We start from the raw sequence: 240,153 nt of genomic DNA, 5'->3' as shown, positions 1-240,153 counted from the left end.
GCCCACATCACTGAAGCAGTTCAGGAAGGACCTTAAGACCTGGGTCTTCAACGGAGCAGCACGCCTGCAAACAGGGCCTTGTGACCCTACGGGTGATTAGCCACGCTCTAGAAATCACTGATTGATTAATTAATTGATTGAAGGCTTCTGATTCGTCTTAAAGATAAACTTACTGCCTCATAAAAACGTTCCCAGCTTCTTTATAGTGAACAATATATAATGCTTCAATTCCAGTTTTCTCCATCTTTCCTCAAATCAATACCCAAATCCTTCAAACAAGCATCTGTTATCACTGTTGAGCCACGGTTAGGGTAAAATTTTTGGAGATCTGGTGCATTCTCTAGACTTCCTTTTATGTGGACAAACTCACATTCACACCCCTTAGGTCATGTGAAACCAACTCCCTTTTTAACAATACTCTTATGTTCTTAGTGTGATCAGTAAATCTACATATAAAGTTATTGTATTACTGAAACATTCCAAGACAGTTCATTAGTTCATGTTTGTTTTCTGAACAAGGCCTTTCTCTTATTGTTTTTAGTAACTACTTTTTTAGTCTGATGTCATTCCCAGTTATCTTATTACCTAAATACATTATTTCTCATATGTTAAATTTACATTTTGAACTTTTCAGAATGATACCACTTTCCCTAAGTGTAGTATGCACTTGGCTAAGCCTCTCTTTATGTTCACTAACAGAGGTATGTCATCTAGGAATGTTACTATTCTTGGAATACCCTTCAGTACTCACTCCATAGGTCTCTTGAAAACTGATGCTGGAGGTTTGAGACCATATGCATCCGAACACATTGAAGGGAGCAGTAAATGGTGTTAGATTCTTGGATGGTTCATAAAGTTTGATCCGGTGGTAAGCCGAAGTCAAATCGAATATCAAGAATATTTTAGCTCTGAGGTCAGTACACAACCTCACTTCACCTCTGGATCTGTGTGCCACGACTACAGGAGCAAACCAATTAGTTGCTTCTGCCTCTTTGTTTAGACCTAAATTTTTTTAATGTCCTATTCTACCTACATGGCATATTTGACTGCTATTGGGGCCCATTTTATCTTTCTTACTACCAGACACCATCTTTCAACATTATTTTATGAGTATAAGCTCTAAGACATCTTAGCTTGTCCCCAAACACCTCAGGGTACTCTTTCAGCATTCTCTTAATCATGCCATCACCATTTTCTAGTTTATTGACTACTGCTATTTCTCTCAGATAGATGGTTCCCTGTAGGTATCTAAAAGTAGTCTTATATTCATCTCTAGGCAGTTTCACCACATCTGTGGGACCATTCTTACTCGCTCCCCCATCTACCTCCACAATCTAAATATCCTGGCAAAGGTTCTTGGAGCCTCTCTTTATACCCTCTAGTTTGGCAGTTTGTTAGCATACTGCACCCTTTTCCCACAAGCCTTGCATGTAACCTTTTAGGCAGGACAATCTTTATTCTTAGCTAAATGACCTCCATTACCACACCTCTAACATTTACTTATAAAATCTTTCCAGCCATTCTCTGTAGGATTCTTCAATTTTACACTTTGTACCTTATCAGCATGTCCATTGTCCTTCTTAATTTCCACAAAACATTCAAATAGGCGTTTACTTTTTTGCTACTATCAGCTCAACTCAGCATCATCTTTCTGCCACAATTCACCCCTCACTCACTTTATACTACAACCCAGCATAAATCAGTCTCATATTCTTTCTTCTAACATCATTCTAAATTTACAAGATGAAGATAGTTTTGTAAGTTGGTGACATAACTCTCCACACTACCACCACATTTCTGCACTCTCCTTCTGAAATGATATCTCTCAAGTATTGTGTTTGTTTTGAGCAGATTGTGTAGATCAAGTTTTATTTATACACACTTCATATTCATTAAGGCCTGCTGACTCTTTATTACTCAATTCTGGGAGATGGTAAAAAAACATTTTGTCCTCCTGAACCAAGTCAGTGTAATAGAATATAAGTTTTCCTTTCGCTACTTAATGAAGTTCCACATACTCTAGCATATTGTCTAGATACTTTAACTTTGCCCATTTTCTTATGGGTTCTCAAGGCGGGAGAGAGAAAAAGGAAGGGCTATAACATTCTACATCCTGCCCTAAATGGACCTGCTGCCCACTGCATAGGTGATAAAATACTGATTTTATAGGCTTTTACCAGACATGGAACATGCAGCTATAATCAATCATAAAAGAAATTAAATTACCATTGTCAGATATGTATGAACCTCAAGAGAACGTGAATTAATATGGTTAAATGCTGGAAAGATGCCAGCATTCAAATAAGTGGCTAATAACCTTGACACTCTGTATCATGTCTGAAATCCTCTCATGGGTGCACAAGAATATACCTGTGATGATTCAAACAATGATGTAGTTCCTTACGATCTCTCTAAAATAATGTGCTGATAAGTGCTGTCAAGTTTATATCATAAATTGCTCCCTTGAAATTGATAGCCTTTTGCATACAATTTTCAGATTGTTCCAGTTTCTGCAAATTATATAAAGAATACGTCAATGTTCTTGTATTGTACCTCACTTCCCTTCTTTTGTTACTGTAGGAGTCAACCTGGTGATTAACAAAGCACTTAATTTTGTTGTGACAAAAAAGGCTTGAATTACAGTGTGCGGTATTACCTTTGGCTATGCATTATCTCTTCACACTATGAAAATGAATAGAGGCTGGAAATGTATTCTTACGTTATTCAACCTAAGGAGACATTTTATGAACACCTCTCCCTATGTCAGAATAGCTACCTCAAGCTTTGTCACTATACAGTCTTTTGTTGACGATGAATACAGTTTGGCTTTGATGAACTGAAACAATAAGAAGAGCGTTACCATTCTGTGATTCCCTACACTTAACAATATATATACATACTAGAATTCTAATATATATATTTGTATATCTGACAAGATATTTAGGTGTCTTTAAGCTTAGCTTTTAGGAATTTCCAGTACCCTGTCAAAGCATAAAGAGTGTAGTATATAGAGATATTGCTACGTATATCATTTTACAATTACAGTTATGTTTAGAGTTTCAATGATAAGGTACTTAAGAAATCTCTGCAAACTTCCTGCACCCCAGAAGTGATGAGGAAGAATGCAAAGTCCTGTGCTTCAGTTTTCTTTCTTATCCCATTTCCCTTTCCCCACTTCTACCACTGGCTCTCATGTTCTAATATGTGTGCTCACTGGTTTGAACAGTGGGAGATGAAAAATACATCACTTTCATCAGATCTTGTGCACAACGTTAATGCATAAAATTGCTGGACATCTTGGCTCACCATGCTCTAGGAATGATATCACATATTAGCCACTTCCCCAAATCTGCCACAATATGTTTGCTCTCATCCTACCTGTCACTACCTACTCCAATCCATGGTTATCTCCAGTATCAAATATGGTAATGCAGCCCTCATTTGAGTCTCTAAATCCTCATTCACCTCTTTCAAGGGCTTCATTAACTCCATGTCTCGCTGGCACCTGCAAATTCGATCACATCACCCTAGTACTAAACAACCTGCACTGGCTCTCCAATTAGTATGCATTGACTTTAAAGTGATTCATTGTTCTCACCAAACTACTTGTGGTCTGCTATAAAAATCTTAGGAAGCAATAAAAATCTTGGAAGTAGATTCATCCTCAGACTTGAATCCAAAATCTGAAAATCAAGCTCACCAAGTCACAGGCCTTTATGGAGAAGCCCCCACTCTCTTGAAATCTCGCTCTGCTGAAATGCACAGTAAAGAAGACCTACTTATCTTTTACAATAAGCTAAAAACCTTCAAGACTAACTGTTATCTAAATTAATCCTGCATCTGATTGTTACTCCCTGCATTGCTTTTTACAGAGCCTGGGCCCTACCTTTTCACCACTTTCATCTTGTCCTCCTTTCATTGCGTCCTTCTGTTGTCTCTCTCTGCCATCGTGCTAACTCCCGTCTGTCCTCCCTGCCACCTCTTTTGTACTTTTCCCCTCCTTTTCCCACCTGCCATGTTTACTCTTTCAGGTCCTTCAACCTCTCTCCCTTCCTTCTACTAACTACCTCTTCCACTCACATCTCTTGCCCCACTCTTCACTCCATCCTCCTCTTCCCCTTCCCTCTCCCTCTTGCCAACACCCCTGGGTCCTGGCCCTCTCCTCGATCTCTCCTTCCTCCTCCTCCCTGCTCTTTCAATACTCTTAGCGTGCTCTTGTGGCTCTCTACACCCTCTTCCTCCTCTTCCCCTTTCCTCTCCTGTTCCAATTGCCACAACCACACCCTCTCCCCACCGCCTCTTTGTCGTCCTCCCCTATCTCCACACTGCTCTTTCAATACTTACTCTACGCTACTGCTGATTCCCTATCCCATTCTTTTAACCCTCTCTGGCCCATTCTTCTTTTCTTCCCCATTCTCCCTACCCTCCACTCTACTTCCCTTCTATTTGCACCTTTTCTTCTATTCCCTTCTAAGTTACTTCTTCTGCACTCTGTCCCTCCAATCCTTTGTTTTCACCCCTTTTGTCCTTTACCCTTTTTTTCCCTACCCTTCCCAGTTGTTATGGTTCTCCTTTAGGCCCTTATGAGGCTGTTTATTGTTCTTCAAATGTTTAATGGAAGACAATACTTGCGCTCCTCATTCTGTTACATTGTAAATCGTGCTCACGCCCACCCCCTCAGACAGAGCAGTGCCGTAGAAAAATGCAAAATAAAACAAATAAACACATTTCAGATATTTGCAGTTTGCTTTAAAGTGCTGTGGCAGCAGTTTATATTGTACCAAGTTTAAATCTTAGAATGCATTACAACTGCATCACCTGTACTTGGGGTAGGAAATCTGAAAAATAATAAAACTCTTCTCACTCTAGAAATGTCGGAGGTAAGGGGTGGAGTGAAGGAGAAATGCTGAATCTTGGTCAGATCCATCCTTTGTGAGGGAAAATGATTTTTTTTTTCGAAACCTCAAAGAGAATATGGACTGCCATTCTGGGATCAGTAACATACATTTATGCAGCGTCGTGAAATTGGTTATTGGAAGTAGCTGGTCGAACAATTCTTGGTTGTGGAGAGTTCCTGGCTCTAGCAAATATGGCTAACCTTGCCACACTATCTGAGGAACTGGATCAATACACGGAATACGTATCTGATAAGTGAATACATAAACACGGGGCAGGAATATTAAAGAGCCTGGCCATTTCTGTGCCAAATTTAATAAGCCCCACAGGGCATCTAATATTAGCATTTATTTCAGTTACACCCCAGTTAGACTAAGATTTCTCCTGGAAGCAGATCTGCATAGTATTAGATGTAAGATCTCCTTCAGCAGTTGAATATGTGCCAAAAAGCAGTATTAGGTCTACCTTCTAATTTCATGCTGTGCTGCACTAAAGCTGATCATTCCATTTTTCTTGGGACCTTACCTGTTGGCATATGATCGCTAAAAGAGGGAAAGATAAATCACTCCTTCATTTGACTCAACCTAAGGGGTACATTTAGATAATTACTGAGCTTGAAATGTGTTATTGTCAAAGGATGAACTTGTCTTTTAGGATGGAAACCCCTCTCAGAGGTGTACGGTCCCTATTGTACAGTTGTTTGAATCAGAGTTGCTAAGAGCATTTCTATTGATAGTGTGAACACATATAAACGCTAAGATGCCTTCATATGTACAGTATGGAAGGATAAAGTGCTGTTAAAATTGGGTACCAGAGCCGCCACAGTCATGTGCGGGTTTTTCAAACAGCTGTTATTTCCTGTTTTTATGTCGCAGCAATGAGAAAGAGCCCTTGCTTTCCACAGACATAATGCAACGGTGCTCACCCCTGGAGCCCGGACCCGCTCCTTCAGTTCATGTTTATTTCTCTGTTTAAAACATTGCAATTGAAAATGCCTGTTCACAATAGTGAACGTGCTTGGAACTCACATACACCATAACAATTTTGATGCTTAGAGGAATAAAGGGAATTTATTTCATCTCTGATTGACGTTATAGCGCAAGCTTTGTTATTTATTATATCATGCCATCTAGACCCACTCAGTGAAAAACATCCCAGTTGTACAGTTCTGTATATTCTACAGGACATCATGCCATATTGGGGGTAGCATCTGACCTACTTGCATTGTAGCACAACTCATGACACATCCTGGGTGGGTGATGCTGACTGACCAAGGCTTTATAAACATGGTCTTTGACTGTCAGTCAGATCTGAGTGCCCCATCCTTGTGCAGTTCCAAATGCATGACAAAGTGGCATCCCATCAAGTGGCTTTCCTTCCCCGCTCTGCCCTCTCCAACTACTTATGTAATGTGGTGGTAAAGTGTGTTGCTGCAGCATGTGTATCTGATGAGAACAGTGGTACATTTGTTAATGGTGTGTGTATATACATGCAGTAGATGTAATGTGTGATACGGGTGCTAGCTTTGCTATCAATTATGATACCACGTGGGTATTGGCATCACAATATTATTACATTTGCCTGATGTTTATGTAATGCTCATAGACCTACAGCTCCATGTGTTATCATGGACGTCATTTAGGGGTCGACATCTGCCTCAGAGGTGGAAAATACAGTGCCAAGAACACAGGGGTGGCTTACCATTATGGGTGTCAGGACTTCAACTTACTTGTTTGCTGTCTTTTCTTTATTACACTAATGGTGAATCATAGTCAACTATTCACTATTAGTGTTATAAATACAATCAAATGGAGTACCAGGAGTTGGAACAGGACATTAGCTGGTAGCTGAAGTAAGTGCAATAAAATGCCTTTTCTATGTATGTTGTGTGACTGCATGCATATGAAAACGTGGTTGTGTATGTGTGAATGTGCATGTCTGTATTTGTGGGAATGTTTGTGTGAGTGTGAATGTGTAACAATTAGTGTTGGTGTCAGTGAGCCACAGTGAGTCACCCCATTGAAAGCCAGCCACCCAGTTGCAGCTTGCGGTGTTAGAGGGGGCGAGGTGATGCACGAGGAGGGGGGTATTAATAAAATTGAAAAAATTAAAAACTTACCTGGCCCGCCGCTTGGAGAACCCAGCTGCTCCTCCGACTCTGCTACTGGCTGCAGGCACAGGCTCCCAGCCTGCCCTGTGGCCAATCCTGACGCTGCTCAAAGTAGCGTCACAATTGGCTAGGAGCCTGTGCAGGCTCTCTCCAGCCCAGCAACACAGAGCCCTGTGCGCATGTGTGTTTGGCTGGCCATCTTGGGCCAGCCAAACACACATGCGCTCTGAGAGGAGGTCACAGAGCACTCCCCTCTGCTCGTCACAGCCTGTTGTCCGCCACTTTCACAAGGAAGGGATAATAAACCTGGTTTATTATCCCTTCCTTGTGAAAGGATTTGCAGCAGTTGCTGCTGGCTGAGGCGGGGGCGGGGTGACGCTCCTTTGCCCTCATGGAGGAGCCATTCCTGAGCCTCCACTGCAAGAAAAGAAGGTAAACAGTGTCTTAATGAGCACTGCTTAATTCCTGCAGCTTCTACTTGGAGGGGAACATTACATTTTAGGTTTTATAAAATAAATACATTCAGCAGTGCACTGCACACCCTTCTGACCAAATAACAAAATGAGCTAAAAACAAACACATTCCAAAACATATTGTTGCCATGTTTCATAATTCTGAATATATTAAAAATGATGTGCTTAACTAGAACATTCTCGTCTGTGCTTCACACAAATGGTAGTGCTTTGCAAATCTCCAGAAATAAAAATGTATTAACCATATAGAAGAATTTAACAGCATAGTTCATATTCAATATATGCTCCATTTCAATTGATAGATAGGGACATAACTACTTTTTTTACATCTCTTTTTTTCTGTTCTATAATTTAGCAATACATTTCTCGTTGTAGTATAGACTGGGGGAGCTATTGAACTATTACAGTTTGTGGTATGAATAATTTAGGTTCCAAGTGCACTCCTTCAGGCTCTTTATCTTCTTCAGACAAACGTATAAAATAAATTAATAATGTTCCTCAAGCATACCAAGTCAGCACCATAATATAGGTGGTATCTAAAACAGACTTGTCTGTGCTGTGTTCTTATATAAATCATGCAGGTATTATGGACCGTCAGCAGTGTAAACTATTCTGACTTCAGAATAGAATGTCATTAAGGTCAAACGGGGTGCGATGTTACTTTTGCTGCAGCTGCCATTTTGATGATTCGTCATCGTTACGTGTGCTTGGTGCTGTTGTGGTACTTGACGCGCACTAGCTCTAGATTTTTCTACATTACATACCTTTCTGCGAGTACTTGAGAGTAGGCATTAGTGTGCTGAGGCAGCGTGGCACCTTTCACTGTATATGAGCCCTCTTTTACAGCCTGTAATCTATTGGTCACAGGTTGGAAGCAGCAGCCATTTTAAGGTATGTATCATGGAAAGAAGGTGGTCCTTGGGGCAGCCTGGAAGGGAGTCACGTGTGTCAATATTTGTCTATGGAATTAGGCCAACTTGTTGGCATTTTTTTAGCTGTTAAAACGCAGTGTTGATTGCTAGTGGCACAACAGGTTGTCGGCTGACTGTTTCTAGGTTTTCTGTGCTGAGTTGCCTCACACAGTGGCGAACTGGCGGTATGTACGCTGTGTTGATTTCTTTCACCTTTGAACCTACCACACATTACCACTATTTTTTGCACAATTCTGTACGCACTGTCCTCCCAAAAGGAGTGGTGTTTGCAGTCACGCTTTTCTACTTCACCACGCCGGGTTAAGAACGCTGTTCCCTGCCCTGGAAGCGCAGAAAAAAACATTATTTCACTTTTTCAAACTTATATTTTGCACTGCTGAAATATACCTGGAGTTAAAGGATAGTTGTGCAAAATTAGCCAAATGTTAGAACATTTAAATTTTGAGGGAAAAATCACGTTCTTATAGAATCTGCTTTTCGCGGGTACTATCAGTGTGGAATTATCACCATATGCCCAAGTAATCTTATTTCCAGAGTCGTCTGTGGAGCCAAGAACAGCGCTAACGCTCCAGCAACTCTTGAATCTTGGACTCCGCGCTTATAAAAAAGGAGAAATAAACACAGACACCTTAAGTGGCTCTTTAATTCTCTTATCCCAGGGCCCTAAATTTGAATCGCTTTATAATATCTTCCAAAGCATTACAATTACTCCTTCCGGGCGGTGCTCAGGCCAACTAGGTGATCTATGGGGCATTTAAAGGCCCTGCATCGCATTTAAGTAATTTCATTAGATTATCAGCATTCCTCAAGCTGAATGCCAAGTAGTTCTTAGAAGGAGGGAGGATGGAACCGAAAAGCAATATATACGCAGCAGTTAATTTTTATTGGGTCATGAATAAATGAAAACAGCTTTCAGCAGTAATTCGAAATTTATTAGCTACTTATCTCTTCAGCCAAACGGCAATGGGGTATTGCACATTCCTTCATTTTCATAAACACTAACTCATTTCTAAACAAGCAGTTGCTTCTTTGTCATAAATTCTAGCTACATCTGTTCAGAATAGAGTTTTGTAGCTGTAGAGAGCTATCTGAGGACGACATACATGATTTGCGCTTGTTGTCACCTAGCACTGACACAAAAATTGGCTTTTTATACACAACGCAGTCCCAGTATAGATGAAAGTCCTATTGCTTGAGGAGGGACATGCCACACAGCCCTGCACACTTTGGCCCAATTCCAATCTTAGACACGAGTATGTTTGCCAGTCAAAGAGAGGACACTGTATTTCTTGGGTTTGGGTTTTGAAGATAGTAGGCGACTCAGAAGAACTTTGCTGCAAATCCCCTAATTTTGGTGCCTTTTAGAATCTTCCAGCCTGAGAAGATATACATATATCACTCTGACTTCCGGATGCACGGAAGCAGATGTCAATGACTGACTTCCTGAGCCAAAAGCCAGACAGCATGGGCAGTAGCGGCTGACCGTCGATACAGGTGAGGCGTAAAAAACACCTTTATGTTGCATTGAGTGACTGCAGCAGGCCACTGATAAGAGAGCTAGGTGAGGGCTCTCGTCTCCGAGAAAGTTTTATTTTTATTTGGCCCAAAAGTTACATTTTAATGGACAGGGTTTAAACGTTGTTCTGAAAGGGACCTTGCTAACTCTTTAATACCAGAGGGCATGTCCTACTACCCAATTTTCCACAGCAGCAAATCTTGTGTGTGACTCTCAAAATAATGTGAAATTGATAGGCACAAATGTTTCAGATTATATATTCCAGCAATCAGTTCAACATAAGTGGGAGCCTAGTCAAAGGTACTGATCAAGGACCCTGATCTGCAGTGCCAGAGCTGCTGGAGATAGAAGTGGCGCTGCTCAAATCTAACTGAGCTTCTCAATGTGTCAATCCACTGAGCCACCCAGTTTCCCTGAAAGAAGTGCGATACTGAAAAAAGGCAGTGTACCCCTTTACTAATCCACTAAACCAGTTGCTACTGAGGCTTCCAGTTAGCTGAACCCCACATCTTGGTGAGAAAAGTTATCTTTGCCATGCCAAATCTCTTAAACGGTATACATTTCAGGAAACACTAGGAAAGTCCATAATTATTCATGAACATTTTTAGTCAACTAAACAAATGAAATTGCTCTTTTTGTGTTTTTGCTTGTGTTTTGAAGGTAATTGAAAAATCTGATGAAGAATATATAATTATGATTGTTTTCCTTATCTGATTGTATATGTAACGCACCAAAAGCTTCTCAGTCCTTAAGCGACTCTCTTTTGCCATATAACTGATACAAAGCACTGCCTGAGAATTTTCAATCCTGACCTGCACCCCTGTTCATTACAGACACCTCAGCCAGTGCACCTAAATACTTCTTGGTCTGCCCCACTTGTGCCATTCCTATACTATAAGCCACACTCAGCTTTACAAAGGCACATCAATCCTTCATACCTGGCCTGCAGCATTCCATCTAATATACTCCATACACTGAAATCCACCCTGAAGTCCCATTAATATTCCATTCCTGTTTCCCACAAACACAAGCGTGTCAATGTACCTCAATCTTCTTGCGTCTGCTCATGTTACATTACTGAGGTGCACATCTGCACCCCTGCCGTGGTACAGACCTAGTTCCTGGACTGCAGCACCTCGGCTATTGCAATACAAGGACATGCATGCTTACATTTTCCTTTCTTGGACTGCAGTAACCACTGTTGTAGATGTGGTATCTACAAATCTCTACCAGTAACTACATAGTGTTCGGCTCCAACTACATCATAATTCAGTACTTGGAATTTGTTTTCTTGAAAACTAATTTTATTGAGTTTCGGTAAACTTACAGCCACTTCACAATACATCGATGGGCAGTACATCATTGTTCAGCATAGTTTCGAGCAGCAAGTATATGGGTGAAATATTACAAATCATTGCAAGTGTTCAACTGCTGCCCTGAACCTTCTCACTGGGGTTGCTGCAATGCATTAGTACAATCTACGAACAATGCAATGAGGGGTAGGAGGAGGGGTCGTGTTGGGGATCACTGGTGGCAGTGGTGAACGGATGTGGCATCCAGGTCAGTAATGTGTAGTTAGAGTATTCGCACTGTGGGCCATATTTATACTTTTTGATGCAAAACTGCTCTAACGCAGTTTTGCTTCAAAAATGTAATGCGGGCTAATGCCATTTCTTAGCACCACCTGTGCCTAAAATTTATACTTTGATGCACAGTGGCGCTAAGAACTGGTTAGAGGCATTTTTTTACGCTAACCATTGCACCGCATTGTAAAGCAAAATGACGTTCACGCAGGAAAAATGACTCTAATCCGGTTTGCGACACAGAAAACGTCGCAAACTGGATATGCGTCATTTTTCCATGCAATAGCGTCAAAAAGCCACGCAAAAGCAGAGAACAGTGCTAAGGAGCCCCAAAATGGATCCAAGAAGCCAGGAGAGACCCCAGGAAGACCTCAATCTACCAGGAACAAGTCAGGAGGACACAGACAAGACCCAGGGGAGAGAGATGAAGAAAAGGAAGTGTTGTTTCAGCGCAGAGGAGCATGAAATACTGGTCAGAGAGGTGAGGGAGCACCAGCATCCACTCATCACCTCTAAATTGCCAATTGGGAGGAAGGAGGCAATTTGGCAACAAATTGTGGACAAGATAAACAGTGTGACAGAGGTCAGTAGAACTGTCACCGAGTGTAAGAAATGCTGGCATGACTGCAAGCGCAGGACAAAGGAGTAAAATGGCAAGGAACAGGAAGGCAAAACTGCAGACTGGAGATGGGAGTCCAGCACTGCAGGAGGCCCTGTACGAGATGGAGGAGATGGTTGCAGCCGTCATCCCGGAGGAGATCGTTACAGGAATTGCAGGACAGGACAGTGCAGACTTTCAGGAAACAACACATATGCAGAGTAAGTTGTATGGGTTAAACAAATGCCTACATGTCAAGTACAAGAAAGGTGAGGTACATACCTACAACACAATGCATGTCAGCCATGGAAATCAGGCAGTGGAAAGGGCAAAGGAGCACGGCATGGGTGCATGGGCTGTGTAGGTGGATCCAGGGGCACACCACAACACAATACCAACAACCTTTGTATGGGGGTACACCGCCATGCCAAGGCTGCTGGAAAGGCAAAGCCAGTCCAGGAGGGTAGGGTAGAATGTAAAACTGGGCTGCTGTCACAGGATAGCTGGCATTGTCAGAATGTGAACTAGGAGACAATGCCCAGTCTCAGGCCATTGTCTCAAGCGGCATTTACCATTGACAACATTTGACACTACTACCTGTGCTGTGTGTGCTGGTCAATTAGGAAATGGCAGTTAGGTGCCCATGGCACAAACACTCGAAATGAGGGTTTTGGATGACTACGTGATCAATCTCCTTTAATTCCTATCCAAGTGCAACTCCTGTCAAATGTTTATGTCCATAGGCTCAATAAACATCAGGCACTGTCACTTACATTATGAAGTACACAGCAGTAATCTCGTACCCATGCTGCCCATTCCAGAGTCTACCCCATGCCTGTGTTACAATAGCTGCAATGCCACCTTGCAACATCTCAACTGTCATACTGATAAGACAACAGCATTGAGGGGGATGACATATGTGTGTAGCTAGTGAAACACACCCGCACAGTCATAAGAGGCATTGGACCTCTGGCAGGCCCATCAGTGCAATGCAATGTAGCACACATATGCAAACATCAACATGACAAACTACCAATGCTGACACCTGTATCGTGTCATGCCAATACAATACATGGTATGTGCTAGGTCTCAGCAACGTATAGGTGTGTGTGAAATATCATAGACTGGGTCAGGGCCATATTGTTATGTGTGGCGCATGTGGCATCAGAACACCAACAAGCATTACAAGGCCTCACCATGCTAATGGTAGTAGAGGGAGGGTTGAGTAGGACAAGAAGGTGGCAAGACACAATTTGGACAGAACCTACACCTAGAGGATGTGACGCAGACAATTTCCAAAACTGCCCACACCACATGTGAGATGCAGGTGGGGCATAGGCCTGTCAGAATGCAAAGATTAATGACAAGAACAATGAACGAGAACCCAGATTACAATGTTCCACTAATAGGAAGTCAGTGACGTCACATTTCAACTGCCACAACAAAGACACACTAATTGTACAATATCTCATTGCAGAGGATGATGGCTCTCCTGTGGATCTGCCTGTCCTGGACTACCCTGATGACATAATTGACGAGCTGACAACTATCAGCCAGGAAACCCTCCAAGATGTCCTGGGAACCCTCCAGACCCTACCTCCAGTCGCAAGGGGCAGCACAGATGTAGCAGCCATCCCAGAGGACCCACCCACCACCCCAATAGTACGACCTGCAAGCTACAACACAGCTGAGGACTCTGATGACACTGGGACCACCTTTGAGAGGACAGTTGTGGGAGTACAGCAGGAGCTGGTCAAGTTGGTGCAGGTGAGGATGCAAAATATGGCAGCCAGCCTTGAGGGGATGGGCATGTGCATGGTGATATCCGCAGAACAGTCAACAGCCATGCAAGTCCAACAATCACTACTGCAAGGACTACAACAGTGTGTGAGGGACCTCACCACTGCAGTGAGGGAGTTGCCTCAACACCTGGCCTCCCAATCTTTTTACTGCATGCATGACAACAATCAGGACTCCCTCAGGGCAGACATGGCTGCCTACCACAGGGATGTTACTGCCATACTCAATAACCAGCAGCTCCTCGTTGCTGCAGTTATGCCCTTAATAGTTCCACAGTTGGCAGCTACTGGGAATTCAGAGTCCACTTCTCCAAACACTGAAGTGTGTGTTGCCCCCTCAAACCCATCACCACCACCACCAAGGGCAGAGGAAACGACACACACATCAGAGGATGAAGACGTGGAACAGATCACCTTCACACGTAGGAGTACCTGGTAGCACCAGTCCATGCCACATGGGCACTGTTTTTCCTTTGTCTTGTGCTTGACAACATGCCAGTCCTGCTACAGTTGGTGACATGCACTCTTATTTGACACACTGTTAACTTTACCACTATGGACTGCAATTGTCTCTCACTACCCAATTGGCACTTCATGTTCCTCTGCACTGAATGACACTCCATCGCAGCATGTCCAATGACATGTCCCTAAACATTGCACTTGTGTTGCACACAATGTTGTGTGTCACAATAGAATGCATCACACCAATGGACTTAGAAACCTGGACTATGTAGATATTGCACTACACCACTTTAAAATAAACAGCACCTACACAACCACTTTGTCTCTGTGTAATGTGACACATCTACGGTGCTGGAGATTTGTGATGCATGTAACATGTCAATGGCCACAGAATGTCAATACAAGAACGTAGAAAGAATGTGGGCTGATATCTATGCACAAGGGTCTGGATTTTAAAATCATCCGTGCTGCTTGTGGCTCATTTCTGAAGTTAAAGCACCACTAACAGTCAAATGCTGTGTAAAAACTGTATATGTCAGGCCCAAGGTATCTACAAGATTAAACTCAATGCTGGCCACATCCCCTACAAGACAATCATTATGTATGTGACATTTGACTCTAAACATAAATACCACAACATACAGCAAGAATGACTGTGTAAGAGTGTTTGGACAATAACGTCACCTGGGAGTACAATCTAAACACATAGGCGTGAATTTTGTATACTTAACCTCATAAGATTCTGACACCACTCAGTTTATCATGGTTCATATGAGCATCAGGCTGCAGGCAGATTTCCCACAGTACCCAAGATTCCAACTCAGGACCCAAATGATGACAGCTTAAAAAGCACACCTACCTGTCCAATACATGGGAACCATAGTCACCTTGAGTGGTGGGTACAATGGATGGCAGATGCACAGAGAAGTAGCTTTGTTGTAGCTGCCAATGTGACAGCTCATTTGGAAGTGGGAATAAACATGTTAAGAATGGGATGTGGATGCAGGACGGAATACACAGGCAAACACAAATTTGCCACTGTACACTCATGCAAAGGCCCAGATCCCAAAGCATATGACACATACCGTAAAGGAGTACCTAAAACTTTATTAAATATGTATTAAAGAAAACTGAAACTATGTCACACACCTATACTAACCTAACCTATCCTAACTATACATTACTCCCAACTGGCCCTAACTACCCTATGCTAAACTTACTTACCACATGTAACTAAACACTCTAAACATTAAGCCATACCCCCCCTTATATGACGGGACACAGGTAGGACAACATATACTAACTTAAACAGATACTAATACTAAACAAATATATATATATATATATATATATATATATATATATATATATACACATAAACCCCAACATCAACCCCCACCCACCCACAAACTAACATGTAATAATATAACTCCCCCCACCCCACCCCCAACCTACTTATCCTATCTAAACTAATAGCCTACTCTAACCTATCTCTTAACCCCCTAAACCCACTAAAAAACAGTATAAGGAAAGAGGAGGGAGGGGACGGAATTAGGGGTGAGGCTAAACAGGACTTAGAGGTTTGCCCTCCTCAGAACTTTTTAATCGAGCTACCTCACGCAGGAGGCTGTCCATTCTCTTTAGGACCTTACGCATGTCCTGCTGAAGCTACCTGAATGCGGCCATGTCCATACCAGCTGCTGTGGTGGTTTGTGTCGCTGAGGTCGTAGCAACTGCAGGTGCAGGTGCCGTGGTTGGGGGTGGTGGCATAGATGGTGCAGCAGGTGTTGTGCCTTGTGCTCCAGATGTTGAGGGTGCAGAAGGTGTGGCAGAGATATCGGTGCCCACTGTGCCACTGCCTGCAGTCGCGGGGGTGGCGTCACCTGTGGTGGCCAATGCCAGGCCCCCTTGGCTAAAAGCCCACCATGCTCCAGTGGTTCTCGCACAACTTTAGCATTTTGCCATCATTCGATACCCAGCCTCCACATCGAGGATGTGCCTGTATCGCACTGCCCGCCTCTGGAACTCTCGGATTTGTGCGGCATTCATGTTGGAAGCTGTAAAAAAGAGACAGGCAAACATTATTGTCATCATTGTGTGTTGCATGTACAGATGATAATCTAACACTTCCTCACAAATTGCACATGCAGTCCAAATCACATTAAAGATGATAGATTGTCCCTGAGGAATGACATGCCAATGCAGCCTACCCATCAACTATCTAACAGCACAGCAAAGCAAAGCAAAGCAAAACAAGGTGTGTACCAGATTAACTGATCTGTGCATTTATGTAGTGCAATGTGTCACAATGCAAATGCAGCAAGTGTTCAACATGTGCCAGGCCAACTAATCCCTATCATCTGGATCAACTTCAAGGCACACAAGGCCTGTGATTTTTATATGGACATGGCAGGATGGTATGCAGTTGCTAATCATAAAGGGTCACTGTAGCTTGGCACAGATGCATGCTTGAATTAGATGTCTGCCATCTACACTGTGACCATCACATATATTTTCTCCCCCTAACCCTTTGCCTCAGGAGGGATGGGCATGCAATACATATTTTCAACCATCAAGGGCAACCACAAAGCTTTTTCCAGCTGTCCATGGATTTAGTGAGTGGAACACATGAAAGGAGGCCTGCCAACTAGGAGTGAGTCAACCATTGGTCAATCACATCTACATTCATGTTTCCCTTTGTGGACAACCATCAATATCAGATCTCACTGACACATTTCTTAAATCACCCACATTGATGCAGGCACACATCTGGCCTTGACCTGCATGCACGCTTATAACATACCACTTAAGTGCCACGTAAAGGGGGTACAACATGTGGGGCTAGATGCTGGGGGACAATCACCCATAGAGTCCTACATGTTCATTACATTACAGGGATGCACAAGTTTGTGTGTAAAACTGATGCATCACTGTCTTGTGTAAATTAGGGTATGACTTGCTGACAAAATTCTGGCACTGGACTACCTTCAAATCAAATGTGGGCCTACATGTGGCTACAAATCACCTTGTTCACCTGCCCCTGCCTATTGCACAGCACTAGACTCCCAAGATATGACTCTCTGACAGTGAATGTCTAACCATTGCATGGAACACTATGTCTACCTCCAGTCAAGTCACATGTCAGATCACGTGCCAGCTCATCATATCTTGCAATGAGTCCAACACACAAGAGTCAATCACACAACAGCTGCAATCACAACACAGGACATACATTTTCACACTTACTGGATACGTCTGGGTCCTCGAATCAAGCCAGTTCCTGAATGATATAGGGGGCCGGTCAACCTGTAAAACATGGAAGGGAGATATATGCTCAATGTCTGATCACTGTACAAACGTGGGAACAACATATCAGTGTGTGTGACATTGATATGATAGAGCTGCACATCAGGCATGTAGACACTCCAACAGACATACCACTGCAAACTTGCATCGACACTGTCACTCCAGTGAGTGATAGACACACATATGCACACATGCACTGGCCCTAACAATCATGTGGTGCTAAACCTGACTACACACTTTTGTGGCTAATCCATTTCAGATGGTACTCTATTTCATCATTTGTTATTGGGTGACAATTGCAATGGCACTTTCCTGGTGCACTGCAATACAAGTGACTCAGGTATTGTGGCTTGTGCATCAAGGGACAATAAGTAACTGTGTGATGGACATGTGGGTCGATTTGCATTCAGGAATTATCGTGCTTTCAGTGGTCCATAATAGGTGTGCCAGTGTTGTATGTAGGTTACCTATGCCCCATTGGCAGTGTCCCCTAAGCTGTATATGCCCCTATGACAGCATGATGGCAGGGATCCTGTGTGTGTAATGATGACAATGTAGTGCTAAACATGGATTGCCCACTTTGCTGTTCCAAAACTGCGAAAGAATGTATGCTCACAGTGTCTTAGCTGATCATCGTTGACAGAATGCATGGGCACAGGTGTAGTAATTGCACCTGAAATGTGTCACTCAGTATAAGTACCTATATCAGGTATTGTGATTCACACATTGCGAGACTCAGCAACTAGCAATTAGCAAGTTGGATGATCAGAGGTAGAACACTCAAAAGGCACTGTTTGCAGAATAAAAAATGGAGTAGCAAATGACCTACCTCTTCAATCATGATGAGGTAGGTCTCATTTTGCAAACCCCTTGGGAATGGCGGCACTCACAGGAATGCTAGCCTGCTGAGCTCAGCAGACCCCCATGTCTGTGACTGCTTTCATATTGAGATGTTAACATTTGTTGAAATGCAGCAATATTTCAGCAGGGGTGTACAGAATGTATTTGAACAACCTATTTCATTACTAAAATAGATTTTTGCAAGCAGTCAGTGGTCCCTTGCACAACTTCATGCTCAGAAATAGTTTGAAGACATGCATAAACAAAGAGGAGGGATCCCATGCTGACCCTTTCCCTTTTGAAAATGGTTGGCACCAATTTGACACAGATGGTAACTGCAATAGCTCAGTCCCGGCAATTGTGCCCAAGAAAAAATTGTAATAGGCGCCTGCGACTCAATGATAGAATTTGAATGCCTAATCCTAAATACCACTAGAAGGCCCTGTTTTGTGATTGTGAAATCTGATAGCAGAATGGGCCATTTGGGTTTGTCCATGTGAATGAATATTTGTCCTGATGTAAATACAAAAATTCAGTTAACTTAGCTATTAGTGAAAGTTATCAAGTACTTGGTACATATAGCCCTGAATAATAGTCGGACATGGCTTAACAAAACTGTGGACTGCATTGTTACCACGTATTACCATGTGTAATACATCACATTACTGTTACACTAACAGTTTGTTCAACTTGCATTCCACATGGCCACAAACATTGCATGCAGCATGTCAAGACATCTGCTACTGTCACTCATGAGCATTCAACTGTACACATTTGTCAATGTGATACTCACCAACAGGGCCACCAATCACCACACCCAGGTGGTCCAGCAGATCCTGCTCTCGGGCCACCAGGTCAGCCCAGTGATGCTTGAGCTGGTGCTCGTTCCGGGAGGTGTTGAATATTCTTCTTAGGTGGAACAGCACCTTTGACCAACATGGCCATCTTGCCTCCGTGTGATACCCCTGTATCACACGGCCCCCTGCCATCCAACATCATGGGAAGAAGGTGGCACACCAGCCGCACAAATGCACCCAGCCTTGCCCTTCCCGACATGGTACAATACACAATGTATGACAGTAAAATGAGAAAAAAGGAAAAAGAAGTAGAAAAAATGAAACTTACTAACCCCAATGAAAGACCCAAAGTACCCCAACTAATCTTATCCACAAACAGACCCCCCAACAGTACAAATACAATTCTGACAACAATAAAATACACAAATACACTTACACAGGTACAAATACAGTTAGGTAATCCCAAAAGACAAAAGATAGACCACACAAGAGACAAAATCCACAATCCATAAGAAAGTAAGACCCACACACAGCCACACAGTCTAGAAAAATCACAGACTGCAAAGTGAAAGTGAAAGTACTCCCACTGTACCATTTCTGTGAACAGCATATCCTATTACATCACTTCCTTTCCCATTTGCGCCCCGTTTTCTGTCTTGTGTGTAAAGTTTTGACGCTTACGTAGTTTGTGTCAATATTTTTGACGCATAAGCTACATAAGCATTATAATCCTATGCATTCATGGAAAAATACATTTTCTATGGATAGCCGCATACCTGGGGTGCGCTGGTGGAATTAACGCTAGGGACCCATTGATTTATATTGTGCGTTTGCATAATTTTTTCCCCACATTTGCATCAAAATTTCTGACTCAAACTGTGTTTGCGTCATTTTTCATATTTTAACATGCATGCAGCCTATATCTAGACAAAGATAGGATGGTATGGCCTGCAGTGTGTGTTCTAGTGTTTGGCCACATGTGGTAGACCATGCAACTTCAGCCCACATTAGTAATATCTTTGTGCAGGATTTGCTTTTTTAACTGACGCAACAGCAACGCAAACTTAGGTAATTAAAATGTAATTTGTGAGTTTGCACAGATGTTGCGTCAATAGAGGACAGCAAGGCTATGCTACAAAAACTGTACATCATGGCCTGTGTGTTTTGTGTGTGATTTGACTGTTACAACTAATTGTGTGCTTCATTTGGAACGGCATGCAATACATTATGCGTAATGTTCATGTATGAATGTGTTACAAATGTGTATCAACATCAGATACCAATCAATGAGGTACAAGAGTCATGATATGTGTTTGTGCTATGTGTCAACTCTTTTGCTGAATGTAGTTGTTTGATTTTGGGGACAATACATTTCCCAACACAAACAATACACAGGGAAGATTGAGGATGGCTGATGAGGGCTATGTCGGATGTGTTGCCCCTCACATGTCATTAATTGTTGCCTACCACTTAATGCTCACTTGTCTGTATACTACCCATAAGTCAGGCATTTGAACATGTTTGGTAGGTACAGTGTTTGCGACACAGAGCCTAATTTCCAATCATTAAATTGTTACGTACACGTCCATTTGCCTAATGTAAATTACCTATGTTCCTCCTGTGGCTGTGGTGGACCAGCAGCCCAGGCTGCATGCGTCCCGATATTTTCAAAGGTGCATTCCACAAAAGTGTGTGGGCATGTGTACTCTGTGTTAGTACTGGCCTCCATGGTGTAACGGTTTTGTGCAGGTCTAGTCAGGAGTCTGTGGAGGCAACCCTTGAGTTCACAGAGTATCTTTCAAAGCAGATTTGACCTAAACTTGAAGATCCACTTAAGGCATACAAGGGGATAGGTCAGCTATAGTACAGCAGAAAAAACAGAAGTGTGAAGACAGAGCAACCCTGGTGTGGACAAATATGTTACGGATCAGTAATAGACAAACAAGCAGGTCTCATTACTATGTTTGTACACAGGATAGGGCTCTGAACTTCCCACAGCAACAGGGAACATCATTGCCTCTGTACAGATTAATCTCACACGCAAGCCCCATCGAAAGGTGGCGGCAGAAGTGAATCTGTGTCTGGACCGTCAGGGCACAAACATGGATTGTCCTTACATACACATGACCAGCCCTTGTTTGTCGGGCTGAAGGCACAGTACCAAATCCAGGAATACAGCCATAGCACACTGTCACTGTTTGGCACTAATGAACACATGCAAAACCAGACAAAGGATGGGGGCTGGATTAGCGCCCAGGAAAACATGTGCCAGTAAAAATACAAAATAAAACTATTGTATACAGTTGGAGACTGATTGTATACTTACCAGACACAATACCCCAAGAGGAAACGGAGGGCATAGAAACCAACTATGAGGCAAATGCAGGCACAGGGAACAGGCTCTATTTGACGCAAAGACTAGAACCGGTCTGGCTAACAGGAAGCAGGCTCTGTCAGGAACAAACATGAACAAGGCAGAAAAACAGGGAGCAGAGTCTGACTGGAACAAGCAGAAACAACACTGTGGAACAGAGAGCAGTTTCATGGGTATTCAGAACTGTAACACAATCCAACAAGGGCTCGGGTACACAAATTAATTGTACTCCAATGCACAACAATGAGCTTCAGAGAATGGCAGCTTCTAAGCAGTTCCAGGCAACAAATGGCTGGGCTGCATGGGAGAGCTTACAGGTGTGTGCAGTTTCAGTCTCTCACAAATCCCAGAGGAGAGAATCCAGTATAAGGGGCCAACCAGACCTTTCCCATGGGAAGCAATGGACAGAAGATTACAGGGCTTACCGACTACCAGGCAGTGCATTATGGGACCTGAAGTCCACGCAGGCTAATGTAGTTGTACTATGGCATGCCATATTGAAAAGGGAAGCAAACATGAGTCTTAATGGGAGTCTGGGTGAGTGTAGATGATGATTCCCAGGGTACAGATAGTCCATTTACAGCGCCCCCTAGAGAAGGGAGGTCAGAGACTTAAAACATTACCTTGGATGGACTGCACAGAGCATGTCTTGTGAGCATTGCTTGTCATACCTGGGACACTCGTGCTATCCATTTTCATGATTGATGCACCACTCGTCACCCAAGCTCCCTCACAGGTGTGTGCAGCTGCAGTCTTTCACAAGTCCTGGAGGAGAGAATAAAATACAAGGGGCCAACTGGGCTTTTCCCATGGGAAGGAATGGACAGAAGATTACAGGTCTTACCAACTACCAGGCAGTACATTATGGGACCTGAAGTCCATGCAGGCTAATGTAGTTGTACTATGGCATGCCTTACTGAAAAGGGAAGCAAACAGGAGTCAGAATGGGAGTCTGGGTGAGATTAGATGATGATTCCCAGTGTACAGATAGTCCATTTACAGCACCCCCTAGAGAAGGGAGGCCAGAGACTTATAACATGGCTGTGGCAGGAGTTATTACCTGGGATGGACTGCGCAGGGCATGTCTTGTGAGCATTGCTTGTCATACCTGGGACACTCGTGCTATCCATTTTCAGGATTGATGCACCTCTTGTCACACAAGCTCCTTGCAGAGAGAGCTAATGTCACACTTACTTCTGTCAAGGGTCTGGTCATATATTCCTGTTACCAATGCTATTTCACATCCATTGCCTCATGTATGATGCGCTTATTTACCTTATGATTTATGATATCATAGTTGTGTGTCATATGCTACAATAGACCATGTTGGCAACATGGATGTCTGTCATAGCTGTGGTCCTAAGAATTTTCCCTTCAAATGTGAAATAGAAAAGATGGTTTTCATACAAACTGTGTGTGATGTTTGCTGTAAATCATGCCCATCAAATGTGATGTGGCATCAGAAGTAGTCAGATTTGTCTTTGTGACATGCTCCCTGAGGTAATACTCTGATTCCTAAACAACATGTGATGCATAAATAATTACCCAGAGCAGGATTCAGTGATAAAGTGAGGTGTTTAATTCCATATTGAAACAATGTGTTTATAGTGACTATTGTTGAAAAAGGTTTTGAACTATCTGTTGTCTGCGACGCATTCCTGCAGCTGTGCTTGGATGTTCTCCCTCATTTTCACGCGCACCATCCACCTCCTCCTCCTCTTCAGGCAATTCTTGTTCAGGTTCTTATAGGGGAATGTTCCTCCTAACACAGATGTTGTTCTGGATAGCACAAGTCAAAATGATCTTGCAGACCATTTCTGGGGAATGTAGGAGGCTGCCTCCAGTGATGTCCAGGCACCTGAATCTGGACATCAGGATGCCAAACGTCCGTTCAACAATGGTGTATGTCCTCCGATGTGCCTCATTATAGGCACGCTCTGCTGCCTTGCTTGGGTTGGTGAATGGGGTCATGATCCATGGTTGGATCCCGTAACCTTGATCAGCTGAAAGAGAAAATAGGAGTAAGTATTTTGTTGTTGCTTGCACCAGGAATGTCATGTAGCATGGCAGTTGATATCTTGTGTTGTCTGTGACTCATAGGTGTTTTTGGTATTGTGTGGGATCCTGGGCTTCTGTGAGGTTCTTTCTGCATTGGGTTGTTTGACTTGAAAACTTGAGTTTGGCTCATTGACCTGATATCTATGGTTTAGTTTCACAATTGCAGTTCAGTGTGTATCTCCCATGCGTTATGTAGTGAGCAAGATGTTTTAGTGTGCGTTCACTGGAGGGGACATGATACTTCCACACACACAATAGATTCCACTGTGGTGGTAACATGGTTGCACTACATGGCCTGGACATCCCATTAACTTAGATGTATGTCATTGCAGATGAAATGCAACAGTGAGGCCCTTTGATTTGGCTGGGTGACACTGCACAGCACATCTCCATAAGTTGGCAGCATTGAGGTGTTCAGTATTGACAATGCACAATTGTCCCATGTGTGACTAGGTTCTAGGCAAACCTTTGTTGTTCCCTCTGCCAGTGGTTCATGTGCAGCCGTGCACCTACACTGCTGAACTTGCTCCAGGTGAGCTAGCTAACTGGGTTGTGGAGATAGATGTATGTGTGCAGGAAGGACCATCTCCCTGTACATCTGTTATATAGCTGGAGAATTGGCTCTTTCAGTATGTGCACACTTTGCATTAGTGTCACATTAACATGTGTTCATAGCACATGTCACCTACATGTGAGTCAGCATCATCATGCTATGTGTCTCATGGTGTTTGACCTGCAGCAACACACATTGCACACCCCATACACAGTACTTATTGCTTGGGAGAGTGTGGGATTGACTATGGGGCCTTATGTGATATTGAATGGCTAATATTCCAAGATGTACTGCCAGTGCAGGCCATGTCATTGTCACTGTGTGGTCTTAAAGTGGTCTCTTGTGGCCCTAGAGTGGCATCTATTGTTATTAGCAACCGGCATTTGTCCATAGGTGTGTATCCCATTGGGTCAGGATATCAAACATAACTACCTGTGTCACACCTCAGTATCTTCCTGTCCATGTGTCAATGTAGTGGTGTATGTCTTGTGTGTCCTACAGTGTTGCTGTGCCGTGTGTATATTACTAGGTTTATGGACTTACTGACAAGAAGGCCATTGCCATATCGTCCATGCTGGAAGTGCTGATTGATGGTGTTGTGGTGGAAGATGAAGGAATCATGTACACTCCCAGGATACTTTGCCAAGATGTTGGTGAACAATCCCTGGTGGTCAACAATGGCCTGCAAATTTATGGAGTGGGTGTGTTTTCTGTTGCGGTATAGGTGCTTGGTTGCAGCAGGTGGTACAATCCGGACAAGTGTACAGTCAATAGCACCAAGCACATGCGGGAAGCCATGTATTTGGTAAAACCCCTGTTTGGTCTCCTGCTGCTTCTGCTGTGTGTTGGGGAAGCTGATGTGGGGGCGTGAGGGAGATGATGGCATCAAGAACCTTGGGAAGGAAGGCGGAGAATGAGGGCTGTGATACCCCAGCAACCAGGGCACCTGTAGTTTGGAATGAGCCACTTGCCAATATGCGCAGGGCAGCCAGCAGCTTGGTCTCTGGTGGAATAATGTGGGGTGTCTGCAGGCTGGCTGTTAACTGTGGCTCAATTTGGCACAGCAGCTGCTGTATGGCTTGCCAGTTAAGTCTGTACCTCTGGATGATATCCTGTTCCCTGAGGCCCAGGAGGGTTGTCCTGGTCCTGAGGAGCCTCTTCTGCCTTCTGCGTTGCCTTTGGGGTCCACGTTGGTGTGGTACTAGCTGCTTCTATTGGTCTTGTGCTCTGCGTCGTCTGGCATGCTGCATGAGTAGCACCTCCATGTTGTCCGTCTTGAGCAATGATGTTGCTTGTTTTCCTTAAGTAGTGGTGTGTTAGCTCCATTTTAACGCCTGCCCTGACCCAGGCGTAAAAAATTGATGCAAATCGTCCTTTGCGTCATTTTTTGGGACCGCTTCCCAGCCGTGCGTCATTTTTGCCCGGTTGTATAAATATGGCACACAAGTGTTTGAGTCATTTTTTGGACGGAAACGCCTACTTTGCATCTCATTGACGCAAGGCGGTTTCACGCATCCAGAAAATGATGCAAATTCTGTTATTTTGACGCTAGATGCATCTAGCGTCAAAATATAAATATGGTGTTAAGTTTGCACCGGATTTGCAAAAAAAAAAAATCTGATGCTAATCCGGCGCAAAGGGAGTATAAATATGAGCTTTTGTGTGTTCTAAAGGGGACAATCAGAGTACAACTGTAGTCCCTGGAAGGGAGTTGAAAGGGGCAGCCTAGAGTCATGGCTCATGGAAAAAGTGGGGGCCCTCATAGTCAGTACTTGAAATCAGTCTTGTGGCTGCTCCTCATTTTGTTCCTGACATGTAGTACCCTTGCTTTTCTAATACTTGGCCATACAAACAACTCTTTTCTGAGAGTTGTATGTTTAGGTCCCATTGTTGCTCTTCCAGTGCAAGAGTAAGTGCTGTACCGCCCATGTTCAAGCCTCTGGCCCACCAAGAAGCATCATAAACCATTTAACAATCACTGAAACGTGCAAGAGGGAAAATGTCATCTGGGTGAGGTTGTAGGAAACAGATACGAAACACCTGGGAGTCTATTAAGGGTGCAATAACTCCCATCATATGCAGAGGACACCTTCTTTCCTCAGAGGATTGCCTTAGACAGCCATAAATGTGATTAAAAAATACAATGTATACGAAAATGGGTTTCAATGGGTAGTAATTGTTTACAAAAAAGAGTAGCAGAAAGGCTTTCACTGCGCTGTTTAGGATTGGACAGTTAGTGAATATCTGCCAGGTGATCCCATGTCTTGCAAAACACCTTCATTCATGTCTGATTTATAGTCAGAAACATGCGGTCTGGACCTTGTAATCACGGTGTTCTAATTACAAATTAAACATCCTCTCTGGACATTTTCTCAAATCAACAGGAGGGGCTCCCCCAACATTTCGCCATAGAAAACTTACCAGAAGAGAGCAGAGATTGAAATTAAGAATTTGTGACGCAAAACAGAAAAAACCATAGAGCACACAGCAAACTGCAGACTTTGGCATAGATTTACACTAAACACGCACTCATGCATACAAACACACATATGCACACAGGCCCAAGCATACATACAAAGACATATACATGCAGTCCTGAGCAGGATAGACAAACGCACACACACACAAAGGGCCGGATTAATGTCTTGGCGGATGCGTCCTGACTACTGAAAATCGACATTCCATCTATCGCCTGTCTGAACTGTTCTCCTACCTGATTTATATGTTGGGGGTTTAATGGACAATCCCCGCCATCTCTATCACATGCAAACTCCTCTGTCAATGAAATAAGAGCAGAAAAGCGGATGATGGAGGCCTTTCAGCCATAACTTTGCCGGCCTAATCACGATGTTGCTTACCATTAGCGTAACCATGGCGGCTACACCTTCCCACCTGACCTAGTAAATTCAAGCCTATAAAAGGGTAGGCTTACTTTACCAAAGTTTTTAGCTCGACTTTTCAAAATGAACCTGATGTGCAAGGTGTTGTTTACCTGCTGCTCCATGTGGATGAAAACGCACCATATTCATCCAATCGCCGTAATAGGAGGTATGTGCACTTAAATGTATGTTTTAATTTCTAATTTGCATTTAACTTGGCTGTTCCCATTTGTCACGTAGTCTCTTAATTTCACATAGTTTAAAAAAAACATTAAACATGACGTACCATGCGACATATGTAAAAGTATGTAAAAATATGTAAAAGTGTCCTGTCAATGTAAAACGTTAACTAAATATGTTCGTACCTCCTTGTTAGACCTGACAGCCTTAGGGTGGTCACCCCTAACTTTTGGCCTGCCTCCCTCCACTTTTTGGACACTGTTTTTGCTGGCTTTTAGACTCTACACACTTTACCACTGCTAACCAGTGCTAAAGTGCATATGCTCTCTCCCTTTAAACATGGTAACCTTGGATCACACCAAATTGGACTATTTGATTTACTTGTAAGTCCCTAGTAGAGTGCACTATATGTGCCCAGGGCCTGTAGATTAAATGCTACTAGTGGGCCTGCAGCACTGGTTGTGCCACCCACTTTAGTAGCCCCTTTACCTTGTCTCAGGCCTGTCATTGCAAGGCCTGTGTGTGCAGTTTCACTGTCACTTCGACTTGGCATTTAAAAGTACTTGCCAAGCCTAAAACTCCCCTTTTTCTACATAGAAGTCACCCCTAAGGTGTGCCCTAGGTAACCCCTAGAGCAGGGTGCTGTGTGGGTAAAAGGCAGGACATGTACTTGTGTAGTTTACATGTTCTGGTAGTGTACAACTCCTAAATTCGTTTTTACACTACTGTGAGGCCTGCTCCCTTCATAGGCTAACATTCGGGCTGCCCTCATACATTATTGAAGTGGTAGCTGCTAATCTGAAAGGAGTGGGAAGGTCATATTTAGTATGGCCAGAATGGTAATACAAAATCCTGCTGACTGGTGAAGTTGGATTTAATATTACTATTTTAGAAATGCCACTTTTAGAAAGTGAGCATTTCTCTGCACTTAAATCTTTTTGTGCCTTACAATCCACGTCTGGCTGGGTTTAGTTGACTTTCACTGAGTGAATTTCACTCAGACATACCCCGAACACAGAATACTCAGCCTGACTTGCATACATCTGCATTTTGAATGGGTCTTCCTGGGCTGGGAGGGTGGAGGGCCTGCTCTCACACAAAGGACTGCCACACCCCCTACTGGGACCCTGGCAGACAGGATTGAACTGAAAGGGGACCTGGTGCACTTCTAAGCCACTCTTTGCAGTCTCCCCCACTTCAAAGGCACATTTGAGTATAAAAGAGGGCCTCTGCCCTACCACCTCAGACACTTGCTGGAGAAGAAACCTGAACCAGAACCTGCACCCTGACAAGAAGAACTGCCTGGCTGCCTAAAGGACTCACCTGACTGCTTTCTACAAAGGACTGCTGCCTTGCTGTTGCCCTTCTGTCTTGCTGCTCTCTTGCTTTGCTGCAGAAGTGCTCTCCAAGGGCTTGGATAGTGCTTGCCTCCTGTTCCCTGAAGTCTCAGGACCAAAAAGACTTCTCTCTTGCAACTGGACTCCTTGTGCGGTGAAAAATTCAACGCACAGCTTGCTCCGCAGTGAAAAATTGGACCGGAAAGACGCCGCTCGACTTCGCGAGCAAAAGATCGACGCGGCGCCTGCGGTGCGACCGGAACTTCAATGCACAGCCCGCCTGGACAACGCCGCCCGGCTTCCAGAAGGGAAATCGACGCAGCGCCTGCCGTGAGGAAGAAAATTCCACGCACAGCCCACCAGAACGACGCGCAGCCGAACAACAAGCCCAGGATTCCACGCACACACCCCGGGCCATCTGAAAACCCCGTAACCCACAGAGGAGAACTGTCCGTGCGCCGGAAATCGACGCAACGTCTTCCCCGCGTGAAAAATAACGACGCATGTCCGTGTGTGAAGGGGCGAAACCGACGCACACACCATTTTCCACGCATATCCTCCTCTGCGGCCCTTTGCGGAGATCTTTCACTCCAAACCAGGTACTTTGTGCTTGAAAGAGACTTTGTTTGCTTTTTAAAGACTTAAGACACTTCATATCACTTTTCAGTGATATCTCTACAATTTCTTATTTAATCTTTTATCGTTTTGACCTGCAAATACTGTGTGGTGTATTTTTGTGGTGCTATATTGTGTTATTGTATGATTTATTGCACAAATACTTTAAACATTGCCTTCTAAGTTAAGCCTGACTGCTCAGTGCCAAGCTACCAGAGGATGGGCACAGGATAATTTGGATTGTGTGTGACTTACCCTGACTAGAGTGAGGGTCCTTGCTTGGACAGGGGGTAACCTTACTGCCAACCAAAGACCCCATTTCTAACAATCCTTACATACATTTTTCTCACATATACATTCATCTCTGTTATAAATGTGGTGTAAGCCTCTGTCCTCATGACAGAAGCGCACACCACATTTCCAATATAGAGTACAACTTTAAATGTCTGCCAAATCAATAATCAAAAGGAAAGTAGATCAAACATTTGAAAGGCACTTACACGTACATATGTATGTCATAGTGACCTTATATTTCTGCTGTTCTTCCATATTCAATAATTACAAATGTCTATAAATCAATTCTCATGTGCCATGGGCCACTTTGCTGTTTATGATAGTTTGTAAGCATGTTGGACTTTGCCCTCTCTGAAGGGTCACGCCATAAAATTTTCCCTTTCAACTCTGTTGTTATCTGAACATGTCTGTCATATTTTAGACCTTCGGCCCTCTTACCAATTCTAACCAGGGCTAAAGTGATTTACATCACTCCATTGCCTTACACCTAATTGAAACATTTCATTTACTGGTATGTTTGCAGTAAACCGTCTCTTAAGGTACCCAGGGTCTATGCATCTATTGTTACTTATGGGGCCTTCAGCACTTGTTGTGCCAGCTACTTAAGTAGGCCTTTTAAAAGTGTCTGCGGTCTGCCTAAGCTCTGTGCAATTAAAAATTGCAAAATGCAAGGTACAGAATTAAAATGATGCCAAGCGTAAAACATTTATATACTATTGTGGTTTAGCCTGACAAGGATATTGTTTGTTGCTTGAGAAGGTTGACAAAGCCCGCAAGCACTAAACCAATTCCAGACAAAAAGATGTAATGGTAATGTAATGTAAAACGTAGATGTATTCTCAAAAATCTAGTTTAAACAACATTGCAATGAGCTGTAACGCCAGATAACAAACTTTCCTGATAATAACCCCAAATAATTATGTCTGTACAAACTGTCACTGTAGTAAAAATAGATATATTTGGACCATGTGTATCTGTATACCAGAAAATTAAATATATCTTACAAAAAAAATGATGCAATAAACTTTGAGATACCTCTTTCCAAAATTTGTACAAAAAATCATATTATTTTGCCACCTGAAAATAAAACAACAGAACGACAATTCACAGCTGTGGTAGGTTGCATCACAGCTTCAAAATGTGTCTCATAGGTCCATGATACATAATACATAATATAACTTCCTCGTAAATGGACTTATGTCACTGCTCGAGCAGGTGGTAGCCAGGCACCTCACATGATCATGGGGGAGGGTCACTTTTTAAGGGGTTTGGGAGGAGGGGTGATGGTTTGGGGGGGGGGTCTAGTTGGTGTTTGGGAGGTAGAGGGTGTTGGAATGGTTGCTTTGGAAGTGTGTGTGTACTGTTGTGAGGTTGAGTGTGTGTCTGAAGTCTTTGGCTGATGTCTGGTTGTGGATTTGGATGTAGTTTTGGGTGTGTGCTGTACTGTGGGGAGGGTTTTGATTTGGGTGAAGGGTGCTTTTTACGGATGTAGTGGCCTTGAGTACGTGTTTCTGTGGTGTAGTTTGTTTGGGTGATGATGTGTGTTTTTCTGAGTGTGCATGTTTCAGTGGTGTCATTTGTTCGAATGATGGTGTGTGTTTTGCTGAGATTGTGGTAACGGATAAGGTTGTGGTGGTAGTGATTGAGGATGTGGTGGTGGTTGAGGGTGGGGTAGTTGTTGGGTGTGTGGTAGTGGTTGTGGATGTGAGTCTAATTACTGATATTAGTGGATGGGTACATGTGAGTCTTTGTGTGTTGTGGATGTGCTTATGGTGGTGGAGGGTGTGGTGATATTTTGTGTGTCTGTGTGTTTGTTTGTGTGCATGTTTATGTTTATTAGTACAATTGTGTGTGTGCGTTTGTGTGTGTGTGTGTGTGCCTGTGTGTCTGTGTTTGTCTGACTGTGTGTGAGGGTGTAGTTAGTGTCTGATGTTGGGGTTGTTGGGACAGAGGGATTTGGTAGGGGTATGGTGGTGAGAGGATCGTTTGGGAAGAGGAAGGACCCAGAGCATAATGGGTTGGTGGTAGTGGGTGGGAGACAGTGATGTCTGAGGGGGATCTGAGGTAGGTCATGCCTCTCTGTATAGCACATACTGCACTGTATATGCCATCCTGGAAGGCCAGTAACTGGGTAATTTGGTGACCAACCCTCTGGATGGCACACAACAGTGCAGTCTGTCCTACAGAGAGGCTGTGTAGCAGTTCCAGAGCTTCCTCAGACACCACTGCTGGGTCCACAGGGGCAGGAGGTGAGGTGTCTGGGGCAAAGGAGACCCCAACCCTTTTAGGGGCTGGGTATATGCCTACTTTGGGAGGACAAGAGGGAGAGTGCTGATGTTGCTGGTGGACGATGATGGATGTCTACGAGATGGTGTGGGCTCCACCACCTCTTAAAGCTGGTTTGACATGGAGGTCTCTGAATCTGAAGACCCTCTTGCCTCCTCTCCAGCCCCCCACCCTTCGTGCTGCTGAGTCCCTCAATTTCATTGGTATTACTGTTTGACTCACAGCAGACAGCCGGTTCCCAACCTTCATGACCAACGTTCCTTCGCTTGCTCAGGAGAATGTTTATGGGAGAAAGAGAAATGTATGAGCCCAACTGTGCCTTATTTTCATAACATAACATCTTTTCTAGTATAAAGAATGAAGCACATGCAGATACACATAAGTCATCCATATTTATAGAATTACATTATAATCACATTTGAGTTCTGGTTTACATAGTGGACAGATGATTAATTCACATGTGTGGCTGATAAAGTGTCAGTCAGTCTGCATCCATCATATGATATAAACTAATTGATTTAAGATTTACAAAATATCTGAAACTATTCTGTTAGATGAAAGCATCACCATTATTAGCATCAGGACTTACATTTATTTTTACAGCCAAATTTCAACATCAGGATTTATTGTATAACCTTTCCTAATTATGCACACATCATTTATTGTGCAGGTGCCTATGGGTTGTATGTGTAGCTAACACATACGCTAGGCATATAAATACATGAAATCCCTTAGGATGCTTTCATCCAATTATTGCATTCCCAGTTAAGTTGACTTCTGCCTAAGTTCTCCGTATATTATGTACACATACCTTGCACGTGGATCAATCCACCTAGCATACTATAACATACTCCTACTCCAAAAATCATGATGATGTACCTGTCCTGGTATGGAAAGTGTTTGCTGATATACCCAACATCACATTGTTTCAGATGTTTTAGCAGATTTCAAGTTTGAAGTATGCTTTAAATCTAATAAACATGTGCTACGTATCATAATGGACTCCCACAGTAGTCCATTTCTTAAAATCTGGATCAGAATATTTGTAAAGGGATGTACTGGCAATCTTCAAAGAATGGACATAGAGGCCATTTGACATTATAGGTTATTGTTTAGTAGGAGCATGTTATGTTGTTGTTAGGGAGACAATTTCTCTTTTAATTAATTCACTTCATGTTTCAAAGCCTATTAATATTTTACCCCTGAACTCCCTTCAGGGGTATTTCATTACATGGACACTACACTAGTGCCAGTCAGAAGGCAAATCCAAATCTAGTTGCCTCCACCCCTTCAGTGTTCATAATCCATTTAAGTAAGGCGTCATGATTCTGTGCACATTAGAACCACTATCCAGTGCTAAAATGTTTGAGTACTAGCCTTGAAACCTGCAAAGATTGCCTTAGACAGAACTGGAGCATGTTACTTAGCAAATATATATTCCTAGTAAAGTTTATGTACATGTCTCTAGGCACTCTATAACATAATTATAGAAGTGGCCCTTCAACACTTATAAGGACACCCACCTCAGTAGCATGTTCAATAATATTTGAGGCCTACACATCCTGCCTGTGTTGGCTCTTTCAATGGGAAAACTACTTTGCACATATAAGCTTTGTTCAAGCATAATTTTCCATTCCTAATAAATATAAGTCATCCCTCAGAGAGGAAAGTAACAGCCCATAGTCTAAGTTGATGTTTGATTAAAAAGTTGAACAACCCGGTTAATGGATAGTTGATGTTATATTAAATATATGCAAATTTGTATCAACTAATGAAATGTTACTTTAACGTATCCATTTAGTGCCTATGCCCACTATAAGAGAAGTATGAGTTTGGTTTTTAAACTCTATACAGGTAGTGATTTGTGAGTTATTGTTTTGACAAAAGTGACCATCCTGCCTGGATGGGTGTGTCTAATGTTTTTCCTGGTAAATACCTTTAAAAAATTTGTTTTCAAACACAATCACAAAGGAACATTGACACTAGTGTTTTGTGACCAAACAAATCTTATATGCTGCCAGGTAAAAAAAATAAATTGCTAACACCTGTGTGTGGTTATGTTAGATGTCCAACATCAATATTTGCAGGGAACCTTTTTTTATTAAAGAGGTACTATACAACCTTCAGGCACTTACACATCTTTTGTTTGTTTCAATCATTGTGCAGATGCCTATAATGAATTAATCACACATTCACTCCTTTATGCCCAAATATTTGAATGGATGCAAATACACACTGTTATTCTAACCAAATGACAGACATATTTGCACATTCTTAATATATTTTTCTTTACATACCTTGTTCACATGTACTTTATCAGTTAGCTCCATTTTACAAAACATTATCGTAGGAGAGATTGTTTTTATGCACTTCTAAATACAAAAAGTTAATTTTACATTCCAAAACTTGCAAACAAAATACTTACACCTTAAGAAAATCCGTTGACACAGTTGTGATGTGACAACAATTACTCTTTCTCATATAGTTGCTCTGGAAGAAAGAATACAAGTCATACAACAGCCAACACACATAACATCATACTTACCCCCTTTTTTCTAATTTTTGGCTTGAAGCGCCCCTTGAAGCAGAGGATATGCCACCAGGAAAATGTGGGCCATTAGAGAGGTCATGGTGTGCCACATCCGCTTCCACTGCCGGGAGAACTTTAAAATTAAAATAATCAAAACAATTTCCCATTTTGTTGTGTTTGAACAGCCTCACAGGTTAACACCACTGCGGGAGTGTATTTTCAAACCTATGTTTTTGTGCAATAAATAATAATGAATAGGAATGATTTTTATCAAATTCTCTGAAGACTCTCTGTTTTAATAGGGATGTTGTCCGACATTTTTCTGGTTTTGCTGGTCATTTGTTATTTCGAATGATTTCTAATTTTTGACTATTCTTTATAAAACTGCATTTCATCCTTTATGGCATTTATTCTGTATTACATGATTTTGAGATTTTTGTAATAAAATCCTTTAATGTTTCCCTGATGTAGAACTCAATTAATTAGTGACTTCAGTTACTTGTTTTTGCTACTCTGCCGAATTGATTTTGGGAAGGGTGCCTTTTGTGCAATTTCAGATAGTGGAAAAACCATCTAAGTTAAAGTTTGAGTTTTCTACATTTTGGGGTGTTCTGAATATTGGTGTCCAGTTTTGCTCCCACACCTGTAACTGATGGTCAGTGGTTTCCTGCTACAACTGATCGGGCCTCTCCATCAATCCTTTTAAGGTGCACATGAAAGGAGACTAACTTATTAAGGACAAACAATTCAGAGAAGCACAAAATACTGCAGCAGTATTGATTTAAAAAAGGGAGAAATAATCACTAAAAATTGACTTATTGTCCCTTATTCCTATAACGAATACCCCAAAGTTTCAGGAAAGGAAACTTGCTTTTCTTTCATGTTACAGGCATGAATTCAATAACAGTGTCTTGCTGAAAGTTCAAGACCAACATTACATTGTCTCAAAGAGTTCCCAGCTTTTTATGCTAGGTCCTGAGAATTATGACTCGCCATCAAGCATTTTGTGGTGTGCTTCTATTTCAGTAGGGTGGAGTAAAATGATATGACGTTGATGCAGCATTTTCATCTTTCGCAGGAATAAATTCTCTTCGAAGTGGATGAATCTTTGGACCCAGTAAATGGTGTGGTAGAACCAGCACCAGAATTTCAATGTAATCCCAAACAATTTAAACATCATGACCATGTCGGCCACTGAAGGAAAGATCCAATCAGGAAAAAAAATTAAAAATGTATTACAAACTCAAAGTCACGTAGACAATGCGCAAAAACAAATACATAATTACCAAGGGTTGTCCAAGGCATCGAAATAGATTTAGGCGAACTAACATTAATAAAACTAAGCAATCAAGAAGAATAATGGATATCATCAACAAGAATATCTGCGTTACAGAGATGATACATTTCTCAGAGTTAAGAATCATCAGTCAATTCAAATTTGCAAAGACAATAATCTTTGGCTGGGCACAGGTCAACAGAACAACTAAGCAAATCAGGGAAATATATGTGTGGGGAGAAACACATTTGGTCAAAATGCAAAAAGCATAAAACAGCAAAAATCATTTGGAAAACGATAATCTCAAACTACCAGTCACTAAGTTAGGCAAAAGATAAGAGAAAAAAAGGAAGCATATCAAAAGCTCTGTCAAGAGTCTTCTGAAGGGAAAATAAAGATTTCTCAGTCTAAAGAGGCATTTCAAAGGCAATCGCAGAAAGGAGGATACCTCTCTAAGGGTACAGTATTCAGGGAATCTTTATCAGCCAAGCTACAGGATCAGCAAGCATCAGGACAGCAACTGAGGACTGGAAGGATCTGTTAGGGGCTGCCCAAAGTAAAAAAGTCCATCAGTATCTTAAAATTCACAAAACATTCTAATTCGCCAAAGATATCAGTTCATGTCACGTTCAATGGCCATCATCCAATAATAATCGATCGCCAGACTCGAAGTTAAAACAGTCCCATTCTTTCCCAGGTCTGTAATGGGAATATCTTCCATCTGTGTGACTCCACCCATGTTTGAAAAAATTGTCTAAACCAGTCCATGTTTCACAATGTTCTTCGGTTACATTCTCTCTACACAACAGAGCCTATTACCAACTAGCTAAGCTTCTCATGAGAACGTAACCTAAGAGAAAGTTCACATTAGGAAATGAATCAACATTTCTAGCACAATCACAAATTACAACCTTTAACAGGCCTCACTCATGCTAACACAAAAGAATCATAATCTTACATTCAATAATATGTTGTAGTAAAACACGTGTAATATGCAAACTTATAAATTCAGCATTAAATGATATTTAATTGATATGAGTAATACACTCAATTTCAAACAAGAAAGCTTGGTTACTTCATTTCATTAAGTGCAGCAAAGTATTGCATTCCTCGCAATTTTTCACATATATTTAAACTCACTAATCATTTACCAATCATTAGAAATTAAAAATTGTTTCTATATGCACTTAGTCGAGAGTCTAAATTACAATATACATCAATTCTATCATCTAACGTGATTTAATTCAAATGTTACCTAAGTTGAACTCTGAAAATACAAACAAGTTCACATTCAAATTGTGTCAGTGCAGCATTTTCTGTTTAGCCATTAAAACTACGATTGACATAAAACATAAACTGTCATATTCTTATGAACTTTGTGACACGAGGGGCTGTTCTAAAGGTTAGGTTCCACAAGACTGTGACTTCACTTTGTCTCATATATCGGTTTTCATGGGGTTGTTTCCATCTTGTTCTTGTACTCTTCTTCTTATGGCCTCTTCCCATTTTTTGGGGGCAGGTTCCGCTGATTCCTTCTGATTCTTGTCAGACGGAGTTATCTTTTTTGTGCTTCTTGACTTGTTCAACTGGTTCTTCCTAATTACTGACAAAGAAAAACCAATACACTGGTTCAACTGTGCCAGGCCACCCAGTAACTGCTCCCTTTCAACTAAGAGATCAGTTACAAAATTATGGAGGTAAATATAGTAAAAAAATTAACTATACCATTAGAAGAAAAGGAATAATTTCGGGGCTGGCAGGATTAAGCAAGAAGCAGCAAGAAGATGTACCCCTCTGTCTTGGAGGCCTGTCAGATTTAAGGCCGTCTGTTTCCCTGGCAACACAACTATGGTCGCTACTCTGTAGGCAGTGAAAGTTTGCTGAGCAGCTGAATAGCTATTCAGGAAACTCTTTTGTTTTTCAAAAATGAGGTCTCAATGTTTGAAATGCGAAATACTAATCTTCCTGATATCGTGACAGTTTTCTCCCAGTATGTGGGAGTCATTTTTGTTTTTTTGGCAGTACTACAGCATAAACTCTGCTGTAAATAAGGTGGACCGTCTACGATACTAACACCGACTAGCCAGACTCTGTTGGATCATTGATGTAGATAAGAGTAAAAAAGGAAACCGTCAGAATATCAAAAGCTCGGTCAAGAGTCTTCTGAAGGGAAAATAAAAAGATTTCTAAGTCTAAAAGGGCATTTCAAAGGCAATCGCAGATTATTATATATTTTTAAATATTAGCCCCATTCAAATTAAACTCAAAGCCTTTGGCACTGGGCTGTGCATCACAATTCTCACTTTTAGTGGAACATGCCTGGGCGCACAAAGAATGGATGGCTTGGCTAAGCAGAAAGGAAGAAAGTTGTGATGACTTTTGCAGATGGGGGACCCCAATATGGGACCTGTTTGCAGTGCCTCAAAACACAAAGGGCCTGATTTAAGGAGAGCAGCGCTGCACTCAGTGCAGTGCCACTTTCCTTGCGCCCCTTAATGCCCCCCTAATGCGACCATGTGTGCGCCGTATCTTAAATACAGTGCGCCATGGTGGTATTTAGGGAAACTAGCTTTCACATTTTTGACCCTAGTTTGGAGCTTTGCAGAACTAGCGTGTTGACGCTAATTCTGCAAAGCCCATTAAGGCCCATTGAAAACAATGGTGTGCTTCCTTTTAACGCTTGCTCTGAGCAGGCGTTAAAAGTGCTGAAAAAATGACGGAAAGAAATCTCTTAGATTTCTTTGTGCCATTATTTCAGCTCCCCTAATGGGAAAATGCCCATTTGCGTACCTTATACCTGGCACAGGCTTAATGTAGCGCAAAGGGTAACAAACATACATTGCACCACATTGTGAATCTGGTGCAGCGATTTCTGCCTTGTTGGGCTACATTAGCATAAAAAAATATATATGCTAATGTGGTGCAAGGAGGCACTAGGGACTCCTAAATCAGCCCCAAAGTACCTTTTCTCCGCAAGCAAATGCTGTTACCAGGGGAATCAAGGAAAAGTATTTTCATTTATTTGGCTAGGGAAATTTACATGCATTTTTCAGCAATTCTGAGGGTGTTGCACAACATGAAGATAGAATCAGACATAATCAGACAGTTCTAGTGTATATACCCGTTGAACATGTCTATAGAGTCACCAATAGAGTTCCAACTGGATCTGCACTAACTAAAACCGAGAACTTTCATCCCCTGAGCCAAATCCAAAACAATCATGTGGAGCACCAATCTGAGCAGTCCCAGTCTAGGCTGCTGGTGCCCAATGGATTGATTATATTTTAGGTGGAAGGCCTGCTGGAGAATGGTTGCTACCCTTTTCAGGATCTTAAGGAGTAAGCGAGTGATGTAAATTGCCTGGAAGCTAAAGCACTGATGTGGATTCAGTGACCTTTCTGACAACTTGGGATATTTATGCTTTTTTCTTTGCACCCAGTACCATAGTTGTTTAAATGAAAGAATGCACAAAGTTGGTAAGCACAGAAGGGCACTAGCTTCTTAATGATGGAGCTGTGCAGTGAGTCTTCAGACAGATGAATAGCATTGTAACACCTTATCTCGTGTTTTCACATTGATCTGCAATAATGTTGTAACCATAATATCAACTACCAACATTTTGTCAAGGCAAGTAGATGTGTAGTTAAGAATAGTAAATCCATACTTCCCTACATGTATATTTTATATTATTACAGGTTGATATAGAGCCCACAATACTTTGACTTACAACCACTGATCACAGTGGAAAGACCTTCTTCAGAAATTGGTCTGCATTGAAGCATTCATGGCTGTGCCATGAGAGTTATGGTATGTCAAAGTAATGAATACATTTTTCTTATAAATATTAAATACATACAATTAATTCCAAATAACTGTTTTACAATTGATCTTGTTGTATTTTCTTAGGTTTTGATTGCGCCTATGCTAAATAAAAAAAAAAAAAAAATGTAGCCTTTTAAAAGTATCATAAACGTCTCTTGTTCATGGGGGAAATACCACGTTCCTCACTTTAAAAATGTATAGCACCGTGCACTAATACAAATCTAATAACAGTCCAAACAATTAACTTTAAGTAGTGTTTCTAAAAAAAATGTATTCCTTTGTTTAAAGTATTATGTCTGATTCATCATTGTAAATGTTCTTCACTTTAAATATACTTTCATTAATCTTCTTCTGACGTAGCAGGACTCACTGACAGCCAGTCTGCTCAAGTAGGTGTAAAACCTTAGGCATTGTTTGAAGTAGTGCATCATTAATAAATGTAAACACTTTTGCTTTCTTTGTTCTAGAGGCAGTCTTCTCCTTTTAAATATATCTACAGTCTTTAAAATGTCTCATACTCTGTCAGTCTGATCTATCAAGAAAGTAGAGCAAACTAATTTGGAAGCAATTTTTGCTTTCTTATGTCTTACATTGCACAACTAGTTTAGCTTTCCGGCTAAAATGCAAGTATTCCACGGAAGGCCACAACTTTGTGCTTTTTGGAATTACTGCCTATTTACCTCTTATGTGCGGGCATGGGGAGACCTGGATCATCCTCCCACAATAGAGAGCAACATGTGTTTGCTATCCTCCTGAACACCTCTTGTGTGTATGCACAAAGCCCATGACATCCAAGAGCAACTGGACAACCACATTCTGTGGCCATTCCTTCACAGAAAAGACCATGATGAAAGCCCATTAGATAGCAGCAGTTTGCACACTGGCCATGTTTCACCAGTCCTTCAATTGGATTATGTTATACACAGTTAAATCAGCTCATTTTATTTATATTTAAAAGGGTTTTGCTGCAAAGTACTTGCCTATTCAGCACTGGATAATCAACTACTTTACTGCAATGATGTTTGGATGTGAGTAAAATTAACTTGTGGTGTCATTTTGCCCACTGGAGGGATTTCTTTAATATTTTCTCCATTAGTACTGAGGACCCACACTATTATGTCATTTTTATGTTTCAATAGCTTTTTATTGGATGTCAGGTACGGTACAACAAATTAACATATAAATCTCCTGCTCTCCTTTTGTCTCCCAGCAGCTAAGGTCAAGCCGAGACCATAGTCACATCTGGAATCACAAACATCTTGTGGTATAATGTCTATAAGGAGAACTCAGCCTCAGTTATTTGTAATGCCTTTAGGTACCTCGAGCATATGATGTTGCTCCAGGCTTTGGTGAAATAATCTAAGACAGGTTGCCATACAGCTCCATGAAGAGGCAGCAAAATATTTTCTATGCCTAGGACACACAGTATTTCGTTGTTCTAGTCTTGCATGTAAGGGCTGAGTACCAATTTGCTACTATTGCTTGTTTGGCACATAACAGTAACATACTAAGCCATGTAAAACCTCTCTTCCTATTTCCCTGTGTCACTTCAGGCATCTATCCCAACATTATACCTTGTGAAGTCTTCAGAATTATGATGCCTACTATATTTTATTGGCCTGAAGTACTTCTGTTCAATAGCAGTGTAAGTGTGGACAGCCACATAACATATGTATCAGTGTGCCTGTGTACCAACACCTCCTCCAGTACCGGTCAGATCTGCTGTTATCAATGGCAGCCAGTGCCATCCGAGTAAATTTCCCCACTAACTGGGGAAACGATAATTTGTGATTCTTTTATAAATAGATTATTCCCCTGAGCTTCGATAAAAGACATGTGAAATTACTAAGTAGTTTTTGCATTATATGTTTACGAAAGGCTTCTACCACTAGTTAAGGGTGTACACTGCTGCAAGTGAGGTTGAATGTCAAATGAAAATTTATGAAGTGTGCCTTAAACTCTTTGCTAATTCAGGTTCTCCTTAGATGATCATAAATGAAGAAGTATGGAAAAAAAAGTTTGTAAATAAGGTGGGACCTAAATGATTTCCTACAGTCATAGAGCTGAAAGGGTATGGAGGAGAAATGATTGAGATGAATGGATATCGTTGGTTCAAGTTTTAGTTCAAGAACCATTTTGATTATGGGAAATTGTATGCCCGTTTGGCCTTGGGTGGAAAGATCTAAGAATGTTGGAAACATTTCCAAAAAGTTTTATTGAGAAAATTGGTAAGCGAAAAGGATTTGAACATTGCATTAGACTAATAGAGGAGACGTACCAAAAATACAATCAGTCAGGAATGTTCCTATATCATTGAGAGAGGAAGTAAGGATGGTTTTGGACAAATTAGTTGAGGCTGAAATAATAGAACCTACAGAAACATCAGTATGGCCTTTACCCCTAGTTGTGGCACATCATAACCATGGCAAGTTTAGGCTATGTGTAGACTTATGGTATTCAAATAAAAATAACATTGTGGACCAATTCCTCTTATTTAAGATAAGCAAATGATATCTTTGTTGAAAGGGGGAATTGATTTGCCTGCAGCATTTCATCAAATACCCCTATCTGGTTACAGCAAAGAATATACATGTGTTATGCTGTCAGGTTGTTACCAATTTAAAAGAATGCCATTTGGCTTAGCATCAGCGGCTGCTGCATTTTAGAGGATAATGCATCAGTTGTTTGGGAAAGTGAACTGTACAACATTTCTTCGGATGATATTCTTCTCTTCGGAAAAGATAACAGAGAACAAAATAAGGCATTGGAGGAGGTATTGAATATTTCAGGGTCACGAGAGGTTGACCATTGAATAAGTGTACACTTGCAGAAAGTAGTATTACCTATCTAGGACATATTATCAGTACTGATGGTATTAAACCCAGGCAGTCTTTGGTAGGCGCAATCACAAATGCCCAAGTTCCCAGTTGCAAAGAAGATGTGAGATCTTAGCTGAGTTTTGCTCAAAGTATATTCCGAATTTTGCATCTATAACATACAACATTAGGCAATTTATGAAGAATAAGAGCAAATTTGAATGGTCTGTTTGTGAATCTGACTTTTAGAATGTGAAGGAATGTTTTAAACATGTGTGGTTTCCCTTAAAAATGTTGATCTTGAAGTACATAGTGTGATTACAACAGAGGCAAGTAGTAAAGGGTTGGGTGCAGTTCTGACTTAAGTAGGAAGTGACAAAAAAGAAATGTAATTTCATATGCATTTAAATCTTATTCAGCTAAAGTGGAATGATACACTGTGATAGAGAAATAAACTTTAGCTTGTATTTGGGCTGCAGATCATTTTAGACCGTTTGTGTGGAGAAAATCTTTTACACTGCGATGTGATTATAAACCCTTAGTGAAGGTACTCACAATGGAAGGAACCATTAACACATCTGCAAGAGTAGGTAGGTTATCAATAAGATTGCAAGATTATAATTACAAGGTTATATACATATCAGGCAACAACAGTGTCATAGCTGGTTCTCTATCAAGGATGCCAAAACATTTGGATATGTGCGAAGATGAATTATAGAATGCAGAAGCAATTGCATATTACAAGACTTTGGTAATCCTTGTATCAAAAAGGATATATGGGAACTGGAAAACAAGTAAGATGATGATTTGATCAAAATGAGACCGTATCTTAAAAAGGGGTGGCCTAACAGGATTGAAGAAGTGCAGTCTGTAAGACCTTTTTGGGAAGGAAGTAAGATTTGAATTATTATGCAAGGTGAGAACATCTGGAAGGGGGAGAGAGTAATTCCCCCTTAAAAATTCACACAAATCTATTGTTGGTTTGTGCCATGAAGGACACTATGGAATTGTCAGGACCAAACAGACTGTAAAGACTTTGTTCTGATGGCCTGGTATGGATAGAGAAACAGAAGATTTTGTGTGTGACTGCAAAGTGTGTAAGACAGCAGATAAATCGTTGATTACTTTGAAACTTCCTATAGGAGTATTTCCAGCACCTAAATCACCATGGGAGTACATTGTCATAGACATTGTGGGACCTTTAGCAATAGAGCATAAGCACATTTTGGTGGTTATGGATATGTTCTCTAGATGGCCTATAATCAAAGTGGTGGAAAGAGTGGATACTGATACGGTTTTACAATTCCTGGATCAGATACTTTTGTTGGAAGGTATCCCTACTAACTTGTTGAGTGACAATGGAGTACAGTTGACATCACAAAAGATTAGAGTATTTCAACAGACTGGGGATATTGCAAAGAACCACATAATTCTTAAACCCTAACAGTAATGGAATGGTTGAGCACTTTAATAAGGTGATCAAGAACCCTATACAATATGCAGCTAACAGCCACAATGAATTGGAGGTCCAGGTTTAAAAAGTGATTTGGGCATACAGGGTGACTGTGGTTGAGGCTACTGGATATTCCCCATTTGTTTTAATGCGTGGTAGAAACCCAAGAACTAAACACACCCTGGGGTGGTTCTTGAATCAAGCATTGTACATTGGTCTGAAGATCTGATAAAATGTGATGCTATGCAATCAAAGAGAAAGCCTGGTATGATAATAAACACAGTACGAAGAAAAGTGAGATTACTGTGGGTCAATAAGTGAGAGTGAAAAAATTGGCAAATTTTCAAAAGAAGAAAGCCAATTCTATGATCCTTTAGAAGGCCTGGAAGTGCTAAATAATGCGGTACATATTGATTGAAGGGTATGGAATTTTAGCAAAATTGCAGTGCTATGTTCCTCCACCTACTAATGGAAAGAGGTTGAATGATAATTTAACAGTAAATGATACGCTAGAAGATATTGAGATCAGTGATGTGGTGAATGCTGACATGAGTGCTGTAGCATTTCTCCTTCACAGGAGTATGCTTTAAACGTAGTCAATTAATTTTTTGGACCAGCATAAGGGTATACAGTCATTAGATTACACAGCAAATCAATTCAAGTATGACAGTATGACCAATGGGGCCACGCAAGGAAAACTCCAGTCAAGAATAAAGTTAGGAAGTTTTCTTACAAGTTCAAACTCAAGTCATGTAGACAATTCCCAAAACAAAATTATAAAGATACAGAATCACCAAGGGTTGACCAAAGCGACAAACAAGATTCAAACTAATTAACATTAGCAGAATTAAACATTCAACAAAATATAAAATTAATCACCTGATGTACAGAGAACAAGCGCTACTCAGTTCTTACAAGCATCAAGGAAATTTAAAGTCATCTAAGTTTAGTTAGTTTGTGCAAGGGATACCCTACAGATTAGCCAATCAACAGTTAGCATGTGCTGGGCTAAACACATTTGGGCAAAAAGGCAAAAAGCACAAAAAGGAAATCTGGGGTTTCTGATTAAAGTGGGCAAAAGTAAGAAAAAAGGGAAGGGGTCAGCATTTCAGAAGCTCGGTCAAGAGTCTTCTTCTGCGGGTCAGGGAAACATCTCTAAGTTTCAGCAAAGCATTTCAAAGGGTCAGGGGTAGGGAGGACTATATCTCTGAGTCCAAGGGGTTCAACAAGCGGTGAAGAATGGAAAGGATTCTGACCAAAGTCCAGTTAGGGAATGGTGTATTAAAGCTCATGAGGCAAGATGATTCGTCAATCCATCACTCGGCATGATGCAGAAGATGTAACATGCAACAGAAATAGTTCATGCGACACAGGCTGCAACATTGCCAAAAGTTCTCATTACCACCAAGTAGAGAACGTTCCATCCTAGCTTCTCTGTGCAAATTGAAACATTTGTATATGTTACCAGTTCCACAGTTCCGAATGTACTGTGCTTAAGATTAAGTACACACCCTCTCTATGTATAAAACAACTGAAAATCTTTTACCAAGCTAGTTTTCTCATGAGAATTAAGTCTGAAAGAAAAGTTCACATTAGCAAGAATGACTAAACATTTTCTGCACAATCAGGAAACAGGGCCTTGCTGGCCTCACTCAGGCTAAGCAAAGTGAATTCAAATAACACATTGATTTCTGCAATTAATATACATTTAACATTCTAAATCATAAACTCAATATAAATATATATTTTTTATAACTCTGTTTTTATTGAGTTTGGAAAACATAACCAACAAGAATGCAGTGCAGTGCATATCAATGCAAGATATCACAGCATCTTTTTGTACAGAGTAAACATACAATCCAAGACAGGGATTAATAGCACCCACTGCAGCAGTAATTTCCCTCAACCTCTCCCCCCCAGATAGGATCCACATAAAACCAGTCCTTACACGTATCATAAATAACAGAGACGCAGCCTCACCACAGTTGGTCGTCACCTCTCAGATCGAAGCAAGGTTCACTTAATCAGCCACCATCATCTGTGCTTCCCTCTAAGCTCAACTCTTCCACACCAGTGAACTGTTCCAGTAGTGCCTCCCCAGGCAATCACATCCATTAGTGCCCCCTCCTCTCTACGTGTTATCCGCATATATTGTTCTTTAGCAGCACCCCATTCCATTAAATCTCGGATCCAGCAAGGGATGGAAGGGTTCCGGACACTCATCCAGCCAATGGCCACCCTGCGCTTGGCCAATACCATAGCCAGTTGTGTGAGCTTATATGGGATACTCCTGCCCCGTGGTCTCCGCACTAAACCTAAAAGGCATGTCAAAGGCGCTACTTCTAGCCCAAGTCCTGTTACCTCCTCTACTCTCCCAACCACCTCCCGCCAAAATTGGTGCACCATCCTACAGGACCAAGCCAAGTGTAGAAAGGAGGCATTGAATGCACCACATCTGGGACACCCAGACCCTCTTCCTGGGTCAATCTTATTAAGACAGTCAGGTGTGACAAAATTGAAGTGTAATAGTTTAAACCTGCTGTTGCATGACACAGTGCGCATCAGCAACAACGCCATTGCCCAGTCCTAGTCCTCTTTGGGGTCCTCCAGTTCTTGCTCCCAAGCCCTACACTTATCGCACCTGGTTTTAGAGCTGAGTGATCAAATGAGTCATCTTGACCCAATTTATCAGCCCACTCAACACCGTTGATGCCGGAGGGGCCACCGGAAAAACACACCAGATCTCCAGAGCTACACTCTCCATTTTCGCATATAGCAAGAACTGACCTGGGCCCAATCCGAACACGTCCCGAGCATCAGGGAAGGAGATAAACTCCCTGTTGGGGTATAAATCTCCCCCATCATTTCACATCCTCCCAGCCTCCAGCCTTCCAATGACATTAGGTTATCCATGTCCCTAAAGGGGGCTAAGTCCCAAATCTTTAATTCTCTATCAAACAGGGCACGTCGAAGCACATTCCTAATGGCCTGTTCCCAGATCCAGGCAGTAGTTCTGACCAGGTATGGGAAGTAGACTCAGACCGACCGCCCAACATCAATAGATGCGCCAACACCTTCCCACCCAGCATTCCTGCAAACATTCTCTTCTCCCAATTGTCCGATTCAGTTATTCACTTTGCAGCAAGTTATAAGTGTGCCGCGTAATAATAGTATCTAATATTAGGAATTGCCAATCCTCCCTCTTCCATATCCCTCTGCAGCATGGATAATGCCACTCTACTACGTCGCCCAGCCCAGACCAATGAAATCAACAAACTTTCTAGGCAATTAAAGAGCCGAGCAGATAGCGGAAACAGAGTTCGGGACCAGGTAAAGACACTGAGGCAGGAACACCATCTTAGCCACAGCCGCCCTCACCATCACTGAAAGAGGTAGCCTATTCCAGAACGAAACTGAGCACACAAGGCCAGTCACACCTTGTTCTACATTATGTTTTTCATGCGCCGCCACAGTGTGGGTGACCCAAATACACCTAGGTATCTGAAGCTTTCAAGCTCCCACCTAAGCCCCACCACCAGTAAATACTCCTGAGGTGCACCACAGAGGGAACCCATAGGGAACAGAAGTAACTTTTTCCTATCACCTGGAGACCAGACACAGCCTCAAAATCCTCCAACAGCCGCAAGAACAAAGGCACCAAAACACTTGGCTCTCGAAGATATACCAACCCATCATCTGCATATAGGGAAACAATGTGGGTAGTCGAATACCCCAAGGTTCCAATTCCTCTTGGAGCCAGATCGCCAGTGGTTCCACTGCTAAGGCGAAAAGGAGCGGCGAAAGTGGACATCCCTGCCTGGTTCCCCTGCCAATCACCCAAGATTCTGAGAGCTCTCCTCCCACCTGAACACACGCGGATGGTGCAGTATACAGCAGTCTCACCCATGCAGAAAATTGTGGGCCAAACCCCATGCCCTGCAGCACTGCCAGAAGGTAGCCCCACTCCACCGTGTCAAAGGCCTTCTCCATGTCCAATGACACTAGCACCAGTTTGTCCTCCTCAACCTTGCAGCACATGTGCCAAGCAACTTAAGTTATAGGTCGTACTACGACCAGGAATAAAACCGCATTGATCATCATGTACCAAGCTCTGGATCACCCCACGAAGCCAAGTAGCCAATATCTTGCACAGGATCTTTACATCGCTGTTCAGCATAGTAAGCGGGCGATAGGAGGAGGGATCACCCGGATCCCCCCCAGGCGTAAGCATCAATCACACAATGCCTTGGCGCATGGTTTCCGGCAATATACCCCACTGCCGGGCCTCCTCAAATACCACCAGCAACTTCTCTCGCAGGAGGAGGGAATCGTTTGGTACATCTCGACCGGGAACCTGTCTCCCTAGATTTCGTCAATGCTTCCACCGCCTCACTCACTTCCTCTACAGTTATCACAGCCTCCAGTTCCAACCACGGATGCAGCATCCACTGCAGGAACTCCCCTAAATTGTCATCTGGGACTGTGGCACCAGCCCTCGATACTCTCTGCAGATGTTCCACCAACCCCTGAAGGATATCCTTACGATTGGTAATCGTCTCACATTTGGCATTCCTAATATGCAAGATGGGGGTGGGGGAGGCAACTCCACTTCCCGTTTTATGATCCACACCAATAATTTGCCTGATTTATCCTCCTCCCTATGCAGGCACTGTCTACATACTCTGAGTGTTAGCTTATTTAGTGTGTCCCAGCAGCTGTTAACTGTCTTACACAACCGGAGTTGCTCACTTTCAGCCTCCCTTGTTGTTGGTGTCTAGCGCTGCAGAACCACCAACTTATCCTCCCAGTCAGTACGTTCTTGTTCTATTTGTTTACACACCCCACAAGCAGTGCCTATGCAGATCCCTCTCACTACAGCCTTCAGGGCCTCCCATTCCGTTCCCCTAGAATTTGTGGTGTTCCAATTCAAGTCCATATAACCTTTAATGGTGACCGCCACCTTATCACGACACCCAGCATTCGTAAAAAAATCCATAGGCATGCACCAACTATGTGTTAACCTAGTATTATCAGATCCCAATTGCTGCTGCATTAACACCAGTGCATGATCAGAGAGAAACCTACCCAGATGCTTAATGTCCAGCACCTGTGAGCAGTTCAGTCCACCCTGAAGAAACCGATCTAGCCGACTATGAGTGTTGTGTGTCTTAGAATGACAGGTGTACTCCCTACCCTCCGGGTGTAGTTCCCTCCATCTGTCTCATAACCCTAAATTGCGCATTACCTCCGCGAGAGATTTCTCCATCAATGGTTTAGTCCCCGACCTAAAGACGATCCTTCTCACCATCCAAAATAGACCCCGTCCCCCAAAATCTCAGGTATACTATTGTAGAAGGAGTGATCATCTATATTGGGTGCATAAGTGTTGAGAATAGTGATGGGCACCCCGTCTAAGGTGCCCTGTACAACTACATATTTCCCCTCCACATCCACTTCACTGTAAACATAGGTAAATGGGATCCCTGGGGCCACCCATATTGTCACACCCCTTGCATAAGAGGAGAAGGAGGAGGAGAACATCTGACCCCGCCATTTCTTAGCTAGTTTTTGCGCTTCCTCCTCCGTCATGTGCGTTTCCCGGAGACAGGCTAAATGAACGTTATGTCGCCTCAGAAAGGAATGCACCCTTTAACGTGTAGTGTAACTCTTCAGCCCCCTGACATTCCATATCAGTATGTTAATCTGTCTGCCCATACCAAGGCTTTGTTACCGTCCGTCCCTCTGGTTCTCCACCCCTTACCTCCCTCCTGAGGAGATAAGGCAAGGTGAGTGCCCATTTCACCTCTTGCATACATACATGCACTGCTGTTGAGAACTTCAAACATTTGCAAACCTGACCAACCAGATAATCCAACTCCCCATTGCCCACCCCGGATGAACAGTAGAACAAACACATCAAACCATACTGTAGATCCATATTTGTAAATGCTGCCAGGACAACAGCCTAATCCCCAACTCCCCAGTTACTAGGTCCTACCACAACCATGCGTGGAGTAACTACCCCCACCCCGTACGCAAAATACTTGTGCCTGAATACCTAGCCAACATAAATCAGTGATCTCGTTGCCCCCCCCCTTGTACAATTCAAATTCAAATATTGCCCAATCGGAAACTTGACCTTCACCCCAAAACCCCCAAACCAAGCAGCACAGGCCCCCCGAAAAAAAGAGCACAGCAACAGCCTCCAGATACAAACAACAAAGTCAAGCATCCGCAGGGATCCTCTCCGACCCCTGTTTAAGCGCCCCTCTCAATCCATCAGCCAGTCCAGGAGTCACCACCACCATTGTCCCATCCTGTTGAATCTCAATTCTATTATCAGTATCAATATCTACCACCTGTGCTGCGGCGCCCTCCACCTGGCTCTCCCCATGAGTCCTCCAGTCTCAGCTGTCCACACCAGAGGCACGATGAACCACCAGGCCTGTCCTCTCTGGTCTGCCAGGGGTGACTTTGTCCCACATCTCCAGCCATCTCCAAACCTCCACCAGACGTTAAAAAAAGTGGGACTTGCCCCCGGAGAGCACCTTCAGGCGTGCCGGATACAACAACATATATCTGATGTTCATGGCACAGGGCTTGGCTTTCACCTCCAGAAGCCCCTTTCTAGAGGTCTGAACCTTGTTCGTATAGTCAGGATAGATGGAAATTTTACAGTTTTCGAAGACCGCCCTGTCAGTTTCACGGGCCACCTGCAGGATACAGTCTCTGTCTTTATAATTCAAAAGACGGGCAATGATAGCCCTCGGAGTTACCCCTGGCTGAGGAGGCGCCACGAGGGCCCTATGAGCACGCTCTACCACAAACACCCTGGACAGCCCGACCAGCTACAGAATGTCCTTAATCCAACTCTCCACAAAGCTTTCCACTGTGGATTCCTCCACCTGTTCCGGCAACCCAAGCAGATGGACATTATTCTTTCGGGACCTGCCCTCTGCGTCCTCCAGTCTTGCCTCCAGCCTTCTGACCGTGGAATTGACCTGCACCATCTGTTTTTGCAGAGCACCCACCTCTGTCTGCAGCTCCACAATGGAGCCCTCTGCCACCTTTACCTTATCAGAGACCTTTGTGTGGTCCGCCCAAAGGAGGTCGACCTCCACCGCCACTGTTTCTATCTTCCCTTCGAGGGCCACCCTGGAGCCCTGTATAGCCACGAGAAACTTAGCTTGCGATGGCTCCTCAGCAGTCATCTGCATGCTCAGAACATCTCCGGGCCCCCCTAATCGAGTCTGGCGCTGTGTCAGAGGCACTGGCATGGTGTATTGTTCCATAGTGTTCCCCTGCAACATCGCTGTTTGCCGGTGCCGCCCCACCTTACAGCTAGCCAGAAACCAAGCGGTATCACTGCCTCGAGTGACCCAGAGAAGGAGTAAAAGTACCTAGAAGCTGCAGCACCACTCGGGCAGTCGAGATCGGTCGCCTGGCTCCGCAACACCCTCAGCCGCGGAGTGCCATTATGTTCTTGCCTCCTCGCAGGCAGACCAAGGCTCAGGTGATCCGGGCGCTCCCAGAAAGTTCCACACAGCAAGACCAGTGCTTCTTCACTCGATGGGCCCGCGACCAGGGCCTGGACCATGCACCAATAAGCCAGCTCTCCATGTGGGGGAGCTATAGCCTTCCCCCTCCGAGCTGCACCTCAATCCATTCGGCCGCTCTCCAGATGCTCCTCACAGCCGCCACTCTACTGGTCCACGGCCCCCTGCCTGGGCCCCTTCTTTCCACTGTCTTTCTGAGCTGGCCCCCTGTCCAGCCCACGCTGTCCGCGTGAGCCAGGTCCCTCCTCAAGTGCCCAGCAGGCCGCTCCAAGCCCACAGCCGCACCAGCCCAACCGGCAGATCCGCGCACATCCAGGGGCCAGCAAGCCCGCAAATCCACTTTAAGGGGCCATCTGACCACCAGCACACAGCAGAGAAAGTGCAGGAAGTGTGATGGATGCAGCCGAGCTGCTGCCTCCTCCTCGCGCTGCCCGGCCGCATTCCTTGCGTGCCGATGTGACCAGGGCACCTTCCCTTGCAGAGGGGGGGGGCACCTATTGTCCCAGGCACACAAGGATTATGCCAGGATCAGGCCAGGATAGCGGGAGCTCACTAGGAGCGCGCCGGCCATCTTGCTTGGCCACGCCCTATAAACTCAATATTAATAAACTTTTGTCAGTGTTCATTTTACAGTCAACTCAAAACAACATAAATCTGTTAACCCTTTCGTGTAACTATAACATGTAACTGCATTCTCTACATTTGCATGTCACTTTTAAAATATTTCTTACATGAAATCTGTTATTGTTTTAGCCCACACTGTTAATTTACATCGTGAATTATAACATAATGATTGATTAATTTGTTATACATGAGCTCTGATGGCTATACCACATGCATTTAAACTGATATCGTACAGTGAATGCACATTAAAATGGCTTTTCAGTGCACCACTTTACAACTAAGCTATTAGTACTTTTGCTTAACATAACTCATAAATTGTCACGAATAGATGATCACTATGACATGAGGGACAGTACTAAAATCTCAGCTACATCATGAGTAATGAAGACAATTCGAGTTGCAGCAATTCAGAAAATACTGGTTGGAGTTCAACGATATAAATGATGAGAGTCAATCAAATGAGGGTTGTGTAAAAGAATCTGTCACTGGAAAAGAATGTATGCAACGGGAATTTGACCTCACATGAAGAATCTAAAAGGGAAAGAAGACCGCCCATATGGTTGAAAGATAATATTTAAGAACATTTTCCGTTATAATGCAATGATGCTAAGTGACTTTTTTTGTAAAATGTATTTAATCAATATAGAGAAGTTATTTTTATTGTTTGTTGTTTATCCACCTTTTAATTTTATTGTTGAGGGGGTGATATATGTATAAATTATTTTTTTTCTGTTAAAAAAAGGGGGCCTCTGTTATGTATATGTAATGTGTTATAATGTAGTACACGGTGAATGAAGTAACACAGTGAATATACAATGTTTGCTATTAGGTAATCTAGAGGAAAACGGTTGGTCAACGAGAAGAAACTGGAGACTGTTCACTAAGAGGACAGAGTACCTGTCTGCTCTCTTTATATGTGAATACATTATCTTTACAACATCCCCCTAGTGTGAAGTATGTGGCAGAACATGGATCCCAGCACCCCACTGACCTGCAAGCAAGCAGACGGATTTCTTGATTAAAGAACATGTGGCCTGTCCCCATCAGACGTTTTAATGCTATTAGTGTCAACAACCTTTTACTGGAGGAATTTAGACTAAGCTAAACGAAAGAACTGAAAAAGATCTCAGGTAGTACAGAAAAGATGCCCATTTGGTCGTTGCTCAGCAAATATAAGTGTATCATAGCGCCAGATTTATGCAATGTCTATTGCACTAGGTCTCCAAGTTGTATATGTTTAATTCAATAAACCTGTCTTTGTCTTTAAATTAAAGACCAGTTTCCCAACCACTTTTGTTTCCGTGGCAGTTTTAATCAATGTGAAGGGAAGCCATGGCACAATTTGCTACATTAAACTGTTCACTTAATGCTGCATGTGTCTGGTTTTGTGTTGGTATAGATAAAATCTTTATAACATACACATCTTCCACCGAAAAATAAGAAGCAAACCGTGTAATCTTTGAATTTAACTAAAAGCTGCACTTTAAAAGTGGATGCTTCCAGCAGGGCTCAACTAACTCATTTTGACCGTTCAATTCATGTAAACTCAGCTTATAGTGCGAAGGGTCACCTTCCTAGTGTAAGCTGGTATACAAATGTAGCACAATTTAAGCCCAGGTGTGCATAAATATATGTTCCGAACACGGAAACACATTAATTGACAACTCCGCCTTTCATTTGGACGATGTTGCATGCGTGCAGTTCCACAGCTTTAAAGGAAGCTACCACGACCCAGCCTTTGTGTTCTCTGTGCATCTCCTGCTGCTGTCAGTATGTCACCATTGTCATCAGAACCGTGTGACATCATCAGAACTTGCCTAGTGATGTCACAGAGGCCTGCTTTGGTTCAAGCGTGTGAACTCAGAGCAGATGGATTTTCTCTGTGTTTTAATATACTTTTATCCTTCTGGCTTCAAAGTGCTACACTGAAGTTTGGATTCGCTGTTTCTAGACATTAACTCACCAACATAAGGACATGAAGCCTTTGGAGGTACGGTGAATAGCTGGTGGCTGGTTGAGATTTCGGGGTGAGGGACCAGGCTGGATCATCCCAGTTCTATCTCTTTTCATGGTAGACTTCGACAAAATCCTGTTTTGTTGACATCCTCCTCAACGAAAGTTAAATGGTTATTTATCACTATATCATCCTCCAAGTAGCCAGTCGCCATCATGTACTTATAGTTTGGTTTGAGATTCCATAGGAAGCACTTTTTTTGTTTTGCTAATAACTTTGGCCTGTTTGAAGAATCTTCACGAAACCTTCAAAAAAAGTTCTTTAACCTCACCTCCTTACTCTTTAGTTTCAGGGCTTCCATCAAGAGAGGGCTGAGAAAAAGGGGAGACCAAAACAATTTTTTGCATCCAATTTCCATTGGAAAAATAAGATAACAATACAGAAGCAACAGCTGAACAAAATGACACCAAATTTTGAGGAGAGCTTGATCTTTACCTAGAAAGCATGCTTTTTGTGATTTAATGTAGATCTGTCTAGTAGTTTTTTAAGAAATGAAGGTTCAAAATGTATAGATGTATGGACAGTTGGTCCAGTTGGAGCGAAAATAAAAATAAAAAAGAGTTCCAATTGGCTGAGGGGGCTTGTTATCCTGTCAGCCGTTTTGCTCCTGGGGGGAAAGTAATGGTTCTGCTGAAAAGAAAAATGTTGTGGATGGCACTACAAGAAATAAGTTAAAAGGAGGCAGGGTAGGGGTACACTGCCCCCGGGTCCTTTTGGGGGTCAAATAAAAAATAATTGGGAGGGAGGCTGCTGCAATCTTGTATAAGTCCCATGGGAGTCAGCTCATTTCCTGGACTCCCAAAGGAGTCCTGAAGGAGCCAGTGCGGCCACATGTTACCTCATACTTCACAGGAATCGGGTAAAAAATTTAAAATAAAAAGTGGGGTGGATATCAACTGGGTTGGCTTCCTGCCGGAGGGGGAGCAGGGCTTTGCTGCTCATGGCCAATCTCTCACAAACCATACTATGTTCAGCCTTAGTCTGGTACAGAGATCTTTGCGGACAGGCTAGTCCCACACCAAACCATACTATGCATAGCCTATACTCTGTACAGAGGTCTTTGCGGACAGGTCAGTCCCCCACCAAACTCTAAAATGGAAAGCCTTCACCCTGTACAGAGGTGTTCACGAAGAAAACAGTTTCTCACCATATCTTACTACGCACAGCCTGCACTCTGTATAGAGGTCTTTGTGGAGAGGCCAGACTGTCATAAAAGCCTGATACGCACAATCTTCCCCTCTATAGAGGTGTGCTTGGAGAGGCTAGTCCCACACCTGCATGGCAGGTACAACCTTAGGCCGTTGGCTGAGCACAGCAGGGGTAGGACACAGGGCCTTGGCTACAGCCAGGCCTGCTCCCAAACACTATGTGGAATACCAGCCATCACTGTGTATGGCCTATGGCCATACGCAGTGGGGGTTGTCCACAGGGTCTGACCTATAGCCAGGCCCTGCGCCCAACTCATAACGGGTGGCCAATCCCTGCTGTGTATCGCCTTCTGCACTGCAGAGAAGGGTTTTCTAACTGGCCTTTTGGTCAGTAGACTTCATCTGCTGGTATTTTGACCTATCATTCACATTTAGCTTCTGCCCACCATAGCAAACACCATGGGGCAATGGGTCAGTCCACTTTACCCATTGGCTCCCTTCACTTTTAGTGACTACACAAAGGTTGATCACATTGCTTACATCACCTTAAAAAATATCTTCTTTTTATTCAGTGACAAAGTCTTTGAATGTGTGATTTTTTAACATTCATTTTTATCTTAAGAAACAGCTATTTATTTTGCTTATGTTCCAGGTGCACAGTTAGATGGTGATATATTTCCTGTCTCTTTTTTAAAGTTGCTCTTAAATGTTCGGGTGACATTGAGACATTGTAGCTGCATGCAATTTGAGTGCTTGGCTGGGTGATGATTTTTACTTGTTGCCATCACAAAAATAATGGTGAAACAGCCACCTATCCACATTTGTTGGACAAAGGAGTGAGTAGAAGAGCTACTTATGAGCTCTGCATCTGCTGCTAGAGAGGGCAGGTAACTTGAAAAGACATCCTTGGGAGAATATATTGTGCTTAAAATGCAATGGGGGTGCTGAATTTTATCTTTCACTAGTGAGAAATGTTTGGGAGTGATAACGCGTACAGCCCTTATAAATTACCTGTACCTGGATACGTTGGAGGTCGGTGAACCTTTTAGCCGAGTTGGGCTCTCCTCATCCTAGAATAGTTGGGTCACTTAAATCAATGATCAATAACTATTGTAATTGATACCCAATACTCCATTACTAGATCAAAATAACACATTAGGAATCAATAACAGTCGGTAATTTGACGCAACATGACCTTTCAGTTATGAATAACCACACCAGTTTATTAAAAGTTAATGAGTTTATTTCCCTATATTAACAAAGCTAAAACAATATATATGAGTCTCAAAATCAAATGATATATGTATACGAACATTACTAGCTGTCCATAACGGCGGAAGAAACGCAATCTACGCAAAATCTGAATTATAATACACTTGGTTATAGCAATGCAAATCACTAATGTGAGTAACTGAATTTGACTAATTGCATACATCAGTCAGCATAACAAGATTTCAATTCCACATGGTGCATCCGATGAGTACCTCAACTAACCTCTAATTAGCACTGGCATGTGGGGCTTCATGCAAAACGAATTTAGTCAACACAAATTTGGAAAACTTCTAGCTTGGGCCCTATCAAAATAGCAGTTGGTACCTAAACGGAAAAAAAACACAATGCATAATACAATTATCCTTTCATAATTACCAAATACAATCAGCATTCAAGAAAAGTCTTCGTCCTTCAGGAACCGGTTCGATCAGCATGGGGCAGATTTCAAAGGGGCAAAGTTAGGGCAAGTTTCCTTGCAGCAACAAGGAGAATGGGGTAAAGTTACTGCATGGGCAAGACGGGGCAGGTTTAAAGTTAAAATCTCTAGGGTGAGAATTCTCAAAGTCTCTTTCTCTGGAATAGTGAAAAGGGCATTGAGATGTCCTCTAAGATGGCATCTGGCATTTGGCTTCAAAAATGGCATCAAGGAAAATGGCTGACTTCTCTTTGTCCGGTGGGTTTAAGTAAGAAACATTCCAAATTGTTCAGGGTCTTCCATTGGAGGGTTCATGGGGTGGCTTCAATTTGACCAATGAAAAGTGTCTTTCTCCTAGTACTCATTTATGCATACATTGTCCTTGGAGCCTTGGAACACAAGTTGCAACAAAGTTTGCCAATTATTTCGGTATCAGTACTTTTATTGTCCGCACCTGCAGAAACTGACCTTGCTAAAAAGGGATGAAACCGGCCTAGTACGAAACCTTGAGATAAACGTATTAGTCATCTCTACTGGAAAAATACAACCTTTAAAATGAAATGCTGTCTTTGTTCATGCAAGTGAAAACCACGCAGTTAAGTTTGAGACCATGCGACTAGGCCAAAGCCTCTACTAAATTTAAGCTAAGCATATAACAGTTTTGACAAGAAAATCATAGAATACATTTGTAATTATGACGGATTACTACATTTTCTATTCTCCATGATTAATATAAGCTTGTTTATAATATTGACGAACTACTCAGTGGGCACAATTCCCACGTACATTATTTTTCTTTGCTAAAATCACACTACCTTATACGATTTTGATTATATGATATATGAATATTTGTTAGACCTTCTTTTCTGCGTCATCAGGAGCGATCACTTTTAACCAAATTTCACTTAGGTTCAATGAGCTTTCTGCTAGAGCAGTAGGACCCGGATATTATTTTGGTCTGCCCTTGTGATGACAAACCTCTCCAGACATTGATGCACTTTTCTCTCTTTTGTAAATACTTTGAGCCTTTCAAAGACCATTTTAAAAAAGACAGGGATTCTGACAATACAGACCAACATTTCATTTGCTGTGTATTTTGCCTGACCTTGTTGTATGTTACTCTATGGGGACCTTTTAAAAGAATGCAGGCATACTACAATGAGTTTCTAGCTTATTCGTAAACATTTTTGTTATGTATTTAGTATCTGCTGTAATGTATTTTTATTGTGTTTTAATGTTCTTTAATTATTAGTTTTTTAAATAATCGTGTACAGACTGAATTGAATTGAGTTGAGTTGAATTGAAGTGAGCCATCTCAGTGAATGCAGTTTAAATGTAAGTATTTAATTAGAAAACTATGGTGGCCACTTTTAGGTGGCAGTCTGTTTTCTTTTCTTCTTATTTTTGTGGCATACTCTTGTACTAAAACAAAATGTTTAAAAAAGTCACTGTTGCACCAGCATGCAAAGGCAGACCTATTGGTTTTGCCAATGTGTGTTTAGTTTTGTTTTAGTACCATCCCTAACTAAAACCCCTTCCCCCTCATCTATTGCTCTCCTAGTCCTCCCTACCTCCTTCGTTATCATTTTTAAAATGTTTTTCTTTTTCTTTCCATTAGCCTTGTTTCATTACTTTTTAACACATATTTTTCATTTTTTACTTTGTTTGAGTGATGACATAGAAGCTACATGCTGCTGCCAGGTCACTCCCTTCCTTTTCCATTTGTACTGGGTAGGCAACTCTGAGACATTATCCAAAAATAAGATTTATTGTTGACAAGCTAAACTGTGGAGCTCACCCACCAGCATCTTTCCAGCTGTGCAGTCCTGTCCCAACCGTGAAACTGCCGACCTCTGTTCCAAGCAGGAACACAGACCTTGGAACGACGCTTAGAGGATGTACTTCCATAAAAGAATACTAGACCTCATACTAAGAATACAAAGAACACTAAATTAGAATACAACGCATCTCCCCCTTTTGTATAAAACAAAAAAATGCAAATAAAAAAACACTAAACAGAAAAGTCTTACAAATAACTCGTTTTTTAGCCAACCTACCACATCTAATAGTAATACTATTATTACAGTTATGTTTGTCAACATTCTTGTTGTTACCTTCACTGGTGGTATTAATGGCATTGGTATCCAGCATAGGATCTGCTTTATCCATTTCGGAAGTGTGAGTTCTGTAGTCATTACTTATAACAACAGGCTGCTGTTGTGAAACATAATCATCTTTCAACACAGTACCTATAGAAGGTTGCTGCAATTTGTCTCTTGCTACAGTGCTCTAAAAATAATTTAAGAAAAAACATAATTTGGACCACCAGCGTCCATCTTCCAACTTGCAAGATGAACGTGCCACTTTGGATACTTTAAATGGCCTGTTAAAGTGGAAATCCACAATCGGTTTCCAAGGTCTCATGTCTTTCAACATAACCCAGGAACCTACACAAACTCTTCTCCCACCCACACTCACACCGTATCATGGTATGTCTTCTTTTTTTCCTGAGCCACTTTCACTCTGGATTGCACTTCCTTAAAATCTACAAACATCCTCCAAGTTACTTGATGATTTTTCCTTCAACCAATTTGGACACAAACCTGTACAAGATTGCCTCCCCTTTACAAGATAAAAGGTGATACGCCTGTAACACTGTGAGGTGTATTATGGTAGGCCCAGACCTTACTTTGAATGAATGTTTCTACATTTACACCACACTTCAAAGCAGTTTGGATCCCTTCCTTAAATGAACGGTTGACCCTATCAGTGATACCATTCGCCTGTGGTATATATCACAGTACATTGTAGTGCGTAATGCCCTTGTCGCGCAGAAATAATTCCATACTTTCCGACACCAACTGAACACCATTATCAGTGACCAACTCCTCCAGAGACCTGCATGTATCTTGCACTGTTGCTTTCCCTATACACATGACACATGCAGTTACCATGCAGAATAGTTGTATTGTACGCACAGATTATTTGTCAACGCAATGCGGTTATTTGTGAAATGCTGCTTGGCCCATAAATCCTCCAAAACACTGCCATCGTCTAGATAGTAATTGATCATACATCCACTGCTACAAGAACTGAAAAACACTAGTTAGTACCCATTGTCAAAAGCTGTTGCTTCTGTGCATTTTTTTAATCTCTACAAGCAAAACAAGTAGGATTGCATGATTTGGAACTTAAGGGGCTCTCATTGAAGGTGCCAGTAAACATTAAGATAACTGCATTTTGGAGGATTTATGGGCCAAGCAGCATTTCACTTCAATAAATCTCACTTATTAACCTGGTTTAATCGAGATATATCAACCATTGATGCATCTCATTAAAGATGTAATTAGCCCACTTGAAATCATTGGTTGGCTAAGGATTCTGGGAATTTTGTTTTTCTCATATTTTAAGGGTGAAAATGAGTGTTGCATCAATGAGTCTATACAACAGAGTTTTCTGTTTTATTTCATTTCTAGTATTCATGAGAAGCCTTTTTAACCGTGATAATCCATGGAGAGAAGGAAAGAGTAACAAAATACCCTCTGGTAAAATACGTTTTTTAGTGCCATTGTAAAGGGAAACTTAATATATTTATTCCTCAGATTTCTCATACTTGATATTTTGTTTGTTTTAAGGTGTCTCCTCAAAATATTCTGTCCTGATGACGACCCTGCACTGATTAATTGATTCTTGGGGCCAAAACATTGACAGAACTCATATATGTGGACTGGTTTTTAATTGTTAATGTAGATAGGGATACCCGATGTACAGATATTCCATACAATATCACACCATCTCTTTCAGTCACATGTGTATGTTGTGTATATATAGCACCAGTACACTTTTTTCATCTTGTCACTTTGTACTACTCCATCACTGTAAATGAGCACCATAGATAGTATGATATTATGATATTATGATATTCTCGTTTTAAAATTATTTTTGGAATACAAAAATAAAACTGCATTTCATGTCTGAAGATTTCCTGGTTGTTAAAGGGGTTCTAAAACAAAACAGTGACTGTGAAAGTCAAGGACTACACTTCCCCGTTGGGGACCATTTGTGTCTGATACTGTTTATACCCGAGCCCCTGGACTATGGGTTATTACCCCGTGTTGTAGATTATACTAAATTTTTTAACATCCCATGCACAAGCAAGAGCTTCCCGCTCAGTGGTGCTATTTTTTCCATTTCAGACAGGACCCTAGATGCTAAAGCAATCGTATACTAAGCATTGCCAATATGTTGACATAAAACTGCACCTAGTTCCACAGCACTTGCATTACCTGTGTAATGATGTATTTGTGACCGCTAGTATACGTTTTCAATGCAGAAACTTTGGTTAAAGTATCTTTGATATCCAGAAATACTTTTTGCTCTTCAGGACCCCTGCAAAAGCTCTCTTTTTCTTTCACATCTTCAGTGATTCCATGAGGGTAGCGTACCCCCTCCAAATCTGGGGTAATAATCTCTCAATCCCAAGAATGACTTTAACTCTTCCTTGTTCCAAGGGATGGGCACTTCCCTCAAAGCTTTTATAAGGTCATCTTTTGGATTGATCCCTTCAGATGTGATACAGTGCTCAAGATGTTCTACATTGTTGGTTAAAAACTCACATTTGTCCTGAGATACAGTCATACCATGCTTACACATTATGTTATGCACTCTGTCTAAAATGCTATTGTGCTCCACCACAGTTTTGGCAAAAATAAGGATATCGAACTGGAATGCTAGTACTCCAGTACTCCCTGAATAACATAAACATCAGCTTTTGAATTATGCTTGCCACTGATGCAAGACTGAAAGGCAAGTGCAGATACTTATAAGCCCAGAATGGGGTGATGAAAGAGGTAAGGATTGTGATGTTGCCTTCAGTGGCACTTGGTGGTAAGCCGCTTTAAGACAGATATAACTAAAGAACTTTCCCCCTCCAAGATAGACAGAAGCTCATTCATTTATGGCAGTGGGTGACAGTCCACAATAATGTTTTTTTCAGTGAACACAGTAATGGATCTGCCCAGTTTTCTTTTTGGCTACCACCACTGCACTGATGCACCTGTCTGCATTAACCAGTTCAATAACTTCATCTTAACAGAGTTGGTCAAGGTTTTTCCTTAAGTTCTCTGTCGCAGATGAGAGCCCATCCTGTGCTTTATGTTTCACTGCCACTGCACCTTGTTTTAAGATGATTTCGTGTTCAAATCCTTAGTGTCAATTTCATCAGAGAACACAGTGGGATGTTTTGAAAAAATTTGATCAATACTCTCATGTTGTACTCAAGTAACAATACTGGAATAGTGGTGCCTGGTCTTAGCACAATGCCCAATCTCCCTTGATCCGCCCATCCCATGATATCCCGGCCGTAAACTGTTCATGCATTTTTGTGAAAATTCTCCTATCAGAAGATTGCAAAATATCTTTTAAAAAAAACAGTTTAAATTTCAGACTCTCCCTAAGCTATAGCTCTAAAATCCGGTTTTTAAGCAGTGTTGTACTCAGTGCAATTTAAAAGATTCCTTAAACATCATGGTTACTGGTGAACTTGAGTCCACCATTATTCTTAACTCAACTTCCCCTATTTTAACCTTGTAAAAGGGTCCATTTTTTTAGCAATCAACCGCATATTGTGGTTATCTGCTTGCACACAAAGCTCTTTTTGATCAACATCAACAATTAATACAGTCACTGTATTTACACTTTCCTCACTGTTAAAATAGTTCTGTTCAATTTCTGGAACACAATTAACTTTAACAGTATCATCACTCTTGCAAACCTGCATAAAATGTCCCACCTTTCTGCATTTGTTACACTTTTTACCCCGTGTGGGACAATTCAAACTATTATGATTGTATGATCCACTTCTATAACATGCACTTAACCTAATAATTCCATTACCTTTAAAATGCTCCTGCATGTTCTTTGCAGCATTCACATTCACATTACCAGTAGCATAAGATATACAGCCAGATGCACCAGCTAACACTTTCACTGATTGTGCAGAACGTTCAATGCCTTTTGCAATTTTCACTGTCTCTTCCAAGGTAGGATTGGTGCAACAAAGAAAATCCTCCTAAACTTTCTTTGAATAGCAATTCAATAATATTTGGTCTCTTAGCTATTGATCCTTTGCATTTTTCGAAACTACAGATACTGGCTATTTTTTCTGAGAGCAGCCACATATCAGTCTATATTTTACTCAGAAGTTTGCTTCCTCAAGTAGAAGTTAAATCTTTCCAAAACAATACTTGGTTCTTTGGAAAAATGTTGTGCTAATCTCTTCTCAACTTCTATGTACACATTCCAAGTGCCTGCATCACATGCCTCCTCTTCAGGAGGTTCGAATGTCTGGCTAATTATCAAATATCTTTTGTCCCTCGGTGCCCAGACAATTGTAATGAATAGCCAACTTCCTGGGTGGGCTGTAACCAATACCATCAATAGCCACCAAGTAATTTTTAAAAACATGTATCCCGTGTTTTCACTCCAACATAGGTTTGCCTGGATTGTCTATGAAGTATAAAGGTTTTTGAACGCTTCCCCCTCCCAACATGGCAAGGTTAAAATGGTCAACGATGTGAAATATCAAGAAAGAGTAATATGTGATAGAATTCGATTTGACAAAGAGAAGTAAATGCCAGGTGATGCAAAAAGCAACCCCAACAATTATCTGCTGCCACACACTTTCCCACAAGTGCCATTTGTCCAAACAGCATGTATCCAAGTTGCTTAATTTGCCTAGTTGTAAACAGTGGTAAATAATATGGCAGCACGCCCTACATTTACGTGCTAGTGTACTTGTACATGGCACACACGCCCTCTAGGGAATGTGTCAGCAGAAAGAAAGACGCTTGCCTGTATGCCGCATCCAATGGATCCAGAACATTGACAGGGTAGCCGCTAGTATGCTTACTTGCTGCCGACTGCAAAACAAATGAGCTCAACAATGTTGGCTCAGCCAAATAGCTAGCCTTCCCCTAGGTGCCGGCAGTTGTGATAAATTAGCCCAACAGTAACTGGCTCCGCAATGGTGCAGCTGCTCTTCGGCAAGCACAGCACCCAACAATTGTGATCCAACACAGTAATGGTATTCCTTGGTAGATCCAACAGGAACATCTCCCGATATCCGCCAATAGCCTCCCAAATGCTCCGCATTGAGCTTCCTCTATCTTGTTGTCAGTATGTAGTGTGTAGGTATCTTCCAAATAATCCAGGCAACTCTAAGACATTATCCAAGAAGATTTATTGTTCACAAGCTAAACAGTGGAGCTCATCCTCCAATGTCCTTCCAGCGATGCCGTCTTGCTCCAACCGGTCAAACTGCAGACCTCCGTTCCAAGCAGGAGCACAGAACGTGGAACGACACTTAAAGGATGCACTTCTATAAAAGAATACAAGACCTCATACTAAGAATACAAAGAACACTAAATTAGAATAAAACACCGCTGCTCCACACTCCTCTTGCATCTGCTTTTTAATTTTTGTTTTATTTGGGCCTTAGCCCATCAGCCACACACTGCTACCAGATCATTTGCTTTTGGCCCCCACAACGTCTGCTTTAAAGCACATCCTACACCTCTTTGTAATGCTGGTTTCTTAAAAACTACTGAGCCAATCTGCACCAAACCAAGCAAATGCACACCTCTGAGTAAAATTCTAATTTCATGCCAAGTTTGTTGGAAGTCTTTTCAGAGTTTTTGCTGTAGTAAATAGCAAAGGTTTATGGAGTTAAAATGAGAATCACTCATTTTTTGACCCTTACTGTTGTTTTACCCCCACCCCCAAATAGATCTGCACATTACATAATAGGACAAAACTTAACCACTTTCACTGTTTGAATAGAAAGTTTCGTTAAGATTTGTCAAATGGCACCAAAGTTGCAAGCAAAGCAAAAATCACCTTTTAATGTTTTAATGGAAACTAAGATCTAAACATAACTACGCGTTATGTGCCAGTAGGATATATATATATATATATATTCTATATATTTCCTACTGGCGGTTGCCAGTAGGTGGTTATTGTTTGGACCATGTTTTTTACTTGCCTATATCTTTGCCACCGTTTGACGAATCTTCACGAAAGTTTCCAAAAAATGGAAGTGTGCTAATGATTCTTATTGCACATGTGAAATTTCAGTGTGATCCGTCAAGCAGGGGCTGAGTAAAAGGGGGGTGAATAAGCATGTGTGTCCTATGTTAATTCCTATAGGAGCTTTGAACACGAATACAACCCGGACCCCTGGCCGGATTTATACCAAATTTGGCAGAAAGGTAGCTTTTGGTATGCAGATTATGCTTTTTGGTTTTTGGTGTAAATCCATTCAGAAGTTTAAGAGAAAAAAAGGAAATCCAAATTTGCATATCTAAGGCTGTGGATCCTCCCCGAAGACTTTTTGAATAATTTGAGCTTGTGCAGAGATCTGCAGAGCTCTGATTGGCTGCCAACACTTCAACCAGGAAGTGTTGACAGCTATTTTAGGATTCAGCTTCAGCCAAGTCCCTAAAGAAAAGTGAAAAAAAAAAAAAAGGGCCCTGGGTAGGGACACTTTTAAAAAAATAAAACGTTGCCACAAATTTGCAACAACATCACAAATTCATGGCAAAAACCTAAAAAAAAAAAAAAGAGCTTGGTCTCCTGTGCTTGTTTTAATAAAGCGCATTGGTGGGCCAGGTCCCAACGGCATGTAAAAAGTTCAGGCAACCCCTCCTGGGCTTATTTATGCCCCGGGGACTGCCACCTTCTCGGGGCTTCAATTCAATAGTCAGTGGGGAGGCCGTGCACCCACCCACCTGCGCTTCCTGGGGACCACCACCTCCCCGGGGAAAAATGACTTAATTATAATAGGGGAATAGTTATAGTTAGGAAATAGAATTTTAAAAAACTTAGAAATTCACTTAAACAAAGGTTACATGGATGTTATAATTGGGTTCTGAATTTACTCGTACAAGACCAGAAAAATTCAGCAGTTATAGTTAGAGTTATTTCAAGTAACAATAACTTGCGGCCAAAAGTAACTATACCTTGCACCCTCGCCATGCACTGCTAATTACCCCAGATATTACAGCACTCATGATAACTTTTGTAGCGTCAATAAAAATATCAATAAAACATTAGAAGTCAAATTATTGAAGAAATAGTGGGGCGTAAGTTATAGTTACCTTAGGCCACGCTTTATAGTAACTATAACTGCTGACTTTCTCTGGTGTTGTGCGAGTAAATTCAGAACCTAGCTATAATATCCCAGTAACCTTTGCTTTTTAAATGAATATATATATATATATATATATATATATATATACACACATATATATATATATATATATATATATATATATATATATATATATATATACACACACAAGCACACACTTTACCATATTATAGTGTCATAAAGGACAAAGGTGAAGTACATGTAGGATACTAGATCACAAGTGATATATGTAGGGTTGCACCAAGTTTGTATTCAATGGGCAATATCTAATCTTACATTTTTGTAACTTCAATTTACCAAATATTGTGAAGACGTTTTCATGAGTTCTGAATTTTCTGAGCGATGAATATCAATCCAGAACTACAAAAGCAGTTTAAAGGGACAGTCTCACTAAACTCGTGTAACCATGCAGTCTGTAGAAACAACAGGTCCATCTTAGAAACTTAAAAATCTCTTTCATTTGTTGCATAGCAGAAGGGTCAGACATATTCAAATAGAAAATTATTTATGGAATGAGGGGTGCCAATTTGATGGGAGAAAATGGGGAAAATAGGCACCAGCAAACCTGTTGCATAAATAAATGAATCCAGAATTTGTAAAATACAGCAAATTACCCGTGAGGGTCTCAAGGTGCTCAATTGTCGGTAGGGGAAAATTAAGGCCCTGATTATGACCTTGGCGGATGGGAAACTCAGTCACAAACATGATGGATATCCCATCCGCCATACTATAAGTTCCATCATATCCTATGAAACTTATAAAACGGAGGGTGGGATACCTGTCATGCTTGTGACGGAGTTTCCCATCCGCCAAGTCATATCAGGCCCTAAGTGATTTGCCCAGAATCACAGGATGTTGAGCCAATGCTGAGACTCGAACCTGGTTCCCTTACCTCACTTCCTCGCCTCGCACAAGTTTTGATGGAAAGATTAATGAAGCACTAAAACTGCCTCCAGGCTTGATGGGGGCAAACATATGATTGAATATGCAATAATTATTTACATTTCTTCTGTTCCTCATTTCTGATTCTGTGCCATTTGTAGATTTCTATCATTAAACCTAGCTCTTTATTGCAATGATCGGATTCAGGCTATTCCATGATTATTTACATTATATATCACCCCTCCCTAAAGTCCGATATTGCTCAGATTGTTTCGCTAATGGAATTTTAGGGGGAAAATTGTGCTGAAATCAGGTTTCTGCATACTTACAGTACTTTCCGTTTATTGCCACGTCTTCCATTCTGCCTTTTGCTGGTGGAAACGGAGAACTAAATTAGCAGAAATGAGTAGTAAACAATTTGCCGTCATTTATGCTTACATTCTACCTCTACTTCAACTCCAGTACTGATACCCTACAGTAACATTACTACAGCAATTGGACATTACCAGCAATATGGAGATTTCCCCCACAGTATAATGAAGCTGCATGCAGTTTTTCTTCAAATTGTTTATACAGTTTAAGAGCTATTTCAGACTATTACTACTTTGTTCGTACATTAACTGAACTTTTGTGAGGAGTTTGGGAAAAGTGTTTTCCTATTGTATTTTATGCCTGTTTTGACATGTATTTGCACAATTTGGAGCATGAACTCCAGCCTCATCATTTTTTCTAAATTGTTTCAGTGGACTGCTTTAAAAATAGTGTAATTTGACATTCACAGGCATACATTAAAATGATCTCAAAATCACATGGGATACATGGCACAGTAAAATATCAATAAAAATGTCATCTGTATGATGTCCATAACCTCAGCCTCACGTGTATTACCATTTTCAGGTGAGCCTGGAGCCCTCCCTGGAAAGCAGCTCATCAAATGCTCCCAAAGAAGATGTACTCATCCACTGTGCAGAAGGCCTCGGGACAGACACCTTTAAAATTGTAAGATATCTTCGATGATTATTTCTGAAAGACATGATCCTATCAAATCTAATGTCAGCTTGCAAAAATATATTATTATGGGTGATAGTAGGTCAAACTTGCTTTGGAAAAAGGCAACATCGAAAAATGTAGACAATGAAAAAGATTCAGAGTATAACATTCTTTCCATTTTTGAGGTTAGAAAAGTGCTTTCATTGAATGTGTAGTAAACCTAAAGGGTTTGGCAAATTTAAATCTCAGGGCTAAACAAGAACTACATCCCTTTTTTAAAACATGGTGTATTTTTAAAACTGTATGAGGAACATTTAGGGGTCCAAATTCCTGACAACTCACTGTATCGCTGTGAAATATTTTTGGAAAGTGTTGATGTCCTACACGTTCAACAGACCATGGGTAAGGCCTCCTATCCCAGAGGAAATTGAATAGTAAGACACACAAACATCAAAAAAAGTAAATCACTCAATTTTGTACATCTTAATGTTAGAAGATTCAGTTAGTCGAAACATTTTGAATTAATTTATTGTTCATTCTGTCTGTCAGACACCGCAAACAGACGTGAGGCAGACCACATACTATCACTTTGGGTCCTAATCTGACCTTCAGATAGTTTTTCACGGTTTACTACCCTTGTCTATTACACATTCTTCGATAATACAGCCACAATAAACAAATGAAGATTCTGCCCTCCATTAACAGACTATAGGCCAGATTCACAAATGTTAAGCGTCTGGTTAACGTTACTTTTTTAAGCTAAACCGAAGCTAAACATTTTTGGGGACTAACAAACCAACGCATATTGGTGTTTGCGTTGTTTTGTATGTAAAAGTAACACAAAGCAGCGCAAAATGCTGTGTTGCATTAATTTGCGTCATTGGGACGTTACATGGGTGGTACATGTTCATACCTGTACTACCACCCATGCTTTTTGATGCAAAATCCTGTTCATTAACATTAGTAGACAGGGTTTAGTGCCAAAAGTTAATGCCTTTTGAAACCTGACGTTAAATGGAGAAATGTTTTCATTTCTCCGTGCTTTTCCAACCTTGCATGTGCGCTGCACTGTGCAGCACAAATACAAAGTAGGAACAACTTTTAAACTTGTCTAGGACTAGTAGTTTGTATAGGCAGGGTTCCCTTCCTGTACAAAACCTATGCTAGATTCACACACACACACACACACCCTAGCACTATGGCTCTAAGGTGTGTGTGTGGTGCTCGGCAGCTAAAATCCACGCTGGTGCTAGGGAGAGGGGAGGAGAGAGCCATATCTTTGTGAATATGGCGCTCTCCTGTTCTCTCCCTGTCACGCAACACAGCGCAGCATCTGTGGGTGCTGCACAGTGTTGTGTGATAGCTTTGAGAATCTGGGCCTATGGGCCACATTCACAAAGGTTTAGCATTATTTTTTTAACGCTGAACCTTTTTGGGGATTAACAAAACAACGCAAATCGATATTTGCACTGGTTTGTATGGAAAAGTAACGCAAAGCAGCGCAAAAAGCTGCTTTGCATTACTTTGCGTCATACCCATGCTTTTGATGCTAAACCTTATTCACTAACATTAGTAGACAGGGTTTAACACCAAAAATTAATGTCTTTTGAAATTAGGTGTTAAACAGAGAAATGTTTTCATTTCTCCGTGCTTTTCCAACTTTGCATGTATGCTGCACTGTGCAGCACACATACAAAGTAGGAAGAGCTTTTAAACTTGTCTAGGCATAGTATTTTGTACATGAAAGGTACCCTTTCTGTACAAAACCTAAGCTGGACTCACAGGCACACCTCACCACTATAGTACTAAGGTGTGTGTGTGGCACTTGGCAGCTAATAGTGTCGGCACTAGGGAGAGGGGAGGAGAGAGCTATGTCTTTGTGAATGTGGTACTCTCCTGCTCTCTGTCACACAATGCAGTGCAGCATCTTTGGGTGCCGCGCTGTGTTGCCTGACAACGTCCCCATCATCCCAGATCTTGTTAGACTTGAAATTGCCCTAGGCCTGTCTGTGAAAGGACGAAACGTGTTGGCTGATCTCCCTTGTTGAATACAGAATATACCGATGAATGAACAATAAAAGGATCCATCAGTCAAAATCTTTTGTTTTTTAAATCTGGAAAAGCATTTGCCAGACTCAAAGTGGCAAATTCTTTTCTCAGCTCTCTGTTGCCAGAGCTTTCCTTCCATCTGAAAAATTCAGCTGCACCATAGAGTAGGACACTGAGGACGCACTGCATTGTTAGCTTTTGTATAGTACTTACACTGCCTGGCAGATGCTTCAAAAGGTGTGTAAGTTTGGATTTCTCCCCATGCTTTTACATTACCACATTTGTTTGTATGTTCAGTGTAAGGAATATATGAGGCCAATGAAGAAATCACTGAGAAAAATGGCTTTGCCGGCAGACCTTCCCAGGGAAAAGAAGCTGAAGTACACAAGGAGAAGTTTGATCAGGCTCGGAGACCACATTGACGTCTTTCTCCAGGATTACTGCAAACCTTGGGAGGTCAACCACTGGAGGAAGTATGTGGCCTATTTGTTATTGTATGTTTTTTAATCAATTATTGGTGAAACCAAACCATATAGAATCAAAATACACAGTATCCAATAGAAAATGGAATTACAAAATAATGTATTTGTTTTGGAGAATTGGAGCCTTTATTACCTCATATTATAGCAGTAATCAATACTTCTTGCGAGTACCTATAGGGGAAGGGAATGCATTTTTAGAGATGCCCAGCCTTGCAAAAACACTATTGTTCAACATGAAATATCATCCAAAGTGAAGCAACTGTGCACAATTTGGAGTTTTTAGAGGGAGAGGGGACAAGGTGATGCCCTAGGTTTCGGTCATGTGACTGATCATGATGCTCCTCAGAAACTGCTCTGTTTGTGATGTGCTGTGTGTGAAGAGCTAGGCACAAACTCTGAAGTGGACCCCATATCCTGCAGGTGCTATCTTCTCACACCCAGGGCTAGGGCACTAGGTACCAGGGACCAACAGGTTGCGCAAGTGCATGAGGGATGCACTTTTGATTTGCACCCAGTGAAGAAGCTCTCCTTGGGTACCCCCCACTGCATGATAAATGGATCTCTGAGACTGACAGATAAATGGGAGGAATTGATCAGAGTCCTAACATTCTCCTATGGGACAATAGCAAACATGCTTCAGCTCCAGATAGTTTCTGTTACTACCTTATACTTCTTGCGGCAATAAAAGCTACTACTTCATCAGTACCCAGAGCTGCAGTACATCACAAGTAGATGCCAAGGTTACAACTTACTCTTTGAGACACTGTACATATGCTGCTGATTTGAAGGTATGGGTTCATACCTGTTCCCTATTCTAGACTATATCATCACTATCATTTGATTTTTACAAAACAATCTCAATTTTTTATGTATTTTTATTGGCATTTAACAGAACATATTCACAATAATGCTTAGCACTTTACGAAGTTTCACAAAATTGAAATATTCTTTGTATTCTGCAAGTTACCTTTACACATACAACTGGTATTGGGCATCCATAAGTTCTGCAAGTTACCTTTACACATACAACTGGTATTAGGCATACATAGGTTCTTCACTAATCACAGTATCATTGTGTTTGAGACTGCATTCAATTTCATGTCCTATATGTCCAATTCGACAGGCTATGCAATGAGCTCCAGCTTCGGTCACTAAGTCCTCGTTATAAACGTATCATTGAACCTGTCAAACTTATTTCCGCCTTCAATTAACTTCTGACTCCGTAAGCCTTGTTAATATTGTCCACAATTTTCTGCTGTAGGTTTTTTCCTTTCTTACTTTTTAAAAGTCATACCTTCATCCACCGCCCATTATTCTACACTTCACTTCAACCTGCTATGAGACTAGCCCTCTGGTGACCTCCAATACATTGGATGGCACGTTTATTCAACAATAATGCAAGAGCATTAAAATTTAGAGCTCGCTTTTGCTCCTGTGGGTCAAGGGCGGAGGCCTAGTAGGCATACATCTGTCTGCAGTAGGCTGGTACAGCCCAGCCTCTATTACCAGGCCCATGTGTGATCTGCTGCTCCAGTCTGGGCTTTTTCTTTGAATACTAAGACTTAAAACACAGGACTACAAGTACCAGAATTCAAAGAAGAAAAAAAATGGACTGGAGCAGCACATCACACATGGACCTGGGAAACGTAACAGTCATGCTAGTATTGCCCAAGGGTCTTTCTATATTATCTATCACCTGACTCCAGACCTTCATGATCCCAGGCAGGACCAGGTTATATGGATGAAATCAAAACAATCACTCACTTCTAACTGGCAAACATTATTAACACTTTGTAGGTCTTCCATGAACCAGTCCCTTCTGTGCGAGGCCTGCCTCTCAGGGACAGACACCCTTATAAATAAATAAAAAGTCTAGAAAGAACAATTCTAACATTACAACCTTAATCTTTCTTCCCTTTTTATTAACTTCCTCCTGTCAAAAGGCCTGCTTTCATTTCTAAGTGCTATCAGATACGATACTCATGTTGAGGTGCGTGGGCCTGGTAATACCACAAAATAAGCGTTCCTCGCTTTTTGCCTGTTATACTCGCGTCTCATGCCGCTTGACTGTAGTGAGTGGTTACTCAGTAGGTACAATAGTTTTTAGCCTCCCGGCTCGTATGCCTTAGCTGGGGAAGGGGGGTATTATTCCCAAGCCACAGTGACGGAGGGAGCTCAGCCATAGTGAGTGATCCTGGTCCCCTGGAGGCGTTCATAATGAACACATGAAGGGGACTTGGCTGCACCAGATTGCTTAGTCCTAGTTACGGTCTCCCAAAATGGGAACTAAGGGCCACATGTACAAAGTCTTTAGCGGTCATAAACGGTCTGATTCGCGGAATGGGGCCGTTTGCAACCGCTAAACATTTAGGGATGTACAAACCCTATTTTGCTATTTGGTAACCAATTAATGAATCGCAAAATAGGTTTGCGATTTGGTATTAGGAAGGGGCGTGCTAAGGGTGTCCCTTTCTAATAGTGACTCTCTGTGGGATGTATGAATGTTTTGCAACCGGAATGCGGTTGCAAAACATTTACAGGTAACACATTCGAAAATTGGAAGGGGTCCCTTGGGGACCCCTTCCCCTTTGTGAATGTGGGTGCAAATATTTATTTAAGAGCAGGCAGTGGTCCCACTAACTACTGCCTACTCTTAAAAAATGAATAGAATACTTTTAATTTATGTTTTTGAAATGCTGCCCATTTGCCTTTAAGGAAAACGGGCTGCATTTTTTTAAAATTGCTTGATTTAAAAAGCAGTCACAGACATGGTGGTCTGCTGACCCCAGCAGGCCACCATCCCTGTGATTTCAGGCCATTCCCAATGGGTCGCAAATTGCGACCAATCTCATGAATATTGATGAGTTAGGTCCATAGGCGACCTACTAGGAATCTTTAAATGTGTCTGAGACACATATTAGTACATTGCTGTTTGTGACTTCCTAATTGCCTTTCACAAAGATTTGCAATTAGGAAGATGCAAACAGGATTCTTTGTACATCTGGCCCTAGGTTACTAAGGAATACAATAGAAACTGAAGATGCTGCTGTAGCGCTGCTGTGCAGGACAATGGAGAGAAAAGAGTGTTTGGAGAAGTGGCACAATCTACCTGCGAAATTGTGTCTCCTGAAGGAGTGGAGCAAGATATGATGTGTATCTCCAGAGCTGATTACAATCAATGATATCATCTGCAGTATCAGCGGCACTAAATGAGCCTCCTGCAAAGTAATACCTGCCAAGCTTCCCAGGTCCATGTGTGATGTGATGCTCTGGTCCTGATGTTTTCCGTTGAATTCTGGGACTTTTAGCCATGTTCTACAATGGAATAAATAAGACTACAAGTTCCAGAATTCAAAGATAAAACATGAACTGGAGCATAAAGCATGGATCTGGGAAACTTGGCAGGACTGCAGAGTGAGCCTTAGTTAATTACTGACGCAGCTGATGAACAGGATACGCTGCAAAGGGAAATATGTGCAGGGGGCACAGTTATATGAAGTTCTCAAGCACAGAAGAAAGGAGTGGGTTTTCAATATCCTACATAGCCTATTGATGACTTTTACCCTCATATAAATATCCTGCTATGGATAAGCTTCTATTTCACAATGTCATTACAAATATACGTTCTGATAATAGAAGGATGTTAATCAATGAGGATTCTCACACTTTCTGAACTGTTGGTACCCCTTGGTGAATTTTGAAGAAGAGTTCCCTTAAATGCCTGAAATGAATTCCACTTTATTCGAAATGTCTTCTTCCTCTTTACCATCAGAAGAAGCATCACTGCCAGATCCAGGAGATAAGAAAGTGGAGAACGCATCAATATGCTCCTAAGTAACTGCTACTTTTGCAGTCCGAACTGGACATATGCAGCCTGTCTTGCCTAAAATGTATTAAAACACTTCTAGTCCTTGATATGGTGGCCGACTGCCATTGAAGGTGGTCACAGCTTAGAGCGGCTTCCGATCACTGCCAACCCAATCCCACCAAAATCCGACAAAAATCCAGCATCCGCAGCCCTCTACCTTTGCACCGGTGGTGGGTAGCTGAGGCGCTACCTGTACAATGACTTTTGACCACAATGCTGCAATTTCCCATTGGGGCTTCCTAACTGGCCCAGCACCTGAGAGCTCTGATCTGCTTGATCTCTGGGCCCACTCCTGAAAGGGCGCTAAAACATCAGCAGGCCCCTGAGGGATATTGCCTATCCGGACCTGGTTAGCGGGGGCATGCTGCCAAGCATGGACAAAGAGAAGTGGAGTGACTGCAGCTGGCATTGCCAGGGGCAGACGTTCACCCTCAGAAACCTGCCTTTCAACAGCCCAACGGAACCGCTTGATACAAGACCGGAGCATCGGGCTGACCTGGGAGACCTGCAGGCAGTACTAGGGCACGAGCGAACACCAGGCTGGCCCGGCCACTGCACGAGACCCCCAATGAGTGAAGAAGGGCCCGGGGAAGGCACGGGGCATTTGCCTCATCGACACTGATCCTGAACCCTGACACTGCCCCCTCACAAAGGGAAGTTTTGAAGCTCTAGGGCACCAACCGGGCCCCCACACATGCCTTACCCTAATTTGACCTTGATGTGAGGAGGCAGCCCCCTCCTTCTCTTTCCACTCACCTGATTTGGCCTCTTGTTGAAGATTTCATGCTGTGAATAAATTGCTCCCTATCTGGCACCACATGAAAGGGGCCTCTGGAAGCCGAACTTAACCTACACCTCCACTGTGGCCCTTGCACTCTGAGGGTTGGAATGGGTGCTTCTGGCCCCTCCCCAGGCCAAATCACCCACATTGCTCCCCAAGCTAGCTGTGAACACTGGACCAGACCCAGAGGCGATTTGAATGTCTGTGGCTGTTAAAGACCTGATGGAATACGCACAGCAGTATAAATCTATAAATCTAGTGAAGGAGCCCGGCATTGTGTGTCTCTGGGCCTCGGCTCATCACCCGGAGTGGAAAACCCTACAGGCCGCAGGGGGATTTAACCATCGAAGCACCCTGGCAGGCAGTGGAGAATACCTCTGTAGAGTCTTTTTCCCCATCACATCCTCACTAGGCTCAGGTGTGTTGGTTCTAAGCTGCAATGACGGGGGCAGTGGTGCCCGCGAGCGGCACATCAAACTATGTTTGACAGGTTTGCACTCCCCCAAGAAAATGATGATGGGACTCAGACACATGGGGCACCTACCCTGGCCAAAAAAGATCCAAACGATGAGACCCTCACACTAAAAGACATTATTACCACAATAAAAGGTGTCAGAGGTTCCTTGGAAACCAAAATTGACACCGTTTCCATGGAGGTTACACTGCTGAGGGTAGAGCTACGCAAGATAAGCACTTGATTAAAAGAAGCTGAAGACTCACTAGCGACCCTTAAATCAGAAACGGCCATTTTACGCAAGCAAATGAAGGAGCTCTGAGACAACAACTGAAGCCTTGGGAGCAAAACTTGAAGACTTTGAGGGTCGCTTGTTGAGAAATAATATATGCATAGTTGGGGTACCTGAGAGACCTGAGATGATGTAGGGTCCAATGACTGACCTCTTCGTAGAGGCCTGCAACCCTGTGGACTATACAAATACTTCTCCGGTGAGCGTGCCCACAGAATCCCGGGCACCATGACTAAACCAGGCGCGCCACTCCGAACTATATTTGCTTGCATTTTTAACTTATGAGATCACGATGTCATCATGCAAATGACACGCAGTGTCCCCCCACTTGCCCCCAGTCAGATATGAGAATGCATCCATCAGCTTTTTTTCCGGACTTTATCCTTTGTGTCCAACAGCAGCGCAGCAGCTTCTTGGAAATGAAACATGCACTCGAGACAAGAGCCACAAATATGCTGTTATTCCGGGTGTGGCTGTGTGTGGCGGTGGAGGGGAAGACCTGGTACTTCACCACCCCGTAGGAGACGTGGGACTGGCTTGAGGGATGGAGACCAGAAGGGGGGGCAAGACCCAAAAACCAAGCCAAATGCCAACAGCAAAAATGTGACACCCCGACTCCAGTAGACCAGCCACCCATTCAACCCTTTGGACAGGACTCACCACAGCTCCAGGATGCAGAGGTGTCCCACTACAAGGATCAGTGCAGAGAATGGTCTGAGGGGAAATGAGGCAGGACAGCTCCCTGATTCATCCGACTACACTGTTCCAAGGCGACCCCCCCTCTATTCTCCTCTTTTTTTCTTTTCCCTCCTTCCCTTTTTTCCTTTTTTTTCTTCAGGACATTGACTTAAAAGCCATAGTAGAATTGGCCAACGAAACTACTAAGGCGAAGAAGGGACAAATGGTAGCATAAAGCATGCTGGGTGGGAGAGGGCAGTTAGGAAGAGGTTGCTTGTGGTTGACACTGATACCACCCTTTTTTGTTCTTAATACCAGTTTGGGCAATAGGCACTCTGTAATGTTGGGGAGGGTGGGTAGTTTTGAGCCTGTCATGCAGGTAGGTAGGGAGAGTGGGTACTGTTTATGGGGTTTTGTTTGTGTCTGTGTGTTGGTGATACTTTTAATGGTCAGAATCTCCGGTGCTGCATCCACGCTGACTGGTGGGATCCACCCTTGGACCTACGTGACCCCTTGCTTACTAAGACAAAGAGATGATCTGCTAAGAGGCTTACCTCAACATTAATACACACATATGAATGATCTGATACCTAGGTCCAAGATAAGATTCCTCTCCTGGCATTTAAACGGCCTGGGAGACAAAATTAAACATAAAGGTGTGCTGCAATATATCAAGCGCCATGCAGCCGACATTGTCCTTCTTCATGAGACACATATGTTGGTCAACACCTGCTGTGCACATAAATATTGCTACAAAAGCTGTAGGGAAATGGGGATCATAGTCCACAAATCACTCCCACTCACTATCCATCACACAAGGTCAGACACCCAGGGCCGTTATGTGGCTTTTTCTGGTAGCTGTGGGGGGGACAGAGGTCAATGTGTGCTCTGTCTATGCCCAACCCTGCCTACATGACTTATTGTTGTCTGACCTGGGGAATCTATTGCTCCAATTCCTGGACGGTATAATACTACTGAGAGGGGACTTAAACTTGGGGCTCTGCAAAGAGTCTGACCATTTCCCTCCAAGGCAAATGTCCACCTCATGCTGCCCATTATTGGATTTTCACATTGCTTTTCGTCAGATAGATCTATGGTGCACCCATAACCAAACTCACAACACTTCATGTTCCTCTCTGGGGCACATGGCAGCCTCTCCCAGATCGACCATCTCTTTACCTTCAGGCACCAACCCCACCACTACTCAGAGGTCCAACACTTAACTAGGGGCATCTTAGACCACTCGCCGACCTGGGCGACTTTGGGACCTTTGATTAGCCCTGATAGACATGAAATCTTAATCAACCCCTGGTACCTTAAAAACCCCACTTGTCAGAGATGGCCTTATAAATGCAACAGACAAGTACTTCACCGAAAATGAATCCTTGGTCGCCTCGTCACAAACTCTCTGTGAGGCTTATAAACCAGTTATCAAAGTATAGGGCCTCTCCTTTATAGTGGGACACAAAAAAGACAAGCGAGCTAAACTTGAGGCCCTTGAAGGAGAATTGGGAGACCTCAAATGAGATCTTGTGTCCCGAGACTATGCTGACACCAGACACACACTACAATTAAAACAAAAAGAATACAGGGACGATCCCACTGATGATGCCAAAGCAAGCCACAGAGCAACACAACACCGTCTCTATGAAGTCGGTGATAAGGTAGGAAAACTTTTGGCTTGATTAGACAAGAGGGAACAGGCAACTCGTTGGGTGTCAACAATACGATCAAGCACCCGTGCGCTCGTAGGTGACCCACGAGAAATGGGGCAGATCTTCACTGCTTATTACACTCAAGTATACTCCCCGGCAGTTACTACCACAGATGAAGAGGCCAGAGAACTCCTGGCAGACATATACCTCCCGACAATTGACTCAACTGACAGGGCACTCCTGGAAGAGGAGTTAACAGAGGCCGAGAACATACAGGCAATACACGATCTCACTCCCGGCAAAGCCATTGGCCCAAATGGTGTGCCAGTAGAACTCTATAAACTTGCCCCCTACTTACTATGTATGTTACAGGACTGTATACAACTCAGCTCTTTACCCAGAGACCAACTCCTGGCCACCATCTTGGTTATACCTAATGAGGGGAAACCCTCGTACAACTTTACCTCATACCGGCCTATCTCCCTCCTCAATATTGAAGCCAAGATCCTGGCCAAGGTGTTAGCATCCGGCTTGCTTAAAGCAGTAACTACCCTGGTCCACCTGGACATTCACTTAAATCATAGCATTTGCCCAAACTTTGAACATCAGTTATAACAAGAGTATTAGATACAAAAGTTAATATGCTTACATAGGGCAGTGGCTCCCAACCTGTGGTCTGGGGACCCACGTGCATCCGGAAAGCCTCCTCAGGGAGTCCTTGACTGCTTAGGGTATTAGCAGGTATACATTCCATAATAATCAAGCCTCATATCAGTATTCTTATAAAAATTAGCACCTTGTGTGCATTGCTGCAACTGCCAGATTAGAAAAAGTGGAATATGCGGGCATTAACTATTGATGTTTACCTTAGTTCAGTGAAAGCCTAAAGAAGCAAAAAATAAGTTAATAAGGACTGTTGGATGTTGTCGGCCAATAGGGGAAGTCAGATGTTAATAGCCCTATTGTACAAATGCTCTTGGGCACTGACAGTTGTCAATTGCTCTTTCCCTCATTGTGTTTCCACACCTTCAGCACAGGTCCATAATTGAGGGCTGCCAATGAATACCAATGTGTGCTTTCAGCAGAAGGCATTATGTCTAATAACACCCCCAACACAGAGCAATAATGATTTTTTTTTAAGTAAAGATTTGCTGAGTAAAGGATCTGGTAAAAGTGGGCGAACAGTGAGGACATAGTGATTGATAGGAAAAGGTGATATTGATTGAAAAGACCGGGCAGGGATTTGTTCATTATTTTTGGGAGTTGTGTTGCATGATTGCACAAACCACATGCATATACAGATGGCATCTAGGTTTACAGCGTGGGTTGCACTTGATGATAAGCACAACCATTCCTGCTGGCAATTATCAGCATTATCTGCAACAATTACATTCCTGACCATACCCATTTATTCTGGCTACCAAAATATAACCAACCAACAACAGACACGTGATCACTAACAACACAAAAATCCAAAAAAACACATATAAACAATAAAATAACATAGCCAAAACACCGCTAAGCATTGGGCCATGCAGCTCACACGCTATAAGATGTTCTTTTTCTACAGCATCTTGCAGTTCGGCCCTGGGATAGCTCTGCAGACCGAGGGATGCACTGATTTGCCCAGTGCCACGATGGCATTTGTAGAACCCGGTCCCTTTAGATAACGAGGCAATGTTCCCTTTGTGACCCCTTATGAACGCCTGCGAGGGACAGCCGACCTTCATTCCTGCGTTCGTGTTAGCAAAATGACGAAATGACCACACTGCAGTATAAAGCAATTTACCATGACTTCAGTGGACATGTATGGGAGCCTTCAGTGCCCCGATGTCAGAGTACGGGCTGGTCCTCCTGAATCCTTCCATTTTATGACTGCACTAGCACCATTCAGAGCTGGGTATTTCAATAACGGGTTGTAACTGCATTCTTGCAAGGTGCATGAAAGCAGGGAACGCCTTTTAATGGCTTCCTTGCAAGTGGAATGAGGTGCAATGTGGAAATTGCGTGCAGCAAACTAGGTTGCGACTGGTCACTTTTGTACATTGCAGGTTTGGTGTTTGTACCCATAAAGCCCGCATTTTTGTGCACTGCGGTCTGAGTGTAAAAATGATTCGATCCTTAAGCCTACTGATACTCCAGGGTTTAGACAGACAGTATACACGTTTACAATATTAATATATTCATGCCAGTCTCAGTTTCAGCAGTGGGTATGATGGTCCGAGCTACAGTGTTAGGTGGTGTGCCCACAGATGCGCAAAGTACATTCAATGACACTGTTCTGCTTTTTTGTTAATATCTGCCTAAGGCTTTGTACCACCAGCACTATTTTAACTAGGACACCGATCGTGACAGAGACTCAGATCAGGAACTTTGCGGCCTCTTATAAAAAAAATGCAGCGTCGTTTTCCCCAGTGCATTTTCTTTTTTAAACTGCCTTTCTGCCTAGCGTAGATGTCCCACTTTCCATCCGTCTCCTTATGCAGCTGCATCAGCCATGCCTGCAATCCCGACAACAAGAATTTGTGTGCTATTTCTGTGGGGCCGCAAGCTGCGGGGGCTGCCCTTTGTTCTGCGGTTCATGGGAAAAGACTGGGAGCTCTCTGTGGTGCACTGGCGTCTGGGCCGGGCTGGGGTTCCGACATCGGGCCTGGCAAAAATTCTCAAACTGTTCACTTCGTCATTTCGCACTCTCTCTCTTTCCATCACTCCAGTCTCCCTTTCATCTATCTTTCTATCTATCTATCTATCTATCTATCTATCTATCTATCTATCTATCTATCTATCTATCTATCTATCTATCTATCTATCTATCTATCACCTACTGTCAGTCGCCAGTAGGTAGTCACATTTAGCACCAACATAGGAAGAGCCTTTTTTGTTTTGCCAATAACTTTGGTGCCCCTTGATGAATCTTAACGAAATTTTCAAAACATACCCTTCAGTCGGTTAATTTTCTGTCATGAAAGTTTTGGGTTGATACATCAAGCGGCGGCTGAGAAAAAGGGGGGGCTCCCAAAACGTGTTTTTCCCATGCATTTTCCCTTAGGGATTTTGAACACGACTCCAGCCCAAACCGCTGGAGAGAGTTACACCAAATTTGGCAGAAAGCTAGTTCTTGGTCCCAAAAGCTTGCTTTTTTGTAATTTGGTATAAATCCATTCAGTAGTTTTTGAGATATTAGAGTTTAAGAAATATAGATATGTAAGGACGCAAATTCTCAGCGGATACAAATTTCCCCAGGCTGATGTCTGATTGGCGGCCAACAATTCAACAAGGAAGTGTTGGCAGCCATTTTTCAGCTTTAGCAAAAAAAAAAAAGCTAAACAAACAGAAAAGGGGCCAGGGTAGGGACACCCTGAGCCCCTAGCCAGGGGACCTCACAAGGGCTTAAAATCATTTTCTAAAAAAAAATTCAGAAAAATATGCGATGGTTCTGCAGATTTTTGTTTTTAAAAAGCGCGGTCTCCCATGCTTCTCGTTTTGTTTGCTCCTGGGTGTGCCAGGTCCTAGGGGCATTGGGGGCTAAAACAAATAGGAGGGGGGCGAGCAGGGCCCCTCTCCTATGGCTTATTGTAGCCCTTGAGACCGCCACCTCCTCGGGGCAAAACGTTAAATCAATTCAAGGGGCCCCCTGCAAAGCCCCTTGCACCTCCCTGAGGGACTGGTTATTAATTATACTGTGGTGCCAGTGCATACCCCGTGTGCTGGGGACTGCCATCTCCCTGGGGCAAATTACAGTAAATTAATAATACGGGGGTGTGCACCCCCCCCCCCCCCCTCCACTGCCCCAGAGACTGCCACCTCCCAGCCTGGGGCTGCAAATAAAATGCTTAGGGAGGCCACCCACATACCCGGGGATTTCTTTATTTAAAAAAGGAGGAGGACTGCACGGCTCCCCTCCCAGGACATACTTATCTCCAGGTACCACCACCTCCCCAGGGCGGCCCATGCAAATAGGATGAGGGGGCCACGCGGCCCCCCCTCATGGAGTCATACATGGCCCTGGGGACCCCCTGGACTGGCTCCTGCTTTGAGCGGTTTGCTTTTGCTTCGCAGGAGCTTTGACAGCTCCCACCAAGCAAAAGCAAACACTCCAGTGCCAGCGGGCGGGAGCTGTCAAAGTGCTCCTGCTCACTGGATGTGGCGGTTTCATCTCTTTCCTTACCCGCAGACATGCGGGCAGGACAGCAATGAAACTATTGCTCTTGCACACAGGGAGCTGCGTTTCCTGCAGATCCATGTGTGCAATAGCAATGCTGGCTCCCGCAGGAGGCGGGGAGCTGGCTGGGACCGCAGAGGCCTTGAGGCTCCCTCTGCGGTCCCAATCCTGCACACTGCATGCCAGCTCATTGACACACTCAGAGACTCATGTACCCACTCACAGACCAAGTCATACACTCCAACGCCCACTTACAGACCCATTTAGACACTCAAGCACCTACTCACAGACCCACTCAGAGACTCACGCACCCACTCACAGAGGGTGTACGAGAGGTTGTATAGGAGTGTGAGTGGGTGTGTGAGTACTTCTGTGAATTATGACTGTGGTGATGTCCTCAGTAATGTCATTGAGATGTCATCAGTGATGTCACTCACCATGTTATGAGTGATGTAATATGTGAGGTCATAAGCAGTACATTGCAGGGGCATTATTTATAGTTAGCTCAGGTAACTATAGCTGCTGAATTTCACTGGTTTTGTACTATATAACGTCCCTGGAACCTTTGTTTTTTATTGAATATAGTGGCATCATGTACCCTTCCACGCCCGATATGACATCACAAGGTTGACTCCTCTGTACCTTCATTACCCCTTCAACTGCCTCCCATTTGCTGCAGAGGATTTTGTTTTGCAGTTTTACGTAGTACAAACGTGGCCCAGGACATTGGAGCACTTTACTTGAACATATTTTTAGGCTTCTTTAAGTCATTTGCCTAGAAGCACAGAATGTTAAGTCAATGCCAGAACTCAAACCTTGTTCCCAGTTTCAAAGCTGGCAGCTCTGTAGGCTAAATCTCCTCAGGGGCTGGGACAAGGGCATGGAAGGGACACTGCAGAAGATAAAGAGGGCTTACTCATAGACCTCAACATTTGAGAGCAAGTAAAAGAGACTTGGAAAGAAACATGAGGGTTAAATAATGTTCACATTATCATGCATTGGCAAGAGGATGTTTTAAGTGGATAAAAGCAAAAATAACATATAAAGATAACAAGATATAAATTAGGAGTGTTCTGCCATAATTGTGAGTGTTGACATCTCTGCTCAGTCAGCCCTGCTAACTTTCACCTCCTGCCGTTGCCTTCATGGCTGAGACAAGGTGAGGAGAGGGCAATGCCTATGGTATAATGGGGCAAGGCAGGGATATCAGCAACTTTCCCAGTCTACCTTAATTTACATCAATGAATCCTGCACCGTGTGAGTGGGAATTGGATGGTTTTGGGATGTGTTTATATGGGTCCTGAAGAACGACTGAGGAGGAATACCAATATATTGCGCCTAGTGCCAGAATACTTTGTGATGGCCCTGTCTTCATGCCATATCTTACATGAGCACTCTTCTTACACACAAACCCTTTAAGATTCCCAAGTGCTACCTCGTTTTTTAGGTTTAGCATTAGGCAAGACCTTTTGATTTTACTAAAATTATATATAATATGCAATTACTTGTAGAGACTTTCAGCCAGCCCTCTTCATCCATTGGTCGGTTATTGTTTCATTCATATTATTCTTCTGCCCATTACAGAAAACAAAATGGGGCAATAGTTAAGCCCATGTAAGCCATTCACTAAAGTCACTGATGACATCACATCCAGAGAAAAAGTAGTTCCTTTCAGTGGTGGGGACTAACATATTAAGTGTGCTTTTTGAAACAAAAAAATATTTTTGCTTTTCACTATTTTTTAATTTGTTCAGGATTCAGCAGCTCCTGGTTTACAATAATCATGACAAAAGAAGCATTGGCAGAGCCAAAAAGCTGGCAGCCAACACCAGACCTATTGATTTGTTTGTTTATATTTAATGGTGACAGATCTGTTGCATGCACACTGCGAGAAAGTTCACGTCCATGAGTAGCCAAAGAAATTAAGTACCATCCATATTTGCAGAACTCAGGGACAAATTTAAAGGGGCAGTGGTTCCCCATTCGCCCTATTTAGAGTTCCAAGGGTCTCTATGCACTCTTAATAGTGTACACAGGACATTTGCTGCATTTTGGTGGGGGGACGGGACATTCGCCAAATTCTAAATAAGACCCTTTGGCTGAGACTAAACTGGCAGTGTGCACACTGTCTTTCCATCATCCATGCTGGGATGGATACTTGTTTTCCAGTATTGAGTATCCTTTATTTTCTTGCAAAATTCCAAGTGCTTGTCATATGCTTAGGCCTTCTTGTTTCTTGTGATTTACAATCAGACTCCCTTTGCTCTTCATCTGTCTTCATTGTAAGTTTCAAGACTAGCAAGACTACAATCTCTTCACAATATTTAGATGTTTGGTGAGATTGCGTAGTTATGGTTACCACTCAGCAAACCCTGTTAGTCTTCTGTGATTTGCTGTAAGAATTTCCCTATTATTTCATTAGCCCTCCGTCTTGTTATCAGGTTAATTTTCCTTCTGCCAAAACTCTGTTCAGTGCTTAGCTTGTATGTATTAATGTTTCTCAGAAATTCACTGTTCCTTTTGGTTTCCCACTTGTTCAAAATTGGGTATATTTATTAGATCTCTCCTACTAGACAGAGCATGCAAGAATAATTGTTAGGTTACAGTGGATTGCTTACCGTTGATTGGCATTATTGTTGCTTGTTTGCTTGCTTCTTATTCTTTAGCGTGTGTGGGCTTTCATTCTTCTTGTGCTTATCACTCCCATAGAGACAGAGCATGCGAGAATAATTGTTAGGTTACAGTGGGTTTAGAGGCCACCCATTGCTTACCGTTGATTGGCATTATTGTTCCTTGTTTGCTTGCTTCTTATTCTTTAGCATGTGTGGGCTTTCATTCTTCTTGTGCTTATCACTCCCATGGAGCATGGAGGCATTACTGTGTCTTTACACTCCTTGCTTTTTGGGGTGCTACTTTCTTTTGTTTAAGCACTCCACGAAAATGCATGTGTTTTCCAGCTGTCTCCCTGGTGTGCTTCTCTTTCTCTCTTTCTGCGCTGCTCTCTCTCAACCTGTGTGGTTCTTCACTGCCCCACTCCATTATGCACTTGCCCTTTTTAAAAAATAACAAGGTGATGGAAGGATTGGTTGAATTAATCTCAGCCACTGGTAATCGCTCAGGACGCATCCCAATCCATCATTTCTTTGCCACCTAAGTTTGGACCGAGCCATATGCAAACCAGTCTTGACCCTGCTCCTTATGGGACCCGTTCAGTCCGAACTGCCGGGCCAGGTTCTCCCTGATCCATAAAACAAGCAACCTAGCACCAGTTTCACTTGAGTTAGGTTTCCTCAGCCAAGTATAGCTTGGTTCAAGTGGTGCAGTCAGTCCGGGACCCATATCTGGGAATGCCCAGCGATTCTCTTCAGCATCACTAAAGGTACTGGCAAAGCTAATAGGTCCCAAAGGAGAGAGCTGTTGGCCTTACCAATGCTCATATTTTTCTGTTGTGCTCTGTCTAGCATCTGGGCTTCTATCTGTGTTGCCTCTGCCATTTGACAGCTGGACTTAATGTGCAGTGTTTCACCATGTATTTTCATTATTGGTCTGAGGGACACATCAAATCTTTAGGGAGATGTGAGTTTCACTACCATTACCTTAGTGTCCTACATCATGTTACCTTAAACAAGAGATGATAGAGATTACTTAATGCCCTTTGATGCCATTAACCCTAAAATATTCCCTTTGAAACATAAATGGATCAAAAACTATTTCAGATATACAGATAATCCTGGAAATGTGCTTATAGGGACCAAATGACCTTGAATTCAAAGCACAAAAAAGTTTGAGAGTTCAATACAAGCTTTAAAAGTGTCTGCAAGTCTACCACTGTCTCTAATGCAAACAAGGAGAATACCCCCCATTCACTAGTTTGATGGTAAACCATATCCATCAACTGAGATGCAGTCAGCCTCTTACTTGGACTACTGCAACCCCATACCACTACAACTGTTGCACTGTTGATGGCTATGCCCCTGGATCTAGTTTGGTTCCCCATGACTGCTCGTGTGCATTTGTAACATTAGTGGTATTAGTTAAAAGTCTTGGTAAGTGTTTTGCTCTTCTGTATCATGGTATGTCCATGCTAGAGAAGAAATGTCCACTTTGTGCACTCTTAGATCAAGGTGTTTTGGAGTCTAGAGCACACCAAGGAATTATACTGGCTCACTTGCTTCTCTCGTGGTGCCAGGTAAACCCTTTGAAAGAAATCTAGTTGACCAGAGTTCTATTTCAAAGGCCTTATGAGTGGATTAGTAGCTTGCTTTTATGTAACTTATATTACATGAATTGTAATTTGTACGTCATGCCTTTATCACAAGAGCAGTATTGCAGTGCTTTTTCCTTGTGTGATTGGTTGTGGACAGAAACCTGCATGACATGACTGGTTGGAAGACTGAGTGAGTGACAGATGGACCACATTGGAGGAGTATGAGGTCATGCGTGAGGCTCAAAAGCAGCTCGGACAAAAATATTAAAAGCAGCTGAGCATTGTACTATGTTAAATACTTTCCAGTCACTTTTGAATGTACTACTGAATGTTACTGCTCATGTAACTTTTTTGTCTTGAAAACAAAATATAAATAAGCAGCTTGTGCTTTTCTCTCTCACTCTCTTTGTCTCTCTTTTTATCCACCTTCCATTTTACCTCCACTGTGCCCACTGTAATAGACTCTGGGGAGGCTGAAAAGTTTTTTCAAGGCCCAGCCAGTGGCATGGGCAGAGGGCTATTTGTCTTCAATGTCCCCCCATGCTACCTCCCCAGCTGGTGAAAGTGCCAGCAGGCGGCACTGAAACAACTGATACTGCACCTTGTCACACACATTAAGTTTAGTTTGCTTAAAATGTTTAAATCTGACTTTATCTATATCTAAATAAATACATATATATCTAAATATGTACATATATATAAATATATATATATATATATATATATATATATATATATATATATATATATGATCACTTAAAAAACAAAGGTTACAGGGATGTTATAGTTAGGTTCTGAATTTACTCGCACAAAACCAGAGAAATTCAGAAGTTATAATTAGAGCTATTTCAAGTAACTAGAACTCGCAGGTAACTATAAGTCACGCCCTCGCCATGCACTGCTAATTACTCCAGAGATTACAGCACTCATGACAACTTTTTAAATGTCAATAAAAATATCAATGAAACATTAGAAGTCAAATTATTGAATGAAAAACGATGCATGACGGGAGTGCTATTAATTACAACTGCTGAATTTCTCTGGTTTTGTGCAAGCAAATTCAGAACCTAACTATAATGTCCTTGTAACCTTTGGTTTTTTTAAGTGAATTTCTAAGGTTTTTTAAATTCTACTTCCTAACTATAATGTTCTTGTAACCTTTGGTTTATTCAGTCAATATATATGCTCAGCGGGGGTTGGTTGCAGTGCCTGGCCACCTTTCTTTTCAATCTCTATAATATGCAGTGCCATGATATCTGGGTACCCAAAGCCGAAACTAGAAAGGAAATAAATTTAGAGGCTGGATTACAGAAGTCTCCTGGGCACTTACGCACACGTTTTGCTCATCTAGGGTGCTTCCTAATTATAGGAAGGGCTAGAGACGCTTTCACAATGTGTAGGGCATTCCATTATTTCCCAAGGGGTGTGGATGCATGCAAATTACAGAACAGCTTTACCCTTGCTGTGGTACTGTCATGGACGCAGAACCAAAGATGCTCTAAGGCGTTGCACTATGCCACCTAGAAAAGGGCACGCTTTGGGAGGGGGCTTTAGGGGTTCAGAGACTCCCACAGGAGATCTATAATCCTCTTTAGCCCAGTGGCTGTCCGTGAGGTAACTAAGGATCGAAGGTCAGAGACGGCTACCTAACGCAGAATTGTTGGGAAGCCATGCAAACGGCAGCAAGGAATGCTGGGTATGCTTTCCTTTGAGTAGTAAGGAACCAATCACTTTAACCCTGTCGGGTACATAGCGCGCTTTATAAATTCACTGATTGAACCCCCTACACAAGACAGACCTCCCTCGCCTCCATGTAGGTCTTATTGAGATCTGAGGCCTCAGAATCAAGCAGAGGCAGAAGACAAGACATGATGCACGAGACAAACACATTGCACACAAAGGGGCTGATTATGAGTTTGGGGGACAGAAACATCAATCTGCCAAACTCCCGAAGGGAAGGTCGCCGCGGTGCTAGCGACCTCCCTGCCGGCCCCATTACCACTTTCCCACTGGGCTGACAGGCAGAAACCAGGGTTTCTATGGGTAAGCCCAATGGGAAAGGTGCAGCAGCATTGTCATTGACTCATAATAAAGTGGGTTGCAATGCTGCAGCACACAGGGGGCACCAGCACCCTCGAAATGCACACTCACAGCAAGCACACCCTCCCCTATCAATCAAGCACCCCACCCAGCCCCCAAGGCATAGGTGTTACTGCCTTGTGGTTGAGGCTGCTGCTTTCATAGGGCGAGGTAAGGCAGCAGCCAAAGACTATGATCTAGTAGTGGCAAGAAAGTCCTGCTTTTGTTGCACTGGGAACGCTAGCGGGCAGAGTCCTTGTTCTGATCCTTCCTCTGGGATTCAGGTGATTGAAGACTGGAATCTTTCTTTGCTCATTGCATTATCACGCGCCATGTTACAAAACATTTCAGATTAATAGAATAACTATGGGGAATAATTCAATTCAAGAATGTGGAGCAGTGTGAAAAGATACGAATGTATTCAGTGGTAACACTGCGGCTAGGATGGTGGGGTTAGAAACATTTGTAAAATATAATGAAGTACTCTAGGAAGTGCAGTGTGCTACATTATTTACTTGCTGATGTCTTGTGAGATGATGGGCTTGCAATCAGAGAAAAGGCATGTGGGGTGATAGAAACCTAAAAGACAGCGTAAGACCTAATTTCACTGCTGCTGAGTGCTTTATTCCCTTGTTCCATTCAATATATTTTCCTTTCTAGGGTGATGTGGAGATTTGTATCTTTATTTTCTCAAATGGACGCAAAAACGCTGCACCGTCTCTACAAGTACACAAAGAGCAACCAGATGGACCGTCTCTACAAGTACACAAAGAGCAACCAGATGGACAAGTTTCTGGTAAGAAGGTCAACTTTCCTGTTTCAATAATGGTATATTGTTTCATTTTTCGCAGAATTTATATGGTCTACTAACTTCATAATGCACACCCGTAGGAAATATGTAATTCTGTTGGCAGCCCCACCACATAATGACATAATGCACAAATCGACACATTCAGAAAAAACGTTTAAGGTATCGGTGTCAAACTTTGAACCACAAGGGCAGAATCAATACCAGATATTGAGAATAGCAACTGACATATAATCGAAAATAGAATAATTTAGTTAGCGGTAATCCTAAGGATCTGGTAATGATCCAGACCTCATCGATCTCAAATGGAAATTCTTGGTTTAAGGGGTAATTTAATTGTGTAAAATGCTAAAACTACAAGGCGGTGTTTGTAGTAGGAGCAAACACTGGCGACAATATGATAGAAAAAAGATGATAAATGCTACATTAGGAGCTGGAAGTTGTTCCAGGAAGCCAACATTTTTCTGACTGTGAAAGAAATGTAAGGAAATTAACATTCTCAACTTTTCTTTGGACTTATTGAATCTAAAGTGAAAATTATTCACCTCTCACACTTATACCTTGATTCTAGGGTCAGCTTCCTTGACAAATGATCACAATTCAAAAACGCTTTATTTCATTTACAAAACTGTACATGGCCATTTTATCTCGTTATCCCACCAAGCTATTCACTCTCTATAACCTCCTAGACGTCTAAGGTCAATTGTTAACCGACTTGCCTCATGGCAGACCAGATTCAAAAGAATTGGCAAAAAATCTCCCTTGATACAAGTTCCCCTCTTATGAAATCTTCTACCACAATATCTGAGACTCGAAAATGATTTCCTGAAACTCATCCGTTTGTTGAAAACACCCATTGTCAAGCTAATCATGCAGTAAATTGTATTGTGTAGTGTAAAAACATTTGCTTTCTCCACACCAGGATAATACACACAGTATTCAAGAGGACAGATCCCCATTTTACGAATGTGGGATCAATTTGTCGAGATATATTGATGAAATGTGTTTCATCTGGCAATGAGAGGAGAGCACTCTGGATTCATTATATTATGGCTGAATTTATGTGATCCAAATTTGTGTTGTACCTCTCCTAAAAACAGGAAGAAAATTGATGTACTTCATAAATGGATTGTAAGCATGGACAATGGATCCTAGTGGACATTACAGGAGAATCTACTTGGCCGTTTTTTAAGGCTTCACCTGAAATGTACAGCAGTGAATGATTAGCTGAAACATGTCAAGGGTGTTAACGAGAAGTTGGAGTCATGAGAGTACCTATAACATCAATTACACCATGGTAGGTACTACGAAAGAAAGTTGATTTTTCAGCCTATACTAGCAAAGGAGAAAGAGGGCACGATTATAGGTAGTACCACTTTTTTCACAATGTAACAATTAATGAGTAAAATGTAATCATTAAGGATCGGCTCGTACTAGCAAGATGGCTGCCGAGTAGTACAGTCGAACTGACCCTCCTCCTCTCTGACCCCCCCTAGATTCTTACCTGGCAGCTGATCCTCCCCATTGCTGGTCGCAAATGCAGATGTAGTAACGGCTTGACCTGGAGGACTGCCTGCTGCTTGGCGGCACTGCGGCTAGGGTGATTTTGGCAGTAGTTAGCCGGGTCTCCAGAGTACTAGTTCATCGGGCTGTTCTCAGCACGCTCAGGACAACAGGTTTGCGGAAGGGCAGGGACAGCCGTCCCATCACTATGGCCTGAATGGCTCCCAAATCAACATGCACTCCAAAGCCCTGCAGTGGTGGTACGGTGGGGGGCCCTCAGAAGCAAGTCCAACATGCGCAGAAGTAGAACAGCCCCCACAAAGAGGGCCGTGGAGAAGGTCAGCCCGGGTATTTGTGTTGCGGGGTGTTCTGTTGGGATAGATACAGGAGCAAGAGCAGGCTCCACTAGAACAATGGTGAGCTTCTTTAAAAAAACCTGCTCAACAGCAGCCTGCCAGTGGCACTGTGTTTGGTGCATCTGGCAGTGAACAGTCATTGTAGCATTCCCCTTCCACTGAATCCTATTTCAGTGGGACCAGTTCTGGCAGAGAGGCAAAGGAGATCACTAATATAATCGTGAGTTCTGGCTTGAACATAATATCAAACTTGCTCATTGGCGGGGGAATCGGACAATGGGTTATCTATATCTGACAAATTTAGGCCGGTCAGTCAATGTACTGCCTCACTACCTGCTGGGACCAAATCGCTCAGTCTTGGGGTGGCAGTCACTAATGAGGAGGTTGTGGTGGCAGAAGCGGCAAGAAGGAGGCTGGATGAGGTAGCTGGGGGGGAGAACTCCTCTGATTGTGTGTCAGTGTCTATTTATGGGGAAATCCTATATCTGCTATGCATGAAAAGGAAAGCCATGTTATAACCGAAGTTCGAGAGGAACCTGAGGTAGGGGAGCACTTCTTCTCAATGTCCAATCAGTTTGAGCGGTCTGAAGAAGAAGATCTAGGGGGGATTGAGGGATCTCATAGAAGAGGGTCACAAGCTAGTATTATGAAATAACAAAGTAGCGCAGCAGAGACAAGTGATGCCCTGCTTTACGGTGAGGCCTCAAAAAGATCTTCGCTTGATAGTTAAGAAAAAGAAGTCACGGCAATTGACCAATGGAGCGACTGGCTCAGGACAAGACCTGAAGTAGGATTATACAGCCTCACCGCTACTCGGTGGAAATGTTGCGGGTATTAAAGAAGATGGACTAAGTTATCCTGATACTGCCACTTTGGAAGCAATATATCAAAGTATTATGGCACATCTCGAGGAGACCCAGGCTGATAGCGGCAAAGCCCAGACTGCCAGTCTGAAATTACAGGGGGGATTCGTAAACTGACCAAAACTTGCACTTAATTCTCAGAAAGGATGACTGAACTGTAAAACAGGTAGCTGCGCTGGAGAGGGAGGTTATGGCACAAAATAAAATGTGTGAAGCAATAGAGACTCATGCGACTGACACCCATTGGAAGCTAAAAGAGCTTGAAAGTAGATCTAGATGCAATAACCTCAGGGTGTTGAGTGCCACAGAAGGCCTAGAAGGAACGAACACTAGAAAATAGAATGTGGAGCTATTTAAAGTGGCTTTCCCTGACCTGCCTAACTGGAATTGGGATACTGAGATTCAACTGGCCCATAGGTTCCCATTTATATAGAACCCTCGGCAGGCTCCTGACCCGAGGCCTGAAAAACCTAGGGCAATCTTTTTTGGGAACTTTCTGCTTAAACAAGCAGTTTTTGAATGCCTGCCCAGACAAGCAACGGATGGTTGAAGGCTGCTCATTCTTTGGTTGGCTCAATTTTTGTCATGCCACTGATAAGCGGCAGTGGTGTTTGAGACAGATGATACAACTGTTCTAGAACAAAGGGGGCCAGGCGTATTTGATGAACCCAGCTAAATTAAAAGTCGTTATAAGTGATAGGCCTTACTTCTTTACCTCTGAAATTAAAGCAAAATAAATGCTGGAAAATTTAGTTCATGGCCCGAGCTAGGTTGGTCCCGTTTGGTCTATATCGCATATATAGGGATGTTATGATTAATCTTCTGGTGCTGTCCATGGCCTCCCCTTTAAAAGGGTGCAGCTTATAGATTATTCATCATTGGGGAAGGTTTGGCACAAGTGTTGGGCTGAGTTTGAAGGCTATTCTTTCTTTTTTTTTCTTCGGAGGGCAGAAGGAGGGTACATCACCATCTAAGGACCTGGATGGTTCTACTGCCTCCAATAGCAGGAGGGGGAGGTGGGAAGAAAGAAGGGTTCTTTGGGATGGTGGGTTTGGGGGTGGATGGAGGGGAGAGGACAACAGAGTATTTCATTGCAGAGAAATATGGGAGTATTTAATTGTTTTTCCAAGAGTATGGGCCTCATTACAAGGCTGGCAGTCGGACCGCCGCAGCTGTGACGGTTCGACCGCCACATTACGAGTTGGGTGGGCGGACCCACATAAAGACCGCTGTCCCCACCAGGATCACAGATCCCGATGGGGTGACAGTGGTCTCGGTTGTAGTCAGCTGGAGAGGCGCTGAACTCAGTGCTACCTGACTGATTAGAACCATTTTCATGCAGGGACCCCCCATAAAAAGGCTGGTGGAGAAGAAGTGCTGAAACCCCCCTACCTCTATGATTTTATGTGGATATTTTAATATTCACTTAGATATTAATAGGGGTCTTCCCTGCTCCGAAACTTATTCTGGCAGGAAACTTCTGGTGTACAGGGCACTCCATCGGCTGGTAAAAGATCAGGGGCTTATCGATGTATGGGATTGGTTAATGGCACTAGATCCAGGATATACATTTTTCTCTCACCCTCATAATAAATTGATTCAATTAGATTATTTCTTTGTGTCTACTCCTATTATCAGTCAAGTAACAATTGAAAGATTCCCTGCAGTACCATCAGACCATAACCCACTGGTTTTGAAGATGTCGAGTGTTGGGCTTGAGCAGCCACATGGGGCTGGTTGTTCGATAAGTGCCTCCTGTTGGATCAAGCTTATATAGATCATATGCGCAAGTGGATCAATTAATTTCTCGGCTTTAACAGGGACACTGTATCTGATAATATCCTGTGGGATACGCTAAAAGCTGGAATTAGGGCTGAAACCTTGAGCTTCGGTCTGTCTCAACAAAAACAGAGGCGGGCTGAGACCCAGGCTCTTTATAAAAAGCTTTCCTTACTGGAGGAGCACCAGATCAAGCTAATTACTGCAAAGCTAGACGGCTTGGAGGTCAACCAGAAAATTGCAGCTTTGAAGGCCAAGATAACTCAATATTTTAGCAAAGAGGTTGCTCTGAAATTTCATATTCATAGATTGGAATGCTATGAATATGGAGAGAGCACTGGGTGATTGCTCCCACCACTCATTCAACAAGAGCAGACACAAAGAGACATAGAGGCTATTCTTGACCCTCAGGCAGATATCATTAGGGTATTCAGAGACTACTATGGGAATTTGTATACTGAGGATACTAATTCTCTTATAAACTAATATGAGGCCATATTTGGTGCCTCAGATGAAGTTAAAGACAAGCTGAGTGCAGGGGATTGTGCAGAATTGGAATTCCTATTTCTCCTTAGGAAAAACTGGAGGCAACCAATTTATTGGCCACAGGTAAAGCTATGGGACTGAGCAGTTTCCCCTTGGAGTTCTTTAAATTACGAGTGTGGTGGTCTTCAGACCGTCACACTCGCAGTGGTGGTAAGACAGCCGCACTCCAGGCGGTCCCACTGCCACATTACGACCCTGGCGGACAGGACCTCCTAAACCAGCGTCACTGCCAGGAATATCGTTCACAATGGGCTGACGGCGGTCTGAGTTGTGCCTAGCCACGGTGGCGCTGAACTCAGTGTCAGCATTAATAAATGCTGACGCTAAAGTCTATGCTAAGGTTTTGCCGCATAGGTTAGGGAGAGTTATCTCCACCTTGGTGTCACCACAACAACATGGCTTTCTTCCTGGGTGCAGCACGGTGGACCATGTTAGGAATTACCTTATTTGATATTGCAGAAGCCACGAGGACACAGATTAGTTTAGTGTTACTTGATGCCAAAAAGGTTTTTGACAGGGTCTCGTGGGGCTTTCTGTGGGTGGTCCTAGCTTGAAAAGGGTTAGAATCAGTCAGAGCATTGTATCAAGCTTTTACAGCAAGATTGAGGATAATGGAGACAGAGTCTGGCCGTGTAGTGATTACTAGGGGTACTAGACAGGGGTGTCCCTGCTCACCCTTATTGTTGGCACTTTATATTGACCATTTTATGACGTTGCTTGAGAGGAATAAACTGATAAAGCCTGTAGTAGTAAAGCACATAGAATATAAAGTATTTGCATTTGCAGATGAGATAGCAGGAGTTACAGTGGATCTGTCAACTGCCCTTATGGAGATAGGAAAGGGTGCTAAGTACTCTGCGATGTTTTCTGAGTACAAGATTAATGAGGAGAAGACAGAGGTGGTCTGTTCTAAAGGAATGGGATTTTTGGATTAGCGGGTGATGGAAGAAGTGGTGTACCTTTGCAATGGAATTACAGGGGGGTGGAGCACTTAGTGGAAGCAAATCTAGCATCAATGGTAAGTAACATCAAGCAGGAACATCAAGCATCAAGTAGTAATCATCTGCACCTTTCATTGGTGGGGAGGTATAATGTCTTAAAAATGTCAATATTACCAAAGATGCTATATCTGTTTAAGGGTGCTCCGTTGGAGATTTATAGGCTCTGGCTGGCCAAACTCAAAAGCATATGTTTTAGCTTTCTGTGGGAATTTTAAAAGCCCAGAAGGGTGGCAAGGTTTATGATCCTCCATAAAGATCAAGGGAGATGGGATGTGCCCACCCTCACGTTCTGTTACTGGTACTGCATGCTGCAATATATGGTGATTCTGATTACTGGTAGTACAGATGGATTAAACATTGCTGAAGCTCCCACAATTTATGAGTTAATGTTTGGGGTAGATGCCAGGGGCTGTTTCTTGAAGAACCTCGAACCTAGTTATTATAAGAAGACTAATTTCAAAACTATAAGAGGAGCGTACAGGGAATGGCGAAGAATTGCTAGGACAATAAATATTACCCGATTCAATGGATATACACCTCTTTGGAAGTCTCCAACCTTTCCATTCATGTTCCATGATGGAATCGGTAGGAGGTGGGCACGAAAGGGCTCAACGGTATCGGGGGTTCTTTATGCGGAAGGGGAGCTGTACTTTTTTTCCGAGCGCCAGGAGATTTATGGTCTCACTAGGGGTGGGACTTTTTTAAATTTCTGCAGATACAAGATTTTGTATGTAGATTGGACATGAGTCAGTTCTCGTTCAGTCAAATCCCTTTAATTGAGGACAGGCTAGGATTGGAGGTTTGTACAACTGGCTGATCAAAACGCTTCTGGATGATCTAGAGATTCAAAACAGCAAAAGAGGATCCAGGCTTGGTGTAGAGGGACTGTCTCTCCAGGAGTCATTAGACATTGGGGCTAAGGTTCTTCTAACGGCTGGGTTCAGGAGTCAGCACTTTAGAACATTATTCAATCTGTGCTACACCCTGTCTCAGCTATATAAATGGGGCAGGAGACCTGTTGGCAATCGCATCTGGTGCAGAGTTGAGCAGACAGAGATTGTGCATATATTCACTTTAGGCCCTGCACTAAACCCTTTAATCTCTAAGATCAGGAATTTTATGAGTTCAATCATAGGCAAACAGTTTCAGATTACTCATGTGATGATGCAAATAAGAGTTAAGGGTAATATGGAGAGTAGCAGCCCTTTGGAAAATGATACTTATCTGTTGTTTGTCATTATGGCTGTTGCAAGATTGTGTATTGCCTCAGACTGATTAAGCCCGGATCTACCCACATGTATGAAATGGAGGTTTGGTTCTTGGCAGCCCCATAACATGGAAATTAGTTTGTATGAGTGTAAGGGGTAGAAATTGTGGAAACATGGATCCAAGATAACTGTGGCTAAGTGGATTGATAATATGAATCATTAATCATAAACTTTTATGCCCTTAATAATTCATTTAAGTACCTTAACTGCATTTTTAAAAATCCCAGCTCAATTTGTTTAACATCTTCTTTAATGAAGTAGGAACCGCTGGATTTTTTTTTTCCCTGTTTGTGTAAAGTCTATATATTAGATGAACCATTCACCGTACTTCTTTAGGTATGCTTCTCAATTTCTTTGTATTGTTTATATTACTGCACAATTTTTTGCTATTTGCTTGATTCGGATTGTATTTATATCTATGTCTGCTGCTGTAAATGTATTGCATCTGCGGGGTAACATCCTCCACCCCTCATTTTAAATGCAAATATATACTTTTTTTAAAGGAATCGCACATACAGAATCCAAATGGACATCTCAAGTAATGTCAATTTGCATTTGGTAGGGATACCAATGTGTAGGATAACTCCTGTGCATGAAATTTGGTAACTAAAATTATCATCTAGGCTGCAGCACTTGTGGGATTCCCATTTTCTGTTGGTAATATTAAATGTGGCAATTGTAACGTGTGAATTGCTGATTAAGGCAAAAAGTTGAGTTTAAGACAGCAAGACACTTGTGAAAGACCAATACTTAGGGCCTCATTACCGGTTTGGCGGTTGTGTCAACCACCATGACGGCGGCCCATCTTCGAGCTGCTCCGAGCAGGCCTATGGAGCAAAGACCGCAGTGGTTCCGCCGGCATAGCCAGGCAGCACAGACTGTCGCTGTCACGAGGCAGCACAAACAGCTAGCAGAGCCTGTATTTCTGCCGGACACATTACAAGGTTGCACACTGCCAATGTGACCGTGGCAGTCCAACTGCCACATCTCAGCAGGCGGAAACGGACGGTATAAAGGGAAACACTCACCTTCTGGTAGCCTCACGTGTCCAATGCGGCCATGGAGCTCATCATGCACGCCCTGCCACTGCTGATGATCCTCGAAGGAGACCAAAATCCACGCCACTATGGGAGCAACCGACAGTAAGTACACACACATACAGTCTCATTAACTGTCACAACAGATCATTGCGCCGTCAGCCGCATCATATGGGGGTCACTCTACGGGCACTAAGCACACATCTCATTGTGTACACAGTCTAAATGATACATAAAGATGAACACATTCACGGTCACAATGTGCTCTCACACTGTACAGCAACACAACACAAAAACACACGTCCACTCATCTCAGGCACAGGGATAGTGAGGGCTACACATTGTCTCACACTGTCGTAAGGGTACCTTAACAGCCTTACAGGCATGTTACTTTAGCCATAAGCCTGCAGCCTGTGCCCTTTAGCCTAGTTGCAATTCATTTTATTCATTTTTATTTTCTGAACAGAAGATCTCTTCTGTGGTGATATTTTCTTTTCTTTATCTTATATGCTCTTAGCACAGAAACTGTTTTCACAGAAACTGCTTTCATTCTTGTACTCTGACGTTCTTGTTCTGTGTGCTACTCAAGGCTCTCTCCAATATGTTGCTGGGACAAAGTGATCCAGCCGTGCTCTCTGCCACTTCACGGACACATGCGTGTTTCACGTTAGGGCAGTATTCCTAATGACATTAGCTGTTTTATTATAAAACATCTCTGTGCCCCCTATATGTTAGACGGGGAGTTCCAGCCAGAAGATTGTCACTGCATGCTGTAGCTTCATTGCAGCTGTCTGCTGAGATTTTATGTCTTTCCCTGCCTACATGAGAGAGGACTCTCATTAGACTAACAGCCCTCTTCGCTACTACCAAATACAGGTATGGGGGATGGTATCTTCCTATGGATTCTGAAGGGTGGATTAGGTCTAGCACTGCTGTGCTCTAATATAGTACTTTAATTGCGTAGGTAGAAATCCCAACACCTAGCATTCTGACACTATGGTGGGACTTTTTTTATGTTTCACTTTCTTTGTCACCGCATTAATATTATTGTTATGTTTTATCATCCTAATCATTGCAGTACTTTAACTAGAACGCAGTTGATTTAATGAAGTATGTTGAACCAATCTTTGCTTCTATTTGTCTTTGCATGTGTAAGACTAATGTAACTGAGAGAAAAGGATGAGGTCTGTTTCACCACGATTTCCCTGAGAAGTCTGAGGCCCTCATCCTGACCTTGGCGGGCGGCGGAGGCCGCCCGCCAAAGTCCCGCCGTCAGGTTACCGTTCCGCGGTCGAAAGACCGCGGCGGTAATTCTGACATTCCCGCTGGGCTGGCGGGCGGCCGCCTTCAGGCCGCCCGCCAGCCCAGCGGGAAAGAGGCTTCCACGATGAAGCCGGCTCGGAATCGAGCCGGCGGAGTGGAAGCTGTGCGACGGGTGCAGTTGCACCCGTCGCGTATTTCACTGTCTGCGCAGCAGACAGTGAAATACATTTAGGGGCCCTCTTACGGGGGCCCCTGCAGTGCCCATGCCAGTGGCATGGGCACTGCAGGGGCCCCCAGGGGCCCCGCGACCCCCCCTACCGCCATCCGCTTCCCGGCGGGCGGACCGCCGGGAACTGGATGGCGGTAGGGGGGGTCGGAATCCCCTCGGCGGCGCAGCAAGCTGCGCCGCCTTGGAGGATTCCAAGGGGCAGCGGAAAACCGGCGGGAGACCGCCGGTTTTCCTGCACTGACCGCGGCCAAAGCGCCGCGGTCAGAATGCCCTGCGGGGCACCGCCGGTCTGTCGGCGGTGCTCCCGCCGACCCTGGCCCCGGCGGTCTAAGACCGCCGGGGTTAGAATCACCCCCTGAATGTCATGCGCATGGCTGCCACAAATCATTGCCACTTTCAGGTGCTGGCGAGGTACTGCTAGCTGGCCGAAAGGGTTAGGTCAACAGTTGTCACAAGGTGTGGAATTGGACTAAGTTCCCCACAGCCTGGTGGTGCTGCCGCCTGAATCCAGCAGTCTCATTTAGTATAATGAGAGCCAAACACGACATGGGGCCACCAACGTTTAGTCAGGCACTGAATTCCGGATCTTCCTGAGTATCTCTGTCTCTCTATGTGCTAAAGGCACCGCAATACTATTTACAAAGACATCCGTGGCGTTGAGGATTTCCTCCTCAGCTAGATAAGTAGTACCTATTTTAGACTGAAGGTTGTTCAAGCTTAAAAGGATTGATCTCCAATTGGTGTCCTTACCTCTGAACAGGTACAATTACAATGGTGAACCCACAATGGGTGGTAATTGCAGTAAACATGCAACCTCCCCTAACTAATAATTTATTAGCTAATGGCCTTACGGCCCAGGGGGTGCTGTTACATTTGTGGTTAAGGCTCATCCAGTATATAGGACAGAAATTTGCTACTCTTGGATAAATTTTCTAGCAGTTGACGGGAACACTAATACATTTTATCATTATACACATACTAATGCACATGCACAATACAGAGCATATGCATACATAGAGATACCTCTATCTTTTCAAGACCACGAAAACTGGCTTGAAGGTGCCCAACCCCATACAATACTTCATGTTAGGCTAGGTCCTCTGAGCAGTGACAGTCCTACCTGGCCTTTATTGGCCACATTTACACCGCATCCTGATATAAGCACCTTGGTGGTAGCCGAGGTTCGCCACTTATATGCTGACTTTGTAGCAATTTACAGACTATTAGTACAGTTTGTGATGCAAACATTAAATACTAACCCAGCATTCGCTGTTCCAGCACAACCGCATGAGGTCACACCAGGTATTAGCTCAGCGACTGTGCATTCGATCATAGGTAAAGTACCTGCAAAACATGAAGAAATTCCGTTTTGGTTAGCTCAAGAGATAAACGCACTGGAAGCTGTGTTTCCCCATACCAGACCTCAAGATAAGCACAGAATTCTCACTATGTGCTTGCCATTTTGGATGGTTCACTCAGTGGATAACTGCAACACTTGGGGCACAGTATTTGTCACGCTTTAAACTACCGCACACGGTACACCAACACTTGCCAATCTTCCAGAGGTGTTAAAACAAATTCAAGATGAATATGGGCCTTCCCCGCCCCTGGATTCGGGGATGCTTTTAATGGTCAACTTTGCCACAGTATCCTCAATAATGTTAAGTAACCTTAAAGGGGAACAGTAGCACTAGCAGTACGCATGAGGCTCCGGGATGTTCCTGTTCTGGAACAAGAAAACAAAAATTATTGCTGAAACCTATGAGTGTAGGTCTGGATAGTTAGGAAGCTAGACCAAGTAAACCACAGTTTCAGGGTAAATCCAATAAGGATTCTACCAAGCCAGCAGCTGAGGGCTCTAAAAAACCCTAGAATAAACAAAAACAAACATTTTAAAAAGACGGGGGAGAATCTCCTCATTCGGAGACCCCTGAGAAATTGCATAACTTGCAAAATAGGGATAATATTGTAACTCCTGATAAATATCAATATACTGATACATGCCAATTTCTTTCCTTTCAGGACTCATCGGCTAAACGTAGTGAGAGAGGTGGGCAATCAGAACAATGAACAGAGTACGTGAATTAGAAAAAAGATTCACAAAGCTCAGCAGAAGCTTCAATTAAAAAAAGAAGAGAAACTTCCACAACAAAAACCCCAATTCAAAAAGAAGAAGGTGGCAGCTATTTCTGCATGAAATGCCACACAAGATGAGAGCTTTATTGAAGAACAGGAACTGGGCACTGGCTCTGCTAGACAGTGCAGCAGAGGTCACAATAATTTATGGAATCTTCTAGAGCAGCTAGAGGTGAAAGCAACTGATGACTTTATCGAGGTCGAGACTGTGGACATGCTCGTCTACCCCCCAATAGGGTGTATAAAATGAAAATACAATTAGAGGGAGACTTTGAGCGCACAATTGACATGTATTGGAAATGATTAACTGGCATTTATGACATATTGTTGGCCGAAAAAGATTGGCTGCCAGAATTTGGCTGTGAAGTCCTGCGGGAGGAAAAGATGATTAAGCCTTCTTTCTCTCCCCTGGATCCTCTAGAATTAACAGAGTCATACTCATTTGATTGGGCATTAGCACAGACTCCTGCGCTGTTTCACAACCATATTGGGTGGGATAATGATTCTCCCTACCTCATAATACCAATTAGGTCTCGACCACAGCCTCATCTCAATATACTATTAAGCATTAGGCTAAAGCTCCTATGGGAGAGATTGTCACACAGCTAGAGTACCAGGGTGTCATTGAGCCCTGTGTCTCACCAGTGAACAATCCTTTATTTCCTGTTGCCAAACCGGACCATTCATATAGAATAGTCTTAGATTATAGACATTTAAAGAGTCATACACGCATATTTGATATTCAAAACTCATACAGCAGAGCACTCATTAACAATATAGTGTGCAAAGGATACACAACAATGTTGGATATTTCCAACAGCTTCTGCCAAAATATAGCACCTGAAAAACAGAGACTTAACAGTATTTAGCGGTTTAGGCTTGCAGAAAAACTTTTCAAGGCTTCCTCAGGGGTATAAGAACAGCCCTGGGCTGTTATCAGCACCTGTGACATCCATTTTACAGGACATTGACCCTGAAGCGTTGTCCTATGTTGATGACATCTACCTAACAGATGATGATCTCATTCATCACCTGAAACAGGTGGTCCGCATTGTTGTGGGATTTGCCGAACTCGGCTACAAATGTAGTTTTAAGAAAGCAAAAATTGCCTTCCTCAGTGTCTTGTTTCTGGGATACGAGTTATCGGATGAAGGCAAGAGCCTAGCTCCCCAATTTTTTTGAAAATTGCGCGCAATTGCAAACACCAAATACCATAAAAAAGCTCCAGTATTTATTGGGCTTTTTAAACTTTGGCAGAACTTACATTCCTGATTATGCACAAAGCATTAAACCATTATATGATTTAATACGTCCCGCCTTTTCAAGTAAATCCTGGATAGTCGAACACACACGCATCCTCAGAGCATTGCAACAAGAAATGCTTGCAGCAAAACATTTACAAACAAGGGACAACAAAACACATTTGGTCATCAGAGAAATTGCTAGTGCCATCGGTTTCACCTATGTAACATTTAATGAGGGTAATGCCGTCCATAATGCATACAAATCACACTTGTACTCCACAACTGAACAACGTTTTGCTCCCACAGAAAAAATTCTGACTGCTGTTCACATGGCTGTCATTAAAGAGAGACCTCTGGCTCAGGGGAAATGCATTATTGTTGTCTCTCTGATCCCAGCCCTTGAGGCTGTCACAAAGGCTAGCGTTCCTAATGCAAATGCATTACATCCACGTTGGATCCAATGGGCAATGTCTCTGACAGCAACTGATGTTGACTACATTTTCGATCAAAAATTGCAAACTCAAGAATTCCTTCAATATGAAATGGAATACCCAATCCCAGCAAATACTTTGCCATTTGATCAATATCAAACAACTATTTACACTGATGGATCAGCCCAACCAGCCAAAGGCACAAAGCACCAATACTCCCCAGCTTGCGCGGCTGTGAGTGGCCACATGAAAGATGGTGAATTCCATCCACAAAATACTTACACACAGACCTTAGGGGACTCGACTGCACAACTGGCAGAGCTCTAGGCTCTGGTGATGGTGCTGGCGCACACGGATCCAGAAAAACTAACATTGATAGTCTGTGATTCGTACTACTGTGTCCAGTCCTTCAATGAATATCTGCATTCCTGGCGTCAAAATGGGTTCAGAGATTCAAAAGACAAACACCATTAAACATAAGGTACTTTGGGGGAAAGTAGCAGAACTGGAAACGCTACCCAATGCTTATGTAGTGCATACACTGGGGCATAAACGTGTAGGAGTACAAGTTGTAGGCAATACCTTGGCTGATGAAGTGGCCAAGTCAGTAGTAGCTCTGGCTTCTGTTGCTGCAATAACTCGTTCACGAATGAGGTTGGATCATGAAACACTTGCTGCAGTGAAAGCTTTGGCTGACGGCAAGCTGTAATCAAAGACTTATCCTGCCAAATATTCCTACCGCATAACTAGCCTAAACACTGCCTTAGAAGCAATACCAGGGGTGGGTGATCATGTGATTCCCAACCAAGATCAAAGATCTGAGTTGATGAAAGCGGCACATGAGGGAGTTGCTTCTGCTCATGCATCCAAAAACACTATTGGTGGCCAGGTCTATATAAACAGAGAAAACAATATGTCCTTTGCTGTGACATCTGTCAGAAAATAAAAGGGTCCTTCATTAAAAGCACCCCTTCTACTTACAAATAAACCACTACAATGTGTGTATCTGGACCACTGTGGTCCCCTGACACCGGATGGTGCATACAAATACATTCTAGTCGCTGTCGACTCATGCTTCAGATTTCTATGGGTCTGGCCACATCGATCAGCTGACACTCGAACTGTTATTCAAGTTTTGCAATTCTTTATTGGTAAGTGTGCAGTTGTGGCTTTCCACTCGGGCCAGAGCCCTGCTTTTGCCTCAAGTGCATTCAGGGACACAATTGCTTCATTAGGGGTCCAACTACATTTTTTGTCCCCCATCCATCCTGAGGTGCAGTGGAGCGAAATAATCGAGACTTAAAGCAATCTTTGACAGGGAGAGTATTAGGCATGGGTCGCAGTTGGCTTAGTCACCTGTATGGAGTCCAGAGAGCACTTAAGAATCTGCCCCGAAGGTATTTGGGAGGGCGCACCACATATGAGGTCCTGTTCGGGACACAAATGTATGTTCCAGATCTTGATGGCTCTGGCACGGAGGTGGTAGACACACCTTTTGACATAATTGAACGTGTCACTGTCTTACAGGAATTACAACAGTTCTGAGATGGCTGCCACAAATCACCGCCACTGTCAGGTACTTGTGAGGTACTGCCAGCTGTCCGAAAAGGTTAGGCTGACAGTTGTCACAAGGTGTAGAATTGGACTAAGTTCCCCACAGCCTGGTGGTGCTGCCGCCCAAATTCAGCAGTCTCATTTAGTGTAATGAGAGCAAAACATGACAACATAACACCCACAACACATCAACATCACATATACAAATAAAACTCACATACTCACATTCTACACAGGCAATGGACTGTCGTAACATACAATACATATATGTATGAATGTGTCATAGAACACAAACGCCACTCCCGTAAAACAGCCTTGCAATGGACACACACATCACCACATCACAGCAAAATGGAAGGACAATGGCATGCACAATACACACAGAGACAAATAGACAAAAAGCACTATGCCAGCAATATCTGCACAATAGGAATGGGGGCATCAGAAGCACTCAGGGAAGGAGGCAGCACTGGGACACATTACACTTTGCACAGGCCCCTCAAACAACATTTGCACAGGAAATGGCCCTACCTGTCACAAGGACAAACAGTAATAGACTCAGATGACATGCCTATCCTCACATTGTGGAAGTGCAAGTCCTCAAAGTACATATAACTCCAACTGTATGGGACATACCTCTTCAGGAACTAGCAGCAAGGTACACACAAATAAATTGACACATGCACAGTCAATTGCAAACAAAGCAGGCACAATTCAACACACTCCATGTCTTCACAAACACAACTCAAGCTGACACACATTAGATTAATCCATAATCCTTATCAGGGGACCTGTCTAACACCATGCATGCTCACATAGGACAACACAAGACGAAATACTTACCATAACAAACAGTACAAAATGCTATGACACCACCAGAATTTACACCCAAATATCCAAAGACTCAACATATATCTTTCTCTTGGGGGGCACCAGCACTGCCCGCAAACAACAGCAAATGGATCAACATGCAAGCTGAAACACACACAACTGTAGGCACACAACACAAGTTACTCAGGAACAACAGCAAGGTATAAAAACAATTGCAGGACAAATGTGTACCAAACAAAACAACTGCTTGGGTTTATTTTATGAAAAAAAGGATAAGTCCAAGGCCATTGGCCAGTCCATAATATGTTTTCACAATGGCACAGTGTGGTGCCAACACTGGACTCCCACCTTCCAGGAAACCTCCACAGGAATGAGCTTCAGGGGAGCAGGCAGGCACCTCAGGTATCATCCCAGGAGGAGGAGCAGGGGGTTGGATTTGGGAAGAAGGGTTTAGGACTTAAGCTTAGGAGTGCTGGGCATCTTCTTGGGGGAGAGGGGTATGGGTACTTGGAGGAGGAGGCAGGGGAGGCCTTGGAGAAGGAAGGGAGTGGCTGGGAGGTGGGTCGGGCCTCTTGGGTTTAGGACGAGGTGAAGGGACCAGGGGAAAGGTCAAAGAAAAATACTTTCATACGGACACGGGATGGTCATCAGAAGGGAGTCGGGATTTGGAGTTCGAGTGAGTGCTTGTCTGCTGTGCCATGGGTGCGTGCTGTCGAGGGTGCATGCTTCTGCGAGGTACAAACTTTATGCTTGTGTTTGGTGGGTGTCTGTTGAGTGGATGAGTGGATCCGTTTGTGTTTCTTTGGGGTCTGGGATGTGGAGGTGCTGGGGGATGGAGTGGTGATTGTGTGTGTGGCTGTTGGGTTGGTGACTGTGGATATGTTGGATGTGGTGGATATGTGTGTGTCTGTAGTTGTGGTGTCTTTGGGTATGGTACATGTGGTAGATGTCTGGGGGGCATGTGTGCTTTGGGTAGGTAGGGGAAGGGAGATTTGGAGTGGGAAGAGAGAGGTGGAGGGGGGACAGAAAATGGGGGGTGACTGGCTGCCATCAGTGTGGAGGCCAGAGCCTGAATAGATCTCTGTATGTCAGACATTGCACCATGAATGCCTTCCAGGAATGCATTAGTCTGTTGAAGCTGAATTGCCAATCCCTGAAAGGCATTCACAATGGCTGTCTGATCTACAGAGATACTTCTCAGGAGGTCAATAGCCTCTTAACTGAGGGCAGAGGCTAGGGCAGAGGTGTCTGTGGCAAAGGAGACGCTCATCCTCTTGGGTGAGCAGGCACAGTCAACTGGGTGGGGAGCAACAGGGAGGGTGGTGATAGAACTGGGGGTGGTGGGCAAGGATGATACAGAGGGATGCCCTGATGGGCCAACAACCACTTGGGAGTATCCACTGTAGAAAGAATCCGATGATGATGATGATGATGATGTAGTGGTCTCCCCCGTGGCACTCCCCTCACCCTCCAGGCCTCTGGGTCCCTCTGTGTCGGTGGTGTCGTGACCCGAGGTCAAGTGGCCAGATGCTTCCCCACTCAGCTGTGCCTCGTCTCCTTTGCCTGCCGGTGTTGATGCTGCAAATACAAAAAGAGTCATCATATAATCACACTTGAACAACAGGTCTGATTAGCAAACATTACCATGATGTCAAGTAGGCCACAGCAACAAACTACACCTAAGTGGCCCATACATGTGCCATGCATGCATGCCATATGAATTGTCAACAGTTGCCTGCAGGGAAATCGTTATCTCAGACAACTACAATTGCATGACTAAAGTTGTACAATCAAAATAACCTTTCAACCATTAGGAGACAGCATCACCCTAAAAGCTTTGGCCCATGGAGCAGATCTCAGTCACCTGTTGGCATACAATAGTAGGCCAAGGCAAAATGCATGCCCACAGATCCCAATAAAGGTCATGCACACATCTATTTGTCACATACATGATGTCCCAACAATAAGAAATGAGGATACAAAACCATGTCGTGTTGAATACAATAGTACAATATACTGGAGAAGGTGACATGGAAATACCCATGTCACACTGGAAACATAACAACAATGCACACTTCACCAAGTGATATTTATCCCAGTAGAGTGATGGAGGCAATGCTAATGTTGCTCAGATAGGCCACAAATGTGGCATGGAAATGAAAACTGTAGACATCATGTGCAATACGTCAGGGCGAGATGTCCTCAAAATACACAACACAGTAAATCAGCAAGCTCCAGGGTAAACACCACTAATGTATGGCACCCATTACAATGACATACTCTCAGTGCAGCAGTAGAAGCTGTTTGCCCTTTGCATGTTGGAGTGACACAGAGATTTGCAAGGACTTGTAGAAGGCCCTCAACATGTTGCCTTATGTGAAGCTACATCACTGTCTATATTTTAGTCATGCAAATCCAGATGTCTGTCTGTGAATGAATGCCTGTACACAAACACATGTGATTTCAACATAACTGCAAGTCACTCCATGATGCATGTCAACAGTCAAAGCACAAACCTTACCTATTACACATGTGCAGTGCACTTTTCCACATGATAGCACATCAAGAGCATAGATGTTCACATTGTGGCTTTATACTCTAGGCCTACCTGTCATGTTCCTCATTGCTACTGCAGTTGTACTTGCCAAATGACATGCTATGATAGGTGAGGGAATGTGTCAGCGAAGAAACAATGATGACACACTCTTATATGTGGCACAACATGAAATGTATCCCCACTGTAAATTTACTATTCCACAAACAGTGTTCCATGCACATATTTGTAAGGGCATACAGACATCATCCCTTCAACACAGGTAGACCATGCATCAAACTGCAGCTCACAAATATTTTCTAAAGAGAAAGGGACTCATGCTGACATGTGGGCACAAGGAATATTGGCAACAGTGATGGCACATGAAATATGTCAATGGACATTCTCCACTTACCAAGGGAAAGTTGTCATCTATAGCTGCATTAACAAAACAATGTGAGCCCTGTCACATGTATGTTGGACATCTTCACATTACAGACTGTAGTGAGGCAATAGCACCCATCATACGCTGAAGACAATTAGCTTCTGGGTGGCAGATGCCTATATACACAGTTACCTAGACACTTGGCAGAAGACAGTGACCATCACCTACTTACCTTTGGCCTCCTGGAACATTTAGGAGTAGTGGTCTGTTGCATAGAAATTACACACACTGCAACAACAAACAGTAATTGATTGATTAATGTACACAGCCATATGTCATCCCTACAGAGCAAGTGGGTTGTGGATTCCACCCAGTTGTGTCCTAGGTCCCTGGGACAATAGGCAAGGTACCTCAGTATACAACACTTGACATGCCTACACAAACTATCATTCATCTACTGTGTGACACATGGCTCATGTCTAATTGTCAGGGGGAGAACTCAATCACTTGGCAATAGGACAGGCAGGAATATGCCCTGTACTCATCCCCTTGTGGCTACTGTGGTGCCCTCAAATGCCCATCAAGCTCTGGATAGGCCACCACCAGAATGCGGGCCATTAGAGGGATCATGGTCCGATGGGCACCCCACCCACATTGGGAGGACAGCCACAGTGGGCCTCTGCGATCTTCCGGGTCCACCTTCTCAGGTCCTCCCACCTTTTTCTGCAGTGGGTGCCCCACCAGCTGTGGACCCTTAGAGTCCGCACCTTCTTGGCAATGGCTCTCCATATTCTCTTCTTTTAAATGGGCATTGACCTGCATGGATGCAAAAGAGAAATCAAGAGATCATGTTCACAAGTCTCATCACAAATGGTTGAGTCACATACTCAGGCTAGAACTTGCATATTTGTCAGTACCGAAATCTAACCAAAGCACTCAGTCTCAATCACAATAGATGTAGTTTAAATGTCTTTGAAGTCATAAAAATTCCGGACCAATCTTTCTTGAAATACAAATTCAAGAACAAAATCTTCTTTATTGTAAGTTCCTGTATCAGCAATAATAATTTGTGTTAAAACAGTTGTTAGCCTATGCTGTATCAATTTGCCTATCGACAGCTAACACGTGTTTCACCACTATTGTGACTTTCTCAAGGCATAAAAGCTTAGTATGATGCAACCCATCTATGATATAGGGGGTCATTACAACCCCGGCGGACAGTGTAATAGTGGAGGTAGTACCACCAACAGACTGGCAGCACATACCTCCACTATTATGACATTGGTGGTTTGGCCAAAGCCAAACCGCCAAGTTAACACACCAACTGCCACGGTTGCTTCAGTCTCCAGCCCGGCGGCCGTCATTAGGCCAACCATGGAATTTGGAACCCCCACCCACCGCCATGGTTTCTGTTGTTTCTGTACAGTCACGGAAACCAAGACGGTAGGTACTATCAGTGCCAGGGAATTTCTTCCCTGGCACTGATAGGGGTCTCCCCCGCCCCCTCCCCAGAGACCTCCCCCTCCCACTCCCGACCCCCCATATACACACATACACGCACATACATACACACCCATACACACAAGCATACACACAATCACCCACGCATGCATACATTCATACACACTCACGACATACATCCAGGCACACACGCACTCACATGACACAACATGCACGAACACACATACCCACTCATGCACACATGCATTACACATGCATGAACGCATTCAAACACAGTCACACATACCCCCACACACGCACACAACACCACCTACCCCCCTCTCCTGTCGGAGAACCCAACTTACCTGCTTGCAGGGGGTCCTCCGGCAGGAGACGGGACACGGCGCTGCTGCCAGCAGCAGCGTCCACCAGCAAAACAGCGCCAGGCTGTATCATGAAACATGATATGTTAGGCGGTGTTTTGCTGGGCTGGCCCTGCTGCTGGCAGCAGCGCCAACTTACCGCCGCCTGCCACCATGCCCGTTGCCGGAATTCCGCCAGCCTTCTGGTGGAATTCCGGCAATGGTCATAATTCCATGGACGTCGGTAGCCACGGCGATGGTATGTTGGCAGCTGTCGCCGTGGCGGTAGGCGGCATTTGCCGCCAATGTCATAATGAGGCCCATAGTTCATCCATTTATAGGCAAACTGTGCCTGGCACTCAATGTTAACAAGAATAAGTCCGAACAAATCCATACACTATCTTCTTTTCAGAGATGTCAAAGAGGCAGGTAAATTCAAAAAAGTCTGTAGCTGAACCGATGGTAAACGTTTCATGGGACAATGATAAGTCCTAAGCCGTAAGGAGGATAACAGAGCTGAGTCTCTGCATCGTCAGGGTCCGCACCGTTGCATATTTGTCAATACTCCCCAAGCGTGACACATACATGCCAATAGGTACAGTGACATGACTACAGACCATTAATTTCTAAATCTGCAGACTAACCCACTACTCTGCTCAGGCCCTACAATGACTGAGCAAGCTTACTGACATCATGTGGGCCATGATCTAGCAACCTGACTGAGATGTGAGTCACTATGAGACATATCACACCTTTCTGAAGGGTAAACGCCTTAGGCATGAATGGACCAACACATTCACACTATGTGAGTATGACTCTCCACATACAGTCCCTACAATCAACTGCCAAAGTACAAACATTACACATGGGTACCAATGAAGGGACGGGCATGGTGGGTACAGGAAGTGTCTACCCTGTCCATGTGTGGACATGTGGACTTACAAATACAGAATCATGCCACTTCAGGTGGTGGGGCTGTGTGTTATGTACCTGTACCATAGAACAATCTTTTGGACACATGTGTCCATCCTACAGAGTTGGCATCCAACTAACCAAGGCATGCATTGTACTGTTTCTGCTATGTGACCAAGCTACTGAGTCACATATCATGGCCTCCCAGGAATCAACACACTGTCTGCACTGTGGGACTGTCATTTATGCAGTGGGTCTGCACAGGACAAATATGACCTGTGTGAAGGTGACAACAGTGCTGTGGAACTAAGGGACCTGTCATGAGTCAAAGACACACATTGGCATGCGTGCACATGTGGACTACATTAGTAACTTACCTCTGTACCCATTTCTAATCTAATCAAAGGAAGGAGGCATTCTGGGCAGGATTTTACACCAGAGGCTCATACGGTCAACATGACATGATCAAAGTTGCATAGCCACAGTGACCTCACCCCAGCCTAGACTAGGACCCATACTGGGAGTTACATGTTACACTCTGCAGGCTGAGCAGACAGAACCTACATGGGACTACATTCCCATCACTTCCAGACATGACAGTACATCCTGTAGCCAAAAGCAAATTAGCATGTGGTGCGTGTGGCAACCTGAAGGGCAGAGTGAGTCATGATATGCCTTCCAAACAACAGTTTAGCAAGGACAGATGTGTAAATAAATCTTTGTGGCACCATACACGTTGCCCGCATTACTCACAATTGACTTATACAACATGCATACTCAGCTCATACTGTCATGCACATACATGCTGTCTGACACAAACAACAATCATGAGGAAAGACATGTCAGTGTGTGGCAGTAGTGTCACCTCACCTAGTTATGTACATCCAACACAAGGAGGATCTAGGAACCCCAAAAATCCACAAAACACAATGTGAATGGACTTTACATATGGCACAGGCCACCAATACCTGTACATTGTCCCTCCCAGTGATGCCACACAGACTGCACCAACATGCACATGATTAGGCAACCTGGCACACATGGCCACATTCTAGCCTGTGAGGAGGGAAAGGCTGGTTAAGTGCAGAGAAAACTGTGCACATGAGGTACTTACCTGCTCCTGTGGTGCACCATAGAGCTGTCCATACAGGGGTAGGACCTCAGTCACCAGCCTTTCCAGCTCCTCTGGAGAGAAGGCAGGGGCCCTAACATCTGCTGGACATGGTATGATTGCTCCCAGAGGTGGTACACAGCAGCTCAGGTAGTGAAGGTCTTGCTGGCTGCTGTGTCAGGAATAAAGTGAGTGATTCTTCAGAACATGTCGGTCACATCCCACACGTATGCTGTCGTCACCACTGGCAGACACAGCCATTGGCCCGTGACTGCCACTGGCAACAAAGTTAGCCTATGCTGTGTCTGCCATGATGACTTCCGCCGGTGGTCATGGGCGGTTACTAATGTCCTGTAGAGTAGATCAGGCAGTCGCCATTTTAGAGTCCTGAAATGTGGTCTTGGGCTTCACAAACTGCGTCAGACCTCGGAAAATGTTGTTTTGATGCCACAAACATGCTTATCCTGTCTTGTCATGTAGGTCCTACTACTCAAGTACCATTATAATATGTTGCAGGGCGCAGATGACATTTAATAGTGGGGCACAGTCCACCACTGCCAATGGTCAGTTTTGCAGTCGGGATATCCAGTCACATTTCCAGGGGCAATTGTGATCCATATATTAGACTTTGGTCCAGATACATGTTGTGGACACAAGTGTGATAAACCATGGGGGTCACATATGACCCTTGTGTCATTAGCAGCTGTGATGTGTACTGTTTGCCATGTCTATCCCTCCTAAAATGCCTTGTCACGTGTTATCATTGACATGCATCTTGTAGGTAGCTGGGGACACAATGACTAATGTTAGAACTCATTTCTTGTCATACATGGGTATCCAGGGAGAGGGAGGATGCAACAACCACCTGTCTACCATCCACTGCCAGACCTACAGACCATGGAAGAACGCCACATAATTCTTTGCTACCGCTTGAAATGGCAAACAATAGTGGACTTATGTCATCAGTTGAAGCCAGATCTGATGGCAGCTATTAGTTATCCATCCAGCATACCACCCATTGTACACGTCATGTCAGTATTGCACTTTCTATCTACAGGGACCTTCCAACATACAGTGGCCCTGTCAGCTGCATGTCCCAACCTATGTACAGTCTGATGTTGAAGGATGTCCACTCAGCAATGTAAAAAAACACCTGGACAGCCACATCCAGTTTCCCTGACATCAGGATTTAGCCCATGTGAAGGCTGACTTTTATGGTTTTTCAGGCATCCCACATGTGGTGGGCGCCATTGATGGCACACATGTTGGCTTGGTCCCAACGCATGACAATGAACAAGTATACCGCAACTGGAAGAACTTCCATTCCATCAACATGCAAGTTGTCTGTTTGGTGGATCTGGACATCTCACATGTGTCTGCAAGTTACCCGGGTTCAGCCCATGACTCCTTCATAATGCGGGACAGCACTATCCCCCAGCTGATATCACAACTGTACCCAAAGAGGGCCTGGCTGGTTGGTAAGTCACATCCGTCCTCTTTGTGTGTGTGCAATGTCTGGTGGTACAATCCTGAAAAGAGGGACTCATTGTTGCACATATGTCCCATTGCTTAACAGGAGACTCTGCATATCCAAACCATCCATGGTTGTTGATGCCAATAAGGAATCCAACTATGCCACGGGAAGTCTGCTTCGATGAGGACCGTGGAAGGACACAGCACGTAGTGGAGCGGCTTTTGTGCTCCTGAAGGCCAGATTTAGGTGTCTGGACCAGACAGGTGGAGCCCTCCTCTACTCATCTGGAAAAGTGTGTCAGATCACTGTGACATGTTGCATGCTCCACAACATTGCCCTGAGGAGGAATATCCTGTACATCCCATTGGAGGGGCAGCCCAGTGCCACTGGGTGAGACTCATGAAATGCCAAGTGAGAGCGACAGCGGTAGAGAGGAAGGAGCTTACTTGCGGGAAGATCTGAACAGCTACTTTTCTTGAGTGCAAGTATGTCATGTGATGTAATGATTGTGACTATACGAAGCACTGTACTTGTTAGAATGTGTGTAGGAGAGTGTTTTTGCAACAACTGGGAAGCTGATACTCTGCAATATTCAGCCACAGGGCGCTTGAAGGGTTAGCCTATGACATATCGCCACCTTGTGTAGCTACTTTCTTTGTGTCAGTCTCATTGCAATGTAATGTCCTTTCCAGATGCTTGCCATATGATTTGTGGAACAGGTATGTTACCAAGCCTATACTCCTTGTTTTGTCCTTCACTTGTACAGGTACCTTCACTATGACATCCTCATGTGGGCATTTCAGAGTTGTTACATTGCCAGATATCTGATGCTGTCCTGACATTGGGAATGGACATGGATTGTTCCATGTGATATAGGTTATAGATTTGGGGTGTACGGGAACTGTGCCAAGGCAGTTTGAACAGTGTATGGGTGGAATTTCAGAGGTCCATATTGTATTTGTTTAGTGTGCTGAGGAGGGCAGATTGCATCATGTGTGTGATAATGTGGCCATGAAATATGTTGTCATTATCTGCAAGCAAGGCATTCACCCTTCACATAGGATAAACACTCTTCTTGTATGACCTGTATGTAGCTGTTACTGTGTTTCATCACTGCAGGCCACAGTGGCTGTGCCACAACACTGACATATGTTTGTGTCATACCACTAAACGCATGGTCATTGAATTATGATGGACCTGTGATCAAGGACTGTTGTACTGCCCTCTGTCTGTACCTTGGTTTATGTGATGTTGGATTACATTGGTTTGGTAAGTGAAAATGCTCAATCTGGCAACACCATTCAATTTTCTGTTGGCCAATTCTACAGAACAGTGTCTGACAAGGCCCTTCCTTCCATGGTCTGGCCGGCTGTACCTTGGTATGTGTGCCTTGACACAATATGAGTCAACCATTCATGGCTATGACAGACCAGACAAATGGAAGCCTATGTGCTGTACAGTGTTTGGCATGACCAGACACTTGAGGCAATGTGTTTGTGTGTTGGTAGTGATCCTTAGCAGGACACTGTACCTGTAACATATCCCTCATTGCATTAGTATTTTGTGTCTTCCTCATTTGCTTCACATAGTCTTACATCTCTACATAGCAAAATGTAGAGCAAAAGCGAGCAGACACTGACTTTGTGATCAGTGGATTTATTTAACATTTGTGCATGACATAATATTGGGGCATGATGGAAAAGAAAAGTAAAAGGTTCAGTCATGGTGGATTAAATCATTGGAGTAGATGCCATGCCATTGTAGGTCCAAGGTCCAGTGTACTTTTCCCATTGGAAATGGAAGGTGGTTGAAGAACAGTCAACAGGGTGAATATGTGGCACACAATGGAGGTCCTTTAGGAAGAGGTCACTTGCTGGCAGTGGGGGGGAGGGGTTCTTGCCATCGGCATCTCCTGTAATCTTTGCTGGACGTCCCCTCTTGTGGGGCGATCTGCTGCTAGAGAGGCAGGGGTGTCTGGGGTGGGTTCTTCCCCTGACAGGGCCTCCTTTCCAGTGACTGGCACCGATGAAGAAAGGTGTGGTGTTGATGCGCCAAAGGAAGGGGTAGAGTGATGTCCTCCATCAACCCTGTTAGGGAGGCCATGTTGGTATTGTGGGTCTCCCACTGCTCACACATATCCCTATGGATGTCTGTGAAGATGGCTTGGTAATCTATGTAATGTAGAAGGGTCAATACTAGAATTTGATGAGGTAGATGGTATTCTAGAATAGAACGTGTGAGAGCTGGGAGGAGGAGAAGGGAAGAACAAGGAGGGAGCTGTGCTGGAGATGCCGTACATTAAATATGAAATAAAAGAAAGATGGAACTAAACTACACTGGAAGACTCATCTTTACAATGTCCCTCTGCAGCCGTTTCATCTATGGAGTTCTGCAATTACCTGGCCCATCACGCATTGGGACTCCTGACAGAGACCCCAAGACCTGGCTGATGGTGTCCTGTCCAGGAGCAGCCCCAGTATTCTCACCCTGCTGGCCCACAGCATCCCTCCCATGCACCCTACCCCCACGGGCCAGTGCCCTTGCACTGGGTCCCCCTCCTACTGGTTCCAGGACCATCATTGTCCAAGGTGTTGTGCTGCGATTCAGGATCCTGGACTGGGGACACATAATAGTAGGCACTGTCCTAGGGACACAGGTTGGTGGGGGGAGCGAATGGCTGCCTGTGATGTTGAGGCAACTGGGCTGGAAGGTGTTGATGTGTGCACAGTGAGACTCACTGTTGGAGTCTGACCAGGTTGTACAGATGGGCCAGAACCTTCCTCCACATCCAGACTTCCAGTAGTGCCTTCTTTATTGAGGGTTTCATCCAGGGGAGTAGTGGCAATCTCTTCTGTGGCCTCTGTGTGCCCAGTGGCAATTCAACTTGTTGATGTGAAAGATACAATGTTGCTGGCTGTATTATGACATCTACCTCCATAGATTTACAGTGACATTTCGCAAAGAACTTGTACATAGTTGATTTGCGGGATGTCCTATTGTGACAGGTACCCATGGTATTGGTTGTATTGAGCTGACATTTGTGAAGCATGCCAATTCCATTTAACTCAAGCAGCTGCTGAAATGTGCAGGTCATTAGCACTTGGGAGGATGGGCTGAGAATTACTTCTTGCAAGTAGTGCAGGCAAAGCAGTAGCTAGGCAAGATGTGGCTTTGACCATTTTGAGGCCTAGTTGATTGTGATGCAGGCAGACCCAGGACTTTGTTGCATATGTGATTGGAGTCATTCTGTGGTCAGTGCAGTGTGAATGTGTCTGCTGCCAATACCATTCTGGTAACACATCTTGAAGCCTTTGGTATCCTTGATTTGCACACAGGGTAAGGTGTCCTTCCTATCCTCAATATTTTCAACTTGTGTTGGCAAGTCAAGTTGGAGCTATGTAGCAAGACATATCTCAGAGTTGAGCATGATCTATATCTTGGTCCCTCCTAGGTGAATAAACTTCAGTTGAGGGTTTACAGGCAAGGGCTTTTGGACAAGTGATCACTGTTCTGGTGTTTGAAGTCACTTAAACAGTGTCTCCTGGGAGTTGCAGGCAGGACACTCTCGCTACTTCCCAACACTTGACAATTGGTATCCTTCCAGGTGAGTAAACTTCATTTGAGAGTTCACTAACAGATGTATTGGGGCAAGTGCATACTAGGCTGGTGGTTGGTGTTACAGTAACAGGGCCTATTCGGCTTTGCAGTCAAGTCAGTCCCTCTACTTCCCAACACTTGACAATCGGTATCCTCCCAGGTGACCAACCTTCATTTGAGAGTTCACTAACAGATGCTGTGAGGCAAGTGCACACTGGGCTGGTAGTTGGAGATACAGGAACAGGCCCTCCTGGGAGTTGCAGTCATGTTACTCCCTGTACTACACACAGTATACAAATGTCATCCTCCCAGATGAGTACACTTCCATTGAGAGTTAACAAACAAGGGTCTTTGGACAGGTAAACACTGGGCTTGTGTTTGGAGTTGGAGATACAGAGCCTCCTGGCACAGTCATGTCAATCCCTCTACTTCATACACTTGGGAAATGTCATCCACCCAGGTGAGTACACTTCATGTGTGAGTTCCAAAACATTTTTGGAGAAGAGGACACTGGACTAATGGTTGGAGTGACAGTACGAGAGCCTCCTGTGAGTTGCAGTCATGTAACTGCATCCACTACACACGCTATACAAATGGTGTCCTCCCAGATGAGTACACATCAATAGAGAGGTAAGACAGGGGTCTTTGGAGAAGAGAACATTGTTCTGGTGTTTGGAGTCACTTAAACAGTGGCTCCTGGGAGTTTCAGTCCTGTCACTCTCACTACTTCCCAATACTTGGCAAATGCAATCCCCCCAGGTGAGTAAAATTCATTTGAGAATTGACAAACAGTGGTATTTGGACAAGAGAGCACTGTGCTTGTGTTTGGAGTTACAGGTACAGGGCCTGATGTGAGTTGCAGTCATGTCACTCTCTCTAGTGCACACACTATACCAGTGGTATCCTCTCAGGTGATTACACTTCAAATGGGAGTTCACAAACAAGGGTATTTGTAGAAGGAAACACTGTGCTGATGTTTGGAGTTACAGAAACTGGGCCTGCTGGGCGTTGCAGTCATGTCACTCACTCCAGTACACACACTATATAAATGTTATCCTCCAGGTGAGTACACTTCAATTGGGAGCTGACAAACAAGGGTATTTGGAGAAGAGGGCACAGGGCTGGCTGAGTGGAGTAACGGTAACAGTGCCTCCTGGCCTTAGCAGTCGTCAGTCTCTGTACTACACACAATATTCACGTTATCCTCCCAGGTGAGTACACAACAATTGGGAGTTAACAAACAAGGGTATTTGGGTAAGGAAACACTGCGCTGGTGGTTTGAGTAACAGTAACAGTGCCTGCTGGGTTTTGTAGTCATGTCAGTCCCTGCACTACACACACTTGACAAGTGTTATCCTCCCTTGTGGGTACACTTCAATTGGGCGTTTAAAAAAAGGGTATTTGGATAAGGAAACACTGATCTGGTGTTGGGAGTTGTAGAACAGTGCCTGCTGGGAATAGTAGTCATGTAAGTCCCTGTAATACACACACTATACACAAATGTTCTCCCCCCAGGTGAGTACACTTAAATTGTGAGATGCCAGACCGGGGTCTTTGGACTGGTGCACACTGAGCTGGTGAGTGGAGCGACAATGAAGGTGGCAAAAGGTGAGCAGTGAGCATGCATGACATGGCATTTTCGTGGCATTATTAGTGTTGTGACTTACCAGACTCCATTCCTCCCTGGTATTCCTGTCACGCCCTCAGGGTGCAGGATGGCCAAGACCTTCTCCTCCCATGGAAAGAGATGTAATGGGGCACAGGGAGGGCCACCACCCGTCTTCTTAGCCTGGAGCTGGTGCCTGGAGACCAGGGAACTGACCTTGCAACTGAGGCCATTCCACCTCTTCCTGATGTCCTCCCTTGTGCGCAGGGTGGTGTCTACAGCATTCACTTTGTCGACTATCCTGTCGATCATATCCATGTTCCTACTGGGAGTAGTGTGCTGTACTTGCGCTCCAAACAATTGTGGCTCCACTCTTATGATTTTTGGAACATGACATGGTGGATAAAAGAATTAAACAAATTATATAGAAGAGTGAAAGTTACCTACTAAAGAGGGAAAGTACAAAAGTGTGTGACTGGACAAAAGTGTGTACAGGTTTATGTATGGGATGGTGAAAAATAAAATGGTGCTTAGTGTCTGTGCAGTGTGGAAAAAAAGTTGCTCTGACTTCTGTGTGTGGCATTGGTGATGCAGAGGATTGTGGTGTGAGAAGGGGTGTGTGTCATAGTGTTCTTGGCAGGTGTGTCAAGTGTGACAATGTGTGTCAGCTGTGTTTTCAAAACCATCCAATGTGCCGTTGTGTATTGGTTTGCTGACCGCAAACCTCTGTGGTTCGGACCGCCATTGGCTGAACACCATGGGTGCTCGCCACTGCGACTTTGGGCTTGTAATACGGTTAGTGGTTGGTCACTGCTGTCGGCGCTGGAGGTTGGACTGCCTATTTTTGGGCCTCCACGCCGCTGCCGGTCTGCCTTTTTTTGGGGGGCGGTTGCTGGTCTTGCCTGTGAAACTCATAATAGGGCGATCTGTGAGACCGACAACATGGTGGTCTTTTTCTGACCGCCAACATGGCGGTCCTATCACCAAACTCGTAATCAGGCCCCTACTGTCAGATGACAAATGGCATGTATGTAATGATGTATCCCTGTGGTTTGGGAAACGTAGGTGAAATGAAGCGGGAGATACAAATCTGCATCATAAAGTGTAAATCAACTATTCCAACAGAGAAGGCTATCCATACATGATAAATTAGCATTTTTGGAACTCACACACTGTGAATGACTAGAGGAGATGATGCAGAAAGATTACGAAACCTATAGGGACATCAATAGATCTCCTTTTTTGGATATTCTGAAGTTGATCTTAATGAAAAATGTGAAAATTATTCTACTGCTAAAATTAATTGATTCTTGTTTCTGCGTCAGAAAAAGTTCCTCTATGAATAGGACTGATGCACGTTCTTGGATTTCGTGTACCTCTAGCAAAACTAAACCTTTGTTTTGTGTTACCTAGTTCGGAAGTAAAAAATCTTAATGATACTAGGAACAATAAGATGAATTAATAATAAGACCATTGAGGAGTGGGTTAGAAATATGTTCTGGTTTTATAATTATGGTATGTGTGATTTTGTTAGTCAGGTCTGCCGTTAACATCGCTATGAAGGATACATTTATGCTCTGGCAAAGTCCTGTTATGGTTGGTCACATACAAGTATGGATATTAGAAGAACGTTTGTGCCGTCGTTAGATCACATGAAAGATTTGAGAGTATATAAAAATGGAAGACTGGACTAAAGAGTTTGTAAATTTCAAGCTACTTCAAACTAGTTCACCCTAGCAAGTGAGTTTGATGCTCTACATTGGGAAACAACTTTGTAATGACTTGAGATCTGCCTTGCACCCAGTTCTCACTCTTGCATAAAGTTCAGAAGCAGTACGTAAAATATAGTTTCATAGGTAGCAGGATGGCACACTAACTGTGTTGAGTGCATTGTCATCTCACTGCAGTTACATTGAGCGTGCATTAAGCCACTAGGACCCTTCTCCACACATTACTCGACCTCCATTTTATCTACATGTTTACTTTTTTTTGTAGCGTGGAATCTTTAATAAACATTAATAACAAAGAAGCTGATTCATGGTTGGATGCGTGGATTCCCTACGGTGTATACAGCTCATATTATAATCATGATATCAAGTTAGTAAGTTAAGTAGTCAAGCAGACTTTTGTTGGTGCATATGATGGGAGGTCTCCAATGAATGTTTCCTCTAATTTAATCTTCACCCTCTGTTTGTGAATATGTGTAGGAGAGCGCATGTGTCACACGTAGGCTGCAGTATGCCTTTACATCACCCATTTAAACACAGGACTTTAGGGATGCCATTGCTATTTGCACTTGCCGTTGAAACCCAGGCAGAATCGATGGTGGCAGGATGTCTCTTTCTGCTGATGATTTCCTTTGTATTCTAAAAATGAATCAGGTGTTGAGGGTGTCTATAACCCTGATCATTAACGTGCCAGTTGTATGCCCCTCAAAGAGAAGCAGGAAGTAGCTGTCGGGGCCCGAACTCACGAGGAAAATACAGAGGCCAAGATGACCCCGCATAAAATAGCTTTCTTGGCTAGGTTTTCACTTGTCCAGTTCAGTCACCTGCATAAGGTGTATTTCACTTCAAGGCACTTGTAATATACCAGGGGGAGTCCCCGAACTGCCTGAAGCACCTTCACTAGGTGGGTGAATTTTCTACACAGGGATGCTGAAGAGACTGCCCACACATTATCTGCAGTTGTGGGTCCCCACATTGATTTTAACCCCCCTGAATTTAACACATTATTTAAATGTTGCTAGGGGCACCACCAGTGCCTAATTTGTAAATATAAACATGCTGGTACCCAAAGCTCTCCCCTGAAACAAGCGGCTGCTGCAATTAAATGTGCGAGCACGGAACACTGAGTCAGCGTAATCCTGAAGCCTTCGCGGGCCTCTTTAATCCATTTACAGCCACTCCTTGCCCCTTTAGCTCACTCTTGCAGCTTTCTGCTTTCTCCCTTTGTGGTGATTTTTCTTTTTTCTTTTCCCCCGTATTTCCTATATGTGTTTGCTGGTCACAGTAAATGCTTGAGGCAGAAAAACAGGTGCCAGCCCTCAAAAATAAGTGCTGGTGTACTGCACCGGAAAGCACTGGCTCAAATTAAGCACTGGGCACCACAAAACTAGTCCAACATGGGCTTTCTCCTGGCTATGCATTTCCTAGCCAAACACTGGAGGGCACTTGCGGTGCCATGCATGGGAGAAAAAGAGGAGAGCCATGGATAAGTAATCCTTAGTGGGAGCACCATACCCCAAATGAGAGGCAAAACTGAATACACACACATTATTTGGGGTTTGTGGTGGGATTACTTTAGTATCTTAGTTCTGCCTGCAGCTATCCCCCAGTTCTCTTCCTCCAAACAAGCAAGTGCTTTATTTTCCATCTGTTGTTCATAATACTGTTCCATCTAATACCCATATGCATGCAATCCAGGTTGTCGAATATAAGTTGGAATTTAATATTGTGTTAATTGTCTTACAACTATCAACTCAAACATTTTATGCATTTGTTAATGCTTTGTTTTCTTTGCAAACACCAATAAAATATTTAGCAAAAAACTCATACTTCTGTACTGTAGGTTGACTTAGAAAAGGCCAAAAAGAATATGTTTTTGCGTAATTGTAATATTTATGAAAATTTTAATCAATTGATCACCGCGGACGTTTGGTAAATATGAACCCAAAATATTTTCAATAAAAAGTTGTGCATTTTTTAAGTCTGGCATTCCCTATAGCCAGGATAGCTCCTGTCACCGCAGGAGATGCGCAGAGCGCAGTCTGTATTTTACTAGGCCAGCACTTGCCGAGGCTGACCCCCGGGAGTTTTACACAGTGGCTCTGCTCTTTCCATGTTTGAGGTCCCTAAAATCATGCATTCACAAATACTTTGCAGTAAAATATAAGAGATACTTCAATAGAAGGGTGGGAATTTTCTTGGAACCGCTCACAAGAAGGTAACATATAAGAAATGCTCCCATTGCAGATATGCCGGAACAAAACTGGACTCGGAGAAGAACAAAAGAGAAACTATTTCCTGTCTCTGTCTTTCCTTGGAAAGCACTAAAACCTCTAACCTGCTTTCCACTGTATCCAGGCTCTGGAAAGGCATCTCAATTTTCAGACCAGTTGCTGTGGTCCGAGGGATATAAAGGATAAGAAGGACATCTTATCAAAAGAATCAACGGCTGGTTGACTGGACTGAGGCTGTGCCATGGCTGAAGGGAATATTTAAACTTGCTTCCTAATGCTGACAAAGCTTTAATACTCTGGAGGTTGCCCCTTGCAGTTTAGGAACTTTGGAGAATGACCAGCAGAAAGGAGCTCAGCAAAGAAAGAAACTGAGTTTTAGACAAGGTTTAACCTACAGAGGCATGTGAACCCAACCAAGAAGTGACCTCAGTAGGTAATATTTCCTGTCTCATCTTCTTTGAGCTTCCGGGTGTGACGTTTAAACTTACAGTTTGAACACAGAATTCAAGTATCTTGCCCTGTGGTGTCCTATATGGCATGAGCAGTCATCCTTTATCTCCTCTGGGGCTTTTAAGTTTTGAAAAAGATACAAAGTCCCAAATAAGAGTGTGACTAGGCAAAGGCGACAAAGGTACCTCAGCGATGAGAGGATCTTACTGGCTACGATATTCAAGTTTGCTCCACTTGGAACTTTGCCACCAAAGCCTAAGACTCCAGTGGGTTCTGGAGAAGACATGTTCGGCCTTGGGTAGCCTTGTCCGCTGCAGCCCACTACATTTTAACATGAACGAAGGCAGCAAAAAATAGAAGGTAATGGGATCCCAGTGATGGAGCAGCTTCGGCAGCTGTAATCTACAGCTAGTCCAGCTTGGAAACTTTGATGATAAAACGTAAGGTATCAGTAGGACCTTAACTTCATTGCTGGAATACCACCGGAGTACCAGTGAAATTCATACTTCCGGTAGGGTGGAATACTTCGCCATTACGAGTTTGACCTCATAAATGAGGAATACATTCAGGAACTGATACATTTTTAGCCTGTTTTCTGTGTGCATGTTTTGCCAGGGAAAATTATTGGAGGTATGGTATAAAATCACTACTTGTATTCAGGCCCTAAGTGCAAGAATACAACTGTTGATTAGGCGACCCACAAGACTTACCAGTCGTGTGCCCCATTGTGTTTGGCCTAACAAAGGCACTTACGACTGAGTTATCTACACCCACAAGCTTTTATTGCCATCTGGTTCTTGCTTGGTGCATTGTGACGACACAGAGGACTTATGTGCTGCTTGATGTTTGTAAAACTCCTTGCTGTCGCCAGGTTACCACCTATGCAGAGCAAATTGAATGTGGTAAGCAGGTGCCTTCAAGAAATATCACAATGGGGGGAAGCTAAGAAGGGAAATTTGGAGATACAAATTATAATTTATGTGAAGACTACACAGGAGTGAGCAGTGAAGCTCCAGAACAATTAGGAAGCTTGCAGGAAAGACTTGCAGAAGATTATTGAATCCAAGGAAAATCCTGATGAAAAATGAAGGAGCAAAAAAAATCTGGAGCAAGGGGTAAAGAACATACTGAAAAATAACATAAGGTACATTGCAGTGCACTTTCGCCAGAATGTAGCAGCCTTTTATTATAAAAAAACAGCAAATTACATTGAGGAAATATAGGAGCTAACTTGGGTTAGAAAACATGAAAATCCACTGCATCCAAAAGCTGGAATTGGGAATAATTATATATTTCTACTCTGCCAATTACTGGAGAACTGTGGGATATAGAAGATTCCATTAAAAAAAAACTGCCCCCACAAGACCTGAAAGGAGCCGATATGGATTGGGTAGCAGCCATAGGAATTCACTGCACACCAATCGGTGGCAATGATGGCATAGTTCCAGCCCCAACTATTTCTGGTGCACTATGGGACAGAGAGACAACCGAGAAGATTCAAAAAGAAAAGTAAATGCCGTCATGAAAATAACAAGCTTTCTCAAACACCTTTCCTCCCACGATGTTCCTTGCAAAGGTTTGCACTTTTAGAGGACACAGTCGCGTGAATCAGAGAAACTGGAATGCCGTGATGGCATTCTTGACAACTTCGAGGCAAACAGTTCTGAGCCCACGAGCTCGAAAACATGCAGCAAAGTTGTGACAGAATAGCATGAATCACGGCAACATTTCTGGCCAGTGCGAGAAGAAGATGGCTTCGCCTGGAAGAGGAAGTCACTTTATAGCCAGAAACATGAGGAGGCACACCCCTCAACACAACACTGCTGACCGCAGTTATAGTTATTGCCGATGTCTTCAATATTGATCAGTCAGGAGTAAAGGGAGAGAGCATAAGGTAGTCTTTGATATGGGAGTTTTTCACCCACCAGAGCAAAAAAAATTTAACACACGAAATGTTTTTCAAACTTTGTAAACAATAACTTTGGCGGGGGAAAGCTAGAAGATATTATTTTGGGACAATAGCCCTGTCCAAACACTAAAGAGCCAGTTCTGACATCATCTATGGTAACAGAGGAGTTCAGAAGGTGAAAAAAGCCCAGAAAGGTTGCCAGTAGACAAGAACCAAGCATGATCCTAGTTGACATAGAGCAGAAAGGAGGTTGATATGCAGATGATGGCACAGTTTTGAGCCCTGAACACATAATTGGTGCCAAAAGCAAAAATCTGTGATTGAGAAGACGCTGCCCCAGGATCATAATAAAACATTTAATCCATAATTTGGTTTCCTTCTTTCCTTTTTGTACCAAATTTTGATTCGTGGTTATAAAGTGTGTTTTCTACGTTTGTTTAAAAAAGGGTGCAAAAATACAGGGAGTGCAGAATTATTAGGCAAATGAGTATTTTGACCACATCATCCTCTTTATGCATGTTGTCTTACTCCAAGCTGTATAGGCTCGAAAGCCTACTACCAATTAAGCATATTAGGTGATGTGCATCTCTGTAATGAGAAGGGGTGTGGTCTAATGACATCAACACCCTATATCAGGTGTGCATAATTATTAGGCAACTTCCTTTCCTTTGGCAAAATGGATCAAAAGAAGGACTTGACAGGCTCCGAAAAGTCAAAAATAGTGAGATATCTTGCAGAGGGATGCAGCACTCTTAAAATTGCAAAGCTTCTGAAGCGTGATCATCGAACAATCAAGCGTTTCATTCAAAATAGTCAACAGGGTCGCAAGAAGCGTGTGGAAAAACCAAGGCGCAAAATAACTGCCCATGAACTGAGAAAAGTCAAGCGTGCAGCTGCCACGATGCCACTTGCCACCAGTTTGGCCATATTTCAGAGCTGCAACATCACTGGAGTGCCCAAAAGCACAAGGTGTGCAATACTCAGAGACATGGCCAAGGTAAGAAAGGCTGAAAGACGACCACCACTGAACAAGACACACAAGCTGAAATGTCAAGACTGGGCCAATAAATATCTCAAGACTGATTTTTCTAAGGTTTTATGGACTGATGAAATGAGAGTGAGTCTTGATGGGCCAGATGGATGGGCCCGTGGCTGGATTGGTAAAGGGCAGAGAGCTCCAGTCCGACTCAGACGCCAGCAAGGTGGAGGTGGAGTACTGGTTTGGGCTGGTATCATCAAAGATGAGCTTGTGGGGCCTTTTCGGGTTGAGGATGGAGTCAAGCTCAACTCCCAGTCCTACTGCCAGTTCCTGGAAGACACCTTCTTCAAGCAGTGGTACAGGAAGAAGTCTGCATCCTTCAAGAAAAACATGATTTTCATGCAGGACAATGCTCCATCACACGCGTCCAAGTACTCCACAGCGTGGCTGGCAAGAAAGGGTATAAAAGAAGGAAATCTAATGACATGGCCTCCTTGTTCACCTGATCTGAACCCCATTGAGAACCTGTGGTCCATCATCAAATGTGAGATTTACAAGGAGGGAAAACAGTACACCTCTCTGAACAGTGTCTGGGAGGCTGTGGTTGCTGCTGCACGCAATGTTGATGGTGAACAGATCAAAACACTGACAGAATCCATGGATGGCAGGCTTTTGAGTGTCCTTGCAAAGAAAGGTGGCTATATTGGTCACTGATTTGTTTTTGTTTTGTTTTTGAATGTCAGAAATGTATATTTGTGAATGTTGAGATGTTATATTGGTTTCACTGGTAATAATAAATAATTGAAATGGGTATATATTTTTTTTTTGTTAAGTTGCCTAATAATTATGCACAGTAATAGTCACCTGCACACACAGATATCCCCCTAACATAGCTAAAACTAAAAACAAACTAAAAACTACTTCCAAAAATATTCAGCTTTGATATTAATGAGTTTTTTGGGTTCATTGAGAACATGGTTGTTGTTCAATAATAAAATTAATCCTCAAAAATACAACTTGCCTAATAATTCTGCACTCCCTGTATAAAAAGTTTAAAAGACACAGAAATGTGTTTTTAGAACCACCGTTAATTACAGAAAATAAAATTATAATAATAAAGAGCACAATACAATATTCATTGTGTGCATCATGTTACTTTTTTAAGACTGGCATACAAGTAAAGTCATTGAGTGGTAGGTGAAGGATAATGGATGAAAGGTTTGTACCCCTTCTCCAGCCCAGCCCCTATGACCAACTTCTGCTGTGCACGGAGTTTGATCCCACGTGGGCCTCCCCTACAATGCAATGGCCACTAGATGTGGTTGAAGGCCTTGCATGTCAGTATACCAGTGATGTAATTAGGGACGTAATTTGAAATGTCAGATTAAATCAATTTTGTCACTTAAGATGTCACATATGGCATCAGGTCCTAGGCATTACGTGGTACACGTTAATTAGTTATGGTTAGTGTAATCATTGTTAACTGGTGAACTTTAGGGTGTTAGACTTGGCATCCTTGGCATGGTCTCCCCTAACTTTTTGCCTCTATTTCGCAGGTTGTTGATGTGTGCTGGACTCTGTTTTTGGTGTTTTTGATACTCTAGGCACTTTACCACTGCTATCCAGTGCTAAAGGTTAAGTGCTCCTATGTATGTGTAACTGGCTTTCCATGATTAGCATATTTGATTTACTAGTACGTCCCTAGTACAGTGCACTAGAGGTGCGCAGGGCTGGTAAATCAAATGCTACCAGTGGCCCTGCAGCACTAGTTGTGCCACCCACATTAGTAGCTCTGTAAACATGGCTCAGACCTGCCACTGCAGTGTCTGTGTGTACAGTCTTGCACTGCCAATTCGACGTGGCAAGTGTACCCACTTGCCAGTCCTAAACCTTCACTTTTTTACATGTAAGGCACCCCTAGGGTAGGCCCTAGGTAGCCCTATGGGCAGAGTGCAGTGTATGTTAAAGGTGGGACATGTACTAATGTGTTTTACATGTCCTGACAGTGAAATACTGCCAAATTCGGTTTTCACTGTTGCAAGGCCTATCTCATAGGTTAACATGGGAACTACCTTTAAATATCCTTACAATGCAGATTCCCTTTGGGAGCGAATAGACATTTGGAGTTTGGGGTCTCTGAACTCACAATTTAAAGATACATCTTTTAGTGAAGTTGGTTTTTAGGTTGTGTGTTTGAAAATGCCACTTTTTAGAGAGCAGGCATTTTCTTGCTTAAACCATTCTGTAAATCCTCCTGTCTGGGTCAGTTTGGCAGTTGGGCTGTTTGCACCTCTCCACTAGACAGTGACACAAAGAGAGCTGGGGTGTAGCCTGCATATCCTCAGGGGCCATTTGAGCTAGAGGAGAGGGGAGGAGTGGTCACTTACGCCTGAAAGGGTTGTGCCTGCCATTAGAGAATGCAGTCTCCAACCCTCTGGTGTGTGTCTGGGGCCTGGCCTGGGCAAGGCCGGATCTTACAAACAAGAGAGACTTTTCTTTGAAGTAGGCCTTCTTCAAAGACAGAAAGTGGTATAAGAAGAGCACCCAAAACCCCTGAAATTTAGATCACTTCTGGATTCAAGAGTAACGTCTCCCAAGGAGAAGAGAAGAAGAGCTGAGGAGAAGTGCTGCCCCTGCCTGTGGCTGTGCTTTGTTGGGCTATCCTGCAGTTGCTGCTTCTGCTTATGAAAAGGGGGCAAAGACTGGACTTTGCTGTGTATTCCTGCTTGAAGAAGACTCTCCAAGGGCTTGAACTGAGCTTGCCTCCTGTTGTTGAAGTCTAAGGGCCATCAAAGAGTTCCTCTGCCAGCACCTGGCATGATACGGCTGGCGGCAGTCTACTGGCGTGGCGGTGCTGGTGGTAGCAGCGCCACCTTACCACTATCCGCCATTATGGCCACGGCCAGATTTCCACCCTTCTTGTGGCAGAAGGTCTGTGGTCATAATCTTACAGACGGATGGTAGCCGCAGTGACGGTCTTTTGGTGGCCGTCACCGCAGTGGTAGGCGGTTTATACCGCCAATGTCATAATGTGCGCCTAAGACTCTTATTCTTTTAAAAATTCATATTTTGACTTGTGTATGTTGGATTTTTGTTGTTTTGGTCTTGTTTTGTTTGGATAAATATTCCCTTTAGTTCTGAACCTGTTTTGTGTCATAGTGTTTTCACTGTGTTACTGTGTGTGTTGGTACAAATACTTTACACATTACTTCTGAAGTTAAGCCTGCCTGCTCGTGCCAAACTACCAAGGGGGTGAGTGGGGGTTAACTGAGTCAGGGTCCTTGCTTGGACAGTGGGTAACCTGACTGCCAACCAAAGACCCCATTTCTAACACAGGGGTTTTATGTTTAATTATAACATCCCTTTAACTTTCATCTTTGCAGCAAATATATCCATACTTCTAACTTCTGGAATATCATAACTTCTTACTCTTCATGGCTAAGCCACTATCAACATTTCAGTTAACTTTAACTTCCTTTCAACGTTTGCTATTCGCTAAACTGATCTTGAAAGAAAGTTAAGGTTGACTACTATGTAGATATTGGTTTTGCTGTAAAAACTAAAACCTATGCATTTCCCACGCTTTTAAGAGAAAGTGCTGCCTTCATCTAGTGTCCTAGTCCTCACGTAACAATCACCCCTACTATTACTTGAGAAAGTTTGAAATGAGATGTGTTCTAGAGAAAAATTGTTTTTTGGTATAGGTTTGTGACTGGGTCCCTTAAATGACATTGTTAAACGTTGCCAACTGGTGACCCTGTGTGTGCATGATGCTTGTTATACTGGCATACAATGGTGAGGTTGATTCTGCAAGATGGCAGTTCAGTGTATGCATGATTATGGGTTTTTCAATGGTTGATGTTAATTGTACTGGATTATAGTTGTGATATGTGTGTATGATGGGTCATGTATCACTCCTGGTATCATTTGAGTAAGCTTGAAATATGTGTTTCTGAAAATTAACCATTATGTTGGTACGTTCGTACAAGGATGTATGGCTGTGTGATCATGTAGAGCACTGGTAAATCGCAATTGTAATATATTATTTTGGTGCATGATGGCGGATGTGTGTGCGTATCATGGTTGGTGTAAATGTCTGGGAGGATGGGTGGTTGACAGTACTTGCCACCAGAGTGATGATACGGCCTCTATGAGTGTAAAGGATGTTGGGTGTGTGAGAATGTGATGGTGGGTATGTTGGTGGATGTGGGCATAAGAATGTGGCTATGTGCTTGTGTGATAGGGAATATACGACTGTATACTAGTATTTGTGTGGGAGTATAAAGGCCTTTGTATTGCCAGATATAATGGATCAAGGGCTGTATAATAGCGGGTGTCTTGTGGTGGTAAGTGGGTGTGTTAGTATATTAGGATGATTTGTTAAAATATGATGTTGGATGCTTGGATATATGAATGATGGTGGGCCTGTTGGCTTTACAGTGTGCAACTTTTAACTTGAAAAGGTATTTGACATTGCGAAAAAAGCATGGTGAAGGTGGAACAAAGATTGATTTAGTACAGAGGGATTGAGACATGAGGTGAAGGGAGCACCTGACCATCATAAATTCTTATATTTTTTTGCTTTTATCACAAAATCACTCTGAATATGATATTCCATCTTATCTCCCTTTCAATTCTATTTATGTTTATGGAATTTCTTTAATTAAAACATAGGCCCTCATTACAACATTGGCGGTAAAAGCCGCTTACCGCCGTGCAGAAGACCGCCAACACACCACCGCGGCCGCAGAAATCCGCCACAGCTATTATGACCCACAGCACGGAATCCGCCAAAATTCAGACACCCACACAAGTCCGCCACACCAAAGGTCAGTGATAAACTGGCGAAAACAAAACCTCCACCGTCACGCCAACAGAAATACGCCCACACTATCAAGACACACGAATCCACGCAGCAGTCTTTCAACCGCGGTATTCCATTGGCGGTACACACCGCCGCGCTCAAAATACACACACACATACAAAACACAGCCACATTGGACAATTCAAAATACACACACCTGATACACATACACACACCACTGCCACACACCCAATACAATATAAAACACACACCCACATCACCCACAAACCCCTACGACAACAATTGAGAAAGAAGCACAGAGAGAGACACCACCATCAACAATACTAGTATTCACAGGTACACCAGACCATCACCCACATAACTTCCACGCACCTCACACAACACCCCACTACATATCAGCACACTTATCACCACACACACCACCCCACACATCACCCACACCACCCCATGGCACGGCAAAGACATCCCAGGTTCTCGGAGGAGGAAATCGTCCGGGTAGAGCCACAGCTATTCGGATCACAGGTGCAGCACACCTCCATTGCAAGGAAGATGGAGCTATGGCGAAGAATAGTGGACAGGGTCAACGCAGTGGGACAGCACCCAAGAAATCAGGATGACATCAGAAAGAGGTGGAACGACCTACGGGGGAAGGTGCGTTCAGTGGTCTCAAGACACCACCTTGCGGTTCAGCGGACTGGCGGCGGACCCCCACCTCCTCGCCCACAACTAACAACATGGGAGGAGCAGGTCTTGGTGATTCTGCATCCTGAGGGCCTCGCAGGAGTAGATGGTGGAATGGACTCTGGTACGTCAAATCTTAACTATTACATCCCCCACCCTACCTGCATGCCATCACCTACCCCCACCCTCACCCCCATCAATCCAACTCCTCACACATGTCCCAACATCACAAACCACACATCCCAACACCAAGCCCTGCATGCAACACCAAAGCATGGACACCCATCACCAAAGCATGCCCACTGCACAAACCCATACACCCCCCTAAACCATCATCACATAAGGTCCCACACAGGAATGCAAGCACTGGGGTACACGGTCACCCACCCATTGCACACCATGGCACACACAGATGTAATAAACATCCTTTTATACCCCTGCAGGACCCCTACCCAACGTCACCGGACAGGAGGGTCCACACATGTCCACACCACCAACAGAAGAGGCCCACAGTGATGACAGCAGCTCTGTCCAACTGGATCTAGATGACCAGCCCGGCCCATCGGGGACCCTGGGACAGTCGGTTCCCATCACACAGTCACAGGTCACTACAGAGCTTCCCCCCTCTGGAAACACCACCACAGCACCCACCCAGCGGGCCCATACCTCTGTCCCCAGGACACGTCAATCAGCAGTGTGTCCACCACTACAGGGAACCCAGGCTAACCCACCACCCCAACAACAACAGGGACCTGGGGGCAGTGGCAGTGGGCACACGGTCCAGGGGACGGAGGCCCAGGAACACAGGGGAACTGGGAGGGCTGCTATGCGACAGGGGGAGGACAGGCCAAGGGAACCCACTCTCCACGAGGCCCTCTCCTCCATCATGGGAGCCTACCACCACTCATAGGAGACGATGGCAACGGTACTGGCCAAGTTTCAGGAGACCCAGCGCCAGCAGGAGGAACAGTATTTGGGCTTCAGGGAGGAACTCAGATCCATCAATTCCACCCTGGGCACCATCGTAGGGGTGCTGAAGGAAGTACTCAACACCAGGAGGGACACTGTAGCACAACAAGGGGCCCCTGACACTAGCCTGGACGATGAACTGCCCACCTCCTCCGCCGGCGCTAGTGGACAGGAGGCACCGCCACAGGACCACCACACCAGCACCCCACGCCCTGCAGAGGGAGAACCACCCCGCAAATGGTCCCTGAGATCCAGGACAAAGACAGAGAACGATGCCAAGACCCCGCCAAGAAATGAGACCACCCTGAATGTCATCCTTCTGTCCCACTTTGTCACCCTGTCCATCCTTAAACTGCCCCAGCTCCACTTCCTATGCCCATTTGGGCAATGCACCTGTGAGACTAATAGACTGGACTCTGCCAAGGACATTCCTCCACCATCACCCCTCACCATTTTGCAACCCCCTCCAATATTTCGCACTTAAATAAACACCCTTGAAGCACAAAACAATCTGGAGTCAGTCTGTGATTTCGGAATAGTGTATTAGCAATTACTGTGGCAAAAAGCTCTTTCAATTGTAATGTCAACATACCTATGTCACACAGCTCTAGTCCATGAGGAATCAAAGCAGATGTCACACAGTGGGACCCACATCTGTGAAATCGTAAGGGAAAGTGACAACTTAGTGACCATACACTGGGTGAAAACGACAGACAGTAGAGAGGTAGTAGTGTTAAAGTACATGTAGTAGGCAGGTTTGTATTCTTACCTGTGTCTCACTGGAAATATTGCAGGATCACCGAGTCCCTGTTGTCCATGTCCTCTTTTTCTGCTTCCTCGTCTTCACTGTCCACAGGCTCCACAGCTGCAACAACACCGCCATCTGGACCATCCTCCTGCAGAAAAGGCACCTGTCATCGCAAAGCTAAGTTGTGAAGCATACAGCAGGCCACGATGATCTGGCACACCTTCTTTGGTGAGTAGAATAGGGATCCACCTGTCATATGGAGGCACCTAAACCTGGCCTTCAGGAGGCCGAAGGTCCGCTCAATTATCCGCCGTGTTCGCCCATGGGCCTCATTGTAGTGTTCCTCTGCCCTTGTCCTGGGATTCCTCACTGGGGTCAGTAGCCATGACAGGTTGGGGTAACCTGAGTCACCTGCAAATGGCGAGGGACAACTGTTAGACACACACTAACCTGTAGGGATAACCCCAGACCCAGACAACCATTCCCACTGTCTTGCTTCCAGGTGCTCACCTAATAGCCACACACAATGCCTCTGGAGTTGACCCATCACATAAGGGATGCTGCTATTCCACAGGATGTAGGCGTCATGCACTGAGCCAGGGAACTTGGCATTCACATGGGAGATGTACTGGTCTGCCAAACATACCATCTGCACATTCATCGAATGATAACTCTTCCAGTTTCTGTACACCTGTTCACTCCTGCGGGGGGGGAACCAAAGCCACATCAATGGCACCTATGATGTTGGGGATATGTCCCAGGGCATATAAATCACCTTTCACTGTAGGAAAATCCTCCACCTGAGGGAAAACTATGTAGCTCCGCATGTGTTTCAGCAGGGCAGACAACACTCTGGACAACACGTTTGAAAACATAGGCTGGGACATCCCTGATGCTATGGCCCCTGTTGTTTGAAATGACCCACTTGCAAGGAAATGGAGCACTGACAGCACCTGCACTTGAGGGGGGATTCCTGTGGGATGGCGGATAGCTGACATCAGGTCTGGCTCCAGCTGGGTACACAGTTCCTGGATTGTGGCACGGTCAAGCCTGTATGTGATGATCACATGTCTTTCCTCCACTGTTGACAGGTCCACCAGCGGTCTGTACACCGGAGGATGCCACCATCTCCTCACATGTCCCAGCGGACAGTGCCTATGAAGGACAACAGCGAGCACAGAGTCAAACAACTCAGAGGTACACAGCTTACACAGAACACAAATCCTAATACGAAAAGTGGCCTGTATGTATGTTGAGTCTAGGCCTAGGTATGTGTGATGCAGTTAAAAATGAAGCCATGTGGACCCCTGAAATGGCGGCTGCCTGACCTCTAAAGTGGGACAATGGGATGTGAGGTAACTGCGCTGGTGTTGTAAACCATCGCGGTAGGCGGTCGAAGACCGCGGCGCGATGCTGCATTGGTTAACATCGGACCCTATGGGTCCCAGGAGCCAATGACGATGTACGCCGGTCGTGATGGTACGCACCGCCGCGGACGTGACCACCATTTTCTATCTGTTCAATCACTCAATACCTGATCTTCGACAGGAGAGGACCTACACTGCAAGTGCTGCTGTGACCTCGGTCTGGAAGAGACAATGGCTCAAGTATCTGGGGAAAGGGCCCCTGCCTTCACATCGGAGGAGTTGGAGAAACTCGTGGACGGGGTCCTCCCCCAGTACACGCTACTCTACAGTCCTCCAGACAAACAGATAAGTACACTGGGAGCATGCTCTATGGGCTATGCCTGTGTGGAGTGGGGTGGATGTAAGAAGGGGGGGGAGATTGCGGCGTGCGTGAAACGACGGTGAGTGCATGTGCCACATGGCAAGGGTAGGGATGGGGGCCAATGACTGTGACGGTGCAGTTGGTAATAAGTTTCTCTTCCCCCTGTACAATTCATGTAGGTCAGCGCCCACCAGAAAAAAGATATTTGGCGTGCCATCGCCAAGGACGTCCAGACCCTGGGGGTCTACCACAGACGGAGCACCCACTGCAGGAAAAGATGGGAGGACATTCGCCGCTGGAGCAAGAAGACGGCGGAGGCTCAGCTGGGGATGGCCTCCCAATGTGGGAGGGGTGCCCGTCGCACCATGACCCCCATGATGTTCAGGATCCTGGCGGTGGCGTACCCGGAGTTGGATGGGCGCTTGAGGGCATCACAGCAGCCACAAGGGGGTGAGTACACTCTCATCCTGCTGATTTTGCGCGCAGTGAAGGTGTCTGGGTGGGGGAGGTGGGTTGTGGTTTTCCCTAGGCCAGGGCGAGTTTAGTAGGCAAGGTCCCTCCGTAAGGCAGGCCATGTGGCACCCCACCGCACCTCTGTAGGGTGCCAAGTACACCTAGTCATGCCCCTGTGTCATCCATGTGTGCAAATGTCGTCCATAGCCTAGTAGGCCATTTCCCAGGGATTGAACAGTGAAGCCCAAGAGTGCGGCGTAGTGCAGGGGGCTTCTGTGTCTGTCGTGTCCGCCAACGGTAGCGGTAATGCATGCACTGAACATGTCTTTCTTCTGTCGTCGTCCCCCCTTTTTGTGGTCTCCCTGTTCTTGTGTGCATTAGCATCATCAGGTGGAGGAGCAGTGGCCCCTGAGCACGAGGGAGCTGCATCCCACATGGCCCTGGAGGGCGACACTACGGACTCGGAGTTCACCAGTGGGACGGAGGGCGAGGGGAGCTCCACAGCTGGGACAGGAGCTGACACCAGCGACACGGACTCGTCCTCTGATGGGAGCTCCCTTGTGGTGGTGGCAACATCTGTGCCCCCTGCATCTACAGGTACAGCCGCCACCCCCCCTACCAGCACCGCCCTCCCAGCAGCCCCTCAGCCTTTGCCCCGTGCCCGCTCACCCAGGAGGGTGGGCATCACCTTCTCCCCAGTCACCCCTGCTGCCCTCAGTGAGGAGGTCATTGACCTCCTCAGGTCCCTCACTGTTGGGCAGCCTACCATTTTGAATGCCATCCAGGGTGTCGAAAGGCATTTGCAACAAACCAATGCATTCCTGGAGGGCATTCATTCTGGTCAGGCGGCCCTTCAGTGAGCTTTTCAGACTCTGGCCTCAGCACTGATGGCAGCCATTGTCCCTGTCTCTAGCCTCCCCCCTCCAACTTCCTCCACCCAGACCCAATCCCCTGTACCCCAGCCTATCCCAAGCACACCTTCAGACCAGCATGCACACACGTCAACACACAAGGGAAGCTCAGGCAAACATAAGCACCACACATCCCACAGGCACTCACGCAAGCATCACACACATGCAGACACACCAACATCCACTGCCTCCACTGTGTCCCCCTCCTCCTCGTCTCCCTCCTCCCTCCCAGTCTCGCCTACACTCACACCTGCATGCACTACATCTACAGCCACTACTGCCATCACCAGAACACCCACCACCACACCCCGCTCACATGCAGTCACCACCCCCACTACCATACACACGTCCCCTGTGTCCTCTACCAGTGTGTCTGTGACGCCACCTCCCAAGATACACAAACACAGGCACACACCCACCCAACAGCCATCCACCTCACGACAGCCTCCAGCGCATGCACCTTCACCCAAAGTCACCAAACGAACACCTCCTACAACCACAACCTCTTCCTCCACTCCCAAACCCCCTCCAGCTACCCGTCCCAGTGTCTCCAAAAAACTCTTCCTGTCCAACCTTGACCTCTTTCCCACACCTCCCCCACCCCGTCCGTCTCCTAGGGCCCAACTCTCCAGGTCCCAACCTAGCACCTTAGCCACAACATCTCCGGGACCAGTGGTGCCTGTAGTTACCGGAATCTGGAGTGCACCGGCCACCAGGGCAGTCAGTGTGGCACGGAGCCACAGCACGGACAGTCCCCCACCTGTCAAGCATCAAAAGTTAGCCAGTGCCCGGCGGGAGAGGGGGAAGACTCCAGCCACCAAAGCCGCTCCCAGGGGTCCCAGTGGGAGTGTGGAGTCAGCTGCGACACCTTCCAAGGTGGGGAAAGGCCACAAGAAACCCGGAAAGTCTGGGAAGAGCAGCACGGCGGAGGAGACCGTCATCATCCCCGCTGCCCAGGAGGCCACTGCCATCCTCCCCGCTGCCCAGGAGGTCACCACCATCATCCCCGCTGCCCAGGAGGCCACAGCCAGCACCTGCCCTGCTGCCCAGGAGGCCAGCACAAGCCTGTCGCGGTTCTCAACGGTCTTACCCTCGCAGCGGAGAGGCGTAGGGGAACGGTCCTTGTTCCGACGGGTTCTGCTCTGGCCGAGGTAGGGGCGACCCCTTCCGGTAGCCACGGTGCTGTTTGGTATGAGCGAACCACTACAGTCCGTGCCCTCCAGAAGGAGTCCCAGAGGAAAAACCCCAGTAGGGTAAAAAACCTCCACAGGAACTCCCTGAAACGAAAAGGAGGACACCAGGGTATTAGGACCGCAGTTCAGGAAGGCAGGAAAACAAAGCAAATCAGGAACAGACAGGATTCGCAGAAGGATATCAAATAGGAGCGTGACTATCACCAAGGAGTGTTGCAACGCAATGAACAGGCAGTTGGAATCCCCTTAAATACCCCTGGAGAGGAAACAGGAAACAGGAAGTAGAACACCGCCATCTTGGATTGGGGAAAAGAAAACAGTAATGAATTAGGTATGTGTGTTAGACAATGCATGCTGGGTAGAGAGGAAGTGGTAAGCATGCTGGGAAGAGAAAAAAGGCAAGTATAAAGAACCCCCAGTGTAAGGGTTCGGTTTGTCCTAGGAACATCGGTAAGTGGTGGTGGGCAGGTGAATACATGCAAGAGAAATAAATGTTAAGCGCATAATGCGCTGTGTGCGGCCATGCCTGAAACCCCCTCGGGGTTTCAGGCTCTGCCGCGTCTGCCTTTAAGGCAGAACTTGAAAAAGGGGGAGCGGCGAGCGCCGTGACCCCCAGACCAGCTCCCTGGAGCCTTTATGGCCCTCACCGGAGCCGCGGCGACCCCGCGACCTGGGTGTCTGCCTCGGCGTCTACCGCGGCCCGGGCGTCGGCCGCGGCAAAATGAACGTGCCGCGGCAACCTGAGCCCGCGGCCGCAGCGAGCGCTGCGGTGTAACAGTATGCCCCCTCCCCGAGGCCCCGGGTTTGTGAGGGAAGAGCCGAAAAAAGCGGCGGATTAAAAGAGGAGCATGGACTGAAGAGGCATCCTCCCAGGAACACTCACTCAAAGGGTACCCCTTCCAATGAATAAGGTATTGGAGGCGCCCATGGAAAAATCGAGAGTCACAGACCTCCTGCACTTCGTATTCAGGCACATTGTCAACCAACAAAGGAGGGGGACAGGGCAACTGCCTATGAAAGAGATCAGGACGGTAAGGTTTCAGTTGCGAGACATGGAATACTGGGTGGATCTTCCATGTCCGAGGTAGGCGAAGACGCATGGACACTGGGTTGATCTTCTTGAGAATGAGAAAGGGACCATAAAAGCGGGGCTTGAATTTGTTGTGGGTGAGTCGGAGAGGTAGGAATCTAGAGGAGAGCCAGACCTTATCATGGACTTGATATAGAGGAGCCGCACAGCGTCTCCTATCTGCTATTGTCTTCATGCGGGACTTGGTGGACACAAGGTTAGAATGGATAATTCGCTGTATACCCCGTAGCTGTCGAACGAAAGAGGAGATGGCGGGAAGGTTGGAGTTGTCTCTCAGGGGAGTTGGGAAGGCCCTGGGATGGAAACCATAGGAGCCATAGAAAGGAGAGACTTTAGAGGCACTGTGTAGAGAGTTATTATAGGAGAATTCGGCAAGCGGTAAGTAGGGAGCCCAATTACTTTGTGTAGCGTTACAGAAGCTACGTAAGTACTGCTCGAGACCCTGATTGAGTCGTTCTGTTTGTCCATTGGTTTGAGGGTGGAACCCGGATGACAAGGCCACCTGGATCCCCAAGATCTTGCAGAATTGGTTCCAGAAACGGGAGATATATTGGGGACCTCTGTCTGATATAATAACTTGGGGTAGCCCATGTAGCCTGAAAATTTCTTGAGTAAAGACCTGACTTAACTCCTTTGCCGTGGGTAACTTTCTCAAGGCCGTGAAGTGGGCCATCTTGGTGAAGGAGTCCACAGTTACCATTATGACGTGGTTTCCCATTGAGGAAGGTAAGGCGCACATAAAATCGGTGGATATGGTAAGCCATGGGCCTGGGGGAACAGGTAATGGGCGGAGTAAGCCCACAGGTCTGGTTCGGGGTGTCTTGGCTTGAGCACATGTAGGACAGGATAACACATATGCCTCAGTGTCAGCCTTGAGAGTTGGCCACCAGAAAGAGCGAAGCAAAAGATCTTGAGTCGCTTTCACTCCTCGATGACCCGCAATAGGAGAATCATGGCACATGTGTAAGGCTTCGATTTGCACTGTTTTAGTGGGTAAAAACAGGGCCTTATCATGATAATAGTAGTCATGATCTATGTGCAGCTGTGGACGTAACCTCTTTAGTTCTGTTTCGTGTAGACGGGCATATTCAGACTTAACTTAATCTAAAAAGGTCTGTGCTACCCCTATGATTTTATTGTTGTCGAATAAGTTTTGAACCGCGGAATCACCGCACCCAGGATAACGTCGGGACAGGGCATCCGCCAGGATGTTCTGAGAACCAGGGATGTAGTTGATATAGAAATCATACTGGCTGAAGAAGAAGGCCCATCGAGCTTGCCGGCTATTTTGGCACTGGAAATTTCTTAAACACTGTAGATTTCTATGATCGGTCCGGGCTTCGAAGGGCTCCTTTGATCCCATCAAAAAGTGTCTCCATTCAGTGCACGCGACCTTTAAGGCGAGTAATTCGCGTTCTAGCACGGAATAGTTTCGCTCAGAATCAGATAGAATGTGGGATAGATAGAATACAGGGTGTTCTAGGTCATCATCGTCTTGTCTTTGTAACAAGGCAGCCCCAATGGCTCTTTCTGAGGCGTCTGTGACAACAATGAATTGTTTGCTAGTGTCTGGATGTCGAAGAATAGGGGCTTGACTAAAGGCTTTCTTTAAGTCCTGAAAAGCTGACTCAGCGCCTGGTGTCCAACAAAAACCTTTCTTTAGGTGTTCCTTTTTGAGGGTTTGAGTAATGAAGCTGGTTCTCTGGGCAAAGTCTGCTATGAACTGCCGGTAGAAGTTGGCTAGTCCCAGAAAACATTGAGTCTCCTTGATGGAAGAAGGAGATGGCCAGTTCAATATAGCCTGTACTTTGTCTGAGTCCATGGCAATTCCGGTTTGGTCTATACAGTATCCCAAATATTTCACTTCTATCTGATCAAATTCGCATTTTTCAGGCTTACAGAACAAATGATGTTGTCGGAGTCTTTCTAAGACTTGGCGGACGTGTTTGGAATGTTCCTCTGGATGAACCGAATAAATTAGGATATCGTCAAGATACACTACCACTGTTTGTTGCAAAAGATCAGAAAAGATAGAATCCATGAATCTTTGAAAGATGGACGGGACATTAGTGAGTCCGAAGGGCATTACTCTATATTCGTAGTGACCAAAAGGTGTTCTAAAGGCGGTCTTCCACTCATCACCTTCTCTGACTCTTAGCAGATGATAGGCTCCTCGGAGATCCAGCTTAGTGAACCTCTTGGCTCCTCTGACTGCTTCTAAGATGTCTTTGATGAGGGGTAGCGGATACCGGTCTTTGATAGTGATCCTGTTTAACCCTCTGAAGTCGATACAGGGACGCAGGTCTTTGGTTTTCTTTGGTACAAAGAAAAGAGGAGCCCCGGCGGGTGAAGAGGAGGGAGTTATTAACCCACTTTGTAGATTCTCATCTAGGTACTCCTTCAGAATTTGTTTCTCTGGTTCGGTGAGGGAGTACATCCGCCCAAAAGGAACTACAGTGTCTGGCTCTAAAGAAATGGCACAGTCGTATTCTCTGTGGGGTGGCAATTCAGGTCTTTCTGGCTTCTGGAATACATCGATATAGTCCTGATACTGTCTGGGAACTCCCTGTAGAACATTAATGGATCCTCCCACCTGGGCAGGTGCTGTTGAGAGACTTTTTGGGGACCAATAATCCCCGGCCGGATAGCAATGGTGTTGACAAAAATGGGAGGATAACGAAATGGTTTTTGTTTCCCAGTTGATGTAAGGATTGTGCCGTGTAAGCCATGGAATTCCCAGGATCATGACATGGTGTGGTGATGAGATTAAGTCAAACGAGAGAATTTCCTGATGTTTACCGAACTGTAAACAGAAAGTAGGGGTGGTGTATTGTACCGGTCCAGAGGCCAAGAGTGACCCATCAACAGTATGTACCTGTTCTGGTATTTCTTTGGGTATTTGTGTTATTTGTTGTTCTTTGGCCCAGGTTTCATCTAAATATAGGCCACTGGCTCCGCAATCCAATAAAGCCAAAGTTCTTGCTTCACGGCCATCAGTTAAATGGAGGATAACTGGTAAGAGAAAAAGAGCAGTTCCTTCCTCCCTGGAAGAGCAAATAGAAGGTATATCACGATATCCCGTCCTCACCCTTCTTACTGGGGACGGGAGTTGGCGTTTCCCAAGGGCTTGGTTGGACGAATGGGGCAGGCGCGAATTAGGTGACCAGCTGCACCACAATATAGGCAAAGCCCCTTCCTTCGTCTATGTTCCCTTTCGCTGGCGGATAGAGGTCCGCGAGCTGTGTCAATCTGCATGGGCTCTTCCTCGGTATTCCCTTTGGATTCAGGGCGGGCTTCCTCGGAACGATGGGCGAAGGGACGAGATGGTACTGAGTGAAAAGGCAAACGACTCTTCTTTTTCTCCATTCGTCGTTCATTTAACCGATACTCTATAGTTAGTGCTTGGTCCATCAACCCTTTGAGGTTTTCTATCCTGGCAGAATGTACTAGTTCATCTTTGATGTCCTCTCTTAGACCTCTACGAAAGAGTGTCACCAAGGTACGTTCCACCCAGGTTGTTTCTGCAGCTAATTGTCTGAAACGGGTGATGTATTGTAATACATCCTGACTCCCTTGTTGGACTTCGCAAAGAGCCTCTTCTGCTGACGCCTCGAGTCCAGGGCGTTCAAACATCTGTTTAAAAGTAGTGATAAAGGTGGAATAATTAGATAGACAGGGATCGTTTCTGGTTACTAGAGGTGTGGCCCAGGCCAAGGCTGGTCCTGATAAGGCACTAATCAAATACCCCACCTTGGTCTTATCTTGTACAAATTGCGAGGGGCGAAAGGCAAAGTACACCGTTAAGGCATCCAGGAATTCTTTTAATGTGGTGGGATCCCCGGAAAATCGAGGTGTAGAGGCGGCTACTGCAGGGACATCTGTGGTCCTGGAGGCAAAGGTTTGTCGATAAACAGTATTCTCAGTACGTAATTGCTGGAGTTCTTGAGCCTGTTGTTGTATCGTCGCCAGTAGGTCCTGGTTAGTAGGTTCCGTGTTTACCACTGGGTTATCCATAGTTCCGGACTGCAACAGGAATTGTGGGCGTTGCAATCTGTCGCGGTTCTCAACGGTCTTACCCTCGCAGCGGAGAGGCGTAGGGGAACGGTCCTTGTTCCGACGGGTTCTGCTCTGGCCGAGGTAGGGGCGACCCCTTCCGGTAGCCACGGTGCTGTTTGGTATGAGCGAACCACTACAGTCCGTGCCCTCCAGAAGGAGTCCCAGAGGAAAAACCCCAGTAGGGTAAAAAACCTCCACAGGAACTCCCTGAAACGAAAAGGAGGACACCAGGGTATTAGGACCGCAGTTCAGGAAGGCAGGAAAACAAAGCAAATCAGGAACAGACAGGATTCGCAGAAGGATATCAAATAGGAACGTGACTATCACCAAGGAGTGTTGCAACGCAATGAACAGGCAGTTGGAATCCCCTTAAATACCCCTGGAGAGGAAACAGGAAACAGGAAGTAGAACACCGCCATCTTGGATTGGGGAAAAGAAAACAGTAATGAATTAGGTATGTGTGTTAGACAATGCATGCTGGGTAGAGAGGAAGTGGTAAGCATGCTGGGAAGAGAAAAAAGGCAAGTATAAAGAACCCCCAGTGTAAGGGTTCGGTTTGTCCTAGGAACATCGGTAAGTGGTGGTGGGCAGGTGAATACATGCAAGAGAAATAAATGTTAAGCGCATAATGCGCTGTGTGCGGCCATGCCTGAAACCCCCTCGGGGTTTCAGGCTCTGCCGCGTCTGCCTTTAAGGCAGAACTTGAAAAAGGGGGAGCGGCGAGCGCCGTGACCCCCAGACCGGCTCCCTGGAGCCTTTATGGCCCTCGCCGGAGCCGCGGCGACCCCCGCGACCTGGGTGTCTGCCTCGGCGTCTACCGCGGCCCGGGCGTCGGCCGCGGCAAAATTAACGTGCCGCGCCGCGGCAACCTGAGCCCGCGGCCGCAGCGAGCGCTGCGGTGTAACAAAGCCCCGCTGAGCTAGAGAGGACCGCCAGCACAAGCCCCGCTGGGACAGAGAGGACCGCCAGCACAAGCCCCGCTGGGACAGAGAGGACCTCCAGCACAAGCCCCGCTGGGACAGAGAGGACCGCCAGCACAAGCCCGGCTGGGACAGAGAAGACCGCCAGCAGCTGAGTCACTGCAAAGGAGCCCGCCGCCTCAAGCACCGCTGAACAGGGCACCGCCGCCGCAAGCACCGCTGAACAGATCACCGCCGCCTCATACACCACTGAACAGGGCACCGCCGCTACAAGCACCGCTGAACAGGGCACCGCCGCCTCATGCACCGCTGAACAGGGCACCGCCGCCTCAAGCACTGCTGAACAGGGCACCGCCGCTACAAGCACCGCTGAACAGGGCACCGCCGCCTCATGCACCGCTGAACAGAGCACCGCCGCCTCATGCACCACTGAACAGGGCACCGCCGCCTCATGCACCGCTGAACAGGGCACCGCTGTCTCATGCACCGCTGAACAGGGCACCGCCACTACAAGCACCGCTGAACAGGGCACCGCCGCTTCAAGCACCGCTGAACAGGGCACCGCCGCTACAAGCACCGCTGAACAGGACACCGCCGCCTCGTGCACCGCTGAACAGGGCACCGCCGCCTCAAGCACCGCTGAACAGGGCACCGCCGCCACAAGCACCGCTGAACAGGGCACTGCCGCCTCATGCACCGCTGAACAGGGCACCGCCGCTACAAGCACCGCTGAACAGGGCACCGCCGCTACAAGCACCGCTGAACAGGGCACTGCCGCTACAAGCACCGCTGAACAGGGCACCGCCGCCTCAAGCACAGCTGAACAGGGCACCGCCGCCTCAAGCACCGCTGAACAGGGCACTGCCGCTACAAGCACCGCTGAACAGGGCACCGCCGCCACAAGCACCGCTGGCCCATGAGCGCCAAGGGCACTGACGCTACTGAGTCCGTCACGAGCAGGATGAAGCCCTCTGGGCACAGAGCCCCCTCCAGAACCAGTGGATATTCCCATCCACTACCTCTGTCCTTAGCAGGATGAAGCACTCTAGGCACCATGCCCACTCCAGAACCAGTGGAGACTGTCATCCACTACCTCTGTCCTTAGCAGGATGAAGCACTCTGGGCACCATGCCCCCTCCAGAACCAGTGGAGAAAGGCATCCACTACCTCTGTCCTTAGCAGGGTGAAGCACTCTGGGCACCATGCCCCCTCCAGAACCAGTGGAGAAAGGCATCCACTACCTCTGTCCTTAGCAGGGTGAATCACTCTGGGCACCATACCCCCTCCAGAACCAGTGGAGAAAGGCATCCACTACTTCTGTCCTTAGCAAGATGAAGCACTCTAGGCACCATGCCCCCTCCAGAACCAGTGAAGACTGTCATCCACTACCTCTGTCCTTAGCAGGATGAAGCACTCTAGGCACCATGCCCCCTCCAGGACCAGTGGAGAGATACATCCACTACCTTTGTCCTGAGCAGGATGAAGCACTCTGGGCACCATGCCCCCTCCAGAACCAGTGGAGAAAGGCATCCACTACCTCTGTCCTTAGCAGGATGAAGCACTCTGGGCACCATGCCCCCTCCAGAACCAGTGGAGGGATACATCCACTACCTCTGCCCTTAGCAGGATGAAGCACTCTAGGCACCATGCCCCCTCCAGAACCAGTGGAGACTGTCATCCACTTGAGAGACTGTGGCTTTGCACTCCCCAGGATGGCACAGTGGGCAACCCACCCACTGTATAGACTTGAGAGACTGTGGCTTTGCATTCCCCAGAATTGAACAGTGGGCAAACCACCCACTGTAGAGACTTGGGAGACTGTGGCTCTGCACTCCCCAGGATTGCACAGTGGGCAAACCACCCACTGTAGAGACTTGAGAGACTGTGGCTCTGCACTCCCCAGGATTGCACAGTGGCCAAACCACCCACTGTAGAGACTTGAGAGACTGTGGCTCTGCACTCCCCAGGATTGCACAGTGGCCAAACCCCCCACTGTATAGACTTGAGAGACTGTGGCTTTGCACTCCCCAGGATGGAACAGTGGGCAAACCACCCACTGTATAGACTTAAGTGACTGTGGCTTTGCACTCCCCAGGATTGAACAGTGGGTAACCCACCCACTGTATAGACTTGAGAGACTGTGGCTTTGCACTCCCCAGGATTGAACAGTGGGCATGTGGCCACCTCGTGGATTTGGCATTGTGCACTCAACCGGCTGAGGTGCCCCCCCTTTCCCTCCCCCTGAGGTGCCTGTTTTCTTGCTCTCTGATGCCCCTGCAGTGTTCTCTCCATCATGGTCGGGGATCTTGTGTGGGCCTCGCCCATACCGTGAGGGCCCAGTGTTCCACGTACTTCACTGGAGCACTACCTGGACTACTAAGCTTGGTGTATATTTTGTCTTTGCATTCTTCCGGGGGGATAGGGGGGTGTAACTATAATGTATAAATATGCATTAGTGTGTGTGTTGTAGTGGGTGAGGGTGGGGGTGGGTGTGTTGCGTGTGTGTGTCCCTGTTTTTTCCCTCCCCCCTCCCCTGTGTCGTAGGTGCAGTACTCACTGTTGTCTTCGCCGCCGGCGTTCGTGCTCCTGGTAGAGGAGCAAGAAGATGAGGGCTGGCAGGATGTGCAGCTCGGGTTCTATGGCGTCCTGCTTCCTCGTGGGGTGTGTAGAGGTGAGCGTTTTCCCTTTGAAGTCCTGTTTCCACCGTCTTTTTGTCCGCGGTGAATCTGCCCCGGAAAAGGTGGCGGATTGGTAGGTTGTGATACTCTGGGCGGTACTTTGTCTTCCGCCTGTCTGTTGGCGGTGACCGCCAAGCTGTTTGTCTGTACCGCCGTGGCGGTCAGAGTGTTAAAGTGGCTGTCTTTGTTGGCGGTTTCCGCCACGGTCGTAATTCCAATTTTTTACCGCCGGCCTGTTGGTGGTCTCACCGCCGCTTTAACACCGTCCGCCAGGGTTGTAATGACCACCATAATGTGCAATATGAATATTTTTTCACATATATCTTGAACCTTTATATGAACAGCTGAATTTTTATCAAGTGCACAATTTTTGCATTTTTATATTCCTTACTTTGATGCCAAAATCCTTATTTATGCTGTTATATGATCTTCATTCATAGCTCTTGTCATAGAAAATACCAAGTGTTGTTTTTATGTTGATGTACTCACAGGGTTATTTTTGGGAAAAAGACAAACTTCAAACTATAAATTTGTCAAAAAGCCATGCAGCAATTTATATTTATACAGTCTGATCAGATTTTAAAAACTCAACTGTAAGACATTGTTAAATTTGAATGCGAAATGTTTTTAATAGCACTTTGCTTTAAAGTATGAACATATGCTGATACCTTTGGTCATGTTTCCTTTTGCATTTTTTGTACTCTTGCTACATGGGTGCCTATTGATGAGTACATGTTTGTGCTTCTCTCTATATACTATCCCTAGGGTATTTAAAATGGTTTATTTTTTACTGGAAATATTTTTCATTGTCTAGATGTATTTCCTTGTTGTATATGTATACATTTGTTTTGGATTAATCTATTTTTTCATTCACAAGTACTTTGGAATTAAACTCACATCTTGAAATTGTCTTGGTTTATTTACTGACCTCCATACCAGTGATTGTGCCATTTCTGTTTGGAGGCCACTCTGTAGTACAGTTAAGAGTTCCAGCAGAACTTAAAAATGTTCTCCCTTTATTACTAACCTTTGACCTTAATTACAAACAATTTGATGTAAACTATTTGAAGCTTCGGAATGGCACTTTGTTGGAAGCAATCCAGCTGTAAATAGAGCAGCAAAGATTGAAATTGATATTTGCGTTTTCGGGGTTAAGATCTTTATGTAGATTAATAAATGACAGCAAACCTTAGCTGCAATGGCTTTTAGGGACCTGTTAAGGAGTATATGGAAGCTCTAACCTTGTAGATGCACCTCTTTGAATCCACACTTATCCTACACAAGAGGAATATGTTGGCGAGTGGTAGACCTGGGGAAAGGAGAATGGGATAAAAGAGAGAGAGTTACTGGATTCTGTCTTGTCACTCAGCTGGGCACTGACTTCTGCTAGGGAATAGTGGACATCTTAAGACAAGATTTAGGTCTTTTATTTGTTAATTCATTTTTATATGTTGTTTTTATATGATGTACCTTCAGAATATCTCTTTGTCACAGACTGTTCATTTACTGTGAACTTGTGAAACTGAAAACATAAATTAAAACTATGAATCCAAGGTCACAGTGGTTTGGAATTATGTTACTCCTACAGTTGATTCTGTACCTTCTGTTTTCTATGAACATGGTTTGAATTTATATTCAAGGTTATTTTTGGAGACTGTAATACAACAAACATTCATCAGATTTATAACTTTTTTTCTATCAAATAATCACCTCCTAATCTCATATAGCTACCTTAATACGCATCATGTAAACAAATATCAAAGAAATGGGGATCCTTTCCCATTCCTCCCATAGATAACCAAACGCATGTACAAGAAAATAAGTGTGTATACACCTTAAAGGATATCTATGTAACAGTACTTTAACAAATAGTTTGTTTCCACAGCATGACGGGACTCCTAAAATTACATCTCTGCATTCTGTTCCGATTTCTGGAGCGCCCAAAAATTATAATTTACAATCTCCAAGGTTTTTCATGAGTTCTGACCACAAGATCCCGGCTATAGTCACAAGGTATTGCAATTGCTTAACAGGGATGCTCTTGACTACAAGGAACATATTCTTGATAATTTCAAAAATTAAATGCCACTAGTGAACTGTAGCCCTTATTGTGCAATCCATTACAACAACAATGCAAACATGATTTCAGACCTACCCATGTATCCTGGCTAGCGCAGTGTAAAAACTGCAGTTCAACCTGTCAAAATTAACCCTTTTGACAGGTCAAAACTTTTTCTTTTAAATATTTCTGAGTCACTCCCATGTAGGCCTCATATCTCATAAAGCAGGGTACATGAAATTTAAAAAAGGGCATGTATAAATTTAATGTTAACTTGTCTTTACAGTGACTAGCACTCAAACGCTATTTTTCACTGTGTCAGACCTAGCTGTCCTATGTAGAAAACCAGGGTACAGATTAAGGCCCTCATTACGACCCTGGCGGTGTAACACCGCCAGGGCCGCTGTAGGCGGGAGCACCGCCGACAGCCTGGCGGTGCCCCGCGGGGCATTCTGACCGCGGCGCTTTGGCCGCGGTCAGAAAGGGAAAACCGGCGGTCTCCTGCCGGTTTTCCACTGCCCCTTAGAATCCTCCAAGGCGGCGCAGCTCGCTGCGCCGCCGAGGGGATTCTGACAATCCCTACCGCCATCCTGTTCCTGGCGGCTCGCCCGCCAGGAACAGGATGGCGGTAGGGATTGTCGTGGGGCCCCTGGGGGCCCCTGCAGTGCCCATGCCAATGGCATGGGCACTGCAGGGGCCCCCGTAAGAGGGCCCCTAAAAGTATTTCACTGTCTGCTTGGCAGACAGTGAAATACGCGACGGGTGCAACTGCACCCGTCGCACCTTCCCACTCCGCCGGCTCGATTACGAGCCGGCATCCTCGTGGGAAGGTCGTTTTCCCCTGGGCTGGCGGGCGGCCTTTTGGCGGCCACCCGCCAGCCCAGGGGTAAACTCAGAATATCCGCCGCGGTCTTTTGACCGCGGCGCGGTATTTTGGAGGGGGGAATTCTGGCGGGCGGCCTCCGCCGCCCGCCAGAATTGGAATGAGGGCCTAAGTTCCTAATACTGTATCTCGAGAATGGAACTAACTAGAACAATAATGAACATTTTTATAGTAATAAAAAATCCAACCACTATCTGGTTGTTATAAAACCCTGCTTCTGTTCTACCAGACTTCAGTCTCCGGATTTATTGTGGGAACAATGGTTACCTCAAAGTGGATTTTCATTATAGATGTGGGAGGATGCCAGAGTTACCATAGTGCCCTGCCCACCCACACCCCCAGTCCTCACAGCTCAAGTTGAGTGTGGCTGAAGACTTTAACTGTTTTCGAAATGCCCAAAGTGGGTTGGGTTGGCCCCAGAAACGTTTACCCCATTGGTTAGGGAGTGCCCAAGAGTCATTCCCACTGAACAAGCGGCAGGCATAAATGTGGCACCTTTAGCAACCCATTTCAGAAGACTTTCTGGACATGAGGAAAAACAGTTAGTTTAAAGTTCTGTTAGGATAAAAACCTTAACGGAATATAAACCCTACATTTATATTATCTCATCTGGACTTTAAAACAACATGAGGACAGAAAATATATTCAAACTATTTAAAGACTGTTATACTTTGTGATGCATATATTTGTATCTAAGTTTGAGAAACAACTTTAATGTACACAACAATCCAAAGAGAACATAAGTTCAAGCAATACACAGTTTCATCAATGTTTCAGAAAGCCTGAGGCTTAGCTATATTCTGAAGGTATACTGTATATTATAGCAACTATTCAAGGGTTATTTATAGAAACATACTAATAAAGCCGTAATAATGTTTCATATTATCCACTACAACTCAAGCAGATGACTACAACCAGTAGAGTGAAAGTGCTGTAATTGGACTCTTGCTCCCTAGTGAGACTGTTGGTTTAGGGGTGAAAGTACTTTTGTTTGTAGGTGACTGAGTCACTCCTACAACAAGTCGCAGGTGTCAGCCCAACCCTCTCGGCTCACAAGCAGTACATCACCGAAATTCAGACAGTAAAAGTGATTTCTGCCAGCTTTACACATGGATTCTAGATTGCAACTTCGCAGGGGAGTCATGACGGAACAGAAGTTACCCTTTTTTCTTGTTAGCAATCAGTCTCATACACACATATGCAATTAAGGAGATTCAGGAGAGTTTTCAATATATTTATTGAAAAGACTGCAATCTGTAATAAAATGCATGTGCTGCAATGATTAGGATAATGATTAATAATAAAAACAGAATTGTGAAGTTGAGAGTTCTGAATATAAAAAACCCCACCATCTTACAGTAAGCATAAGATATGCAATTCCTAGAGAGGAAAGCCTAATTTCTACCTTAACAAGAGCTCGGTGTGATAAACCTAATCTGTCAGGATCATGTCCATGAGAAGTGCCCCCAGCCCTAGTTATCTTGGAATGAGGTCTGTAGGTCAGACTCCATGGTGAAACAAAGGCTGAGTTCTGCAGCAAGGTGACGTGCAGCATAGATGGCATCTGAAGGAACCCCTCTAATGACCTTGTCCGTGTGAAGTATATTTATACAGATGATGAGGGATCCCTGACGCAGGTATGTTCCTAAACAACTGATAATGTGGCAGACTTGTGTCTGCAATTGCATAAACAATCCCTAACAAGTGTGTATTATGTTCCTATCACATGTAAGTGAGAAAGGGACAGAATGATAATATCTACGTACATCATTGATAATGACGCTCATACTGACGCCTTCTCAGAATGGCACTGATAATGAAAATCAAAACATTCTTATAAAATATAAACAAATGGCAAAAGCTAAAAAATTTAAAAAATACATGAAATAAAACAGAGCAGGCTAAGTAGGTAAAAGGTCACTAGGTGACGGGGCAACAGGCCTGCAAGTCGAAGGTTAAGCTGACTCCTATGTCCCAGGCACTCTAAAATGAAATCACCACAGAAAGCCAGAGTGGTGATATACATTGCCTTTTTTCTCTCTTGTCCCATTCTCTTTGCCATGGGTTTACTGCTAACCATCATATTACTAATGTGAATAGTTAACTATGTATATGATAAAATTAAAGAACTGTTCATTCCTCCCATTAGATGTGGAAATCAGGTCACTGCAAACTGACACTTCAGCAACAGTAGATGCTTATACTCTCACTGCTATGCAATGCCTCATCACAATGCAGGCTGGCATGAGGAGGGGAGCGTGAAGGGCCATCTTTTCCACTTCAACTATCATGCTCATTACCATGGACTTATCTGTGTGGGGCCACTGATCCTCATTATGCCCTGTGGCCATTATTGCTTATTGTAATTGGGAGTCATTGGTGCTTCATACAGCCTTAGGTAGTGCCTAATTTGAGCCGGTGGTTGATGGTGGGGCGTACAGCACTGATTTGTGAGGACCAGCATTTATGTTTCCTCATCAGATACTGACTGCAAGCAAGCAAGAGAAAAATGCATGAAGGGGAAAGAAGTAGCACAGGCACAAAGGGAGATAAGACAGGTAAGAAGGAAAATAAAACAACAGAAATGGCGTGAGCTGAATTCAGCAATACACAGCCCTAGTATGTGGTGCACCAATTTTTTATAGCATAGCTGGAGAAGAGCTTTGAGCACAGACACCCAATCATTTATAGATTAAACACTAGCCTTAGACTATTCAGGTCAGTGATGCATGCTACAGCCTCTAGCCATCAATGCCTATAGAATCCTATGGTCATTACAACTCAGTACACCTGATGCATATAACAGTCCGACCCATTGATGCTTTTTGCAGCTTATATTCATTTATGGCTCTACTGGTGGTTTCCATTAGTACATATAACATCCCAGGGCTAGATGATGCACATTACTGCCCGGAGATGATGATATGCATGTTGTGGTTGAGTCATCACTTCTTCTCAGTGCCAGGGTAATGGATGTTTGTCACATATTGGGCCAAATGATGCTCATTAACGCTGTCAGTTATTGATGCGTGTCACAGATTGGGGGCATTGATGTGTGTTACAACCTCAGACCGTTGATGCATATTTCTGCATGTGGACTTTGGTACTCTATACATTATCTGATGCCTTTGATGCATGTACTGTGGGGGACCTTTAATGCTGCCAACATAGCATGGGCATGGACGCTTGTTGCAGTTTGGGGCCACTTATACTCTTACTGTCTGTTGCCATTGGTGCACATTATTTCCTGGAGTAACTGATGCAGGTTATTGTCTTGGGCCTTGATTCATGCAAGTCACTGTGTAGGGCCACTGAAGTATATACTACCTTTGGTAATTTATGCATATATTATCCATCCCTTTGCTGCCTGGGGCCAAGGATACATGTTATTACCTAGACTTTGTATGTGTATTGCTGTCAGGAGATACTGGGACGTGTTACTGCCTGATGCCATTATTTCTCATTACTGTCTAGCATCATTGATACATATACTGCCTCTGACCACTAAAACATATAGGACTGAATTCACAAAGGTAAATTTACATGTGTAGATTTACTCATGTGTAAATCTACACTTTTTTGTCGCTCACCATTTCTGACTGTAAAGTTACTTTTAAGGGCAGACTTAGATGTCTCTACCCCTCATTTCAGGTCTGAAGCCACAGAAGACTGATTTTACGAGTGTATATTTACTGCTAGTTACTTTTCACACATAGGTGGAGATCTCCCTATGGTAAACGATACCGAAAATGTATACATTTTAATAATTCTTTAAAAATATTTAAGATATATTAATGTAAAATAAAAAATGTGAATTAATTTAAAATAATGATTAACCTAGAAAAATACAAATACACTGTTATAGGACATTAACATCAAGGTAAATGTTTATTAAATATATAGAATATTTTAATTACCCACAGTATCATTGTAATATTTACCATTTATTAAATGTAATTAATAGTTATGAGTTTTATTTTGTATAAATGTAATATATCTTTTAAGTTTAAAACTTTAATTCTGTTTTAAAAATAGATTATTAATTTTCAAAATGGTAAAGCATTTATTTGATCAAACTTTTTAACACTGAATTTTTTTTATATATGTTAAAAAGTCAAACCATTTATGTATTTATTATTATTTCATATGAAGTGCCATTATAATACCCTACCTCCATTATTTTCTATAGGCTTGTGTTGCAGTGCCATGGGGTGCTTGACTTACTCCAGGGCTGAGTTGGAGTACAGATACTACTGTTTTGGCACCATTTTGGCTGCAGTACCTTTAGAAGTGTAATTTGTGAACAGCAATGGGTTTACTCTTTTGCAGATAGGTGTTTGTATTTGCATGTCCCTTCATAAGCCCCTTCCTAGCCCTCCCTAAATCCCACACATTCTCCATTTTAGCCACTTTTCTTAGTCCCTCCTACATTTACTAAATAAATGTACCTCCACATGTGTGGAGAGCTCCATGTACGTGTTGTGAGATCTCCACAAAGAAGATAGGAGTGGTGGAGGTCTCCACACATAGGTCTATGAGTTCCATTTTGTAGTATGTAAGGAGTACTACTGTAGTGCTTCTAAACATACTACAAAATGTAGCTTGTGAATCAGGACTGTAGTGTCATTGGGCCATGTTCTGAGCTGTGTGTGCCATAAATTACTATACTGATAGAGGATATTACTGCATATGTTCTTATTAATGTTGCCTTTTGGGAGACCATTTGTTTGGCACATTTAATGTGGACACATTAATCAGTGACATGTTTGTTAATATACCTATTTTAATGAAGAGTTAGTGTTTTTTAACAATGTTTTCACCTTCCCTAATGCCATTTGAATTGAAAGTCAATGATGCAACTGATTATGCAAATTATAATTCTCTCCTAAGAATTTATTTTGACAATATGAATGCACTGACTTAAGCCACAAAGACAAATGGAGGCTAGGAGCTGAATTAGGATAGACAGCCTCACAGATCTTTGTGCATCCATTTGGGTGTGAGTAGTTGATCAAATCCTGTTTTTCCATTTCAATGTTGGTTCTTTTAGCTTAACTGTTACCTGTATGAATGTAGACCATTCGGTTTCTCAATACATAAATCAAAGCAAGACTGCAGATTTCTGCATTGCATGTTTTCTTTTTCAACTGCTCACAATAATGCCACACAAATCATGTAAGTGTTCCACATAAGCAGACTGCAAACAGAGAAACGTTCCCCACATTCATAGTCAAATTGTTAACAGCTATGCTTGTGAGCCAATCCCATTACTGAGTAGGTCCAGGTGAGCTAGGTGCAGCCCTATCTCCTGGGCCTCACCGTTAACCCCATCAACTTTTATGCAACATATGTAACAACGTTAGTTCCCTGACTACAGCTGTTATATGAAACAGTTAGATTGAGGGTTCCCCTACCTCCCACTGCCAGCGAGGCTATTGTTATACTTTTGATGTTGCAGAACTTTTAGTGCTGTCCCTCATGTCACAGTGTTCATCTATATGTGACAGTTTATACATTATGTTAATTAAAGTACTAATAGTGCTGATGTAAAGTGGTGCACTGACAAGCCATATTAATGTGTATCTACTGTAGGTTAGCCACTAAGATGCATGTGGTATAGCCATTAAAGTACATGTGTAATCAATTAATTTGTCATTCTGTTCTAATTCATGATGAAAACTAGTAGTGATCACTAAAACGATAATAGATTTAATTTAATAAGTCTTCTAAAAGAGACATGCAAATATAGAGAATGCAGTAATGCTTTATACTTACATGAAAGGATTAACAGAACTTTTTTTTGTTTTCAATTTATTATAACATGAACAAATCTGGTAGCTTATTAATATTGAGTTTATGGTTTAGGATGTTAAATGTGTATTTAATGCTGAATAAATATGTTGCTTTAATTTATTTGCATTAGCCTAAGTGAGGCCTGCAAGGCCCTGCTTAGTGATTGTGCAGAAAACATTTTGTCATTCTTGATAACGTGAACCTTTTTTTCAGACACCGTTCTCATGAGAAAGCTAGCTTTGTTATAGAAGTTTTATTGCTTTATACATAGAGAGCTTGGGAACCTGGTCTTAAGCTAAGTACATTCGGAACTGTGGAACTGGTAACATATACAAATGTTTCAATTTGCATGGATGACCCAAGATGGAATATTTTCAACCTGTTGGTAATGAGAGCTTACGGCAATGTCCAGACTGTGCCCGATGTTTCAGGTACATCCAACGGGATGACACCCTACAGTGTGGAGAGATCAGTATATTCGAGTAACTCAGGAATAGAGGGAATTAATTATCTTCTAAGACCATTAGCCCCTACACAGATTTCAGATCCAACTTCAATGACAAATCAAACAGGATTTACTCCTGATGCGAGGTTTCCTCAGAGATCTTCACCTTATTTTGTGCCCAGAGCAGATGCCAAGTGTTAGCTGCAGTAGCCCAAAAGGAAGAATACCTTTTAACACACCAGAGAACATATCTATATGCAAGTACCATGACTCAGCAGATTGTAGGTCCTTCAAGAGCAGAAGTATTGCAGAATAATCCTGTGAGTTTGTGAGGTTTTACTGCACAGCAATCAAATAACTGGCTAGATAATTTGAGTCCCGAAGGTGCAACAGGTGTAGCAAATGGTAGTGCCAAAGCAGACAACATTCCAGAAAAAGAAGAGACATTGAATGTGTCCAAATTAAAACTAGAATTAAATTAAATGTTATTGGGAACTTTAAACACAGCCCAATTACAAATTTACACAGAGGACGAACTGTGTTTTGTGTGCAAAGACATTACCCAACATGCAGGACAGACTTATGAAAGATTATATGAAGTGGTTGAAAAATATGATGTAGATTTGGAGAAATCAAAGTCCTTAAAGAGAAGTTACAGATTGGAGTTTAGTGTAAAAGATATAGCTAACATGAGATTCCCTGGAATTAAATTGTACAGAGATCAGAAGAAAGGAAAATCAGATGTGCCTCCAGCAAGAGCAAGCCAAGCTAAGGCTAATGTGAAAATGCTTCCTATGAGAGAGATACGAGGTGGAGGGTATGTTCATGAACGTTGGAGTACAGCTTATATTTTGTAATTTACAAATGATTACCTGAAATTGAGAGAAAAGCTGTGGAAGGGTATAAACAGACAGAAAGGTTTATGAATCTTTCAAAATGCATGTGGAATGTTTCAAATATGTTTTTTGATATTGTGGTTCCAAGTGACTTGTGGACTGGGTGCAAGGTTTTTGCTGATTGGCCTGAAAGTGAACCGCCAAGAGATTCAGTGACAGTTGCATTGTCTGAGGAGGTGATGAAAACGTATTACAAGGTAATTGGCTTTTTAAAGGACAAAGTGTCTCAGAAAGACATTGCTTGGGTGAGAATTGACGGACTGGCTCAGGAATTGAGTCAGTTCATTCATATTATGAGAGATTGTTGCAGGCTTTCAAATAATGCAGTGGTACAAAAACCATAAGATCTAAAGATATGGGTCATTTTGTGTTCAGCTTTGTGCACGGATTGAAACCAGATATAAGTGAAATGATTCAGCAGCATTTGATTTGTTGGGAGAACAAACCAGGAGATGAAATCCTGCAGTACGCAAAAGTGATGAGTTGGAATTGAAGCAGAAGAAATTGATGGATAATGTAATGGTCATGCAATTTAAATCTGCACAGAAAGCTAGTCAAATTCCACATATGGTGGTGAACACTGGTGGTGCGCAAGGAGTGCAATAGCAGGGAACAAATGTTTTCAAACCTAGAGGTAGAGAATGTGGTGTTCAGGTTGATCAGACAGGTGCTGTTGGTGTCCAGACTTTAAAAAACGACAAATCAGTGCCATGCGTGTGGAAATTTAGGACATTGGAGGAGGGAGTGTCCCCTTAATGTCAATAATCTGGTACCGAGTAATGGAGTTGTTCAAGTACAAGGTAATAATCAAGTTCAAATACAGCGAGTTAAAAGACCCTGAGTGCAGAACGTAATTGTGTCCCAAGAACAACAGAAGCAGATACCATAAGCTCCGATGGCTCAACAGCAGATAAATGTTCCCTGACAGAATTTAAATCAGTTTACAAATGTAGATGTGAATCATTCGGCACCACAGTTTACCTTAATGGATTTGAATGATGAGGATTTTTCAGAAATTCTTCAGGTGGCTAGTTCAGATGATAAGGATTGCATGCTAGGTGCTACCTTAGAATTAGATCATTGTGGTCCCTATGTAAATGCTGATGTAATGGGTCACCAAGTGACACTTCCGGTTGACGCTGGGGCTACATGCTGTGCTGTCAGAACAGCAGAAGTGCCAAATTTGCCCTTTTCAGGAAGGAAATCCCGGTTGTAGGAGTCGCAAATAAACAACTGTCCAACCTGGTAACAGAATCTGTCCCAGTAAAGATAGGTTCCTTTGAATATGAGCACCATTCGTGGTCTGTTATTCAAGTCCTGTAAGCTTGCTTGGACGCGACCTACTGTGTAAGCTAAACTGTTCCATTAGCTGCACAACCCGTGGAATTGAGATCCAGAAAAATGATGAGGATGTGCCATGTAAAGTCGTGAGACAGTACCCGAGTGTCACATTGTACCCAATGCTGACATTTAATATTTTGCCTGAAGATTTAAAAGACACTGTGTCACCTGAAGTTTGGGGTTTTGCAGGAAAAGAGATAGGACTAATTCAAGGAGTTTAACCTATAAAAATGACAGTGAGGCCAAATACATTGTATCTGAAAATTCCACTATATACCATGACACCCAAGACAATAGCAGGAATCTCTCCTTTGATAAATTGTTTAATCAAACAAGTTGTTCTGAAAGAGATAATGGGAAGTCCATGTAACTCTCCCATTATGTAGCTGCGGAAGCCCATTGGAAAATACTGCATACTCCAGGACCTTAGAAAGTTGAACAAAATAGTTGTCCCATGTTGTCCAGTGGTATCGAATGCAGCAGTGATTTTACTTCAAGTTCCATGTGAAGCAAATTGGTTCACCGTGAGTGACCTTTGCCAAGTGCTCTTTTCCATACTGTTGCAGAAGGAGAGCCAGTTTCTCTTTGAGTTTCAGTTTGGCAGTTGTGATTTGGCATGGTGTTGAGTTCCACAAGGATATACAGAGAGTCCTTCCATTTTAACCAGGTATTGAAAAAGAATCTGGAGTCACTCAAAATGCCCTATCATTCAGAATTAGACTAATATATTGATGACTCACTTGTAGCATCAAACATGCAAGAAGCCTGTAGGAGAGACACAATTGCTCTCTTGAATCAATTAGGAGAGAATGGACATAAAGTTTCCCCTGCTGAATTACAGTATTGCAAAAGAGAAGTTCTATACTTAAGTCATCACATTCAGAAAGGTGTACAAAAAGTGTTGCAAGAAAGAATCTCAGCAATTTTGAAAATGAATCTCCCTACCACTCAGAAGGAAGTCAGAATGTTCTTGGGAATGTTTGGATACTGTTGTCAGTGGATTCCAATCATTTACCATTTGGCCAAGCCTTCAAAGAGGCTGACACACAAAGATGTGGCTGATCCGGTACCATTGGATGATAACTGCAAACGTGCCTTCACAGAGCTGAGAGAATATCTCTGTTGTGCTCCAGCTTTGGGAATGCCTGAAATGTTTTTCTTTATATTGATGTGAAAAGGAGGGATGCGGGCTCTCAGTTTAGACTCAGTTGTATGGAAATGGCAAATTTTTCTGCCACACTTGATCCTGTCACTTCGGCTTTGCCTGGTTGTTTAAAAGCAGTTGCAACCATAAGAGTCAGCATCAAACTGTGAAAAGGCATTGTTATGGGTCACCCCCTAAATGTGGGGCACAACCAATGGCAACCAAGACCCAACATCTAAGTAGTGCACGTCTGACTTGTTATGAACAGGTTATCCTTGCTGTGCGCAATGTCAATTTGAAGAGATGCACCATGTTAAATCCCTCAAATTGTTTACCTACCCTGTTGAGAATGTCAATGATTAACATAGAGCACGACTGTCTCGATGTTACTGAACTGTGCGCAAAGTCAAGATCTCATATTCAAGATATTCCCCTACCCGAAAATGTCTATGTCATGTTTGTTGATGGCTCCTGTTTAAGAGATAAAGATGGTACACTGAGATCTGGTTATGCAATTTGATAAGCCTCAGGTTTGATCGAAGCTTCCTGGCTTCAAGGAGTCTTTTCTGCCCAGCCCAAGTTGCTGAATTAGCTGCTCTTACTAGAACATGCTATGTTTCTGGACAGCTAAAAGTGTCAATTTTTACTGATAGTCAATATGGCTTTGGTGTTGTTCATGACATTGGACAGTTATGGTCCCAGAGAGGCCTAATGACCTCTTCTGTCTCACCAATAAGGAATGGGGACAAGTTTTATAACTTCTTGAATGCATTACAATTATCCGCAAGAATTGCTGTTGTGAAATGTGCTGTACATCGAACATCTACTGATTATGTAACTTTGGGAAATATGCATGCAAACGAAGTGGTGAGATATTGCACCCTAAACAGCACTTCCCCTAAAGGAGAGTGTGTAGGAGGCTGGACTGGCTTGTAGTGAGTACCAAGGGGTACTTGCACCTTGCACCAGGCCCAGTTATCCCTTATTAGTGTATAGGGTGTCTAGCAGCTTAGGCTGATAGATAATGGTAGCTTAGCAGAGCAGCTTAGGCTGAACTAGGAGACGTGTGAAGCTACTACAGTACCACTTAGTGTCATATGCACAATATCATAAGAAAACACAATACACAGTTATACTAAAAATCAAGGTACTTTATTTTTATGACAATATGCCAAAGTATCTTAGAGTGTACCCTCAGTGAGAGGATAGGAAATATACACAAGATATATATACACAATAGCAAAAATATGCAGTATAGTCTTAGAAAACAGTGCAAACAATGTATAGTTACAATAGGATGCAATGGGGAAACATAGGGATAGGGGCAACACAAACCATATACTCCAAAAGTGGAATGCGAACCACGAATGGACCCCAAACCTATGTGACCTTGTAGAGGGTCGCTGGGACTATTAGAAAATAGTGAGAGTTAGAAAAATAACCCTCCCCAAGACCCTGAAAAGTGAGTGCAAAGTGCACTAAAGTTCCCCTAAGGACAAAGTAGTCGTGTTAGAGGAATAATGCAGGAAAGACACAAACCAGCAATGCAACAACTGTGGATTTCCAATCTAGGGTACCTGTGGAACAAGGGGACCAAGTCCAAAAGTCACAAGCAAGTCGGAGATGGGCAGATGCCCAGGAAATGCCAGCTGCGGGTGCAAAGAAGCTTCGACTGGACAGAAGAAGCTGAGGTTTCTGCAGGAACGAAAAGGGCTAGAGACTTCCCCTTTGGTGGACGGATCCCTCTCGCCTTGGAGAGTCGTGCAGAAGTGTTTTCCCGCCGGAAGGACGCCAACAAGCCTTGCTAGTCGCAAATCGTGCATTTGGCGTTTTTGGACGCTGCCGGGGCCCAGGAGGGACCAGGAGGTCGCAAATTGGACCTGAAGAGAGAGGAGACGTCGAGCAAGACAAAGAGCCCTCACTGAAGCAGGTAGCACCCGGAGAAGTGCCAGAAACAGGCACTACGAGGATGCGTGAAACGGTGCTCGCCGAAGTTGCACAAAGGAGTCCCACGTCGCCGGAGACCAACTTAGAAAGTCGTGCAATGCAGGTTAGAGTGCCGTGGACCCAGGCTTGGCTGTGCACAAAGGATTTCCGCCGGAAGTGCACAGGGGCCGGAGTAGCTGCAAAGTCGCGGTTCCCAGCAATGCAGCCCAGCGAGGTGAGGCAAGGACTTACCTCCACCAAACTTGGGCTGAAGAGTCACTGGACTGTGGGGGTCACTTGGACAGAGTCGCTGGATTCGAGGGACCTCGCTCGTCGTGCTGAGAGGAGACCCAAGGGACCGGTAATGCAGCTTTTTGGTGCCTGCGGTTGCAGGGGGAAGATTCCGTCGACCCACGGGAGATTTCTTCGGAGCTTCTGGTGCAGAGAGGAGGCAGGCTACCCCCACAGCATGCACAAGCAGGAAAACAGTCGAGAAGGCGGCAGGATCAGCGTTACAGAGTTGCAGTAGTCGTCTTTGCTACTATGTTGCAGGTTTGCAGGCTTCCAGCGCGGTCAGCAGTCGTTTCCTTATCAGAAGGTGAAGAGAGAGATGCAGAGGAACTCGGATGAGCTCTTGCATTCGTTATCTAAAGTTTCCCCAGAGACAGAGACCCTAAATAGCCAGAAAAGAGGGTTTGGCTACCTAGGAGAGAGGATAGGCTACTAACACCTGAAGGAGCCTATCAGCAGGAGTCTCTGACGTCACCTGGTGGCACTGGCCACTCAGAGCAGTCCAGTGTGCCAGCAGCACCTCTGTTTCCAAGATGGCAGAGGTCTGGAGCACACTGGAGGAGCTCTGGACACCTCCCAGGGGAGGTGCAGGTCAGGGGAGTGGTCACTCCCCTTTCCTTTGTCCAGTTTCGCGCCAGAGCAGGGGCTAAGGGGTCCCTGAACCGGTGTAGACTGGCTTATGCAGAATTGGGCACCTCTGTGCCCAACAAAGCATTTCCAGAGGCTGGGGGAGGCTACTCCTCCCCTGCCTTCACACCATTTTCCAAAGGGAGAGGGTGTCACACCCTCTCTCAGAGGAAGTTCTTTGTTCTGCCATCCTGGGCCAGGCCTGGCTGGACCCCAGGAGGGCAGATGCCTGTCTGAGGGGTTGGCAGCAGCAGCAGCTGCAGTGAAACCCCAGGAAGGGCAGTTTGGCAGTACCAGGGTCTGTGCTACAGACCACTGGGATCATGGGATTGTACCAACTATGCCAGGATGGCATAGAGGGGGCAATTCCATGATCATAGACATATTACATGGCCATATTCGGAGTTACCATGGTGAAGCTACATATAGGTAGTGACCTATATGTAGTGCACGCGTGTAATGGTGTCCCCGCACTCACAAAGTTCAGTGAATTGGCTCTGAACAATGTGGGGGCACCTTGGCTAGTGCCAGGGTGCCCACACACTAAGTAACTTTGCACCTAACCTTTACCAGGTAAAGGTTAGACATATAGGTGACTTATAAGTTACTTAAGTGCAGTGTAAAATGGCTGTGAAATAACGTGGACGTTATTTCACTCAGGCTGCAGTGGCAGGCCTGTGTAAGAATTGTCAGAGCTCCCTATGGGTGGCAAAAGAAATGCTGCAGCCCATAGGGATCTCCTGGAACCCCAATACCCTGGGTACCTCAGTACCATATACTAGGGAATTATAAGGGTTTTCCAGTAAGCCAATGTAAATTGGTAAAAATGGTCACTAGCCTGTTAGTGACAATTTGGAAAGAAATGAGAGAGCATAACCACTGAGGTTCTGATTAGCAGAGCCTCAGTGAGACAGTTAGTCACTACACAGGTAACACATTCAGGCACACTTATGAGCACTGGGGCCCTGGGTTACCAGGGTCCCAGTGACACATACAACTAAAACAACATATATACAGTGAAAAATGGGGGTAACATGCCAGGCAAGATGGTACTTTCCTACACAACCCCCCCCCAAACGAAGGACAATAAGACTAGCCATGACCTGATGAGTCTTCATTGTCTAAGTGGAAATATCTGGAGAGTCCATCTGCATTGGAGTGGCTACTCCCAGGTCTATGTTCCACTGTATAGTCCATTCCCTGTAGGGATATGGACCACCTCAACAATTTAGGATTTTCACCTTTCATTTGTTTTAGCCAAAGTAGAGGTTTGTGGTCTGTCTGAACAATGAAGTGAGTGCCAAACAGGTATGGCCTCAACTTCTTCAGAGCCCAGACCACAGCAAAGGCCTCCCTCTCAATGGCAGACCAACGCTTTTCTCTAGGGGTCAACCTCCTACTAATAAAAGCAACAGGTTGATCCTGGCCTTCAGAATTAAGTTGTGATAGGACTGCCCCTACTCCTAATTCAGATGCATCAGTTTGGACATAGAATTTTTTAGAGTAACAAGGGCTTTTCAGGACAGGTGCAGAGCACATGGCCTGCTTCAGCTCCTCAAAAGCTTTCTGACAGCTTGCTGTCCATAATACCTTTTTAGGCATTTTCTTGGATGTGAGGTCATTAAGAGGGGCTGCAATGGAGCCATAGTTCTTAATGAACCTCCTGTAATACCCAGTGAGGCCTAGGAAGGCTCTCACCTGAGTCTGAGTGGTAGGGGGAACCCAATCAATAATAGTTTGGATTTTCCCCTTTAGTGGTGCAATCTGTTCCCCACCAACAAGGTGTCCCAGATAAACCACCTTACCCTGCCCTATCTGGCACTTTGAAGCCTTGATAGTGAGGCCTGCCTTTTGCAGAGCCTCCAAAACTTTCCATAGGTGGACCAGGTGATCATCCCAGCTGGAGCTAAAGACAGCTATATCGTCCAAATATGCTGCACTGAAAGCTTCCAGCCCTTGCAGGACTGTGTTCACCAACCTCTGAAAAGTGGCAGGTGCATTTTTCAAACCAAAGGGCATTACAGTAAACTGGTAATGTCCTCCAATGGTCGAAAATGCAGTCTTAGGTTTAGCATCTTCTGACAATTTGATCTGCCAATACCCTGCAGTCAAATCAAAAGTGCTTAGATATTTGGCAGATGCCAGTGTATCTATGAGCTCATCTGCCCTGGGTATAGGGTGAGCATCAGTTTTGGTTACCAAGTTGAGACCTCTATAGTCTACACAAAACCTCATTTCCTTCTTTCCATCTTTAGAATTGGGTTTTGGTACCAGTACCACAGGAGAAGCCCATGGACTGTCAGAGTGCTCAACCACTCCTAGTTCCAACATTTTCTGAACTTCTTGCTTTATGCAGTCCCTGACATGGTCAGGCTGCCTATAGATCTTACTTTTGACAGGTAAACTGTCTCCAGTATCTATAGTGTGCTCACACCAAGAAGTGGTGCCTGGCACAGTAGAGAAGAGTTCTGAAAATTGTCCTAGGAGATTTATGCAATTGTCTTTCTGCTCAGCAGTAAGACAATCAGCCAAAACTACACCTTCCACAAGAGCATCTTGTTCTGTGGAAGAGAAGAGATCAGGTAGAGGATCACTGTCTTCTTCCTGTCCCTCATCAGTTGCCATGAGCAGGGTGAGATCAGCCCTGTCATAGTAGGGTTTCAGGCGGTTGACATGGAGCACCCTAAGGGGACTCCTGGCAGTGCCTAAGTCAACCAAGTAGGTGACTTCACCCTTCTTTTCAACAATTGTGTGGGGTCCACTCCATTTATCTTGGAGTGCTCTTGGGGCCACAGGCTCCAAGACCCACACTTTCTGCCCTGGTTGGTACTGAACCAAAACAGCCTTCTGATCATGCCATTGCTTCTGGAGCTCTTGGCTGGCCTGAAGGTTTTTACTGGCCTTTTTCATGTACTCAGCCATCCTTGATCTGAGGCCAAGTACATAATCCACAATATCCTGCTTAGGAGCTTTTAAAGGTTGTTCCCAACCCTCCTTTACAAGTGTGAGTGGACCCCTAACAGGGTGTCCAAAAAGAAGTTCAAAGGGGCTGAAGCCCACTCCTTTCTGGGGTACCTCCCTGTAGGCAAAAAGGAGGCATGGTAGAAGGATATCCCATCTCCTGCGGAGTTTTTCAGGGAGACCCATAATCATGCCTTTGAGAGTTTTATTAAATCTCTCCACCAGTCCATTAGTTTGTGGATGATAGGGTGTTGTGAACTTGTACGTTACACCACACTCCTTCCACATGGCCTTTAAGTATTGTTAGAAATGGGGTTTCTGGTTGGCTAGGGTATGCACCTCAGCCAGGCAGAACTTACCCACTCTAGTCAGGGCAAGGGAGTTACACGTCCAAGATAACCCCTGCTCACCCCCTTGGTAGCTTGGCACGAGCAGTCAGGCTTAACCCGGAGGCAATGCGTAAAGCGTTTGCACAACACACACACACATGTGACGCAACATCCCCACCACAAAGGAAACACAACACCAGATTATATGAAAATATACTGTATTGTACACAACGTAATTATCAGACCAACATCACATAACAGTACTATCCTGCTACCTTAGCAGTTGTCAGAACGTTACACATTAGTTACTCTGCAAACTAGCAGTAGTCACACATAACACACAGGTTACTCAGTATTCTGCAACATAAGCAGTAGTCAGGAAACACGTTATCACATTAGAACACTTGTCATAAGCATATCATAAAACGCCCATAGTAGGAACATTAGAAAACCTATGGCAAGTTAGGGAAACATATTAGCAAGTCATGCCCATAAAAGGAACATGTGCACACATATGTAAAAGCATCATAGAACAGGTAGGCAATATAACACCATCAATAAAGTCTGTAGAAAGAACTTTAACTCTTAATCATATTGGTCCATTTTAAAAAGTACCTGTAAATGATGAAAAGGCACCTCCAGTGCCTAAAACGAATAATGGGGCCCCCGGCGCTCCTTTGCGCAAAAACGGGGGCCTCCAAAACATTGCAGATAGAGAGGGGCGGCACGCACCCTCTCTGACTCCTTATCGGGCCCCTTCTGGGACCCGTGATCACCGGGGGCCCCCCGGGCCTCCACCGGCCCTCCTGTGGGGGGCCCAGGTCACCCAAAGCTCAAAGAGGGGAGGGGGCGCCTCACACCCCCTCCTTGTAAAAAGGCGGGCCCCTCCGGGGGTCCCGCTACCGTCGGGGGTCTCCCTGGGCCTCCGTGGCCCTTTCCTGAAGGGAGACCCCTAAATCAGGGACTTCTGGCCTGCGAGGGGGCCAACCAGAGAGCCAGGGGCCAGGGCGAGCCTCCGGTGAGGTTGCGCCCGGCCCGGCAGCACAGAGGAGTCCTCCGGGACTCCGACGCGCGAGGGAGAGGCGTCCTCCTCTCCCTCGCCGGTCAGAATGACGTTGCGGCCCAGGATGGGCCGGCTGGTGCCCACGGGGCGCCCTGAGAAGGGCGCGTCCCCCGGGAGCACGCGAGGAGCAGGCTTGCTCCGATTTCTTAAAAAATTATCCTCCCTGTGCCCCGGGGGCACAGAGCTGAGCGCGCTCCTCGCGCTCAGCAACGAAGAAAGAACCCGGCTGCGGCGGTGATATTTTCTCGGCACAAACGCGCTCCAGGAAGCGCGAGGACACCAGGTGAAACCCGGGCTGCGGCGGTGATCCTTTTTTTGGGCAGAAAGACAATTAAGCACTTAAGTGCAATGCTCCAGCAAGGGGAAGCGCTTTCAAGCGCTTATGGAAGTCCCCTAAGGAGCGCTTTACAAAGCGCTTAGTTTTCCCTTCCAGGTAAAGAACCCCACGTGCTTTAGGGTAAGAATGCAGGGGTCAGGGGCCACAGCACCCTGCCCCTGGGGAGCAGAGCTCAAGGAAAAGGCCCACAGGGGGACAGGGTCCAACATCAGGCCAGCGCAAGAAAGATGCCAGCAAAAGGTAGTCCTTTATGGTGACCAGGCAGGTCACAGGTCAGCCCAGCAGCAACAGTCCATGGCGATTCCTGTGGAGTCCTTCCAGCAGTCTGTGTCCAGTTCCAGGTAAGTTCAAAGAGTCTCCAAATTGTGGGGAAAATTCCCCTGTACTTATAGTCCTGTTTTTACAGTGTTTTACATTGACAGGGAGAGGAGGTTCCAGCCAGTTACAACTGGTTCTGGGAGTGCCCCCTCTCTCCTTTCAGCACAGGCTCCAAACATCAGTGGGGGGTTAACGACCCTATTGTGCGAGGCCAGGGCACAGCCTTTACAAATGTAGGTGTGCCCCGCCTCTCCCTTCTCTCAGCCCAGGAAGACTATTCAGTATGTAGATGCACCTCAGTGACACCTCCACCCTCCCTGTGTACAGGCTGTCTGAAAAGTATGCACAAAGCCGCAACTGTCACTCTGCCCAGACGTGGATTGGAGTCAAGCTGCAAAACACCAGAATCATAAGCACAGATAAATGCGCACTTTCTAGAAGTGGCATTTCTGTGATAGTAATAAAAAATACACCCACACCAGTAAGCAGTATTTATTATCACCATCACAACCATACCAAACACGCCTGCGCTACCCCTCATAAATCAGACAATACCCCTTACACATAAGGCAGGGCATTTCTAATGCAATCCTATGAGAAGGCAGCACTCACAGCAGTGAGACACCAAGTTAGGCTGTTTGTCACTACCAGGACAGGCCATGCAATATGGCACATGTCCTGCCTTTCTACATACATGGCACCCTGCCCATAGGGCTAGCTTAGGGCGTACTTTAGGGGTGACTTACATGTAGTAAAAGGGGAGTTCTGGGCCTGGCAAGTAAATTTAGATGCCAGGTCCCTGTGGCAGAAAACTGCGCACACAGGCCCTGCGCTAGCAGGCCTGAGACAGGTTTGAAAGTCTACTTCAGTGGGTGGCGCAAGCAGCGCTGCAGGCCCACTAGTAGTATTTAATTTACAGGCCCTGGGTATAGAGATACCACTGTACAAGGGACTTATAGGTAAATTAAATATGCCAATCAGGTATAAGCCAATCATACCAACTTTAGATGGGAGAGCACCTGCACTTTAGCACTGGTCAGCAGTGATAAAGTGCTCAGAGTCCTAGAGCCAACAGCGAAAGGTCAGAAAAACCAGGAGGAAGGAGGCAAAAAGACTAGGGATGACCATGCGTATGGCCAAAAGTCCAACACAACCCCCTACCAGCCAAAATCCAGGGGAGAACAATCAATACCTTGATGTACTTTCCTGATTAGGGCGATAGAACAAGGACCCAGGCCCACAACAGCAGGGGCATGTTCCAGTTCTACGCCTTCCTGACTCCACTGGGATCTCTCTGTCAATGCGTCCCAGGCAGCCTAGACCAACCCACGGGGATTCTCTAGCTGCCAATGGCCAGAACCAGGCCCCAGGCCATCTAGGAGCCTCTGGTCTCTGAAACCATAATGAGTGGGGGGTGGTAGCCCCAGGTGCAAAGCAACCTGTCTCCACTCCATTTCTGATCAGTTCAGGGGCTCTACCCTGCCACTGATCCACCAACCTAGGGTCCGCACCCATAGGTTCTACAGGGGCTAGAGGCGAGGCTCTCCTCCCTCTACCCCTCCTTCTAGGATCCCGCCCTCCTCTCCTAGGAGGGGTATCACCAGAATCCACACTTGCCAGGGTGCTGGGTACAGCAGCCCTGCACAACTTTCTCGCCAGCCCAGGATCACTACCTGGCGACTGACCACCCAACCCAGGGACGACACCCTTGGGTTGCACCGGGGTCCAGGGCGGGCTTCCCCCTCCCTGAACCCCACTTCCAGAGTCCTGCATCTCCCCACCTCGGGAGAAGCCACCAGAAGTTTCACACAGGGGGGTGAGCACACTAACCGCCCCCCCAACCAGGTCAGAGTTTACCCCCTGAACCTGTCTATCTAGTCCAGGGACGACACCCTTAGACTGGACCATTGCCCAGCGAACCAGGACTTCCTTGGGAGCACACCTACCCCCTACCAGATCAGAGCTTACCCCCTGAATCTGGCAATCCAACCCAGAGTCACTACCCTGCGGTTGAACCACTGCCTGGCGCACCAGGACTTCCTTGGGAGCACACGTACTCCCCATCAGGTCAGAGTTTACCCCCTGAACCTGATCATCCAACCCAGAGTCACCACCCTGCGGTTGAATCATTGCCTGGCGCACCAGGACTTCCTGGGGGGCACACCTACCCCCCACAAGGGAAACACTTTCCCCAAGGGCCATACAAGAGTCTGGCTGGCGCAGGTCTCCTGACCTCTGCCCATCTGACAGAGTCTGGATTCCCCCCAGCCCAGAAATGGTCTCACCAAGGTCATTCCTGGGGGGCTCTGCACTCAGAGCTGACCCCTGACCCTCCAGGTTCTCCACTGGGGCCCGCAGCCCCCTCTCAACCCTATGTCTGGATTTCCGCCTCCTCCGCTGTAGAGCTAGACTACCAGACACCAGGACCGGCGGAACGCTATCACCAGCCACCCGCCCAAGTCCTAATGACAAAATGGGATCCTTCTGAACAGCTGGCCCTACGGCACAGGCTAGGCTCACCTCCTGGCGTTCACTCATGGAACCCCCCAGGACCTGGGACTGGAGCTCGGGTACCCTGGGCCTCAACCCAACCCCATTCCCTCTCCTCTGAGACTGGACATGGGGTGCCTTACCCGCCCCAATACACTGGGACCTACCTGGGACACAAGCCTTTCCCACCACACCTGGTTGGGAAACACCTAGACCACTCTCATTAGGAACACCCCCTAATGTCACACCAGACCCTCTGGTACGCAACCAGAAGTCTGCCTCCTTTGCAAGCTCCCTGGAGTCAGAGAGCTCACACACTGACAAGTGTTGGCGTAACTCTGAAAAACAACAACGAAACAGGTGCTCTCTGAGAATCAGATTAAACAGCCCTTCAAAATTGTTTACTGTGCTACCCTTCACCCATCCATCTAGTGCAATGCAGCAATCCTCCACAAACTCCTCCCAAGACTGGTGGGACAGTTTCTTACCACCCCTAAACCTTTTTCTGTATTCCTCAGGGGAAAAACCATACTTCACAATCAGTGCGTTCTTCACAGCGGAGTACCCCTCCCTGTCACTCTCTTCTAGAGTCAGTAGGGCATCCCTCCCCTCCTCAGGAATAAAACTCCCTAGGCCAGTTCCCCAATCCTTCTCAGGGATCCTGCGCTCTACCAGAGCCTTCTCATATTCCTTTAACCACTGACGTATGTCACCCCCCTCTTGGAACCTAGGTACCAGATCTATGGGTATGTGAGGAACATCTTTGCTACAGCACTGTACATTGCTGCCACCACTGGACTCCACCTGCAGCGCTGGTGAGTCCAGAACCTTCAGACTGCGCTCTAGAGCGAGTCTTTCTCTGGCAAAGGCCCTCTCTGCCTCTGCCATTCTCTCCTGTACTAAGGCCTTCTCTACCTCAGCCCTTCTCTCCTCAACAGCTAGGCGCGCTAACTGCAACTTCAGGTCCCTCTCTTCCCGCCTATCTCTTAGCTCATCAGGCGTCATGGAATGAGAGGTAGCCCTGCTTCTTACACTGGACCCAGCAAGGGACTCCCTATCACTGGGGCCTTCCCTGTCAACTGGCGTCCCCACCCGGTCATTCTCACCCTCCTGATCAGTCTCTCTACCACTCTCTAGGGATGAGGTCTGGGAGCCCTCCCATTGGGAACCCTCGCTACACTCAGGATCCTCTGGGTACCCCCTACGCACACTCCCTCCCTGGGTAAATGTCACAAACCTTTCAAAGAAATTCAGAGATCTCCTGAGGTCCCCTTCTACAGGCAGCCCTCTCTCTCTACAGAACCCCTCTAATTCCCCCTGCGTGTAAAACGGCAGGTCCTCTAAATCAAAGGTAAGCCCCATCTTGAAAAGGTACAAATAACTCAACTGTGACAACCACAATACCCAAGCGTGAGAACTGAAAACAGGAAAAATGACCAAAGAGAGAAAGTTAAGAGAAGCCAAACATGTGATGGTCTAAACGCAATCCTTGTAGTGAAATAATGAGTCACAATGGTATTGTGCAAGCGCAAGTCCTATCCTCACCGCTGACTTCCAATGTTAGAAATGGGGTTTCTGGTTGGCTAGGGTATGCACCTCAGCCAGGCAGAACTTACCCACTCTAGTCAGGGCAAGGGAGTTACACGTCCAAGATAACCCCTGCTCACCCCCTTGGTAGCTTGGCACGAGCAGTCAGGCTTAACCCGGAGGCAATGCGTAAAGCGTTTGCACAACACACACACACATGTGACGCAACATCCCCACCACAAAGGAAACACAACACCAGATTATATGAAAATATACTGTATTGTACACAACGTAATTATCAGACCAACATCACATAACAGTACTATCCTGCTACCTTAGCAGTTGTCAGAACGTTACACATTAGTTACTCTGCAAACTAGCAGTAGTCACACATAACACACAGGTTACTCAGTATTCTGCAACATAAGCAGTAGTCAGGAAACACGTTATCACATTAGAACACTTGTCATAAGCATATCATAAAACGCCCATAGTAGGAACATTAGAAAACCTATGGCAAGTTAGGGAAACATATTAGCAAGTCATGCCCATAAAAGGAACATGTGCACACATATGTAAAAGCATCATAGAACAGGTAGGCAATATAACACCATCAATAAAGTCTGTAGAAAGAACTTTAACTCTTAATCATATTGGTCCATTTTAAAAAGTACCTGTAAATGATGAAAAGGCACCTCCAGTGCCTAAAACGAATAATGGGGCCCCCGGCGCTCCTTTGCGCAAAAACGGGGGCCTCCAAAACATTGCAGATAGAGAGGGGCGGCACGCACCCTCTCTGACTCCTTATCGGGCCCCTTCTGGGACCCGTGATCACCGGGGGCCCCCCGGGCCTCCACCGGCCCTCCTGTGGGGGGCCCAGGTCACCCAAAGCTCAAAGAGGGGAGGGGGCGCCTCACACCCCCTCCTTGTAAAAAGGCGGGCCCCTCCGGGGGTCCCGCTACCGTCGGGGGTCTCCCTGGGCCTCCGTGGCCCTTTCCTGAAGGGAGACCCCTAAATCAGGGACTTCTGGCCTGCGAGGGGGCCAACCAGAGAGCCAGGGGCCAGGGCGAGCCTCCGGTGAGGTTGCGCCCGGCCCGGCAGCACAGAGGAGTCCTCCGGGACTCCGACGCGCGAGGGAGAGGCGTCCTCCTCTCCCTCGCCGGTCAGAATGACGTTGCGGCCCAGGATGGGCCGGCTGGTGCCCACGGGGCGCCCTGAGAAGGGCGCGTCCCCCGGGAGCACGCGAGGAGCAGGCTTGCTCCGATTTCTTAAAAAATTATCCTCCCTGTGCCCCGGGGGCACAGAGCTGAGCGCGCTCCTCGCGCTCAGCAACGAAGAAAGAACCCGGCTGCGGCGGTGATATTTTCTCGGCACAAACGCGCTCCAGGAAGCGCGAGGACACCAGGTGAAACCCGGGCTGCGGCGGTGATCCTTTTTTTGGGCAGAAAGACAATTAAGCACTTAAGTGCAATGCTCCAGCAAGGGGAAGCGCTTTCAAGCGCTTATGGAAGTCCCCTAAGGAGCGCTTTACAAAGCGCTTAGTTTTCCCTTCCAGGTAAAGAACCCCACGTGCTTTAGGGTAAGAATGCAGGGGTCAGGGGCCACAGCACCCTGCCCCTGGGGAGCAGAGCTCAAGGAAAAGGCCCACAGGGGGACAGGGTCCAACATCAGGCCAGCGCAAGAAAGATGCCAGCAAAAGGTAGTCCTTTATGGTGACCAGGCAGGTCACAGGTCAGCCCAGCAGCAACAGTCCATGGCGATTCCTGTGGAGTCCTTCCAGCAGTCTGTGTCCAGTTCCAGGTAAGTTCAAAGAGTCTCCAAATTGTGGGGAAAATTCCCCTGTACTTATAGTCCTGTTTTTACAGTGTTTTACATTGACAGGGAGAGGAGGTTCCAGCCAGTTACAACTGGTTCTGGGAGTGCCCCCTCTCTCCTTTCAGCACAGGCTCCAAACATCAGTGGGGGGTTAACGACCCTATTGTGCGAGGCCAGGGCACAGCCTTTACAAATGTAGGTGTGCCCCGCCTCTCCCTTCTCTCAGCCCAGGAAGACTATTCAGTATGTAGATGCACCTCAGTGACACCTCCACCCTCCCTGTGTACAGGCTGTCTGAAAAGTATGCACAAAGCCGCAACTGTCACTCTGCCCAGACGTGGATTGGAGTCAAGCTGCAAAACACCAGAATCATAAGCACAGATAAATGCGCACTTTCTAGAAGTGGCATTTCTGTGATAGTAATAAAAAATACACCCACACCAGTAAGCAGTATTTATTATCACCATCACAACCATACCAAACACGCCTGCGCTACCCCTCATAAATCAGACAATACCCCTTACACATAAGGCAGGGCATTTCTAATGCAATCCTATGAGAAGGCAGCACTCACAGCAGTGAGACACCAAGTTAGGCTGTTTGTCACTACCAGGACAGGCCATGCAATATGGCACATGTCCTGCCTTTCTACATACATGGCACCCTGCCCATAGGGCTAGCTTAGGGCGTACTTTAGGGGTGACTTACATGTAGTAAAAGGGGAGTTCTGGGCCTGGCAAGTAAATTTAGATGCCAGGTCCCTGTGGCAGAAAACTGCGCACACAGGCCCTGCGCTAGCAGGCCTGAGACAGGTTTGAAAGTCTACTTCAGTGGGTGGCGCAAGCAGCGCTGCAGGCCCACTAGTAGTATTTAATTTACAGGCCCTGGGTATAGAGATACCACTGTACAAGGGACTTATAGGTAAATTAAATATGCCAATCAGGTATAAGCCAATCATACCAACTTTAGATGGGAGAGCACCTGCACTTTAGCACTGGTCAGCAGTGATAAAGTGCTCAGAGTCCTAGAGCCAACAGCGAAAGGTCAGAAAAACCAGGAGGAAGGAGGCAAAAAGACTAGGGATGACCATGCGTATGGCCAAAAGTCCAACAAGTATGCAGACATGAAATTGCTTCCCCTGTCTGATACCACTTCCTTTGGGAAGCCCACCCTGGAAAATATTCCTAGGAGGGCCTTTGCCACTGCAGGTGCTGTAGTGGTCCTTAAAGGAATAGCTTCAGGATATCTTGTGGCATGGTCCACTACCACCAAGATAAACCTATTGCCTGAAGCAGTAGGAGGGTCAAGGGGGCCAACTATTTCAACCCCTACCCTTTCAAAGGGAACCCCAACCACAGGCAGTGGGATAAGGGGTGCCTTTGGAGTGCCACCTGTCTTGCCACTGGCTTGACAGGTTTCACAGGACTTACAAAATTCCTTTGTGTCCTCAGACATCCTAGGCCAATGAAACAATGGAACCAATCTGTCCCAAGTTTTCATTTGACCCAGGTGCCCAGCTAGGGGAATGTCATGTGCCAGTTTTAGGAGGAACTTTCTGTACTCCTGAGGAATCACTAATCTCCTGGCAGCTCCAGGTTTAGGATCCCTATGCTCAGTGTACAAGAGGTTGTCCTCCCAGTAAACTCTGTGAGAGTCACTGACATCCCCATTAGCCTGTTTGACAGCTTGCTGTCTGAGACCCTCTAATGTGGGACAGGTTTGCTGTGCCACACTCAGCTCCTCTCTGGCAGGCCCCCCTTCACCCAAAAGCTCAGCAGTGTCTGCTTCCAGCTCCTCTGGTGTAGGTTCTGCACAGGGAGGGAATTCTTCTTCCTCAGAAGTAGAATCCACTGTAGAGGGAGGGATAGTAGGAAGTGGTTTGCTTCTACTAGCCCTAGCTTTAGGGAGCACTTGGTCCATTGTTCCAGGATCCAAGCTTCCCTGTCCTTTTTGCTTTTTGGCCTGAGCCCTTGTCAAAGCAAAAATATGCCCTGGAATGCCCAGCATTGCTGCATGGGCCTCCAACTCCACATCTGACCAAGCTGATGTCTCCAAATCGTTCCCTAATAGACAGTCTACAGGTAAATCTGAAGCTACCACAACTTTCTTTGGACCAGTTACCCCCCCCCAGTTGAGATTTACAACAGCCATGGGGTGGCTTTGTGTTATGTTGTGAGCATCGGTTACTTGGTACTGGTGTCCAAGTATGTGTTGTTCAGGGTGCACCAGTTTCTCAATCACCATTGTGACACTGGCACCTGTGTCCCTGTAGGCCTGGACCTCAACACCATTTATTAGGGTTAGTTGCTTGTACTTCTCCAAGTTATGGGGGCAAGCAACCAAAGTGGCTAAATCAATAGCCCCTTCAGAGACTAAAGTAGCCTCTGTGGTCTCCCTAATCAGACCAACCCCAACTAAATTACCAAAAGTGAGCCCAGCTACTCCCTTGGATTGGCTATTAGTAGGTTTGCTCCAACCACCACTGCTATTAGTAGGGACACTAGGTGTAGCAGTAGGGGTTGTAGTGGTAGGAGCTGTGGTGCCTTTCTTTGGACAACTGGGATCTGTTGTCCAATGGCCTTTTATTTTACATAAATAGCACCATGGTTTCTTTTCCTTGTTCTGATTAAAGGAGGATTTGGACCCACCACCCCCACCAGAGTGTTTTTGTGGGCCTGATGAAGACTCATTTTTAGATTTGTCCCCACCCTTGTCAGAAGACTTACCATCCTTCTTTTTGTTGCCATCTTTGTCACCCCCTGTATGAACTTTTCTGTTCACTCTTGTTCTGACCCATTTGTCTGCCTTCTTTCCCAATTCTTGGGGAGAGGTCAGATCAGAGTCCACCAAGTACTGGTGCAACAAATCAGACACACAATTATTAAGAATATGCTCTCTCAGGATCAAGTTATACAGGCTGTCATAATCAGTAACTTTACTGCCATGTAACCACCCCTCCAAGGCCTTCACTGAATGGTCAATGAAATCAACCCAGTCTTGTGAAGACTCCTTTTTGGTCTCTCTGAACTTTATCCTGTACTGTTCAGTGGTTAAGCCATAACCATCCAGGAGTGCATTCTTAAGAACTTGGAAATTATTAGCATCATTTTCTTTCACAGTAAGGAGCCTATCCCTACCTTTTCCACTAAATGATAGCCATAGGATAGCAGCCCACTGCCTTTGAGGGACATCCTGTACAACACAGGCCCTCTCAAGTGCAGCAAACCACTTGTTAATGTCATCCCCCTCCTTATAAGGGGGAACTATCTTGTGCAGATTCCTGGAATCATGCTCTTTTGCAGGATGACTATGGGGAATACTGCTGCTGCCACCATGGGTATCTAAACCCAACTTCTGTCTTTCCTTCTCTAATTCAAAAGACTGTCTATCCAAATCCAGCTGTTGCTTTTTAAGCTTCAGTCTGGTTTGTTCCACCCTCAACTTATTGAGTTCCCTCTCTAACATTCTGTCATCAGGGTTGGTGGGAGGGACATTTCTCGAAACAGAGCTATGATGGGAATGAACAGAAGGAGACCTGTCCCTTACAGAAGCCAACTTAACAGCTTGGTTTACAGAAACATTACTACCAGTATGGTGAGAATAAATGCTTTTGCTATGATGTGAAACAACACTATTTATTTGGTGTGGCTCATCATCATTACCATCTATGCTAGATTGTCTAGTAATGGGCAGGCTAGGAAGTTTCTTTCCTGAATCTTTTCCTGGGGGAGTCCCTGAATCAGATTGGGAACTATTAGGTACTTTTTCAACAGATGGGGCACCTATGGCCTTATCCTGTTCTCTAAGCATGTTAATTAACAGTTCCAAGGCAGGATTCTTCCCTACACTCAAACCTCTCTCTATACAGAGACTCCTTGCTCTTTTCCAGCTAAGGTTGTCATATGCAAGTTTGGACAGATCCACACTTTGGCCTGTGCCAGACATTTTTTAGAGAGAGTTAAAGTGATAGAGAAAGAGACAAAAGTTTTCAGAACTTTTTGGAAAGACAGAAAAAAAACTTTTTAAACTTTTAAGAACTTTTTGAAAGTTTAGGAGTACTTTTCAGCACTTAGAAAAGAGTGAAAAGAGGAAATGCAAAACTTTTTGGCTATGTGTATATACACTGACCTTGTTTTGTATATTTTTCTCTTATGAAAAGTACAATGACAAGAGTGGTAAGTAGTCTCAAGCACTTATCCCACCACTGCACAACCAATGTAGGAGGCTGGACTGGCTTGTAGTGAGTACCAAGGGGTACTTGCACCTTGCACCAGGCCCAGTTATCCCTTATTAGTGTATAGGGTGTCTAGCAGCTTAGGCTGATAGATAATGGTAGCTTAGCAGAGCAGCTTAGGCTGAACTAGGAGACGTGTGAAGCTACTACAGTACCACTTAGTGTCATATGCACAATATCATAAGAAAACACAATACACAGTTATACTAAAAATAAAGGTACTTTATTTTTATGACAATATGCCAAAGTATCTTAGAGTGTACCCTCAGTGAGAGGATAGGAAATATACACAAGATATATATACACAATAGCAAAAATATGCAGTATAGTCTTAGAAAACAGTGCAAACAATGTATAGTTACAATAGGATGCAATGGGGAAACATAGGGATAGGGGCAACACAAACCATATACTCCAAAAGTGGAATGCGAACCACGAATGGACCCCAAACCTATGTGACCTTGTAGAGGGTCGCTGGGACTATTAGAAAATAGTGAGAGTTAGAAAAATAACCCTCCCCAAGACCCTGAAAAGTGAGTGCAAAGTGCACTAAAGTTCCCCTAAGGACAAAGTAGTCGTGTTAGAGGAATAATGCAGGAAAGACACAAACCAGCAATGCAACAACTGTGGATTTCCAATCTAGGGTACCTGTGGAACAAGGGGACCAAGTCCAAAAGTCACAAGCAAGTCGGAGATGGGCAGATGCCCAGGAAATGCCAGCTGCGGGTGCAAAGAAGCTTCGACTGGACAGAAGAAGCTGAGGTTTCTGCAGGAACGAAAAGGGCTAGAGACTTCCCCTTTGGTGGACGGATCCCTCTCGCCTTGGAGAGTCGTGCAGAAGTGTTTTCCCGCCGGAAGGACGCCAACAAGCCTTGCTAGTTGCAAATCGTGCGTTTGGCGTTTTTGGACGCTGCCGGGGCCCAGGAGGGACCAGGAGGTCGCAAATTGGACCTGAAGAGAGAGGGGACGTCGAGCAAGACAAAGAGCCCTCACTGAAGCAGGTAGCACCCGGAAAAGTGCCAGAAACAGGCACTACGAGGATGCGTGAAACGGTGCTCGCCAAAGTTGCACAAAGGAGTCCCACGTCGCCGGAGACCAACTTAGAAAGTCGTGCAATGCAGGTTAGAGTGCCGTGGACCCAGGCTTGGCTGTGCACAAAGGATTTCCGCCGGAAGTGCACAGGGGCCGGAGTAGCTGCAAAGTCGCGGTTCCCAGCAATGCAGCCCAGCGAGGTGAGGCAAGGACTTACCTCCACCAAACTTGGGCTGAAGAGTCACTGGACTGTGGGGGTCACTTGGACAGAGTCGCTGGATTCGAGGGACCTCGCTCGTCGTGCTGAGAGGAGACCCAAGGGACCGGTAATGCAGCTTTTTGGTGCCTGCGGTTGCAGGGGGAAGATTCCGTCGACCCACGGGAGATTTCTTCGGAGCTTCTGGTGCAGAGAGGAGGCAGGCTACCCCCACAGCATGCACAAGCAGGAAAACAGTCGAGAAGGCGGCAGGATCAGCGTTACAGAGTTGCAGTAGTCGTCTTTGCTACTATGTTGCAGGTTTGCAGGCTTCCAGCGCGGTCAGCGGTCGTTTCCTTATCAGAAGGTGAAGAGAGAGATGCAGAGGAACTCGGATGAGCTCTTGCATTCGTTATCTAAAGTTTCCCCAGAGACAGAGACCCTAAATAGCCAGAAAAGAGGGTTTGGCTACCTATGAGAGAGGATAGGCTACTAACACCTGAAGGAGCCTATCAGCAGGAGTCTCTGACGTCACCTGGTGGCACTGGCCACTCAGAGCAGTCCAGTGTGCCAGCAGCACCTCTGTTTCCAAGATGGCAGAGGTCTGGAGCACACTGGAGGAGCTCTGGACACCTCCCAGGGGAGGTGCAGGTCAGGGGAGTGGTCACTCCCCTTTCCTTTGTCCAGTTTCGCGCCAGAGCAGGGGCTAAGGGGTCCCTGAACCGGTGTAGACTGGCTTATGCAGAATTGGGCACCTCTGTGCCCAACAAAGCATTTCCAGAGGCTGGGGGAGGCTACTCCTCCCCTGCCTTCACACCATTTTCCAAAGGGAGAGGGTGTCACACCCTCTCTCAGAGGAAGTTCTTTGTTCTGCCATCCTGGGCCAGGCCTGGCTGGACCCCAGGAGGGCAGATGCCTGTCTGAGGGGTTGGCAGCAGCAGCAGCTGCAGTGAAACCCCAGGAAGGGCAGTTTGGCAGTACCAGGGTCTGTGCTACAGACCACTGGGATCATGGGATTGTGCCAACTATGCCAGGATGGCATAGAGGGGGCAATTCCATGATCATAGACATATTACATGGCCATATTCGGAGTTACCATGGTGAAGCTACATATAGGTAGTGACCTATATGTAGTGCACGCGTGTAATGGTGTCCCCGCACTCACAAAGTTCAGTGAATTGGCTCTGAACAATGTGGGGGCACCTTGGCTAGTGCCAGGGTGCCCACACACTAAGTAACTTTGCACCTAACCTTTACCAGGTAAAGGTTAGACATATAGGTGACTTATAAGTTACTTAAGTGCAGTGTAAAATGGCTGTGAAATAACGTGGACGTTATTTCACTCAGGCTGCAGTGGCAGGCCTGTGTAAGAATTGTCAGAGCTCCCTATGGGTGGCAAAAGAAATGCTGCAGCCCATAGGGATCTCCTGGAACCCCAATACCCTGGGTACCTCAGTACCATATACTAGGGAATTATAAGGGTGTTCCAGTAAGCCAATGTAAATTGGTAAAAATGGTCACTAGCCTGTTAGTGACAATTTGGAAAGAAATGAGAGAGCATAACCACTGAGGTTCTGATTAGCAGAGCCTCAGTGAGACAGTTAGTCACTACACAGGTAACACATTCAGGCACACTTATGAGCACTGGGGCCCTGGGTTACCAGGGTCCCAGTGACACATACAACTAAAACAACATATATACAGTGAAAAATGGGGGTAACATGCCAGGCAAGATGGTACTTTCCTACAGAGTGGAACAATGAATCAAGTGATGAGACAAGTCAAAATTTTGTATTAACTGTTGTTGATACCTAGAGAGAAGTTAAAAGATTGCAGGAAAAAGTGAAAGAAGAGGAACAGCAGAGTAGGGTTAAAGCAGGTTGTGTCAAGAGGGGAAAAAGCCATTACAACGCAGATGTTTCCCTGGCTAGCCTTTACCATGCATGCTTTACAAAGCATGGGTCATTACCACAAATAGCCTTTATCATGCATACCATTACAACAAATGATCTTGTAATGATATGCATGGTAAGGCTTATGTGTGGTTATGATGGTAAAGGCTATCAGTGTCGTTAGTGGAAGTGGAGAGATCCTTCCATTTCCTCAAAATGACCTGCCCTGAACCTCAGAGGAGCTGACTCTTCATCTTGTGAGTATGGTTAGGTGGGGTGGGGCATGGGGATGGTTTTTGAGTTTGGCCTAGGGGGGCGGGGGATGACTTTAGGGCTCAGGGCAGGGGGTAGAGGGGTACTGGTTTAGGGAGGAATACTGTTTTGGGGCAGGGGCAGTTTTCCGCCTTGGTGGAGGGGGTTGATTTTAGGACTCAGGCAGTGGTACTGGTTTAGGGTTCAGGGTGGTGGGCTGCGGGCAGGTTCAGGGCTTGGAGCGAGGGAATACTGTTTTGGGCCACGGACAGTTTTCGGGCTTGGTGTGGGGGATGTTTTTAGGGCTTAGAGCTGGGCGTACTGGTTTAGGGTTCAGGGTGGGGGAAGAGGCAGGTTTAGGGCTTGGAGTCGGGAAATACTGTTTGGGGACAGGGATGGTTTTCGGGCTTGATGCGAGGGGCAGAGGGACGATTTTAGGGCTCAGTGGGGTGGGGTTCCTGGTCTAGGGTTCACGGTAGGGGTATTTTTTAGAAGGGCTGGGGGCCGGTGCGGGCCATGCTGGGGTCTAGTTTTAGGGCTTATGGCAAGGGTTGGGTAGTTTTTAGAAAGATAGGGACCGGGGGACGGTCGTGCTGGGGTACAGTCTTGGAGCAGGGGTTGGGTAATTTTTAGAAGAGTGGGGGAGGGGGTCACGCTAGAGTCCAGGTTTAGGGCTTAGGGCAGGGGTAGGGTAGTTTCTAGAAGGGTGAGGGCCAGGGGGGTTCTCATCGAGAACCTCATTTAGAAGTCAGGGCTGGGGTCGGGGGCAAGCATTACCATGCATATGCCTTTAACATACATGCTTTTACAATGTAATTCGTTGTAAAGGCATGCGTGGCAAAGGTTATCTGTGGTTATGTCATTCTTGTTGTAATGCACATGTGGTAAGGGAATGCATTGTAACGGAATACATTGTTCTGACCTACATTCGTCAAGAGAAATTAGGATGTTATATTGGTTTCAAGTGACGGGAGAGCTGTATTCCTGAATAGTCTGTTATCAACCATGGCTATACACTATCATGTATAAGCACCTGTAGGTCAAGACATAGGCCCTAATTACAACCCCGACGGTCGGTGATAAAGTGGCGGTAATACCTCCAACAGGCTAGCGGTAAATATCGCCAAATTATGACCATAAACACACTGACCACCAGGGTGGAATCGACAGGCACCACGGCGGTAGCCGCCTACAGCCAGGCGGAACAATGTTCCGCCCACCGTATTATGAGACAGGAAACCGCCACCTTTTCTGGGGTGGTACCAATGACATCAAAAACCTGGCGGAAACACTGCACAGAAGGGAAGCGACTTACCTTTGGAGAAGAACCACGCCGCCATGGAGCCTGAACTGCATATCTTCCCAATACTGTTGTACGTCCTGCTCCACCACGAACACCAATGACTGCGAAGATGACCACGGTGAGTACAGCTGCCCAGCACACAGGGCAGGGGGGAGGAAAAAGACAGTGACACACCCACGCAATACCCCCACCCCCAACACCATACACACAAGCAGATGCACTAACATAACATATTTCCCCCCTACCCCTCAAGAATAATTCAAGGACAACACGAATAGATCAAAGTGAGTGTAATAATAAAAATAAAGTAGTATTATGTGACCCAATCTAAAAGTATATACATATTTACAAATCAAGGGACAATGCCCAATCCTCAATGTTCGTGCGCTACATGGCCACATCACAAAGTCCAAGGCCCCACTTGTCTCCTGCCCCAAAACTGAGAGAACACTGCAGGGGCATCAGTTCGAAAATAGGCAGGCACCTCAGGGGGATGGGGAACGGGGGGAGGGGGCACCTGGAACAACACCACCCATAATTTACATCCATGTTTGAGAGGGGAGCCCAATCCTGGCCTCAGTCAGCCTGTGTAGCACTGGGTTAGACTCCCTAAATTAGAATTATGAGTGCTAGGCCCTAGAGGCCTATAGATGTGGCTGCCAATTTATTCAAATACTTTCAGTAAGAACAGGCCACCTTGTCTCTGAGACCTACCCCGTAGCAAGGCATGCCAGGCAAGGTTGTCCTCTTTCGCCGCTATTATTTGCTCTAGCTCTTGAACCCACCACATTGAAACTCCACGTTCAGGGTGTCAGTTGGGGCATGCCACTACGTGGAAAGCTTCACGCTGTCTCATTAAATGCAGACAACAGATTGGGATATTTCCGAGATATTGAATGCAACCTAGACACACTGGCTGTGAGACTGTCCGACTTCGACCGAATTCAAATCTCTGGTCTTCCCTTTTCATAAGCACCTCCCTGAGCATCTGATCCATATTGGAAATGCAATGTTACCTTGGGATCCAGTCACTTTCGCTACTGTGGTATCCAAATCTTTCACACACACACAAATCTACTTGAAGGTAACCTGGAGAAAACAATAAATTCTCTTAGATCACAAATTAGGTTCTGGACTTCTCTTCTCCCAACAGTCAATGGTCGTGCGGAAGTGGCAAAGATGGTAATGCTTCCCCAGCTACTTTACTACTTCACCTACCTCCCTCCCCAGATTCCACTGAGAATCTTTTGGGGCTCAGACTTCCTGTTAATTACTTTAATATGTGGCTCCGGGAGAAAATGCAAAGCCTTGGCCAAGGTGAAGCTCCCAACCTCGATAAGTGGTTTTGGGGACCCTGATTGTTTTGGGTTACTACTTAGCATCCCAATTGCAATGCCTGGTATACTGACTGGTGGGTTATCATCTTCTGAAAAAAGGATTCTCTCAGACACAGCTCCAAGAAGGGGCCTTATCTAGGCTCCTATTCCTTAACACTAGCAAGGCTGGCTAACGCCCTCTTTGCTTACTACTACCCTCGCTTGTTTTAACTGAGGTCTATCACATAGCAATGTGTCACAACCCTAAACACTAGCAACACCACTGCTGGATCTTCCTGCATGAGGAGGCTCCATCTAAATCAGAGAATTAAGACTATGTTAGGATGCATGTTTACCTACGGTGGCGGATCTTATTTGGAGGGCATGGTAAGTGGTTTTCAAGACCTAATGGATACACGAAGTTTGAGTGGGAGTAACTTCCTAATCTATGAGGCGATTTGGGGAGCTGTAAAGAAGCAATGAAAGGTTCTACAGGACGAGACAGATTCAAATGTGCTCTTCCAAACCATAATTATCCACCATCAGGCAGGGTAAACAGCTGATTGCCTGGCTATACAAAGCTATCTGATAATACACCAGACTGAGCCTACTCCCGTTGAGTGAAAAATTGAAAAATACAACATGACAAAGTTTTACTAACAAAGACTGGCAGATAATTTTAGAGAAACCCTACAAGGTCTTCTGACATTCCCATTACAAATATAATATATGTTTGTACCCGATGTGCCTCTGTATTTTCCTACTAAACTCAATAAAAATTGGTTCAAAAACAAAATAACATGTCCGGTGTTAAAGGGGTCTGTTATCATTTTTGGAATGTGCTTTCAAGTCCTGATGGGGCATGCGAAGGGAGCAAAGAAGCGTTTCGTATGTTGCACACTGATAGCAGCAGAGTGAATCCACCTGCCTCAGTAATCCATCTTGTCTTCACCCCTCCATGCAAACGTTATGTGAGGTCCCAGAGATCCTTGCTATTCCTAGTTTTGCTATTCCTAGTTTGTGCTATTCCTAGTTTACATTAGGAGGCATCATCCATCTTGTCCTCACCCCTCCATGGAAACCTTACGTGAGATCCTTGCTATTCCTTGTTTACATTAGGAGGCATCCTCCTACTATTCTAGGATTTCCTCCCAGACAACTTCCACTTTCATTACTAGAAGTAAATGACATGTTAGGGTATAAAATAGACAATGTGGTGAAAGCAAGAAAGGTAGTAGCGAGTCAGGTCACCTCAAACTGAATCCAGGCAGGAGGTGGCAGCCACTGAAGTTCCTATAAGTCAGGGGTCAAACAAAAAAGTCAAAGTGAGGAGAACGCACTGCATCTTCCACAGATTAATACGACCTAGTCCATTGATCTTTGGGGTATGTTTACTCATTTCTACCGCAATGCAAAGCAGCAAAGAAAGCTGTTGTGCTTGGGGAGAGAGCAGCAGCGCCATATAGTAGGAGATATGGCTGTGCGATAAACCCCCAAGTTCTAGCACAAAATTAGGCTACCTAGTGCCATGCACACAATTGTACCTCCCATGGGACACACCTTTGGCACATAATGGCCCATATTTATACTTTTTTAGCGCCGCATTTGAGTCCTTTTTTTATGCAAAAACGGCGCAAACTTGCAAAATACAATTGTATTTTGTAAGTTTGAGCTGTTTTTGCGTCAAAAAGCGGCACAAATATGGCGCTAAAAAAGAATAGATATGGGCCAATATGTCAAAGCTGTGGCATAACATTAGTATCTGCAGCACCTTGGGCGCCGGATGGTCCCCAAGCTCCAGGGAACCCCTCAGCACAGTACACTGACTGGATCTGGATCTTGGCCTGAGAGCTCCTGACTGGGTCAGGGGAGATGCGGGAGAGGGGCTCCGTGTATTTTGCAGGGGGGTCCCCTCAAGTTTTGTTACGCAACTGGATTAAATTGCTATTTTTGTTGTTTTACAAGCTACTTTTGCTACAAAGTAAATAGTTTATCAGTCCTTTTTCTGGTTTGCATCACTATTTGTGACTTTACACCAGACTGTACTCTTAGGAAACAGCTAAAAATGGTGGTTATGCAGCACCTAGATACTCTTCCCGATAAAGAGAATTATACCGGTGCACTAAAGTTCAGTAAAGGTGGTTGTATAGTGCCTAGAGATCTTCCAGTTAAAGAGTGCTATAAAAGTGCACCAAACCAATCAGCCAGTCCATGTCAAGCATCAGTGCACGGTACATGGTTGTGATCTCCAAGTTACAGGCAAGATATTTAGGGTTATCATCTGAGTGACATCAAAGAAGACAAGAGGTCCCCAGATTTTAACACGTTCATAGTGGGTCTCCAGCTTCTTACTTTGATTACCTTGTGCGTTTCATGCTGAAAAGCACACTGCCTCGGTGTCAGTGGTGCTGGAACAATTTTCAGAGTGGGGGTTCTACCCACAACATTACATCTCTGAAGTCACTGGGATAGTGGAAAACCCAAGCGTTGCATAAAGAACGAGTATAGCAAAGGAGACATGGCTATTTACCAGGAGACAGATAGGATAGAAGTATGGGGCTTATTTATGAAAAGAGGTGCTGCGCCTAGTGCAGCGCCACTTTTTGTGCGCCCCTTAGCGCCCCCTAACGCCACCATGTGTGCGCCATATTCAAGATACAGCGCACCATGGCGGTAGTCAGGGAACTAGCGTCAGACTTTTTTACGCTAGTTTGGCACTTTGCAGGATTAGCGTAAAAAATAATGACACTCATCCTGCAAAGCCCCCACGGAGCCATTGAAACCAATGAGAGCCTCAGTTTAACACCTGCTCTTAGCAGGCATTACAAATCCTGGAAAAAATGGCAAAGAAATCTGTTAGATTTGTTTGTGCCATTTTTTTCGATCCCCCCCCTAACGGGGGAACGCCTCCTTTGCATATATTATGCCTGCGTATGTATAATGTAGCGCAAAGGGTTACAAAGTGGCGCAATGAATGCATTGCGCCAATTTGTAAATATGGGCCACATTAGCGTAAAAAAATTGGCTCTTAAATATGCCCCTATGTGTTCAGCTGTGCAGTTTGGAGCACACTATTCCGAATATACGACAAAAGTATGGTGTGATATGTACTGCCACTTATTAAGTGCACATTTTCCATTGAATTGGTCACTAACTTTGCATCATACAATCAGTTTTACTGCTAAACAAATATGGCGCATAATCGATAACGTGGAAATCGTGTTTTAGTGCATCAAATAAAGTATTCTGATTTGTTTGGTCATATACAAAACCTTTGCTACTATCACTTAAAAAAACCTGAAAAAGTCTCATTTGTAAGTTCCTTGCAGCTATATATTTTGAAATATTTGTATAGCTCATTTGCAAGTATTTACCTTTTGTTGCCTCTTAGAAAACATTTGACATTCTGCGGCTTATCTAGTCACGCTCCATGTACCACAGCAAGCAAGCCACTTATAAATTCCCCTCACCTTTCAGTTGGTGAAAGGGAAGGTAAACAGCAATCTCAATGTTAAGATAATAACTCAGTTGGTCTTGAGACTTTGCCTAACAGTTGCCCTCTGTGTACAGACGCAAATACAGTGTGATAAATACAGTGTCTAAATGCCTCTTTAGTGCGCTTTCTTCTGAATTTCTGCACGATTACCTGGGGATGCCGATGATCATTTGGGGGTGCCGCACCACCTGACGCACCCCTACTTCCAGCGGAGACCTCGACTTCGCGGGGTTCCTTTCACTTCTAAAGGGGAATACATACATTGTGGTGTCTTCTAAGTGGTAGGCCGCAAATCTAAAACATTTCAGAACTCATAAGGATCAGGTGCTAACATTAAGGTGCAGACAAGAGTTTAATGTGATGTTTTGAAAAGATAAAAACTTTGGGAATTATTTAGGAATATGACATTCTCGTTTAACAGGATAACTGAACTTCCTCTTGGTGTTAGTCCTCGCGCAGCACTTCCGGCTCAAAAAATGGAAACAGAAAAAATTGCTTTGTCTGAGGTGATCAAATAATTTCTGTTTCGCATGCACTGCACAGTGCATGGCTGCGGGTGCAAGGTCCTACCTCATTTTATTAAATGTCACATCAATTACGACCTTTCAACATTCCTTTTAGCAAATCGCTGGCTCACTGCCCTTCACCCCCTTCCTTGCCAGGCCTCTGATACCGTCGACACTCGAACGAACGAGAACATTTCTAGCTGCGTCACGTGTGTCTGTCACAAGGCTATCAGTTGATTATTGGGTCTGCCTGCCGGTGCGCTGCCTATTGACCAGCGCCCTTATCAGGGCAGGGGTCATTTAATCATACCTTCCATTCACTGAGTCATTGTTCCATGAGTTGTTGAGAAATTTCAAGTTACTCCTGTCAGGTGTGATTATGTCAGGTCACTGAGGCCTCACCTTGGTGAAGGACGCCCTTTGAAGCGGGTCTTTTGTCGAATTCTTCAGGTACCCGATAAGAGATAATATTCTACAACCTGCCAGGCAGAAAAAACAGGCTACCTGAGAAGGACATCGAAACAGTTTTTTCAAGATCTGCCCCAGGAAAAGTGGACAAAATAAAATTTCCAAAAGCGACAAAAAACTACAAGATAAAAATAACAGATCGTTTTAATCTTATCAACTTGAAGAAAATATAGACCCCAAAGATTGTTCGTCACACATTCCTAAACAAGTGGTTTAGAACTCAGTATTTGTCTCAAAGTGTCATATTATTGTATTTATTGAAGTCATGTAATGGCCCTATGTATCTTCTGCCAACCAGAGGGTTCTCAGTTTAACGCTCTGACAGTCACCGTGCCCCCTCCCCTGCCCCTGGTTTTTCTTCCTGCTCCTCCCTAACTGGAAAGAGTTTATCTACCTTTCTCCTCGGTGCATCTCTATGGAGCTGGTAGGAGCCTCTTGCTCAAACCCACAGTGTTGCAGCTTCCAGCGGAAAACATTGCTTTCATCTGAGGCATTCTTAAGTTTCTGATATTTGTTAGGCCACACTCTTCATCAAAGAAACCGAAGCATTAGCAAGGTGACGCTGCAAAACGCAGGAAGAAGAACAGTGAAAAAAGTGAAAATCTTCCATTCAGATTCAGTAGCGCAAATTAAAAGGCGTGAGTCAGAAGCCGAACATTAATTTACTGATCTTATGAAGAAAGCCAAAATCTCTGTCCTTTTTAAATTAAAGGCCTTGTTTAAGGCCTAATTCTAAGTATGAAGAACCCATATGTACCAGCTCAACATATATGAAGGCTTGACATATTGACATATGTAAGTGCACCGGCATGTCTCACACAGGGACAGGAAGGAGACTGCAACCAGACACAACAGCTGAAGAAGTCATGGACATTCCTGCCTTTATTTTTTGAGAAGGCAGGTGAGGGATCTTCTCGGGCACACTCCGGAGGACTACCTGAATGGAAATAAACATGAAATGCAATAGAAGATATAGGGTGCCTGGGGGGGGGGGAATGGGGAGGGGGTGAGCAGAAGAAACTAAAAAGAAAAGTGGGAGCTCTAGTTGCCATGGAGGAGAAAGATATTGTACATTGTGTAGCTGAAGCATAAGCAAACATACAACACCTATGTAGCAGACTGTTGAAGAATTGTGATTGAATGCCAAGACAGAGTGCCTGGTCACTGTGAAACCTTAAACCACGGAGGGCCCATCCTAGTTGGGGGAAGAGAGGAATTTATGGGAAAATTTAAGAGATGTTTCCGGTCCAGGGAGAACCTGACCTGGCAGTTCGGCTGGGCTGTTCCCATAGGGAATAGGGTCAAGACTGATTTACACAGGGTGGGTCCAAACTTGGGTGGCATGGTAAGCAAAAGAACAATGGATTAAATCCAGATCTGTGACTGGGGGTGAGTGTTTGAAAAGTTTCAGTAGTCCGTCCATCATACTTTTGTGTTGCTAAAGTTGCCCTAAGTGAGAAGGGTATGCCCAGACATGGGCCCTGTGCTCACTCTGCCACTGAATTCAAACTAGCCTGGCTGATGAAGGGTAATACCCTGAAACTAGTCCCATAAAGTTTGTTTCCAGTCCAGGGAGAATGTAGCCTGGTAATGTTTTCAATATTATACTACAACAGCAGCTCACGAATATTATTGCAAATAATCTTTGTGACTGCATACTTTTCATATTTGAGGCACTGTTTTAATCTAAAACAAACTTTGTTTATGGATGTTGGATGGTGCTAAAAAATGTAAACATCCCCCCCCTCAACTTAAAAATAAATTAAAGGATAATGTTATTTAAAACAATCTGTTTAATAATTTTTCAAGGCCATCGGACCAAGACTCTCTGCAGAACAGAGCTGGCTCTATCAGGGACCTGCTGAAAGGCTGGGACAGGGCCCATTTTGCCCATGCCTTAAAAGATCTATAGGACATTTGGCAATGTTATAAAGACGAAGGTAAAGTGGTGTGAGGGTGTGTAATCTCATAAGTATCAGGGAATAGGCTGGTGTAACTAGTCAATACTTAGATAGTATGGGATGAGACTCCGATGAGAAAAGAGTGTGAAAACATCCTCCTGAAACCATTCAAAATACAAATACTTGACTGCTTGGGTCCTACTCAACTGTTTCAAGCCTGTGCATGGTACGGCCGACCTGTTTTCAATGTTGCGCATACTCCAAATGGCGGTCACTTGCAGAGCCTGTAGAACAAGCCAAAAAGGTGACCTCTGCACAACACCGAATCACAGAGGTACCATACTATTTTTTTGTTCAAACCATTTTATTGAGAGAATAAACAATTACAGAGTAGATACTGAAGACACACTACAGGGTTCATTGTAAGACCACTACCTACACGTGAGATATAGCTTAGGTAAATACAATGATGCAGTCACTGCTTTAGACATATCATTGTCTAGCATGGTGGTGCACTGAGAGCATATCTTGAGGCAGTAGGGAGCGGAGTCTGGGGTCTCTGTATAACTGAGAGCTGAGATCCCTGAGTGTGCTCAAGATGAATGAGCAGAAAGGGATAGTAGAGGAAAGAGAGAGAGAGGTGAGAAAAAAAGAAGGGGAGAGTTTATAGAGAAAGAGGGAAAAGAGTGGGCAGAGTCAGCAGGGTCTGCAGTGAGGGCAGAACTACTAAGCATATACTGGTGATTTAGTTTTGTTTTGGCGGGTGAGTGGAATTGAGCGAGCAAGAAGGATGTTGAGGCTTCAGCACTTACTGCGAGCAAAAGACACATATGGTAAAGACGGCTAAAGAGAAAAACGAAAAAGCGCCCCAAAGGGAGAAAGTACAAAGGTGCAAGAGTGAGCTAAAGGGGGCAGGGAGTGGCCATAAATGGATTAAAGAAGCCCTACTTGGCTTCAGGATTACCCTGCCTCAGTATTCTGTGCTTGCACTTTGATTGCAGCAGCAGCGTGTTTCAGATGAGCGCTTCGGGCATCGCACGTTTCTGTTTTCAAATTAAGCACTATTTTTAGGTATACTTCAAGTGCATTCCAGAGGTAGCGCGTGAGTGATGTGTTAAGTCTCCCGACTGCCGGTCTGGTGGCCCTGTCTCTTCTCTTCCGCGAGGCGGAGGGAGGAAGCAGGTGTGAACGGGGACAGGTGAGAAGGTGATGAAGCAGGAGCGCGTGAACAGACGAACACACAAGACTCGGGGCCTGATTGGAGGAATGGTGCGGGGGCGTCAGTATCTTCGGGTGTTTTAGACGTGGGTTGGGCATTCGGGGTCAATGGAGGGACCTGAGGAGGGATTCACTTCCCTGGGCTAGTGCACCTCCATAGTCCGATATAGGAAGTCTAGGCGCTGCTGCACAGGGACTCCTTGCTGTGCGAGTGGAAGGGTGCGCTGCTAAATAGGGTGGTACTTAAGGGTTCCAATTATTCTCCTTATAAACGAATGCTCTCGTTATAAACATGTAAAATACAGTATTCTACTCTGTCTCCTTCGGGACATCACACTGCAGGAACTTTGTTGGTGAATAAAGTGTTTTACTGCCACCAGGTGGTCAATGTGGTATTTACAGTCAAAAGTATTCTGGGGGAATTATTAGGTTTGCCCAAGAGACACCTTTAGCTATCTTGACGCATCAACTAATCTTAAAAATATTAAATAAAAATGCATATATCTATAAATAGAATGGAGGGCTTTGGGTCAGCCGTCTTCATCCACATCATGCAGCATTGGGCAATGGATCGGCTCGCCTCAGTCACTGGCTCTCCTCCACAGTGAGTGATCGCACGAGCACATCCGACTGAAAAGAAGAGCGCTTCAGTGCCAGCACTGGTGGGAATTATTTTACTTTGTAAGAGATTTTTTTTTCTTTTCTTTCACCTTTTTAGGGTTCAGCGCGCAGGCGCTCTGGCCTGTTGTAATTTCACTGTGGGTTTTTAACCACGGCCACTCTTGCTATTCATTCTTTGTTGTGCTTGTCTTAAATGCTTCATTTTTATTGGTGCATTTTGTGAAATGCCCCTACTTTGTGTGCTAAGTTCCCTCCCAGGCGATTTCACCAAGTGAACATTGTTGTTGGCCATCACACTACTCACACTTCCTCCCCTTACAGCATGTGATGGCCCCTCCTCCAGTTTCAGTTTGCCTTTCATCCCAGCCACTATCCTTTTAAGACATTCATGCAGGGAGCCAATAACTCTCACAGTCATGGCAGACGTGAATTGACTTGTGTTTGTCAACTGTTTTACTTTTCATTTTCAATTTAAATGGCAAGAAAAGTCCAGTTAGGTATTCATTTTCAATTTAAATGGCAAGAAAAGTCCAGTTAGGTATTTTCAAAGCTAGTAGCTCCAACTCGAGCAAACTCGAGACCCATTGTATTGCAAATACTTGTTTATTTAATTCTGCCTATCCTTCTATGCATGGGCGTCAATTCATAAAAATGCCAGGGGCAGCAGAAGTGATATCACATGCCACTTGATCTTTACTCTTTACTGTGACTCACACACACATGTTTATACATTTACACACATTCACACATTATCGTTCCCATAGCCACACTCTCACCCACAAGCATGCATACAACACACATTTCAAATCATTTTTACTTACCTTAGCTGCCAAATAGTCATATTCCGGTGAATTGCACTCCATTATTATTACACAAATAGTAAATAATAGTATTCATTATTTGTGTAATAAAAACATTGACAGAAAACCAGGTAAGTGGAGCCCTAAACAATGTCCATTAGGACGAGCTACCCCTGTGTTCCAGGCCCTGATTTTTCTACCTCTGAGGTCAGGAGTCGCAAAGGCAGTGCCAGGGGTCGCAAGGGACAAGCCAAGGGTCGCAGCTGCGACCCCTGGTGATCCCTCAGAGACGTCCATGCATCTATGTTTAAACTATGTCTCCAGGTTACAGTAGTTTAAAGCCAGAGGTAACTTTTCTTCGCACCAATAAAAACCATAGTTTCTAAACTGTGCATTGAAATTCAGGAGCGGCGCGTGGTGTGGTGGTGCATAGAGGGGGGATGGGGGAAGAAAAATTAATTAAAAATAAAAACTTACCTGAATCGCCGTTTCCACCACTGCGTCGCTCCTCTTGCCTTCGCTGCAGGCTGCAGGCACAGGCTCACAGTGCCGGGTTGGAGAAAACCTAGTGCGCATGTGTGTTTGGTCACTCCCCTTCAGTGCTCGTCACAGCCTGTGGCCCCACCCCTTTTACAATAAAACAATAATAACCATAGTTTATTATCAGTTTATTGTAAACGTTTGGCAGCTGCTGCCGGGTGGGGTGTGGGGGAGGGAGGAGGAGGTGGGCGATGCCTGTTGAAACTTGAAAAGGGTCTCTATACCTATTTTAAATGCATATGCGTACTCGGAAGCACCGGCACTGTTCTATTAAAATTATATGCAGTGGTTGATTTAAAAAAAAAAGTAAAACCTTTATTGCAAGCACATGGTCACCAAACTCAAACGGTGGCTTGTTTTTTTTCTAATATTTATTTTTGTGGAATATGACAAAATAATTAACTATCACACCACCTTGCCAAGACCACGCCTATTGACTTTTCCAATGCTTGTTTTTTTATCAGACGCAATACATTTTACTGGACCATTTGAATTCACAGTCACAGCAGGTGCTTGTTACCATGAGCTCAGGTGCTTTGAGATTGGATGACTGCAGCGGCAGCCAGTCTGTCGTCAAAGCACCTAAGCTGGACGAACCACATGCACCGTAAAGGTGTCGAAGCAAAGCACTGCTGATCTTTGCCATGGCTCCGATTTCTGTGAGGGCCCAGCGCTTGAAAGCGTCTTGCATGTACCCTGCATGTGCAGGAGAGGCCTGCAATGTGCGCATTGGACTGGTTAAAGACTGCTGGGTTGTGGCACAGTGATACTGTGCCCAAAGTGAATCAGCAAATGTGTGTCTGTGCGCCGTGAATAGTTTTGCACTGGTCCCTAGTCCACGCCTGTGTTTCTCTTTCAGGAGTCTTGCAATCAACTGCAGAAAGTGCGCCTGGCAGGACCACGTTGTGTAAGCAGTGCTTAATTTGAACTGCTGGTTTCAGGCGGGGGCACCAGGACTCATTTTTGAGCCCAGGGACTTGTTTTCCATCATCAGTCATTGACCTATAACAGGAGGTTGCAAGGCAGAAATGGGGGAAAGATGAAGGAAGAGAAAGATGGGAAAACAGTGGCAGGGAGAAAGCAGAGAAGAAAAATGACCTGCAAGAATTAAGCACAAAGGGCAGAGAGTGGAGGGCGGTGGATGAAACTAGCATAAAGTGGGATAGAGAAGACTAAGCCGCCTTTGTTTTCAGCAACCCTTACACTCAGCAGCACTGGCAGCAGACTTCTGAAAGAAACTTTGGACACTGGCACTTATTGTTTTACAAATTAGGTTTACTATATACAAGTAAGGTCATGAGTAAAAAAAAACAGTAATCACTGATTCCAAGTGGTATTCCACTGTCATTATCAGACAGAGGGGTGAGTGGGTTTCAGGCAAGCACCATGTCCCTTTCAGGTCCGATAACAAGTCGGGTGAAACCCCACATGGAATTCTGCCTATTATGAAGTAAACTTCTCAGAAAGGAGAATAACTGTGCAGATATGAAATTACAGTGCAGAATTCCGCTGGATAATTCCTATTTCTAGTAGTTTAATGCTCCAACTTACCACCAGCTCTGGGCAGGTAGTTAATGGAAGCAGGGGCTTCTGTGCCTGACAGGAGTAGAGGAAGAGTGCTTTTAGGGGAACAATTATTCTAGCAGCATTTATTGCTCCCCTCTTGCCATAGGCAAAGGTCAGGCAGGGTTGGGTTACAAAGCCTGGCAGCTGTTGCAGAAAAAGCCACAAGAGATTTGACCAACTGGAACTCCGCCTTGTAAAATCGGGTTTAGTGTGCCTGCACCTGCTATAACCAGAACATCTACATGCAGTGACACCTACTGGGAAGCAGGCATTTTCCCGAGAGGCTGAAAGGTGGGGGGGCACTTCTGTTACTGGGGTCGGTTTTTTAACAGTGCAGCAGTTTTAAAAGCACTGCTAGAGTTCCTTGCATATCCAACAGCTTTCCGGCACTGCTTTTGTCACAGAGATCATTTTGTTACTGTACAGTTCATAACTTACAATCATAATCTAGCACAGTGAGCTATAAACTGCCATCAAAGAGCTGCATGCAAACTGCATAGTACAGGTTAGAGAGTTATGTTTTTTTCCAGGTTTTCATTATCCTAATTTTGCTAAAAGGGGTTTGTTTGGGTAGGAACAAATTCTTATTAGTATAGTCAACCCTAACCACTGTGTTACGTTCTGAACGGAGTGGCTCCTCCATGGCGGAGGAGCATTGCCCCCGACTAAGAGCCAGCAGCAGAAAAATAAGACATTTTATTTTTCTGCTGTTGGCTCAGCCAGCAGGTGGAGGACCGGGCTGGGCCACAGGAGGTGGGAGGTGGGGAGAGTGGAGTGCACTAAGTGCAAATGTGTGTTTGGCCGGCCGTCTCAGGCCGGCCAAACACACATGCGCACTTAGGTTTCTCCAGCCCAGCTGTGTTGTACAGCCGGGCTGGAGAAACTGCACAGACACCAGGGCAGTGTCTGTGCTAGGCTTAGCTTGAGAGCAGTGCCAGAATTGCATGGGGAGTTTGTGCTGGTGGCCAAGTGAATGCTGGGACACCATTAGAAGAGGAGCGAGACGGCAGGAGGCAGCAGAGGCAGGAACAGCTGGAACAGTATGCGTTTTTCTTTATTTTTTTGTTTCCCTCTGCCCCCCTTAACATTTGCGGCGGCTGCCGCTTGTTCTGAATCCTGAGTTTATGTTTCCCTAGACCAAGTACTCATAAAAAATGCCTACCAGTATGGATGACATGTGAATCCTACACCCTGTAGTCCCCTTTGTCTTCTGTAACATTATCTATACACTGATTTACACGTGTATGATTCATTGTCTATGTATCTGTGTGTGATGTAAAGTGCTGTGACACCCAACACTGGTATGAGAAGTGCTATAAACCAAATGAAATACACGTGAGAGAGGAGCTATGGAGAGATGAGAGGCACTGTTAGAGGGTGATGGTGAGGGAATCATTGGAGAGCTCCAATAAAGATTGCTGTATCCTGGTGCTCTCTAAGGGCATCATTTACAATGCTTTAAAAATGAATACAATTGAATATATAATGAAAAATGTGTTGTAGAATGCACTATTTTTGCCATTTTGCCCCAAATTCCTGAAGTTGTCAGGCCTGCTCACTATACACCCTATAGGGGCTGGTCTGACAAAATTTGCCACGGCTGCTTTGGGTTCCCAGTGCAAACATCACGCTTCGAGAGGGAGTATATCAAATCCAGAAAAATGGTTGGATAAGACGCACCCTAAAGCTCAGGCTTGCATTTTAGTTGAGTAGTTTTCTGTATCGCACACCAGTCACCTTTACGATGGTTTCTTTGTGACGAATGCTGTCTGGTGTGGCGACTTGGTTGTGCAGAAAGAGTTGCAGAGGAAGGATGTGAATAAGTAATAACTCCTGCGAAATTCCAGTCTGGCTTCCAGCTGCAATGGTTCTAGTTAGGCATTTTGAAATCCTGGATGCAGAGTTCTTGGGACAGTAGGAGAGGAGTAGCTTTTCACGCCTTGCTGAATGTCTGGTGCTCTGAGGAGTGGACGACTGAGGGGGACTTTTCAGAGGAGATCAGCAGCAACAAAGTATAAGAATCTTGGATCTCTGTGTGTTATACGTGTTCTCGTAACTACCATTACTGCAGCAGGCACGCTACCAATAGGGCTCAGAGGTATGATATACCCACAGCGTGTCTTGTCTTTCATTGCCCAGTTTCAGCATGGGATAATGAAAGACATCAGTACAATGGGACCAATGGGCTAATCACACCCCGCCACCCTTGCAGTAATGATAGCTAGCCCTCATGTATAGGGCAGGGGCAGAAGGTGGTATGGGGCCCCATTTTTCTTTCTTGCATCAGGGCCCATGCACTGCTGCTATGTCACTGTGTATCTATATTTTTAGACTAGACAAACATAACTCGTACCTCACATTAAACATAAAACCATTGATAAGTACAAGGTTTGGAGCAAGATCATTGTATATTGCTTTGTGATTTTTTCAATATGCAGTGGAGATTAGAGGAAGGCGTACTATCAAACAAAAGGAAAAGTAGTAGGAAAGTAATTCAAGATTGTCCATCAAATGACATCATCAATATTTTGACAAGTAGTCGTCCCCTTTCCTTTGTACGTCTCATCCCGTATGGCAAAGTCCACACTTCTTTTGGCGGATGTCCTTCCCTGAGTTTTACATCCCTGTGTCTGGTTTCTGCACCCTAGCTATCTCGTCTATGTTACGAGAAGTCACCCACTCCACCCGTGAGACCACCACTTCATGGCCAGGATGCATCTGTTACCTAAAGACATGTTTACCACACACCATATACACGTCTGCCATTGTTCCCATGCAGGTAAGGGGACTTTGTTTAAGATTATCTTGTAAAAAATACACATAAGTATGACTTTTGCTGAGGTTCACTGAGGGACACATGCTGCATGGAGTGGGTGAATTCCACACAGTGCCAAGCATTGATACACAGTGCTGTACTTAGCCAGTGTAGGCATACAATGCCACCGTGAAGCCATTAGGCGTTTGCCCAGTTTTCAGCCTTTAGCCAGAAGGTGGCTCCGGGCAGGGTGCAACGATAAAGGGTGCCCGCCCAGCCACGCCTGACAATCAGACACAGCACCACACATGGGAGAGAAAGCTGTGACAACAAAGCAAGCCTCGAGCCACAGGTATTGCAGGACAAAGAACACGGAGCGTTTTTAGGTCAATATCCAATCTGCGTTTCTTTTTAAAAGCAGAGTGTAGCAGTTTTCATAATTCGCAGGAAGAGGCTGAGCTGAAGAGCTCTTCTTATAAAAGTCTCCTGCCCAGGATTCTGTAAAGAATCAGACTATCTCTTATCGTTTATGTGCTTTGGTGTGTCAACAGAATGTTCAGGTGGGGGTTGAAAGGTCAAACATATCGACTCACTCTCAAAGCCAACCAACCTTGAACATGAGCACCTGATATGTGCTGGGTAAGCACATGCCTGAGGACTAGGTTTCACAAAAATGCAGTCAATTGTCCATGTTCAAAAGTGTACGCTTCCCAAGACTAGGGAAGCCTTCAAAGATGTATATACAAAGATGAATACAATTTAACACAGCACTCGGATTGTTGCATTATACGATCCAACTCAAAACTTGAGCCATTAGCTAACTTCTTTCTTGTATGAAAACGTCAAAAGTTCATAATGCACATTTAGGGATAAGCTCTGGACAGTGCAGTATCACTTCATGTTACCCATCTTAAAACCCAAAGCCTCTGAAGATAATTTGTACCTTAATTTCTGACTATACATCCTGCAGCTTGTAGAGGAAGACACCGTTATCCTATATAGAATATAGAATCAATAATGATTAGTAAAGATTCTTTAAAAATATTTTTATTAGGAACATGAAACGCAACAAGTGTGTGCAGACGTAGTACTGATACATTTTCTAATAACATCTCATAGTCTCCATCCCACTCCAATCGCCCCAGAGGCTTGTTCCAGAGCAAAACATAATTAATTAGCATCTCGTGCACATGCTTAGTAAAGATTGTGCTCTCAACATATACATATATTGCATACATCTGAAATACAGGACCTCCTCATCTCATATGGGAGGTACTAAGTAGGCCTAGCTATTGGAATTGGGTTGTTTACATCAATAACTGGTAAGTCAGATGACGCACATGCATGCCTGTGTGACATGTTTAGCGAAAGGGGAGACTGAGATCACAAACGCAGAGCTACAAATTCTTGGTTCCATGTCTGTCTGCTGTATGCTGCTCTTAAAGCAACGGAAAGCTGCATAAAAACAATTCAGTCTACTTGTCAAAATCCCTTAGGGTCAGAATTGCCAACTTTTAATCACTTTCATAGCTAATATTTTTATATTTATATCAACACACTCGAAAACGAGGTGCTGCTGAGGTCCACGAGGGAGGCTGTAGTAGTAGTCCTCCCAAAACAATGGGTTAGGTCTTACAGGCCACTCTCCCACTTAATCACTGAATGCGAGGTACTGGGCCAAATACTGGCAAATAGATTAATAATAGTGATCAGGAAGTTGATCCATCATGATCAGAATGGATTTATCCCCAAACGTTGCACACACACCAATCTGCTGCACTTGTTTATGGTGATGGAGAAGGCTCTTCTCATTAATGTTCATGTGGCAGTGGCCACTACTAATACTGAAAAGGCATTTAACACACTTCTGTGGCTATAACTATTTGAGCCTCTTTGCACAATGGGGCTAAGACCAGTGTTTAGAAAATGGATTGCATTATTATATATAAACCTGATGAAACAAGTTTAAAATGGGAACTAGAGGCTATGAATAGTTAATGGTGCAAATATATTGTACAGATGAGAAATGAATGGTGAGCATTTTTGGATAAAGTAGGTACAGGGGTCCCGGCAGTCAATACCCCTTTGGAGTCAGCTCTTGCCCTCGCCCCAGGGCCATATACCAAAAGCAAAAATGTTAATACTGGATAGAGATAGCTATGCTTCTGTAGCTACATGATGTCTAAGACTTTAATAGATCTTCAAGGGACTAGATAAAAGTAATATGCAACAATCTTAAAATGGTTAGGCTTTCAGAATTTTTTACATACAAATTGTCCAGTGAAACGTATTGAGTCAGATCGCACTGCCTCATGTGATTAAAAGATAATTCTTCAGAGAACTGAATTCACTACTGTTGAAACTAATATGAAGTGGATCCCATAATCGGGTCATGATTGAGAAAATCATGAGACCTATTGAAGAAGGTGGTCTGGGCGCTCTAAACTATGAGCTATAATATGTGGCAAGATTGGTACAAAGGGCAATGTGATGGCTAGGAGACAAAGAAGGTAGGGACAGGGTGCTGTGCCTTGCTATCTCTAGTGCAACTCTAGCTGTGAAGTATTCTTTGGAGTAGAGAGCTCAATAGAACGATTTCCTAAGGTTGTCCTTTGCAGCAAGGTATTGTCTTCAAAGATACCTGAAGCGGATAACAGCACAGGCAGCTCACACACCCAAAATGCCGCCCTGCCCAAGTTTAGATCAATTGAAGAGGTCCATAAAAGGTGTCCAAGGCAGTAAGTGGGCATACCTACCATTGGAGATTTACATAAGAGTGGGTTTCTTCGAACTTATGACCAATGTAGAGAATAATATAGATCAAGCCCGGGAAAGTTAATTACACACAATATTTTAGTCAGGGCTGCTACATTCACTTGGGGTATGGACAATAAAGTGCCAGGAAGAGTAAAGATTTTAACTATGATCTTGACACTTGGAAATATTCCACATGAAGTGTCCATGCAAATGAGACGAGAACATTGAGGAGTGTTGAATGGACAGTGGCTCTGGCATATGTTAAAAAGGTAAATATACACAGTTCAATTACCTACCAGTCTTACCTAGCACCATCCAAGATAGCCCAGATAGACCCAAACATCTGTGACCAGTGCCCCAGATGTCAATCGCCACATGACCATTATTTTCATATGGTAACAAACAGTGATAAAATAATGGAATACTGGAAGGAAATAGTTAATGTGATAACTGAGGTGACAGGCAAAAGATTGAAGACACCCCTCCCCCATGTTTCATGGTTTTGAAGATGCAATTAAATGGGCAAGAGCAGAAATAGCTGTTCTTTAGACCAACAGAAAACAGAAGGGTAGAAGTGATATATGCACGGACTGGGATGAAATATTGCTCGAGTTGATGCCTAAGTCAGATACTAGACCCTCAATGCCCCATATGCAATGTTGATTGACAAGCTATACAAGTGTATTAAAATGGTTTACGTTCCAAATAAAACTATGAAATATTAATGACAAGAATTGGGAAACATCACCCCATGACAGAGATGAAGTACATGTTTGCAACACATCATTTATATTTCACGTAAAGAGCCAGGAATTTATTATGAAGAAATTGACCACCAGCGGCACACAGATCATTAGACATATCAATGCATTAATGACAAAGAAGTTCCAATCCATTGTTATTTAGCACACCATGCCACAATGGAGCAGAGACAAGGCTGATTTGCTTCTTGCTGGTCCAAACTGAGGTGGCATGATGTGCAAAATAACAATGGACTGGGATGCTGCCCTGAGTAAATGCCAGTGGCTGAGATTAGTTCAAGCATTCCATCCTTCACTTTTTATATACTTTAAGAAGTGGGTCCTGTGCACACTTTGTTACTAGAACCAAGCTATACCCAGGTGATGAGCCCATAGCAAAGATGAAACTGATCCTGTGTTGCTTGTGTTCTGGTTCGGGGAGGACCTAGCTTGGCAGTTTGGACTGGACTGTTCCCAATGAAGCAGGGTCAAGACTGATTTGCATATAGCTGGAACTTAACTGAGGTGACACAGTGTGCAAAATAATAATGGACTGGGCTGTGGCCCTAAGTAATTACCAGTGGCTGAGATTAATTAAATAATTTCATCCATCACTGTTTTATACTTTAGTAAAAAAAAAATTCATGGCTCATGTACACAAATAAGCTCCAAATTGATGTTGAACACAATAATACTGCTACATTTTCACAAATGTATTATACTGCAAAACACTAATAAAGAGTTATTTAAAACAAATAGCTAAATATTTTGTCGCAGGGAAGCACTCACCACCCTTGGCTCAATGCAAAACTAGTGCTTCTACACTGCATGGTATGGCTATCAGAGACTTCCATTTGGTGCACAGTGTTATCCATAAACATTTGAATGTGCATTCAGCCTCATTACGGATTTAATACAATGTAATTGGGTGAATACTTCCATCATTTGTCATTGTCAAACGTTCCTTAGGTAATTTTACATGCTTACAGCATTACACATATTCAGTTTAAAGTATACTTGTAATCTCATTATGGCCTTATTATGTTTTAATTTGGTTACACGGGTATATTTACTTTCACGTGGACTATTGTACAATCCTTTGAATCTAAGTATTTGCCTTTTCCTTCATGGAAGTTCAAACAAAATTGAGGTGTTTGAACTATAACCTTTGCATTGGCACAACTGAAAATATCCTCAGTAAAACTCGTGAACGCTAAGGCTCACACTTGTGTTTGCACAGTACACAGAAGCTAGCAGGTTTCAAAGTCGTTTTGGTTTGACGGTAGGTCAACACGTTTGAAAGTGGAAACTTCTCCACCCTACTGTCTTGACACACCTGAGCACCTAACAAGATTTCATTAATAATTGGTCACCTGAGTTGCTGTCAAAAACAATTGTTCTCTGCAGGTGGGGCCCCCTGTTCCAACATGAATCAACATCTTTCAAGCTGAGGTTTATGTACTTTGGAACTTTTAATGGCCCATCTGTAACACATTTGATCTCATAGGTGATAGCAGTCAGTTATTAATAGGTCAAGTAGCCCAAACATACATAGGTGATCATGATCTGAAATATTATTCCACGTTCCTTTGAATGGAGTCTGGGACGCTCACGCCACTCTGATGACTAGCGTTGTGTCCGATTGTGGGGGTGACTGAATATCCTTTGAGCGCTCATCCCTGTACCCTTACACTGTCTGATTAAATGCTTGATGGATGGGAGGTAGGTGATAAATACTCGCCCCGTGTGCATTGTCTGAGGAGCTGATGGGTGCTAAATGGGGTGCTTAGTCCTTGATGAAGAATCTCCTCATATTTCCTGTTGTATCTTGATTAAACAATGTCTTTTTTAAATGCAACCTGTTTTCCTTAAAGGAAACATGACTGCATTTAAAAGAAAAGTTTAACTTTTTAGTTTGCTCAAGTGTTGACAGTGGTCCCCTGGACCGCTGCCTACTGTCCAACATTTTTTTTTACATTCACAAGAGGAGCCTTTCCCTTTTGCAAATACATTACCACCTCCTTTGAGGTGCTGGTATAATGTCAATGTTTTGTGGCTGAATTTTTGCCAGGAAATATTGATACATACAACAGTCCCTTTCTAGATATCAAATCAGTATCCATTCAGAATCCAATTTTAAGTCGGAAAAACATTTCTGACTCATAAAATGGGATTAGTACATGAGAAAAGCATTTTAACATTCACAAATACCAAACTGGAGGTAAAATGCTTAATACATGTGCATTTCACTCTCATAAGCATGCCTATTGCTAATGGGTACAGAGTCCCAATGAACTGGTGGTATTGGCAGTAGGGAAATGAGTCCTCACAAGAAGACAGACTCAGCCTGGGGCATTGACAGTCAAATATGGCAGCAAACCTCAGGCTGTGACACATGCCAAGAGGTGAATCAGAAATTGGCTGAACATTTGCTAGAAGAGCGTGATCACTTACTAAAATGTTAACAGAGTTTGATGGATTTTGAGGGTTTGCCGCAGTAGTTGCTGCCCATGTAAAGGCTTGAGACAAACAAATTGACTGGCTAGGCGTGATGGTTGTAGTCGGCCATCAATGTACTTTTGTATGTGCACTATACTATAAAGCCCTTGAGAGTAGACCCTAGATGACATACTTCAGGAATGACAGTGTATGGTCACAATGGAACTTGCATCATTTTCTCAGGAAGAAGGCAGTACTGGCAGAATGGTGTCCGCTATCCTCAGCTAAGACTGGGCCAGAAATTAGCTGGACATGTTTAATGGCTGCAGTCTGATATAACGATTGGCCCAGGCGTTCTTGATAATAGAGGCCTACTGATTGATAAGGAGGCTGTAAGCACCTCTACAGGAAATAAGAGAGTAATGGAGAACAAATGCAATAATTTACAGCAACCCACAATGTATGATCTTAGACAGTGCATGTATGGGAAACCATTTAAGGGCAGTGTACCTGTTCAGAGGGATCGCATCCATTAGCTTTCAAGTTCTGCCTGTAGAGGGGGCAGGCTACATTTTCCAACAGGGTACCATGTTGGAATGACATTTGCACGAATGGACAAAACAAATGTTCCATACCAGCCCTGTTCCCTGCAAATGCTGCTTCAAAGTTCCATTGCCCTCAGGAAGGTTCATGCAATCCAGTCCCGGGGCTACATCGTTTTTCCTAAAGTGATGCTGCAGCCCATGAAATATGCAAAGTTGGGTGGGTATGAATAAGATGTCTGCATTTAGAACCTCCTGCCTCACATCTTACCAGACTAATTTGCCAATTTCTTATGAAACTGGAAAAATAATTCTATCCATGGGAGATGGCTGGTTAGTAAAACGTTGTACTGGTTATATTTTAGAAAATGTGCTACGCCTCGGAAACCCTGGACTCTGTTGTTCGGCCCGGAAGCACAGACCTGAAGAAACTGTACAGAGCTTGGGGACTAAATGGGGACATCAATGACATGAAGGAAAAGCTGAACCAGAGGCAGACCCACGCGCAGAGAAAGCAAGGTGCCGCAGCAACAAGGTGTTATGGCTGTTATCCTAGTGTAGCCCTCTGTCCCCACACTGGCACCACCGATCCCCTCATGCGCACACCGCCACCCGGGGGTCGGCTTGGCACTAACCTGCAGGGGAGCGGGGTCACATTGTGGTCTGTGCACGCACATGCCCTAGAAGGCTATAGTGTCTCTCGCCTAAAATTCTAAATTGCCTCCTTCCTACCTGGGTGCGGAAGACGTGGCCTTACACAGTAAAGACACCACACATATGCAGCAGGCTGGGTGTGACACCCTGCAATGTTTATACATACACTAGACCTTGCTGTACCAAATATATATAACACTTACGGAGATATATAACCCATCATATCACACATCGAACATTGGCCCATATTTATACTTTTTGACGCTAAACTGCGCTAACGCAGTTTAGCGTCAAAAAGTTTTGCGCCGGCTAACGCCATTCTGAAGCGCCATGCGGGCGCCGTATTTATTGAATGGCGTTAGCCGGCGCAAGCAGACCGGCGCTGCCTGGTGTGCGCGAGAAAAACCACGTACACCAGGCAGCGCCGGCGTAGGGGGAAAATGGCGCATGGGCGTCTTAAAATGGGGCAAGTCAGGTTACGTCGAAAAAATCATCGTAACCCGACTTGCGCCATTTATTTTCGACGCCCATCCTCCATCAACATGACTCCTATCATTGTAAAGATAGGAGTCATGCCCCCTTGCCCAATGGCCATGCCCAGGGGACTTCTGTCCCCTGGGCATGGTCATTGGGCATAGTGGCATGTAGGGGGGCACAAATCAGGCCCCCCTATGCCAAAAAAAATTATTAAAAAAAAAAAAAATACTTACCTGAACTTACCTGAATGTCCCTGGGGTGGGTCCCTCCGTCCTTGGGTGTCCTCCTGGGGTGGGCAAGGGTGGCAGGGGGGGTCCCTAGGGCAGGGGAGGGCACTCTGGGCTCATTTTGAGCCCACTTGTCCCTTAACGCCATGCCTGACCCAGGCGTTAAAAAGCGGCGCAAATGCGCCGTTTTTAGCCACGCCCACTCCCGGGCGTCTCTTTTGCCCGGGAGTATAAATACCACGTAAAGGCCTGGGAGTCATTTTTTTAGACGGGAACGCCTCCCTTGCATATCATTAACGCAAGGAAGGGGTTCACGCTAAAAAATGACGCACATTCCGGGAACTTTGGCGCTAGACGCGTCTAACGCCATAGTATAAATATGGCGTTAGTTGGCGTTAGTTTAGCGTCGAATTTGCGTCGAAAAAAACGACGCAAATTCGGCGCAAACGGAGTATAAATACGGCCCATTGTGTGTGTGCCTCTCTCACACCCTTCCTCCTTCCTTTCTTCATTCTAGTTCTTTATCCATCCCTCGCAAGTTCTTTCTCTCTACATCTAATCCAGGGTGATAGGTGGAGAAGCATCTTTCTAATGCGAGCAGGTGGGGCGACAGTTTTCCTGAAGTTCGTTTGTGTCTGCTTAAGTGTGGGAATGTGCCTGGAATTCCTGACTGGAAAGTGTGAGCCTTGATATGAAGGCTGTGGGCCTCTCTCTGCTGTGGTGAACTAAGGTGCCACACAGTGACCTGCAGTAAATCGCCCTCTCACTGTCCACTCAAAGAAAATGCGGGGTCTGTGTCAGGCAGCTCCTCTCTGTCCTCTGCACCGCACGAACTGGAGGGTCCTTACTGTGACGAGTAAGGGCGAGTGACTTTCCAGATTGTGGGAGCATTGCCCAAGAAGGCTTGTTTCTGGGGTTTTCCAGCTTGACTGCTGGAAATTCAAGCCTCAGCTTGTCTGCACTCTGCAGGAAGCAACGTTTTAGTTTTTGTGCTAGGTAGTTCGATAAACCAAAACAAACTGCTTAATACGTCATGCAGGCTAGTTTGCAATAGCTTCTGACTTCAAGAGGGAGCCCTTTGCCAGAGATCAACGAGGGGTGATGTGGTTGAATTTCATGGCTCCTGAGAGAAGTATGGCTATTGCATGTAGCACTGACTTCAGAGGGATTAGGTGGGTTTTGTGAAATCTAAATGGCAGATAATTGCCAGAGTCCAGTGTAGGTGGCACTAGTGGCTGGGTTATAAGTCTGAGGTCTTCCTTAGGACTGAGCTGTTTCATTCTTCAAATTGGTTTCAATGGCTATTGGCCTCCTGCGGCTAGAACAGCGTGTCTGTAGTTTGGGACATCTGTCTGGAACAAAGCCAAGTGATTTTGCACTTTGAATATTAACAGGGTTATGATCTAGAATAGTCAGTCTGATGGGCCAACGGTGAACAGGAATTTTATATTTTAGGCGAGGAATGAGTAGGAACTCAGTGTTGAGAGGGTTTAATGTTAGGTGGTGCCGGGTTTTTCAAGCTTGTACTTCTTTGAGTGTAGAAGCCACTGTCAAAATGTAATTTGGTTATGAGATTTTCATGTAGAGTTGGGTATCTGTGACATCTGTGTGTTTTTCAGTGATGAGACCAGGGGTGCCAAGTACAAGGTGAAGAGTGTCAGGGATAATGGAGAACCTTGTGTTGCCCTCTTCGTCCACAATTAAGGTTTGGAAAGAACATTGGCAATTTTTAGTCTTTGAACTCTCTTTTGCAGGTAAGAAGTGAAACTGAGGGCAGTGCCTTTAATGACCATTTAATGTATTGAGAAGTGACAAATTGGTTCCTGTGTGGGTTGCGGCGGATGGCGAGTAGGATCAAGAGGCATGTGTGCCAGCTTCCAGAATACTCAGAGCATCATTAGGGGTTTTCAGTGTGACTCATCCTGTGCTGTAGCCTTCACAGGAGTCAGACTGAAGATCATCTCGCATAAGAGAATATGTCCCAGATCAGAACAAATACTGCCATAATGCTGCCTTTTAGACTGACAGTATTGCTGCTTGGAGTACCCTGTGAAAATAGCCTATAACCACTCCCAAAGGGAAACTAATGCCACACTTCCTGCTAGCAGCTAGGCTAGGGCAGTAGCACAGGTCTGGAAACAGCAGGTTGTTCCACCTTTAGGTGTTGGTGGGGAAGGGTATGGTCTCTATAGAGAATGGAGAAATGATCACCAACAATCAAAGACTGAGTATATAAGTTTGAAGGGGTCTGGAGACCATTTATCACACATATGAAAATTCGCAGGTATAAGGTGGTAACCCTTTAACAATGTCGGACATAATCAGGTGCACCCAAATTCACATAATGTCCCCAGGAAGAACAGGCTCCTAATCAAGCAACCAAAACATGTCACAGATGAAAACATAATATAGAAGAGAAGAAAGGTTGTTGGAATGGTTACCGGCATATGAAAGATATCATTGTATGTTATGTACCTACTGGATGTATTTTTAAAGAGCATTGCAACTCATTGATGTTGATCAGCAAATGTAATGCAGCACTCCTTGTATTAAAACAACTTAAAGTTGTTAAAAAAAGGAAATCAGCCAGCAGATTATTGTCAGTGATGAGCTGGTTGAGCTCTGTCTCCAAACAGCCTTCTGGAATTTTAACGAGAGAGGGAACGTATTATTCAGAACGTATTATTCTCTGCATTATTTTCTGTCACTTATTCACTCTGTAAGTTTTTATATGAAGGCATTGTTAGCCCCAGAAGAGTGGTATAGAATGTGGATTTTTGAGGAATGTAATTTGTCCAATGTCACTTCTATTGATAAGCTTTCGAATGAGAAAAATCGGTTGTGATGTTTGCAAGCAATTTGATCTTTACTATGCAATCTTAAGGATGGTCAAGGCGTTAAGTCATCGCTTCTCCATAAACATATGCTTTGTTGTCATGCAAAAGCAGGGAGTCAAATCGCATATAGATCCACACTACGAGGCCTGGAAAGAGGATTCTGGAGTTTTATGTTTCTACTAGTTGGTTTCTTTTCTGCTCTCCTTGAGGCTGATGTTTGCTACTTTTCCATTCAGATGGCCCTTAGTAATTATGGACTGAAGAGACAATGTTCTCAAGATACAAACTATGGAAAGAGTACTTCTTGCTCATCCAGGAACCTCCATTCACAGTGGGCTGCAAAAAGGAACTAACCTGCCTTGGAATAGCTCTGTCACAGGAAAATCATGCTCTGAATCTCACGTCTATTCAGAGAATTTAGCAGCTCACTCGAAAAAAAATCAGCACTCTCAGAGCAAAGGAGAGACCCAAACTGCTGGAGAACATTCTCCCAGTAGAGCTACACAGACTGACGTCTCCCAGAAAATCCACCCTACCTGGCCAAACGCTTTCTTCACAGATAAGGGAGACTGTTCTTGTTTTCCAGGAGCAACACCCTTCCCCTAAATTATTTGCTGAGCAGATAAAAGGAATCTTCCTCTCTAAATTGCTCTTCTGGTAAAAACCCATGTTGTGCTGAAATGTCCCCTCTACGACGATATCAGGGAGAACACCATTGGCCACACCCTGGAAAAAGAAGAATCAGACTCTGATAAAGACTGCACATTTTTTCTCCCGAGTGACATCTTTGAGGAGGGGACCGAACAATCAGGAAGATAATTGGCAAGAAGCTGGGACCTCAGGAAAAAAAGCTTAATCTGCCTAAAAGTGAGAACTGAATCCCAGTGGCATGAGAGACAACGATCCTTCCCCAGGAGTAAAACCTACTACACACCAAGCTGGAACTCATGGACTGCCTCAGACCACCGGCCATTTAGTTGTCACCATCACTGACAGTCTGCTTATGTGAAGTACGCTCAGCGCCCCACAGGAGTACATAGTCTCAATCTTACAGGAGCGTAAGCAGCAGGCACTCATGCTAATGGAGTATCGCCTTTCTGCACATTATCTGCGTCCAAATACAATCCCAAATTGTATCCTTTTTTATGTTATTATTATTATCCTTCTCTTTCTTGGGCGGACAGTGATCGTCCACTGAAAGCACCAATAATCTAATCTAATCGAATCTAATCTAATCTATGAATAAGCAGAACTACCCTTCTATCTTTGGTTCAGTAACATGGTGTGATTTTCTAACTGATTAATTCCACCCTTCGTTTTATATTTCAGATACACTAAATTAACTTACGTTCATACAATTGCATAGCAGATTCAATGCAGGAATGTCACTGACAAGAAGAGTCTGACTCAAAAGTCTCATTTACATTGTCACAGCTTTTTTCACAGTGTAGGGTCATAAGCTAAAGAGGATATTGTTAGACTGATGTAAAAATCTCCAAATAAAATGTGCTAATGTATCCAAACATCAGTACAAGATTGGCACATTTTAATATCCAAAACAAGCCACAATTCTACAGTGCACTTTCATTCCCCTTAAAATTCAAATGTCCAGTTTTCCGCAGTGCTTAATTTGTAAATAAAAATGTGCTGGTGTCCAAAGCTCTCCACTGAAACACGTGGCTGCTGCAATTAAATGTGCGAGCCCGGAATACTGAGGCAGCATAATCCTGAAGCCATTTTGGGCCTCTTTAATCCATTTACAGCCACTCCCTGCCCCTTCAGCTCACTCTTGCAGCTTTCTGCTTTCTCCCTTAGTGACGCTTTTTCATTTTTCTTTTCCTCGGACTTACCTATATGTGTCTTTTGCTCACAGTAAATGCTTGAGGCAGAAAAATAAGTACCAGCCCTCAAAAACAAGCACCGGTGCCTGCACCGGAAACCACCAACTCAAATAAAGCACTGTTTTTCCAGTATTAAGCACCATACACCATTAAGGGCCTCATTATGAGTTTGGCGGGCTAAAGACTACCAAACTCACGGTGGCGGTTGGACTGCCGCACTTCTGACGGTCCGACCTCCAGATTACAATCTTGGAGGGTCGGATCACCAGGAGACCGCCACCACTGCCAGGATCACAGATCCCGATGGGGTGTCGGCGGTCGGAGTCATGGTCAGCAATGGCGGTGCCCATGGCAGCACTGCCATGCTGATCACAAGTGCACTTTGTGCCAGCTTTGTGAAACTGCCATGGAAAGGTTGGCGGAAAGCCAGTGCTGGGGGCTACAGGGAGGGCCTTACACTGCCCATGCCTATGGCATGGGCAGTGCAGGGGCCCCTCTGCCAGCACCCTCAAAATGCGCACTGTCTGCTCTACAGACAGTGTGCATTCTGAGGGTACTGTTGTTCAACAATGCTGTGGTATTGTTTCTGCCAGGCTGACCAGTGGAAATGTCGTAATACAATGGTACAGCTGGTCAGCCCAGTGGAAAGATCGTGAGGCTGCCAGTTTGACGGCAGCCTCGCCACTGCGGGTTTGGCAGTCCCACGGTCAGACCGCCAAACTTGTAATGTCTGGTTTAAAACATTTTCCACAAGGAAAAAATGTTTTCTTGTGGAAAAAGAGAAAAAAACTGTGTACATTTGTACATTGTGCCCATTTCCCTAGTGGTAAAGGCTACTTTACTCATTGGGAATTTTAGTTGGTAAACTGCACCTGGCCCAGATTTCCAGGCATTCTGCTGTAAATATGGGTGATTTCCCAAAAGTAGTAAATTTGCTTCGGTTCATACGAGTTCTTCACATTGGAGATTTACTACTTTTCGAAATTATTTTTATCATTTTACCATAATCAAAGAAAGAAAGGTGCATATCATCATTGACGTCACGTGCACAGCTTAACAATAAAGTGAGTCGAGTGGGATACATTCATGTGTTCTTTGCATTAGAGCTCTCTAGTGTGACACTTCCTACAGGTATTAGGAATGAGAAACATGACAAGCGTCGGACAGGTCTGGGAGGACTGGTCAAGGCAATCTGGCAGTTCAAGGAGGACTGGTCTGACAGGGTTCTTAGTTGTTTGTGAGTTGTTTTTACTGTAGATTTCCTTGATATTACCACAAACATTGCTTGCAGCAAACACAAACCCATGCAGCCTCCCATACCTCATAGAACCCCTCTATAGCATGTAAAAACTGCCCCAAATTGCGGAACGTGAGCCTCTTTCTAGCTGTCTGATTCGCTAACAGGGGCCACTTTTATTTTGCTGCCTGGGCCCATTTTCAGCCCCAGTCTGACCCAGAAAAAAACAAACCACTCTTACCTCCGGATAATCTTGCCCATGCATGATACCTACTCTTCTGCAAAGGCCCCCTTACAACCGTCCACACTTGCATCCCCCTTCCCAGAGCAGGCTTATTCTTTATTTGTGAATGGACCCCATCGGTAGGAAGACCAGCACCTGCAGTTTGTAACAGGGTGAGGATCCTGACAAATTATTTGTAAAAATTCCCCAGCACAGGCAATGGAGATGCTTGTTCACAATGCACTTTAACCATAAAATACATTGTGGTAGTTATGGTACATGCAGTAATTTAAATATCAACATAGATATAAATATGTATGGATAATGTGACTATAAGTGGCATTTGTTTAATGGGATGCTTGCAAACGTCTTGGCGCTATGAAAATGCCTTTCAGGGCTACTATGTTTTGCCCAGCCAGCTGCACATATTGTTCAAATGTGTACATGAAAGCACATGGAGGGATACAGTTTTCATATTGTGTCTGATCTAAATACGTGTGGTATTGGCACAGGCTGTTTATATTCTTCATTTTTGGGACTTCACTAGTTACTATCGAACTTAATGGTTTGCAGCGTAGATGTTAATGACACTTCTCATTAACATATGTGTCATCCTGCTGCGAGCAAAAAGGAACAGATGCATATTAAGAGCTACGCATTGAACCGACAGCAGCGTTTTGTCAAAAGGGCTTCCATTATCCTGCCCGGAGGCGGGTTTATTTCTGGAAAATGTAAAGTCAATATCTTTGATGTGCTGGGAGTTTTCTTCCAGTGTCTGTGAGACTGCTTGTTTATTTCTTCCTGGTATTTTCTTGCTGTGCATGGCGATCCTGGACTGGAAAATGAATGCTGATGCCAGTGGGAAGGCCTGCTGTTGATAAGGCGGGGCTTCTGACATCATGTGGGCTGCTGGGCTAGTGATACCGAGCAGTGGTGGCTGGTGACATTTGAATGTGGTGGGGTGTAAAAGTTGGGTATGACTTTTATGTAGCGAGTGAAACGAGCAAGTTTAATGGACAAACTTGGGGTCCAACGTGAGCCCTCCTCCTAAGAAAATTCAACACAGACTGACAAATGGTGCACTTGAAAGCAAATAACTTTAGTGAGAAAGCAAGGTTTACAACATAGTGGGAACGTATGGTCCTGAAATATTAAACACATTTAAAACTGCCTCATATCTTACTGCATTAATACATTCAACAGTTACTGTAATATGCAAATTGTACAGTGAGACAACTTCAGGCCCTTTAAAATGTGTGCTTGCCCAGTGTCTTGCACTGCATGCAACATCAACTTTGGAAGAAAACACTCTAACCAGGCATCAGGAAGCACCCACAGCTGCTGGCTGCAATCAGTCATACAGAAATAGGTGCAGACAGGTCTTGAAGTGAGATGACAAAAGTGGGGGCTCTCTAAAAGGGAACATGTAAAACACATTTCTGTGATTCCCATAGTGTGCCACTTGGCCTAGTTTTGGTTTCTCGCTGAGATGTTATTACATGCAGAAATGTAACAACAATTGACTTACACATGAAACATGTCAATACTATTGGCTTTGTCAATGGTTGTTAGCGCTTTAATATAAATGAGTAACAACAATCATTAGTTATAAATAATTAACATGGGAAATCTTTCAATTCTGAAATTTTGAGACTGTGAATTAATTATTATTGAGGCCTATGGAAGTAGTATGTCCTTCAGTTATGTGTGCTTTACGTAAGATATGTATGCTCATTTTCTCTTCACATCTCATCCATCTGCATAGTTTCAACCTCCTCTCTTTCCTCTTCAGCACCCTTTTCTTTCTCTCTCCTGAATGCACTCCCTCACATCTCCCTCATTTTACCACCCCAAACATACACTGCACTCATTCACATTTAAGCACTTCATTTAATTTAGCTTTTGCCTTCTAAATATTTTGACCTTGCCCCTTCACACACATTTACACTGAACTTCATTTGCAACTGGAATACATGACCATTGTTCTGTGTGCCCTGCAGAGAGACCAACCCACTGTCAGGCACTTTGCTTTGCCTTCTGCCTCAGCACCAGCACTTTTAATCAAAGCCCCTCATAAACACCTGGCACGAGTCAAAGTATGCACTATACAAGAGTACTACAATGCACAGAAACACAGCATAATGAAACAGCTTACTATCTTGGGGAATGCAACATTGAGAAAAACATGTGAAATAAGAGGAACTAAATGGCTGACACATTTTAACATTCATTGTTCGCATATCAATCCATGTTTGTGGCATTAATGTAAAAAGCATGAAGATAGTGCCAGTTTTAACTCGATACAGCTGATTACTGCCTTTACTGTAACCACTTATTTCTCCTCTTGCACTTGACTGGGATACTTGGATCAATTTCACAAGGGAGCAAGAACCTTGCTGGTCATTTGGAACAATTTCACAAAGAACAAATGCAGCAGCTCCACTTCTAAATGAGCCAGCATTTGCAGCCAGGGCCTGGGGTGTCAAATGTCCTGCTCAGAAGGAGAAAAGTTGCAAAGTTTTCTTTTTCATAGGTAACTTTATTTTATTTTGTCAAGTCGTCTTTTCTCATTTCCACTCATGATTTATTTTGTTTTCATTTGTGGACGCTCTTTTCAAAAGATTATCTTGTGCAAAGTATTGCAATGCGACGTTTCTTAAGCATGTGTAATTTATGAAATGATTCTTTAACACATGTGTACACCCCAATCCACACCACTCCAATCCGCCCTACTAACATCCACCCCACTTTACTCCACACCAATCCCCCTCACTCCAATCACTCCAATCCAAACCACTCATTCCAGTCCAGTCCTACCCAATCTCTGCAATCCTCACAACCCACTCCAATCAAATCTGCCCCATTCCAGTTCACCCCACTCTAATCCAGAACAATCTGCACCACTCCAATCCAAAACAATATGCCCCAATCCAATCCAAAACAATATGCCACACTCCCATCGACCCCACTCCAATTTGCCCCACTCCAATCCAAAACAGCCTGCCCCATTGCAAAGTGGTGCACTCCAATCCAAACTAATCTGCTCCACTTCAATCCAAAATAATCTGCCCCACTCCAGTCCACCTCACTCCAATCTGCTCCACTTTAAACCAAAACAGTCTGCCCCAATCCAGCCTGCCCCACTCTAATCTAACACGATCTGTCCCTCTTGAATCCACCCCATTCCAATCTGCCCCACTCCAAACCAAAACAATCTGTGCCCTACTCTAGTCTGCCCCACTCCAATCCAAAGATCAGCGCCTCACTCCAATCCGCCTCACCTCACCCTAATCCCATCCACCCCATTCCCATCCAATCCACCCCATTCCAATCCACCTTAATACAGTCTGCCCCACTCCAATCTGTCCCTCTCCATCTGCTGCACTCCAATCCAAAACATTGTCCCACTCCAGTCTGCCTACTCCAATTCATCCCACTCCAATATGCCCCATTCCAATCCACTGCAATCCAAAACAATCTGCCCCACTCCAAACCACAATTATCTGCCCCACTTTAATCAAAAACAACCTGCCCCACTCCAATCCATTCAATCTGCCCCACTTCAATTCAAAACAACCTGCCTACTCCAACCTGCACCACTCCACCCTGCCCCACTCCAATCCCAAACAACCCACTCCAATCCAAAACAATCTGCCCCACTCCCATCCAGTCCATCCCACACAACCCAATCCAGCCCACTCCAATCCACCATAATAGAGTCTACCCCACTCCAATCCAAAACACTGCCCCACTCCAGACTGCCCACTCCAATCCACAGCATTCTGTCCCACTCCAATCCACCCCACTCCAATCTGCCCCATTCCAATGCAACACAATCTGCCCCACTCAAATCTGCACCACTTTAATTCAGAACAACCTGTCCCACTCCAACCTGCATTACTCCAGCCTACCCCACTCCAATCCTAAACAACCCACTCCAATCCAAAACAATCTGCCCACTCCCAATCAATCCACCCCACACCAACCCAATCCACCTGCTCCAACCCACCCTAATACAGTCTGCCCCACTCCAATCTGCCCCTCTCCAATCCAAAACACTGCCCCATTCCAATCTGCCCACTCCAATCCAAAGCATTCTGTCCCACTCCAATCCACCCCACTCCAATCTGCCCCATTTCAACCCAAAACAATCCGCCCCAATCCAATTCAAAACAATTTTCCCCACTCCAATCCAAATAATCTGCCCCACTTCATTCAAAAACAACCTGCTCCACTCCAATCCATTTCAATCTGCCCCACTCCAATCTGCACCACTCCACCCTGTCGAACTCCAATCCCAAACAACCCACTTCCATTCCAAAACAATCTGCCCCACTCCAATCCAGTCCACCTCACTCCAATCCAACCCACCCTACTCAAATCTAATTCACCTCACTCCAATGGACCACAATTCACCCTACTACAATCCAGTCCACCCACACCAATCCAGCCCACCCCAATCCAATCCAGTTCAGTCCTATCTACTCCTCTCCAATCCAATACAGTTTACCCCAATCCAATCCACCCCACTATGATCCAATCCACTCCAGATCAATCCACCCCAATTCCGTCTAATCCACCATACACCAGTCCACTCCACCCCACTCCAGTCCAGCCCATCCTACACCTGTCCATCCCACCCTATCCTAATCCAACCCACTCCAATTCAATCCGCCCACTCCAATCCATCCCACCCCACTCCATTCAAACCTCACCCTACTCCAGTCCAGTCCACCTCTCTCAAATCCAGTCCACCCACACCACCCCAGTCCATCTCACTCCAATACAAACCATGTCAATCCACCCTACTCCAGTTCAGTCCACCCCACTCCAAACCACCTTAATCTCCCCACCTTCAATCCAGTCCACCGCACACCAATTCAATCCACCCCACCCCACCCAATCTGATCCAATCCACCCCACTCCAAACCAATCTACCCCGCTCCACTACACCCCCACCCTACCACACAGCCATCCAACCCACCTCATTTCAATGCAATCCACCCCAGTCCATTCCAACTCACCTCAATCCAGCCCCACCAGTCCACCCCACCACATTTCTATGCAGTCTACCCACTCCAATCCACCCACTCCACTTGAATCCAGCCCACTTTACCCTAATATAGCCCATCCATGTTCATTCCATTGCACTTCAATCCAAGCCAGTCAACCTACCCTACTCCAATCCACCCCACTCCAGTCCAATCCACCCTCCCACCCCACCACATTCCAATCCACACCACTTCAAAGCAATCCACTCCACCCCAGCCACTCCATCCCAATCCAATCCAACCTAATCCAATCTAACACATCCCATACCATTTCAATACACCCACTCCAATCTATTCCACCCCAGTCCAGTCCACCCCAACCCATTCCAATGTACCACACTCACTTCAATTCACCACACTTTATTCCAATCTATCCACTCTAAACCAACCCAATCCACCACACTCCAATCAATCTAGGCCACCCCACTCCAGCCCATCCAGCTCACCATACTCCAATCCACCCACCCCAAAGATGTTCACTAACCGGTTTACCAATCCACCCCAATCCATCCACTCCAATCCATTCACCCTACTCCAATCCGATCTGCCCCACATCAGTCCAATCCACCCCACTCCAATCCAGTGAATCCAATCCAATCCACCCCACTCGAATCCAATCCACCCCACTCCACCACAATACCATCCACCCTACCAATATCACTGCAATCCAAACCACCCACCCCAATCCAATCTAACCCACCCCACTTGAATGCAACCCCAGTCACATCTACCTCATCCCATTTCAATCCACCCCACTCCACTCAATCCACCCCACTCAACCCTAATTCAATCCACCCACTCTGCTCCAATCCAATCCAATCCAATCCACTGCACTACGTCAATCCACTCCAAACCACTCCACCCTATTCCACCCCACTCCACGGCACTGAACCACTAAACTCGACTCCCCTCTACTCAACTCTACGACATGCTACAACTTTCCAACAAATCCACTCCAAAACACTCTTCTTCCCTACTCCACTATGGCTCTCTATGCCACTAATTTTTAGCCATGCTGAACAGCAGCCACTCTAGTGTACAGCATGGTAAAGCACATTGCCAAGATCAATAGCTCTTGTATAAGCAATACCTATTGACTTTGCCAATGCTTGCTCTAGCTAATGCTTTGCTACTGCCTCACTCTAAATTAGCCACTAAAATATATCTGAAAAAGCTTTTACATCTCAATCCTAAAATATTACCTCCCAAAGGTGAACCAGAAAGGCTTCCCTACAAAAAAGGGCTTCTAGTTTGGTAAGGCAGACTAATCCAAATTCCAATAGAGTCCATGTTCTTTGAAGTGTCCAGGTCAGTAGACTACCATGGCTTCACTAGGCAGTGTTCAGAGGAACACTGGGCAATTCAGGCTGGACCATCTGAGGATGCTGTCTGGTCGTAAAGGACAGTGTTCTCATAGAGGACCTGCCTGAACTGGACCTGAATTTAGAGGTCAATTTAGCTGTTGGTGGGAGTCCCATTCCTCGGCCAGGGTGATGGAGCAAATTACTCCTCGGCCCTGATTGAGATGTTGCCCACCCACTTTAGAAATGAAAGCCAAGCTGCCGGTCATTTCTAAAAAACTTGGCAGGAACCGCAGACACGTGGGTTCCTTTCAATGCTTTGTGCAGTTTTGTGCAGGGCTCCATCAACATTACAGAGCCTTGCACCAAAGAGTTTTCTTTTTTATTTTCAAAAAGCAAATCCCAAAGTGGGATTTGCTTTTCGAAAATGAAGACGTTAATACCCCTATTGCCATTGGAGTCATCTCCCATGGCAATGGGGGCATTGTTTGTTTTTTAACTGTCCCTTACTGTGACTTTTAGCCTGGCAGTGACAGTCAGTTAAAACAGCTATATGTCTGCCCATTTTACTTGGGCTAATAGACATATGGGCCCTCATTCCGACCCTGGCGGTCATAGACCGCCAGGGCCGCGGGTGACGGAAGCACCGCCAACAGGCTGGCGGTGCTTCCTTGCCCATTCTGACCGCGGCGGTAAAGCCACGGTCAGAAAACCGGGTCCCGCGGTTTCCCGCCGGATTTCCCCCGGCTGGGCGAATCCGCCATGGCGGCGCTGCAAGCAGCGCCGCCATGGGGATTCTGACCCCCTTACCTCCAGCCTGTTTCTGGCGGTCTTTACCGCCAGGAACAGGATGGCGGGAACGGGTGTCCTGGGGCCCCCTAACAGGGCCCCAGCATGCTTTTCACTGTCTGCCTAGCAGACAGTGAAAAGTGCGACGGGTGCAACTGCACCCGTCGCACACCTGCAACACCGCCGGCTCCATTCGGAGCCGGCTTCAGTGTTGCAGGCCCCTTTCCCGCTGGGCCGGCGGGAAAGTTGGAATGGCCCCAGCGATCTTTTGACCGCGGAACGGCCAAATGGCGGTGCCCTCCAGGCGGGCGGCAACCGGCGCCCGCCGGTGTCAGAATGACCCCCATAGCCTATTCTCTGACAGCCTTACTTCATTGTGCCATTGGAGAAGTTTGACTGTGGTGATGATAGAGTATTCACTACCAAAACCAAACCTATGGTCCACCTGCATTTAAATCGGGCGGACGTCTGTGCCGGTGGGGAGAGAAGTCCATCACTACCGCAACAGTTCCCTCTCCCCCAATATCTAAATTGACTCCTTAGTGCAAAATTTAGGCACCTCGAGCATGCCAAACTTAAAAAGCCTGTATTTGGAAAAAATTTGGTCATGGTCAAAATTTTTGTTTGGTGGTTGTGTCCACTGGACCCACAGATTTCCAGCTGTTACTGGGATACTGTGATTTGATGTCATAATATAGTCGGATTGTGAAATATAGCATCTCTGGAATGTAAGGTCTACAGTGATAATCCAGATGGGTTCTTAATTGCACAGATCAGCCTTAGTCACAGGACTCTTCATTGAAAACTATGGTGTAATTATAATGGCTGTAAATCTTTTAAGACTGAAATGGGCTTCTGCAAAATCAGGGAAGGTATTGGGAAGGCCATGCAGAGTCATCTCACCTGCAGTCCAGACATGTTCCCTGCATGTCCTGAATTCTCTTTCAATACAGACATGCTTGATTCGGGTCTGGCAACCATAATTGCAAGGTTCAGATGCGTCATATACGGTCAATTCCATAAGGTAACATTCATGCATGCTTTGATCTATGGAGCCTTACTTTTGAGACCCTGACCATTGCGAGTTGCTCTGACAACACCGTACAGTGTAAATTCCTTTGCTCATGGCAAACTTCATGAAGCAGGGCTTCTTTCAGAGTAAGTCAGTCAGACACCTGCATTGGATATTTAATTAAACTTATTACAATAAACCACATATTCAGGATTCCCAGTTGTAACAATAGATATAAATGTAAGTGAGAATTACTCTTTTTGACAGCATTACAACATACACACTACAGGCAGCAGTGCATCTTCTAGAGTCAAAACTGCTCTAACCGTATGGAAAGAGGAACATTCAGAGTCCAGTCAATGACAAACATCCATATTAATGCCCCCCAACTACATTGTTAACCTGTGAAACCAATGTAAGATTGATATTGAAGATGTCCTTCAGTTTCTTACTTTTTGAGATGTAAATAGTGGGGGAGCATGTGTATTGGGTGTCACAAAAGTAAGCTTGTCATGGTGAAAGCATTTTAATATTTCTAGTTTTTTAAGCACAGTCAGACAGTAGACCATGCGTTTTATCCATTCTGTGATTTTTTTTTGACTGAGTTGTTTTCCAGTCAATTGTGGATTTTGATTATATCAGCATACATTCTGAAATGTATCAGGTGCTACTCTAGCATGTGTGCCAATGGAAGCATATAAATGTTGAACAATACTGTAAATTCAGTATCCTCTGCATTTGGAATGGCTAATGGTGAAAATTCGAAATTGATGAAAACAGAGCACTAGCCATTCTCAAACAAACAGCCTAAATCAAGACACTTGAATTTGGATTTATGAAGCCTGTAAAGCATTCAACATGTTCCAGTTGATACCTAAGTTCATAGAAGTTTATGACACAGAGGGTTCCATGACAGAACATTGTGGAAACAAATATTGACTCCCCAAAGTATCATCAAAACAATATCAGTGAGTAAAATCTTGCCATGCTATACCTAATTAAAAATAACACAAGTATTGGTGACATAAATATTGCAGTACAAATATCCAAGTTTATTTATATTGAACCCACAAATATCAAAACAAAAATATTGTCTACTAATTAAACATATAGACAGTATCACAAATATTTAAAACATACAATATAAACTAAGTTAATATTGTTGAAAATAAGCAGGAAATAATATATTAAATATTACTATTAATAGCACATTAAAACAAGAAACATGCATATATTCTCATATAAAACCAAATCTATTCACCACATATTTACTATTAAAAACATACATTTTAAAAAACATATGTTAAAACAAGAAAAATATTATGACACACATTAAAATAAATAAAATACAATAAACATTAAAAATATATCAATCATATAACAATACAAAAACCACACGCATTTATAAGTAGAACAAAAAAACTAATAGCATCCTCCAAAAAAGGTAACAAATGAAAAATAAATTCAAATTAGATGTGAAGTACCCAGTAAAATTTACCATAAAACAAACTAACAAGGAAAAACACAGACATAATTAATACAACAATATAAAAACAGGACAAAACCTCACTATTTTTCAAAGGACAAACTTAATAACAACATGAAAATGACACCAGACCGCAACAAGAAAAGCCAGAAGGAAGACTTGACAAAAAAAACAAGGCACCTTCACAAGTAACTTAAAAAAATTAAAACAACTTCAGTGTAACCTGACATCATTTTAAAATGCAAATCTATAAATAAATTACTGACCTCTCTCTTTTATTATGAATACTACTTCTTAGATACCACTTGCACATGGACAAATGCACTTTCAAAGTAAGTGAAAACACACATAAAAATAAGACAACCCTCATATGTTAATCTTAAAACTAAAACCCGACCACCAATTTGTACATGAAATTAAAACAAATGTTTTTTCACCAACAGAGTGGAAAAGTACACCCGACACAAATTGTGACCATATCCAATACAAACAGAAGAAAACCAAGTACAACGTAAGGCAACAGCGCATATGCAAGCATAAAATGTAAAACATTTTAAAACATGTTTCATTTATGTTAGCAAACAAAATAAACATTTTTCACATAATAGTTAATTTTAAAATTATACTACTTTCAGACAGAGTGGCAGAAGAGATAAAAACATCACATCATAGAAAGACTAACAATTGCTTTCCCATGTGAGATACACAAAGAGCCAGGAAATCACGTAAATTGGAAATGTACCAAATATTATGCAAATGTTTGTTATGGGAGAGCTACAGCCAAAAACAATATTGTGAAAACTGAGATAGAACGCAACCTCCCCCATATGTAAAAGAGATAGAAGTAAGGCACATACCTCAAGATTTACAAGAGGCAAGCATCTGTTCCCAAGAATCCAGTACCAAAATTTGAAAAGACATAGGCCCTCATTACGACCTCGGCGGTCTTTTCGCAAGACCGCTGAGGTACCGCCGTGCTGTTGACCGCCAGTGGTGGCGGTCTTCCGCGCCGCGTTTTATGACCGCTGGCAGTCCTCCGTCCTTTTCCGTATGGAAAGCCGCCAGCAGCCATACTGGCGGTCGGCGGGAAAGTGGAGGCTGCTCAACCTCCACCGCCACGTCAACAGAACACCGCCCACAGAATCACGTCCCATGATTCGGTGTGACGGTGTTCTGGTGACGGTGTGCTGGTGGCGAACCTGCTCCCATGGATCCCGTCCCCTCCCGGAGGGCCAACGGACAAGGTAAGTTGATCGTCCGTTAGGGGATGGGGGTGGGGGGATGATGTGTGTTGTGTGCGTGCATGGGGGTATGCGTGTGAGTGTGTAGAGGGGGTGTGTGAGTGCGTGTATGCGTGCGGGGGTGCTGTGTGTATGGGAAATGTGTGCGGGTCGGTCGGTGTGCATGTCTGTATGTGTGTGGGTATGTGTTGTCGTGATGTATGTGTGCGTGTAGGGGTGCATGTATGTGCATGTTGGGGATATGTGCGTGTAGGGGTGTGTATATGTGTATATGTGCATGTTGGGGTGAGGATGGGGAGGGGGGTTGTGCCACCTTTGGGGGGGTGGCAGAGGGCTGGGGGTGTGGGGTGAGGACTCGTGGGGGGCAGCGGGGGTGGGGAGACCCTTATCAGTGCCAGGGAAGGAGTTCCCTGGCACTGATAGTGCCTACCGCCATGGATCTCATGGCGGTTCCCAATCACCCGAAATCCATGGCGGTATGCAGGGTCCTGATACCGTTGACGGTCTAGTGACAGACGCCGGGCTGGAGACCGAAATCTCCAGCCCAGCGGTCATCACCGCCATGGCGGTCGAAATGGTGAAGTGTCAGATGACCGCCGCAGTCATAATTCCATTTTTTTTTATCCGCCGGCCTGTTTGCGGTCTTACCGCCGCTTTACCACCGACCGCCAGGGTCGTAATGAGGGCCATACTACCTAAAGTGCATGAGCATATTGCAGGTCAGCTGTCAACCACAATACCAACAGTAGAATAATCAGATTTGCAACTGGAAATAACCTCTTAAAACTAAGCCAATGTGAAACGTGGATGATGGACAGAACTTCAAAATGTGCACTGCAGCATACACATCATACACAGGGAATATCATAATACTAACATACCCCTTACTTATGCAATGCTGCCTAACAAAGTGCAACTTACTATTTAAACTACATCCAAGTAAAAACCAACAACTGCTGCCCACTCACAATTATAACAGACTTTGAACTATACCTACACTCAGACAAACAAGGCTGCTATTACCACTTCAACCAAAGCATTTGGAGATATCTCCAATAGCACTGGCAGATATATCTGTAACAGATGTAGCTAACCACTGCAATACGTTAATCGAATTCCCATTTTTCCAAATAAATGAACAAAAATTAAGTCCAAGGATGGACTACTTTGAATACACTTGGGTTGGCTGACTGCACTGTGCTAAACACATATGTCAACCCAAATTCCAAAATACCACGGTGTAATATCTAGGAGAGTGCTATGGATCAACAAGTGAAAATCAACAATTCAGTGGAAGGATGGCACAATGCCTTACAAGCTACAGTAGGACGAACTAACCGAAACTCTACAAATTCATAGAAACCCTCCATAAAGAACAAAACTACCAACAACTAAGTATAGAGCATTCAGTAAACCAAATCAAACCTAAATCTGGGACTCTCTTGGCATTGTTGGCAAATCCAGCCAAGAGAGGCACTCCAATAACAGAGACAGAAACTAGCACCAGGCCGCAGATATATATCGCCAAGAGGCAATCAACCAGCATTTCTATGATTACTATGCCACCCTTTATACCAGCGTCACACAGAACACTGAAGCCGATTTGTGGTCCTTTCTTGAGTCTGTCCAACCCAGACCTCACCAGAGAATACATAGAAGAGCTAGGACGAGATAGCGAGCTCCCTGAAATTAAGACAGCCAAGCAAATGCAAACCTAACTCTTCTTTCTGACAGCGGATCGGTCCCGTTGCCAGAAAGCTGAGTTTTCGTCTGTCTTCCTTGGGACAGGGCAAGGAAGACAGATAAAAACATTACTTCAGCAAGCTGGGAGCTGCTATTAAAAGCAGCTCCTTGCTTGCTGGAGTAACGCAGGCTCATGCAGAAGGTGGGAGCCAGTTGGGACCATGGGGGAGGCCTTGAGGCTCCCCCCCGATCCCAGACAGCCCGTAAAAGGCAAAATATATATTTTAAAAACAATCGGGCAGGACCACGGAGGAGGTCTTGAAGCTCCACCAGTGGTCCCAGCTAGACCGTAAATAGCGCCTAAAATGAAGAAATGAAAAAAATAGACAAAGTAATGGTGAACGTCACAGACGTTTGCAATGAGAATTGAGGGTTCGACTCCAGGTGTGTCCGTAGCCATTTCCCTCCTTTAGTTTCTTTTCAACTGCAAATGTTTAAGGCTCATTCTGAAAAGTGATCTTACTCTTTTTAATTGACAAATACATTTTCCCTTTCAATTTGTGCAGAAATATCTAATTCTAAGCATATAATCCATCAAAGCCTAAAAAACTCTCTCTCTCTCTCCCTCTCACTCATTCTCTCTCTCTGCCTCTCTTTCAATTTCTTTCTCCCACTTACACACCCACTCAGACCCTTACGCACCCACTCACACACCCACTCAGACACTCACACACCTGTTCACACCCTTGTGCACCCATTCACTGCCTCAGTCAGACCCTCACTCACCCACTCACAGAGCCACTCAGACACTCACGCACCCATTCGAAGACCCACTCAGATTCTCACACATTCACTCACAGACCCACTGACACCCTCATGTACCCACTCACAGACTTGCACGGACACTGACACACCCACTAAGACACTGATGCATGCACTCTCACAACCAGACAGAGACCCTCACACCCACTCTCACCCTCGGATACACCCTCTTACACCTATTCTCACACCCAGAGAGGTAGGCTGTGGCCATCTCCCACCATGCACGGCTAAAGGGCTGTGTGCAGAGTAGGGTTTAGTGGTTGGGGGGATTGGCTGTAGGGATTGGGACTGACTGCAGGCTAAGCCTTGCTGGCAACCCCTGCTGCACATGGGCGAAAGCCATGCACGGTGCAAGGTTGGGTGCTTATTGGGGTTGGCCTCAGGGCCTCGCCTCAGGCTGTGCACTTCGGCCATGCGCAGCGGTGGTTGGATGAACATATAGGCCCTAATTATGACAATGGCGGTAAAAACCGCCTACCGCCGTGGCGACGGCCGCCAAAAGACCGTCGCTGCGACCATCATGCCGCCCATCAAATTATGACCACAACCGGACGTCCACCATAAAAAGGGTGGAAATCCGGCTGTGGCCATACTGGTGTATGGTGGTAGGGTGGCACTGCTACCACCAGCAGCTCCACACCAGTAGAACACCGCCAGCCATATCATGACACATGATACAGCCTGGCGGTGTTCTGCTGGCGGGTGCTGCTGGCGGTAGCAGCGCCCCATTGCGTTCCCTGCAGGAAGAACCCCTGGATGCAGGTAAGTTGAGCTTCCGACAGGGGAGGGGGGTGTTGTGTGTGTGGGGTTGTGTGCATGAATGTGTGTGTGCGTGAATGCGATTGTGTGTAGTGTTGTTTGCGTGGGTGTATGCATGTGTGAGAATGTGTGTGCAAATGGAAATGTGAATGCGTATCTCCGTGTCAGTGTGAATTCGTGTACGGATGTGTGCGAGAATAAATGGATGCATGAGTGAATGAATGCGTGTATGCCAGTGTGAGTGAGTGTGTGTATGTGTGGTGCGTGTCTGCGAGTGTGCATGAATGGGGGCGTGGGGAACAAGAAGTGAGGGAGCGTGGATGTAGAGGGGGTGGGGGGCATCTGGGGAGTGTTTGGGGGGTGGGTGAGCCTCCTGCCAGTGACAGGGAAAGAATTCCCTGTCATTGGTAGGGCCTACCACCATGGTTCGCAATGCCACAAAAACCATGGTTGGTAGGCAGGCTCATAATGCCGGCGGCGGCACAATAGCAGCCGCCAGGCTGGAGATTGTTATCTCCGGCCCAGCGGCTGATACCGCCATGGCAGTAGGAATGGTAAATTGGCGGGTTGGCCGCAGCCAACCCTTCAATGTCATAATGTGGCGGTATGTACCGCCAGCCTGTTGGCGGTACTACCGCCATATTATGACATTGGCGGGGTCATAATGACCCCCTAAGTATTGACAATTACTACATGTTAAAAAAAACACAGAAATTCACTGAAAAATTAAAGGTTACAGGGACATGACAGTTAGGCTCACATGGATGACAAATTACCCCACAAAATACGGCACTCGTGACATCTTTGATAACATCATTGATAATATCATTGCAATATTTGCAGTAACAATTTTGCTGAAAAAAACTGTGCATGATGGGGGCTCGAGTTAAAGCTACCTTAGTGCACAAGTTATAGTTACTTGAGATAACTCTAACTATAAAAGGTGAATTTCTATGGTTTTGTCCGTTTAACATGTGAGCATAACTATAACGTCCATAGTGAATTTATATATATATATATTTTTTTTTTAAATATATATATATATATAAAGTGAGTGGGTGTGTGAGTGTCTGAGTGGGTCTGTGAGTGGGTGCGTGAGGGTCTGAGTGGGGCTGTGAGCGGGGCATGAGGGTTTGAGTGGGTCTGTAAGTAGGCATGTGAGCATCTGAGTGAGTCTGTGAGTAGCTGCTTAAGGGTCTAAGTGGGTGTGTGAGTGGGAGAAAGAAAGAGAGACAAAGAGAGTGAGAGTGAGAGGGAGAGAGAAGAATGTATTTCTCATTTCAAAATAATAAGATTACCTTTCAGTATGAGGTTTAAAGATGTGCATGTGAAAAATAATTAAAGAAGGGAAATGACTATGGATACACCTGAAGTTGAACTCTGAAGTGTCAGTGTGAAGGTCTGTTACCTTCACCCTTAGGCTGCGTTTGGATTGTTTTTAATGATTATTTTCTTTGCCCATTATGGGCTATCTGGGACTGCGGGGGAGCCTCAAGGCTTTAAGTAGCAGCTCTGTGGTTGCTGGAGCAAAGCTTTCATCTCTGCGTGCAGGGAATAGAGATGAAAACTCTGCTTTTTGAATGCAAGAACTGTTTGACAGGTCCCACTTTCAAAAGGCAGAGTGCTTGCTCTGTCTTGACTGCAGCACCCTGGGACATAGCAGGAGTCGGCCCAGGGGGTGGCGATCCCCAGGGCCATCAGTCGCTCATCGCGGCCCCCTCCAACATGATAGCTCCGGGGGAAGTGGTGGTCCCCGGGGCTTGGGGGTCTGAAACGGACCCCCATTACATAGCTTACTATTTGCCCTGGGGAGGTGGTAATCCCCGGGGCTGCAGGGGGGCCATGAGGCCCCAACACTGAATCTAATTAATGCCCCGGGGAGGCTGTGGTCCATGGGGCTGTGGGAGGGGGCATGTGGCCCCCACAGCCCCATTGAGGTGGTAATCCCTGGGCTGTGGGGGGCTGCACCAGCCTGCCCACATTAATATTGCTGAAAGCCCCGGGGAGATGGTGGTCCCCAGAGCTGTGGAGGAGGCCAACGGGCCTCCCCCACACAATTTAAATATAGCCCTGGGGAGGTAGTGTTCCCCAGGGTGTGAGGGGGCAGGCAGCCCCCCATTACAAATAAACATTGTCCCCGGGACTTGGCCCAACCAGGGGCTTGATAAAGATAAAGCTCAGAAGGCTGCGCTTCATTTTATTCTTTAAATGTTTGCCGATGTGTGGATCTGCCGCAAATTACGGTAAAACGTTTTTGTAAATTGCTTTGGAGACAAGCCACAACATGGTTGACGACACTTTCTTGTTGAAGTGTTTTCAGCCAACCAGATCTCAGCACGAGCTCGGGAGGGGTTGCAAATTCTTTGCGTTCCTAGATATATAAATTTGGATTTTCTTCAATTTCTCAAAAATTACTGAACAGATTTACACCAAATAACAAAAAGGGCTCTTCCTGGCCCAAGAGCTACCTTTCTGCCAAATTTGGTGTGATTCCGTCCACTAGTTTTGGCGCTATCACTGTTCAATTTTTCCTCTGGGAATTGACATTGGAAACGCTCTAAGTTTCACCCCCTTTATCTTGGCCCCCGCTTAATGGATCACCCGAAACTTTCCAGACAGCAGCTCACCTGACTGTCAAATCTTTTAGGAAATTTTTGTGAAGATTCATCAAGCGGCGCAAAACATATAGGCAAGTTAAAACAGCTTTTTCTATAGAAACTAGGTCCTAATTATAAGTACCTAGTGGCAACCTCCACTAGGTAATATGTATATATATATATATATATATATAAATATATATATATATATATATCAGCACATTTTCCCCACGATACTGAAGAATGACAGCACTCCACGAGCACAGCAAGTTGATAATTTAATCGTTTACAGGGACGCGTTTCGGCGTTACCGCCTTCTTCAACCTGTCGACCCCCATATTGGCTCCATTTAAATACTCTCATGGAAACGTCTCTAACCAATCAACATGCATTTTCAAAGAACCACGTTTGCTACCATTATATAATGTATAACTCACATACTCCAAAATGATTAATTCATTAAATACCCAATCTTATCTTAAGGTAATACATGGAATTTAGATTTTGAACACTCTTAACTTCTAACTATTAACCTCTTGTGTCCGACAATATAAATAAACACTGTGATACATTTCTCACCGCACACTATTGTAACACGACTTATCTGATATCAAATAACAAAAATCAAAATTCACCATTGATTTATACATTCAATTACTACGTTTCATAATTTGATTAATTACCATTTTATGCATTTTTATGTTTGAACAATTCATTATCTCAAACTTGAAATTAATTTAACAGTGTGTTATATGGTATATTAACCGTTCTCTTAATAGTGTACCTTAATCAATCAATATAGATGAATGTACATCTCTTCACTACTGTTTAACCCTTTAGGTTCTTTGGTATCAAATGACAATATGTATTTCGATTCCAATTTTCTGAACATCTTTTCTCTATCTCCTCCTCGTATGTCTTTCTTAATTCCATCTATGACACTATACATAATATCCTCTGTTTTCCCTCCATGTACTTCATGTATATGCCTGGCTACTGGGTACGAATCATCTTTGTTCGCAATTGCCCTCAAATGCTGCAAAATCCTTCTATGTACTTGTAATTTCGAGCTGCCCACATATAATTTGGGACAACTGCACTTCAAAATATAAATTACAAAATCACTTTTGCAATTGTATTTGCCTTTGATACGATGGACGACTTTGCCATCCATTTCAACAAATTTTATGTTTTCACCATTCCTACAAGCTTTGCATTTAAAACATCTATAAAATCCGTCCTGTGTATGAATCCAGTTCCTGTTTAATACTTCCTGTCTCACGTGACTTTTTACCAGGATATTCCTTCATCGAGGTTCCTTTCCTATATGTGATTAAAGGTTTAGTAGGTATTTGTTCTCCTATTACTGGATCGCTTTTTAGTATATGCCAGTGTTTTTTTAACAATTTTCTCACATCAAAATGGGCAGTATTATATGTTGTTATGAACCTCACTGTACCTTGTACTCTAGTGGGTTTTCCCTTGTTCCTATTTACATCTTTTCCTGGTTTAGGAAATAGGAGTGCATCTCTAGTGCGTGATTCCACTTTGCTAGTAGCTCTGTCTAATAAAACTTTAGAGTATCCTCTGGTATACAACCTATCTGTCATTTCTTCCTGGACAATCTTAAAACTTTTTTCCGTACCGCAGATTCTTTTAGCTCTTAATAACTCCCCAAACGGAATATTATTGATCAATGGATGGGGATGATAACTCGTGGCATGCAAAATACTGTTACCTGCCGTTGGTTTTCGGAATACAGTTGTCTCTATTTTATCATTGTTGATCATTACTCTCACATCTAAAAATTCAATATCTTGACGATCAATCTTGCCTGTGAATCTCAGATTACAATCATTCATATTTATCTCTTCAATGAACTTTAAAGCTATGGCTGAGTTTCCCTTCCAAATTATGAAAATATCGTCTATGTATCTGACCCACATAACTATGTTGTCATTCCATTTGTCTAGTAGGGGATTATTCAATATTAGTTCTTCCCACCACCCCATATACAAGTTGGCGTAACTCGGTGCAAAGCAAGTTCCCATCGCTGTGCCTCGTTGCTGCTCAAAAATCTCCTGATTGAAAAAAAACATATTGGGGGTCATTCTGACCCTGGCGGTCATGGACCGCCAGGGCCAACGACCGCAGAAGCACCGCCAACAGGCTGGCGGTGCTTCCGGGGGCATTCTGACCGCGGCGGTAAAGCCGCGGTCAGAAAAGGGAAGCCGGCGGTTTCCCGCCGGCTTCCCGCTGCCCCAGGGAATCCTCCACGGCGGCGCTGCAAGCAGCACCGCCATGGGGATTCCGACCCCCTTCCCGCCAGCCTGGTTCTGGCGGTTCTCACCGCCAGAACCTGGCTGGCGGGAACGGGTGTCGTGGGGCCCCTGGGGGCCCCTGTTGTGCCCATGCCACTGGCATGGGCACTGCAGGGGCCCCCTAACAGGGCCCCACATTGATTTTCAGTGTCTGCATGGCTGGCGGTGCTTCCGGGGGCATTCTGACCGCGGCGGTAAAGCCGCGGTCAGAAAAGGGAAGCCGGCGGTTTCCCGCCGGCTTCCCGCTGCCCCAGGGAATCCTCCACGGCGGCGCTGCAAGCAGCACCGCCATGGGGATTCCGACCCCCTTCCCGCCAGCCTGGTTCTGGCGGTTCTCACCGCCAGAACCTGGCTGGCGGGAACGGGTGTCGTGGGGCCCCTGGGGGCCCCTGTTGTGCCCATGCCACTGGCATGGGCACTGCAGGGGCCCCCTAACAGGGCCCCACATTGATTTTCAGTGTCTGCATGGCAGACACTGAAAATCGCGACGGGTGCAACTGCACCCGTCGCACACCAGCAACTCCGCCGGCTCCATTCGGAGCCAGCTTCCTTGTTGCTGGTGCTTTCCCGCTGGGCGGGCGGGCGGGCGGCCTTTTGGCGGTCGCCCGCCAGCCCAGCGGGAAAGTCAGAATGACCGCCGCGGTCTTTTGACCGCGGTACGGTCCTCTGGCGGTTCCCGCCAGGCCGGCGGCTTCTGCCGCCGGCGGGGGTCAGAATGACCCCCATTATGTTCTAGGCACCATTCTATCATTTCAATTAACATTTTACTGTGTTGGTAAAACTTGATTGGTCTAGCACGTAAAAAATGCTCTACAGCCTTCACTCCTAATTTGTGTGGTATACTCGTATACAAAGACGTGACATCCAAGGTTATCAACAAATATTCACTTTCCCATGTGACATCAAAAATCCTTCTCAGAAAATCAGTACTGTCCTTTAAATAGGATGTTAAATTCATTACAAGAGGCTGTAAGAAGGAATCAATATATTGGGATACAAACTCAAATAAACTTCCTTTAATGGATACTATAGGCCTGCCTGGTGGCTTTAAGGCATCCTTGTGGATCTTGGGTATCAAGTAAAATACCGGAAGTTTAGGATGGTCAAACCTTAGAAATCTGCACTCATGTTCATTAATTAATGCTCTCTCTTTCCATTGCTCAAGTTTCTGATCAAATTTGACCTTTATACCCTCTACATATTTCAGGTCAATCCTCCTATAACAAGATGTGTCATTCAACTGATTGTATGCTTCTTCCATATAGTCCTTGATAGACCATATTACGATGTTTCCTCCTTTATCAGAACCTCTGATCACTATTTGAGAATTGTTTGATAATTTCTTTAAGGTCTCAAAATAACTACTTCGCTTCTTGGAAATTTGACTTGTAAGTTTATGTCTCAAAGCTTTAAGTTCTTTAATTATAATGTCTGAGAACTGATCAATCAAATCTCCACTGGGAGCTGGGACTGTTCGAGATTTTTGTTTAAGACCTGAAGCTCCTTCTTCATCTAACCTTATGCCTTCTGCTTCAAGTCTTGCAACTAATAGGTCTTCATTCGACAATTCCAATGTCTCATCTTCTAATGCCCATAATTCCCTCATTAAATACATGTCTTCAATTAATAAATTGTCCTTTGCTTTGATAACACCTTCTACAATGTCTTGTCCCAATACCTCACTTGGTTTGTTTGCCTTTCTCTTGCTAATTGAATGTATCTTTGACAATTTTAATTTGCGTATGAAGAAAAAAAGGTCTATTCTACTTTGTTCATAATCGAACCCTTCTGGTTGGCAGAAAGAGAGGCCTAAAGATAAGTTCTTGATGTCCTCATTTTCTAAGACTACTTCCGATAAGTTGATTACTGTCTTATTATCCATCAATATCGTTTGTTGCTGCGTGTCAGTTTTTCGCCCTTTTCTATATTTGTTTCTCTTCCCACCTCGTCTTTTCTGCCTCTGCCTTTTCCTGTTGTTCTGCCTGTTCCCCACCAAGGTCTGTGATTGGTCCTTCGATCTTTCCTCAAAAAATCAAATTCATCCTGTAATGAGGTATGGGCTCTACTTCTCGCTATGTGTTCAAAATCTGTGTCTGAACTCTCACTGACATCTGTAGATTTTCTACTTTCAACATCAACCACCGTCGGCATTTTCTCTGCTCCTTTTTGTCTCCTCCAATAATCAAACTTTTTCGCAAAAGTATATATCTGACCGGTTTCATAATCAATAGTATCTCTATGGAATTTGCGTGCCTTCTTCTGTATTATTTCCTCCTCAATTTTGGTCAATCTCTCTTCCATAGAGGAATTCAATGATTCAACTAACTTTTTGTCAGTGAATGTTTCAATTGTTTTTGTTAGGTCATCAATTGTCTCAATTACTTTGTCTCTCTCAAGTTGGGTATATTTGATTAATATCTTCATCATGCCCGCTGAACTTGCTGCATTATGCGCTGTCCATTCTTTTAATAAGTCAGGATGAGGGTCATCATATGTCGGCATAATAAAAATACGTAATCCCCTTGGAATTATCTCTGCTTCTAGATATCTATTTAGTGATTCGCACTCCCACCATTTGTTTAACTCTCTTTTTTAAATCTTTCCAGTTCTTTGAAAATTGCATAAATATCTGGTTTCCCGTTTGTTTTTTCACCAATTAATTGCGATCTTTTGCCTGTGTTAGATTTAGAAAATATAAGCTCTGCTCGCATTTTTCTATTCTCGTAAGCGTCTTGAGTTTTATGAGCCATTTTGTTTAAATAGGCGTTAGTCCTTTAAAAGTCTAAACGTGAAATTATACTTGCTGTGTTCGAGCGTCAAACGGATTAAATGTAAAATACCAATATCGGATCGACGTTTGACTCCGCTGCGTTCCCAAAATAAAATAACTGGCTATGTTTGCTTACCTACTCGAGGATCCCCTCAGCTCCGGCGTCCTCCGACCCCTTCGCGACCCGGCTCCTCTCGTATGCACAACCTTCCAGCCTGATACTGTTGCAACGTTCCAGCGGGGGCGAAAAGGTGAATAAACACACACTCAAGTTTGGCGTTTCCTTTTCAGCACCAGAACGTCAAAGGTGCTACTCATGATACGCGCGCCACCGCGTATTATTCCGGCACATTTTCCCCACGATACTGTAATGTAACCGATGCTCATTTAAAGCACTCTAATACTTTCGGATCAAGTCTTCACTATATAAAACTGCAAAAAAAACAATTACATCTTTTGCATTCTTCTGTCGTTGGGCTACAATTTTGGGTGATATTTGTGCTACATTCGGGCTCTTCTTTTCGCTTGTGGCCATCCTGGGAGGCTTATTTGTTATGACGCACTCTAATTTCTTCATTTACTGCAGTATCCTCTGTAGAAAATGCTCTTAGCTTTTCCACTTCGATTCAATCAAGATGGCATTTAAATGTGCCACACTTCTGGCATAAATTGTAGTTGCTCACTAGAACACTGTAGTAAAGTTGCTGATCACAAGGGAGTTAACTGGCAGCCTGCTGCTGATGTTGAAAATGCATGTTTCAGTTTGCCATGTCAGAATGTTTTAATGAGATAGAATAGGAAGATATTTGAGAACTCACTTTGAGAACTCACTTCAAACGTGTCCTAATTTTACTTTCTACAGCGTTTAACATAACTTCTATGACAACATGAACCCCTCATGTTGTTCCTTTTTAAATTAAATGTTTTAAGTATCATCAGTTTGATTCAATCACGATGGCTTCATGGGTGCCACACTTTTGTCATATTTAAGACTATTAGCGCTCTAGTTGCTCTTTAGAACACTCTGGGAGGCTGCAGTAGAACAAAAGGGAATCAACTGACAGGCTGTTCCTGTTGGAAGTACGTTTTACTGAGAATGTTAGACTTCATCAGACCTGCCAACTTCACCAAAAACCTCAAAGTGTGAGGAGATGGCGGGGGCTTGGAGGAGGCATGGCCTCTTGCCGAGAGCTACCTAAGAGACATTTTTGCCCTCACCCGGCCCCAAACCCCCTAAAAAAATTTTTTTTAAAAACAAGCTTGTTGAGGCTGTTGCAGATGTCCTGCGGTGTTTTCACACCCATTAATGGGCACCAGCAGTTAAAAGCCTCCACAAATGGTTTTCAGCTCGTATTCCCTGCCACCGTGGGATATTGGATCCTTACCGAGAGCCTGTGTGAGGGGAGCCAATGTTGCGTGTCACACAGTGGCACTGTGTGAGTTGGCAGGTCTGCTCCATTCTCATTTGGCTGCAGAATATAGTGTGAGTTTACAGAAAATATCCTACATTTTAGCTTCTGGAGCACCTTCCATAACCTCTATGTGAAAATCATGAGAGAAAACAGTTTTCTCTCAAACATGATTCATGAAATGCCAGCAGAAGCCTTTTTCACAGGGTAAAATCACCTTAAAACACACCGCAATTAAAAAAATTATAATACCATCAACAAATGGTTTATATTGTAACTAAAATCTGTTATCACCCTTTATACATTCCCCTTTTAATAACCCTCAAAACCTGCCATTCACTACTACAATACTTCAATACATTTCAATGTGGTCCATGTCCCAAAGCCTTGTAACAGTTGTCCCAGCATAATATTTATATATGTCTTGTAACAGCTGCCCCAGCATTATATTTCTCTCTATATATATCAATGATGTTATCAAAGGTGTCATGAGTGCTGTAATTTTAGGGTAATTCGCAGTGCATGACAAGGGCGCACGTTCTGAGGTAACAATGCCAGCAGCCAAGGGAAAAGGTAGGTCACAAGGAACGAAATGTGGCTTTTCTTTTTTCTGCTCTGTTTTGTAGACTAACAGTGATAAGCTGAAAGGCAATGCTTAAGGCAACGTTTATTTTTTCCACGCTTTAGAGAGATACAGAATTCTTTGCATTCCGAGCTATAGCGTTTTTTTAGAATCTGATTTGTACTATACTGATTCCGACATATTTTTGTAACAAATATCCAGCTTTTTATTTGCCGTATTAATTTTTGCACTGGAGATTCTAAGTGTATTCTTCGTGTTTACAAATATCCTCTTTCATGTGAAAGAGCACCAGGCCAAGTGATTTGTGAGAAGGGTTATGACGTGACCATGTTTTATGACCTTAGAGCTCCATGACCTTATGACCTCGTGCCTCAGTATGGTCAGTCCACCGGGAAATACCAGGGTGGCAAGATTGCCAGTGGTGGGCAGTCTGCATGTAATGAAACGTAAGCATACTGTATGATCAGGCACGAGAAGTTTCTTTATAAACGTTGACCTCGATTTGTGCATTTTCAGGTGCGTAGGTTCTACTCCAGGTCTCATTAGGACATGTCCATAGCACAACATGATAGTACAAGAGCGGGTTCGTGCTTTATTTGAATGTTCACGTTCTCTAGAAGAAATTAAATAGTAAAACTGTACTATTTTCAGCCATACGTGATAGATAGAGCACGTCAATTGTTATTGGAAGCAGGGACCATCAATATAGGTTGTCCATTTCATGGCTTATGGAGGTGCTTAGAGGACAGAGTTTTATGCAATATATGCGCATGGGCTTCGAGTAGGCCCTATTCAGAAATGAAAAACTGATACTGTTTTGACCGGACGCTGACTAGATGTTGACTTCCTTGGAGTAATCCACACATCAACTTTATGACGGACAAGCTGCCACCACTGGAACTGGGCTCTGTATTTCTTGTTAATAGTCTTGATATTGTTTCCGAACTACGTGTAGCTTTGTGATTTCTTGTAAGATTACTCTGTATTTGTGAATTTGCATGATTACCAATTTGTGGCAGAACATATGGCTTACTGTGGTCTTTGAAAAGCGTGGCACAAGACGCTCACGTGTGAGGGCTGGCCCTACTCCAGTCATTACTTCATGGGCGTCAAAGAGTAGTAGTCACAGGGGTAGCATCTGCTACCCCTCCATGTAGAGTGACCAGAATTTTAAAGTAAAAAACTGGAATAGTTCATAAAGATAGAAAAGGGACTGCAATTTTACTTCAACCGAATGAGCAGAATGACAGCGCTCATCAGCATAGAATTACACCAGAGGCACTAAGAAAATAAATAAAATGCAATTTTAAAGCCAGTATCATGCCTGGTAATTACGTTGCTTTCTTATAACAGCTGATATCTAACCCTGCTCTCAAAAATAAAAAAAAGGCACCGCCCACCGTGATCAGCCCACCCTCTCTAAAAACCGGGACATGAGCTAAATTTCCCTGGTGAAAACCGGGACTGTCCCGGCTGATCCGGGACGCCTGGTCACCATACCTCCATGTATAGTAGGGGTCAAAGGTGGTCAGGAGGCCCCTGTTCCTGGGTTGCATTAGGACCCATGACACCTTTGCCAGGCCACTGTCTCGGCAGTAGACAGGAGACTGGTAAGGACATACCTGTAGGACATGGGGGGTCAACGCTCTGATCCCATCGGTGGTCTCCTGATGTTACCTGTGCTACCCCGGCCATTTCGTTAAAACGATGACCATATCATATATGAACTGCACAACTTGCTCCCCTCTAATTGGTCTTTTTTAATTGCTTTGTATTTTTGTCATCATCCTTTAGGTCAAAAACAAGAGGTTCAAAAGCCCAAAGCGAAAAGGCAGAGGACAGAAAGGAAGAGTTAGTCAGAAACACCCTGGAGTAGGACGTAAAAGGCGCATCTCACCCTTGGACACAGGAAAGAGCAGAAAAGGGGGAGCTGAACCGACAAACATACTGCAGCCCTAACTATGGATCTCCCAATGACCGAATCTGTGCGTCCAAGCAACTATATTTTTCAAAGCAGGAACTGCTCTCTAAAAGGCGACGTTCATATTTTCAATTTAATTACCATTTTTGAAAAATAAAGGTTTATTTATTATGGAACACAGTATTGTATATTCGAATCACTATCATCAGATAATGTGATCAAATGATGCGATCCCTCCGCCAGATGAACTTCTGCCCAACTGTAGACGCCGAAGTCGGGTCACTGCTGAGCAAATCTAGGTTTCTAAGGGCCAGATGTATCAAATGATTTTGCACTCGCAAACTGCGAAATCGGCCGTTTGCGAGTGCAAAATCGTGGTCTCCAATGCATCAAAGGCATTCGCAGACCACAAAATGAAAATCGCAAAAATTGCGATTTTCTGCGTTGCGACCTGGATTATTCGCAAAATCCAGGTCGCAAGGCAATTATGCAAAAAAATCGCAAATTGCACATGCAAAATACCATTGTCTGCAACCAGGTGGTAACCTGGTGCAAAATTTAAAAATGCAGTAAAACTGCATTTTTAAATTTAATATGTAAAGCACACATGCCCTTTTGGCATGTGTGTACTTTACATGGAAAAAAAAAAAAAATTGGGGTGCGGGAGAGGGGGCCTTAGGCCAACAGGCCCATAGCTGCGATTGGGGCCAGTATCGCAATTTGCGATTCAGTAATTGCATTTGCGATTTTTAAGAAATCGCAATTACCGAATCACAAATGTGATACATGGCCCTTTGCGAGTCGGTAATTGCGATTTCTAAAAAAATTAATAACCGAATCGCAATGGGCCATATTCATACATCTGGCCCTAAATGTATAATATCGGCTCCTATTTAAAAGTTCTAAACATGCAAATGAGAGTTCTTTATTTTTTTACTTACCCCAACACCATTATCTCATTTTACACAGTGCCGACGCTATGGTTGTATGGTTGTTCTGTAATATTATTATTGTACAGGTTGTCAGGCTTAGTGGAGCAATCCTTCTATGTGATTTTTCATGAACCGCTCTATAACAAATCCCGAAATCATTATTCCTCACTACAGATTGAGGAACAACTCAATTCCGTATGATCAGTATTGTACGAAAACGTATTCCACATATCAGAAGTTGGTGTGTTTTGTTGATTGGTATTGCATAACTATTCTAAAGTTGGGCCACAGCTTAGTCATTCATCTTACGCCGAACACATAGCATGCAGTTAATAAACACTGGCCCAGATTTAAGAAAAGTGGCGCTTCACGTTAAGCATCACTTTCCTTGTACCCCCCTGCACCCTCTTAACACCACCATGTGTGCGCCGTATTTAAGATCTGGTGCACCATGGCAGTATTAGGAACAATAGCATCAACATTTTTGATGCTATTGTGGCACTTTGCTCAACTAGCATCAAAAATTCAGACGCTCTTGTAGCAAAGTGCAAGGAGGCCCATAGGTTTCTCTGGGTGCGTCATTTTAACATCTGCTCTGATCAGCAGTTAAAAATGACGCCAAAAATGGCACAGTGAAATCTTTAAAATTTCACTGCACCATTTTTGTGAGCCTCCTAGTGCCCACACGCCCTCCCTTGCATACATTATGCCTGACACAGGGATAATGTGGTGCAAGTGGTTACAATGTGGCACAATGTTATTGCATTGCACCATTTTGCAAATATGGCGCAGGAAAATGGCCACCTTTGCGACACCTTAGTGTCAAAAACATTACGCTAAGGTGGCGCAAGGTACTCTTAAATATGCCCCACTGTTCTTTAAAGGCTGAACCAACATAAAAAACAATTTACGCTTTTACAAAATGATTCTTGATAATTAATCTTTTGGCCTTAATACTTTTATTGCACTGGTAGTATGTGTGAAACTGAGAGGAATACAAGCAGTGCTTAATTTGAGCAGGTGGTTGCAGGTGGGCCCACTGGCACTCATTTTTTAAGACTGGCACTTATTTTTTTACTAATCGAATTTTGATAAAGGGCAGAAGTGTAAAAAAACACACAAACAGGAAACGAAGAATAAGGGATGATGGAAAACAGTGACAAACAGAGTAGGCAGGGATGATTAAGAACCTGTGATAATGAGATGAAGGGGCACGAAGTGTCAGGTGGTGGATTATAGAGGCATGAGGTAGAAGCAATACTACAGAGCCTTTGTATTCATATTCAGTCAGTGGCAACTGCTAATTCAAAATTCAAGTGGCAAGGGTCAGGGGGAGACGGACCACACATTCACACTCACTCACATCCAGGCATTCACAGGTGTGCACACATTCATCGACCATTTGCAAACACGATGACATGCACACGCAACCCATTCAAAGCACGAACTCATACATATAAATATATGCATACATACACACACGGGTGCATGCAACAAAAGTTTAAAAAAATTAAACTGACCAGTGTTCTCGAATGGCAAGACGGAAGACTCCATGGGTCTTGATGGTTTGAACTGCCACTTCCTCTCATTAGCTGACCTTGTTCTGGCTCAGCAAATGAGAGGAGACAGCAGTCCCTTTCTGTAGGAGGCTGGCCTGGTTTGTAATGGGTACCTATGGTACTTACACCTTATACCAGATCCAGTTATCCCTTAATGGTGAAATGTAGGCAGTGTCTAGAAGCTAGGCTGTCTAGAGGTAGCTGTAGGCAGAGCATCCAAGGCTGAACTAGGAGACATGCAAAGCTCTTGCAATACCACTGTAGTCACACAGTACTTACAAGAAAGACAATACTCAGTGCTACCAAAATAAAGGTACTTTCATTTTAGTGACAAAAGGCCAACTATATATTAGAGGCTATACTCCCTTACGAGGTAAGTATTTTACATAACATATACACTAGTAACCAAAATCAGGTAAGTAAACAGTCATAAAATAGTGCCAATAGTGAAATTCACCATAGGTTACAATGGGCCTAGGGGGAACACAAACCAAATACTAAAATAGCGGAATGTGAATGTTGGTTTCCCACCTAGGCAAGAATAGTGTGTAGAGTGGTGCTTGGAGTGTAGGAAAACACCAAAGGTAAGTAAAGTACACCACCCCAGAGCACAGGAAAACAGGAGTAAAGTACAGAAAGAATCCTCAGAACACACTAGGAGTCGTGATAAGAGATTATGCAAAACCCAAGCAAGACTGCAAGACACCAACAATGGATTCCTGGACCTGAAGACCTGTGGAAAGAGGAGACCAAGTCCAAGAACAGCTGAAGAGTCCAGGAGTAACAGGAGCCCCTGCTAACCCGGATGAAGGTTCGAAAGTGGATTCTCCGGTTAGAAGAAAAAGTCAGAAATGCACCAAAGAAGACAGCTGCGGGTTCCTGTTTGGTACAAGAGAAGTCCCACGTCGAGTAGAAGAATGCAGGCTGGTATTCATTGTTGGATTCCGCCAACAAGCCATGGCTAATGCAAAAGATGCTTTTGGCAGGAAAAGGTGCTACCTAGACCCAGGAGGGACCCTAGGGTCTCAACTTGGACTGAGGAGACAGAGGGGGCTCTCAGCACTTCAGAGAGCCCTCAGAAGACCAGGGAGCATCCACAGGAGTCCCAGGACATGGGGACAAAGGAGTTGCAAATCACAGTTGTCGCAGCACTACACAAAAGAATCTCATGCCACCGGAGA

At 44.5% G+C, this 240,153-nt stretch overlaps 1 protein-coding gene across 1 annotated transcript; it reads left to right on the top strand.

The window, feature by feature from the left end:
* The first annotated feature begins 51,734 nt into the window (after positions 1-51,734).
* Positions 51,735-236,616, top strand: CHCT1 (CHD1 helical C-terminal domain containing 1). The gene is made up of 5 exons (XM_069227258.1): positions 51,735-51,797; positions 67,802-67,903; positions 70,241-70,416; positions 89,262-89,397; positions 236,355-236,616. The coding sequence occupies exons 1-5, from the start codon at positions 51,735-51,737 to the stop codon at positions 236,517-236,519; spliced, it is 642 nt and encodes a 213-aa protein (XP_069083359.1). The 3' UTR covers positions 236,520-236,616.
* The last annotated feature ends 3,537 nt before the right edge of the window (positions 236,617-240,153 follow it).

Source organism: Pleurodeles waltl, chromosome 3_2, assembly GCF_031143425.1.
Source record: "Pleurodeles waltl isolate 20211129_DDA chromosome 3_2, aPleWal1.hap1.20221129, whole genome shotgun sequence".
Taxonomy (NCBI): domain Eukaryota; kingdom Metazoa; phylum Chordata; class Amphibia; order Caudata; family Salamandridae; genus Pleurodeles; species Pleurodeles waltl.
The sequence above is the reverse complement of the archived record's forward strand: the minus strand, read 5'-3'. Positions and strand labels throughout refer to the sequence as shown.

Bases quoted from the DNA above. Each gene is read 5' to 3' on its own strand.
- CHCT1 (XM_069227258.1), top strand. From the start codon at position 51,735: ATGGATGCAGCCGAGCTGCTGCCTCCTCCTCGCGCTGCCCGGCCGCAT. The intron at 67,904-70,240 runs GTAAGATATCTT...TTGTATGTTCAG, and splicing joins GGACAGACACCTTTAAAATT to TGTAAGGAATATATGAGGCC. The intron at 89,398-236,354 runs GTAAGAAGGTCA...ATCATCCTTTAG, and splicing joins ACCAGATGGACAAGTTTCTG to GTCAAAAACAAGAGGTTCAA.